This window comes from Pararge aegeria, chromosome Z (genome assembly GCF_905163445.1).
Source record: "Pararge aegeria chromosome Z, ilParAegt1.1, whole genome shotgun sequence".
Taxonomy (NCBI): Eukaryota; Metazoa; Arthropoda; class Insecta; order Lepidoptera; family Nymphalidae; genus Pararge; species Pararge aegeria.
Window position 1 is genome coordinate 6,878,587 of NC_053208.1, and position 268,509 is coordinate 7,147,095.

The window sequence follows — 268,509 nt, forward strand, 5'->3', positions numbered from 1 at the left end:
TGTGTGTGTGTGTGTGTGTGTGTGTGTGTGTGTGTGTATGCGTGTGAGCAAGGAAATCTTTCAATTGTATATATTTTAAAATAAACAATAGTTTTTCCGTCTCCTCATAAGGTTGAAGCCACTTTAACCATTTTAACTTATTGACTGCATATTATTTTTCTGCACTACTGATGTTTTTTGTACATCCAAGATACTGATGACCTTATGAACGACATACAAAAACTGGACAAACCAACGTTAGCACCGGTTAATGTAACGCTGGGATTACTTGTGCTTGGCTTTTGAGAACTACGCTCATTAAATTCACTATTCAGTCGGGGTTGATGCGCATGCATGGTTACGAACATTTCTGTGCCCGCTAATCTTCATTAACGCCGTGTTACTTCCGTAAAAGGTTTCATTCATCCCAATTACCAGAATTGATACGTCGTCATTGTACTTACAGGCAGTGGCGTGCATTGCATATATGCAAATAAGCAGTGCATACTCTACCCTCAGGATCTTACAGAGCCTTCAGATAGGACCAATAAAGTTTTGTAACTAAATTGTTGTGCTAAAAACCTTTGCATACCCTGGGTCCAAGGGCTATGCACGCCACTGCTTACAGGGTCCCAAGTCTGCTATTCTACATGATTTTTCATTAAAGCAACTATACCATTGTAATTCAGTTAACATTGTTCCAAAAGTTCGTAATCTACAAAATTCACAATGGTCTTAAAACTGGATTGGTGGAATGGAATTGCAGTAGAAAGGAAATCGATACTGCCATTTGCTCAAAATGTGTTAGCAGAAGTGAATTTCTAAAAATTAAAAACTTCTGCAAGTTTTTGATTTAAAATATTCAGGATAAGCTGATTAAAATCCTACAAGAGTCATCAGGTGCTCTTATTTTAAATCTGAAAACCCTATCGAACTCTGTTTTTGCTTTTACAATATGCGTATATTTTGTTAGCAAAAAACGCCAGAAATAAAACTTTTGATTTTTGTTAAGTATTATTTATGCTTGACTTAGTTCCGCATAGCGTTTCATTTACTAAACATTTTTCAAATATGTTATTTTGTATGCATTTATCTATTGATTTAAATATTCACTAGCTGTCCCGTGCAACTTCGTCTGCACCAAATCGGTTATTACCGGAAAACACAAATAAAATGACATTTTCTAAAAATGATAGATCGATTCAACGTCCCCGAAACCCCCCGTATACTAAAATGCTCTAAGATAAACCTAAGTACCACAGTAAAAATGTTTGTATTGGCTTTTTTGCTTTTCATTTGTGAATATAGTTAGAACATCATTCCTGTTCAATTTGTAATTAAGCGCGGCGTAGTGATGGCTTCCGGTGCATCGGATTTGCGGTATCGCTTTCCGTTTGCTCTAAATAATAAATAGCACTTTGATAGATTAATAAGACTTAAAAAATAACAGTGGTTATTCATTTTCGAATTAATAATATTTTATGTGCAATAGATACCTATGTCTCATTGAATACGTACTCGTATGTCTAACCTAATAGTATATTTGAACCCCATCGCACTAACGTTATAAAGCGTCACCTTGGTTACTTGTGTATCAAGAAACAGCGGAGATTGAAAATCTACACATCCTAATTTGCACAGTGTACATTTCTTTTCTCGGGGGAAATTCTAGAATTCTTAGATATTAAATTGTGATGTCGTCTTGCCGCCGCTAGAGATGCATTTTCCATTGAACAACTACTAGTACTATCGGAATTCCATAAAATTACTGCCTTTTTTTTTCTTGGGAAAATCCACCCTATTAACACCGCGTCACGAGGAGGCACGGTGTTTATGTCGGACTTGTACCACCTAAAACCTCACGGCGTTTCAACCAATCGACTGGTGGCTGGGCCACAGGAACGTTTTAGCACTCATCAAGCTAGCGGTGCCCGCAGTGACCCACCCTCTTCTAGGAATTGTATTCTAATCTAACCTAACAATATGATTTATCAATAAACAGTTTAGCACAACAGCATAAAAAGTAGTTATAGTACGCTTACATGTACATAGACAAAGACTTTAAGATAGTGAGAAATTAAGATAATAGATAATGCAAGTGCATAAAACAATCTATTTCCATCCGAAATGCTAAAGTATTAATTTTAAATACCTACCTACACACATCGCTATTTAGCCCCAAAGTAAGCGTAGCTTGTGTTATGGGTACTAAGACGACTGATGAATATTTTTATGAACAATATTCATAAATACTTATAATATACAGAAACAAATTGACCCACGTTTATCGCGCTTCTTTGTTTTTTTTAATTGAAATTGGTAAATAATATATTTTGCGTTTTTTCTTAACTTATATACTGCTAACTTTTTTGCGTATGAAAAATAAACCACCCCTCAGTAATACATGTAGCGTAGCGTCAGCACCTAATCTTAGGTAACCACTGACAATGCAAAAGCATAATGAAAAAAAATACTTCTTTGTATTTGTATTGCTTACATTTGATTCGGCTATGTGGATATATGAAACATCAAAAATTCAAGACTGAAAGTCAATTATAAACTAGTTTACACCTGAGCAAAAAGTGTAGTTTTAGTCCGACTTCTTAAGCCACCAAAATCGAATTTAACAGCGTTACAAGTAAAAGTGTTTCTGAATACATACTTTTGTTGAAAATTATGAAAAATAAAATTCATGTGCATATAAAAAAGTAAGTCCTATATCATAGACCATATAGGGCGCAAAGCGGACGCAGCGTTCGTCGTCGTTTTAATTTTCCTCTTCCTACTAAAACTCAGACTTTTTCCAATCCACTTTGAATCCTTTATTTATTCTTATGGGTCTGTGCATTGTGGTCCTTTGTCGAAGGCTAGTAATGTGTGCAATGGAAAATATTTTATTGTTTTGTGGATAAGTTTTTTAACGTGTGCATTCGAAAGAAAAGGTACTGAAAACGACAAAAATAAAAATTATCCATTCCATGCACTGAGTGACTTGAAATGCCCCTACAAAATTATTCTCGTTGTTTATGATTTTGACATAACTGGCTCAGCCGATAAGTTGTAAAATGGCATAACCCACGCCAATATACCTATAACCCTTATGAATATTGCGGAACGTAATATTACGTACGGAAATAATATAAATTTTTCATGATCTGCTAAACTATGCGACCTAATTAGGTTCCTCTTTAGGGAAAGTTTATCCTTCCGTTTACGATTTTCATAATAAGTAGTTGGACTGACCTTTTTGTAATGATTAATATTGTGTGACTAAAAATAGCTATTAAAAATCACATGCTTTCTAGTAGTAGAGCCTTATGTGACAGAGCCCTACCCGGTAAGTATTTTAAAGTTTATATAAACATAGACGAATTAAAAAATTTTTGATGTTCAATTTTTGTCTAAATTCTCAGGAAATAGCGTTCCTCACACCCATGACAGTCGCCTACAAGGTCAGAGGGTCATTCCCGGTTGTTATAATTTACATGCGTTATGAACGCTAAGCCATATTGGAGCAGAGTGGTGGTTCTATACTGTAAAACTCTCGCCCATCAGAGAGGAAGCCAGCATAGGTACATTAATAGGCGGAGGATGAAGAAAGAAATTACATGAATTAGCAAAAGAACTGAGAGATATTTTTGGCCTTAATTCCCCCTACATGATAACATTTTTCCAGTAATAATTATTGATATCAAACAATCTTTATTGAGTCCACAAATTGAGGAAGGCTAAACTAAAACCTAAGAACCCTATAACTTCTGTATTTACTCCCCATAAAATAACTACGCAAATTAAATTTTATTATTATGTTAGTAATATAAAAAACGTGGACACTGACAGCGAGGCTGATATACTTAATTTAGGGATAAGGTCCCTAACCGATTGATTCGCCAAAGAACGAAAGTAAACGACATAACCTAGGGCTGCTTCAATTTATGAATAAAGTCTCCGAAATTAAGTCGAAAACAAAGTTTGCGAGCTCATAAACGTTTTAAATCCTTTCCCGAGCCACGTCCGACATGGAGGGCGCGGAGACTTGCTTCATGTTTGCATAATGTCTGCTGCAACAATAAAGTAGGTGGAGAATATACCATTCGCTGCAGAACTAACTTCATTAGTACAAGGAAACAAAGTGTCAACACTCCATCACGGTAGGGTGGCCGCGCTGGCTGTGGACGACTCGCGTCTGTAGCGTTGCTTTTTATAATTAGCCTGTAACAGCCCACTGCTGGACTAAGGCCTCATCTAGCGGGATGCGTTTCTCATAATCACTACAATGTAGATGTTTTAAAATGTATTTACGATAGGCCAGCGCTTAACCAATCATGGTCCCTTAGGTACCGATGGACGTTGTGGTCGAAAGGTCTTCGAGAGAAGACCGCGTCTCGGCAAGTGGAGTGTCGGGCGCCCCCCAACTAGATGGAGCGACGACATCAGAAAAGTGACAAACATCGGCTGTGTGAAAAAGGCGGAAAAAAGAATGATGCTGCTTGAAAGAGGCCTATGTCGCAGTGGATGCATATTGGCTTATGAAGATCATCCTCATAAGCCAATATGCATATAAAAATGATTTGACGTGGACTCGCATACGAGCAAATATGTTTTTTTATTTGGTATTAATAGATGGCCCTTTCTCCACAGATTCTTAATACATCAGGTACTGTAACTTGATAGGAATTGTGTTTTACGGTTAAAGAATTTTCAGTACCCTGTGTCTACTCTCGCGCCCTTGTGAGCGCGATGAGCCATTGTTCCCGGTTTTCTCACTAACTTGTGATAATAGTCGTTAAAGCCCAACAACCAACACTGGAGGAGCGTGGTAGTTTTTTATCTTTATAATCCTCTCTCCTTGAGCTGAGGCCTGTTATTAGAAATTGTGAGTGAGGATGAAAGGTGAATATGATATCCACGTTCATCATTTTAAAACCAAAGCCATGAGGATTCTTGATTCCATGATAGGTTATTATCAAAGTCAAGCACGGATGTATCAGTATAATATAAAAATCCTGATCCTACATTTAATATAAATAAATATACTACGACAATTCACACATCTAGCCCCAAAGTAAGCGTAGCTTATTTAATGGATACTAAGATAGCTGACGAATACTTTTATGAATATAATACCCATAAATACTTATACTCGTAATATACAGATAAACACCCAGTCACTGAAAAACATTCATGTTCATCACACAAAAATTTTACCAGTAGTGGGAATCAAACCCACTGCTTTGGAGGAGGCAGAGTCGCTGGCCACTGCGCCAACCGGCTGTCTGTCATTTGAGTACACTACGACATCTAGTAGTTTAACTGCAACGATATGATATCTACAACTGTACCTACTTCTACAAAACCGACTGTAGATAGAAATTTGCAGAACCTTGAAGTTCCTAGAGTAGCCAACAGATGTCTCTGTTCCATGTTTTGCTAGCTGGACTAGTAATATTAATATAAAAAAAAAAATTGCAGTTCAGGTAGCCTAGTCTCCCGAAAGTAAAGCCGAAGTCCTAACGACTTCGGCTTTACTTTCGGGAGGCCGAGTTCGAATCCCGGCACGCACCTTTAACTTTTCAAAGTTATGTGCGTTCTAAGCAATTAAATAACACTTGATTTAATGGTGAAGGAAAACATCGTAAGGACACCTTTTTTATATACTACTTACCTATTCTAACTACCTACTCTTAAGTCGAAATAGTTCTAACACCTAATCATTTACTACTACCTCATATTATAAGAGAGCTGATCCCCTCAACAAATAGTTCTACAGTTTGACGAAATGTTTGTTATTAATCTTACTGTAGTAATTGTAACAGAAAATAAATATGGCCAGCGTGGTGGACTACGGCCGTTTAAACCTTCTTATTAAAGCATGAGACCTGTGCCCGGTGCCCTGTAGGCTGTAGTGGGCCGGTAAATTGATATTATGATGATGATGATGAGACATGGTAAAATGGCCTACGGAAGCTATGGTGATGTATGGTATGGCGAGTACGAAAGCTCTCCCTGAGCTGAGCTCGACGACTCGGGGGAAGAGGAATTGTCGACCTAGGTGTGCCTTCTGGAAGGGCTCGGAGCTCGGCTTAAGTCTACGTTTCGAACTGACCGCCCATTTATATTGAAAATTTGCGATGTAGGGTCTTCCGTTGGTTTAAGTGGTGCCATCTAGTTTGGAAATACGGAAGTACAGGCATAAAATCTTATTTTTAAAATTCAAAATAAAGTAGCCCTTATATAAGCACTTTTGGAACGTCAAGTATGTCTGTTTGTAGTGAATCAACCACCGGTTCGGATGGCAGATTTTACCGAGAAGAATCCGGCAAGAAACTCAGCAGTTGCTCTTTTCCAACATCATTTTATAATTTACTAATCATTGTTCTATGTTGTGTGAGATGAAAGCGGAGCGGCTTGCTTCCAAGCAACCTTGTCATTAAGAAATTCATCATTAGTATAGTTGTGTTTTATACATTCTTTAAATTTTTATAAAGGTAAATCAAATATTACCTTTGGTATGTTATTACATGTTATTAAAGCATATACTCGACCTGGTCGATATGGTGGCAAGTAACGGCCGAATCAGACCATACCAGAGAAAATTCAGAAAACAGCGCATACCACTACACTACAAAGAAGCCGGAATATAATAATAGGTTTAAATATACGTTTAGATGGCATTCTAACACTGAATCGTTAGGACCAGCGCAGGCCGAGCGATAATCTGCGAGAGCATGCTTGAGCAACTTTCTTATCTTAAAAAGCTAGGCTATGAGTGCTGAAGTTAATAAACAGACCGACAGATGTCTCTGTTCCAGGGAACAGTCGGCCTCTCCAGTAACTTGAATGTCGGCCTCTCCAGTAACTTGAATGTCCTGCAAATGTTAATATTTTAAACGCACCATAACAGTTTCTAACGGTTCAGTTGAAATGGGTATATAATGTCGCTACCTTTAACTACTAGATGGCGTAGTCTACCCGAAAAGTAGCATAAAGATTTTTACAAACTGCTGACGGCTGGACTGCTGTATGACTTATGAGCAGGGTTTCTACCTATCAAAGTTCTGTTTTCTGACGTAATTTTAAGATGACGAAAGTGGATTCCAATGTCATAAGCTGTAGGATATTGTTCGGCTATAACTAGACTACCAGACAGACCCGACAGATAGACCAGAATACAGTTGTCACCACACCTGCTCTTCCCGCCACTGCCACGCTGTACGATGCGCCTAAGGTAACATAACATTCAACGAGCAGCAGCGTCTACTACTACTACTACTACTACTACAACTACAATCTACTGCGATCACCAACCTCAGCGTGGTTGGTATGGTATGCGAAAACCCTCTCATTAGTGAAGGACTTTACTTAGGCAGAGGACTGTTATTGGAGGAGTTTTAAATCGCAGTAGGTACAATAGCTGTGACTATCATTGACTCATATCAGGATTCTAATTTTAAAATTAGTAAATTATTATATTGCTACATGAAAGCTATATCTCGTAAAACATTTGGATAGTTCAAAAATAGCAACATAATCTATATAAATATATTTCTAGTAGAAATTATGTATAGGGTAAACAGTATGATGAGAACCTCCTGCTTTTTTTAAGCAGGTCAAAAATGAAAAATACTTCCAAAGGAAATAAGGGTACCTACCTAAGGTTAGTACTTATAAATGTATTTGTAAATATTTTCAGCCGAAATTCCCACAAATGATAATACCCATAACCTATTTAATCTACTCTATACAGTTTCTAAATGACCTTTTAAATAGCACTTACTGGCACTTTTCGTAGCAGTTTCGTCGCGCTATACCTACCTATTTAGTTCAAAATGTTCAATTGTTGCAGTGTATATTTTTTTATTTACATTATCAAAATGTGTATGTTATATATGTTTTCCATCAACTTTGTTATTGGTCACAAGGGTTTGCCGTCGACTTTATCCGCGTATAATTTAAAGTACCTAGGTAATTTTCAAGCTATTGCATAGCTTTTATCGCGGGCTTTGAGCTCCGCGACCGAATCAAGACATTCCGTAATGAAAATTAAACATAACACCCCCACTCCGCCATGTAGCTAGGCCGAGCGTTCGCTAGCCCGAACTCGGGACCACAGCCGGGCTGCTGTGCCTAGAGTGTCGGGACTCTAAGGGCCAAGAGGTAATATTTTCGCATACCTACCCTAAACATGAATTCGCTTTGTCACGGCGTTTATAAAATTAACCAATAAACTTTATATTATTAGAAAGTAGATAATATTTGCAATGCACTATTATAACGAAATTAGTCTTTAATAATGTATCTATAGTAAAAATTAAAGATTTAAGTGCATACCTATTGTTTCTTCTACCTAGTACGCAATCTTTATTGTCACTACACATTAAAAACACGATAAAACACGTATTTTTTTATTCACAATAATTAGAAAAACTATGCCACTCATCACTTGACACAAAATACACTACTTTACTACATTAACCGATTCAATGCGGTGGACTATTTGACAAACTTTCATGCCTGGCTACGAACAAATGTTTCGTGGCTCCTCTGGGGCGCCCAACGCCAGGCACTTTGATGGCTCCCCTAAGGCGCCTTCCGCCATGTATTGTAATGTATCGCTTTTTTTGTTGTTTCCACTTGCTGTAAGTTTAGTCGCCAACCAAAATCGAACGTAAGCGGTTTTATTGTTCGTTTAGTGTATAAAAAAGTGATTATCTACGTGTATTAATGGAAATGGAAGGTAAGTGACTCATTTATGTAAGGTGTTGTAAACCTTTTTGTAGTTTTCATTGAATTTATAAAACTATACTTATTTCTTTTCTAGTCTGTCGACAAAATTTAAATTCATGATAGATTTTTTATTTAATTACATTTATTTACATAAATTTAAAAGATTTACAATTCAGTTTACGCACTTTTTATTTTAAACAAAAAGTAGTTACAGAAAAATTCGTCGTAATGCTCACAGCAAGTTTTTTTTTTGCTTGATATAAACATATATTCTTTTTTGTTCTAGAATTACCAAAAAAAAGAAAATATATCCCAGAATCACAACTGGAAACGCAATGTGACACTGACTACGAGTTTGTCGAACAGGCTTATTTAGAACAAAATTCCCAGACTTATGATGACTGGGAACCTGGTCAAGAAAATGAAGATGAAATAAATTCTGCGGCGGAAGGTACAAAAAAACCTACGAAAGATTGTGCAACGTACACAGAAATATCCACCAAAGATATTTCAACGTTTACTGAAAATATAATGGTAGAAGATAAAGAACAATTTACGAGTACAACCGTCGTGGATATTCACGCCTGTAAATATTTTGGGAAATTCGTATCTAACGAGTTACTACGTTTTAGTATTAATGAGAGATATATTATAATGCAAAAAATTATAGAAACGCTAAAAAAATAATTTTATTAATAAACCATAAGTTTTAAATGAAAAGAGTTTTAGATGAAGAGAGAGAGGCGAGTTAAATGAAAAGCATCGGTTTTACATAATATTAAGGTTTATTTATTAACATTGTGCAATAATATTACATAATTGTACTTATTTATAAGGTAGATTTTTACTATAATCATTAAAAAGACTGATTTAGTAATTACTAATGAGAATTGTTTGTTATAAGTATTTAAAAATCTTCAATTAAACAAATTATAACATATAGTGTGTGTATTAATTGAAATCATGAAATACCTGCAAGCTAAAAATATCATAAATATTAAAAATTTCTAATACATTTGTTAATATTTATGATATTCTCGGAAGCATGGGGTGAGACATAACCCTGGGAATTCTGGGCAATCAGAACAACCATACATAACCAAGTTTCTTTTTTTAGTTTTGCTATAGCATACTCTGCATCGCTTTCTCATTGTCCTTCCACCACTCTTAGTAAAAGTACTAGGTAAATGTATTTTTCTTTCAACAAGGGATCGTTGTGGCACGGTTGGTGGCTTTAATAAATTTTCTAATACACTTTTTCTAAAATCATATAATTCTATATTCGATTTGCTTATTTCTCGATATAAAAGAAAGCTATTCACCAAACATATTTGGATTAAATGGATTATAACTTTTTTATACCAACGTAAGGTTTTGTGTTTGCAGGAATAATAACTTAAAAGCTGGTCGTGCCTATCAATTGCTCTCATGTATTTATTGTACTGAATTAGTACATCAGGCTTATACTTTATAGTGCGTATTCGGCGACTATTAGTCCCTTTGTAAATGCTTTTATGCTGCGAGCTCAAAAGCAGCACTTCGCGTTTATCCTGCCATTTGGTAACAACAATTTTTTTGGAATTGTGAACAATACAAGATTCACCGGTGTTTAATTTTATATTAATTAAAGTGGGATTACCAGCGCGCTTTGCTCGTAGTGTACCTGTTACGTACGTGTTTTTATCTAAAAGCTCCTCTGCTAAACCAACGCTGCTATAATAATTATCAATATAAAGTGAATGGCCTTTATTTAAATATTTTTCTATTAACAACATTACTACTTTTTTTACATGATTTTTTCCACCTACCAATTGATCCCCAGAACCAGCATATAAATGAATTTTTATTACTAGGCCATTCATGTCAGCTAACATATATAATTTAATTCCATAACGATGGACTTTCCCTTTTAAATACTGGCGGAAAGAAAGACGTCCTTTCCACAAAATCAAGGATTCATCTATTGCAACATTATTGGATGGGTAATAAGTTGTGGACATTGTTTCGTTGAACATATCTATTAACGACTTTACTTTAAAAATACTTTCCGGCCTCATTTCATCTTGGACATTTAATGCTCTTAATATTAAATAAAACCTGTCCCTAGCCATAAATGAATGTGGGCTTAGGCGCATTAAATAATGTCGAGACCAATATTCGGCCATTCTATTAACTTTCACGGTACCCATAAATAAAATTATGCCAATAAATACCGTGAACTCCTCAAGACTTATCTCCTTCCATTTTGTAAAACGAGCTTGTGCGGTGCGTGCTGCAATCTTCAATTCATTGCCGCACTTGTTTGTACAGTTTAAAATTAAATCAATGATACGACTATTGAAAAATAAAAAGAAAAAATCTATCGGTGTTTTTCCACTCATGTTATGAGGCGGTAATAAACCAGGTGTGCCCGTAAAAGGAATCTCGGCCATATTCGAGGGGTTTCCATTGAACCAATCGGTAGTAGGGGCTCTAGGGGCTCTAGGGGGACAATCAGTTGTATTTTCAACGTCCTGTTCTAACTGATCTTCAGCACAAACGGCTTCTTCATCTTCTGTGTTTTCATTTACCAAATCTTCCAGAAAGTTATCCACATCCTGTGCCAAAATCCCATACAATTCTGCATCACTTATAATAGCATCAATGCATGGCATGTCTGATAAGTTTATATGGCTGGGAGACATCATTCCGGATAACTCCATAGATATGAGATCCCAATTTGACGGGCCAGGTTCAGGGGATGGAGGAGTAGCCATTTTGGTTAGCAACTGAAAAAAATAGTAGAATAAGTTATCTAGCAGTCAACACACTTTATTTTATACGTTATAAAGGTGTTGTAACACAGACGAACACACACACAAACACACACACACTCTCTCACACAGATATACATTCTCACATTCACTGTCATACACAAGCACACACACATACACACTCACACAGTGTTTGTACATGTGAGTGTGTATGAGTGTAAGTGTTTATCTGTTTCGTCGAATGTTATGTATTTAAGCGCTTATGTGTGTGTATGTGGTGTTTGTGTGTCTATGTATGAGTCTGGGGGTGTTTGTCTGTTCATTTGTTTCAAGAGAACACCTTACATAGGGTACCTATCTTTCCGCTTAACGTAGAATTTTAAGTGTTTTACCTCTTACTTAACATTGTGTAGTTAAAGACAGAATAATAAACGAACAATTTAGAAAATTTTGTATTTTTTTTAGTTCTGAACACTGGTCACGAAATGGGATTTTTTCCAAAAACCATAAAATGTTCAATAACTCAAGACTGATTTATTTTGGCATATGAGTGTTCCTACAAAAGTTGTAGCACGAGACCTGTGCTACATGCCCTATCTAGGTTTTCCTCTAACATGGAATCACTCTGTCCCTCATGTTAAATTTCAAAAAGCTCATGTTAAATTTCAATGATTGAAAAGACTAGAAAAGAAAAAAAGAACATTGTTAAAAAAACTCACCTTGTAAAGTCAAGAATCAAAACAGAGTCCAAATTACTAGCCGGGGTAGTCACTGAAGCAAAATCTCGAAGTCCAGATACACAGTCCACAGTTGTTAAAAGGCAAACTAAGAGACTTCAGAAGCGAGCATTAAACGGTCACAACGTGCTTACGTCTGATCACCATAAATAGCAAAACAGAAGTAAACGAAAAAACATCATCGATAGTTAAGTAATTTGCGCGTGAGAAACCTTGTTAAGTGATTTATGGCACCGACTTCTTTTGTTTTTAGTTAAATAACATCTTTCCCTAGCCCATCAATAAAAAGGGTCGGTAAATTTAAATTAGTCAGTTTTTTGGTTTCAAATATTGGCTCCTCTGGGGTGCCACCCGCCATGCACAAAAGTTACCTTTCATAATTATTGTTTCTATTGAAAAGGTTTACAACATCTGAAATGTCTTTTTTCACGCTATATCTTGAAACTAATACTAGTATCGTAATCTACGTGACAAATAAGGAAACTTTCATTTAGGGCTAGCCTCTGAATAAAGCTTTTTTAGCGGAGTTTTACAGGAAAACATTTTGGCTCCTCTCGGGCGCCACCCGCCATACACAAAAGATACACATGGCGCCTCTGCGGAGCCATCCGCATTGAATCGGTTAAAACTAGGTAAAAGTAATTTGTTTTGAATTAATATATTCGCGCCATTTCGTGCGTTGTCCGCTTGCGAGCCACTGGCCGCTTGCGTCGCACGATTTATCACTGACCCGCAATACCAGTGGACAAAAAAAGTTTTATTTGTTCATTTAAAAAATAGTAGGGTCTGTTTTGTTATATTCAATTAAATAATATCTACTGATTTAGTATTGTAAATTATAATAAATTAATTCTATTATAAACTGATTCACGATCGTTTAGATATTGATAACATGACAAGTGTGGTAGGTAGGGTTTATTATACTTACGGTAATTACAAGTAACTTTTTAGCTACGTACTTTAAAACTCAAGTTTTATTTTTTGTTTTATCTTGTTAGTACCTAAAGAACTTCGTACCACATATAAGTCTTTTATTGAATACTAGCTGTTGCCCGCGACTTCGTCTGCGTTTGATTTTGTTTTTTGATGTGGCATTAAATTTAGTTGTAGATCAAAATAATTTAAAATATTCAGTACCGCTAAGCCTTGAATGAGGGGTTTGCTGCTGTCCGCTGAGGAGTTCTTTCCTCTATCTCCAACCACAGTTTGGGCGAAATTAAACACATATACCTCTATAGTACAAAAAAAAAAATTAAATCGGTTACAATTTGTCGGAGTTATGGTGTAAAATCGTCAAACACTCATCCCCTCTCCCAAAGAAACCGAGCTTAATATCGCTAAAAAAAAGTATCCATATAAAGTATATATATAAGTATATATATTACTTCTAACACTTTCAAGAATATGTGTACAAAGTTTCATGAGGATCGGTTATGTAGTTTTTGCGTGAAAGCGTTACAAACAAACTTACATTCACATTTATAATATCAGTAGGCATAATAAGAGCTATAAATTCCTTTACAGATTTTTTTTTTTTCGATTTTTGGTTGTTGGTTTGGATTTTCCCAAATTTTGATTAACCCTTTTCTTAATGCTAGTACAGGTAAGCCCTTCGCACCAATATCACTTCGTGGCAAGTGATGATGCAATAAAAGATGCTTCCGGCTAAACTGTTAGGATAATGAAGTTTTACACCAGACCAGAAAAATGCAAAACTACAAATTGCCCCTGCTGGGGATTGAACCCGGGATCTCCCATATATAAAGTTGATAAAAAATGATATGCAATAGAGTTACCGCGGCAGTGCCACAGATTTTTTTCATTTCCTACTTTCATTCCGCTCAGATCAACGAAAACAGTCAGTCGCAATCGATTTTTTCTTTTAGTCTCTTGCTACAGCTAGAAGTACCTCCACCCGGTTTCGTAAAAATCAAAAAACTATTTCGAGTTACTTTAAAAGAGGATAAATAATGGGCTCGATGAGACTATTTTAAAATAATTATATGCATATCCCAGCATTGACGGGGTAAACTGTAAACGGGATATGTTTTTAATATTCTTTTTCAAATTCCAGTGTCCCCCCTTTACGGGGACAGTTTAAATAAAATCCCCGATATGGATTTGATTAAAAATATTTTAAAAAAGCATACTGCATGCTAGTTAAGTCTATCTAAGTAACCTCAATATATTATACTCAATAATTGTATAGTAACCTTGCTGTAATAAATGTGTTTAAATATATTATTTAAATTAAAACGGTTGGTCCAAAATTACCTTAGGAATCATAATATAAAAGCGTACACTCACAAATGACTTATGTACCTTTCGCAGACGATATACAGATGTCATAACCTATAAAGGTGAGCTAAATAGTTAAAAATTTAAAATTAAATTCGCTTATCACAGCGATGTTATCGCTCGCTTCAGATTCCTGAGGATGTGTTGAGAATTATCCCAAATATCTTTTGCCCATCCAATATCTTCCTTTGATCCCATCTTCTCCTGTATTGCATTTATCTGTATGTTATTGCACCTACGAACTTATTATTCTATAGGTAAAGGTTAGATAGTAAATAAAATTATGCCTGCTCAGAGCTTTAACTGGATGAGAACAGAGAGTTCACCTGGCTAAGGCATCCTGCAGATTATTTTGCCTTTATTAGATATATACTTTAATATCGATAGAATGTTACAGAGAAATTCTTAAATAGAATTGTTTCCACTGAAAGCTCAGTTAAGTTGTATAATTATTATATAAATCGATACATTTATGGCGAACCATTACTATCTAACGAATATGACTTATAATTTATAATATTGACACATTAATTGAGAAAACCACAAAAGTGAATGCATCATATCAATTAATATATTAAGAAATCGTAATTACAATTAATATTTAAAACTGTGAATCAAACATATAAGCTGTCCTACAATTATGTTATGTTTAATTTGTATTATAGCACTAACTTACAAAACAAATTGAGTCATCGAATAAATTTGAATTTGATTACATTTAGTCTTAGCCTAGTTGGTGAGACAATAAAGAGCAGCAATCGCGTCCAACTTTCGCCAATGAGTATACAAACTCGATCGGGTCCCAATCGACTACTTTATTGTCCCATGTGGTGACCCGACGTGACGTCTACAGTGCGCCGAATCGAGTCCCTTATGCTATTCCTTATTAGCTACAGCTACTTTCGGCCTAGGCCCTTATTCGTTAACATTCAGATCGGTGTTGTGTCGAACTCGAAAGTTCTTGAATGTGACGTCACTCAATACGTTTCGCGATTACAATGTCATAAAAGAAGAACATGCCAGAGCGCCTGTCGCGCTGGCGCGATGTTGGTGCGTAATGAGACGTGCCGATGAACGATATGATATTCCATCATAGTGACAGAGTGATGCTAGTGATAGAGCCGCGATGTTACACTGAAACAGGCTCCGCTAACGGCGATCGGTGTTGACCTAAACCGCAAATAGAATCGATTGCACACTGCCGCAAGCGCTACGAGTTCGCATGAAGTCCGGAGCTTTTTTTTTTATTACGGCAGTCTGCTACCGACTACACACCTTTAAAATTTATACCTATCGCTAAAATGTAAGGACCGTGGTACGTCTGTGGCGTGACCATCAACATTTCTACACTATTCTCTAATCTTATTCCTTATAATCGAGGCTAATGGCAGTGATGGTCAGCAGTTGTCGGGAGGGACGTGTGTCAACCTTTCCCTGAAAATTTTCAAATCAAAATTCTTAACATCAACTCAAACTTCACTTCTAATTACTTACTAGTTAGTAGTAATATAACGAATACCGATCAAAAACATCCGCGGGTAGATACTAAATAACCCGAAAATCGTCCAAAATTGTTTTATGATGCTTTGAATATTTGCCGTTAAGACGATTTTACCACAAACGAAGCTAAATCAATTAATGAGACTTATTTAATTTTTTAGGCGGACTCTTATAATATTATTTAATGATTAAAAATCAATTCACTTAACGTACATGAGTTTTGTAGGCCTGAATACAAATGCGAATATCCGTCGGTACATGTGCGATAGTATTCGTTATATCACCATGATTACATATAGTCTATGCAGATCTGCAATTAGATTGTTAGTTATCTGCATAATTGCAGTCAGACATACTGCATGCATAATCGGCGTTGACAATTGCGTCCATGTTCTATTTTCAAACGCGCTGTAATCTTTATTACAGCATTACGGCCTTTTTTGGTCATAAAAACATTTAGTTATATTTCTATTGTCAAAATAGTCCATAGCATTATTGTCGATGTAATTTAGATAAATAAAAGCATGAACTGCCATAATTCAACTGCAATTTTGCTACTTGCATTCCAATTGCACACCTTTAGACTCGGAGGTTGAATTTCGAGGGGGCGGAGCGGAAACTAGCAGGAATGTACCAATCAGATCATTTAAAGATGGCGTGGTGATCTCGTGACGATGAGGATGATGACGTAGGCGACGCTGATGATGATCGTAAATTTTTGAGTCGCAACTCCGTCTATAATGGACCATTCCTGCAAGTTTTCGCTCCACTCCGATAGGAATTCACTACGCGGGACGAATTAGTGCGGCGCCCTGATCCTTACAGCTGGCAACAGGTGGACGGCCACAAGCTATCTAAGTTTACAATTTATCGCTAAATCTAATATCATTTAGTGCTCCGTGCCAGGTGTCGTTGGACCCGGAACTGCGGAACACTTATTATGATATCTACTCTTCATGAACATCGTTCGAATTGATCAAATTTACATTCTTTACCTATATAATGGTTTTATTATAATATATCTGTGGGTGTAGAAGGGTTATCAGAGCTAGAGGGGTTAGTGAGTCCTTCATCTAGCGAACGACCTAGCATCTACCAAATGGAGTAATCTAATAGGTGCGATGTTCCGAGACCGGGTTCGTTTTACTTAACTACGCGGTCTCTGTTAAGTTATGCGACATGTCGGGACGAACAAACGTAAAAAGTCGTGCGGACCAAAAAGTTTGCTTTCCCGCCGCTTTTCTGCAGACCCTGAATAATCAAGACAGGTGTTTCACGGACGTCCATCGAATAGGGCGTTGGCCGCCGGTGAAAACGTTTCTACGCCCCGTTTCTGCTATATAGGTCTGACGACTGTACAAAGAAACTCATTCTATAAAATGACTCATCTGGGAATGTATCTTATTAAAGACCACATACAAGCCTGTTTCAGTATCTATTAACATAAATATAAGAACGTAGTGGTTGAAAAAATAAAAGACTATGATATAAATAAAACGGTATTCGTTTAAGAAAATAAAATGCAATATCCACGGTAATGTGTACGTCAGTGGCGTGCCACTGGTGTACGTATGTCGGTACGTTTGTTTGTTAATTTATTACCAATACACGGCTCAATCACTGTTGCAATCTTGGCGAAAATTAGTTCTTGGACTTTTTAAAACTCTCACGCAATTAAAAAATCCAATGCTGTATAAACCAATTATATTTCTTAATTTCCGAGAAATTATAACGAATTTCTCCGGAAAGCATGCTACAGGCGAATACCAATTTTCCGCAAGATCGCTCGTGTCTGATGTTATGAGATAAGTCAGTGACTGATTGATGTGCGCTTTTAATGACCCTGATGGTAAAGGGCAAAAGAAATGGGAGAGGATGAGTACTGATGCTACGTAATGGAGGGAGGGGGGATGGACGCAGATGGTTCGCTAGAGGCGCGACGACGGCGAGTATAGTGCTGCGACGCGGACCAACTCATGGACGATATAATCAATAATGTAATATATAAATTGAATATAAGTACCTTAAGCTTAACAATTAATACAATATCAAAACATTACGGACTATTAAAAAACAGTCTTGCAGGCGTTTTCTTTATATCAAAAATTTGTAAATTGTAAATTCATTTTCCTTTGTAAAAAAACCAATAGAGTAGGAGAATCTCAAAACATTCTAACGCACGCCAGAGTCGGTTCCCCCGGAACGTATGCTGGGCGGCGCGTGAAAGAATTTCCAAATATCTAATAACCTCAGCCAATTTTTGGTATAAATTACGCTAGTCTTAATAAAATATGTTTCACAACTTCCAGATGTCCGAATCGGAATTTCGAATAGTAAATCAGTGATTTAAAAAATAATTAAATGTATTACCGTAATTAAATTAATATACGTTAATCTACTAAGTGGATTATAAGGTAAAGTCATGAAAAGCTCCCTAGATGAAAGTATGAAATGAATACAGTCCGGCGGTAGTAATGAATGCCAGTATCAATGAGACATTCCTATTATAATAATATTTAATATAATAATTAATATTCAATAATTGTATTTTATTACGATTAAAATATGATTATCTTTAAACTTACCAATTATACTTATGTCATATTAAAATTCAAATAAAAAAAATAATAAAAACTAATCGGACAAAGCAAAGAACTTAATGGAAATAACTACAAGAAGCGTTTAAACTTCTCAACAAACATGGAATCACGACAGTTACAACGTAGACTAATAATCTAATGACAACGTATGAAAAATATAAAGCGCAATTTAATATAAAGTTTAAGGCCCAAAACAAACAATTTTAAAAAATATATCCAAAATATCCCATAATTCTTTATACATTGATGCATTTATCTGGTATTATTAGGTAGTGTGTTCGTGGTTAAACTAACCGAATAAAAAAAAACATTTGTTTGCCGTGTGGTGACGTCAGATCTGAGCAGGGTGTTTTATGTGAGGTTATATTACCTTAGTCGCCTCGTGCGAGACCCGCGAGAAGAGGAGGTCCTACCTACGTTTACTTATTCCATCGCGTTTCCGTTAACTACGATTTATATGGAATTGAAAGAGTGCCATATAGTAACATTACTGTTTCCCGGTATTGCATGTAGATGGCGCATTTTCGATATCATATAAATCGTAGTTAACTGTAACGCGATCGAATAAGTAATCGCAGTTAGGACCCCCTCTTCTCCCGGGTGTCGTACGAGGCGACTAAGGTTATATAACGGAGAACGAGTGGCAACGTTCTCTGTGCTACTACTACTGCGATCACGAACCTCCCAAAGGGAGAGTTAAAGGTCCTTATTACAGGATATAGATGATGAAATATCTAAAAAAATCAGGTTTTAGAAAACCGACTTGATTTTTCTATTTTTTTGGCAAAGTTCTTTTCCTAACCACATCTCAATAAATACGATAAAATATTATTTTTTGCAATAAAATATTCCAATCATACCCCAATTATTCTGTGTAGTAAGTGAAATCATAAAAAGTTTTTATCGCAAAAAATGTGATTGAATGATAATGAAATAGGAGTGACGGTGATTTATGAGTGTTTAATGAAGATGACCTTTCTCTAAACTTTTCTCTCTCTCTTCTCATCCTTTTATCTACTCGCATACTTTACGTAAATAGGGCATAGAGTTTCTTCTGGCCCTTATGATTGAGTTGTTATGAATGATGATGATTGTGGAAATGAAATGAAATGGTTTCATGTATAATATACTTATCAAGATAAAGAAAGAAAAACAACTCTAACTGACCAAATAATATAAGAACTTTGCGTTAGATTTATGAACTCTTAAAACGTTACCACACTACTTTCATTGAATCAACCGACTTCATAGAGCCTCGAGAGGGTTCCATGTTTTTTTTTATGCTCGTTCACCGATTCTGGACTGATTTTAAAATTACGTTATTGTTTGAAAGGGTATACTCTCGATTCCCAATTCTTCTTCACCAGGTCACTATCTTGTGAGAGTCGAGTGATATCCTCAATACCATTACAAGTTAGCCCTTGACTGCAATCTCACCTTGTGGTAAGTGATGATGCAGTCTAAGATGGTAGCGGGCTAACCTGTTAAGGGGATGGCAGTTATGTTAAAATCATACCGCAAACGCGTTTTTACGCGTCATCATACCGGAACGCGTAACGGCTTGGCGGCACGTCTTTGTCGGTATCGCGATAACTAGCCACGGCCGAAGCCTCTTATCGGAAAAAACAGACTGTTAACAGTGGGTGATGGTTTTTGAGTCACTGAACTAGGTCGATGTTTTATTTTTTTAATTTCAGCAATTGCAGTTAATGGTAGATGAACGCCCGGTGTGTACTAGCTCTTAAGCGCGCGCTTCGAAGCGCCTAATGTGTACTACCTCTAATCTATGCATCGAGCATAGATAATAGAGCGATGTTCGTATTCCGCCATTATACCGAGAGTATACTTTTATGTTCATTCTAATCAGTTTATATGCACTTAATGTACATGATCGGTTTTAATTCCAATAAACATTAACCCTAGACTGCAATCTCAGATGGTTAAGTGATGATGCAGTCAAAGATGGTAGTGGGCCAACCTGTTTTGTTAAATCCGTACCCCTCATTAAAGCAGCATCGTACCGAATCGGTAGGTCGCTTGACGCCATTTTTTATCTAGTTTTATTTCATTTTCCGAAAAATGGACCATCTGAGACGCAACCAGATATTACTTAAAGTACACTCAGTGCCTCTCTGGTAAAATAATTAGCACCTATTTGACTGTGTTTTAACACTGAAACCAGCACCATAAAACAAACAGTCCAGATTTTAATTTTTACCGTAAAGCACCAGTCAGAATGGTCCTTAGTGCCGAATCGGAGAACATGTCCTAGTTGCGGGACATATTGTCTCAACCAAGAATGTCGCGTGACTTAATGATCAATATACATCGAATTATTGAATGTTTGGATAATTTTCACGAACGAATTGCGTTATGGGCGTAAACATGAATAAAGACGCTCTCGTCAAATGATAAATCGGGAAAGACAAATGGATTTTACACTCTTACAATATACAAATTGTTATCGAGTATGACTTAAACTATAATCTTCAACTTGCAATAACACGTAGCTACATACAGTAAATAAATAACTAATACGGCCGGTGGCATGAGTTTATATGATTCCACTTTTCGTACTATTTTATTATATTTATATAATGTTTTATTAAGTAATATATAAAATACATGAAAAATAGATAAGGTTTCTTTTTGAAAAATCAACTATAGCTGTCTGCCTTATCTTTCGTTTTCGCAATCACACCCCTCAAAGGCAGACATGGTAAAATGGTTTGACATTTCTTAAAATTTAATAATAACATTATTTTTAAATTTAAACAGTCTTTCGATAACTTTAGAATGATAAACATAATAAACAACACTTTTAATATAAAGTGCCCCCAAAAATGACGATGGAATCATTTTAAACTGATTGCCACCTGCTCCCTAACTAATGTATGGTATAATCTAGGTAGTGGATTCGGTAGCCGCACTCCACTATAGCGCTTACTTCTCCTTTTCCTTTTCCTTCTCTTTCTCCTTCTCCTTCTCTTTTTCCTTCTCCTTTTCTTTCTCCTTCTCCTCTGGCTCCATCTCCTTCTCGTCGCCCTATAAAGAAGAAACATAAAGCTAATATCACATTTTAATTACCGCATGAATTTGTCAATGGTGGTTAAAACAGCTTTCCTTCGGGGGACCGGATCAGATCCCAGAACTATTCGGACTTATGTGCGTTTTTAATTTAAGCAGTTAAATGTCATTTGCTTCAAAAGTGAAAGAAATCATCCTAAGGTAATCATATGCCTGTCAGTTCGAGTAATGATATTATCTAAGGCGTGTGAAGTTTAACAATCCTCACATGGCCAGCATGGTGTACTACGGGCGGTATATAGGGTATACGGTGATACGGGTTTTCAAAACCCGTGCCATGTAGTAGCTGTAAACTGCCTGTATTTTAATTTTATTATAATTATATTTTATTATATATAATTTATTATTCTCAAAGTGACTACTAATATATCAGAGTTACGAAATGGGAGTAGTCCACCCCGTTGTATCACAAGAGCACGTTAATTCGACAGTCCTGGCTATTATCAGTAACATGTAATCGTTCAAGCCCACCAACCCGCATCGGAGCTGCGTGGAGTTCTCATTTCTGTCACTCGACTCTATGAGACAAGACCTGAGCTCGGCAGTGTGATAGCATGTTTATAATGAGTAAAAGTTGACTGCAGGTTGACTGTGTTTCGAACACCTTAGTGAATCAAGTAATGACTCAAGTCTTGCGACTTGCTGATGTGGCTTACCTTTCCCTTTTCAGGCTCCTCGGGGAGTGGCTGTTTCTCAGCAGGCCCAGTGCCCTCCTTGACCTCTTTCTCCTTCTTCGCCGGTGGAGGCGGCACCTCCGGCGCGCACAGTTCCTCCCAGTCGGGGAAAGCGCGTTCCTTCAGGCGCGAGACCAGGCCGACGAGGTTCGGGAACAACTCATCCAGAGAATCGCGGAGAGCGTGCTGCACCTCCTTGTCAATGAAGTGCAATTGGGCGAGGTTCGCGAAGGCAACAACGTCCAGCTGGGGATAGAGAGTTTTATTCTGTTAGTGTAGTAAATTTTGTTATTATTATTCCTTTTCTTCCTAGATGTTGCCCGAGTTTATTTTGGAACCGTTTATTTCTTGGGATAAGGAGTATAAGAGCCTATGTTACTCTTCGTCCTTTCAAATAACTCTATGTCAAAAAACAAGTTGATTGGTTGCTCAGTTAGTGCGTAAAGGAAGGACAAAACAAACAGACAAACACACTTTTACGTTTATAATTTGAAATGAGGAGATCCGTAGGGCTAGTTACCGACAATGTTCAACTATTGGAGAAGCTGGAGTGGCAATGGGCGGGGCACAAAGCTCGGAGAACGTGTGGACACTGCGGTCCCAAGTTGCAAGAAAGACGTCTTCGCAACGATAGACGCAGCATTGTACTTAATTTAAATACTAATGGCAAAAAAAGAATAACGTTCTTTTTACCTGTTTAATTTCATCCTACCCTTAAATACCTTTAAAGTAACAAATCAAAACCGTTAATTAGTAATTAGTTTTATTGTAATCAAAGTAATCGCATTAATTTCACTCTATCAACAATAGTGATAGCCTGTATTCAAAATTAGAAATCGAATATTACCCCAAGATAAAAGTAACCTTGTCTGGGGTAGGCCGTTAGCATCGAACTTTCTGAAAAGTAAAGGGTGGGATGGCGCGGCACTAGTTCATAACCCAGCCGTCTTCGCTCGTGTATTCCCAGACATAAAAACTCGTCGGCGACCAGCCAGCTAACGATGCCACCCGATCGCGGCGTTACTGTAGCGATTCCTAATGACTACTTGCTTTTTACGACACATTTGTGGTACTGTAATGAATGGGAGGGTTAAATTATCAGGTTAAATTGAAAGTCTCTTTGAGTCTACGGAAGTAATATGTTCAATAAACTGACCGGTTAATAAACGAGAGTGTGGTTTATTACACGCGAGTTGAATATCAAACTCCTTGTGGTGTGTACCTATATAGTATTCTACACCTCGGAGGAAATAAAAGTCGAATCCTCAAGTTTATTATTGAAAGGAATTGTTATCAGTCAAGTCATTGACATTAAGAAAAAGCAACCTGGTTACTAATGTGTTTTTTTAGATAGAGTTAGTGCTTAAGTTTTTAGTTTTTAAATAGTTTGTTTGTTCATACGACTTTATATCGGGTTTAAAGTTGGTTGAAAGAAGAACTTTTAACCCTAGGAAAACAAACGAGGTATCCACGAGATTTGAGAGAAATCGTAATAAACGCAGACGAAGAACGCAAGCATCAGCTAGTTAATTATAATTGTAAAATGAGTTGTCTTACTTGAAATAAACAATTTTTTTTATGACAATTTTAAAGGAAATGCCCACCACACTACAATTTATATCAATCACAAAATCAAGCTCGACAAAGCAATTATAGAAAACAAATAGGTGAGTTTTGATTTTATTTTTGTCTCAATATGTTTGACGTTGGTTTTTACAATATTTATAACCGTAAGTAATCTTTTCGACAAACAAACCGTAAGATTTATGCACGCTCACTGCACTACGTATGCTTTCTTCATCAAATATCAATTTAATTTTCATTTGTACCATTAGAACTTCGGGCATAGGTACTTTATCATAAATAACTATTTATAAAACTTTGTAAATCGATCAATAAAATGATCAATAAAAAATATTTATTTTTTATTGATCTACAAAGTTTTATATTCAGTAAGTTAACCCTTTTAAGTCGACGCCAAATAGTTATTTATGATAAAGTACCTATGCCCGAAGTTCTAATGGTATAGAAAGTTGTCAAAACACGTGTTATTCTTATGATTTCAATTTGTTTGTGGTAATCACGGATCTACCCCTTTTCTACCTCCCGGGCTCTAAAGGTTGAAAGGAATAATTGTGAACAATTGATTTGAAGATTTCGGCTTCAGACTAAAGTACCTATTGTCCGCCATTTAATTATGATTAATGGCGACGGCAATAAAATAACTTAATATCTCCAATCAAAGCAAACGAGAAATTTATAACATAAAATAACATGATTCGTATTAGGTTTTCCTGCTAAGAAATTCGTATTTGCCATTCGGTCCCGGTTAGGTTAGGTTTAAAATCTTTATTCTCCAAAGAAAATATTGTTAACATACAGAAAGAAAACTTTAAACTAACTGCATTCATTTTTATTGATGACTCGAACCTAGGAAGACTAATTACTACTAGAAGGTAATCAAGAAGTTAAACAGTTAAAATTTTTTTGACAAAGATTTTTTAAATTAACCCTTAAACAGAAAAACCACCTATTCTACAATAATCTCTTTTGGTTGATTATTATATTGCAACTCGTTCAAACTGAATAGTTTTTGCACCAAGTTTAATTTATTTTTTTAGGTACTTGTAATATGACAACCATGTGATAATTTCATTTTAATGTAAATTAAAATATTTGTTTAATGACAAACAACTGCATGAGAGTGGTATTGTTGGTCTATGCTCCAAAACCCTGCCACCTAAAAGCCTTGTGACCGTTAGCTCAATATTCAGTTATAAGCCAGTAATATGCTTAGGATTGTCAACATGAAACAAAGCTTCGAAGCGAATTCGACGTCTAGACTATCTAGATCAATCACTTCCTGATGCCAACTCCCGGAAATGACAGTTGCTGGGCTTTGCTTATTAAGTTAGATAACAAGTAATATCAATACATAAGATTCACTTCCTGAATACTATCAGCTCGGAAAACCGATGGACGTTGGTATCCCAAGATGCTGGAATGGCGAACCCCCACCGGTAAAGGCCCCCAACGAGGTGGATCGACGATATTAAACGCAACTGCTTTACTACGCACTTACAGAAAACGCGCGAATGAATGAATGAGCGGGCTTGTGTCGCAATCTAACTGATCTATGTTTGTAATAAGTCCAGTAGGACAGTAAGACAAAAATACTTACTTGTGTTTTTGCAAATACAAGCCACGTAATTAACGTTTAATTTATTACTAACTGGGTGATTTTGTTTCGGTCAAATAAAAAAAAAAAAAACGAGCAAAAATAACGAAAATATAATCAATTGGACAGGAACCGGCGGGTCATCTAGTTCGGGACCGCCCGATTTCCCAACTGAGCCTAATAGGGTGGTGAAATTTACCTTCGTATTCTAATGACATTATAGTTTTTCATTTTCAAATCGTTGGAGCTGTTTCTGAGATTCAGATTATGCATATAGGTAAATATATATATGAATTGCTCGTTTAAAGGTAATGTTTCATGAAAACTATTAATTAAATATGAATCAGCACCTAGCTATCAGTAGTGTGTGGTTAGTATGGAGTGAAACAGTACAGACCCGGTTAATGTGTTAAATCAAAAACAGACAATGGGCTGAACAAGGAAAACCTTTTAAACTTCCGACGCTCGAGAGCGTTAATTGATCTACAGTAAACTATAATCCATTGTGTTCTTCTTGACCTTTAACTTATAATCCATATTAATACTAAATATGAACTCGAAAATGGCTGTTTCTCTATTACCTTTTCCCACCTAAACCATTGAACGGATATCAATCCAATTTCACAGGGAGAAAGATTGCATCCTGGGCAATGTCATAGGAACTTTAGGGTTTCATAAACGGTTTATATATTTAAAAATAGTTTGTAAAAACGCGAACGAAGTGTCGGGCAATATCTAATAAAACCTAAATTTGGACGCTTTTAAAGGCTGTCTACGAACGCATGGAATATAAACCGATTCGAACTAGGTTAACTGCGTTCTTGGATATCTTGGATACATGCAATGAATAATTGTTAAGTTAAAAAATGTTAAAATTATTCCTTGTTAACTTTACAATTATTCAGTGTAAAGTCAACATGTCCTGAGTATGCTCTGGCAGGGCGAAATGTGCGTAGAGAGTACGTTGCCGAAGATATGTTTGGTGTGGAGTATAAAGATTGATGAGGAGCAACAAAGAAAAATGGGCTAAGGATATAACGGAATGGTGTCCCAGACAAAATATAAGAAAGAAAGGAAGGCAACGTGTTAGATGGGAGGATGAAATTAGAAAGATGGCCGGTGTTACCTGGAAGAGGAAGACCTATAAAAGGAAAGTGTGGCAAGCTCTAGGGGAGGCCTTTGCGGAAACACAAGACAATCTCAAAACCGGTGTCAATTAGACTATTTAAGTTTAGTATTAAGTAACTTAAGATTAGGATAAATTTCATATTTTATTTTTGTAAGATTGTTCAATAAAGGCTATTATTATTATTATTATTATTATTATTATAAAGATTGAAGAAAATCGTTTAAAGATTAAAGAAATATGGAATCCCGCAAAGTACCGCCTGCTTCTATTCAATGCTTATTACATTTTCTGTGTTAGCCAGTTCCAGTAGCCTGCAATTCTATCTTCATCGGAGATCTGTCCAGCATCGATAATCTAAAGTTATGAGCATCTTACCTTTGTGACTATGTCAGCTACTTGTTTACCGAAACGACGCGACGGCAGGACCTATATTTAAAGACCATCAATCTTACTTGACCGGGCTGACTTGATGTTCCAGCATGTACCGTTTACAAATGTCACCTCGGACTACCATTCCGAAAAACTGTATCTGCTCAGCCACCGCGAATTGCTTCAGTCCGTTACAAACATCCTATAAATGAATTTAAAAAAATAAGACACTCACCAGAGTTGGTTCGTCTCCAAAGAAGAAAGGCTTATCGGAGAGCAGGTCGGAAAGTACACGGAGATCGTTGTACCCGAACTCGATGATCTCTTCCTGGCTGTGAACCCCGATGCCATGCGCCTTTGCTTTCTTCATACCCTATAAAAAACGTTAAAATGTAATTCAAAATCCTAAATTCCGTTGCATACATATGTCAATACGCCTAAAACGAGTGAAAACTAATTAAGAAACCCAATTTGGACAAGTCGGTGCGGTGCAGCCAAACAATGTATAAATTTTAAAAAATTTAAACCAAAAACACCAACATCCAAAATGTTAATATAAATTATGTTTCGGTTAACACGGTAACTGATTCCCATTGATGGAGGTTAATTGAAAAGATGAACAAAGTTAACTAACCATTATGAACATTTCGCTATCACGGCCCGGTATCGACTAGGTTAGCATCAACAGGTGCCGGGATATTTAACCACCGCCGATGGCAATATGGCGGCTGCTGACGCCATGGGGTAAGGGGGGTGAGTGGTGCTTTGTAGTTGCGCTAGATGAGGACAACGCTCCTGTATGCTACAAGGAGGGGGGGGCGTCTTATATCTATACAAGACGAGCTATTCCAGACAGCGGAGGCGTTGCACCGCCGAAGTTACAAAATGGCGGAAGATTTAAAATTTTCTGAGGAATAAATATTTCTGAAAATAGCTGGTAAATATACAAGTATCTTCAAAGGAAATACTTTGTGATTTTCCATAACAAAATAATACCTACTGGACTGAGCAAATTTAGAAATAAGGGAACATAACCAAGCCTTTGTTATACGAATGGAAATTGTAAGAAAATCAAAATAGCTTCGACTTAAAAAAATACTTCTAGGCAACTTCGAAGAGTGAAAAGGTTGACGTAGGTGTTCCTATTGTCTGGCTAGCAAGCGTGGGTGCCGCGAAACCGTAATCCGCCATCTGTTCAAAGAATCTACGAGAATCATTCACTGAAATCTACTTCGGTAAAAGGACGGGGGTTAAATCGAGCTTACCTTACGTCCAGAGTTAATTTTGTAGCAGAAGTTGAGAATGGGCGTGGGCAGACGTGTGTTGAGCGCATTCTGGAGATTCAACTGGTATCCCTTCAGCACGCTGGCGGGATACTTGGCACGCCACCAAAAGATCACCCATGAGAGATGATTCTCGATCATGGAGATCATAGCGTGAGCCACAACACGCTGGGCGGCCGTCAGACCTGCGAAAGGTAGTTTGAAAATAGTGGCCCGGCAACTACGCGTTGAATTAATGCACATGCGCGGCGTCCTCCAGGTACCCTAGATACTGATATCAAGGCGTATCTAGGGTTTTAGGTCACTCAGGGCATTCACCTAGGCTGGGTGGAAATGCCCAGATATATTGATTTTTACTTGAGACAGGCCCGGACATTAAACAATTTAAAATGGCAATTCTTTATAATGTACTGTAGGTACAAGCGTAAACTATCCTTACAATTACAAAATCCGAAACAGTGTTGTTTCTTTCACGTTCTGACTAAGCCACCAATCAACTTTATTTTTGGCATAGTGTTGGTTGAAAAGACGGAGAGTAACAAAGGCTTTCTTTTATTCCAGGACAAATTTTTCCTGCGGGATTTGAAAAAAATCCATACATGTAAACGCAGACAAAGAACGCGGGCAACAGCTAGTTATATTATAAATGGGAAAGGGTGCCTGTTTGTAAAACATCTAATGAAATTTGGCACATATAAGTACTATACACACCGGCATATCGGAACACAAAAAAAAGGGTTCATAATTAAAAAAAATATGGTTCTGTTTTACACTTCTTTTGTTATTTAAAATTAGTTGTACTTAAAATGAGATAACATTAAAAACAGATTTTGCGAGTAAAAGCTATTTGTGCAAAATGGTACATTATGGAACTTTTCATGTAACCGGGAAAAGTGAAAATTATTATTAAAATAACAATTAATTAAATTAGGTGATTAATATCGCGTATTTCCTCCACGTACTCTTATTAAAGTTTCTACCCGTCTAGGCATACTAAGAATGATGTTATCGATGGTCTCCTGGGATAGTCTCCGCCATTCCTCAACTAGGCCCGGCCCGGTGGAGAAGGAGTTTTGTGGACAACCGCGCTCCAACCTAGACCATCATAGCTTTCTATCAGGCATGGTTATCATACTAATATTATAAAGGCAAGAGTTTGTATTCAAGTGTGTTTGTTTATTACTTCTTCACGTCGTAACTACAGAACCTATTTGACTGACATTTGAAATGGAGATAGGTAACACCGTGGATTAAGTTAACAACTCCGGGACGCAGCTAGTCTTAAATAAATACATTATAGCATACTAACCGACATCCATATTCTTGTTGTATTTTTCTGATAGCTGCTTGATGATGAAGGTGCTGTCAGCAATTTCTTCTCCATTCAACTCAACAAAGGGAAGTTGCCCCTTCTTGGAGCGGAACTTCGCCTTGTGATCGACATTCTAGAACAATCGTAAAGAAAATTTCTTTAATATTTCTATAATAGTCATAAGAAAGTTGGCGAGAGAAAAACAATTATACTAAGCTTGGTCTTCGAATTAGACAACTCTTTCGTGTTTCGTGACAGTGACCTTAAAAGGTATATATAACAATGAAACCAAAAAGAAAAGAATCGCAGACAAAGACTTCACATGACATTCAAATTTAATTACGCATACTCTTTGTTACTAATGACACTTTTCCCACATTTTTTAATAGCTAGGCAATTGTAGTAAACACTAATACTGAAATATGAGTAAAATGCGTATTTGTTATATAGCTGCAGATGATAAGTAAAAAGAAATGCCGACAGTTTACCTGCGCAATTAGCATTTCTAGCAATTATATGCGAATAAGTAGGATTATACAAGTACAACAGATATATATTGTACAGTGTACTAATTAGTACTAAGTGTTCTTTTGATTTTAGTTTAAATTTTCAATAGTAAATTATCACAAATAGATATCTCTGATACTTATAAATACTCTATCGTGCCAGATAACATCAATGCGCAGGGCGAACCACTTGACCCGAAAAGCTGAAATTTGGAGGGTAGATATAAGACGCAGACATGCGTTGAGAGAGAAAATCAAGCATTCAGAGGGTAAAATGACAGTTCGAAGTTTTAATGATAGCCATTTTGAAAACTAAACATAAAGGTATGGAAGCGAAGGTTTGAATTGGAAAATATACATTTAAAATATTTTTTTATACAGAGCTTTTGAAAGGGATACAGGGGCAAAGGGGCAATATAATATAATGTGTGGAACATTATATTATATTGGATTTGAAAGTGTATCATTCTTATTCGCACAGGTCGCGAGCAAACGAGTTACGGACATTTTATTGAGGAATTGGGGTCGACTATTTTAGAGGGCGTCCTTTATTTGACGTCACTCAAAAAGCAATAAAAAAATCTTGTGGGGACACATTCGCGTGTATTTAAAAAAATCGATCGATGGGCCAAACAAAATCAAATTAGCAATGCATTTCGAAATAAATCGCAAATTTTTTGTCTGATTAAAAATAAACAATATATTTTACGCCCGACTGTAACAAGTCCATATTCAAATTGAAATTTTGAACAATTCGTTTTGATTAATATAGTAATATAGATTGAATAAAAAAAGTTATTGGTCAACATTTATCTTCTGATAAGTATCGGAAGTCTAATAAAGAAGTCTAATTTATGTTTGACAAAAAATTTGATCCTCATTTTGACACTGAAACCAACAGTTTTGGTGTAATTTATAAAAATCTATCAAATTTTTGAAAAATTAAACTTTGATCTTGACTAACTTTTGAATGCGAGGACAACTCAAAAAATATTATCAGACCTTTTTTGTAGATCGTTCAATTCTCTATAAAGATTGAAACAGCGATTTATAAGTCAATCAGTCGTTTTAACTGTACAAAAAAAGAAGCAAAAAAATTTTCCCATGTTCTGTCTTATGGGAATTAAAAAAATGCGATGAGGACAGTCCTAATATTAAGGGCTCATCTTTTCACAGAATTTTTTTACACCCAAAAAGACCTTTTGAGGCTGTCAAACAGCCTCAAAAGACTTAAAAAATTTTTTTTGTCTCCCTAGTACCAACCATAAAACAAGGCATCTGTTATGTATTTTTCTTTAGCTACCTAAATAGTAAATAAATCATGGGTACCTAATCATTTTAATATAATGATTCAACAAAAAAAATACCTATAATTTTGTGCATAAGAACAGACTTGCAAGCTCGAATTCCACGATAGTCAAGAAATCAGATTTCACCTTTTGAAACTAGAGATTTTCCCTTGGAAGTAATTACGACAGTTGCTTTAAAAATACGTAAGCATAAAAATAGATAGGGATGGGAAAGTTCGCAAAGCTGAAAATGGGTAAGCAATAGTGTATTTCCAAAAAAGAAATACGTAATTCAAAACTTGGTTATAAACATAAAACCCAAGAATTAAAATAATCTTTATATTGTAACGGTAAGTAATTTATTTGTATCAATTTTTTAGGTGAAGTGGGTAATTATTTAATATGTTTTTTGGTAAAAGTCGGCGTTACTGTGAAGAAATCCAATATAAAATGAGCGTTAATTTTTATTGGCTACAATCCGCTACATCTTTAGGGTATCCTATTAGATCTTAAGATGTTCTCCATCACGCTACAATAAGTGAATAGAGTTTAATAAATTACATACAATATTAAAGTGAAATTACGTATGTATATGTATTTTTTTACTCTTACATTTTTTGAAATCTCCTTGGACTCAATTGAGTAGTACAGTACAGCGTAATTTATGATTAACTAATTTCTGCCTAACATTCAATTTCTGGCTGTCGCAGTTCATTTAAAATTTGGTCATAAGTAATGAAAAAAAGTTGTTTCAGTTAAACACTTCTTGAAGAGTCTTTTGAGAGAGCGGCGGGTTGGACATTTCGCGTTGGTATTTATAAAAGCGACCTAGCAACAGCCGGGTGGGTGTAGGCTTCGAGCATGCGCAGCTAACTTGACCTGAGCCCTGGCGGTAGCGCACGTAGCTTCCTATGTATCTATACATACAAGCTACGGTTGCTAAATGGCCCGGAAATCCGGGAAAGTCACAGGAATTCTGCTTCGAGCCCCGTGTTTAGTAATTATGTTAGCGTCCTGGAATCTTTTCCAATGGACAAAGACACGACGAAAGAGGGTTTTTTTAGTAGCACCAAGAAGGTTGAAGGTTGTTGCCCCTTCTGCGTTATATTTCCTTTGTAATATGTACGACACCCGCGGTATGGTGGTGGTGACAACTGTATTCTTATCTGTCTATTAAATAATAAATTTAACTTTAAAGGTTAAAATATACCGATTGTTTGGGGGGTTTTGTTTTAAAGGAAACCTTAAGGTTACCAATGATTAGGAGGCGCCTAAAAATTAACACCAAAACGGAACAAAGGGCTGTACACCCGCATAATTTTACATTTCGCTCGCTCCATAATCTATTTATTCTTACTTGTCTTATAATTTAAACAATATTTTTGTTACTTTTTACTTTAAACTTTATTTGGTTAAGAAAATTATAAAAGTCTAAGTCAAACTCACTTATTTATTTTCATTAATAAGTGTTTATAAGTCAGGAATTTTATCGCACTAGTTTTTTTATAACATTCCTTTCAAATCTATATTTTTATTGGTTCTTCTCATTTACATGCGACTAAATTTGACGAAGGTGAAAACTCAAAACTTGAATTTGGCGCTAACGCGTCTGGCCACCTTATCTCGTAGCGCACGTTTAGCTATCTCTGTCAAAGTCGTAATAGTAGTAGGTAGTACCTAAGAGTTTGTAACTTTGCCATTAGAATTGAAACACAACAAATTTAGTTGATTGAAACAATTTTTTTTTTCAAAATTACCCAGAATCTATTACTCGGTGATCAGCACAGGACCTCGCAATCCGTAACCGATCATGACGACCAACGACTTATGTATGGTATATTGTAGGTATACCTAAACAGGATACCTACTATCTAAATGTGACTAACTCATGCACGTGACACCCAACAGGTTGTCATGACGATGGAACAGGGGGATGCGGTGGATCGAGAAGAGTAGGTCGTGACCGGGCCGAGCGCAGACAGGCCCCCCCACCCCCCCGTTCGGTCGCAGGGAGGGTGGACGAATCCGCGTTGTTGACGGGGGCGTTGTCTCTCTACATCGCCGTATATGGCCCGGGCAGTGGTCTCGAAATTCAAAATGCAAAAACGGTAGCTTTTTTAGTGCCAATATTATATCTATGGATTTGTATTTAACATCGGTAACGTGTATCCAAAATTGGTATGCCATGACAGTACTAAAAGTTAACCATAATCGCCATTAACAACCCACTACAGAACACGCGTCTCCTTCCAGAATAAGAAGGGTTTAGGCCGTAGCCCTCCACGCTGGCCAAGTCACAATTGGTGTACTTCATTTACTATAATTACCTAGAAATCAGCAGAAAATTAATACCATCTTAAGAGTCGATAAATGTATGGTAAAAATAAAAAAAATCCGTAACTTCTAGACCTATAAATTCCGCGGACATAAAATGCTCAACGACTCATTTAGCTAATTCTTAAACAATTAAAAACTTGGAAACGACTTTATACGCATCTGAGAGACTGCGAACCCTTTGACACCTACGCGCCAATTTGTTCAAAGATATGGTCATGACCGGACAAAGAATAAATGAATGGTAGAAATAAAAAAAATCGGTAACTTCTAGACTAATAAATTCCGCGGACATAAAAGGCTCAACGACTCATTTAGCTAATTCTTAAAAAAATAAAAACTTGGAAACGACATTATACGCATCTGAGAGACTGCGAACCCTTTGACACCTACGCGCCAATTTGTTCAAAGATATGGTCATGACCGGACAAAGAGTAAATTTATGGTAGAAATAAAAAAAATCGGTAACTTCTAGACCAATAAATTCCGCGGACATAAAATGCTAAACGACTCATTTAGCTAAATCTTAAAAAATTAAAAACTTGGAAACGACATTATACGCATCTGAGAGACTGTGAACCCTTTGACACCTACGCGCCAATTTGTTCAAAGATATGGTCATGACCGGACAAAGAGTTTAGCTTAGTGATATCTAACTATCGCGATCATATTAATGTAAAAAAAAAGTTAAAACGTTCCAAGTGTACAGTGAGCAAAATGCTTTTAACTAAGTTGGTATTAAATTCGTTTAGCAAATTATTGATTTTATTTTCATCAGTGAAATCATTCTCTATATTTTTTCCGTAGGCATGCTTCGCCATATCTGAGAAAGCGTCTCTCTATTCATATTCCTCTATTACAAAACTATTTTTATAACTAATAATTATTTAAAGCTTAACTAACGAGGAAATGTTTATCAATTTACAGTTTCGTCTAATTCGTGAGTCAGCTTGAACACGATATAGAAATATAAATAATTATTAAATGATAAACACTAATGTTATGCAAACGAAATACGTCAGCAAACGCGCTACACACACACACAGGTGTACACTGTTAATGTGTATTCGTGTGCGGGTGGTAGACTAGGATCGTTGCTATGGCGACGGGTTAGAAAGAGCTCCAGAATCTGGGCGGGGAGCCACCCGCCGGCAGCTGTATTGATTTCGTGTAGAGTTCAGCGGCCGGCCATACCACCCCGGCCTTCCTCCACACCCCACACCACCTTATCACCCGACCATATCCCAGCTCTACGAACACTTACAGCTGCTATTTATAAGAACCAAACCTACTACCAAAAAAAGTGCGATAACTGAACGGTCGGTTGGGATAAAACCGATAACGACAACTATGACAGGATGTGGATTTAAAGATTAAAATATTCGGGTTTCATTAATTAATTGCTTATTGAATTACCAGATTTTATTATTTTGTATTGCGTGGATGATAGCATATAACACGATTCATGGAACGTAGCATTCCACAGAAAAAAAGTCGCAAAAATTAGGTCTCTGTAACCATGTCAGAGGATAAATGAGTGCTAAACAAAAAAAAAACGTAACATTCTGATTACAGCAAAAAAATTAGTACTTAAACCTACATATAATATCTACACTTAATATTATAAAGAAGTAAAGTTTGTGAGATTGTAGAGGGTAATCTCTGGATCTACTGAATCGATTTTGAAAACTATTTTACCAATAGACAGCCACGTTATTTTTGAGTGTCATATGAACTCAAAAAATTAAAATTATTTACCGTGATAGAACAACTATCAGAACAATAACAAGTACTACTTATTATTATTTACAAAGAATCACGAAAAATCTTACAGTACCCGCGGTATTTGTAAATCTAAATACGTATATAGTTAGCATATTTTTTACCCATAAACATGTTTTACAGAAAAGTTAAACATACCTCGTGGAGTCGAATTGGCGTCGTTGTGGATTGGAACGTTTCGTTTTCGTTTCTTTGTCCAACTATTTATTAAAGTACAGTAAAAATATTGTTAATCCACACGTGTCATAAAACGAGGGATTATATTGTAAAATTTTCTATGAAATAAAATTTGAAATTGTATCTTATTACTGTTATTTTTTAGCTATCGCTAATAAACACTTTTAATTATAAGGCCATTTTAAGCTCCGTATTACTTTCTTTAACACATTACCTAAATAGATGGAACTAGAAGCATATAATTTTGTTCAGTAATTACTCACATGATGGTGATGATGATGATGAAAGACTTCATTAAAAAAGAGAGTTAAACTCAGGAAGGCTATTCAACGTAAAAAATATGGCAGAACCAAAACATGCATTTAAGTTTGATGAAGACATCTTGATCAAACTTAAATACATCAAATAAATATGAATAAACTACGACAATAAACACATCGCCATCTAGCTACAAAGTAAACGCAGCTAGTGTAACTGATACAATAATGATTGATGAATATTTTTATGAATAAAATACATAAAAACTAATATATTGATAAGCACCCAGGCACTGAAACATATTCATGTTCATCAGACATACATTTTCCAGTATGATACCCATAGCTTTGGACTCAGAAAGCAGAGTCCTGCCTACTGCGCCAATCGGCCGCCAAAGAAGAAAGATGTGTGATGCGAGTGATTTATGTTGGCAATTGAGAAGTTCTATCCTCCTTCTCCAAAAATCATCATGAAAAACCCACTAAGGACAGAATAAACGCATTACACGCATTCGAACGAACAAAAACATTAGACGATAAAGTCAGACAAAGGTCTTTAAATAGACTCGAGTCGAACTGAAATCCTCCTATTCTTTGAAAATCTAACTTCTTCGAGCAATAAATATTTTTTTAGTAAATCTCACTTATCACAAAAGGCAGAAAAGATTAGATCTTATATAATGTTATCCGAGAATAGAGCCATCATATTTCTTATAAGCTATTCTTGGAACAGTTTTCAAAGAAAATTAATTTATTCGCTACCATTTTCACGTTGTTGAAAAGCCTTGTAAAGGTCCACTCAAGCCAATAATAGTATCAAATAACGAAGGAAAACTAATAAATATAATCTATTTTATATATAGGAGCTTATAATTTTCATATTGCAATATTAATTTCAACACGTAACGTAACTTAAACATCCTACGTCGTATCTGCAAGTTAACTATGAATGCCGATCAAAGCTGCGGTTAATATCGAAGATAAGTCCCCATAAGCGCGGTCTCGTGTTATGATATCAGAGCTGATGTACCTACTGGAGAAGAAAACAAATAATAGCAAGAAATAAATATTTCACAATCAGCTTTTTTATTGTGGCGAGCGTAAATTGCTTAGCAGCGATATACGATAATCGAAACGCAACCCGTGTAATACTAATTATTGTATAGTTGTGATGGCCAAATTCAAATTCAAATTTTCTTTATTCATGTAGGCCTATCACAGGCACTTATGAAGCGTTCAAACATATTTTGTTTACATAATTGTAAGGGGATGATATATGATGCATTTCAAAAGAAGATGCTCAAGTGCCTTTTAAAAATACTGAAAATGCTATAATATTTTAAGTCCCTCGACCTCTTCATGATTCCTCCAATAAATCTTCAACAAATTAAAATAGGACCACCCCTGAGGTAGGTACTTGACGTACCAAACAAAAAATAATATTCAAAATCAGAATATAATTAGTGGGGTAATCGCGTCACTAATCTACAAAAAAACAAGTAGTATAATTAAATAAACACAATAGTTTCGTTTGAACTCATTTGTATAGTTTATTTTAGTCAGCACTACACTCATATTTTATTTTAGTCTACAGACTAAATACATTTTATCATGATTTTATATTTAAAAAATCCAGTTCTTTCCTGTCAGTCCTTTGATGATTGGACAAACACCTACTCTACATTGCATGATGTTTGACGAGGATTTGAAATCCGCGTATCATGCGTAGCATCACCCGTTGTTGTAAAACATCGTTATTATTATATTTTTGACATCACGGTTCAGAATTTTTTTTTTATTTCAAGGAAGTGGCAATTTAAACCACACCGGTTCTAGCAATAGTCGTAAACCCGCAGGAAATAGTTGAACTTATCTAAGAATAAAAGTAATACAAACATTATAATACAACTCGTCCGCTTCGTATCGGTAGCCTATTACCATAGTCACGCGAGCTAACCCGTACCCTTAGTATACAACCTGTTTCAGTTGTTTTAGAGTATTCGATTCTCGAAATCTACTCGAAGCAGTGTAACGACAGAGTTAAGAGCGTGTCGCGTGACGCGTATTGTTGTGTTCCGTTATTGCTCTATCCGTTATTCCGAACGTAAAATTTTTTTCCGTTATTTTGCAATTGGGAATTAACTCTTACAACGCCTAATATTTCGCAAGTCCCTGAATCGACAACTCACAAAACCGCAATATTTATAAAAGGCTATACAAAGAAACCCATCGTACAATAGACGAGTAGGAAAATAGCTGAACCGCTTGACGGGTATTTAAAACTATAATGCGTTCCCTGTTTGACAACGGAACTCGAGAAAACGTTTGAACGTGCGAAATCAAGTAGTTTTAAAGCTTAAACTTTGCAACACTTGTACAGCTAAAGCTCTACATGGAGCGTTTGTATAAAAAAAAAAGAAAGCCGTAAGTGTAGATACTTTCGTACGCACATAAGAAGTTTTAATTCTTTGGAGTCCTTCACAAAAGATTATTTGGTTTAAAGCTTGCAAGCAAAGCAAGCATGAAAAACTCAGTTAGACAATAGATACATGATACATCCAATACCCGCAAGTTAATTTTACTCAAACATTTATCATAATCACATCAACCCATTGCCGGCCCACTACAGAGAACGGGTCTCCTCACACAAAGAGAAGGGGTTAAGGCCGTAGTCCACCACGCTGGCCCAGTGCAGATTAGTAGACTCCACACACCTTTGAGAACATTGTGTAGAACTCTCAGGTATGCCGGTTTCCTGACGATGTTTTCCTGCACCGTTGAAGCAAGTTATATATATTTGACTTAACCGCTATGTGCGTTTAACTTAGTGAAGTTAGAGGTGCGTGCTGGGATTCGAACTCGGCCCCCCGAAAGTAAGGTCAAGCACCTAACCTGACTGGCATTAGCTTGAAATTATTCAGTAAATAATTGTAACTTACTAGCTTTTTTCTGCGACTTTTTGCTTTTGTTATAATTGACAGACCAAGCAAATGGCCCACCTAATGGTAAATGAAAAACCATCGCCTATAAACACAGCAAAACTTTACAGGGCATGCAAGGAGCACGTCCTGGAACATACCGCCCTGTGGCCATTAATTTGCGTAGTCGTTAACCCTCATCTACCTGTAATTAAACCGGCAACCACGCCCTTCAGAACGGAAGACAGCATTGCAACAACGCTGCTCAGCGACAGAAATTAGCTTGTCGATAGAACTTCCCCGTGTTATTTCGCGTGTCATTATTTTTTTTTTAATCCGCAGGAAGCTTCAATTTATCCGGGATACAGAGTAGCCAGTTTATGTGCTATTTCAGACTATAGCTTACTAGATGTTGCCCGCGATTTCGTAGGCTTTTGATTTTTGATGTGGCATTAAATTTAGTGGTAGATCTAAAAAAAATTAAAGTATTCAGTGTCGCTAAGTCTTAAATAAGGAGTTTGTTGCTGTCCGCTGAGGAGTTCTGTCTTTATCTCCAACCACAGTTTGGGCAAAAGTAAACACATATTATAATCTCTATAGTACAAAAATAATTATTTAAATCGATTTTAATTCGTCGGAGTTATTGTGTAAAATCGTCAAACACTCATCCCCTCTCCCAAAGGAGCTTAATGCCCGAGCTTAATGTCGGGATAAAAAGTATCCGATATTACTTCCAACACTTCCAAGAATATGTGTACAAAGTTTTGTGAGGATCGGTGTAGTAGTACATTGACATTTATAATATTAGTAGGGATAGGGATAGGGATATCATGTCATATGTACATTTAATTTTCCGTTATAGAGTTTCGTTACTCAGCAAAGATTCCTCCAATGCTATCGTTCAAATCTAATACTAGGGGTTAATAATGGTAGTGAACGTATCAACTTGAAATTCCGCAAGTGGTAGGCCAATGCCTGAGATTAGCATATCTTACACACGGAGCTTTCTGAATCATAAACAGGTTCCCGAGGGAGACCATGGCTGTTACGGGACTGCACTGTACAGTTACGGGAGCATAAGACTATAATACGGTCGCGTAATGGATATTTTTGCGACTTTTCTGAACCGATAACTTACAATTTATTAGGTCTCTATTGTTTAAACAACATGACTCTTTGTGTCGGTAGAACGGGCTTTTATAGGTATCTTGCCTATATCGACAGCTTCTAGTCGCTGAGCTTTTTTATGAGTCTTTTCACGCGTTGGTGCGGCAAGTCATCACATTCAATATCATGAGAAAATATGTTTCCAGTGTTAAGTTTTCAGTTTATCATTTAACTACACCTAGAACTACGTATATAATTAAACTTAGCAGCAGTGGTCAGTATTTTATAGTAATTTATGAATAGCTGTAACCTACTTAAATACATTCTCTATCTTCTTTAAGTCCTTTAACAACCTTTTTTCCATCCAGATCTATCCCGAGCTGCAGAGTTGATCTTGATCCTGGATAAATTGAAAACCTTAATTTCCAGGCTGCCATTGAAATGCTTGTTGTTGGACGCCATTACATATCAGAAACTGTCTTAAAGTCTAGACATGACAGTGGGTATAAAAGCGAAGTACCAAGAATAATTCGTCTTTGAATATTTACGCCGACGCGACGATGCAGTGTTGTCGGGTACCACAGCTTGCATGCACTCGTAACTTATTCATACAATCAATAATAGCCCGCCCTATTGATTTAATGGACAGGCAGACGGTAAACGCAAGCGGAACAACCACATTAAATGAAGCAGTGAAACATCTTTCTTTCTAAGGGCCGCCGTACACGGACTGCTCGAGCAGTTAGCGGCTGAGTGAAATACACGGACCGCTCGAGCGGTCGGCGTCGACTGCTTGAGCTGTCGGTTGTTGACTGCTCGAGCTACGACTCAACTGCTCGAGCAGTTGATTTTCTACCACAGTCGAGTCATGGATTCTGACGAGGAAGCACTGCTTTTGCTGCTCCTGCTCAGGCGGAGACGACGGCGGCGACGTCAAAAGAGAAAATTTTGGGTTCATCCAATTTTGCAATTAAGAGAACAACGTGGACAATTCCATCATTTGTTTATGGAACTTAGAAGTGATGAAGAAAAATTTTTCAACTATTTTAGAATGTCAAAGTCTTCGTTTGATGAATTGTATAATATACTAAAGTCTCACATTAAACGGGAAGACACAATTATGAGGAGAAGTATCGAACCTGAAGAAAGACTAGCAGTAACATTGAGGTAAGAAAAATATATAGTAATTATTAAAATTTTTATTCATTAAAAATATTGGAAATTACATCATCGGACATTACAGAACATGATGAAAGGTCTTCAAATTGAGAATTTTGGTCATCAGCCATTGATGTAGAGGGGCCGGTTGCTGATCTAGAGGGACCAGGCACTGATGTAGAGGTAGAGGGGCCAGTATTATAACCCCATGGTCCACGATAATCATTAAACGATGAATATCCCCTGTCACCATAACTCGAAGGATATGTGTGATTTGTCATCCCTTTAAAGTATTTCACTACGTTAAGTATTTCGGTCTTAGCATCTAATTTATAATGCTCATTAATTTTTTTGAATTCGCCAACTAATGATAGTAAAAACAATTTATCTTCATCTTCATTATCAATGCGCGAATTCTGCGTTTTTTCATCTAAACGTTTGGATAATTTTTCAATTAAGACGTTCTCATCTGTGATTTTAGTAGTTAATTTTCTTTTGTTTCTTTCTCTGGGTATTTTATTTTGACCATTTTCGGTTTCTCCGGACGTAATTTCAGTGTGCTCACTCTCTTGTAAACTATTTGTTTTGTCGGGTCTATCTTCTATTATTGCCTTTAAAAAAGACATCTGCTGATAATATGCATATGGCCGAATGTTGAGGGCTGCTGAACCACTCTTTGGTTTAATTTTTTTAGCATATCTGGTGTATCCATCTCTTAATGTTTTCCATTTTTTCTGTATTAACATGGCTGTAACAACAAAAAAATATAAGTTAGTATAATTGATTGATTTATAAATATGTTTTACAGGTATTTGGCAACTGGATGTACATTTATGGATTTGCAATATAGTTTTAGAATAGCATCAACAACAATAGGTAAGATAGTGAGGGATGTTTGCAGAAATATATGGATACATATGAAGGATATGTGTATGGAACAACTAACTAAAGATAAATGGAAAGACATAATAAATGGTTTCAAAAAAAATGCTCAGTTTCCGAACTGCCTCGGTGCCGTTGATGGCAAACATATTAGAATAATACAACCCGCGCAAAGTGGATCGTCATATTATAACTATAAAAATTATTTTTCGATAATACTTCTAGCAGTATGTGATAGTAATCATATGTTCACTTTCGTGGATATAGGCTCATATGGAAGGCACGCTGACTCGACTATTTTCGAAGAGAGTTGTCTATATAAAATGTTACAAGAAAAAAAGTTAAATATACCTCCACCTTCTGCAATATCACAAAATGGACCGTTATTACCGAATGTGTTTATTGGGGATGAAGCGTTTAGCTTGCAGGAAAATTTAATGCGTCCATATGGTGGCAAGAATTTACCAGAGAAAAAAAAAATTTTTAACTATCGGTTATCACGTGCGAGGCGATATATTGAATGCACGTTTGGCATATTAGCTAATAAATGGCGGATCTTTCATAGACCACTCAACGTCAACGTTGATTTCGCAGTGGATATAGTAAAATCATCGTGTGTTCTTCACAACTACGTAAAACAACGAGATGGAAATAAATTTGAGGATACGTTTGAGGGTCTTCCTTATTCTATAATACATTCAACCCAGCAAGTTCGTCCAGGTGGACCTATGTTAACAACAATCCGTGAAGAATTTGCTAATTACTTTGTGAGCGAAGAAGGCAAACTAGATTGGCAATGGAATATGATATAAATCAAAAGGGCGCCGTCCGTATAACATAGCCTCTGTATTCTTTTAAATATTAAAAATATAATAAGAAGCAAAACAACTATTATATTGTTACCAGTCTGTTTTTTAATAATAAATAAAATAATAAATGTGTGTGTTAAATGACTGACTTTTTTACTTACCGATTTGATTTTTTTCTTCAACTGGTTTTTCATCAAAGTTCTCAATTACTTGGGCACAAATAATTGCCCATGCATTGTTCTTCTTTATTTTGTCGCTGTGTTCCTTAAGTTTATAGTTCCAAATAAGTTCTTGCGTTTTAATTGCGCTAATAAGGGCATCACTATCGCACACGCCCTCCATGTTCAAAAAACAGCCGGCAAATGAGAAAACAGACGCCGCGAGGCCGCAAAGGGCGGGGGGGAGAGGGAAGTCGGAGAGCTGTCGACTGCTCTAGCGCAGTCAACGGCTCGAGCAGTCGGTGTATGCCTCGCAACCGCTCGCGAGCGGTCGACGGCACGATGGAATTTCATCATGCAGTTGACGGCTTGAAGCGGTCGCGACTGCTCGAGCAGTCGTGTGTACGGCAGCGAATGAATGACTATAGTTCACTGCGCGGTCGCGGCTTTAAGCAGTCGGTCTCAACTGCTTGAAGCAGTCCGTGTACGGCGGCCCTTAGACTCGGTAAATTTATACTCTCGGTCGATAGACACAGGGCGTGGGCGCGACATCATTTTTTAATAACCATCATCAGGTGGGATTGGTGTATAAATGATTTCTATAAAGAATTATAAGCATTTTTTTTTATATCTGACTTTCTTCTTTTTCGAGATTATGGATATTTCAGAAATGTATTAAGAATAAAATTTGTGTCAATGAACTTACTTATATTGTACTAGCGTACCCAGCCCGCTTCGCCGGGCTAGATTTTGCTTTATTTTATTTAAACAATAAACTTACATCATAAAATTTTTAATCTAAGTCTCATAATAAAATAAATCATTTATTTCTCTCCGTATTCATTCTCTTCTATTGTCTTCTCGAGCGGGTGACACCCATGTACACCCAGCAATAGAATATGATCATAGTAAAAGTAAATAAAAGCTGTATTTGACAGTTCAAAAATAGGAGTGCTACGATCGTCACCAAACTTTGAAGGTTTACTCGCAAGGTCAATCCGGAGATTCCCTGAAAGTTTCATTGAAATCGGTCCAGCCGTTTCGAAGCCTATACGGAACGTACCCACAAACTTTATCTTTTATATATATATAGATAGATATTGCATTTTATATTTTAAAATATTCTTTTTTAGCCAACATTGAAGTACTATTCTATTTATTTATGTTTATACCTAAACTAAGCGGGACTTTTTCAAGATGTATTAACTTAAATACGTGCATGTTTCTTCCAGATAGCCTTTCTAGGAAGCCTTCGAAATGAAGAAGAAATTTCATTGATCTGTAAATCCAATAATAGATATTAATTTCACTTGTCGCCTGCATCGAATAACAAAGCAATGTCAGCAATGCGAACTAACACTAAAAACAATTATAAATTCTGTAATAAAAGATATCGGCAGACCATACTTTTGATCCTTTACTTAAAAATTAAAAATCATCCCAAGATATAAGTCTATGAGTGTTTTATTCTAAATTATTATATAATATCTTAAAATAATGTATATAGCTGTATCTTAGCAATTAAATATAAACTATTATTAAAAATGTATTTATTTTGTGGGGTTAGTTAGATCTAAACATTTCAGTTGAAGGAAACTACTTAGATTTAGTTCTAAGGCAATATCTTGCTTAATTCAGGCTATAGAACGAATAATAATGAAATAAAGTATTTATCAGCCGAAATCTATTGTACAGAGTTACAGCTGCACGGCGCCCGGGTGAGCACCCAAACTATAAACACGGCTATCACTCACTTTATAACTAGCTGTAGCCGAGGAGTTCTGTCCTCTATCTCCGACCGCATTCATCAGATTGGGCAAAATTAAACACATATCATGACCTCTATTGTACAAAAATAATTATTTAAATCGGTTATAATTTATTACATACACACCAATATAATTTGTGAGGTACGCGTTTGTATGTAAGTATAAATATTGTAATAATTACTTTACATTATAAAAACTGTATGTATTCTTGTGAATAAACTATTTTATTATTATTATTATTATAGTCTCTTGCCCGTGCTAGCCCTGCTGGTACATTAACAAGACGATAGTGTTAATACTGAATCGTAAACGAATAGTGAGCTAAGTTAAAATGGGTGTTTTCTTGCATTAAACGATATTAAAATCAACATCTAACTACGCAGTAACCTATATTACTAACTTGGTGATTTCTAATATTTAGTTATGTAGCAACGTGCAGTAAAAGTTAAAGCAAAAATAAAAGCCATTAAAAACAAAAATATTATTAAAATAGCTATGCCCTGCGATTTACTGCAGAGATAAGTCTTTTTGGTTGCTTTAGGACGCCAAAGAAAGAAGATTGGGTATAAAAATACGAAAGTTCCTTTAAACCACCCCCGGGAATTTTATATATTTCCAGGACCTAAAATAGCCTTTGCTACGCAACTTCGTTTCAACTAAACCTATGCCAAAAAACAAATCTATCGATTGCTTAGCAAGTAAGCTTACAGGAAGAAGAAAAAACAAGCAAATGAACACACTTTCGCATTTATAGTACTAGTTATAGATAATATAAACAATTATTTTGCAATAACAAACGAAAATATTTAGGAACATTGGAAATCTGATTTTATTCGCATAATTTAATGTTGGTTGTAGTTTCCAATTAAAAAGTTACGAATAAGTAGGGACGAATAAAAATATAAAAAACTACAGCATTATTGTTCGGCGATCGCATCGAAGAGCATTCTAAAAAGGCTCGATTTTAACATCCCACTTATAGTTGTCCTCGGATACCGGTTTTCGCGTCCAAGCATTTAAAATTCTTTTACCGCTCGAGAAATCTGTTACCTTGATCCCGGGGTACAGTTATTAAATATCCTCTACGCTCCAAAACTAGATTTTACTTTAATATAAGTACTTTATTTTACAAAGCAAAGTCAAATTAATACCAACAGGTATATTTTTAATAACTTTTAATACTATTGTATGAAATATATTGTCTTTAAGTAAATTATAATATATATTGTGTGGTAAATTTAGTGTGAAAAAAATTGCTTCTCTTCTGTCGCCCATATTGGGCGAAAAAATGTCTGATGGTACCAATTTCCAAAATAATGTGCATTCCCAAATCCATCCAATTTGCTTAGTAACCGTTTTTATACGTAAAAGTGAAGACGTCGTATTTTATAATTTATTTATTTAGAATCGATTACATGATTATGCGCTTATTCTACTCAATAAATATTTAATACATGTAAACAATAAACGTAATGTTAATTAACTTTCTACAAATAATGCCCAAATAGATTGTGCCGACCCGCATATGTGCCACTTATGTTGGTATATGAGCATGTCATAATCTTTGTTGGTAAACCGAAACAGTTATTAAAGAACATTAAATCTAGAAGGCAAAAATATAAGGGTCTAAAATGGATATTTCATCATAAATGGCACAATTATTTTTTTGTAATATATACTTTTGTAATAAAAATTAATTAATTCAGAGCTTCTCAGATATGGGTGCGTTTAAAAGCCTCGTAGCTTAGGTTTTTATGTTGATAAAAAGGACTGACATTAACGTTTTATAACAATGTGAAAGTATTTGTGAATAATTTAAAACGATTCCAAACTCTTCTTCAATCAGACATCAATTGCTTAAGTTATATTTGACATAGGTAGGTAAGTAGCCATAGGTAGGTAAGTAGTACGTAGATACTAAGCTAACATGTTATTGTTAATTCGAAACTTACTCTCATTATTCTCGGTAACCTTTCATAATCATTTTGACTGTTTGTAAAATGTATTAAAATAAACAAAAAATCGAGATTCTCGGATGTACAATGTAATATCAGTGTTATATATGTTATTTGTAAACACACTTTATAGTTTATACGAAAGAGAATACGTATAACTCTATTTTTCCTAACTTTTCTTATAATGTGAACTATCTTTTCACTATTTTTTAGTGTAAAGTATTGCTTTTATGTATAATTACAGTAAAAAAAATGTGTCGCAGTTAATGAAAATCAATTAAATATTCATTATGCTTTTACTATTTTTTTTTCATATTTTCAAAACGATCTTACAGTAAAGAGTAGAAAGAAAGATTGTTTACATTGTAAGAGATGTAAGAGAAAATGGAGTTACAATAATGTTAAGGGTTTATGGTAGTTTATTATATATCATTGACCTACTAAATCGTTGTTCGCTATAGTATGTATCGAAAAAATTTAACTCATTCGGCTGCCAACTTGCTACTAGTAGTGAAAGTCCATTGGTGTTTTATTATGAATTTCCAATCGCATCTTTTCTATACGACTGAACAATGAAACCTTTATGCGAAATTTCAATTGTACACGCTATGGATCTTCATTCTGTCGAATCTGAAACGATTGGATACCTTTCACTTTGATTTTTTAATTGAATAAGGATGATTTTAATGCTGTTTAGAGTAGAGAAACTTTGGTGTGATGTTAAATCATAACCTAAACTGTATTAGGTCTTACTTGTTTAGTTTATTTGATGAATTTACATCATCTTTAGTGCCCCATTATGGGCGTATGCTTCCTCTCTTATGTAAGGGAGGAATTTAAAGGTTTAACCAACCGAACCGCAGGTTGCCAGGCTTTAAAGACTGAACTGAAGGCTTGTCGCACTGTCCGAGTATTTCTTGGTAGAAAAATCCAATGTCCTAACAATTTTAGCTCAAGCCGGAAATTTAACACAAGATCTCATTATTAAATAAAATTCTAAAATTTGTAAAACTTTTAAATGATGGAAAAGAGCAATCTGCTGAGTTTCTTGCCGGCTCTTCTCAGTGGAATCTGCCTTCCGAACCGTTGGTAGAGTCTCTACAAACAGATTGACTTGACGTTTCAAAAGTGATTATTAATTAGGCCTACTAGGCCTATTAGAAATAAATGAATTTTGAATTTGAATTTTATCAGTCAAACGTGTTAACTACTAAACCAACGGGACGGTCAATAACGTTACAAAGTCAGCTCTTTATAAAGTAAGCACGAGATAAGACTATATTTTCATATTATCTTTAGGTGAACTTGACCCCCCGACCAATTTGAATGTTACAGTCATTTTGAATTCCTTTCTATTCTCATAATCCTAAAATATCGCAAAGTAGCTTATAGAAATTATTTATAACTCAAAGTCGGGATATTTCAAAAATGTTGTTTCGTTTCTTATTTATTTAAATTATTTGCTTCAGGCAACTAGGCCGATTTAAGAAAACCGATGTCGAATTAGACAACACCGAAATAAATAACTGACTAAAGTTTCTGAATATTTATTGCTGATTTCTTAATAAAAAAAACTGTGCAAACACAAACGATATCAATAGCAGCACCAATTTATTTAGCATTTAATTATCAAACAAAACCCCTGTTTCCTAAACTAGTTTTATAGTGAACGCGTTCATTTAAATAATAATTAGGAGTAGAATTCCGTATTAATAGTAGGAAGTCGGCTCCTACCCGTCGGAACCTAATCGTCATAGTTACCATAGATTCATAGTTAGTTACCCAAGTTCGCTAAATCAAGTTTGAGCATTTTCGTGTGTGCCCAGCAGGTTACATTAACTAGGTTGACAGTGAATAATTGACAGGTATAAACAGGTATTTTAACTATTCGAATTACACAGGAATCTTAGACCATGATTCATAAGCGAACTTTTACCAACGGAGCAAATCTGGTTGTGTATGAAAAGAAGAGGCAATTATGCAAATAAAATTTAGCATATGTTAAACAAAAGGTAGAACATGTGGTAATAAACGTTAATTGTATAGTATTTTATAGTAGTAACAAAATTGTCACAATACAGTTATTGTGTTGCCTTTCATCTCGGATATTTGCAGTCATTTCATGCAAAAGACAATCGTTTAATTGACTGGAGTTTGCATGTTCCGATGTACTTTATTTAACTTAGGACCCGTTTCGTCACATTCTGACAACCAAAGTGAAGACAAGTGAAGGGTGGCTTAAAGGTAAGTTTTGTTTCTTTCATACTTAATGTCAAGTGACAAGACAAAATATGTGAATAAGCTATCCTGTACTTATCTAAAGGTGGTGAAACAGGCTTTTAGTTTAAAGCTACTCCTTAGTTAGCTAGTTACTTAAGTAATGTTGCGGCCAATGATGGAGCGAGAAGCCTAGAAGATCCCTATTCACTCTTGAATTGTAAGTACTCGTATTATAGGGTGGTACATATTGTAGGTGGGCGGGCATTACAGATCACTGCAGCACTTACCTGAAACGAGGAAGCAAGGCGCTTTGTACCTGTCTATATATCAGCTATCTATCGATGCAGGCCTTTATGCTACCCGGCGGTTTGATTTTGACAAAGCATTCGCGGAACTTAATCTAGTTGTAGAATACAAATAGAGCAACCATACGATGATGTTACAAACATTGGAGACAAGAATCCATCTCGTCTATATAGCCAGTCGTAATTTTCACATGAGCGCAGTACGGACAGGTAAACTAGTTGATGAATTATATCAGTATACAACGTGTAAATAAAAACCGAAATATTACTTCACAGGCTTTAGAGGTACATTATGGAGGTACTGTCGAGTACTGAGAATTATCGGTGAAACCGAAAACCTAATAGTTTCTGAGTAAACCATTGCCATAGTTTTTACTAAAAGAAATCAGATACTGCCCCAACATCATGTACTACCGTCACTTTATTAGGTACACGTCGCGTAGCGTAGGTACTATGCTCGTGTCGGTCTTTTATACTCAAAAGGGTTGTCATAAGTAAACACTTAGAATGTTTTGTATTACTTAAAATGTCGTTTGTAGGGAAAAGTAAATATGCTTCTTTTGATTTTGATTTTTATTTTTATTTATAAAATGTCTCATACATCCTTCAATATTATTTCGTAATTCTGTTACACGTTGTACACTAATGAAAATGGTGACTCTTTGATTTGTTGCTAAAACTGAGTTACAGGCTGAATTTCCGAAATGAGCTCTACCTTCGAATTCTTTTACTCTGCATTTCCGTTTTCGATTTCGAAAAAACCGAGTAAGATAAGTACGTATATATCCTATTATTACTATTAGCAGTGGAGATAGTCATTGCACACAAACATGGTTTACTATCTCATAACTCTCATATTACCAGCTATAACATCCTAGGAATGATAAGAAGTAAGGCGGATAGTATTACGCTGTGATAACTCCCGCAAACAACTCAAGATTTATAATTGTTACCGATCGCACAGTGAGCGCGTAGATACGTTGTAACCATTGAATTCCTATAAACTCCATATTAAATGATATCTACAACTCTTTTATGAGAGAGGCCTTTGACAATAGTTGCACTGCCATAAGTGATTTACTCAGTGCGGCCAACTTAGATCAAAAATGTTAATCGATAGTTTTCTAAGTAATGTGCGTTTCAGGCAATTAAAATATAATGATATGAATGATAATGATGAACCGACTAAGTGCGGGTTGACTTGCACTCAAAGTACCTACCTAGTCTGCACCAAGGTACAAAATGAAACACTACAGTTATATTAACATTATAAAGATCGAGAAAACATCAAAATACACCCTTTTCTTGTTATATAGTAAGGGGGTAGTTAAGGGTATCCTTATAGGTTCAACTTTTATATGTTGTTATAGCAGTAATGACGGTTTATGAGATTCATCCTGGCAACCAAACGGACAGACAGAGCGGAGTCTTACTAATAGGGCCCCATCGGCATCCTTCGGGAATGGAACCCTTTCGCCTTTGTTATTTAATTAGTGAGGATAACAGACAACTGTTTGTTTAAATTGCTTGCGTTGTTGTTAGTTTGATAGTTTCTTCAAAGTATGAAGGTTCGTTCAAAGTTTGAAGTTAGAAACGAAATTGAACAGTGGAACAAGTCTGGCGAGAGCGCTTCAAGTTAAATAGCCGCTACATGTACATCTAGGGACAGATAGCAGCTCAGACATGATTATTGTCCCGGGCGCACCCCGGCGGGGCCGGAACGGGGCTGGAGCGACCCGCCGCGCGACTGGGCGGGGTTGGTCGATGGCCGCTGGGGTCGCGCAAGCGCCCCAGTCAGGTCGAAGCCCTCCCGGTTGCCGACCCCCGCCTATGCGCCTACGTATAATTACTCGCTCATCTATAACTTGACACTATACATTTATTGGATTGCGATCCGAATAAGATATAAGCACATACGCCAAATGATTGCTGCCCCTGGCATTACATCCTTAAGAAATTCTAACAAAGGAAAAGTAAAAAAAAAAGTACCTGCTATAGATTTGATTGAATAAAGTTCTGACTTTGAAATATCGGTTCCACACTCTTAACCTCAATCATACTATAACAGTTTCAGCGCCTTATTGGTACTTGACAGCTGATTATCTTATTTACAGTGGGTATCATCATTAATAAACTGTCACCGGCCCAAAGGGCATGAATCTCCATTCAGAATAAGCAAAATTTTCGGGCGTAGTCAAACACGCTGGTCGAGTGCGGTTTGGTGGACTTCAGACGCCTTTGAGCACATTATGAAGAACTGTCAGGCTTCCAGGTTTCCTCGCTATATTTTCGTTCACCGTAAAAGCAAGTGATTATTTATTTGCTTAAATTAAAAAACGCACAGAACTAAATTAAGAGGCAGGGATCAGACACAGAGAGTAAAGCCCTAACAACTACCAATTAAACCGAGAAATATTCTGTAATACCAAAGTTCCATATAAGAACAGAATATTTCTAGGTTTGAACTCAATATACGCATAATGTATCAAATAATAATACAACAAAAAGACATAGGTAGGAATTTTGCAGACATTCGCAGCTGCAAGGGCACAAAGAAGTTGGATTTGAATATACAGTAAGTAGTAGATCGATATGGCCCGGCGCAGTATTAAAAAGCTTTTAACAATCCCTTCACGCAGTAGGGTGCGAATACGAGGCAAAAATTACCTTCACGCTACATAGAGTAGGAGCCCTCTAAAGAAAACTCTCACCTCCTAAATAATCACACAATATTAACACGACAATTACAAACAAGTCGTTATTATTACTGTTCTTAAAATAGACTGTTTATTTTACCAAAGCAGAATCTACTCAGGAAAATGGAAACTCAGGAAACTTTCGCTCATGTATTATAAATGTGGTCTATAAAAGTATTTTATCAAGTATATTTAAAAAGTTACCTATTGGATTCGTAAGAAAATATGCATTTTAAGTTATTAATTAACCTCAAAAGCTTTGCCGGTATGTGACTTGTATGAGTACTTTGATAACCATACAAGTCACATACCGGCAAAACAGCTCAGTTTTGACTTATACATAAATTACGAGTATGCTATGATAGCTAACTATAATACGAAGCTGTTAACAAAGCATTGATAGTGCTCAAGATAAGGCATAGAAGTTATAGAGGTATTCGAAAAACTGAGAATATTGTGCCCGTCTCTTGTACTATAAGGGTTAGGGTCGTACTCAAACTCAGACAACAATAGCTTAGTTGAATCGAAAACTTAATAAATACTCTAAATCAAAAAGTGGTCACATCAACTGGCGGGCGAATATCGCTGGATAACATTAATCAGTAGTAAAACATAAAAATTAAGTCGAGTTACAACAGACAATATCTATTAGAGAGATTTAGAAAATGTTGTCCCTTTATCGTACTCAAGTTTCTACAAAATTAGCTTCGTTGAATCGACTCTAAAACAATATTATAGTCGCAATAACTAAAAGGCGAAGATCTCTAGATGAAAACAACAAATTCAAGTTAACAAAACATAAAAATTTAAGTCAAGTTACTAAACGAAATATCTTTTCGAATGTATTTATAATATTAAGTCCCGATATCATACTCGAGCTTCTACTAAATTAGCTTCGTCGAATTGACTCTAAAACAACATGATATGGTCATTAAATGGAGGGCGAATGTTACTGGATGATATTGATGAGAACTATTTCTCACTATGCTAACGAGGAGTCCAGTGACACGTATCCGCGTACATACCATTAATGATAGGAAGATATATTTAGGTTTAATTTATTAGTAACCGTAAACTCGCGAGCCATTTGTTTTAGTTGGTTTTCTTTTTTCAGTATAAGATGGTAGCGGGCTAAACTATTAAGGATTATGCATTTATACTTAACCCAGACTCAATTACATAATTACAAAAACTAAAAACGCACATTACTTAAGTAATAAATGCGTTGCCGGTAACCAGTCCCCCCAAGAAAGCCGACGCCGTACCCACTAGGCTGCCAACATTAATTTACTTTACAGATTTGTCTATAAAGATGAAAAACTGCATTATTCTTTTTGGGTTCGGTAAACTAGTAATAAAGAATAAACAAGAAAAGATGTGGACAATGAAACTCTTATCTCCATATGAGATCTCTTTCAGTGACCCTTGACATTCGGAGAGTTTGAAAAGGAATGCCCTTCCCTTTCAAAGTAGATAGGTACAACAATAATATAAAGTAGTTGCTTACATACGACCAGATGTATTGTACACTACATCACAAAAATACTTGCAATTTTTTTTTTGTGTATTTCAAATTATTTAATCGATTTCTCTTTCTTTAAGTAAAGAAAATATCGCTTGCATCATCTGTGAAGAAAAACATCGTGAGGAAACCGCATGCCTGAGGCCATATATGCCATATTGTTCTCAAGGGCTATACAAACAACTGAGGGGGTATATATATATTAGTGTTACAAAAACCTATTGTGAGACATCATTACCTTAGAAACATTTTATGACAGGAGGGAAAGAAAGTTCTGCTTCAGCCTCAAAGTTTCAACAAAGGCTTTTTGAAATGCTGTCAGGTTATTAATTTTACAGACGCGCTGCAAAAAGCCTGAAAGATTCGACGTTCGAGGACGTTATTGTAAAAGGGTACCGCGAGACTTTAATTTAAGACGATGCACCAGTCTCACACAAAGACGTCAAACATTAAAGTCTCTACAAAAATAGATAAAAAATGTCCAAAAACTAAATTCTGCCAGCTAAGAAACAAATATAAATTACTCCTACAAATATCTCCTCTTATATTAAAAGCGCGCTACAAATATCTCCTCTTATATTAAAAGATGCTTAAAGATGCTTTTGCTATGTACTCGAAACATTGTCTTTGTAGCAAGTATATGCTTTTTCAAATTTTATTGCAATAGATATATCATCATCAACCCATTACGGTCCAGTACGGATCTCCCTTTTAGAATGAGAAGGGTTAAGACCGTAGTCCACTAAGCTGGTCAAGTGCGGATTTTTAGACCTCTAAGACCCTAGACCTCACACGCCCGTGAGAACATAATGGAGAACTTTTAGAAATGCAGGTGTCCTCACGATGTTTCCATTAACCATTAAAGTGATATTTAATTGCTTAAATTTAAACGAAAGTAACTCTGGAAAGTTAGAGGTGCGCGCCTGGAATCGAACTCGGTTACCCCGAACGGGAGGCTGAAGCTCTAACCACGTAGCTATCGCCGCTTTTAAGAGCTTTCTTAAGAGTCGACTATTAATTCTAGTACAATAAAAATGCATGGACCTATTTGATGCTTATAAGTGCTAAATGAAAATAGACGCTCTTATTTTCAGCATATTGTAAGTAGGTAGGTAGATATTATTTCTAGTATGGCGTACAAAGTGCGTCATAGGGACACGTGTACCTACATATTCCCATGCCACACTGTAACTTGAACTTGGTTATGAAGTTTAGTACTCATATTATTAATTTGAATTTACCTATTCACATAAAAATATAAAAAACAGAGATAACCTAGTGGTTAGGACTTCGGCTACAGTTCTGTGATGATGATGATGCAAATAAAAGAGTAATAAAAACAAGTTATCATAAGAATTGATAAAACTCATTCACCATCATCTAGCAATCAGCATTTTCCGAAATGCTCTGGTGTCGGAGCGAAACGTGTGTAGAGAGTACATTTTGGAAGATATGTTCAGTTAAGTAACAACGAACGAAGCTTGACCTGCTATATCCGCATGGTGCAATCTATAATTTCTCAAATTTTTGTACTCCACCCTACACAGTTCTTCCTAAATGTACTCTCAAACTCTTTTTAAAAATATGTTTAAGTTAAGTAACAATGAAACTCAAGTTTAACCTGCTATAATCCGCACGGTGCAATCTATAATTTCTTCAATTTTTCTTTTCCACCCCACACCGTTATTCCTAAATGTACTCTCAAACTCTTTTTAGAAGTCTGTTTAGTTGAGTAACAATGAAGGTCAAGTTTAACCTGCCATAATCCGCACGGTGCTATCTATAATTTCTTCAATCTTTACGCTTCACACCACAAACTTCTTCCTGAATGTACCCTCTAACTATTTTTAGAAGTCTGTTTAGTTAAGTAACAATGATCGTCAAGTTTAATCTGCTACAATCCGCACGATGCAATCTATAATTTCTTCAATCTTTACGCTCTACACCAAACAGTTCTCCTTAAATGTACTCTCAAACTCTTTTTAGAATTCTGTTTAGTTAAGTAACAATGATCATCAAGTTTATCCTGCTATAAACCGCACGGAGCAATCTATAATTTCTTCAATCTTTAAGATCCACAAGATGAGGTCTTCCTGAATGTACTCTCAAATACAGTAGTCTTATATTCCTTTAACAAATTGAGTACAGGGATGTACTGATATGCCCCGGCATAATAAAGGCAAGGCCAACGCGTAAAGCCCGCATCCGTGGTTGTGTTTAAATTGGCGTCCCATTGAGGAGGATTTGAAACCAATGAGGAGACACAACCCGGCGCGTCTTGTTTCGCCTTGCTAAGGATTCTGTTAGAACTAAAATCAAGATACACACTATCGGTGTGGACCGCAGGAAACATTAACAGCTAGATGCAACGCGGTCATCCGCATTGCATTTCGATTGGCTGACACTCTTAGTTTAATCTGCAGAGTGCATATATTGACCAGAACAGAAACACCTACTCGGTGCAGAAATGCTTGTACAAATGTACCACTTATCTCATAGAGTTTAATCTGATATTAGACAAAACTTTACTCTGTGCAGGAATGCGGAAAATTTTATCTCAATATATAGTTAAACTGGTAAAATACCGAAGCAATACGCAAGAAATTCAAATATACGCTACTTTTACCTAATTGTCTAATTATATTAACAGTCTTTTACACATTTTTTATACATTACATACATACATTATACACATAGATAATGAAGAGACAGTTCAGTAATAACAGAGTTTAGTTACATAAATAGATATAAATTTCGTCTTACATTAGGCAAATCATCAAACCGGTAAACTTTTTAAAAGACAAATCAATCGCGAATCACTGACTATGCGCCCGCATACATAAACACAGGCAAGCCGCTGACCTTAATATCAACAACGCAACAACGAATCTCTGTACCCGCGTTAACGTATCATCACTAATTACATAGATACCGTGCCACTGTACTCGCTACTAGCAACTGAATCGGAGTTACATTTTACCAGCGGACGTTAGCGATAAGTGTAAACAAGGCATCACAATGAGCGGCCGTTACTTAAACATCAGCTTTCGGGGAAACACTAACTAAACATTTTGTAACTGAATGCCCATTGTATATAAGTATTTCAATCCCTCAAGGCTGTATCACAACCTTGCGAGGTCTAAATATAAATCATCATCACCAGCCTATTAATGTACCACTACAGTGTAATGGGTTGCTGTCTTACAGGGCCCCGAGTCTGCTAATACAATTGTGTTAGTCATCGATTAATGTGAAAAGGCTAGTACTTTCTAAGTGTATGTACGTACTGGAACCCACATTAGGTAAGGTTTCATGGGCGCCTATTAAAGATGTGTTTACTTTCTGTTTGATAGCCATGAGTTTTGTTACGATTAATCGTATACTAACTATGAACTCTGAAAGTACTGGTCCGATTAAAAAATATATTTTAGCGTTTGATAGCCGTAGTTTGATTTGAAAATGTTATTTAGCCTAGAGACTAGATACCATTCACGCGAAAACCAATAGGAGCATAGCACCAATGAAGAATGTTTCAAAATCGTTTTTTTGAGCTTCCGCTACGTGCGTTTAAAGTATCGAAGAAATTCAAAAGTTCCAATAAAAGTCCTCGACAGTATATATAACGACTTATACGCGGAAGAAGTCGCTAGGGAACGCTAGTTATTTTATATAAAACAGCTTGCACCAAGCGTGTGATATAAAATATGCTGCAAACAAACTTCCTTGACTTTTTCTTGGGCATAATATTTTAATAAAATTAAACGTGTTTCCACGAGTAGGTACTTTTTGTTATTGATCGACTACTGAGACGGTTACAAAAGCAAACTGGCCGCAGCTGTGATTTTTAGCTGATCTCCACGCTGTTTTGCGTAGCCGGCACAATAAAAGGCCCAGGGACAATATGAATTAGGTCTCCTATTTGAACTAAATAGTTAATATTTAAAAGAGTTAGAAACTATTCTGTTTATCAAACTATTTCAAGGGCTTTGATCCAAATAAAACAACCTAGAATCTCTATATCCTTGCCTAACAAATGAAAACAGGATAATCAAAATAGTACAAATATTAATTTAAATAAGAAAAGATTGTAGCACCCAGTTTATGTTTGTTAATAAATTCATTATTCCGTCATTCCGACATGCCCGAAAGTTTGTTTGCATTTTAATTTGGTTACCGTTTTGAGTTTTTAAAACCTAATAAGGTTTTCAATCACCTCTAATTAATAAAAAAAAACATTTATCTTAAATAAATAAACTTATAAGTCACTAGCTATATACCGCGATTGCAAGCACCATTTCATTTAAAAGTAATCGTATTATTTATAAAATAAGAAATGAAGTAGTCGCGCATGATATTAGGTACTTCGTTTGCACTTAACATATTCCGACTTCTTTTCTTTTTACTCGGCTCCTACAGGTCAAAGCGTAATGTTAGGTAGATATAAATTTTCTGAAAAATTTGATTATAAAATGCAAAAACAAAAAAGATTTTCCAAATCTCAACGAGGAAAAGAGATTAGCGCTTTCGAACCACAAATTTTTCAGTTTTATTAAATTAGTATATATAACTGCCAAGCAGCAAAGCGTCCTCTTCAATAAAGATTCATAACAAAAATCTTTATATAAATAAAGCGTAGCAGAGTCAGACAAGATTATCTAGTTAGAAGACAGGATGTATACTTTAGTCAACAAAGCATCGCTTTATCTGTATACACGATAATAGCTCGATCGGCGTTTAAATTGTAATGTTATATTCGACCTGCGTTTCATTTTTGATAATAGCTGCATGTTAGTATTCTATCCCGGTGTTTTGATGAATTCCTGTACCCGGCTAAGTTTGTTGCGGGCATTCTTCTTAGATCAGGGCGCGTTTAGAACCCTCGAAGCTTTAAGTTTTAGTTGGCGAACGTAGTTATCATAGATCAACATGAGAGGCCTACATGATAAAGAATTTTTGAATTTGAATTTGAATTATGTATCCATACTAATAATATGAATGAGGAAGTATGTTTGTTTGTTACCTTTTTTTTTCGGTTCAGTCGCTGATTGTGATACAATTTGGAACAGAGATGGCACGCTCTCGGAGGGTACTCTGAAGGTACTTTTTATGCCAAAAAACATCAAGGTACTTTTTCAACATTGTGCTTACATTTTAATAATAACGTTTGTTAAGTAAGCACGGCTGACGGCTAAATCAATCTTGATGGAATGTTACAGGTTTAGCTTGAATTCTGTAGCCATAGTAAAAGATTTGCTCGCTCGCAATCGTAGTCGTTTTCGAGAATTAAAACTCTGTTTCGTCAGAGTAAAGTTTACTTTATATTACACGTGTTAGATTCTCAAATTCTGTACATTAATTTTTATTTTACAAACGTTCTAGTAAAATTCTGGGCTAAAGAATATGATAAAATTTACTCTATGACACAATGTAAATGGGATCCACGTGGGATTTCTAAAGATTCGTAACTAGATACGAGGAAAGTCGCCGCAACAGGTAGTTATTGATAGCATTAACAAAATGCTGTTTACATTTCATCCACAAAGAGTAGAGTAAAAGCGGGTCCTTAGAGTCCGTTTGATATCGCTAAACGCATACTGGATTGTTTCAATTAAAGTAGTTAATGCTTAGTTAACTAACTTCGTTTATTTTTCTAGTGGTTAGAATGTTTGAATATGCATAACTAAATTTTACAGTAATTTTATAAAGTGGGTAAGGAATTAAACTTTGTACAACTATAATTTAATTTATGCCAGATATATTTAACAAATGTGCTGATAATTCTAGTTTAATTAAGAAATAGTTTTAAATAAAAAAAAATATATTATAAAAAATATATTTGATTTACAGCCAATTCCCGGTGGGTATTTTGATATAAATACGGGTGCATTTTCGATACACCTTAGTCCTGTATGGACTCGAACGATGCAAAGATACCTCCCGGTTTCCTAGTCTTTATCATAAGGTTGATGATATTAGATTTTTCTATGTAAAGATACATTTTAGTACTAATCCCAGAGATTAACGAAATTGTTGCAATTCCAAGCATGATCGGTTTATGTTCCTAGGTTCGTTTGCCGATTTGATCTAGAATTTGAGTTTACCTCCACACTTCGGAGAGCAAGTTTGTCTTATCCGGTCAGTCTCGGCTATTATCACGTAGCTTCTAAAGTTCTAGTCACTTTACAGCAGTTAGTACCTACAAATAAGAACTTAGCAGCGCGGTGGGTCATACTCTATATCTACATAGTCTAATCTTAGTTTTTCGATAGAGGCAGACTTGATAGAGCAATTGTGCGGCAAGTCCGAGGCGTAGTAGAACCTAGATAATCTCTCTACAATGTGGCGACGATGTCGGCATTTATTAACACAACAAAGGCATCAAACTACTGTATCTCCTCTTCATACTGTGTTATATCAGTCTCTTTCATCAGAGAAGAATGTTCCTACAATTGGGATAGGATGTTAACGATGATGATAATAATAATGTCTTGTAAACAATCAAAGTTATCTTTCATTCAAAGTCAAAGTCAAAATCAAAAATATCTTTATTCAAGTAGGCCCACAGGTGGCACATTTGATTTTTGATCCATTTTTGTCTGTTGTTCATCTAATATAGTAACATCTCGAAAGTGTAAGTACTCGTACTAATTAGATTTAATATAAAAAAAAATAACAAAAATCCGGTCAAGTGCGTCAAAGCCCATAATAGTTCCGCTTCTTGGAAAGGGACGAAAGTTGTAAACTTCTATTGATATCTTACACGGCCCACTATCACACCACACACACGGGGCCACACGGGTCTCCTCTCAGAACGAGAAGGGTTAAGGCCGTAATCCACCAAGCTGGCCAAGTGCGGATTGGTGGACTCCACACGCCCCTGAGACGACATTATGGAAAACTCTAGTAACTTAATAAGTTCAATAAAAAGCGACTGGGACGGACTCAATGATTAAGTAGAATGTAAAAGTTAAAAGGTACATAAGATCAATTATTAATCAATTCGGATCTCCTCTGATGTCTAGACATTATATTACATACTATAACACGAACCACTAAATTATTTTTTATGTTTTTCCTAGTACTAGGTACGTAATTTAAAGGAATTATTACAGGCAAAGTTGACTAAGAGCAGCCAGCTCGGCTTTAATCTCTCACAATATAGAATAATAGAAGTTAAATTGTAAATTGTCGATGTTGGAAAAAAGCAACAGCAAGGGTCTTGTATGTTTCCTCTCCGTAGAAACTTACTTCCGATGCGGTTGTGGAGTGAATACAAACACACGGATTTGTCATATTAAAAGTGCGTATAGACTAGAAAAGAATTTAGTCAAAAAAATAATGTCGCTGTGTAATGTGTTGCCAAGTTGGACCGATGTTGAAAAGTTGTATAAATTCATGAAGGAAGGACTAAATTAAAGTCAATTGCTTTCTAATGACCCATAATGGAATGATTGCCCCCTTTACAGTATCAAAGAAAGGTTTACTAGTTACATACCAAGCCCACACTGTGGCTTGTTCATTGTTTAAGATCACCCGAATGGGCGGCAATGATCGGTGTTGATTTACAATGAGTACCTTCACATTGCAACACGGCTCGTATTACGCATGATATCGTATTATCTCAGGAAATACTTACATTAAGAAATTAAAAATTATCGATTGACGTTAATATCTGTTCATTATCGATAGCCCATTAACGTGCCGGGCACATGCCTCCGAGGAGAGACGGTTTTAGAGCATAGAACCACCACACGGCCGCAGTGCGGATTGGTAGACTTTATCAACTATTGTCACAAGAAGGTAAGTTATAATAACTAGCAGGGCTATTCTGGATCTTAGATGACATCAAGTTTAGCTAGCTACTCTGTAAAGTTGCTATCATAAAACACGCAAACCATTATTACACATTACGTTATTGTAGCTTATCAATCGAGTTGAAATGAATTCAGTTGGAAACTGAGTTTACAGAATGCGAAGTATCGACTTAACGGTTAATTTTATGGCTGTTTCTCGCAGTGGCTAGCTACATTTAACTAAGATAAAGAATCGGCCTACAGGACCTATGGTTTATCGTGCTCTCCTAGGCACGGGGGGTTGACAACGCCAATTACCTAACTCCGGATTGGTACAGCAAATCCTCAAACAAAATATACACAATACCCAACCATTCTTGGCCCGACCCGGGATTCGAACCCGAATCCTACGTTGAACATGCTAACCGCTAGACCAAAGAGGCAGTTAATGTGTTACGACACTGCAATCATACTTTGGAATCTTACACATCGTTATGGTCACTTGTAAGTCATGCATGTCACGCTAGGATATGCTGTCGTAGGTGGGATGTTTGCACTTTAATACGACATGTCACCGGCTAATACCAGCCAATTAGGTTAAGTAGTTGCGGTTTAAACTGCAATTTCGTTGCAAAGACTTTTGAACTAGTAATAAGATTAAGTTCCACATCCATACAGAGCACCTATGTCCAGCAGTGGGCATCCATTAGTTGTATAATAATGATAATTTCATTACGTAAATTTTAGTGGGATTTAAGCGATGGGATTCATATTCTTCATTTCTACAGAACCGCGTTGCGTCTAAAAATCAATCGCGTTGCGTCTAATCATGGTGTATAAAATATTTTTTTTAAAACAGCCCCTTGGGGCTGTACCCCCAAGGGGCTGTTTTATAAAATCTATTTAAAGGTATTATTTTAAACTATGCAGACTATGCAGATTTTAATACAACTTCAACTACCGTCGCCACTTTTGGTGTAGATTTCAGAGAAACTCGTAGCGAATGCCGACCTCCTAAGAGCAATATTGAAAATATTGATGTCTTTCTATTGGGACGCAAACACGGGAGACCCCTTTTACATCGTAAATGGTAGATTTCTGAAATAAAAGTGGTCTATGTTACTGCCAGTATAATCAGAGTATTAAACTGAGAAACCTTCGAGAGTTTCCCAGGCAGATAGAGACCGAGCTGCCTAAATAAACGGAACTTCCCATCGCTTCATCGGTTCAAATTCAATTAAAATATGCAAAACGTCATAAACATGTATTTTTGATTACGAGGTGTAATTGTATAGTAACTTTACAGATACTATTAACTAAGATGATTTTATCTATACCGTCAAAGTTGCGTGACGAGTTAAGTTAGGATTTCCTTTACTGTCACAATTACAGTCTTTTTAGTCACCAGTAAAAGAGTACACGTGGATTGATTTTATGCATTGTTGTACTCATGATTATACAGTCGGTGCAGTATGCACTTATTACATTAATGGCTCAATTTGTGGCAATACTAAGCTAAACACATGTCACTCATTAGCTCAGCCATATAAAAGGGCAAAATGAATAGGGACGCATGTTGGTCACGCCTTTGACTATTGTGGTAATGATTTTTAGCACACGCTTGAATATGAATTGGAATGTATGTCATATTTTATGCACGAGAATTAATGGTTAACCTGTGGTGTGTGATACCATTTATGAAAATTTACCTACTCTGTAACTGGGGGCATGGCAATGCTCCCAACAGGTCGAGCAAAAACGTACCATCCTTTACCACGGTCGTACCATCCTTTTCGCAAAGTAATTCAGGCCATTTTCTCAGTAACTAAGCAGTTATGAACACGGTATATTTAAAATTTCAATCAATTTGACCATTATTTTAAGAATTATAACAAGTAAAACTTTCTTAATTTTGACACTCAGTGATTGACTGACTTACCGATTATCAAAACTCTGTTTAGTGTATTAATCAATGTAAAACTCAAAATATTTAGAAATTTTTGTCCACTTTTGTACCTACAGCAACTGCCTAAATAACTTTATTAATTGAATTTCATGAAAACACAGTGATATTGTATTAAATAAAATTGTTTAGTGCGATGACCAAGTCAATCTATTTAATTAAAAAAATACAAATAAAGTATTTTTTTATGATTATTGAGACTTTAAGATGTTAGTAGGTTAGCTAATTAAGTCCCTGTCTTACAGGGACTTAATAAAGTAACCGACTTGATATTTTATATGGATCTCACAACATATTACGGTAGAAGAACTGATTTGCGAGACTTGGTTTAGTTTTTGGCGAAAATGATATTTTACATTTTGGTATCGATTTGGTTTTGTATTTATATTGTGTAAACCACGCAATAAAAAATAACACGACAATATAACAAATCTCATGTCCGCATTTATTTTTAATGATAAAATGTTAGGTACAATCGTAGTAAGTACGGAAAAACTAAAGAGGATTTCATTAGATTGAGAGACGGCTGCACTTCATCCTAAACCAATACGCTTGAAAAGCTCAAAGATACATGTAATTAGTCACAGGACAGGGTCCAACATTAGACAGATGGGCACTTGAGACAGGTTAATGTACCCTCGCCTCACGAGGCGAGCAACGCAAGAGACTTTTAATTAAGTGCGTATTAAGGTTAGCCGTTATCCAGTGATTTACATTATAGCTATGCATACATCAAACCTTTATCCCTCTCTTTACCTTTATCTCGTCATCCCTCTATCAGCATAGTAAATAACATAGTTATAACATATGCAACATGTGTCTTTGTATTAATTTCTATGACTATTATTATATTATATTTATAAAGCACGCACTTCTAACTTTTCGAAGTTATGTGCGTTTTAAGTAATTAAAATATCACTTGGTTCATCGTGAGGAAACCTGCATGCCTGAGAGTTCAACATAAAGTTCTCAAGGGTGTGTGGATTCCACCAATCCACACGGGGCTAGCGTGGTGGGCTACGGCCTTAGCCCCTTCTGATTGTGAGAGAGACCCGTACTCTGTAGTGGGCCGGTAATGGGTTGCTGTGAAGATGATGATGATGAAAATTATTAATTCTAAATGAAAAAAAAAACGTGTGCGTACTTATGTACATGCGATAGACGTTATACTTCTTTGGCGTAACAGGATAAAAATCTTTTCAAAAGTATTATCTTTTGCCATGTTCTACGTTTGTAGAAAAAACTACTCCAACAATAGAAAAAGGTATTTAATTCATTAAAATTTGAGATTTTTATTTGTACAATTGAATCAATTAAATCACCGGAACGAGCCCGCAGACTTTAACAATTCAAAGTTTACAGTGTCAAACCTTTTATTGAAAAACAAAATAGTTGACGATCGCTAACTTAAGGGTGTCGGTTTTTCGTGACGATGTGCGCGTACGTAAAAATTTACTCTCATAATTTTTCCCTAACGCACCAAAAGAAGAATAACTTCAAAACCTATCCTAATAATCATTAAGAAAAATCAGACAGACCGACGGTCTGTCTTATAAAATATGCTTAAACTAAAACAACCAGCCTGTATTCTGGTTTGAAGAAGATACGTCGTGCTAATAATAAAATTATTAAGCAACCCGTTACTTCGTGTCAGTGTTTAGATAGCTAGCTTTATTGACTCCCACATGAAGCATTTGTTAAGCTGGTGGGTGGCAGTGGCGTGCACATCATACATGCTTAAAACCACTGCTTACCCTAAAAATTTGTATATTTATAACACGTAAAGGAGGAGGATTTTTGCCAATTTATGCAATTTTCTGCCTTATGCATACCCTGGTAAGAATCCCAGTGCACGCCACTGGTGGGTGGGTACTACTTTGTAAAATATCTTCAACGCTTCGCTATTGGGTGCACAATGAGCCAGATAAATACTTTTAGTTTCACAATATATTACAACATAAACAGGATTCAATATCGACGCAAAAAGGATCCGGCGCGACGTTTTGTACGACGCTCTAAGCTCTCGTATTCAGTAAGTATTAAATACACTGTGTCACTTCGTAAAGTCGCATTACACTATATCACATGGGAATTCTCATAGCAATGCCACAGCGGACCGGAATTAAATACTATGTTATACATTGATTTCTCAAACTCGTAGTTTGTATTGTGTATTAGTATTACCCTAGTTTTGAAATATTACGTGTCAAATAGCACACTAAGTTAATAAACAGTGAAAATTTGATTGTTCCTCACGTACATTGCCCACGCTTGTTTTATAATTAACACTACTATTAGAGACACCACGCATCACGTCTAGTATCGGATTATCCCGAACTCAAAACCGGTTCAAGCCGCTTGGAGCAATTAAAACATTCTACATCATGTTATGAATTTTATTCTATGAAATTCAAATTAGTAAAACAGCAAACGCTTATTAATTTTTATTAAAAGCAACAACTTACAGAATTAAAAATGTTTATGATGTGAATGCATGTTGCACGTCCGAATTAAGAATAGTCTGGTATGATATGGTATGGTATGGTATATAAACCATAAAAAATGGTAGATAAAAGTGTACCTTGGGACATGAGAAAGTGACCGTCAATAATTTTGTCCTACTTTTGATTTCAGTAATTATAGTGTGCCCAATACAAATGAGCTTATGGCTCCGTTTAATTTACACATAGTGGGATGAATCACAAAGTTCTCGTAATACGCGAGTTAGTATTCGATTCGATATTAGAGTTTAAAACAACAGGCGTTATTAGATTTGCGTAATACACTCTGGTTTACTTTAGATACTTTGTAGCATTTGTATACAACACTTTTATAAGTTTATCCGCCGAAATTGTAGGGCTCTTGTTTAACCCTAAATCGTAGTATTCAGGGAACACATTTGATGGGAGATTGTTCCACTTTAAGGTTGTTGATACTATAAGTGGTAGGGATAAACGGAAGCCGAAAGGGAAATTAAGCTCTTTGCTTTAAAGCACACACAGTCAATGTCATCGAGGATATAAGCACATTTTACCAATACTTTAATGAAAGATTTTCACTAAAATTTTTGTAAAAAATTATATATTTTCTAAACAAATTCCATAATATTGTAAACGTTGAACTAAGAAATACTTCAATTCCTCAATACGGGCAATATTTTTGATAATATACATTTGAATTTTTGAATATTTCAATACGCTCTCGAGTTGCCTTTAAAAGATCACTTTTAGTGATAAGGCCGCCTTTGCACCCTAGCACTAAGTACTATTACTGTTTTCCTTGTATTTTTCCTATTGTGTTGTGTTGCAATAAAGTTTTTTTATTCTAATATTGACGTGTGCAGCCTATTTGTCATTGACCTATTAGCCGTTTGGGTAAAACTCTGTCGTATCTTAGTCGGATTGCCTGACTCTGATTCGATAGGGGATGATGGAGTTTTTTTTTTTTTGATTGTAATAGATGTAAAAAACAGACCGTTTTTTTATGTTACTACAAAGAAAAAAAAATATAATTTTCTTCAAAGTTAAGTTAAAGATTACTTTTTATTTAATATTTCACATGGAGTATTTAGTATTGTACATGGAAGTAGTCGATCGATCATGAAGATGGAAAGTTTTAAATTGATACGACTAACTGTTCTTTCTTCCATTTGCGCTAAATATCAGTTGCACCGTGCTGGCTACATAAACTTTCTCATAACTAATATTTTATTGATTTTCTTGTGGATATTCGTGTCGTTTTTTTGGCTACGTTAAGGTGTCTACAGATTCGCTGCAATAATGATGATAGACACGTATGATAAAACAAAATCAAGTAAAAAATAAACGTATGGATTTCGGATTGGCCACCGATAAATCAACAAGTGATGTCTTATGCTATCCGTAGCCATGAAAGGGGCTAGATATTAGCTCGATTTTAACCTAATTTCTACATAATTTATTACTATATATATAATAAAAATTAATCTAAAGATATGATCGTGATAACCAAGAAAAACGACCTGCGAAAAAGACCGTCATAAAAAGTTAGATTAGAATTCGGACCCACGAAAGTGATGCCGAAGTCGTGACCACTAGGCTATCACCGCTTTTCAAATCCTATTATAGGCAAAAAGCTTTAATACAGCAAGCCTTATCATTTGATTAAGAAAGCGTGCAGCTACAATTATTACAAGTGCCAAAGGAAATTACATGATATAAGATAGATAGATAAAACAGTAAAACAATTTTAATTATCTAAACGGAAACCAGTGAGCATTACAAAACAAAAGATGTGGTAATAATCGCAATGAACACAATAATTACGATTAGATGTTACGATCACCAAACTGAAAACCGCTAAACGGCCGCTACAAACATTTTAAAATTCGAAGTCGTATCGTTACATATACTCCTCAACCTTTGTTTTATCATTGAGTTACTATCGTAGTGAATGGTGAAAATGACATAAAAGTATTGAACAAAATTTATTTATCATTAAAATGGCCCTGGGATTCCGTGACATTGAAATTAAGTAACTGTAATTTGTGTTGACAACTTTTGCAGTTTGAAATTAAAACTTTCCATAAAAATACTATTCCATTTATATGAATACTTCAAAGATAATAATATCAGGGCAAAGATATTTTTTTTGTTTGTCATTAAAACTAATTAAAAAAGTATTTACTATTTTTCTACAAATATTTTCTCATTATTTTATTATTAAATTCACTGTCTTTATCTACGCTCCACATTTTTTTTAATACCGTTCATTATAATGGTATATTTTTCTACAGACAAAAAGTTTACATGATTGAGAAAGTTTACTCTCAATATTTAAATTCAGATAGCAAAAAGCATTGCCCAAAAACAGATTATTGTGATGATAATGTAAAGAATGTTTAGACGTGGATAACATTTCTTATCGCAGTCGTTGCCCGCGCAAATGGTCGTCCACTTTTCGTGTAACAAAAAACTACGACCGGCGTTTGGCTTACGGTGGTTATTTTCTTTTTGTGACGACAACATAAAAGTAAGGGCTCTGCGACTGTTATAATGATACACTCAACTTTAACGTTAAGTTGAAAAAAACCTATATACCTTTCTCTATGCTGTGTAGATTGTACGACTGCGGAAATATTTATGTTTAAATATTCAGAGCGGGGGAGGGCCGCCAGCCGTCCGGCCACGTACCTTGTCATGCCAGGCCCTAGCAGCGAACTATTGTGTGACTTAATGCATACAACATAGCGGTGGTAGCCTAGAGGTTAAATACGTCACATTCGGGAGGGCCATTAGTATCTTTATAATTTAACATAAGCAATTAAAATATCACTTTCTTAAACTTGAAGGAAAACTAGATAAAACCAGGCATGCGGCCTGAGAGTTCTCCATGGCGTTCTCAAAGGTGTGTGGAGTCTATCGATCCGCACTTGGCTAGCTTGATGAACTATGGCCTAAGCCCTCCACATTCTGAGTGACCTGTCGTGGGCCGGCAATGGATTAGTTATGATAATCCATACAAATACAATCTAAATGTACTTGACATTTCCGGCCTTATCCCTAGAAGTTACCCGACCATAGCATTTAAACTCGTTTGGTAACCTGCGCCTGATGTCAGAAAAGGGTCCAATAATATTTAGTATACTCAAACCGTCCAGGTACAGTTTTATTACATTATAGGCTTAAATATTAAAAGATTTAAAACTTTCTTGATAATAAAATGTGTTTTAAATGTGAGGATTTTTATATTTATATTTATATTTTTTCATTTAATGACGATTAAAAAACCTTTATTTTTTTAATTCTTTTTATTTATAGAATGCATTGTTATGGCTTAATGATATAGGTTTATGTTGTCACAATTTTTTTTTCAAATTACTGAATAACAATATTTTTGTAAGACCTAGATAATTATGATGGACCGTTTGCGGGTAAAACATGTTAAAACCGCGTGGCACACCGCTAGTTTTTATTAATTTACATATATGTAATAATAAGCAAAGATACAAAATAAACAGCAGGCAAAGCGAAAGCGTGAACCGGTAAACGTGATAGGAAGGGACAGATATTTTCCGCTAGTTTCCGATCGGGCCGCGCGAGTGTGTCAGTATTTTTTGCTTTCGTCTGTACATGCGCTGCGCAGGCGTTCGGCGTACGAGTACAGTTGTACTACTTTCAGTACACGTGTACCTATATTGTATGTAAACCTGATATATTGTATGTAAGCTACAGATATTGTTTTTTTTTTTATTCTACTGAAAGTCGGCCCTTATCTGCAATCTCACCTGCTGGTAAGTGATGATGCAGTCTAAGATGGTATCGGGCTACTAACTATGAGAAGTAAGGCAGTTATTTAAAAACCATTCACCTAGTCGGTTTCTAAGCGACATCCTACCGGAACGCTAAATCACTTACCGACAAAGTGTTGTCTTCAATCGTCGGTCTTTCTCGTGAGGGAGGTATCTACAGGCAAAGCCTCCCACTAGATAAAATTCAGAAGTTATAAATTCCCAAATCACCCGTGCTGGGAATCGCACCCGGGACAATTAAACAATTAAACCACAGCGGCGCCACCCGCTGCTCCAGATGTCGACAAAAACCACATAAAATAATGGATAATGTATGTACCTTGTTAATGTAGCAGAATGATCACCCTGTTAAGTTTTATTTATTTACCAAATTATATATTGCGTACGTTATGAATTCTGTGCAACTTCAAGCCTTGTGGACTTGTCTGCGTAATGAGTCTTGCTCGTACACAATAGAGTTCTCATGTAACTTAATAAAACAAAATAACAATGATTTATACTCATCATCATCCTTCTCAACCACATCCTCCATCATAAAAGGAAGGAGAAGACAAAGACGTACGGATTTTGCTCGAAATTAAGGTAACAACATCTACTCTTAGAATGAGAAGAGTTAAACCTCCACGCAGGCTAATTGCGAATTTGCGATTGCGAAGACTACACCCAGTCTTCACACGACTTTAAGAACACTAAAATGACGAAAAATATCAATTAAATTGTTTTTTTTTTTGGCATTTTAGTGTTCTTAAAGTCGTGTGAAGACTACCCAGATTACATGTGCATGTTTGTTATATATATATGTATCCTAAATGCAACATTAAGAAAAAAAACATTTACTACTGAATGCAAACTTGCTTACTATATGTTGCACATATTAAATATATAAATAAATATTAATATACTAATACAATACACACGTCGCCATCTAGCCCAAAAGTAAGCGTAGCTTGTGTTAAATCAATAAAGTGTTGTGTATTATTTTAATATCATTAAATGTAAGTACTAGGTTTTTTGTGTTATGTACTGTAAGGCATGTCGGATCCTTAATATGTTAACCTTCACTGTTAAAGCCGAAAAGATTAGGTTATTAAATTTAAAACACACATAACTCCGGAAAGTAGAGGTACGTACCGGGGAACGAGCTCAGTCTCCCTAGAAAGAGAAGCCTCACAATTTCAGCTCAAATATATAATGCTTAAAAATGTATTCGCAAAGAGTAAAATAAAAGCTGTTTAAATATATTATCAGCACGTCCGTTTAAAAATCTCAAGTCAATCTTATTTAGGTTGCCCAAGCTCAGGTAAACAGCCCTAAACACGTGGCGACGGATAACTGCATATTTTTAGCATTCCGATGTTAAAGCAAACGATTTAAGTAGTTAAATAAATAAAGTTATATGCAATACGTACAAGAAACCTTTATTTTCTTAATAGGTATTGACAACGTAAATTTCAATGTTTTATATAAACAAATGAATCAATGCTACTAAAAAAAAATGCAAGTGTCTGTTCGTTTATTTATTTCTTTGTTTTTTTACTATGTTCGGCGCAACCACTAAACCGTTTTTGATGAATGGTGTTACCGTTCACGCGGCTTTAACTAAAGTAACCTTCGTTGGCAATATACTGATGAATAGATATTTTGCATACAAGATAGCTTGCATCCTGGGTCCCAAGATTGCAATTGTGTCTCGGTGGTCGATCAATGAAATCATAGCACCAATAAAAGGACCTTTATTGATATTCAAATAGTAGGTGCGACATATAGTATGCAAGAATGCATTCAGCGGAGAATGTTTTTTACTTATACTCGCACATACGATACATGCTTGCTCATGGTGGGATATTCTATTAATTTTAAAATTTCTTAGTTGAACGTTTTTTTCACATGTTTTTTTTTTAAATTAAACCGAAATAAAACTGCATACTAGACGATTTTGGATTTTTTTTGTCGATTCCGTTATTATGTGTCGATAAAATTTCAGAAATTGTTATGGATAGGTACATAGATCACTGATAAAGATATTGATCTAAAATATTTAGTTTGCATTTATATTTTCAGTACAGCCATTCTTCAAATTTAAAGCCCGCAAAACACTGAATGTTATCATTTTAATCACCCAGTTTGTGTGTTTGTAGAATCTTAAAATGTATTATTTATCATTGATTTTATTTCAAAAAATCTGTTTTAAATGGGTTTCATGAATTTATTTAGCCGTTTCGATTACTCCGCTGTTGCTGTGGGGATGTTTGTCATTCTACTATCTTTAGACTTTTCTATGTCCCATTACAGGGCACAGGCCTCAACTCTCATGGTTTATATAATTCAAATGCATACTATCATTTTGGAACTTCAAAGGTTCAAATCCTGTCTGTTCCCAAGTTTTTATTCATTTTAAATTTATAATTCTAATATTCCATCCTAGAGTCGGTAATTGATATAACACTTTGATAAAAAATATAAAATCTCATAGAGAGATCTAGAAAGTTTGTTAATTTTTTGGTTAAAGCATTATTAATTTTAGAGGATAGTCGCAAAAACTTACTAGACGCCGACTGGCCGGCTTTAAGGAGCATTAGGAAGCAACCGCTTAACGTGAACTCAGAGGAACATGGATGATTGTTTCTTGAGTGTCAGTAAAACTTATATTTTTTATAAAAAGTAGCCAATATACCTATTACTATACGTCTATACGTCCTTTTAACTAACTGTATTCCAAAAATAAATTTGGTTAGTCGGGGAGTAAATGAAGGAGAAACAAATACACTTACGCATTATTAATATTAGTAAGGATTTTGCTATCGTTGGACAGTAGCAATCCATCCCTCAGTGATGATAAAAAGTTTACTGGAAATTATATCAAAAGCTTTTTCTTAAAGAAATTTTATGTCTTGAGTCAGAAGATTTAATGGATCTTTGTACTTCAGCTTTAATTAAATACATAAGTATATTTTTTTTACTGTAAAATGTAAGTATCGCGGCTTGTAACGACGTCTTTCCCCTCAAATGATGATAACAAAGTTTACTGGAAATGCAATTAGTGCGCTTGGGAAAGTGAATGCCGGGGCCGCGTGACTTCATAGCTCAATGGCCAAACCGCTCAGGTTTCTAGTGTTGTAATATATTTGTGCATTATGTCCTTAGTACGAAATTGCATACTTTCCAAGCGTCTTGAGTTTTCTCGTTTTAAGACACCGTCATGTCTGAATCTCTTTGTTTTAGAGCACGGATTCTTGCGCACATCTGCAGCAAGCGCCCCTAGTAATAACTATGTGAAATAAAAATCAGGAGCTAGGGATACCAGACTTTAAAGCAAGAAGCATTAGATCAATTTTACTCTGACCTTACATAATCTCGTTACTCGAAACCTAAGACGCGACGCTTTTGAAGTATGCAATATTGTAAAAGGTATTTCTGTAAAGCTTTAAATTTCAAAACTTGTGGGTACAAGTTTTGAAATTTAAAGCTTTTAAATTAATAGAAGAAGAAATACCTTTGTCAAGCAGTTGTCTCCAAGAATGCAAAATGGTTTATGATAACAAATAGCGTTGTAAATCTGTACTATTATTATAAATGCGAAAGTGTGTGTGTTGATAGTTTGCACTACCTCAACCAGTGGCGGACTTCATACATGCATGAATGCATTTGCAAACCCTATAAAATAGTCTAGGGCGGGCACTTTTCCATTTTATGCAATCTTCCTGCTTTATGCCCACTCAGGTCAGAACATCCCTTCAGTTTGAGACTTTAGGACCATGGTCATCAGACACGAAATACTTTCTAAATATTGAACCACAGAAGCTGATCCGTGTTCCCAAGAGCTGACGCTCATTTAGCCTAAGGGCCCAAAGCCATTGCAAAACTAGAAGGAAAAAAAATGGGTCATTTAGTTGACCATTGCTGATGGATGGCATTTATTTTTATGACGGAAAAAACGACAGGAAAGTTTCACATAGTGTGGTTTGAAAGCTGTATTAGTGGAGAGTTTTCTTATGTTTGATAAAAATCGGTCCAAGATGTGATGGCGGCCCATCACAAAATGGCGAATTACATTTAATTTTTCACCATTATCTCAATATGGGTACCAAATTAAAGGGCTTGACTAATACTTCTCGTGCTCTTGAAGTCATAGGTACTTTTAGCTATGTGTAGGCCCACTCAAATCAATTGTAGAAACTTGGGCATTGTTTAATAAGGTCATAATTTGCCTTCTAGCTGTGGGTTCTTGTATTATTTTTAATTTAAGGTGTGCGCGTTAGTAATTTTTTAATAATTAATGGGAGATAGATACATCATTTTCGTTGTATTGATTATTAGTATAATAATTTTAAAAGAACAGAACATTTCTTCGACTTAGCATTTTTCATGTAAAAAGATATTCTAAAAGTTACATACCTACTCTGTCTTTATAAGTAATAATTAAGTGTCAATCAAATACTACCTTTTGATCTCACCCGGGAATCGTACCTCATTCCTCGAACCAATTACCTCACAATCGAAGTGTGTAACATTTGATGCCCCTGTAGTACAATCTATTATTCCTGGTACAATCTATTGTTCCTCGTTTTTCCGTTAAATTGTAAAACGAATGTCACCGTAGTTAAATAGCTGCTAATTTAATAAAATTATAGCGTAACTAATGAGAGACTATTGGCACGCCACGCCGTGACAAGGATGGGCGATTGAATTGCAATCGAACTTGAGCGTTCCTAATCGGGATCTATTGCGTTATCATTATTAATATGCGTAACGGTGCTTGCTGGTTATATTAAGAGTATCTTTTGAATATGAATTAAATGAGTATATATGCGGATTGCTGTCGAAACGGTTTCGTTGGTCCAGTGGTAAAAGTTCGGATCATGGGGTTCGGCGATCGTTTAGTTTATCGGTTCAGACTAAACAGCTTTAGGTATTGGGATTTTTTTAGAAGTCTAGTCTATCCGCAGTCTAACATGTGATGGTAGGTAAAAGCTAGCCAATCAGTTTAGAGCAGCGTAGTGGGATTTTTATCTTAATACTTTTGCCCTACGAGAGAAGAAAGAGGTCTGTACAAAGTCTCGACCATAAATTACTTAGTACCTATAGTGACAATGCTTAAATCTATTAGACCTATAAGGTTTTAATTCATCATAATCATATCAACCGAAACACTACAGGGTACGGGTCTTCTCCTCTAGTTGGGGTTTGGTTGATTCCTTTGTGGCTTATGCTTTTTAACCACTGAGTAAAATTTGCAGTTTTCTAGCTCATAACTTGAGTTTCGTCGATAGGGTGGTAGCTAGTCATGGCCGAAGCGTCCTAAAAAACCAGCCAAGCGAATATAAAAATAAATTCGAAAATGGGAATTCAAACGAGACCTCCTACACAGTAGACCACAGCGCTCCAACTGCGCCCGGGGAGGCAGTACAAAATCTACGGTAGCAATCTTAATACTTTGCATAAGACCTCGAGTAAACACCGTTAAACTGGTTTTGGGACGCAAACTACTCATTGAGACTTTTCTTTTCAAGGGACAGTTGAATATTTATCATATCGCTTAGACTGGAACACAATAGACAACATAAAAGATACAAAGTTTAAAACCAAAAACCAAAAAGAAACTTTTAAAAAGTCTCTGACTCTTTTTGATATTTAATACCAAGCTTTATACCCTTAACTGATATTTTTTGTACTTATTATATTTGTCTTACCGTGTTTATATGTATATAAAGAAACTTAAGTGTTTGCAAATGAAGTCAAAGTTGTTCGCGTTTCCTCTCTTAAGTTTGTTACCAAAATATAAAATGGAGTCCGAACAAAAATATTCATTAGCTTAATGTATAATATGATAGGTACATATTATACATTAACCTAATGAACATTTTTTTATATTCGATACTTCCCTATAATTGTCCCACAACATATAAACGATACGCGGAATGCAAACGCAAGTATCACCGTAATTCTCAGGCACACAACGGCCACAATATAGGTCTTATGTAGAGATTTCAACTCGCTAGGATTCCACTCCAGCACCCTAGAACCCCAAAGCCTACAGGGTTTTGTTTCTCAATAACTTCCTTTTTATTACTGATAGAGGTAGAGACAACTCTGACGATGTAAGCCGTGCTATGTCGCATGTGTCGCACTGGTTTACTGTCAATAATTTACTTTTAAATGCAAAAAAAACTAAGTGTGTGGAATTTATTTTACCACATGTAAAGAAAGTTAATAAAAATATAAAAATAAATGGAGAATCACTAAAAATGGAAGATTCCACAGTTTTTCTGGGCATGACCTTGGATTGTAAGCTTCAGTGGGGTACCCATATAGATACACTAGCAGGTAAACTAAGCTCGGCTGCCTACGCCGTCAGGAAAATTAGACAGATTACTGACGTAGAAACAGCAAGACTTGTTTACTTCGCGTACTTTCATAGTGTGATGTCTTACGGGATCTTATTATGGGGCAAAGCTGCTGATATTGAAACTATATTCATACTGCAGAAAAGAGCTGTACGGTCAATATATAAACTTAAATCACGAGAATCCCTCCGTGAAAAATTTAAAGAAATTGGTATACTTACGGTAGCCTCACAATACATTTATAACAATATAGTATTTGTAAGACAACATATTAGTCTTTATAAACAAAAAGTGGATATAAACAGTCGACTTACAAGAAATGGTCATAAATTAGTGACATCTGCATATCGTCTGCGAAAGGTGCAGAAGTCATTTGTGGGATTGAGTATACGCTTTTATAATATGATTCCTAAGGTAATTTTGGACCTACCAATGCATAAGTTTAAAGAATGTGTTAAAACACATTTATTACAGCGAGGTTATGATACAATTGATGAGTTTCTTAATGACAAGGTTGCTTGGAAGCATCCGGCTCCGCTTTCATCTCTCACAAGATAGAAAAATGAATGTTAAAATATAAAATGTAAATTTTTGATGTTGGAAAAGAGCAACTGCTGAGTTTCTTGCCGGCTTCTTCTCGGTAGAATCTGCCTTCCGAACCGGTGGTAGAGTCACTACACACGGACAGACTTGACGTTTCAAAAGTGCTTGTATTAGGCCTACTTGAAATAAATGAATTTTGAATTTTGAATTTTTTTTTGAATTTTTTACTTTTCTTGATTACAATTTTTTTTTGTAGCTCATCATTAAACAAAAATCTCAAAAACTCATAGTCGTGCAAAAATATTATAATTTTTTTGTTATTTTTCAATATTCATTAATTCATTCAACCTTTCCCTAATTATTATGACAATTAATTATTTTTACATAAAAAAAAAACCTAATTTCCGGTCGTAAAAGATCGATGCGATCGTCGTATGAATATCGATACTTTTTGGAATTTCCGACATCCCTAGTCACATCCGTTGCACCAGAGCGACACGACGTCTGAGGCCGACGCGTACGTCCCGCATTCCACCACCAAATATGTACTCTCGAAACCAACACCCAGAATGGAATAACAAATTATATATTAATAAATGCATCGGCTACCTTGATACGTTAATACAAAAGGTTCTCCGGTGCCACATCTTCGCAACTGTCACTTGTAATTAATATTCATTAATAGCCTGTTATCCGACCCACATATTTCGCGTAGGCAGCCCGTAATCGTATCATAAGCACGGCGCGTGAGGATATGAACTTTCTTTTTTTAACTATTTTTATTTTATTTTTTGGTAGTAGTAATGCTTTATTATATAGAGGTCGTCCGGGGCTGAAGCCATGCCGCCAAGAAGCATTCCGATCCGGGAGGCGCCGTTGCCGGTATAATCACAGGCACATGAGATTTAACACTTTACGCCTCCGGTTTTGGATGTATTCATTCTTCGTTTAATAATGTTATAAAGTCCATCTATATATCTGATATAGATGGACTTTACACTGATAATTATATGTATACATGTATATATACTTACTTAGAATAACATTATATTCCGTCACGTTTATTGCTCTTTCTAACATCAAGCAAGAATATATTGGTTTTTTCACGAGCAAACTAACGAATAATAGTTTTCTGATGAGTGGTTCAACTTTTATCCAACACAAACACTTGTTTTATGTGGGTTTTATAACAATATGCTACGATCCCAAGGAAAAGATCCAATGTGGCAACAGAACGGGCAGGCGATCAGATGCAGGAGGAAATTGTCTACAAAGCGTTGTATAGGACAAATTTACTTATTGGAAATTGTGCGCGGTTGAAGTCGCTTATTCGCGTAGTCGCGTCACGTATGTGATAATGATCGATAATTTAGAATCACAGATGCTAAACCATTAAAATAACACGACTATAAGCGATGTTAAAAAAATCCTTTATACGGATGGTTATATGCTTTTATAACATGATATCGAAGGTAACATTAGATCTATCTTTACACCTTTAATCAATCGTGGTTACTACACGATTGATGAATTCCTTAACGACAAGGCTGCTTGGAAGCACGCCACTCCGCTCTCATCTCTCAAAATATATGAAAATTCTAAAGATTGATTCACTTTAAAATGATGTTGGAAAAGTGAAATGGGTGAGTTTCTTGCCGGCTCTTCTCGGTGAAATCTGCCTTCCGCACCGGTGGTAGAGTCACTACAAACAGACTGACTAGATGTTTTAAAGTGCTTATAAACTGAAATTGTTCCCCGGTTCATGTGAAACTTTGTGTATTCTTTTATCAAATATTAATTAAATATTTCCGCGCATGTTTGAGAAAAGATTCTTCTGACTTACTTTGAAAAATATTAAATTTCATGATATAAAACTGCAGTACACGAGGTGATGTAGCTTTATACTGGAAATTCCGTTTTCGACAGGAATCTCAGTTTATACTAAAATTCCTCGCGAAAAAGGAATTTTCAGCACGGAGTTGCGAGAGAATTATAGCGTTATTTCGCCCGCGTACCTCGGTACTATGCCCCATCCATCCCGTTTATTACCAACCATTATTTTATGCATTTAACCGGTTTTTTTATTACTAGCGGTTTCCGGTGTTTCTGTCCGCAAACAAACTTCAGATAAGTTGATAATACAATTTTTCATAAACATAAGTGATGCGATGTGGAAACAGCCAGGTGCAATGAAAGAACATTTCATCTAGGTTATATTATGGTCCCTTCGGAAATCATTCGGAGAGGGGTTAATTGAGAGAACTAGATCGAGAGAATTATTAAATTGAGCCAGAGGCACCGTGCAAAGTTGACTCCGCCCGGGCAATACCCTGCGGATACGGACTTAACAAGTATTAGTGTGGAATAGTTAACAGTACTTAAGATTCACTTCGTCAACACTGGTAATGAGATAGGTACTCTGACAGAGCGGCGATAAGTTGTAATTTCCTTTCTGCCTCTTGAGGTATGCTTATTTTTTTAAGTAGATATTCTATTGTTAGTTATTCTTTGTCTGCAATCTCCCTTGAAGGTAATGGTGCAGTCTGAGATGGTAGCGGGCTAAGCTGTTAGGGGGTATGGAAGTTATTTCAATCCCGTACGTACTGCTTATTCCGTTGAGCTTTCTACGCAGCACCGGAACGCTTAATCTTCACGTCCATAACCTTCCACCAGACCAGACCAGACAATATTAAGAAATTATAAATTCCCTATGTTGCCCCCGCCGGAGATCGACCCCGAGACTTCACACTTTCAAGACCACAGCGCTCACCACTGCGCCAGGGAGGACGTCAATCGATGGTGATTTCCAGTAATATTACCTAATAATAATAATAATAACAATAATAATTATTGTTTAATTCATTAAATATTGTTTAATAATCACAATATACACGTAAATTTAAAAGATTTACAAAATAATAAATGAAATGAAAACAATTAAAAAAATACAAATAAAATATAATAAATTACCCCAAAAGAGGGTTCGTACCCGTATAACCTAAGTAAGTAAGTCTAACCTAATAATAATAATAACAATAATAATAATTGTTTAATTCAGGTAAAACCAATCACAATATACACGTCAATTTAAAAGATCTAAAAAATAATAAATGAAATGAAAACAATTAAAAAAATACAAATAAAATATAATAAATTACCCCAAAAGAGGGTTCGTACCCGTATAACCTAAGTAAGTCTTTAAGTTACTATAAAATATATATTTTATATAACTAAGTTAAAAAGAATTACGGACACAATGATAACACCTGTGGCTAGCCCGCACAAGACAAATCAACTTAATGCAAAACTTAAAGACACGCGCATCAATGTGAGTAACCGACACAAAACTAGAACTCAGCCGCTGTAAGTATGATTTTTCAAGTAATGTGTGGTATGAAAAAAACCGAATGACCAACTCAGTATGACTTTTCCAATCAGTTTCGAACCCATTGCATTCATACAAAACGCATAATTCGACAACGACAGTTAGTGGCAGTATACTTATCAAATTTGTTATGAAGATGACAGGTCGTTACTATAGGCCGGAAACGTTACTGAATAGGGGGGCTGGCATATTATAAATTTAATAACATGCTGTACACCAACACAAAAACTTGCTAGTCCACTTAGTCAATCGTATTTGCGGTCTACAGTGACACGGGCCTATTTAGGGACATAATCGATGTCCCCTAATTCATTATGGGTGGCGTGATGGCCGAGGTGTTGCGTGACGATGTCAACTAATATCTACTTAGTACCAGCCCCAGTTTTGTATTCCCTCGGGGCGGTTTGAGCACGCGATTATAATTCCAATAACTAATTCCTTTTCACCTACCTACTAATTTAGACTTAATATAAGGTGTGGATAGCTAAAAAATGAAAAAGTTTCCAAAGTAGAGCAATTTAATAATTCAACTGCCTTCCTAGTCCTAGAATTTTGTAATATCCCTTTCATATAGATGGGAATTTGTGAAATTCCCAGGGTTGGAACCGGTTTCGAAATAATAAATTTTATGTTATTTAAATCGGTTTCGTTCTAATTTTTACGTACCAATTATTACTTACCATATATTAAACCACTCTTTAAACTGTTTCTTGCAAACTTAGAGACTGAGACAAAGAAATTTAGTACAATAGATCCCTGAGTTAAAACGTCACGCAAAATTTCAAACATGCGAGGACTAAACAAATGTGTTTTGTTGGAACCCTCGTAGGTTTAATTTTAAGTTTACGAGTGTAGTTATCGCAATCACTATTCACTGCTATGTTCACATTTTGTATATAATCAACGCATCATAAGTGCCATCTATGTGCCTATTTGACTAAAGAAATATTTGACTTGACTTTGACAATCAACTCAGCCAACGGTTATATAAAGAAAGCGCTCATTAAACATTTAGTGGATTTCGTCCCCTAGTACCATTATCTTTATCTAAGTATACTAGCATTATAAAGAGAAAATATATTTTGTTTGTTTGTAACTTCGAAAGTTCTGGACCAATTTGAAATTGAAAAAGTTTATTTTTAAAACTCAACCCGATTCTTTTACAAGAATACCTACACAACTTAAAAACAAGCTTGGAAAAACAAAAATAAACGCGTACGAATTGTGCTAAACGGCTATTGTAATATAAACAGATTTAAGTAAACTTTTCACGGTTTAAAAATAAAAATGTCTATTTTTAATTTCAAAACAGCCATAATAATAATTTTGTTTCATAAAGTTACCTTACCTGTACGAGTAATCAACAATAATTTTAAAGGCCCGAGACCGGCAATTAGCTATCCGAGCTATCGCCAGACTTCTAGCTAATTTCATTGAGTATATCCACACTTAAATATTGAAGACTCTAAAATCTTGTTTTTACGTATCCCTTATACCACCTGTCTTAAGAGGATTCTCAAGTACTTCGGTCACATTGCCAGAAGAGATGGAGACAATCTTGAAAAGATAGTGGTCACTGGCAAAGTGGAAGGAAAGAGACCTCGAGGACGTAGTCCGATTCGTTGGTCGGATCAAATCCGCACTGCTCTCGTCACCAAAGTGCATACTGCTTTAAACGTTGCTCAAATCAGAGTCAAATGACACAAAATCGTCCAAAAGGTTGTAAGTGGAAGGGGGTCACGACCCTCAGCAATCAGGAACACGACGTAGAGAGAATATACGTACCTATAGTTTAGTTTAACTAAAGATCTAACAGGCAGAATAACAAAATATGATTGTTTCAGATAAGCTGTTTAATGACTATACCCTAAGATATAAAAGGAGGAAACACCTGGCGCATAGATTTCATCATATAAAAGTATATACTATTTTTATAATCGAAGCTGCATTTTAACCACGATGAGAATAAAATACTAAAAATTTTGCAGTTTTCTATTTGAATCACGAATTGTGTTAGCGGACTTACTGCGATTCTTATTTCACAATAGTTTATCATGTGTCTGTGGTAAAGCCGAAAATGCAGCTACTATCTTTCGAGACACGGATGACAAAGACCGAATTCAGTGAGACATCCAGTTACCGACTTGGGTTGACGTTGCTTTAACAAACGCATACGACACGTTTATACTGTCGGAAGTAGGCTACACGAACCTAAGTAGTTGGATAATGCATACTATTTCTGTAGAGATTAGAAGCAATCTAATAATGCGCGGGAGTATCTACTGCTCTACTCTACAATCGCGCACAGTAGGTTTCTACAGAATAGCTCTCACTGCTTTCCTAAAGAAGTAGCGTATCAGATGAAAGTGTGTCGCGAGCTTAGACGTACTTACGCAGACGTTTCGCAGACAACTGGGAAAGCTTCAACCGCAAGCTATTGCTTCGACCACATATTATAGTTTCTGCGACGTAGTTACCTACCACATGTGCTACATTAAAGCAGAGAGGTCACTTTTCATATTTTAATACAAGAAATCTTTATAATAATTTGGGATAGCTCTTGCTTATTACTCGGTACTCAGAAATGGTAAAGTAGGGTGATTTATTTAGCAAACAATGTATGTTGGTCAGACTGTGTACCTTCGCATGTTTTGATTATGACTGATCAGTTGTCATTGGTTTCCTCTTAGCGTTCTGATTTGACGACAATTATGTTGGATATGTCATACAAAAGTAGGCATTCAAAAAGCGATAAGTTTGACCAGTTAGATCATATTCATGTAAAATTACAAGTAAAAGTAATTATGTTCATTCAAACGGAGGCCCTACTAATTGTAATCCTATCGGATTTATCGGATAAAGCTGGAAGGATATCCCAACACATTTCGCGAATTACAGAGTAACGGATTTACATGCCTTTTTGTGTAGATATAGTTTATGGGACGAAGTGATATTGGCTACTTATTGTGTCAGAAATATGTTTGTCTCTTTTTTAGTAGATCTATCTAGAAATAGCTGCCATAGCTCAAATCAGATACAGTTAAAGAATGATAATCCTTATTTTTAGACGTCACCGCTGTGGTTACATGTAAAATCAACAGACATTTTAAGCTAATAATACTGTTTTAAGCAAGTTAGTCCAACCGTCAGCACTAGTCCAGCGTGGTGGACTACGGCCTAACCCTTTCACATTGTGCGAGGAGATCGGTACCCTGCAACGGGCCGGTAATGGGTTGATATGATGATGATGGTGACCGTTTTAAGCAATGGTAGGCCCCTGCACCCCTCCTGCTTATGCAGAAGACAGAAAAGTGACAATATAGCGAGTGGCTTTTTCAAGTGTTTGAATTTTTAGGGTTCGGAAATCGTGTTCTTTAAATTATTTTGATCACTTACAACAAACACGTGATTAGTAGTAGATTAGTTAAATTTCCTTACCTTTTGGTACTGTGGATTATAGTAAAGGAATAGATATTTTTATACCAATAATTTGATGAAATATAATTTATTCAAGTAACAAATATTTTATTAAAATACACGAAGTAATTACAGAACCGGCGGAATTTAAGTACACAACTCCCTCGCCGGCGGCCAGGGCTCGGCAATTCAGCCAAGGCCGTCGTGCCTGTGTCTCAAAACAACTCAAAACTTCGATACTCAATCATTTTAATTCTAATTATTATTGTACTTTTACAAATAAAACAAATTGATGTCAAGCTTGTTGTTTTAATAAAGGCGTAGTATGATAGAGATGCACAAGAATGCATGTCAATATCAAACAGTGACTGTACCAATGTGCAGCTTGCATATGTGATGCGAATACATTCTTGGAATATTTTTTATAATGCATGCGCAAGCGTGCAAGACAGACACGCATTAACTAATGAATATTTTATTGACTGCGACAGCATTCAATAGTTTTTATTGACTAACCTTAATGGTACGTTTTAGTATGTGTGATGCGACTAGACAGTCTGACCAGCTTGGCTCATCAATAGACTATAAGAGTCCACTTCTAACTGGACTAAACCTAACCCAACGAGAGGTTTTGCCCCTAATCAGCTCGCTGAGTAGACGGGCGATCGCAGTAGATGTAGCAAAGAGGTGGCAGCTGCCCGGTCTCCGTTATATGCTCTAAGTCGCCTCGTACAAAATCCGTGGCAACTGCCGTCACCACACACTATACGGGATTATGTAAAACTAAGTTGACACACATAAAAGTATAATAACTTGACATTCTCCGCCAAAATGTATACTTTCTGTTCAATTTTTATTTTTAATTATTCTATATGTTTATGTGGTGTACAATAAAAGTGTATTCATTCATTCTTTTTTGCAGTTGCTTGGACCTTTTAATTTATTTTTTTGTTAAATTAGAATATAATTAGCAAAATTCCTTCCTTCCTTCTGCGGTGTTTCCTCTTACCAATCCATCAAAAGTCAGCAACAATTGGCAGTTCCTCGGATACTGTAAATGTATAATGTATATAAGCGAAGGTTATCACTTAGCATAAGGTGACCAGTGCGCTCAATGTATATATTTATATATGTTATCGGGTACTGTAAAATATTTAACTAGGTCCCCAAGGTGACTTTTTTGTCATACAATGCCTATTAAAAAAAATATCCAGTACACTAAAAATTGACATTAGAAATAATTCGACACATTAAACGCCTATGTACAACTATAAACACACTGGTCATGACTCTTGCAAGAAAAAATAAATCTCTGTCTTTATTAAAACTGCATAGTTTTTAATTTCTATCATTCGTTTAACCATAACACGTATTGAGTATTGCCTATAACTATGGGCATCAAAATATGAACAGACATTAGGTACTTTCTTACTCTCTATATAAAGGTGTACTTTCTAGACATAATTCTTAAGTACGATATTATAGGATGACCTTAGTTACAAAGGACCTTTATTTATAGAGTTGGACAATTAAAACCAATTATATCGGCGCTATATAATCATAGGTACTTTTCTTCCAAGATGGGTTGTCTTGAATACTTTAGTGTGAGCTAGTTTCATGAGTTTTTTCAAAACTCATGTTGAAAACATACTCACGAAGCGCGCCCTGTGTGTATAATAAATATCTTAAAACCTATTTTCGAAGATCTAGAACAAATTCACGAGGAGAATTTATTAACTTGAGAAGTCCGCAGAAAGTCGTAGACGTAACAGGTAAACGTTATTATATAATTCAGTATTATTAACCTGTAATAAGTCAGTTGGAAAAATGAAAATAAACATCAATAAGCTGCTAAGCCTAGCTGAGATGATGAACAAATAAACACCCACATACTCGTAGGTCTGATCCCTGCCATGTGGTGACGGCAGAACGGCATACAGTTGTTATCAGAATCACGGCCGATCAGAATGCCAGTTTAGCATAACTATCAAAAAGTGGCCATTTTCATTAGCATTGCAGATGTGTCGTAGTGTCCACGTGACTATCAAAACATACCACTAAAGTAATCGACAGCAAATTCTCCATTTAAGCGATAAAAGTGAAATTGATTTTGGCACGTAAACGGTAAACTCATTATGTGTTGCTCACATGCTAATGTTTACGAAACCAAAAAAAATGTGTTATTTCGCTTGCTTCCACTTGATAAAGGCTTGTAAAATCAATGTTCAAAGCAAACAAAAACACAAATTGATACTTGTTTCTCTTTATTTAGTTTTTCTAGTCGTTTTCAGTGTAACGCGATCTTCAAACCTAAAAACCGTCATCAATAATTGCAGCGTATCGAATAATGGAGCAGAAAAAGTTGGCAGCTTTTTTCAATACTGTATTTCTATTCGGTACAAAATGTGTAGTTTTTCCTGAGCTATATTTTTGTTATAATAATATTAATCCGATAGGAACGCAATTAACTTTAAGCAGTAGGTAATAACTACAAACTGTATTAATAACATAGCCTGTGTAGGCTTCCATTCCTCATTAAACGGCTTAGTTTATTTATTCTACCATACATTGTAATTCTACAAATTTTGGTAACACTTTTAAACATACAATATATTTTATTCATAACAGTGAAGATTTATAACAAAGTTTATCACGATGCCAGACAATACAAAGTTAATAACAAATATTTATATATGTTATTGATGTAAATAGAGACTAAGTAATTGAGAACCATCTCCTTTCAAAGCTATAGACAAGCTTTTTTAAGCTAAAGACAGAAGCAATGGGATAGTGAAGGGAGTCCAAAGACGTAACACTTAACAAGCATTAATTTATTTTACGAAGCGGGAGTCAATTAATGACATGCGTGAATAATTAAAATAATGGATCTAATAAAACATGACAAAAAATCGACTAGGTCGTTGACCTGACGAAAATTTTGTCCAATTAATTAGTCCAAGCATCAAACAGCTTTACGATGTAGGGCTATTAGTAAAATTAGCTGCAAATGGATAAACGACTACGCCCAAGAGTTTAAGGCATCATAAATATTCAAAGAAACAACCCTTCGCTTTTTAAGCGGGAGATTTGGCAACTTTGTCTTGGTTTTTGACATAACTAGATCTTTTCTCTTAGTATTAACATAATTGCCTGGACTATCCCATAGGAGCGATAAGAAGCGGTGATAGCCAGGACTTCGGCTTCAATTGCGGGGGGGGCGAGATCGAATTCCAAGTTATGTGCGTTTTAAGTAATTAAAATATCACTTGCTTAAGTAGAAATGAAACATCGTGAGGAAACCGGCACGCCTGAGGATTCTCCATAATGTTCTCAAAGGCGTGTGAAGTCCACCATTCTGTACCGGGCTTGGTGGACTTCGGCCCTTCTCACTGTGGGAGGAGACGCGTGCCCTGTGATGGGCTGGTAATTTTTTGCTATTATAATGACGATCCCATAGGAACAATTTTTCCAGAATAAAAAGTCAGCTAATGTCACTCTCGAGGCCAACTTGGTTTCAGCAAAAAATCACGTCAATGTAATGATTTGTTTCTCACGTCAAAATACATCCCGAAACATACACATTTTTGTATTTATAATATTGCTAAGGATGCATAACAAACAACATCGAAGCAAATGCATCGAAAGTGTTTCGTAGAGTTAGTTCAGTAAGTTTTATTAGTTGATAGCGCGTACAAGGTTAGAGAGGGCAATGGCCGAAGCGAAGCCCTCCCGCTCCCCTCAGGCAGTCGGCACATGGGATACTTTAACCACAACATTAGTAATACAAACTATCACGCATTGTGTATGCCGGACAGAGATATCTACCTTAAGGTAGAGCGGTTATTTGAAGGAGTAAAAACCGGTAAAAAATGATAAAGCTCGACTAAGACGCGTTTACTGAGGGTTGCGCTCCTTGGGTGGAAGCAGTACTTCTCAAAGAGACTGAAAAACAAAGTTATTTCGGCAGACGCTGAACGCTGAAAATAACGTGCAACTGAGAGTATCGCTAATCTCAAAATGCCATTACTAAAATGCACAAAGGGGCAGAATTAAAAAATTACATTAAAAGTTGCAAAAAAAAAATCAAGAGTACAACTCTCACTTGGCCGATTTTTTATTCCAGTCCTATTTTGATTTTACAGCGACCTAATCTAGGTCATACTTTGAACTAGGGCGAGAAGTAGACAAATATCACCTTTATCTAAGCATTTGTCCTACCCGACACTAAAAAAATTAAACTTAAATATCTTTAATGAAGCAAGAGATTGTGACCCGTTGAACCTACGGACGGCATGGCGGACGATTGAACTTTTGTTGTGAAGTGCCTTTCATCAGGCAATTAAAAAGAAGGTCCATTATGTACGTAAAATTACACTAAATTTTGTCTTACCTGTCTTTATAAACAATACTTCTGATGCCAGTAAATTTTGAAATAAAAATGGTTATTTGTTGTAAGTATGTATTATGCATACATCGGTATAAGTACACATTTTTAAAACATTATTATCGCCTAAAAGTAATTAAAGATTGTTTAAATGACATGACAGGTTACAAAAAATGGACAATATGTGTACTATACTACCTTAAATTGAAAGTCATAGCTATAGGAATTCCAGAATCATCAAACCCCTCAAGTAGATGTGTATATTGCGTCCTTTTTCCCTAAAAACTTCTTTAGTGATGTCATTTAAAAAAATTATTATTCTTGAAATGGCGTAAGGTAGGCACCGCGTTCCAGTTTTTATCTAAGAGATCAAAACTAGAACAGAATCAGGACCAAATTCTCCTTTGGAAAACGGAAAATTGCTAGAAAGTCATTCCATATATAAATAAAAAATAATTTTCAACCATAAGTAATGAAGAAGTCAGTTTTTTTTTTAATTTTTAAATAAAATATTAATCACTTCGATAATAGCTTTACTAAAATCGCGAAGCACAATGAGCATTCGGTTTCTCTATGATCTCAATGGTTTAAACTTAAGTACCAAACTTTTCATCGGACTGTGTATTATAATGATTGGTCCTACTGATATCTACAGCAAGACTAAGCATCCTCGGAAGTCCAGAGCTGTACGATTTGAAGACTAAAAAGGACCACGATCTGAGAGCTTCGTGGTACCTGACTTTGGCTTAGGCGACAATTGGAATGACGGAGGTCACTTTTCCATTCAATGGGAAATTGAGACATGATTTTTGACGAATCTGCGCTTCCGAGACCATAGAGTGACAACATGTCCGGGTGACGTAAGAAAACAGGCACCTCTTGTTGATGCCCGGCACCGGATGCGCTTATATGTGTTAATTAATCAATTTTTTAAGAGTACACATTGTCCGCGTTGATCTGGTTTGTCTGGGGTAGATATGTCACATGATTTTTTGAGGAAACCACTAACCACTAGTGGCTTGGTATATGACGGACCTTACACACAAAGTAGGTATAAACAATAATTTACTCTTCAACGAGCATCGAAACCCGTTCGACCCAATTTTGGCGCTCCAATAAACTTTTTCTTTTTATTCGAGTCAAGTTTCAACAACCTCATTTTGTCCTTTATAACAGAGTAAAGTTAATATTCTGCAAAAAAGGACAAAGAGGCTTATTTTATCGTACCCATAGAAGTTCAGTTAAACCTCAAAGGAATATTTTTAATAACTAGTACTTCATCATATCAACCCATTACCGATCCGGCACGGGTCTGAGAACGGGTTGGTGGAATTCAGACACGTTTGAGAATATTAAGGAGAACTCTCAGGCATGCAGATTTCCCTCACCGTTGAAGCAAGTGGTATTTTAATTGCTTAAACGCAAGTAACTAAGATGAGTTAGAGGTGCGTGCTGGGATATGAACTTGGCCCAGAGTGAAGTCGAGTATTACCCACGAGGCTATCACCGCATGAATTAAACACTATAATACTCCGTCATTTAAATGGTCTCTCTCAAATTTTAATTATCGTCATCATAATACTATCCTATCACAGTCCAATAGCTGGGCGAGGGTAACCATTCTCTTAGAAGGGGGCATTAGGGCCTAGAACCGCCACGCTACTTAAATTAATGTTAGTGGGATTTAAATTAATAAATAACACGTAAATATAGCAACAGGGACCAATGGCTAACGGTACCCTTCGAGGCATTTGCGGACAATGGCAATTTTCTAACTCGGTTTAAATTATAAGTATATTTTTTTTATATAACATAACAACTCAAAAAAAAAACTATTCTATTACAAAACAAATACAGTTGTGCAGTGCACTGTGTAAAATAAACACAGTACAGCAGCCATAAGCGTGTTTTGCCCTTTTGTTTAATAAAGCGTAATTAGGCCGTAGTGAGAGTAGGCCTTGGCAACAGGAATAACGCGTCTACAGACAAAATGAATGTTTTTCTCAGTTAAACTCTGTTATTAGTAACAATAAACCAGAGTTGGACTTTTTTTTTGTTCTACCACTATATGAATCATACGAGAATGCATCGACATCTGGCAAACACGCTTCGTGCAATGTGCAATGCTTTTTTTTTGTTCTGACATGCTTTGATGAGAGTAGTAAACGGAGACAATGAAAGAATACTCGAATAATAACAGCGGTACAATCAAAAAGTACCTACTTGGGCGTGTTTGTGTTACTAAATTTAATCGCCATTAGCTGGATGGAGGCTGAAAACAAACAACCGGGCCGAGTACTAACGTTTATTATTGCAAGTCGATTTCTCTTTCTAAACAATCCCTTCGGCACATATTAAGTAAAGCCGAAAACGAAAGAGAGAATGCAGTCGCATAACATCACGTACGTATCCCCAGAAGTTGCGTTGAACCATAGTCCGAAACCAATAGGTGGTGATAACCTATGTGTATTTATACACGTCGCTCACGTCGCATTGTTATTTGAATTTCGATAAGACACAACAAAATGTTATTTAAATAGATAGTCTGTCGTACTTTCTAAAGATTAATTTTTTTATATATTTTTTTTCATACATTTTACCCTTTTGTCTTTGACGATCTACATGAAGGGCTTCCTTTGCTTCCTAAAGTCTAAGGTAAAGAGTTATTTTGTTTGTTAAAATATTTGCAATATTATTTATTATAAACTGAAAACTATTCAAATACTCATAATTGGTTGTTCTTTTAAATAAACCAGGCTAAGAAATACGTTATTTATTATATTATAATAACGACTTTTCAGCCTAGTGGTGACGGCAGATCAAAATACAGTTGCCACCACCCCTCCTATTCCAGCATGGACAGGAGTCAAATATATCCCGGGGGAAAGGATAAAAATGTATCTTCTCCCACAGATTTATTAACAGTCTCAGATCACTGGCGCACAAGTGGAAATAATATATGTAATAATAAACGGGGGTAAACTTCTCCTATCCCCTGTTCCCGTACTTTAGAAGGTGGACACGTTATTTATATCCCTTGTCAGGGGATATAATCGGGGTATATAAATTTTGTCTCCTGCCTGTGCTAGCCCTGCAGCGGGTCTGGTACGAGGCGACTAAGGGAATACAATGGAGAACGGACACCAGCGTCCTCTGCGCTCCTACTAACATCTACTGACTTCACCAACCCGTCCGTCCGCCCAGCGTTGTGATTATGGTCAAACCCACCATCTGGGAGAAGCCTTTATTTAATAGCAGTGATCTATCTCGGTGGTGGTTTTAGACCATTGATGATGATTGATGAACGCTGTTTATTTCACTGCAAATTCTGAGAGACAAGGGAACGTTATGCTCTATGCCATTCCTCTATTTGTTTACTATGTATCCTTAGATACTATTATACACAAATATTTGAGGTCGCACCATATACTCATTTGCAGCGATGCGTGTTTAAAATACATAACTAGTTTATTCCTCGATGGCGCAGTTGAATGGACCAGAATGACTAGCCTTCAAGATAATTGCGTAGTTGTCGATACGCCAGGATTGGTAAAGGAAGCTACAATACCGGCACTGTTGTTATTTTATTTTATGTATCTTAAGAAAAATCTATTTTGATGCATTCAATAGGCATGTATGTAGTTATATTTTTAAAATGTGAAGTTTCAGTAGCTAAAAGTAGTTGATACTCGAATATAATCTAATAGGTAAAATCCGTTTAAAGTACGAGTAAAAGGGCGGTTGAAATCCCACTAATATACAGTTCTGTAAGTCCATGCCTAATAGACGGAAATATTTAGGTTTCATTATAATCAACCTATCTCTGGCCCGCTTCATAGCACAGGTCTCAGAATTTCCAAGTCAAGGCAAAAATATCTTTATTCAAATAGGCCCATAGGTGGCACTTTTGATGCGTACATGAGAAGGGTTGGAGTTGGAATGAGAAGGGTTTGAGCCATGGTCCACAAGGCTGACTGACTTCAAACGCACATGAGAACCTTATGGATATTTTAATTGCTTAAATAAAAAGCGCACATCCACCCGAAAGTTCGAGGTGCCTTACGGGGGTCGAACTCGGTTTCTCCGAAATGGAGACCGGTGAGCTAACCACTAGGTTATCACCACTTTAAATAACAAAACTACGAAATTTGTTAAATATACAGTACAGTTATGATTCTGTTTGAAAGCTGCGTACAAGAGATTTATCGAAAGCGTTTGTGTGTTAATTGATTGACTGACGACAAAGAGAGCGTCGGAGGGAGACTTCCTCATCTATCAGGAAGGCTAAGGACCTGGTTTGGTAGCGCTTAAACGAAAGGGATGGAGCATGGTGAGCTCGCGATAGAGCGCCGAGAGTGCAACTCTATAGGTCTGGTAACTAGCCACAGCCAAAGAAAGACTCCCTAATGCCTAACTTCCCCTGCCGGGAATCGAACCTGTGCTCTCCTACTTAAGTTCACCGTTGCGCCAGGGAGGACATGAATAATCATATCATAGTCAAAAATAATTAAATATTCTTGATTTTTTTTAAAAAGTAAGCGGTTAAAGTAAGAATGATGGTATCATTCTTACTTTAACCGCGTCACATCTTTAATGTTAAAAGTGTTCGTTAGTTAATTTATGAAAACTAAGCGAGAGTAGACCATTAGGAAAACCAAAGTCACCGCCACACCCAATAAAATAAAATATTCTCGGTCTACCGCCCGACAAATGGCTACTTGAACAAATATGCTCTAAAGTGGAGATTGCCAATTGGTAAAGGAAAATATCCAACACACTGGTTGGAACCTTACAGAAAAGATGGAAGGCAGTGCATAAAAACCTATGATTGGTAATAGAAGCCTGAAAATTGTTTAAGATAGTTAATCATCTAATCATCACTTAGAAATTATCCTTTTATCTGATCTGATAAATATAGGAGTGTAGGATTGGTATATAAGTACCTTGAAGAAATAAGACAAGTTACTAAAGAGAACCATGATGTAAGTACCTGCCTACTATCACTGCTACCTACTTATTGATTGTTCATAGCCTCTATTATAGTATAATAATGCAACAATGAAAAGTTACTTGAATAATTTATTATTCATATGTATGATATATGATACAATATGCAATTGTTTATATGCATCATGAAATTAAACCTACTGAATATCATTGTGTGCTTATTTTTCACTTATTGATTTAAATCTAACAGACAACTGGAATGGGTATAATCATTCGTTTCTTTTTCTTTCCTTCTTAGACAAAAAGTTATTCAATAGCACTCTTTAATAGTAAAGGAAAATGCAAAAAGAAGTTTTATGCTTGAGTCTCAAACTTAAAATTGGTTATATGTTACATACCTATTTTAAGTTACCTTATTGGTTTATGTACCAATGGTTAGCAAAGACTTACCATTATTAAACAACTCATAAAATATTAGCTGAACCAGGTCATCCTTCGCTACAGCTAAATGTTATAAAGAATCGCAACAGTATAAAATTTGAAGTTAATGTCCATTGTCAAAAGGCAATCAATTTGAGTTATGAGAACACTAGCATACCAGCATTTTTGAGGTATACCAAATGTTATTAGATAATCTACCTGCTACAACATTCTAGAGGCTAGCATGATTCTAAGGTAAGAAAAGAACTTAAAAGCAAATGGGTTTTTTGTGACAAGAAATGCATTATGAAATGGGCATTGCATCAAAGAGCGTGATGAACCATTAATCCCAGCTATTATTAAAATTGAGATAATTATTATTAAGGGCCACCAACCCCCATTCGAGCAGATTGGTGGGCTCTAAATCACTCTTAATAAGCTGTGGATAATAAGATAAGCTTTTTATCATTAAAATGAACATTGCCTTCTCTTGTTTCCTGCCAGTCATTTGAAGATAAGTTATCATAACAGCTACTGAAAGGTGATTATTCCTGAACCTACAATGTGCACTTTCATGTACATCTCATACATCTCGGATAAAGAGATGTTAATTTGGACATGGATAGTAATTTAGAAGACTTTGTCTGCTTTATCTACAGACCAATATAATAACTACCTACTAAGGATTGATCAGTATACTATTTATAAAAGAAATGCAGGGATTGAAAGCTATTAATCACAGTCCATTAAATAGTTCCTGCAGGAAGCTAGCAGTTTTTAAATATATTTTTGATAAACTCAATTGCAGAATCAATTGGTTATTAAAATTGTGGAAAAGGTGGTGTGAATCCATACATTAGCTGCATGCATCCTTTGTAATGTGGGAACTAAATCTTTGAACACACCCACACAATACAATTGTGAGTTCAAGCTAAGTGAAATAGGTGCGAATATTTTCGTACCTGAGACTCTATAAAAATGTCTAGGACATTTAAAAAGAATTTACCTACATTCTTAACGACGTCATAGTCGAGAAAGAAGTCGGTGGTACTAGCGCTATTCAAAATTTTTAGCCTTATTGGCAGATAAAGTTTAAAATAAAGTAAACGCTCATTCGCAGAGGCTAGTTCGCAGCAGCGGCGATATCCATGTAAGTTCTCTATAGCTTTTTGAGTGAAAAAGGACCATTAAAGTTCGTTTCATGAAAGAACTTATGTATAAAACAGTGTTACGTTATTACTACTTAACGTTTTAAGTATCCTTTCATTCATTTTTCTTTTTTTCATAAGGACCGGCATACCGCAAGTAACGTTTAAAAAATTGAAGATTATGCGTTCCTTCAAATATGAAGCTCGTGAAAGATCGATTAATTACGCAAGCGAACAAAATAAGTAAAATTATTACACGTAGCTTGATTATGAAAAATAAATGTTAATAAAACAAGCACTTACCTCGTATTTGATGCCGGCAAGGCGTAGCCATGTTTCAACTTTCAAGCAGTACGGTGAAGTCGACGGCAGCAAAGGGGTCCGTGAGAACTGGTACAAATATACAACATCTTGCTCGAAATTAATTTTGTGGACAGTCAGCTTCGGTGGTGCAGGCTCAACCTTCTTCTCTTCTACCTTTTCTTCGGTTTTTTCACCTGCGGCTGGCGTTTCCTCTTTTGTTTGCCCATTATCCGCGACGGGTTCGTCCTTTTGCTCCTTCTCTGTCTCCGGTACATTATTTATTACCTCAGTCGCCATTGTGTACGAGTTTTTCACTCAAGTCTTTCAATACTTCACGCACAAATGAGACGCGTTTGTATCAAGATTTTAATACACCGCCGCTACACAGAGCGCGTTAGCAAATGAAATTTCCAACCGACTACCGTGAAGCCCAGCCACAGATAGCGAACTGAGTGCAAACGCCGAACGAATATAACTGGTAAGTTGCCAAGCAACGCCTGCAACGCTTATCTTCGCTGTTCAATATTCACACCGCACCGTTCTACAAAATGGCGGCTCTTTCCAAGATTGCTGATGCATCAAGCGAGTTATCAAAAATTTCAAATATGAAACCTAAAGTGAAAATTAGATAACAGCACTAAATAATATATATCTACACTAAAATTGGAATTTGTAAAGTAAATAATCTATAATACAGTAACGTTACTGACCGGACAGGGATTTTATTTTATTGGCGGGAACATTCGAAATAAACGCTCAAGATTCTACAGATTTTCAGTAAAGTAACAATTAATTGAGATTCGTCGAATTTGAAAAAACTATTTGTACTATATTAGCATTGGCTGGAGGGTTGTTTTATCTGTATTATTTGTGATACCTGGCACTGTTTATTATACACTGAGTTGGAGATATACAAAGTAACACTGGAGGCTAGGCAACTATCTCCCACCGTAAATTCAAATTAATGTAATTTTCTTACCTTATAATTACGTAGTTTAATCCTAAATACATTTATTCGTTGTGTCACCATCTTGTGGTTAGATTGTAAAATATTTGTTTTGTGTATATATTTATTTCCAAGTATTATTAAAGGTATCAGTTTCAGGTGTGTCGCTTCATCATTGTTTTAATAATTCTTTTTTCTTCTGGCTTTACACAGACAGCCAACGTCCGGTGTACGATATTGTTTTATGATATTGAATCTCGCACAGGCAGTCGAGGATAACTTACGCCGACCATTATCCTGCCGCGACGTGTGAAGGATACGCTACAAGCTTTGTTGTGATGTAACCTATACTTCCGTTCGCGGTGCTACATTTCTTCATTTATCATCATCAATAGCCTATAACAGTCCACTGAAGGTTTTGTCCGAAATCACCGCGCTGGTCTGACCAGTTGGTGATCGCAGGCAATGGTAGTAATAACGCAGAGAAAGCTGCTGTTCTTTCTCCGTTATATTATATATCTCCCTTAGTCGCCTCGTACGTCACCCGCAGGAAGAGGTGACAGTAAATTTTATTTGCCGTCACCACACTGCATTTTATAGATAGTTTTATTTATTGTTTACTGAACAAAGAAAGATACACGGCACTTAAAATTATAAATGTTAGGGCTCCGTATACAAACGCTACCGAAGCGTGAGATCGTGATGTACATCACAACCCAATAATTATTTCCCATCCGATCCATTCCTCGCCTCGCTATGTGAATCCACGAATTCAAGGTTTTTTTTTATGTATTAACAAAGAGATTTTATGCGGCTAAAAATTGTAGCTACCTACGAATTTCTTGAACGAAGTAATGATTGTATTAACTTTCTTAATTGTGATAACTTAACATTTTCATAACATACTAACAGTCCACAATAAATAATGTTATATGTACAAAAATATTCACTTATGCTTCGAATAAATGTTATATTTTTAATATTGGTTATAAGTATGACGATTTCTTTCGCGCCGTTGTTTTCACCTGCTTATTCTTTGTAAAGCAAAAATATGGACTTCAAGAAAAAAAACAAATCAAGTCACGAAACGCCACTGACAGTCTTGGGAAACCCAGATCTACAAAGAGAGAAATCTATATACCTGATGGCCATCGAGATTTTAAATATCATATATATATAGCAAAAATGCGAAGATGATTTGTAAGAACGCGTTGGAAAAATATTTTTTTTCCTCTTAAGGGTGTTGAAAAACATCGTATGTAACGTGTTTGAATAGATCATTACACTCTCGGTTCACTTATCGTATTTTTGCCTCGATTGTAAGGATCAACACAGCACACTAGTATCGTAATGTACTATTACGTCATAAAAAAATCGTACGCAGGAAATTTAACGCCATGGATAGTATGGCCTTTCTTGGTTTTTACCTAAACTTGAGACTGAAGAATAATTTTACATGCATACGTATCGATATTTTGCGAAACCGGCGAAACTGCCGCTAAAACGTTAGTTATACTCGTATCTCTCCGAGTTATACTCAGATAAAGGGCCCTTATAAATCAGCCTTACAGCGACCGCTAGCGCTATCCAGAAGGGACTTTTCGAAGCTCCTAAATAAGATCATAAGATAGTTATTTATACTTAACGAGGATGACACATTTGCTTTTTTATAACTTAACATTTATACTGATGACCCGGCGAACCTCGTACGACGTAATCTCGTATTTGTCTATTTCGATTATTCAGCTATTCATTTGGAGTTTATATATGTTTTCCAAACCGCCAAAATAAACAAAACGCCAATCACACAAGCCATTTCTAAGGTTTAACTGTTGCCACCAAAATTGGCAACTGTATTCACGAAACTTTCGAGTGGAAAACAGCAAAAATGGCAAGTTATTTTCTGAAAAAGTTAGTTTATACTTGTTTTTTCCTCGCAAATGTGATGAAAATCGACTATGTAACTGTAAGCGAGCGCGATAAGGATGCCGAGAAATGTACCGTACTTGTTGAATAATGTACTGCTTCATCACCGAAAAACAAGTTTTTTTTACAAAAAATAGCGCCATTTTAGCGGCAATTTTTTGGGTTCTTTGAGTAAGAAAATAAAACCATAACATTTTAACATAATACAATTATTTAATAGCAATAATTATTTAAGTTTTTTATGCCGATAATACTACATGATAAATTGAGCACTCGCTCAGTTATGGCCCTAAATTAGCAAAGTGTAATTAAAGTCAGAGTAGTGTACACATACCATCTCTGTAGCACTAGTAAGGTTCTTATTTAATGCCCTATTTATCGTGTAGTCTAATAGGCACATTATTAAATTCATAATTGTAAAGGCAGGTTTCATCTCACAACACAACACACAATCATAAAATCAGTCAGTTAGGTTCTTTTTACTGTTATATTATCTATACAACACAAAAAAAATTAAGCCTATTTTAATAACAATTACATCTTTATTGAAGAACAAATGTTAACTAGCTAACATTTAATTTTGTCAATTCGCTAAAGTGTTAATTGATTTTTATCGCCCTACATTTTTCAGTAAAAGTCACCAGAGCAGTCACCGAAAATCAAGGCTGACTTTTGACAATGCAATACAAAGAAATTTCACGTACAAATATATTAAAAATGCATTAAAATGATATTGAACATGAATATAAATTATGTGCTCAAAATCCAAAATAATCCTATATCAGTGATGTATATTTACTCAATACAATGCTGCCATTCTGTTATTAAAAGCCCTCAATTATAACTACATAGGTCTGTAATTTACATACGCTGGGTCTTAGTGGTCATTCTGGCCATTACGTCCTATTTTCTACCTATTATATATTATCTACCATCCTTTGCTTATTCCATCGTGTCGAAGTTAACTACAATTTCTATGGTATCGAACAACCGCTAGGTGGCGCTGTTTCGATACCACACAAAACGTCTCACACTTGGCACCCTGTGGCAACTGTGAGACGCTTTGTGTGGTATCGAAAGAGCGAGCACCTTTTTACAGTAGTCCTCACATATTCTACTTGGGATATGTATATAACAAATAAGCAGCATAATATTGGCGTTTAAACTACATTTTTTATGAGGTATACAAGTATACCTAAACTTTATAACCATTAAACCTACTAGTCTTAAATCATAATACAATCAAATAATTAATTACTATTTTCATAATCAAATAGACTTCTATTTATTTGTTCAAAGATAACAGTTTTGATTTCGACTTTGTTCTAAGTAATAAATGTGCTAATCCGCTTTTACATAATACTCTAAATAAAATAGGCATGCAAAAAACAGCGCTACTATACAGCATACCGGTGAGAAAATAATCGCACTAGTTTTAATTGACGATAAGATTATCGTGTAGCATCGGCAAATTTAGTTCAACAGAATCTGCACCATTTTATCAGTATTCTAAATACAAAATTAATTGCTGTAAAAAAAAATTAGTTGACATGTAAAAACCCATAGTGATATATGGTATACTGTGTAATCAATAAAATTACAATATATTACTGAAGCATTTATACAAAATAATATAAAACAACCTTATCTCTTACGATTATTTATAAACAGAGCCAGCTTAAGATTATATCTTGATATTAGTTCGGCTCAATGTATCGAAAATTTAGCTTACGTATGTATATATGTCAAGTTCCGACGGGAACGTGAAATTAAATCTGACTCAGCCACATCATAGCGTGGTACGGTAAGCTGTATATCTTAATTAAATGTCATATAAAATAAAACCTTAATTTACTAATTATTCTTAGTCTATGCTATATTAAAATATAAAATTAGATTTGTGATAAAAAATAACAATTATTGCATTAATCAGTTGTGATTACTGAAGTATGAAAAATTTTTTTCATTATTGCTTATTAAACTGTTTTAACGTTATACCTATAACATTTGTTACACGAAAGTAACTTTAAAAAGAAGCATAATATTTAAAATTAATAAAGCACACGCATATAAAAATATGTTATTATAACAGAATATTTGTGAGAAGTACCACATCATCTTCATGGACTAGAGAATCGCAACGAAATACTAAAGAGTTCCTATACTTGGAAAAACTTCACGGTGCAGCGATATTTCCGCCAGCATATTGTTGCTTCTTGAAACTTTTTTGGAAAATGTCAAAATATATCGTCATAGTATTGCCTACTATATAAGTAAAATTTTGCTACTATATGAGTAGCAAAATTTTACTTATTAGCGAGACTAGATTATTGCTGCGTTTTTGCCGTCCATGGAGATGATGCCTATATCGTCACTGGTATATTTACAACATAAACAGTTATGTCGTATCGTATCGTGCCTTATCAGCATTACCACAACGCATATTACTCAGTTCTAAACCTTCATGGTTTCAAGTTTATTTACATAGATTCTAAGACGTTTCGATTGACTTCGGCGCTATTAAGTCTTATAATGTAAAATAACATTTTGTTACTTTTAAGTGTAAAGTATATTAAAAAAAAAAAAAAAAAACATTAACTAATATATTTTTATTTTATTTCTTATTTTATATTTTATAGTAATTTTCTCAATTTTTAAAACATACTTTACACTAAAATCGATTGACATAAACAATGGTTTAGATACATGATGAGACAGGTTAGAAAAAATGGAGTATAATTGTATTTACGAGCGAACGAATATGGTTTTCTTATGATGATTTTTCTACATGATACTAATTAGAAGTATTTCGTTTTATTTTAAATAACCGTTAACAGTACCAGTAATTGTAAGTATCAAAAATCTACAATAATATAAATTTGTATGAGTGGTGTCCCATAAAAAGAGAATTTGCAGCTTACTGCGAATTTCTACAATTGCATTAGAATGTTTTACGTCCTATTTTTCTTTATATTATATGTATAACGTTTATTACACGTAGAATACGTATGCGGTTGAGGGAAAGAGGTTCATTATTTCTTTTCTACAATCCAGAATGTAATTTGGTTTTTTTAATGGTTTATATTTATATAGTTGGTGACTTAAGAAAAGACTAGAGTTCAAATCCTCATTGCACTACTTTGTATCCTGGGTATTTATTTATATTGAACTGGTATTTAGTCATGTGAATAAAGGATGTAGTGTGTTCATAACAAAAACCTAACCCTATTAATTTGTTTGTGGCAAACCCCGTTAATTTTAAACATAAGTAGAATAAATGCCTCAATCAAAAATGCTACATGCTACACCAAATATTAAATATTATACACATTTTGAAAGATACGACATAATATGTAGGCGTGAATTAGTATTCAATCAAATTTACTAAATGAATAACAAAAAAAAATCCTAAAACGGTGTGCAAAACCGCTATTATTTTAAGAATTTAATCAATCCTGTGACAAATGTATTTGCTATTATATATACTAACTTTATGGCATTCCAAAACAAAAAGTATATTATTCAATCGACGTAACGCTTTTTCGTAACAGGTCACGCGAAAATTTCTGCCAGTTCCTGTTCAATTGCATCTAATTAGTTTAAAATTTCAACTGCGAGTGCACTTTTTATGCGACACCTAATATAATAGAATGCAAAGTGCAAGTATGTGTTTTCACTGTCATTGTCTGTCACACCTACCTATATTTTTCAAAAAATATATGCAACTATTTATTCTTCTCAAGCATTATGCTTGATACCGACAACAAAAAAACTATTGGTTTATTTAGTATCAAAATATAGTTTCTGTCAATAGACATTCGTTCTCTTGCACACTGCAAATATTATTAGTAACATTTATATTGCTTTTAAGGTAAACTCCGATGAACTGCGCAGCTATGAGAACTATGCTTAAATTCACTAGATGGGGTTAGGTGCAGACCTAGATGAGACCTTAGTACCTGAACGATCGAGCTAAATATTTAGTTTTTTTTTATTTATTCGTAAAAAGATACCTATACAAGTATTTAGTTAAACTATAAGAGCATAACGTTACTAAATATAAATTACCTATCATCAAAATCGTTATGGTGGCTCTCTCATTCATACTTTCTGATAAATATCGGAGACGTACATATACATGGTCCATTGTACCAAATATTACAATGACAAGTGTTATTATTGCGCTCCTGTTAATGTATTGGAAGCGCCGGGATGGCACCAGATTGTAACCTGACTTGCACCTAAGGTATTGTCAATTATGGCGTGTGGCATACTATATTAATAAATTTATTCTCTATAAAAATGATTTTCTTATGGCATGTAAGCAAGCAAAACTGAACATGAAGTGGTCGATCGAATTCATTCGTTGGCTTCCAGTCCACCGAAACAGTGATGCCATGTAGTGAACTTAAAACATTAGCCCTCGTCAGCTTGCATTGGAAATTTGTACTTATTGTAAGACAATATTACTTTAATTAAATTATTAGTGTTATTATTATATATCCTAAGGAAAAACTTTCGTTGATCTAGCGAGCTAATGGTAAAGGAGATTGGTACGCTTCTACATATGCTTGGAACAAAATGTTAACAAGCTGAAGGTTAATTTCATGTGCATATATAATTCAAGGTCAAGAAAGTAATATCAGATTCGATTCGAAAATAATAATCGATTTAGTTTTAACATATTTTCTAAAGCATACTTCAGCTTGTTAACACTATACTCAAAGTGAAAAAGTTTTCTATACTAATTATTTACCGCTACGATCAATAATATATTAGATATGCTGTCGTATCGTGAATAAATTTCAGTGAAAAATAAGATGTTACTGTGGATTTGGGCTATATATTTACATACAATATTAGTTTTCTACCTAGTGACTGTGCAAAAAGAAGTTGGAGTCTTAATTTATATAGGATTACACATCTAATACATTGTTAATCGAATGCTGTTGACAGACACTGCTGACGTCATTTGCATTCTATGTAAATGAAAAGTGTATGCCTCTTGTAGCATTGCGCGATCAACTTAACACATATTGGTGTCAATTTTGCTGTACACAAATCTCTAAACAAGTTAACAGGTCTAAAACTATGGCAATTTTTTTCACAATGCTCCCTGCACAACACGTTCAAGTAATTTTGTGTTTATGGCCGCGTATTAATCAGGAGACAAAACGCTCATTTGCGACAAGTATGACAACTATACAAAAAAATAACGGTTTTTTGTTTAATTATAACTTAAGTACAGAAAATATTTTTGGGCTCTAATTAAGGTATTGCTTGAATACGGTAGAGGCATGGTCACATTGTAGCGCTATTCTTTGTTTTTTGAAAATATTTTTAATCATCAAAAAAGTTCTGTAAATTTTAACATTTTGAGATGCTCATCATTGCTGCAAAAGAACGAAATATTCTGCGACACGTGTCTCAAGGAACAAATCGCATAATGTTAATAACATATCAGTGGCATGTCACATGTCTCTGACATCTCTAGCGAAATGTGTCGCAGGACATATTTCTCCTCATAAATACACGACTTTGCACAAAAAAAAAAATATATTTAATGATTATTGCTAACTGTTGCGTCATTCAAAATTACCAACCTAGATGACCTGGTCTTTGAAAGTCGTGTATATCGCGCTCACTTGTGAAAACTTGGTTGAAGTTTATTCGACTCCCAGACAACAAGGCACCATTTGTTTTTATTTAAGCAGTTCTGCTCAATTGATCGTCTAGTAAAGAGGTACGACAGCCTGACCAACCCTGACATTGAAATCTTTCACGATACCCTAGAATGTTATCGAAAGAAAAATGTATCTGAATGAAATACTTGTCTTCCTTAAAATCTTTTTTATAAATTTTTATTTAAATTCAATATTATTTATCAATTTGCCATAGCAATACACTTAGTATATACATCATCATTTCTAATAGTGGTTAGCTTAATACTTATTTCAGTTTTTTTTTTAACCGAAGGGATAGTGATAATGCTGTATGCACCTATAATTGATTGATGTTATGCCACTAGACAGATCTTGTTATTCTAATACTGTTAAATTTTGTATGTGTAGTTACAATAAATTGCTGGCGTGTCTTATGAATGAATAAATAAATATCGCGATGTAGGGCCCGCTGTCCCAATGCTTTCACTTTGATACCTGTGGCGCCATCTAGTTTGGTAACGTTAAGACCGTCCCTCTATTATTAGATTTGAAATAAAAACAATACTTCTTAATATACGAGATTAAGTATTAATTCTCTAATAACAGCTACTCATAGAGTATATTGCTATGGGTTTGATTCATTTTATCACATGGATATAGATAGATAACGAGTAACAATATGTACTAAGGACGTTGCATAAGTTTCAAGTCGGAAAGAACGGGACGGGAGCCTATTGAGACATCGTTACGTTAAAATATATACGTATGTCATGGGGAGAAAATAATTGGCGTTCTAATTCACGTCTTGCATGTTGTTTATACGTTATAGTGTCATGATATAATCGCGCAAAAAAGATTTTTAAATTGTAATTAACGCTAGTAACTTAAGCTTTTATCTATTTACTGTCGTTAGGTATATTTACCGTTAACTGCTGATTATTACCCTTAGGTAATATTCAGCACGATTGAAATCTTTCACGATATCCTAGAAAGCTTTAGAAAGAAGATTTTATCTGAATGAAATATTTATCTTCCTTTAATCTTTTTATAAATTGTAATTTTATTCAATATTATTTATCAATTTGCCATTGTAGTATATTTAGTATATACATCATAATTTCTAATAGTGGTTAGTTTAATACTTATTTTAGTTTTTTTTTGACCAGATGTCATAATGATAATGTGTATGCACCTATAATTGATTGATGTAATGGCACTAGACAGATATTGTTATTCTACTACTGTTATTTTTTTATGTGCTGTCACAATAAATTGCTGGCGTGTCTTATGAATGAATAAATAAATGGGTACCCTTAGGTAATGTTCAGCACTTCACATCATCAACGATTTTTTTTTTAAATCCGTTTCTGGCGCTCTGTTTCATTATACTCAACAGTTCCACAATAAATTCCCGCGCTCCGCAACATCCACTTGTAGCACGTTACGCATGCAGCAACCTTTATACATAACATAACGTATAGTTAACATAGTTTCAGGTTCATATTATTGCTTGATTTTTGAACTTTTGTTTTACACTTTCAAACACTTCCGCAACTAAAACAATCCATAACACTCCTAGGACTACAGCAGGCCACTATTCGGAGCTCGAGCTCGAGCTTGAAGGCGTATAGCTGTAGTAGTCGTTTTGCTAGGCGGTATTGATTTGCTCGACGTTAAGATGAGTGATGAAACGCAGGCGCATTTGTAAAGCCGGGCGCAGTTTGCGTATCACTCCTTCAACCTCGCTCTTCATCGTGTCTCCGACGAACATGTATTTTATGTGATATCTGTTTGTGGGTTGAGGAAAGTATTTTTTAAAGTGGAACTTCTTTAGAATCGTTGTGATTTCAAACCGGATGCAACGGAAAAATCGACAGGTAAAAGACACAAATACAATGTGTAGGATGAAGCCGGCAAAGAATGAGACAGAAATATACATACTATTTCGTCTGTTTTTTTTTCCTATTTAAGTTACCAAAAAAAGCGAATAATATCTAGATAAAGAAACAAACACATAAATATATAGGACAGAGTGATATAGAAAACGTTATACATTTTTTACCTATTCTAGTTACCATGGAAACTAAATAATAAACCTTACATTTGTCCTAATAGTTTTGATACTCTACATCCACCTCAATCTCTCGTAGGCTACTTTTCAGAACTTACACTTCCGCAGTGTGAATAAATTGCAAAGGATTTTTTTTTATCGTAGTAATCGAATTCAACATAGAAAATCTTTGTTGCACATACAAAACAAATGAAACAAAAAAAAAGGTAAATAAATATATATCGCTTGCAGCGATCTACTCGAGACAACCTTTGGTTGATGATGCATGTTAGGTACTGAGAAAGGGAAAGTGTAATATTTAAATCAAAAATTAATAATTGATTTACATTACATATACTTTATATACTAAGACTACATAATATACAGCTAAATTATATATGAGTATTTATATATATATATATATATACATAAAATTCATTTATTGAGATCCGTAAAAGAAACAGAGTTACCGTCATAGCTCAAAGTGTCGCGAAGCTAAAGTGGCAATGCGCGGGGAACATGGCTCGGTTGGGGTACGAAGATGCTGGAATAGCGACCTCGCACGGGTGAACGCAGCGTTGGTAGACAACTTTTTTTATTCTACTACAAGTTAACCCCTGACTCCAATCTCATCCGGTGGTAAGTGGTGATGCAGTCTAAGATGGTAGCGGGCTAACCTGTTAGGGAGTATGGTAGTCAGACCCCTAATCGGTTTCTACGCACAGTGCACCGGAACACTAAATCGCTTAGCGGCACGTCTTTGACGGTAGGGTGGTAACTAGCCACGAGCATAGCCTCCCACCAGACCAGACCAGAGAAAAAACAGAAGTTAAAAATACCAAAAATGGAACTAAATACTATAAAGACTTACTTAACTCTCTCTCAAAATGGGGATATTTGAGCAGCTTATCGATAAAGAGAAAAAAACTAATATTATCTGGATTTAACTGACTATCACAAAATGTTACACTGAAATAGCCTATTTGCGTTGTAAAAGTTTTAATGCTTTTAAGATAAATTATATAAGGTTGTAGTTAAAATGTTGTGCAGTAAAAGAGAATACTGCACTTCCGGACAACTCCTAAAAGGGATTTTGTACACCCTTAATTTAGTGTCGCTGATAATTTAAAAAGGATACAGCAAATCGCAGACCGGATCGATGTACTGCAGATGTGGTTGAATCTTGTCGATATGGGCCAATAGTTCGTACAGTGTCTTAGTTATCTCCATGACCGCCCGCGACACGTCCGAATTGAAGCGTTGCAAGTATGGCCCGACGAGATGGCATAGGAAGAGAAGCTGGGTCTCAGTATGTATCTCCGGGGTCAATTTCTCTTTGACAAACCTGGAATTTTATGCGATAAATTTATAAACACCACCATTATAACTGCTTCATAACTTGAACGATCATTTCATTGCTATTTAATGTAAATTAAAATTATTAAAGAAAGAATTATTTAAGATATTAAGTTTAACTACTTGTTTGATAAAAACAAACGTATTCTGAGGAAAAGGTCTTTTTTTTACAATCTTTATACATCTAACAGATCTTCTTTTCGTACTCTCTACGCAAGTTTCGCTTCGTCACCGGAGCTCCCTCGGGAGATGTTGATATGAATAACTGATTTTTGAGTTTATTATTAAAGCCTCTTATTCTTATGTTTAATAATTTCATTGTTCCCTCAAATCATATCTTAAACTTGTATATTCTGTACTTACCGTTACAATTCGTTCTGAAAACAACATGTACGTCATGTAATGCCTAATCATTTGGGTGATGCGTCGAGAAAAAAAATGTTTCACCAACTCTTGAATGACAAACGACGATAGGCGCTAAGACACAGATACGGCGGTGCGGAATGTTTTGGGAACTCGTAAATTGACACTTGACAGATGAAGAAAATATAAATTCACTTTTTTTTAATAACGTTAAATCCATAGGAAAAATTATAAATATGATAATACAAACACAAAATACCATACCTTGTGGCAAGAACCTCAAGGTTAGGTTATATGAGTTGCATAGTGAAAATCGATTGGTGAAAGATTAAGCTTAGCTAATGTATGCCTAAGAATATTCTTTGATTAGGCGTTACTTACTTAGGCATTGCCTTGTTCGTCATTAGTGCAACCGGGTATAAGTATCCTTGCCATAACATATTTTATCCGAACCATTTTTTTACGAAGAAACAAGAAAAACCAACCGAATGCGAGTTGCGCACACACATGAAGGATTATTTTATTTTTATTCATATATGTATATTGTGTATCTAGGCGCGAACTTTTGAGTGTGGAACATTGACAGTTCTTGAAACGATTTGCGTCGTTGCAAGCATAATTAGAACACTAATTTGGGTATGTATTTTTAAATAAATAAATAAATATACTACGACAATACATACCATCGCCATATAGCCCCAAAGTTGTTAGTGTTTTATGGGTACTAAGAGGACTGATGAAAATTTTTATGAATAACTGCCACGCTTCGCTGTGACACATTGTGATTGAACGGTTGAGAAAAATAGATAAAAACAATCCTTGATGCGTATTATATATCATGCTAAAATTTCAGCTCGATCGGTGAGATCGAGCAGATCAGAGTTTTTGAAGCGTACACAAACCAACATTAAATTTTTATAATATATATAGATATACATAAATAAAAGTTCTTATAATATACATATAAACACCCAGACACTAAAAAACATGAATGTTCATCACACAAACATTTTCCAGTTGTGGCTATAGAACCGACGGCCTTGAACTCAGAAGGCAGGGTCGGTGTCCACTGCGCCAATCGGCCGTCGAATACTACCGATAGTCATCATATCAACCAATTACCTGCTTGCAAGAGGGCACAGGTCTCATCCCATAATGAGAAGGGTTTCTTGGCGATAATGTACGTAATGAAATAGTAAAATATTAAAAAACCAACTCACGTGGGAATCTGCGTGATTTGTCCAGCACCAGCGTGATACCATATCGCATGCGCCAGCGCCAACGTCATACTGTACTTGTTCTCCAACATCGCGTCGTTCGTCGTATTCATGTTAAACAACTGGAACGGCGTGTATGGATGCGGCCATTCGAGCATTTCGCTGCTAGTTATCAACTCGTAAATTTTATCGTGGATGACGGTCCAATAGGGATCAGGTAATGCAGCCATGATAATTCCGATTGTGTTGATCCAGAACTGGAGTTTCGTCGCTGGGATGACGACGAATCCTTTTGTCGCCACTTCGAGAAGCCTGTTGGCGACGTCGTTTGGCATCACCGGCAAGGTCATCAGTTCTACGCATGTCACGTACAGGCAGTGCGCAGACGGGTTCGGATACTCGTTGAAGCGCCAGTCCGTGGCCGGGAATGGGGAGCTGCCAGTCATTGCTTTATGTTTGGTTAAGGAAATCGGTCGTTAACGTTACTCAAGTGACTTATTATCTATCTTCTAGCTACTACTATTAACCCCTAAAAAGTAATTTTCACCCGCAATTCTACTCATTATACACCGACCCATCGCTTCGTTTTCGATCGAATTAAGCTCGGCTTCTCATTCATAGGATGATGTTAATTAACGTATAACCAAATATGGTTCTTTTGATTTAATACTTTTACAGGTTGATTCCGTATGAAATATTCTTATGCATCCTACAACGTTACTTCGTAATTCGGTTGCACGTTGTATAAATTAATAATAAAAACGGTAGTAAAACAAATAAATAGATTAAAACGCATTGTCAAAAGGATACTATCAACCATTCGGTTAACCAAGCTCAAGTAGTAATTGAGGTCTGGGGTCCAAGTCGTCACATCCAATTCGTTATTCGACAAGTAACCCTGGAATGATTCAGTCGTTGCCCAGTTGTTTGCGCGCACGTCCTTCAAGGCACCCAGAACAGCGTTTACAAGTTTCCGTTTTAGCAGTGGCTTATCTCGCAGTTTCGACTCGTAGTAGTGAAGTGTGTTGTAGAGGAATGTTACTGGACGATCTAAAGTTAGAAGGAGTAGAAGAAGGAGAAGAAGAAGTAAAATTTCATCGCACGGATAACATCAAGGAATACATACAGCACGTAAGTAAAGAAAATTCTGGGCATGCAAAGGACGAAAACCTAAAAGTTCACGACTGGAACTTGCAGGCAATCTTTTAATGAAAACTTTATCCGACATCACCTTAAAATGTGGTAACGTGACAAAACACTAAATAACTATTTAATGCTACACTAAATTTATTAATAAGGAAAGCTGATACTTTATTGTGCACAAAAAAACACGTACAATTATGGTATACCAATTGACATATGTTGATTGAACTAAACAAATTATTTTACAAAAATTACGCGAATCTATAGATAGATAGAGATCAATTGTAGTAGAATGACAATGTTCAGATGGTAATGAACGAAACTTCTGGCTTCCGCTTTTGTGCGAGAATACCGTTTATTCAACCAATACCGACAATTGCGATTATCGGAATGTAGTAATCAGAAATTGCGCTATTGACCTGTCTGTGCAACTTATATTATGAAAATTACTTAATTAATTAAACTTATATTAGTCCGCGAAAAGCAGGATAATCTGTTTTGTGCAATTTATAAACAGATCTTCGGCAATGTACCCTCTACGCACGTTTCGCTCCGAAACCGGAGCATCCTCAGGAGATGTTGACTTTACAATGAATAATTGTTAAGTTTGACTTGAATAAATTAAAAAATTACACCATAAGATCCTCCTGCATTTCGCGGACTATAGCAAATTAAGCTTAATTTTCATAATATATCCGCAAAGTAACGCCTGCTTCTATCCAATGTCTGTACAACAACAACTAGTCCACACATCACAAACATTAAAATAAGAATTCATCAGACTTTAAGAATAAGACCAAACTTTCTGCGTAGCGTAACCTCATTTGGCGTAATGAACTCACGGTTTTGCTTAATATGAAAAAGGAAGGAATTCGGTATATTTGGTGTATTTGCTTGGTGTTTTTGCTATGCTTCCTGTGTTCTAGGCCGTGGGTTGGATTCCCACAACTGGAAAATGTTTGTGTGGTGAACATGATTTTTTTTCAACGTCTGGATGTTTATCGGTATATTACAAGTGTTTATGTGTATTATATTCATAAAAATATTCAACAGCTATCTCAGTACCCATAACACAAGCTACGCTTACTTTGGGGCTGGATGGCGATGTGTTTATTGTTGTACTATATTTATTTATTTATTTAAATTTGAATCATTTACAGGTACGGAATATGAAAAATTCGCCCTTATGTGTTGGCCCGATTTCGTTAATCGGTATTGGCGACCCAAATTAGCTACGCTATTGAGGTTCCACCATTCAATTAAAACTGCAAATTTAAATATGTATGTACATATTTGAATTTGCAGTTTTTTTAGAGAGTAATCCTCTGATATGTGTATACATGTACCTTCTAGAGGTTTACCACACTTGTGCACACAGTGGCGTGCACTTCATACATGCACTAAAGCACTGCCTACCCTAAAATTGATAATAAGTCGTTTAGGAGGAGGATTTTTGCCATTTAATGTAATCTCCCTGCTATATAACTCAGCGCACACATAGATCGATTGAAAGCATTGAAATTTTAATACCAAGACAATAGAAACGCCCTTTAGGACTTAACGTATAGAAAACACTTGTCGCCGAACGACGGCTCCCAGATGCAGTTAGTGATACGGAAACTGGGAGTGGAAATACTATGCGCTCGGAGTAAAACACAACCGCGTACACTAGTTGTGTTAGAGTGTAAGAGGCAATATTGTTAAAAAATGACAATAAAATCACTGACTGTTACAAATGTTTTTCTAGTATCAAATAACAATTCGTGTGCCCTGAGTCACGTTCGGGGCGACCAGCTGACGCCCACAAAACATTTCAAGTGACTTGGTATTAAGATGTCTATCATTGAAAGCATCTAAACATAATAACTTACCGTGAAATTTATACAAGTAGCCCAAATGCTCCAAAAGTTGCTCCAGATTCTTGCTAACTTGCGGTATCTCCAGATATCTATGCACAACGATATCCATCACGGGAATGAACCGCAAGCACACGTTACTCAAGTACACAGGTATGGGGCCACCGTATGCGCCGCTTGTCTCCTCGGGTGCGAATTTCTCTGGATACTTCCTATGGAAGGCTGAGTGTCTTTCGTACCTGAAGTTTGAAATTACCAAGCTCTTTAATACTGATATGGCGTTTTGGCGAAGCGTAAGCGCACATGAACTTAAATAAAGAATTTAAAAATAAAAGGCGTCATCATACAAATATTATAAATGCGAAATTGGGTTTGTTTGTCCTTCCTTTACGCCCTAATTAAGTAAACATAATCAGCTTGTCTTTTATCATATAGTTATTTAAAAGGACGGAGAAAGATAGGCTTATTTTTTCTACATATATTCAACATTTACCTAGACAACCATATTGAAAAAGCTGAAATTTAACCTGAACACAATACCAAACATTAAACGCGCGGGTTAATCAAATTATATATTTCGATTGAGACGCTACTGCCACCATTTAACCTAAACGCTGGCTGGCCCTTTATACTTATTATTTTATTTAATGGAAACTATATCAAGAGAGCGAGGAATACTAAATCGAACGATTACGAAACATAAATCATCATTTAAAGAAACTTGAAAACGTTGATTAATGATTAAAGCAGCCTAGACCAATGATTATACAAGCAGTCTTATTCATAGGAAAAAGTTTAGTTAAAACTCACTACTGCTCTAATACGACTTGATAATTTATACAAAGTAAAAGAAAGTGAAGATTTAGGTTATGTTTAAGTTTCAGTGTTAATTTTGGTGAAAGATCAATCATGCTAAAAATTGCAGATAACAGATAAATTGACCTTACCAGTTGTTCTGTTTCCAATGCTCCGGCGAGTTCTCTTTAACGAAGTCCTGTGCCCTGTTCCTCAACTCGGAACCTTTCAATAACAACAGTTGAATGATATACAGGCACACTTGGCTCTCGTTTCCGTCAGGGTTGGGACGCAGGACCTTGGACAAAAATGTATCGTTAGAACAAGGTAAATTAATTGATGTACATGCTTAAATATCTTACTATACAAGAATTAAGAACATTCAGACAATCTTTCATAACGAACGAAAACTTGAAACGCGTTGGCCATTCGGGCAAAATACGTGTTTAGTACACATATATTTCCAAAATTCCTCAGTGACTCCAAGTCTTTGTATGTAACTAAGTATGGACTTTATAGGAAACCTCAAAATCACTCAGCGATTGAGGAGAAAATACAATTCCCATAATTGTATTTTAGCATGGAATTGAATATTTTTAACATTTTAAGTGTTTATGTAATAATGTATAATAGTTTTTGGAGAAAACATAGAATGTGGGTGTATAGTTTTAGTTTAGGACAGTTTTACTTACGTATTTTTCTTAATTCAAAATTTAAACAGGAATAAAAATATTGAATGCATTACAATTCAGGTAAAAATGGAGTAAGTAGAGATGTCCATTTTAATATTAAAATTTTAATGTGCAATTAAACATTCCGCAAGGAACTCTTTCTTAATACCATTGCTTAAGGAAGGATGATTGCTTGATTATTTTTAAATAATCGAACCAAAATAAGAAATATAACTCTGATAAACACCGTCAACAGTGTCAAAATAAAACTGCTTTAAGCTGCAATGGCAAGTACCCTGATAACATACTCACGAGGCATAAAACCAGTCTGTCTATGGTGACGATGTTGTACTTCCAGATGATGTCGTTGATTGCGTCCACGCATTTGTTTATATGAGGCCCGCCAGCGGGGTTCGTTACTTCGAATACTAGGTAGTCGCAGAACTTGCGGAGGTGCGCTGATAGAGCGCGTGCGCCGATTCGCTCAAGGATTCTGGAAACAAAAGTTTAAGACTTATCTATACATTTATTGAAACCTTTTTTTATATATATACTCGTAGTTATGGACCGAGCAGATGTGTGCCACATACATGTGTGTCACGTGTGTGATTTTCCACCTATACTGTGTGTACTAGTATTTATATGGTATTGAAAGAGCGCCACCTAGCGACAATAACGGTTTGCCGGTATTGTAACTAGATGGCGCTCCTTTAATATCATATAATTTTTTTTTATAGATTCAGAATATTGGTAAGGGTAAAGAATTGAAACAATAAACATGGTGCCACGATAACTGTTGCAGTAGTATAAACTGTGTCGCAACAATTAAAGCTCACCTCCAACAATAAATGTATAGTACCAATAAAATAAAAGTAGAACATAGAAAATGCCAATAAAAAAAAAGAATTAGAGTTAATTAAATTTCTTTTCTTTCTTCCTTTTCTATACAAAAAAAATATCTAAAAACAAACAAACAAACAATAAAACATGCAGCGACTTATTTAGTGTGCGTGTGTGTGTGATTGTGCATATATATGTGTGTGTGTGCGCGTGTTCGTGTGTGTGTGTGTGTGTGTGTATATATGTGTGTGTGTGTGTGCATATATATGTGTGTGTGCATGTATGTGTGTGTGTGTGTGTGCATGTGTGTGTGTTTATGCATGTGTGTTATGTGAATGACTATAGTTTGAGCCTATTTTTAGATCTCGTAGTTAACTTTCACGCGATCGAATAAGTAAGCGTAGTTAAGAAAGTCTCACACTTGGCACTTTGATGGCACTTCCCATCCATCACATCTAAAGGGAACAACATTTAACAGGGCATGAAAGGAACGCGCCCTAATAAGTGCCGCGCTGTGTCCACCTGAGGGGTGGGTGTTAAGGCTCATTTTCCTCTTTTTTTGGTTCAACAGCTTTACAGTTTAAACTGGCTTATAGTCTAGCTTATGTCCATATCATTAACATAAATAGTACCACTAATGTTCCGATTTTAATAATAATCCATCGTTATACTCTTTATCGCGAAGTAGTAAAAAGACCTGAAACAAACCTACATGTAACCAAGCCAGAAGAAAAGCTTTCAAGGTCTGTCCGTTTCATCCGCGTGCGCTGCATATAATGGTCATACACGAATATGTGTACAAAAATGCTGGTTTTTGTTAGATTTAAGAAAAAGCCAACGAGACTATACATCTGCCTCTTATAAATACGCCACAATAACGCATATTAGATCAAAAAATTAAAATATGAATTTAAATTGCGATTTTTAGGTATAAGATAATCCTTACAAATGAGAATATCCTTACAAATAAGGCAGTTAATAATGTAAAAAACATTAGCAGTTAAACTATGCTTTTTACAAAATATTGTTTTATCGCATAGTTTACGTTATGAAATGGTACCATATATAGTTACGATAGTGAAATGGTACCATACGTGGTTTTCCTAATCCTAAGGTTGCCTGGAAGACGTCGCTACACAGCAATCAGGCCGCGTTTTGCATCCTACTTTTAAGTTTTTCTTTTCCTTTCTTGGTCTTTTTCTTTTCGTGGTTTACAAATAAAGTGTATAAATAAATAAAGTTTTAAAACATAACTTTACGACTTTTAATTACAAGTGACATGCGGTAACCAGCTAGTAGATAATCATTTGATAAATTGCATTTAAATATTAGGAAAAGCTGTGATAGCGCATTGGGTAGTGGCTCGAGTCGGGGCCAAGTTCGGATCCCAGCACGCACCTCTAACTTGCGTGCGTGCGATGCGGTTCTGCGTGAAATGATGTGCGGTTTAATGAATACAAATTTTACTTAATTCAACGGTGAAGGAAAACGTGAAGAAACCTGCATTCTACGTAATGTTCTCAAAGGTGTGTGGAGTCCACCAATCCGCACTGGGAGAGCGTGGTGGACAACGGCTTTAACCGCTACTCATTGTGGGATTAAACCCGTGCTCTGTAATGGGCCGGCAATGGGTTGATGTGATGAAGAAGTAGGTAACTTACTTGAAAGCAATAGGGTTGATCCTATTGGTCTCGAAGATCATCTTCCACAGTAAACAAAGGAATAATGGTGTCCCGGGAACTGAGAAGTGCGATATAATGTCGTTATCATTCGCCATCGACGTCCATTTCCTGTATTCCTCTTCTACGGACTTTTTGAGTAGTTGCTTGTTCTCTTTAGGGGAAGGATTCTGTAATGATATATTATTGATGATTTACTGATTTCACTAACACAGGCAAAAAAAACATAATAGTTTAAACTGGTAAAAATTTGAGATGCACCGAACATTCTTTTCGTATTGGGCGTATCAGGCATCCTCTCCACTATGCGTATTCGGCGAAATTATTCGGCTGCTCGTAAGGTTAAACCAGCTTTTGCAATGTAACCGCAACAGAATATTTTCCACCGCCAAAATATGCATATTTACTAAATATAAACCGTGTTCTTGAAACACTCTATCTATTCCTGAAAACTGCATAAAAATATATTGCGAAGCTTGAAAAATCTGAGAGTACAAACAGCGGGATTTACTTTGTTTTATACTATGTAATGTTAAATAATAGTGTTACCTGCGAAAAGAACTCCACAAGCACGGGCGGGAAGCACTGTAGCGTGTGCTGTGACCATAAATGTGGTGTATTCGTCATGATGGTTGTCAGCAATTCCTTCACCGCAGCTCCGTCATTACCTACGCAGTTATAACAATATGATTATATATTCCCATACAATATATTAGTAGTGAAAGCCGAGTAGGTAAAGCTTCAGCTTCGCTTTTGGGGGCATCGAGATCGATCCCCGGCAGTACCGAGTGGCGTGCACTTCATACGTACACAAACGCACTGCCTAACCTACCCTACTATTTTTGTCTGTGTCCCTGCTCTATGCCTGCTCCGATCAAAAAGTCAGTGCACGGCATTGGCAGCAATTCAAATTTTTTAGAGTTACGTGCGTTGCTCGGTGATAGCGTAGAATCGGAGATGGCGCAGTAGCAGGTAAGAGCTCGACTTAACTTTTGGGGGGCCGAGTTCGAATCCCAGCACGCACCTCTAACTTTTCTAATTTATGTGCGTTTTATGAAATTAAAATATCACTTGCTGCAACGGTGAAGGAAACACCTTAAGAAAACCTGCATGCCTGAGAGTTCACCATGACGTTCTCAAAGGTGAGTAAAGTCCACCGACCCGCACTGGGCCAGCGTGGTGAACTACGACCTTAACCCCTTCTCATTGTGGCAGTTTTCTAAGTGATGTGCGTACTAAGCAATTAAAATATCACTTGCTTCAACGGTGAAGTAAAACAGTTCAAAGGCTCAATGACACAATTTCTCAATGGTGTGCGAAGTCCATCAAACCGCAGCTTTACCGGACTACCTCACCTAATATAACCAGTAGACGAACGAGGCAGTCTGACTGTATAATAGTCATTGAAACATTTTTCACTTACCAGCTCCAGACATACAAATTCCCCTGGCGAGAGTGAGTACGAGAACTCGGTTTAGCTCTTCGCTCTCGCTGGAGACGAGCGACTTGGGCTCGGAGAAGACACGTGACATTTGCAACTGTACGCCAGAGCTGTCTAAACTGGTTATCAACCTTAATGCGGTACTTTCAAAGCTGAAATTGAAATTATAATTTATTTTACATAGCCAAGCATGTTTGCCGGAAACATATCTTATATCTTTAAACGAGCAATTATTGTATATATATTATTCAAAACTCGGAATCGGCTCAAACGATTTTCATGAAATTAGTATGCAGGGGGTTTCGGGGGCGATAAATCGATCTGGCTAGGATTCATTTTTAGAAAATATCATTTTATTCGTGTTTTCCGGTAATAACCGATTTGGTGCAGACGAAGTTGCACGGGTCAGCTAGTATTATTTTATAGTGCCAAGCAGATGACCCACGTGATTGTAAATAATACACACATCGCCATCCAGCCCCAAAGTAAGCGTTGCTTATGCTATGGGTACTAAGATGACGAAGAGACTAAGACGAGCTCCGATACGAAAAACTCTACTACTAAACAAACCTGCGGGATATTTAAAAACTTAACATAAACGCGGAAATCTCTGGCTAGTATGTGGTAACATGGAATGCCTTCCCTGAAGATGTATCACTGAATCAGTTCGAGAATAGACCGGACAAACATCAAAAATATTGGATAGAAGCATACAGATTCTCCTGCTTTTCGCGGACTATAGCAAATTAAGCTTAATTTCCTAATAAAACATCAAAAAGACAAAAAGCACAACATACATAACTATAGCTCCATGAGAAGATCACATAAAAAAAAATAAGTATTCAACTTTACACAACTCTGTGTGGTACTGCTGTAATAAATCTATCTTTGTATATATATAAAAGAGAAAGTGTGTGGGTATGTTCCGTATAGGCTCCGAAACGGCTGGACCGATTTCAATGAAACTTTCAGAGAATCTCCGGATTGACCTGACGAGTAATCCTGTAAAGAGTGGTTGGTGTTGTTGGAGTTTATTTATTATGATGATATTCTATTGTTGGGTGTACATGGGTGTAGATAATGATCTTCACCCGCTCGAGAAGAGAATAGAAGAGAATGAATACGGAGATAAATAAAAGATTTAATATATTATGAGACTTAAATTAAAAATTTTATGATGTTTGAATGAAAATTTTTTGTTGTAAGTTTATTGTTTAAATAAAATAAAGCAAAATCTACCCCGGCGAAGCGGGCTGGATGCGCTAGTATTGTATAAAAAAAACGTGTGTGTACTTATGTACACGCGTTAGAGGTTCTACTTTTCTGGCGTAACAAGATAAAAATCTTTTCCAAAATTTTATCTTACGCCTTATTCTACGTTTTCAGAAAAAAATTACATTAACAATAGAGAAAAGGTATTAAATAAATTGTGAGTTTTATTATGACGCATTAACTAGTTAAATTAAGTTTATTTAAATATTAAATAATTATACTTTTACTTTGTTGACTTTGGCAACTGTCACTAAAAACCGACACCCTGAAGTTATTCAGGGTGTCAGTTTTTTGTGACGGTGTGCGCGCGCATCGTAAAAATTTACGCTCATCATTTTTCCCTAACGCGCCAAAAGAAGTATAACTTCAAAAGATAAAAGTGAATACTCACCACAATTGTAGCTGCGTCTGGTTGGGTTGAGGACATGCGGCGAGCGAGTGTATATTAGAAAGCAGAGTGACTCTATAGTGGGGCTGTATGTGATGGATTCTGTATGAGAACATATCCAGCAGGTTGTGGAAGATGCCCCATGCATGTGACTTGAACACGTTCGGAAGGAGCTGATCTGTAAGAGAAGATATGATATTGTCAGTCGCTTCAGTCTTAGCAACTGTTGGGTCTGGTCTGGTCGTGGCTGACACAACACCCATGCAAAAAGAAGGAAGATGCCACAAAATGACAATACTCCACTGACAACAGTGCCCGATATGATTTTGAATGAAAGTAATTTATTTTGTTGAAAAACCGAGCAATTTTTCAAGACCTCTTTTGTTGTGAGCCAAGCACGGCTATGGTCTTAAAATTGGATTTCAACAGGCATCATATAATCCTTCCAGGCGCTTTATCATCAATAGAGTTATACAAATGTTAAATGCCTTCTTGAATAGACCAACATCAAAAAGACAAAAAGCAAAATCATCAGCGAAAGCTGCTTAAAATATATATATAAAAGAAAGTTGTGTTCGTTTCACCATTTATAACTCAAGAACGGCTGGACCAATTTTGATGATATTTGATTTTTTGGATTCCTCTTAGACCGGAGTAGGATAGTAAGTATAAAAAAATAACATTCATCAAAAAAAAAAAAAATGATCCGCAGTACGAAGTTCGCCGGGACAGCTATCTATTATATAATAATAATCATACTTCGTCATAGTTAGAACCATAGTCAAATGAATAGACCACATAAAAAAAAATATTAAACTTTTGAAGACCTTACATAACTTTGTGTGATATTGCTGTAATAAATATTGTAAGAAAATAAACTGCGTTATAAGTGCTTTTGAAACTTACTTATAAATCCTTTTATGCCCAAGGACTCGATCTCCGTGTAAACCAGCAGTCGGCTGTACGTTTCCACAAGAGCTGGCGCCATCATACTACTGCCAGGTATGTTCGTCTTATTTTGTGCCAGTTTCGCCACATGCGACACTATTGAGTGTATCAACGACATCTTGCAATGCAATGTCAAACTATCCAATATACACATAGATAAAGGCGCTGTTGGCAAAGGCGTTGCGGGATTTCCATTCGGCATGGCTTTTTGACTGCCAAATAATGACTCGATTATAATGCCCATCGGCCGGGAGTAATATTCCTGATTGGTTGAATAAGCGTTGCATAACAGAGCTATGCGATAGTCTGAACCCATTATTGTAGGTGTGTTGCTCGATGTCATTAGATGCTGGAGATATCTGGGAAGGTAGGTTAAATACAATCATACCAAATTATCTATGCAAAAATATAATATGTCGTTTATTATTGAATTATTGTTATTGACGACCGACTGGCGCAGTGGGCAGCGACCCTGCTTTCTGAGTCCAAGGCCGTGGGTTCGATTCCCACAACTGGAAAATGTTTGTGTGATGAACATAAATGTTTTTCAGTGTCTGGGTGTTTATCTGTATTATAAGTATTTATGTATATTATTTATAAAAAAAAATATTCATCAGTCATCTTAGTACCCATAACACAAGCTACGCTTACTTTGGGGCTAGGTGGCGATGTGTGTATTGTCGTAGTATATTTATTTATTTTAATTATGTAATTACATGTTAAGGACATCTAATAGTTATTAGTTTTTCCTCTGTCCAAAGGTTGTCATGATCAAGTGATCATAGCGGTAAGTCAATCTTTGCACCCAAAATGTTTATGTTAAGTTTTTTTACTGCTTTTTTTTCTGTATTATTATGTGTGTGCAATTAAGTTTACAAACAAACATGTTTCAGTTATAAACATACATGGCTTCAAAAAGAAAATGGATTGTTCAGATATTACTATAGCGGACAGGCAAATGACTTTAAATATAATGAGTCCGATGTGGAATGGAACTACTCAGGAGAGTTCCACAGTGATACCATGAGATGTTCAGGACCACTCTAAGGGGATTTCAACTTTACCCCTTTTAAATCAAAGTAGCTATTGGTAACAACTGTATTCTGATCTGCCGTTACGATACATGCCATGTAAAATGGCATCTATAACCAAACAAAAAGACCAAAACAACCCGTCTGTCTTCAAATTTGATGGAGACACGTTGTTCACACAACAAAACGAGGGATACAACATCTTTGAGAAAAAATGCAAATAATGTAAAGTTGAGATACATTTGCACAAACTGTATTATTTATATAATTTATATGAATTTTCAAAACTATCTCATACTTATATTACTAATACAAACTTACTCATATTGTACTTTGAGGTTTTGTGGTAACGTCATGGTTTTAAGTTCAGATTCGGCTTTCTTCAATAAATGCATCCATATACACACAACGGCCATTTGATGCGTGCAATGCGCTCTCGCACAGTCAGGTACTGGTAAAGGCTCCTTCTCGGGATACAACAACTCGTAGAGTTTTATTATAGGCAAAAAGTTTGCAAGCGGGTTCCTTTGAATACTCCCAGAAATAAACTGTAGGAGTACCCACATTAGGTGGTCCCGGCCTTTCTTCAAATCATGACCTATAAGTTTGTTGTGAAGTCCCATTACAATATTAGGGAATGATGCAAATCCTATCAGTATAAGATAGATAACTTGTGATGATAAATGTAGCCAGCACCAATGAGTCGATGACATTTCATCTTCTTCATTCTCCTGCTCGCACTTCTCCATCGGTAAAATCATTAATTCAACTAGTTGATCCTCTAATGCTATACATCTCTGCTTATGTTGTTTCTGAAGGCCCAACATTGAACACATCATGTCTCTTGAATAAGGTTGCTGCAACACATGCCTTAGTAATGAGATCTGTGGCCTTAGCAAATCTTCGTCATAGGGCAAATTCCCTTTGAGTGCAAACCTTAATGTAGCAGGATCTAGCCGCCACGGGTTAACTAGATGATCTGAGTATCCCGAGAACTCGACTACAGGCAACATTTGAGAGTGGCCTATAATGGATACCATTTGAGCGCAAGGTTTGAAGCTTTCTACAAATGTAGTTAGCAGCTTGGCCAGTTTCTATGAAACAGAAAAAATCGTTTTTTTACACACACAGCATATTTATGTAAGAACAACATTCATAAACAATATAAATTGGGGAACATTACAGTAACACTATGTACCTATCTCTATCAAAAATTATGCACTGCTGGGTAACACTTTAAAATCTGTTTATGATTTTTGGTAAATTAAATGGTAGATATAGAATACTTTCCATACAGATAAGATCATAGGGTTGGGTTTTAAATTATCATAGCTATCAGCAATTTTAACTTAGGATCAAACAGACTGTTGTTTGAGACTGTTTATTACTAACAAATTTTTCCAAGTAACAAATCATTAAAAACGAATTATATAGTCTTAATACTCCACTCCGGTTGCACATCAAAGTTCAAAATCTATCTCACTGTCTTGCTCCCTTACCCTATCTTCATCTCTTATATTATGTAACAAAGAGTGCCAAAATGTAATCAGTTCTAACCATTTCACTCTCAATAATACTCGTTCAAGCAATCATAGAGGAACTGCTATTTGAAGACAGGATATAAGCTAGCTAAAGATTAAAAATATACAAAACGTACCCAATGTGGCCAGTGATTGTTATCAGGATAGGCCTTTTGAATTTCTGTGACAATAAAATAAGCTGGCAACAGGGAAGCATTCCTGTCAAAAATATATTCCATTACATTGTACAATGCCTTCATTTGAGGCAACGTGCTTGAGTTTAATCTTACTGGTAAAGTTTGTGCCTTTTCTCTACAGCCCTGGAATTTAAAAAAAAACATTTTACCAAATAAACATTTCACCTCCCTCATAAGAGCCTAATCACAAGAATGGGCACTATTGCGCTGGCCATAAGCTATTGTTCCGATTGTTTAAATCAATCTTGTAATAATTGTTAAGAGCCAGCCTCCATGTCAATGCCTTTAATCTTATGTGAGAGAAAACATGTTCCTAGCAGTTGAACATTAATAAGCTGATTAAGATGACTTTTTAATGTTGCCTGTTTACTATTACAGGATGGACTCTAGTGAGTGTGCTCTGCTGCTTCAACCTTGACCTCATATATTGCTTTCCACAAGGTATGATTTAAGTTCTAGCCTATTGGTAATAAAAAAAATCTGTTAATATATTTCAATAAACAAACCTTCATTATTTCTCTGACACCCTTATAGTCAACACCACCAATAATTCTTCTAATTAAACAAAAACATTCAATCCAAAAGTCACTGTTTTTATAGATAAGCTTCTCACTTGTTAATATACAGTCACATAACATTCTGAAACCAATTATATTTAGTATATTAAATACATATATCTGTAACATTCCCATACATGCCTCGCAAGACATCTGTGGGAGCAGAGGTGGTGATAACAGCTGTTTCTGATTTGTTAAAACCACACAGCACAGGCTAAGGGCGAATGTCTTTGATCACCACAGGTTCTGTCTGCTTGGAGCTTTTATTATGGTAAAACCCTTCAGTAGATTCAATATATGCTATTGATTGACAATATATATAATAATTATTAATGTTGCATGAAAATATTTTTGGAGTGTTTAGGCTCCTCAAGAAACACTTATATTTACCTAGATACCATTTGATTTGACTGTGAGGTAGATAGTGTGAGACAGACAATTGCTTTTTCATTTATGATATAACCTGTTTAATCATATTATGATACATCAGACAGGAGATGAAATCAAATTCATATATCCTAGATTCTGTGGTAGGAGTAAATATAAACCAAGAAGTAGTAGTAGAAAACATAGTACAGGGATAGCCAAACTTTTTGACGTAAAGACATTGAATGGAAAATTTCAAAACCTACTTTATACCTGCTTGCTGCTTTTGTTTCTTGTTCCCATGTATTGCACTCTATAACCCCACACCTGTTTTCTTACACAATATTTGTTTAAACCTATCATTTCCTCTGTATGTTTAGTTTACCAACACACAAGTATATATCACACTGTGCTATGCATGAATTTCTGCTGTTTTTTAGTTTTATTTTGTGTTTTACATAAATTTTATTATATTACATATATTTTATTACTTAAAATCTCTGACATAATAATTTTTAAACAGAACACAAGGATGTCTTAAACAAGTTTATCATTTCTCAAAGAGAAAGGCTAATATTTAATGGTACACAATGCTTTGTATGGCTTTAACATAATAATATAGGCATGGTGTTTAAATTATTAATCAGTTGTCTTCCTAGAAGTGTGTAATAAAAACAAGCCTTTTTACTGTCCCATTCCTTATTGAACCCACAAAATTACGCATCTTTGTGACCTTCGAAAATAATAATTGCCTTATTAAAACCAAACAGATATTTGTAACATACTTACCGTGCTTGTAGAATGTTTGTATTCACTAAATTTTCAAGTATACCTAAGAGCTGTTTCATTTTGTATCTATTGGTAAGTACTGCAGTCAGTGTTATGTACTGACGGATTGCAGCCTCCTGTACTTCGGCACTGGACGTAGTCATGATAGCACTTAATTTCTTTTGATACATTGATAGCCGCTCGTTCTCTTCTTCCGGTTTATGCACTAAGAAACCACTAAATGCTTCTTCTACCGTCTCTACTCGCTGGAAATTAATTCCCTGAATCGTTCAAAATAATTGTGAGATAAATAGAACATAAATCAAAGGATAAATTTAAGTAATAAGCATGACAAAACTTACCAAAATTTCATTTACAATGTTCGCTACTTGTGTATCAGCCATTGTAATTGTTATTAATTATAATCCACAAAATAATAATAATACTAGTTTTCACTAAGCCTTTCAAGTAAAATTATGATTTAAAATCGATAGCAATAATTATTTAAAGCATTTTTCACATTAACAAAAGACCAGCTTGTTTTTTTTGTACATGGCATTTAAACACATCTGTCATTTATTTTCTGTGCATTTTTTTTTAATCCCAAAGAGCGTGACTCTTTGGTCAAAACTCAGACTCAGGACCTAGGTCTGAACTTCAGAATATGTCAGATATCAGATGAAGGACATACAAGTCACATGTAGGTTTTTTTGTACCCACCTATTGCTTTACGGCTCTGGGTTCTAGCCACTGACAAAGAGAATTAAATTACAAAGTTTATCAGCAGAGGGCAGCACTAGAATTAATTCACAACAGTTTTATAGGGTTTTCACTGTTCAGTATAATTTTCATTGCTTTCCAAACTTTTGAACCCAAATAAAAGCAATTAATCCATTTCACTGTATTGTTGATGAGTTTTCTTTTTAATTTCACTAGGGCCTGTATAAGTTCCAACACTTAGATTCCCCTTCGAAACAGTTTTAATAGTAAAAGGATAAAGTTTCTACAGTAAATACATTAAAATGGAAGAAAGTTCAAAAAAACATGTTTGTATTCAAGTTAGGTGTACTTGCCCACTAAAAGGCATGGGTCCAGAATGCGAAGCGTTGAGGCCGTTGTCTACTACGCTGGTTAAGTGCGGGTCAGTGCACGCGCCTTTGTACATTATAATTATTTAAAGAAAAACTTAGGTGAAGGAAAGATTATACTTTGCCCATCTACGGTCCTCACTTCTAGACGAAGACATACATTATACGTGCATATATATACAAATAATAGAGGCCAGTTTGAGAGTCCGCTGCCTAATTTAATATAAAGTTGTCAAACCGTACGCATAATTTAGCAGTCATTTACCCACTGAATATTCGGTATAAAGACGAAGATCAATAAATAGAGAGCTAAAAAAAAGTTTTCTTCTTTTAAGCTAGACTTTTAGAATAGCTTACAGATTATGTTTGACGGATATTAACTTAGAGTAATGATAAAACCTCTTGACAACTACATATGAGCCAGATGGTGTCGTTGTACTGTGGTAGTCATTTTCTACCATGGTTAGTACTCTGTGTTGAGTGTTTTCTAAATTCTATATAGTGTGGTGCTCTAGGCTCTAGGTTGAATGTTGTAACAAGGAAATTTGTAGTTTTGTTCATTTTTTTATATGGAATTAACAAAAGTTAGGTTTGTTTTATGTTCTTGGCAAACTTTTATACTTGTCTAGTGATTTTGGCGAAATGGAGTCGCCGCCGTCGTTTTCTACGCACTCCGAAGTGCCTCCTTTGAGTGAAGACAGCGGTCTGCTGATTACTAGTGGATCATTTTCTAGTGATTCCGCGAGTGGATGGCATCACAACGCATCCGAGGCAAGTATTATTTGTGAATGCGTCATAACAAACAATGTTTATGTAGACTCGACTTTCTATGTGCTTTTTAGTTAATGTTTTTTGCAACTTCTTGCACGATTTTAATCAACCTGAAAATATTCTTTAGTTAATTATTGCGCTATATTTTATATGCTTTTGTTTTTATTATGAAATTTTTGTACCTATATATTTTTTATAGTTAGTTAGAGACCTAGGTTATAGTTTCCATGTTTTAGGTTAGTTCTGAAGTAGTTTAAAACTTTAAAATCTGCTTTCCCTTTAACAATTAAAGATTATCTTTAATAGATTTTTGAAAAACCATCTCTAATGATTATGTTCTGCTAAAAAAGAACTAAATAGCTTAGTTGAAAAAAGTTAGTTACAAGTTATCTTACAAAGTTTTAATTCAACCAACTCTATAACTAATTGACTTACCTGCATGAAGTGTGTTTATAGATTGGGAATTGCCCTGGAATCTATCTAAATACAAGAAGTATATTCTTTCTTGGCATTATCTGGCAGGGAAAACTTAAGAGCTATAATTATATAAAAAAATTAAGTTTTAATTTTTTTTGTCACATATAGGAACATTTTGATTTGAACAGTTTTTATTATATATTTGATTAATATGGTCACAACTTATGATAAGACCTTTTGATTTTTTATTAAATAATAAATTTTAGATAAATGCTTTGTCTCAAAAAGTGACACAAAGTTATGTTGATACAGTAGACTAATTTCAAAATGGTTTTTGATAAGTTATTTGAAGTTAGAAGCTCCCTGTGTTTGTGAAAATAGGGTCCTTTAATCTTTTACCTCTGTAGGTATTTCCTAATTGATTCTTTAGATTAATTCATAACTTATAGCTCATTCTCTGAAATATTTTTTATTGTTAATAATAAGAAAACTTCGGAAGAAAATGAAACATATAATCCAATCAGATATTTACTATATTACCTATAAAATATCTTACTACAATTTAAACCCTTATCCCCTTTACCTTATCTACACTATGAAACTTTAAAATACTATAAACAGCTTCAACTTCTGAAATGCTTTGAAACAGAATTAATAAACTTCATACCATCTTTATGACAATACTAACAAATTGCCCATAATTTTGCCTGCCAAAGAAATCCAGGTAGTCTTAGTTATTTCTTTCCTCAAGATCACTGTAGGTGTGTTAAAGATGGTCATCAGCAAGCAAAAAGATACACTGTCAAATTTATAAAAAAAATATTATTTTATGTGAATTAAATCGTGAGTATCCCATTCATCCATTGTTTGTGCCTTCATTCTCTCAGTTGTTGTATATGGTTTTTATTGAATTTATTTTAAATATTGTAGTATGATAGTTTAAATTAGACCTTCTTTTCTCCACCTTAAAATACTGTTTAAAAACATCCTTTATACTGGAATTTTATTCATGAAAACTTTTAATATGAATGCAAATTAAGTACTTTCACTTGATCATTAAAAAAAAATGATTTTTATTCCCCTTTGAGTTTTTTTTTTCTAGGTCAAACTTTCTAAATCTCAAGTTTATAGTCTTCTGTTAGTCAGTCAAGGAGATATTATGTTGCATTCTGCATATAAATAGCGCAGTTTTAAAAGAGATATCTGTGAGCGATGTTACAATCGGGCTAACATGTCCCTACGAGATTTTTATTACGTCCTATCGTATCGTATTGAGCGCTGTGTAGAGTGGACTCCCCGGGTTCGAACCTCAGCAAAGACAATTTGGGAATCTGAATTTTTTCAGGTGTAGTCTGCTCTAGAGGTTTCGAATGTGTTTAGTAACGTCAAAAGACGTGCCTCATTCGACAGTATATATGTCTTCTTGGTTACGCAATAGCATTGCTATTAATATTGTAAGATGCCAGTTTTCGTAACATGGACCACAGAGAGTCCCTGTGCTCTTGAGAGATGAACTTTTATCAAATGGCAATCTAGCCCATAATTTTTAAATATGCAGAATCTTAAATGGTATTATAAAAACTGTATCATTAGAGAAAATATCATTATGTAATATAAAAATTTGGGAATAGTGCACAGAGACATTAAAAAACGAAGCATAGCATCATAAAACTTAATAAATCAACCACACAAACAAAAATCAATCATTACATAAATGTTCTTTCGCACTTCCTTGGAAACTTTTAATTATAAGAATAAGGAAGATTATTATCGAGTAATAGTTGTAATAATAGTCACGAGCAAAAGATCAACAATTTAATAAATTAAAATATATAACGTAACTATTTGTGTAACTTGTTTGTTCTACTGTGTTTTCTACCGAATAAACTGGTATGCAAAGCACGGTTGTAAAACCTGAGCTCTAATAATAAATAATGCATTAAGTGCGGGCAGAAGTAGCCTAGAACGAAGTCTAATTACCCGAATCCATGTAGATTAGATCGAATCGAACTCAGAATGGAATCCGATCATCCCATCATTTTTTAATCCGAAACCGAAACAGAGTAGATTGCAGTCCACTGTGCCTGGTTTAAGTTTTTAAAAAGTTCCGTCGAAGTTAGGTTAAACTGCCAGATTATATGGAATTGTTAAATGGGCTTCCGCCTAGGGCGAGTTTTAAACACATTGCGGTTGCTTTCAGTTAACGGGTGCAGTTTTTACCAACGCCTCCCGATGACGTAAAAACAGAACAAAACCTATATACGATTCATAAGCACTTTTGATAGGGCTGTTTGAATGAAAAAGATTTAAGATTTTTTGGCCCGCGTTTATTACGGTTGTTCACAAATCCCGTGGGTGCCGTTTGTTTTCCTGGAATAAAAAGTAGCCTATATTACTCTCCGTCCTTTCGACAAAAATCAAGTTAATTGGTTGCATAGTTAGAGCGCTAAGTAAGTACAACAAGCAAAGAATCTAACGAACCAACTTTCGCTTTCATGATACGAGTAAGAATGTAAAAGATTGCTTATGTCGTTGTGACGTCCGTTTACTAACAGTCTTCTGTAATGGCCAAAAAATAGGTCTACAAGTTGTGGAATCAAGAGGGAGCGATTCTCCTGGCATATAATAAACATCTATTCGATTCGAAACTTCCAATATAATAAATCTGGTGTAGAATTTAATCGTGCATAAGTTTTCAAAGATAGCTTGCGATATGTAACGTTAATGCGCGACCGTTTAGAGACCAGATCAATCAAGTTTAAATTCAAAATATCATTCAAGTAGGCTATGTACAGGTATCTATCACAAGCTCTTAAGTAGCGTTTATACATTTTTTACTCTCCATGATGCATTGCGAGGTCATGGTGATAGCTACATTTTTATTAACCCGATCTGTAATAAGAAATATAATTTATGCGGTTTCAGAAATCGGTAACCGTTGTGCAAGACCAGTCCGAAAATCTGTTTTGGTTAAAAGTCATACATCTGCAAAAGGACAGCACATTATATAATTAATACATAATAGAAAAATCTATATAAAAAGGCTGTAGTCTCGCCAAACGTCAATGTTGATACATTAAACATAAAACTACTGCACTGGTCTAAGAACTAAGAAGAAGCCCACAACGTGCTACGAACGTAGGCCGAGAAAAATAATACTAATTTTATTAATTTGAAAGTGATATTGTTTGTTAAATCCCTACTGATGCACTGGACAGCTCAATGAGTGATATTATATTTCTGGAGTTGAACAAAATTACTTTTTATCCCAAAAAAGTAACCAGAAATCGATTCCGTGTGCCGATTCAATAAATAGCCTCTGCAATCTATGCATGGCTAAATATAATAAAACATAGAGATAGCTCGTTTCCTGTAGACGAACATATTAGGATACCCGGCTTTGTTAATTTGTGGGCTTCTTCTTAGACCAGGGCGCGTTTGAAACAATCGTAGTTATTGTTTCAATATGTTTAACCCGTGTACACATTTTACATGTAATGTGCGCATCATAAATGCTATCTATGGGCTGGGCCTATAATATAATAAATATATTTTTGACTTTTGAATTTGACTTGTATTTTTGACTTTTGAATTTGGCATGTAAAAGTCGCCGGCAACAGCTAATAAATTCTATATACAGCGTATATAGAATTTATTGGCCGTAAAATACCTCTAAAGTGAAATATTTTACTTCCGGTCTTCATTCTAGCCCTCTTGAGTCTATCGGTCGATCGCGCATGCATGCCGTCGTAGGTAATGAACAGGCCGCAATATTAATTGAATTGTAACCTCCTTGGTCGGGCCAAAGTGTACTTCAATGGAAAATTAATTTTATTACAGCATTAATTTGTTAAGAAAACACTGCTTCAATACACATAGCACAAAATGGAACGTACATAAATAGGATATAAATATATCATCATTTACTCTATTTCAATTCTTGATCAGGAGCTTAATACAGCATTTTAAGTTGAAAGGTAGGTCTTTTTACCTATGAAAATGACGTTCAAAATTTAAGTGATTTTTCAAAAAAAAATTATTTACATACAAAATAATATGTACCTTAACAATTCACTCAACCTTGCCTTTTTAACCCTCTTGTTCCTACTGCACGGTAATTTGCGAAGGCGTTAAAGAGAAACTACCGCAATTAAGCAATCGGATGCAGACTTGGAGGCCCTCTTGCTGAGTGTCGCTCACGTAGTGGGGCACCCATCTGCCAAGCTTCTATATTTTGCTAATAATGTGCCTACACTAACATTAATAGCCGAAGCTAGCTCAGCCGTAGTTTGAGAGGGATCCGCTTCTACTATTGCTTTAAATTCGTCATTCAGGCCCATGTGCACGAGGTTCGTTTGTCGAGATCTAATTTTCTAGAACGAAAGCGTTTGAATCAATAAGTCGTTCATTAGTCGTTTGAGACTTATTGTTTCCATTCCGAGAATCACATAATATGGTGTTTGGTAGTAACTATAGCGATATTGCTGGAAAAACAATTCTCGAAAAAAGAATCTGAAATTGTAATAGCATGGCTTAAAAGAAACATCAATTTGAATTTCGAATTCCCGGATTAACTTATGTTTATAGTAGTTTGATCGATCAAACTTCTGCTTTTTAGGTAATGCCCTAGTAGGATAGAAAATCACAGACATCCTTGTTTTGCTGGGATAATAAACTGCGAGTTAATAATTCAGGAATAAGGCATCAAGACAGACAGTTATCGGTTCGGCGAATTTGTTAATTCTCTCGGCGATCGGCTCATGTCTAGCAACTTACCTTACGTTTGAGCGTTTCATTACGATAGCGACTATAAACCGATTAGGTATAGGTCCAATAAACCTTGTGTGCTACACCTACGGCTGAGCGCGCTTCCATCTTACACTGCATCTTAATTACCATAAAGGTGAGATCGCAGTCAAGCGGTAACTTGTCATTAAAAAAGCTATTATGCATGTAGGGCATCTTCTAGGATGCGCTTCTTTTGGGCAATTTGACTTGAAACACTTTGTTTGATCGGTTTGACTTCGGTCTCACTTTTAGAGGGACCCAGTTAAAGCCCATTACGTAACTTTTCGGTGTTATGAGCGTTTTAACCATCATTTGGTGTTTGTTTTTGTGAACCTGAAAGAACTACGAAAAATAATAATTTTAGGCTGTCGAACCATACAAGTATAAGGTAAATTTTACACTCGTCTGCCAGCCTCATTTTATTATAGCAATAAGCTTAATAGTTTCTATACAGCCAGTAAAATACGGTATTGTATAATTTAAATCTTTTTTTATTAGTAGACTAATATTATAAACGGGAAAGATTATTTATAAGGTTTGTTTGTATCCGATAGTCTTCGAAACTACTGGGCCATATATCGACAAAATTATTTTTAAAGAAAATTAGTGATCATGTAAGAGTGGAAAAATTTTGTCTATAAAATTAATTACTGGGGGTGCGCTGAGAAAACTATGGATGAAACATACAAGTTATGTACTACATGTTTAAAGTACTTTTTATTACCGGGAAAACTGACGGCTTTGGTGGCACTTGTTAAACTTTAAATAACGTGGATGAAATCGCAGGCTAGTCAAAGATCTTGCTTGCCTTTATTTTATAACCTTGATTTGAAAAAACTCAACAATCTGCACGCCATTTTGGCGTGTAGTTTTTTTAAACTTTTTGTTTAGTATCTACTGAAAATGCAAATAAGGCACAGCAGCATGGGTGGCCGTGTAAGTTATTCCTTTGGTGAGATCCTCGCTGTCGACTCTACGTTTTACGGGTCTTTGGGCACGTTACTATCAATGAACTTATATCAGAATTCTCTAAAATAAAAATTATAAAGCTCGCTCCAACAAATAATAGAGTGAGAGATTAACCTTTTATACACATATTACAGTAATTTCTCGTACATCAGTATCATTATGAACCCTCCCACTACAGGGCGCGATCTCCTCTCGGAAGGTTTAGATCGTAGTCCACCACGAGATTCACACGCCTTTAAGAACATACATACATACATACAAAACATACAGACTCTCAGACATGCAGGTTCCTTTATATGTTTTCTTTCATTATCCTTCTTTAAAGTGACATTTAACTGACAAGATAGGCCGAAGTCCTCACCAGTCGTTCTCTGCTCATATAAGCTAGGTATTTGTGAGCCTCGTAGCTTTAGGTTTAAGTTGGCGATCGAAGTTATCACCATCCCCTTACAATTGTGTAAACATGTATACATATATATGTATGAACGCTACATAAGTTCCTGTGATAGGCCGGCATGAATAAGAAAAAAATTTAATTCAAATTTAAGTAGCACCCACAAAAGATTTGTAAATTAAAATATACATTCATATAACTCCCTCGTTGGTATATAGTTCGCATGTTCGACTAAGGATAACGAGGTCCTGGATAAAAATATTAGGTATTGAGTTTTTCCGTTTTGCAGTTAGGTGATTCGTAGTTTCCACCGGGACGGTTATTATCACACGTGCTAATAGTCTTCATAGCTCATTGCTCCAATTCCCTGTGTCCCATGAGAGAGGAGGTCTTTGCCCAGCAGTGAGACATTTAAAGGCTGAAAATGATGGGAAAAGTAAATTAATGTTTCCATAAATCGTTTTGAACTTCATGAATCGGATTGAATTTCGGGAAAAATATATGTAGAGTATTTTAAAAATGTTGGTCATAGCAAAATGGTTTATGTTTGTTTCATTTTTTGAATCCATCCTAACCTAACCTAAGAACGAATGTGTATTTAATACTTCACTGCTTTGCGAAATGTTTGTCTTGCTACATTTTATTTCTTTGACCCTACCTTGCATTGCATTTAATTAACCCTCGCATATTTTTTTTTAATTTTGCTGTGACGGTAATCAACTGTGAAATGTAAATCGATTTTCATAACTCACTTTTAATTTTTCTTATTTAAATTTAGTAAGAATTAAGTGGGGACGGTAGTCCCGAACGGGCAATAGAAAATCACTCGAACTCAGTTGAACAGTTAAGTAAACAGTATACCTTCCACCATTACCTTTTAAAGCTTTGGAGTCCGTTTCTTTCTATTTATTTAAAAACCCTATTTGCAGTATATTTGACTATGACTATCCAGCTAGGCATTTCTTTTTAAACCGCAGTGCACGCTATATAATTTGATTGTGTTGTTGTTAACATGCGATTTCTCTTGCACAGCCTTCTTTACTCACAGCTTCACTTAAAATAATTAATGTGTGCTTTCTGTGTGCGAAAATTCTTGTGTCTTCCGTGTCTCGACTTAAAAACATGGCTTGAAGCAGTTTTTTATGAAGATTAAAAATATATAAGTTGCGAAAAATAGCGTCAACATCCTCTTGAATTAAAATCCTTATTTTAATGACTTGAAAGTATGTAACATATAACTGACTTTTTTAAGTTTAAATAAAACTGCTTTAAGTAATGATAATAAGTCTCCTGTTGCTACCATATCCTAAACCAAATTGTCTGTGAAAGTAGTGCCTGGCCATCCCTTTCAACTGAGCCTATTGTGAAAAGAATGACACTAGCTTTAGACCTGCCCGTTTTGTTTAGTTTAGAATGTGTGTATGCCAAAATACATACACTGTGAGTTGCGGTTATACTGCCAGCAATATATGTATGTACACATGCGCCTTTGCAAAAAATGGTTTTCAATTTGTCACACCATTGTTTCAAAGTGTCATGAATTTCTTAAAACTTCTACATTTTAATTTATATCATTTAAAAAATACAAGACAATATTTGATCACTGTAGATTAAAATGGAAAAGTTAATTTAAATTATTAATAACTTTATGTTTTTTCTATTTGATGTGTGTATTTGTGTGTGTGAGTGTCCGTAATTATCTTTTTACGTAACTATATAGAATAGTAAATTGATTTGAAATTAGATCACAGTATTTTTTGTATACTACTGCGGGACTTTGTGGTTAATTTTGAGCAGGTGTTTTATGAGAGTAGATGAAAGCATTATTATGGGATAAAAAATTTTTGGGGCGAACTACAATACATTACTTAGGTTGTTTTCTCTCGCATGTCATTAAAATAATACATGGTGTGAAAGAGGTGCAGTGTAAAATCCACTTTTATTATTATTAATCTACTTTTCTGGCTTTACCGAATACAATTTACATGCACGCCTGCGATTTGTTTTATATTCGATAAGAATCATTACTTTTATACGTATTTTATAACTCGTAAATATTAGCTTAATTTAATAAAACTTTTCTAATAATTAATATCTATTTTCAATTACTAACAACGCGCAGGCTGCTAAATTTAGTTTGTCACTCTCTTGCAAGATAGGGGAACTATATTACGAACTTTCATCAAGCACAAACTCAAAATTTTCATCGTCATATCGAGTTAACTAACTAAGTGACAATGATTTTATGTCGAAATATTACTTCTTGAAATACATAACTAGTAGTTTAAAATTAATTTTAAGGTTTAAAATACTACAACGAAAATCCTTAAAATTTACTTGTGTTGTAGGTAATTATTAAAAAATTCTTTAATATGTTGAATTGTAAAGTAATTCTGCTTATTTATAGTAACAGTCGAATTTATTTCTGTCGTTAAAGTTTGTTCTACTTTAATAGTATGTTTTTGATATTGAAAAGCCCAGCTATAAAAAGACGAAGCAAAGCTTTAATCAAATCTCTGAAATTGAATACTTATTAGTAATACGTTGGTCTAGTGGTTAACATGTTCTACGGATCATAAGGGTCTGAAAATTCGATTCAAATAACTGTTTAAAATAATTATGTTCGGTATTGTGCACATTTGGAAGGAAATTGTCAATATTAGCCCGAAATTAGGTTTTGTGGGTAAATGTGGTACCGCATATGCACGTTGCCGACAGTCCCAGTTATTATTATTATTTATTAACGTTATAATAATCGTTAAGCTCTGTAATCCGCGCTGAAGCAACTTGGAGTACTAGTAAATAAATAAAAAATAAGTTTAACTATCCCCCCTTCTAAGAGGCGGCGGGGATTTTTAGTATGAAAAAAAAACAAGCTAATCCTTAAATCCGCTTTGCATCCTTCCATTAACGATTATAAATACGAATGTAGGTGTGTCTTTTTTTTGTTTGTTGAACCGAACAGAGTTGCCTCTGTTCGGTTCAACAAACTACTGAAATGATCCTGATGAAAATTGGCACACATATAGTTTGCATCCTGAAGGGGGACTTAGAATAAATAATATTAATCCCGGAACATCACCAATGTAACGTTCCGGGGGTATTTAAAATTCAGCTGCACAGCTAAATTGAAATTTGCGAAGTTTTGTATAGAGATAAGATGTGATGTGTGTGTTTAAGATGTGAACTACATCTTAAAACGAAAAAACACGGATAAAGTAGCGCGATACAGATAGTAATGTCATAACCGTGTGAAAAATTCAATCACCTGTGCTATTTCATAAAAGTTATTTATAACTTCCTACTGTAATAGACGGCATATTAAGCAATAAACTGTAAGACCATATAAATATTCGTAAAGACCAAAGTTTATTTTCATTAGTAACTACTAACTAATGTCTAAAGGTGAAAAGTTCAATAAAATCCATTTACTAAGTACTGAAAAGATTTCTAAAGACTTTTGCAGTAGATTTTAAACTCGTTAGTACCTACCATGTAGTGAAATATTAAAACAATATTCCAATATTTACAGTCCCAGTTTAATTTAGGTAGCTGGGCCTCCGCTTTCATGGGAGAGAGGGATGTAGAGTTTATACCCAAGTAACAATTATAATTCCCTGATAGTGCTAATAACCCAGGCTGACACTTTAACGTGCTCTGGGTGGCACGGGAGTGAACACGCCAATTTCCAAACTCGGCAGGGTGATAACGTATCTCGCGACAGGTTTGCGACAGGCGTAAATCTTGCAAACACTGCTATCAAACGTCACTTTTCCATAAAATAAATAAACAAAAGTGACGTTTTACAGCAGTGATTGCAAGAAAAACTGAATTGTAGTTTTCCGCCTGACCCGGGAATTGAATTCAGGATCTCGTGATCCGCAGTTAAATATGCCAACCATTACACCAACGCAGGTACCTTTTATTAACAATTATTATACCGAGTTACTAATAATCACCAGGAGAGAGGGCTATGGGAAAAACGACGATGAAAAACTTGTATAGCCCAAATTCGAACTCAGAAGTCATAACCAACCAAATAACCATCCAATAACCCACTGGGTTCAGCGTCGTTTAGCCAACCCAATCGATTTTTTGGCTGTCGAAACTAGGCCGCATCACCCTTACAATATTATTCAAAAGTGAGTAACTGAAATCAATTCCATGATAGACGTAGGTACGAATGATACAAATTTCCGATAAATAACACGAAAATGCTTTTCAATAGGTAGAAAATTTGGATATCCGGTGAAAATTTGTTTGTAGTGTACGCCACCCGTATATCGGTAAACGAATAGGAGCATGTTGCAGGTATCGCGCAAAAAGAGCGCCGACGGTTTTAAAGCGAATTTAGCGATTTTAACAATAGCATGCGAAAGAGTGCGCATTGCAATTTGTTTCAAATATACAACAGATTTAGCATGTATGAATTTATGTATTTGATGAAAACCTTTGTATTCCAGAAATAAAAGTAGCATGTGTTAAATAACACGGATTTTTAAGTAAAAAATTACATCTATCCGTTCTACTGTTGCTGTGTAGTCTCGAAATTAATAATTACTTGATGTGATAAAAAAATCTTTAGATCGTAGCTTGCCACTCCATGGTGGATTAGCGCGGTATTTTCGTAGCAGTACCAACTTTTTATTAACTCAATCCGAAAGTAAGGAAATTGAATTGAATTGAATATTTAATTTAGTAGGGCTATCCGCTTCTAACCCTATCGATATACAACGCATAAGAGAAAACCGAAATAATACTTCACAGGCTTCAGAGGTACATTATGTATTGTCTCTGAGAATTATCTGTGAAACAGAAAACCTAATAGTTTTTGAGTAAACCACTGCCGTAATTTTTACTGTAATAAATCCGTTAGGCGCTAACATCACATGCAAAAATAAAAATCATGTGACTCCTGTCACACTGTGCGTGTCTGAATTTGTTTGTATGAAAAATAGATATGCTTCTTTGGAATTAATATTTTTACAGGGTGATTCCTTATGAAATATACTTATGCATCCTTTAACATTATTTCGTAATTCTAAAAATATGCTAAAGTAACTTCATTATATAATCAGAAGATTTTGGATTCGATTGGGTATTTGCTTCCGGCGAAAAAGGGCACTTATCCATACTTATGTTCTAAATTAGAAAGTAACTGTTTGTCTGTTACCAATTCACGCCGTAAACACAGAATAACACCAAATAAAATTTGCATGGAGATAGATTACAAGCTGGGAAAGAATATAGGATACTTTTTAGCACGATAAAAAAGACTTTTCCGGCGAGCTAGAAAAAAAACGCAAGGGCGCAGACACGTACGTGTTACTTGAAAGAAGAACAAACAAACTTTCGTGTTCTATTATTTAATTTGTTTTCAGATAAAAAATATCCTGTGTACTATACCATGTCTTAAACCTGTCTTTATTTACGATATTTCAAGCTCCTTTCCGTAAACTATATCTATGCAAAAAATCACGTGAATCCTTTAATCTGTTGTAACACGATTGAAGAAAAAACACAATTCCCACTCATAATATCAGTAGGGAAACCTTATTTTAATATTTCTAAAGTAAATCAACGTTCATTAGCTAATACAAATTGCACTCATCCCCATGTAATTGGAAGTGTCTACTGCGCAGGTCAGCCGGCGGCGACCTTTTTGTGTGATCCCTCCTATATGTCTATGAACGCCACTTTATCATATGCAGTTACAAGAAAGCGATTTCGACGAGCGGTCGTTGTCGCTCTGTGAATCGACGGAGACGTCGGAACGCATGTGCGGTGATTTATTTAATACATTGAAGAAAGGCCCAATGAAACCCGTCATCAATGCCATCGAACCACCTCCTGAATTTCAGGTAAGATTTTGAAGCTTTTCCTTTCTTTTTTAACAACTTTAAAATAAAGTGCGCGTTACTTTTTATTTTTAAAAAGCTACCTTTGTTAAGTTTAGTGTTGTTCTATTGAAATGTTTTAATAATTCAGTCAAAATATTGTGCTAGAGTAAGAAATACTTCCGCGTTGTATTATATTCGCCGGGTTTAAATTTTAAACATATTTCGTAATAATTGAATTTATTACATCGCTTTGTTACAAAACCAGTGTGTATAAGAAATATACCTCTGTTAAGTTTAGTGTTGTTCTATTGAAATGTTTTAATAATTCAGTTAAATATTGTGCGAGAGTTTAAGAAATACTTCCGCGTTGTATTATTTTCGTCGGGTTTAAATTTATATCGTAATATTTCGTAATTGAATTTAGGTCATCGCTTTGTTACAAAACCAGTGTGTATAAGGAATATTCAACTTATAATATAAAAGTTCGAGTTATATATCGAGGAAGTTCTTTTGTGAGCGTTTTTAGGCGAAAAGTTTAAGAGTTCCTGTAAAAGAATTCAGTTGGTTAAAAATGAACGGGAACCGAATTTTGCGTCTGAATTTTTACATGTATTCTCGTGATTTCAAGTGCATTCACGGAAAGGGAAGGTTTATAATTATTTTGTTCTTTAATTGATGATGTGAATCATCAATTTTTTTAAATATATTTATAAAAAATAAATCATTCTTTTATCAAAATAATTGTTATCGTCGAGTTTACACTGGCGTTCGGAAAACAATCGAAAATATGTTTTGTTTGCCCTAAAAGGCAATATATAGAAACTATTCGACAGCCCGTTTCGTCAATTGCGCTGTTTATTTTTTTAAACTTTTAAAATAATTGGGAGTCGGCTTTGTGTTGTAAAAATATATTTATAATTCTGATTCCAAACGTGTTCTCTCAAATAAAATGTTTAAAAATTCTCTGAATTAGTTATTCTTTGTGTCGTCCGCCGGGTTGTTGGCGATGGATCATTGTTTATTCACTATCGAAACTATAAGTATAAGTACAAAAGTTTGGTGAAACAAAACTGAGACTTTTAATTAACATTATTAGTTGAAAATAATTACCTCTTTCGCTATACCTAATTAACTATGGATCAATAGGTCCTTCCTGACCCAATTTACGGTAGTCCGCCTTTTTTATATTAAAATAGATTATATGTATTATAAATCGGTATAGTTTGGTTTTTGAACGCTTTGAGTTTGCGTTATTTCCCCCTCTTTTGTTACAAGTTAACGAAGCTATCTTTCTCAAAGGTCGCTGTAAAAGCTATAGCTCACTTCGCTGATGCTAGTAGTTTGATTTAAAATGTTGGGTCAAGATAGCTTTCGTTGGATTAATGAACTTCGTTTAGTTTTGAAGGAAACATTAGGCATAACTACATAGAAAATAGTAACGAAGGCCGTTAATGTTTTGTCACAAATTTGGCGTGCAAACATTTTGCTAATGACTGATTTATTAAGAAAAAAATAATGATTAAATTTTTTGAATAATTATTATTTTTTAATGCTATTAGGCATTATTTTTTAATATTATTAATAAATAATAGGGTGCCGAAAATTAACTATCATCTTTTGAAGCCAACATCACGAAAATGCCTCGATTAAGCTTATTATACTTAGGTAATAAGTAATATATAAAATATAGAGAAAGGCTATATAATAGGTATACATGTAAATTTCAAAATTTTACCCATAAGGTTCAAAAAGAGTATAAAAATATGTATGGCATTCCGTAATATATAATTATTTGTCAGAATGCGTGAAACTGAGGTAGTACCAGTTCTTTTAAACAGCTTTATGAGGTAGATTATAGGCTATTTAACATCACGCTATGGCCCTTAGGAGTCGAGCAAAGAGCAGGCGATTCAGTGGTTAAGTGGGGTCGTAGATAGGGTTTGGGCATTCCCTACAGTTTCAAAGTCCCCGGACACGAGACATCCTACAATCAGAGTCACGGAATTGAGGGGAAGTAATTTTTTATTTTGTTTTTTCTTTAAGATGGGCAAAAGGTTCATTGTGTAATTCCGAGCTTATGGTACTAGGTTCGGCGCTCATTATTTCCATATGTGGTGTCCGGATATTAGACGTATTTTCGAAAAGCCTACGATACGGTTTATCCGCAAAGCGAATTAGGGCAGTTTTACTAATATTCTAGGTAAAGGTCCGTGTTTTGAGGTGAGGTGGGGCGGCCCCTGTGCAATTATTAACGACCACTCAGCTCGTTGTGGTTTTTTCTCTTCTAGGTGAGCTTCCAAAGTTTCAAAGATTTGAAATTCATTAAACTACTTCAGTTATTCGAAAATAAACATAATTTCGAAAATTTAGTCTCAATGGTCTCGTCTCGAGTCTTGACCCGAAAGTACCGGGACTCGAGACAAACCCTAGTAGTTAGTAAAGATTGTGTGGGACATATTTCAGAAGCTGTACGCGGACCGTAAGACACTTGGTTGAGATTAAAATTTAAACTCACAACAAGAACTATAAATAGTTACTTTATTATTACTGATTGCTTTTAAAACACCTTTCTGTTGTACCCGACGCGGACGTATAATAATAGTGTTTTTGTTTTTCTTTTATAAATTACACTGTTGAAAATAAAAAAAAGTACCTATTTAAATAAATGATATTATATTAATAACATATTATTTGACATATATGCATTTCGGCAATTAGCTTATTATTGTGCCAGGCCGGCAGACAGAAACAAGATCCGTAGCAGGGCAGCAATTTGGCTAACCACCCGGCTGTAGCAGAACTGATTATTGAAATACGACATCTTATATATTGCTGATTCGATTCAAACTTAGTATCGAAGAAATATGTATGCTAGTACTTTAGGGATGTAACAGGATGAATATGTAGGGAACCGCTAGGCTTCCGATAAATCGGAAACTTTTAACATACTTCCACGTGCAGGGAAAATGACATGTTTTGTCCTTACCCTGGCGTAGGTCGCCGGGACAATCGAGTGTGTACGGCGGTATAAAATGGCTTTTCATCGCGTGTCATGCCATGTCAATCACACGATCGCTCTCACAAAGAACTGCATTGTAAGATTCTAGCTGTTTCCCGTGATTCCGTTCGATCATAGTTTCCTGGTATATAAAAAATATGCACCAACATACAACTGCTAGTCTCGTGGGTAACGTTTTCCGAACCCTTCCTGGGTTCGAGGTTCTGGGTTCGAATCTCAGGTCTGAAAGAGGCGAAACATTTTTTGGGCATAAATTGCTATACAAATAAATTTTGAAAATAGTCAGGAACTGAAGCCTTTTTTATAATAACTCTCTTACCTAGCTAAGTATTTAATCCTTCGGTTAAAGATTTCTCTGTAGGTACCAGTTCGGAGTTAGGGAACTAGTAGTGTCAAAAGCTTGTTAATACTCGGTCTCTGTTATTTTCACTAACTTAATGTGCTAAGTTGTAAACTAATTATAATATGAGCAGTTGTTTCAAAATCACTAAAAGGCACTTCAATTTTATTTTTTTTTAAATATATGAGAGCTTACCAACTACATTTTTTTTTAATTTATACTTTTTATTGGTGCCTACACCACATTAAGTTCAGAAAAAAAAGGTCAAGCACTTGTACGTAGTAGGATACAAAAGACGGCCTTATCGCTAAGTAGCGAGCTATCTCTGCAAGGCAAGCTTAGGTTTTGCAAACTAAAAAGAAAAACGAAAAGGTGGGGTAAACTGTTTAAAACATACATACTAATACGTAAAACAGACTACATACATACAACACCACTATTGGTATAAATAAAAAATAAAAACTAATATATAATTTAGCATACCACAAATACTTAAATATGAGTTAGAGTAAATAAATAATAGTCGTATTTATTGAGTGAGATAATGAGTTTATTAAGTTATTTTAATAAATGTTTTTTTAAACACTACAAGTTTTGGTTCTCGAGTTATGTTCGAACAATATTTATAACAAAATTAATAACGTAATATTTTTCTTTAAAATATGCGCCTAGAGAAAAACCTTGTACGTTGTATCTCTCATAGTTAATTTTCCGCCAACCTTACCGCTCATAAAAGCAATTTCTTTGTAAAGCTAGTTATATTTGTGCAGAAAAACAGCAACAATTGCGAAATTAAATGTGTAAAGCAAAACACTGGGAAGGTTATCCTTTGATATAGGTACGGTATTTTTTCATTACATGTAAAAGTGCATCTTTTGTATACAAAAGATAATTACGTACAATAAAAGCAAGCCAATCAAAATGCTGGCAAAACACTCCTCTTTTATTGGAGACTTGAGAGTAATAAGATAGTTTTCTTTACTAGAGGTATTTTCAAACATCGGAAATTGAATTAAATGGCATTTATTAAGTCCACCTTACTGCTTGGCTGTCTACTTGGTAAATGTCTTCTTGGGAATGAGAACCAATGGCGTGCATAGAGCGTATGCACAGGGTGTGCAGAAGATATAAAATGAAAATAAAATCCAGTTTGAGTTATCAAAAGTTAAAGATAGGCATTGTGAGAGTTATGAAAAGGCTAACCTCCAGTATTTATAGCTCGTACTGGAGTCTGCAATACCCTCTATGCAGGCCACAATGAGAACGTAACGATACGTTCTCATTCCCAGACCGCTATAACATATGTGATGGTAAAATTTAAATTTGCTTCAATATATCAGATAGTTCATAATAATTATCTCCAACATATTGAGTGAGAACCAAAAAAACAAAATTTAAAACGGTGCTGAATTAACTGTTTTCGCGAAATGCAATGTTTTCATTAACTACTGACCAAATAATCCGAGTCTTAATAGATTTGACCAATAGGTAGCTTTATTGAATTATATTCCCGCAATTTATCGATACGTTTGGTATTAAATATTAAACATTTATAATGGTCCATCTAGATATATCAGTGTCAGGGCCCCGGACCTGTCATTGTACCATTAGGGCAAGGGTAAAGCCAATTCAATCAAAAGCCTATAACTGTTCACTGCTGGACTACAGGCCTCTCACAATGGAAAGATTATAATTGGGCCATAATCACCACACTGTTGGGCACAGGGATTAGTATTCGCAGTGTATCGTAGCACAGACGACGCTGCTGCCCTATTCCCCGTCACATTCCCTTAATCGCCTCGTAAGAGACCTGCGGGAAGAGGAGTGTTGGTGGCTTCTGTATTCCGATCTGCCGCCGCGGCTTAAATTAATTGGTTTAATTGTCTACGATGCATTAAGAGTTGCTACGATTGATTGAGTTTGTCATACGTAAGCGATGTCAGTGATTTTTTAATATATGAACCGATTTTCCTTACTTCACGGCTTGAGATATGTAAACTCGGTGCGGCTGGTAAACAGTTCCTTCCTGTGACTCTCTAGATGTACTTTGCGATAGTCTACCACCAATGGATTTCCCGATGCTAGTTCTGAACATTGAGATCCCAACAGGTCTTGCGAGCTATGTGGCTTGCTAATTGCCTGTTCAGCGTTGGAACTCGCTTATTTATGGCAGCATCTCAGGCTTTTCATCGAATTTCCTCATTTCAAGGCACGTAGAGAAGCTTCGAGCCCTCTCCATCGCCCGCCATGTGTATCACTTCAAGCTTTCCTATAATAGTAAATTACAGCGGCAACGGGTTCACTAGCAACGGTTCGAAGACTTCAGTACTCAGGCACCGAGGAATTTTGAAGGAAAACGCATAGAATTCGCCGCCGACGGTACTGTTCGTTTTTTTACGCTACCAAGGCGATGTTCCGTAGTTTGTAGACATATACTGTAGATTCTTTGAGACAAAACATATACCCGTTTTTTTTTTGAGATGTGTGAATATAGACGTTACGTGCCAAAATTATTTCAAGGGTCCGGTGCCCGGAGCCCGGAAAGCGTGACCCGATTATTACGAATGGATAGACCAAATATTTGATTAATATTTAAATATTTTAGAGCATAATTAAAATTGAAATTTTAAAAGGGATTATGGGATTATATTGTCGATTAATTAATCTGATAAATGTACTATTTTAATTATCTTTTGAATTATCGAAGGCATATGTTCGTATAAAATACTGACTGAGTTGTGGTTTAATTACGATGCTTCGTTGTGTATTTGTGAATAACAGTATAATGAGAGATATGTATTTTATTGTGTTACTTTATTTCAAGATTACGACAAATAATGATTTTTTTCGCTGATTAACTCAAGAACTTAAATACAACATTGTTTTTATTGTAGTCTTATTATTGTTAATAATATCCTGAGTAAGGAACTTATTTTGAATGCAAATCATGTCAAATTTACGTGCTAAATAATATGTCGTTGGCCAGACCGGCCCAATTTGGAAATAAAATCAGCGTGTTTGGATCAAAGGATTTGTTTCCAATATGATCCATCTCCACTCCCCTTTTTACTTTTTTTTTATCATGTTTCGAAATTCGATAATTGCGTTCGACGAGCGTCTGCCTGCCGCCGCCAAATATAACCAAAACTTTTCTGTTAGGCTCTGCGCAAACAGATATACCTTAGTGTCTTGTCTATTTCCATCAACAACTACTTCCTCCGCTTCACTGTAAAACTCAGCCTTTCTGTGCTACCGTCGCACTTATAATTTTTTTCTGTTGTGTTAATGTATTTCATTCAATTGATGAATTTCTGTAATTTAAGCCTCAGAACTAGATTGTTCATATATAATTGACCAAATTTTGTATTTTGGGGTTGCCCGACCGGATATGTTTCGGCTTTTTATTTTGTTAAGAATATTTTATCACACATTCATACAAATAAATTCGTTTAATTTAATTTTTTATGTGGGTTTTAAGCAATTAATCATCAATTGTTTAACGGTGTAGAAAAACAGCGTCAGTAGGTACCGACACTCTTCTCATTCTTTGAGAAGATCTGTGCCTTGCATCGTCGTTAATGGGTTGATACTGATAATGATGACGACTGCCGTATACACTGTTTGTTTTCAGTGTATCTACGTACAAGGATTGCAATTTAAAAGTATCAGTCACTAGAAATGCAATGTATAGTCAGTTGAAGCTACAAGCAATATAAACAGCTAATTTCAATGCAATTGTTCGAGTTTGTTAGACGAGAAACAATAACAGAACTCCGTGTTAAACTGTTACCAGTGTCCAGAAGTTGCAACCGGTGACTGTGCCCTGTTGCCGTTCCGGAAATAACAACGGCGGTTTCCTGTGATAATACCGTGTCGGTAACAAAAAGTGTCTGCGTTTGTGCAGGGCCTTACAGTATCCTATGCCGCAGTTTCGAACTCTATTAGAAATCTGGGTACGGTTTGATGGGAATTTTAAAATAAACACCAAACAATATTTCTTGTTTAGGATACAGGAGCGAGTATTCGATATCATTTCATTGAAAATATACCGTATATTTCCAATATGATTCCGAGTTTTTGTTACAGTTTGCGTCATTCATTCACGAGGAAAAGCGAATTTTAAAATAAACATTATAACCGACATTTCGTGTTTGGTACTGGAGTGAAACTTCAATTTAATATCGTAACTATTTATTTTATTTCTAAATAATTATTTTTGTAAGTACCTGGGCGCCTTTATTTACCATGAGTTGTGATTGTGTAAAAGCCCTGGTAATATTTATTATTATTAAGGTAAACAATGGCATACGGTTAGGTGCGAGTAAGAGCCGAGCACTGAAGGTTTTACCAATAACAAGGAAACGTTTAAACTGTTACAGTAATTTCGCAAAGTGGGAGAATAAATAAACTTTTGATAACCGTAACTTGATATGTGCCAGTTCATTTTAAATTAAAAGCATTTTAACGAATGTCCTAATAATTCTTATTTAATTAATTAATAGTGTACAAGAAACAATTAAAATTATATTTGATACACTTCAGTCTTGTTAGGAAGATATCTCACGGTCCTTATCGTTATGACCAGTTATTAATGAAATTACTCAACCGCCGCAAAAATAAAAGAAATGTTCGTTTGTTTCGATCACAGCTTACATAATAGTTAATGATATGCGACATGGACAAAATTCAACATCAAACGACCAATTATCGGCTTTGTAATTCATTCAGTCTGCTAGCTAAGGATCCGTGACAGTTGGACGGAGAGGCAGCTAAGTGGCAATAATTATTGGGCTCGGTTATTCCGTTGCTGTGGGAGTTTTGAACCGCCCTAGCTTTCGTTTTGAGTAAAATACTGTTATTGTCGCATTTTCTTATATGTTGTACACTTCTAAAGTACTTCCTGTAGATCAATTTTAATAGCAATATTTACTTTTTGGTACGGAACCCTAAAAATGGACGTAGAGTTTGACATCGCCAATTAATGATTTTTTCTCTACAAGGTAACCCTTGTCTGCAATTTTGCCTGATGCTAATCAATGATAGACACCGTACGGTAGATATGGTATCATTTTAAAATTTTCTTCTTTACCCGACCTCGCCGAAATTGCCGACTCATAGACCCAAAACCCAATCCGTAAGCGATTTAGCGTTCTGGTATAATGCCACGTAGAAAACGATTAGGTATAAGGGTTTTAACATTACTGGTTCAGCTGATATTGCAGCTAAGGGTTTACCTGTATTGGAATTAAAAAAACAAAACAAATAGCCATTTTGCTTGAATATTAAATATTGCGCTCGCATCTCTATCACGATCAATCATAACTGAATTATAAACCTACGCAATATCTACTGGTAACAACACTATTTCCTCGCGTGGAATGTTCACGGCGATTGATTGATGTGGACAGAAAACCCTCCGATGCATTCGTTTCATTCGTCTACGTGATATATCTGAATCAGAGGCATTCTTTCGCAACTGACAAACATGAATGATTAATTACAAAAAAAAATGTTTGTATCTTCTTTGAATTCAATTACAACAAGAACATGTCAAATAAGTGTCATTATCAACCCATTACCGGCCCAATACAGCGCACGGGTCTTCTTTCAAAATGGGAAGAGTTTAGCCCGTAGTCCACCATGCTGGCCAAGTGCGGATTAGTGGACTTCAAACACCATTCTTTTCATTTGGTGGTAGGATCACAGGTATATCTGTTTGTCAAATAGGTTTTTTTTTTTTTTTGGTAAATGTCTTTGGTCTGGTACACTTATAAATTGTAAGGTTAAAGGTATTCGATTATAATTTATTGCTTCATTAAATTATTGCAAAACATTAACATTTATTGTTTCTTAAATATATTTTAAGTTTAATGAAAATTACTACTATGCGAAATGCAGATTGGGTCTACTAGTTACGCGTGATTTTTGTTACAGGATGATCCGGGGTCAACAAACATCGACACTGTGTCTGCTTTTGTTGGTACCCGAAGTAAATGTTTGGCTGTGTGCGTGCCTCCATCTGTTGTTTTTACAAATGATAATATAATTAAATCTAAATCGTCGAGCTTAGAAATTGCGATGACCACTAGTCATATTTCTCCCTTATATCCCAGAAAATTGAAACCCGAGTCACTTTATGAACGCCGCCAGTGCTTGAATCACCGATTCGCGAGTCCGAGACTTTTACATCTCAGCCCGTGTCGAGCCAATAGGCCCTCTTCTAGAAACTCTCTCTCTTCTCGCCTCTCCAGCAGTCATAACTCCCTTGTGTCCCAGTTCCAAGCAGACGATTCTAGCTTTATCACTCAGGCTATATCTCACGACACTCTGTCCGCCAAAACCTCTGACATCACTGATATGTACAACGTCCCCTTCGATAGCGACATTTACGCGGTACCCATTGATACGGTCCGGCCTAGTCACAGTAACGTAAGAGGCAAGGGCAAAAAACCACCCAGGAGCAACCGAAAGCGTGGTAAAAGCAGTTCCCAAATTTTAGGCAGCAGTAGCGCTGCTCCCGAAAGAGTGTTCAAGTCGAAAGAGATCAGGCACAAAGACACCAAAACGAAACGACACAGTTTGCCCAGCTCATCTTGCAAAAAGCCCGTCACCGATTCCGACACTGACTCGCTGCATTTAACTCTCCGTGAGATGCGAAAATATCTGCACACTCTCTACTCCAGCTCAAGCGATTCTGAATGTCGAAACACAGTAAATAAGAAGAGCAATACAATAATAACAAACGTGGGCATTCATGTGCGGCACGCTAACAAAGAGGCGACTGGAACGGCGGTTTTCTTGAAAGAGAGCAACGATTTACCAAGACCGGTTGAAACAAATAACAACCACAAGAAGGCAAACAAGAACACTGTTAGCATTAATGCGAAACATAAGAAACACAAAGAGATTACCGCGAAGGAAAGCGGCGTCTTAGAGGAGAGTAAAGATAAGTCGAAGAAAGGGAATCAGACTTCAAAAGTTAAGATGTCCCCCGTGCGTATGCTGTCTATGAATTTGAAACAAAGCTTCTGCAACTTGTTCCGGTGGCGAAGAACGAGTGAAAGCGACAGCGTCGAGAGAGTTGGCCGTGAGTCGCCCCCAGCGGCCGTGCGAAGGGCTCTGCCTCCGTTGCCTCAGTCTCCACATCCCTCGAACTCACGCCGCTCGGCAAATGAAGATGAGACTATCATGGATTTCGCCACATCGATCCAGAAGGTGAAAGATGTGAGTATTTATTTTTACTAGAATTTTACTTTTTTCTACATTTGCAGGATTCTTTTTTGGAAGATTGAACGAATTCTGTAAATTAAACCCGATGTGTTTTACTTGCGAATCAGACTTAAAATTTGTAATAATGGTTAAATTAATGGACGCTATTGAATGGAATACGTTTAGAGTATTACGGTTTCCACTCATTTCCCACAAATTCCCGTGTGATTTGCAAACGTGAAATTCCACTATTCAAACATTTTGCGGTATGAAAACTTATTATGTAACTATCAGTGCCGCTGGGTTTTACCTGCGTTGCCTATTAACTTTGTGTTTAATTTTATAGTTCGTCTCGTATCGGTTTAGTTCTTGTGATTTGCGCATTCTTTAGTTTTATACACTACAGCTGTTTCCGGCGGTTGCAGCCAAGGTTAACGACTTTGGTTCCTAACGAAATCTCATTCTTATAGATGTAAACTTACGCAAAACTGTAACGTTCGCGCGCGACTTTAAATTTTTCATAATCTCCTAAAAAATGTGCTTAAAATATTTCTTTTCCTGACCCTGAGACGTTAATGGTTGAGGAGTTCTTCCGGCACTCCACCATCAGCTCCTGTATTGTAACGAGCATAAACTGCTTACCAACTTTATACCATTATCGAAACCCGTGCAGTAGATATTATTGTGTCATTCCGGTGGCCATCCGTGGTCTTCATAATCAGTTTTACATGACCAAATGGTGCGTTTCAAAAGCAAATACTCACGTTACTTTAGAAAATACTCAAGTCGCTGAAAGTGTTTCTATAATATTGGAAGAGTTCCCTCGATTTCTCCAATAGATCTTGATCTGATGAAAATGGGACCGCGTGGGAAGTATCATTATTCTCAATCTTCTGAGGTAACAAACCATAAAAAAGTGCAAACGAATTGATGACCTCCCCCGTTTTTGTAATTGATATCGCTTTCTGATAATTTAGATTGCTATTGGTACAGTTAAAATCGGTCCATTAGCGAATTAGGTAAAAACACAAATAAGCAAAAAAACCTTTTCTCTTTATAATATTAGTATAGAAGTCATTGTGGCTTATATCAAAGACAAAGGTATTATATATGACTCGGCGGACTTTTTTACATCCACTAATGACCAATATTTTTGTACTACATAAGATTAACGTATGACGGGTACGTGGGCTGACTTAACAGTCGGCTTACTCGGATAGAGCAGCTCAGTGGCGATTATTCTTTTGTGTTGCTTTTTAATTAAATAGCATTATTCCAGGCTGAAATAAAATATGAGATTTTTGCTTTGTGAAACTGTAGCTTTGTATAGGTGAAAGAGTTTATATAATCAGTCGAGTACTTCTCAGGTTTTCAGTTACACACAAACATACATAAGTTTAGCATAGGTATATAGAAATAACATAATATTATTCATTTATTCATCACGGTACAACTTTTATTTCACTACAATTTTTATGTTTCAACACAAAGTGAATTGTGTTGAATTAATAAAACATTGCAGCTAGTTGCTTTTGTATTAGGTATACTCGTTCCTACTTGTAGTTGGATCAAAAGCTATAGTTAACAAAGCTTGCAGAGGAACTTTGTTCAAAACGTTTTTGTTGTTCCTAAGATCTTACTAATAACAAGCCGCTTAACTGGGCAATTGTTATCAAAGAAACGGGACTGTAATCTTAAATTCAGATAAAGAAGCAAAACTTCGTCCTGCAATCGATTCCATAGGATGTAAAGTGGACTGCAGTTCATTGAAAAGCTATTTTTTTATGTATGAATACGAGCGCTTGACTGCAATCGCAGCTCTCGCGAGCTTGCCTAGAAGATGCGTATTCACTCTTGATTTGAAGGTACTCATATTTTAGGTATTGGAGAAAATGTAATCTGTTATATCCCCTGACGAGGGAAAATCTTTCGCCAAAGCACAGATAATCGGACAAGTTTAATCCCGTTATATTCCTATAATATATATAATTTTTTTTCAAAATTTTCTACATTGTAAATTACGAAAGAAAAACTTTTAACATTATAAAAGATTAAAAAAAAACCACTTTGAGTACCCACGCAACCGGCGGCCAGGGCTCCAGGGTGAGGAACCTCCTCATAATGCGTGCCGTTTCAAGAATCAGTGCCTTCCCCTTGATCCAACAACTAAGCGAAAAAGCGAAAGCATCGTTAGATGTTGGTCGAAGCTTTTCGCGAGAAGACCATATAATGAAACAACTATCGGAACAATAACCCCATTATAATACAAGTGTAATATTAAACTTGAATTATTAAGGTATTTTTTTCAGACGTGCGTCAATGCTGGGATAGTTGATATAGCTGTGAGAGAAGATAAAATATTATCCCCTCCTCTGAGATAAAAATGTCCTTTGACCACTAGACGTGCCGGTTCGTTACATGTAATAGATAATTTCTAAATAGTTTTCTTATGTGGTTACTTACCACAGTTAACTACCAAAGCATTAATGTCGTCTGTAATAATAATAAAGCTGAAGTGTTGGTTTTTGCGTAGAAAGCGCTAGTTTGGAACTTCTCGTACCAGTTGGATATAAAAAAAAATTTTTCTTTGCATTTGATGGCTTAATTCTTGCGTAAAGACATACGTTATTCAACTTGGCGTTAAGACCCTTAGCAGCCAAAAAAACGAGTAGCGCGAATAATAAGGTACTCCGAGCGGGCAATGCGACTCAGTGGATCGGGGTATATTGTGTAGTATATCAGATGAAAGTTTGTATAGAGAAAAAGTTACCTATGAAAGATCCGATTGCAACGTCTCTTACCATCCGATGAGGAAATAGTGAGTCTTATTTGCTTACCTCCATAAACACGTAGTGATAAGTAGTAATGCCATTAACATCCTCTAATCGTGAACTAGAATCAAGATTGTGAAACAAAGTTTATTTTTTATATAACTAGTAGCTGACCCGCGTAACGTCTGCACCAAATAGGTTCCTACTGGTTTTAATGTCTTAAAAAAACCTAGAACCTAATTTAAGTGCCACCTAGCGGGTCCAGTTTATAACTATATTATATGAGGCCAGGCAGCTAGTGGCTTTTTTTCTTGCTTTGAGCATTTCTATACCCGTAGTAACTTTTTGCCTTTCCGGAACCTCTCTACTAACACTCACTTAAATACACACACAACTTTGTGGTGTGTTATTAATGTTCAAATTGACTTTTAAGCATTATTACGAATCGTTTGTATGTGAAAAGTGTTGTTTTAGACTTAAACAGGCATTTTTTTTAATTTTTCTTCGTGAGAACCATCCTCGTACTTCAAGCAATATTCTAAAAAAAGGAAATAGCGAAATCAGGAAGCAGTAATTTCTTAATTCAGCAATTTCTTTTTATGTTATAGATTGACTTAAAACGATAATTTTAGTGAAATAATATTTTCAAAAACCACTAAGGTTAAATCGGGTGCCCACTATTTACTCATATTTAACACACCGAAAATAATAATATGATTTAAATTTTATTACTAATATTATAACTCGTTCTTATCCCATTCAGATTATTTATTAAGCGACGACCTATGTACACGCTTGTGCGTTTACCCTATTTATCCTTATATATTATTATTAGTTGTTTGTGTGGTTAACTTTTCTCTGACATAGAGTTTGTTCCGAGTAGACATTGGAGTACAACACATTAGCTTAGTTGATTATAGCTCGTGAGCTAGTTGACCCTTGATAAATTAATTGCGGACGATGTGGCAAGGCTTGCACTCTAGTCTACTTTAGGAGTTACAGGGGGTGGGGCACATGCGTCGGGCGTGAAACAAGTACTTAAACATCGATAATCCTAACTAATATTATATGTTTCTTTGTTTGCCCTTCCTTTACGCCTTAACTAAATAACCAATCGACTTCATTTTTGGCACAGAAATAGTTTAAAGGAAGTAAAGTAACATTGGTTACTTTTAGTCCCGGAATAAATCAAATGGCCAAAGAAGTTTTAAGGGAATAGTCCTTTGTTTGTTTGTTTGAAAGCTTTATTGCACACACACATTATATATAAAGTAAACACATATACAGAAAAAACTAGAGCGTGAAATAGAAAATAGAGCGTGCAAAGGCGGTCTTATCACTAAAGCGTTCTCTTCCAGACAACCTTTGACGTTAGGAAAGACGAAGGAACGGGTTGGTGCAGCAATTTAAGTTTAAAATAAATATATATAATTATTTAAAATATATATGTTATATAAATAAAAAAATATAAGAGTTTATATGCTTACTGATAAATTCTAATACACACACATAATATACATAATATAAGTATATACATATTTATGCAGTATACTACGTAAATAGATAAGAAAAGGTTTACCAAACGCTTCTTGAATATATTTAGAGATTGAGCCTGACGTATGTCAGCTGGTAGGGAATTCTAGAGTCTGACACAATTAACCGTAAAAGAGTTACTATAGTATTTCGTGCGACTGAATGGAATATGGAGTTTGTCGTCGTTGCAGGATCGAAGCAAGTTCTGGCCGTCCTTTTTATTTTTCATGAAAAAACCATCTCCTGTACTTCTTCTCACGTAAAAGAAGTAGTTATACCAGGAACACAAACGGGTTTCCCTAAAGAATTTGTAAATAAAACTGTAATAAACACGGACGAAAAACTCGGACAAAAGCTAATTTGATAATAAAGCATTTGCCATTGTAACGTGTTCGAAAGCTCGAGAGAACACACGACTGAATTTTCAGTTGCAAGCTTCTATGATAACAATTGTAATACTCCCAAAAGTCGAGGTAGTTCCATAATAAACACTGGCATAATGAACACACAGCGTTTATAATGCCTCGTGTTTCGTATTGCCAGGCTAGGACAGTTCATGCGTAGTCACCACATTGTTGTATTGTTGTTGATGCAAAAAGTTTTAAATTACTTACCTAAGCTACAGCTTTGTAGTCCATAGTTCCACATTCTATTTGTTGTTGGCATGAATTTCATCATTATTAATCGATCAACTACTACGTTCAAATTCTAGGCTTGTGCCGCCTGTATTCAGCAGCACCCTGCGTCTCGTTTGAAGTCTTCTGTGAGGGTAGATTCGCTATTTAGGGTCTACCAATACTATATTTAACGGTGTGGGGTCGCGACCATTGGAGACTTTGTGACCTACTTTATATTAACGTTCGTCAGTTCGCCTAGATAATTTTTTATTTCCCTGCCCATTGCCACTTCAGCTTCGCGACGCATTGAGCTATGTCGTAACTCTGATTACTCTACGGATATCCTGATTTCCGATTTTAAAAGGACTCCAAACTCCGAACATAGCGCTCTCCATTTCGCTGAGTGACTGAGCCAATCCAGTTAATCCACTGCTGGACTTAGGGCCTCTCCCAACTTTACGGTTTTCCCTTAATCACCACGCTGGGCAGATGGGCTGTTGATCGCAGTAGATGATATTAGCAGCAGAAAGTAAGCTGCAGCGCGTTCTCCGTTATCATCCCTTAGTCGCCTCATACGACACCCGCGGGAGGAGTTCGTGTGTACACACAACTGTGTTTCTAAGCTGCCGTCACGATGGCACAAGGCATTAAGACAAGGGTTTTATTTTTAGTATGGCTGGTATTGGGGCCCGATATCCGTGGAGGCTGCCGAGAAGCTGCTATCCAATGAGCCGGACGGTTCTTTCATCGTACGAGATAGCAGCGATGATCACTACATCTTTACGCTCACCTTCAAGCTCAACGGACTGAGGCACGTCCGTATAGAACACGATCAGGGTAAGTAAATAAATTTTTCTCAAGAAAAGTTTTATTATTACCTTTGATTTCTACTTTCTAATCGATTTACAAAAACGGAGGAGGTGGTTCTTAATTCGTTTGTATTTTTTTTTTTATGTTTGTTTGCTTAGAAACTCTGTCATTTACAAACCGATTTGAATTTTTTTTTTGTTTGAGACGGTATACTTCCCGTACGGTCCCATTTTCATCAGGTCAAGATCTGTTGAAGGGATCCCGGAGAAGTTGTGGGAACTCTTCAAATATATAGCTATTTATGTATTTTTTAAAGTAACATGAGCGTTTGCTATCGAAAATCGAGCGAAACTGATGATGAAGACCAGGGATACAACCACAATAATAAGTATAACACTGGTGCTTCGATTATAGTTTATAATAGGTAAGCAATTTATTCCAGTCACAATAAAAGAGCTGATGGTGAATTGCCGGGAGAACTCCTCCAACATTAACGCCCCGGTTTCGTGAAAAGCAATATTTAGTAAAAGGTTATGAGCAGATGACACTAAGCTATTATAACTTAGATATGTCTACAAATCTAGCCACTCAGAAGGGTCTTGAAAAAAAAAACGACTTTGTTATACAACTAAAAAGCAAGAAACAAAATTTTCTACAACATTTTTAAGTTATTTCCAAGTGAAATGTAGAAAACTACTGGTACTTTCCTTGCTACTATATAAAAAGGAATTCGAAGTATATGATCTATGCATAGTAACTTTTTACAAGATTGTAGTTTCCAATTCTTGCAGTGTATTCCGCTTTTTCAATTGCATTCAAATATTGATCTTGAATGTACAATCAACTGGCTTAAATTGGCCTTTACACCGAGACTTTATTGAACAAGCCACATTGACGTCGTGACTCAATCTGAATGAAAGCATCGGAAATTTAATATCCGTTATTCTTTATGACTTAACTTCATAAACGTGTATCGTTTTATATTATTCTCATAATACAACGTGAAAGCGAATTACTAAATAAAATTGAAAAATGCATATGTATACTTCATAAGGAAATCACCCTGTAAATATATTAAATCAAAAGAAGCATATTTATTTTTCCATACAAACGAATTCAAAGCATTCTAAGTGTTTACTTATGGCAACCCTATTGAAGATAAAAGACCGTCACGTGCATAATACCTACGCAACGCGATACGTACGTAATAAAGTGGCAGGAGTCACTTGATTTTATTTTTTCGTGCAATGGCTCTTATTTTTTTTAGTAAAAACTATGGCAATGGTTTACTTAAAAACTATTAGCGTAAATAATATGCCTTTAAAGCTTCTGAAGTATAATTTCGGTTTTTCATTTATACATATAAAAGAGAAAACCACTGAGTTATTCACTCAGTCACTCACTGACTAATCACGAATTCCAAAAATAAGTTCCTTCTAAGGCGTCGGTATCATCTAACAAACGGATTTAAGAAATTACCCTCTAAGGGGGCGAAATGGGGGATGGAAGTTTGTATAAAAGTCCTATGTTTTTGAAGTTAAAAGCACCAACATTTTATTAGGTTTTTAGGTTAACGTATTTAGGTAGGTAGTTAGGTAGTAATCACAAATAAAAAAACAAAAATTGGTTGCCTGTAAAGTCGGTATACGGGCGAAAGTTTTACGTGACAACGACTTTGAGTGGTAAAATAATTTTAATGTGAATATTCATTCGTATAGTAGGAAGAAGGATGAAATAATAGTAACAATTTAAAACATTTATTTATACAAAGAATTATATTTAAAACATTAATTTATACAAAGAATCTCGCACTGAATTTCATATTAACAAAATTTTATTTTTACCTTTACACATACATACGTATTTATATACAAATATACATTTAATAACTTGCAATACATTTGCGTACAATGAAACAGCGTTTACTACAAAGGGACGCGTGCCTTTCACTTTTTATGTCTGTCTCTCTCGCTCTTAGGCGGGCTAACCATGCCCGAGTGGAAGGGACGCGTGCCTCTCACTCGCTCTCATTGTGAGCGCATAACGTGAGCGGAGCGTAACGCAGTTTCTTGAAGTGTCACCCGGCAAACCAATTTATAAGACGTTGTCACGTCAAAATATTCATATCAACGTATTGTTGGAGGGTAATCCTCATCCTCCTTTTAAGGGTAGTGAAATAGGGAATTAAAGGTTTTGGTTAGTTTTTTTATTATTAAGTCTACAATCCTGAAAATTTGAAATAAGGTTTCTGTAAAAGCATATTCATAAGTGAGAAAAATATTTTAAAAAATCTACCCCTAAAGGGATAAAACAGGGGTTGGAATTTTGTATGAAAATCCTATGTTTTTGCATTTAGAGACACCAAAATTGGCATTTAGGTATATAATTGTGAATGAATGGGCCGAAAGTCAATCATGCAAGTACAACAGACGAGAAGTTTTTAGAGGGAAAAGAGAGGAATGACTAAGAATGGTTAAAATAGGACAGCAGCATACAAGATAAACACATACTTTGACACTTAGTACCGTACAGCCATCTACTGTATGAACTGATCTTAAGGAAATTAAAATGTGCCGGTAGCTTTCCTTCTGGAGAAGGGCATAAAATCAGGAATTCTACACAGACAATGTCGCAGGCATCCGCTTAAATCACCCTGAGGTGCACACTACCGATATCCTTTATTTTTATACGCAGAGTTTTTAACAGATTTTTTTTAAACTTCGCTTTTATAAATCAGGTGTATTATAGAGAGCTATAGAGTGTAACTATTTCGGTCTGGCTGTTACTTGATAACGTATCGAACGCGGAGACGATCCCGCGGATTTCTTTCAATTCAGAAATCAAAATTTCATCGCAGACGAAGTCCCGGGCAATTGCTAGTATATAAACATATTTCTAATATGAGATGAATAAAGTAAACACTCGTAGGGAAAGACACCAGCCGCCGCACAATAAATACAAATGTATGTTGCAAAATATGGGAGCTCATTTTGAAACAATTTGTAGCCTTTTCATTGGCTTTGATTAGCTCTTGTTTACGTAGCTATCTTTTTTACTACGTTTATCCAGTTTTGCAATCATAATAATTATTTATATTGTCTTGAGTTTATGGTATTTACAACACACATACACACGCACACTTTGATATTTTCCGACGCTAATATGTTATTTTCAATTCGAACTCGATTTCTGAAACTTGACGAGTGCATTAAATGCCTGATTCACATTTAACTGACGAGCTGTGACATGATGCATCTCGAGGGAGTGTGTCTGCCTTCACATAAAATGTATAATTCTCTGTCTCACTTCGGATGAATCCAAACACTGAGAGTCCGTTAGTCTAATTTGAATGTGGATGAATCCCTACGTTATAAATATTTCCTACTTTATTATAAACTAGTAAAGTAGGAAAGTTAATAACAAAGAGAGTGGACAGTGTCTGGTAGGAGGCTATTTAACGTTCCGGTTTAATATCGCTTAGAATCGATTAGGGGGTATGGGTTTAATAAAACTGCCGTACCTTTAACAGGTTAGCCCGTTACATCGTAGACTGCATCGTCACTTACAGGTGAGTTTGTAGAAAAAAAAACAAAAAGGAAAGTGTAATTACATCAAGTGAACTGGATTCGGGTCTAATTAATTATGTCGATAACATTAATGCTTTCAAAATTATTATTTTACACTAACTATTACTTAAAACATTTTAACATAGTTTTAAGTAATACTTAAAAATGTATAGAGACTCTTAAAACATTATTTTTTAAATAAAAGCCGATGCCTTTATAGTATTCAAATAACGGGCTTAAAAAAGTCGCATATATATACGCTAGACGGTCCCTTAATAGCATAATGGGAGCGGTTCGTTTTACAAAGTAAGAAAAGTATTCAATTAGTTTTTATCACCTTTCCTACAAAGGTCTCGTTTCTCATTTATTAAAAAAACTTCCCTGTCGTTGCGCTTTTTACCTTATAGTGGGAGTATCGAGTTTCCTTCGGGTTCTGTTCGTGTCTCAGGGCATTTCTGAAGTTAATAATATCTGGTTTTGCTTTAGGTAGCTATGGTGGTTACTAGTTACCAGCCAATGGCTTGCTCTTCATACATGCGCAAAAGCACTGCATACCCATATTTTTTTTATGTAACTCGTATTGGAGAGGACTTTCACCATTTTATGCCAAGCTCCTGCTTTATACATACCCTGGTCAAAAACCCAGTGCACGCCACTGTTACCAGCCTCATGCCAGCCAGGTGGTAGCTTAGTGGGTAAGGCTTTGGCTTTGCTTTTGGGGGGGGCGAGTTAGATTCCTCTAACTTTAAGGAGCTACGTGCGTTTTTAATGTAAGCAATTAAATTACATAGCTCTCACACGGTGAAGATAAACTTCGTTGGCAAACGTGCCTGCTTGAAAGTTCTCCATAGGGTTTCCAAGGGTGTGTGAAGTCTACCAATCTGCAGTTAGCCAGCGTGGCGGACTAAGGTCTAATCCCTTCTCATTCTGAGAGGAGCCCCCGCGCCATGTAAAGGTCTTTTAATACGTTGATAATGATACTCCTAGGATAGCGTGCTTCCACTCAAGACTACACTGTAAACGCGAACCACTAGCCCAACCAAACAGTTGATAGTTATTTCATAAAAATAAATATAGTGTAGACAGCAACATGGAAATATAGTCCGGCAGGCTACTCTAATGACCAGCGCACAGCGGGCAAGGCAGATAATTTCTCTACCTAACGTAAAGTTCATACGTATCTAATTTTACCAAGATGCATGATATTTTTTTATTTATTGAAGTTATACCTCTTTTGGCGCGTTAGGGAAAATGATGAGAGTAAATTTTTACGATGCACACCGTCACAATAAACCGACATCCTGAAGTTAGCCCTAAGGTTTGACAGTGTACACTTTGGATTGTCAAAGTCTGCGGGCTCATTCCGGTGATTTAATTGATTCAATTGTACAAATATCTAAAATTCTAATGTTGAGTGAAACATGGCTGTCCGATAACGAGACCATTAGTGTTCCAAATTTAATTTTGTTTATTATGTCCATTTCTTTAACTATGTAGAAATATTTTTTTTGTGATATTTAAAAAACTTTATGTAACTAGATAGTGCGTTATAATAAACTTTCAAGGTATGAAATATCTTTTTTCTATTGTTAGTGTCGTTTTTTCTACAAACGTAGAATAAGGCAAAAGGTAAAATTTATGAAAAGAATTTTATCTTGTTACACCAAATAACTTCTAACGCGTGCACATAAGTACACACACGCTTTTTTGTTTTTTACATTTTAGATAAGATGGACCTACAGAAATGAAGGGGTCGTTTCTAGCGTCGATTTTAAAACATATTAATCTGTAAATTATTACCACTAGTTATCACTAGCTATCTGTAACTTATTATTAATATTGTAACTTATGCTGCCATCCCCTTAGGGTACCAAACAAAATTTGCTGTATGAATTAAACCCTATTGAATATGTACTGTCATCATCGTATCAACCCATTACCATCCTACTGCAGGCACGGGTCTTCCACAGAGGAGAAGGATTAAGGCCGTAGTAGTCCACCAAGCTGGTCTTGTGCGAATTGGTGAACACCACACGCCTTTGAGAAAACTATATAGAACTGTTAGGCATGTAGGTATCCTCAAATGTTATCCGTCACCGCTGAAGCAAGTGATATTTTAATTATGAAAATTAAGCTTAATTTGCAAAAAGCACGAGAATTAGCATGGTGTAATTTATAATTTCTTCAACCCTTATATTTACCAAGCAGATCTTAGGCAATGTATACTCTATATGTATCGTTTCGACCGCAGCATCCTCAGGAGATGTTGACTTTACAATGTATAATTGTTAAGATTAACAATTATTCATGATGATGATATCATGGATTTCCGGAAAGTAACGCCTGCTTCTATACAATGATATTTTAATTGCATAAAACGCACATAACTTAGAAAAGTTAGTGGTGCGTGATGGGGTTCGAACTCTGCCCCCTGAAAGTGAGAATGAAGTCCCATGCATTAGGCTTTCACCACTTCCCCGATTATGTACTATATGATTTTCATAATTATTTTTTTTAAACCTACATCGCTCAGACCGCGATTGCAAGAGAGTCGCGGGTTCAAATCCTGTCGGTTCCGAAATTTTTTATATGCATTTTAAATTTATAAAAATGTACTATATGCTTTTTTATATTAATAATTGACGGACCGAGCTGTTGGTCCACCTGATATAAGTGGATAACTATCAGAGCGCACTTCGCAGGGCATGCAAATTACACGTCCGACTAAGCGCAGCCCCTTTGTTCTTCAACCTGAAGCGTAGGTGGTAAACCTCATGTGCCTGTAATTACGTTGCTTATATGTATACAATGTCTCATATTCCGGTTATTCTAATGACAGAATGACCAGAACGCTTAGTATATAGTGCATATATAGCTTCGATGATCGTCCTTCGATAGCTACATTAATTAATATTACGAATTGATGACCGCGTTTAGGCTTTCTGCAAACGAAGGCACTTTGGCTTTCCATGGATACACGAATCCTTTGAATATTTTATTTTCTTACAGTAATATGCATGCAGTGTCCTCATCCTATTTGCCTAATTGGTGTACACTTGCTTCCATACAAGGATTGCCATTAAAAAAGTGTTCTCTGTATATACACTATAACTAACAGAGTAGAGGATACTTTGGAGCTCTATAAACATAACCGAAACTATTCCATATCTGTATATATAAAACGAAAATTGAGACTGAATGAGCAATTAACTAAATAACTGACTGACTAGCTGATTGATCTATCGATACAAGGCTACTGGAAAGCCTACTGGCAACGATACTGGAAAGACGTGACTGCAATTTGACATACAGATAGGTATATTATATATATTATAAGGCGTTCACTAAGAAATAATTTTGAAAATAGAATAAAATGTGAATGAAACCGCGGACGAAAGGTAGTCTGAAATTATATTATTCTCAAATCTATAACTGAATTCTATCTCGAAGTTATTCTCTTTGCAATCTATTTTGCTTTTGTTGTTTTAATAGTTTCAGTAGGTACCAAATGGTAACCTAGAAAAAACTTTCTGATAAGTCTATGGTAACTAATCATATCGGAAATCGTTATTCAACCCGGTATAACATAATACATATATCTGTATACATATCCAGATCAATTTTTGCCAGTAGAAGAAGCTAGCAACTTTCATAAACCATGCAATTTTACGAGAACGATTGAACGCAACGCGCATCGAACCTAGTCGAATGTGCTCGGTATATAGAAATAACGACTGGCGACTGTGTCCGGCAGCTATTACCGAACACAATTTCAGTTTCAATTGCAGTTTCTAGTTGCAGTAATATTAAGTGTATACGTTTGTAATACGCCTTAGAAATTAATGACATTTGACGATATAAATGAGTGCTTTGTTTATTGATTGTTGCCAGTGTATATAACATGAAAAAAAAGTGCAATGCATACTTAACACTTAATCTTTAAACATTTTAGCTACCTGTGTTTATATTTAAATTAATTTTATTCCATTTAAAAGCTAGCTTTTCTTGACTTCGACTACTAGACGCTACGACGCTCTGTGTCAACGATACGCGTTCAGCGTTCACACATAGCGTAGCAAACCATCGTAGCACTTGTAGTAGACAGTTCTCCCGCTTAACCAAAGGTTTCAAACCTTCGGTTTCAGATTCCGAGATGAGTAGGTCCATTTACTCAACAACAAGTTAGCTCTTGACAGCAATGCCATCTGATCAACTATCAGGTGGGAATGCAGTCCATGACGATGCAGTCCAAGGCCTCCCACCAGAGCGGACCAGAGAGAATTCAGTAATCAAAAATTTCCAAATTGCCCGTGCCCCGGATCGAACCCGGGAGCTGACCTTTATTAGACTTCGCCAGGGCTCACCACTGCACCGAGAAATTCGTACCTATTTTTATTAAGATTTTTCATTATTTCAAGTTAGCCTCTGAATGCAATCTCATTTGTAGCTTAATGATGATGCAGTCGGCTGACATGTTAGGGTTATGCCGGTTTTTTTTTTAATTTTTATCTATTAACTTTGCATACCTGTTATTATTTATAATGTAACATCTTTTATTCTTGTATATAAAGATATATATTATTGAACAACTGAAAGCTAATCCTAATAACTAACTAATAAATTAAAAAACTGCTGTATGAACTACGAGTATATGGAACTGTATGGTACCCATTGGTATGACGGTTACATTAAACACGTACGTACCCTTTATCGGTTTTTACGCGGCATCATAACGTAACGCTGAATCGCTAGGCATGTGTTCGTCGGTAGGGTGGCAACTATCCATACATAAGTAGCTCCACAGCCTATTACCAAAGCGATAGTACCGAATATGCATTTAACAATGTTTGGAAAAATGATTAGTTGTAAAGTCAACATCTCCTGAGGATGCTCCGGTGTCGGAGCGAAACGTGCCTAAGATCTGTAATCTGTGTACAATAAAGATTGTAATATAATTAGAAAGTCCGCCATATAAGTTCTCCTGCTGTCCACGGACTAACGCCTGCTTCTATATGCAGCCGGCTTTATCAATACTTCTATAATAATTTATCGGGGCCTTGTTCTGATATCGCATCGCACGCCTGGTAATCGGATCATACATCTCCACAAGGGCCCACGTTGCAAACTGTTCGATATTCCAACTCCAAAGGCCCGTTTGTTTGTTCACGTAGGGTGCTTACCTTCGGGGCTCGATCGCCTAAGTTCTATTTGAGTTAGTTTATTGTTACTTAGTACGGTGGTAAGAGTAATCAATAACGATACCAGCTTGTAGATCATTATTATCGTCAGTTTATTAATGCTCTACTGCTAGGCGCAGGCCTTCTTTCTCAATGCCCTAATACCCAAATTAGGGCATTGACCCTGTTCCAAAGAATGCTGGCGGGTTTACACGATTTTAGTACATGTTATGGTAATACCCTTAAAATATTATTAATGACAAGGCTGCTTAGTATTTCTAGGGTTGAAAACCGTCGCTCCATCGTATATATATCGTTTTTCGATATAATTGCAAAATATGATTCTTGTTTTTTCTCTGCATAATGTGCCTTCTGAAACGGTGGTAGAGACACTACATTGAATGCCTGTCTTTAACGACCTCCCTGGCGCAGCGGTCAGCGTTGTTTTAAGTGGGAACTCTCGGGTTTGATTCCCGGTAGGGATTGAATTTTCTCTGTTCTGGTCGGAGGCTCTAGCCGTGACTATTTACCACCCTACCGGCAAAGATGAGTCGCTAAGAGATTAAGCGTTTCGGTACGATGTTTCGTAAAACCCGATTAAGGGTATGGGTTTAATTAACTGCCACATGCTTGACATGTTAGCCCGTTACCGTCTTAGATTTCATCATTTACCAGCAAATATAAATGCAATCAACCTTCGAGATAAAAAAATCCTAAAAATGAATTTGAATCGGAAAAGTAAGACAGATGGCTTAATATACTCTAAGAGCTCATGGGGATGGACTCAGCCAACTTTCTTACTCTAGGCTGATACTAAATTTTAAAAAAAAGTTATGTTATGCATCGTGTAACGAAATTGCGAAATACTGTTGAAGGGTGCATAAGTATATTCCATAAGGAATATCACCCTGTAAAAATACTAAATCAAAAGAAGCCTCTTTATTTTTCCATTCAAACTAATTAAAAAATTCTAAATGCCAACCCTATTGAAGATAAAAGGCCGACACGTGCTTAGTACCTACGCTATGCGACGCATACCTAATAAAGTGACAGTGTAAAATGAGAGTCAATTGATTTTACTTTTGGTTTTGATGTTAGGTTTGTATCCGAATACTGTCAGTAAAAACAATAACTATATGCTTTGTTTTCACAGATTAGTCTCGAGAGACAATAAATAACCTCTATAGCCTCTATAGAGGTATCTCTGAAATAGAGGTGCCTCTGAAATATTATTTCGGTTTCCATTTACACGTTGTATATTCAAACAAGCGCCCAATGTATGTACTAGAGGATTACTAGTCACGAACTAAAATTTCTAACGTATTACCAGAATATAAGCTTCCGAGCGTACGGTGGAGCTCAAAATAGAAAGCGGGGAAACAAAGGCTATCAACGCCCAGGTTTCAGCTTTGTTATCAAATTTAGCTGCATTTGAAATGTGAACTGCTTTTCATTATCAGTTCATTAGAAGTTCGGAGGAAACGCCGTGATATTTCGAACCCTTTTGCTTGAGAAAGGAAGCGACGTTGACGCATAACTTTGTATGATTCTTTATCTATAGGATAGGGTGATTCCCTAAGGCTAGTCCCACAAAATTAAGCAAAAGGTATAATGGAGACATAGGACGGGATTCGTCAACAGACGACAGCGATTAAAATGAAAATTAGTTGAAATTAATGGCAATTCTTTATCTATTGGATAGGGTTATGGCCAAGACATGAAATGTTTCGTAATATATAAACGAGTATATCATATTCTTAATTTTCACTTAAGTGCTCAAGAACCTAACAGTATATTATATTTAAAAAAAAGTATTAAATGAGCAAACATTACATAATTAAATTGCCTATAAGGTTTGCTGGACTAAAGGCCTAAACCTACGGGGTTATTTGCCTGTAAACACCACGTCGGGCAGATGGATAGGTGCTCGCAGTAGATGGTAGTTGCAGCACAGAGCTGGCTCCTGCCTGTTCTGTGTTTTGTTTCCTCAGTCACCTCGTACGACACCGCGAGAAGAAGACGGGTGGTGACAAGTAAATTATGATTTGCCGTCACCACACTGCAATAATACTATACTGCAGTAATATTACAATGCTGTTAAAAAAAACTGCAAAGTTCCTAGTGAATTTTATGAAATTTAATATACTATGAAATGCCCTAAGGCTATTAAACCATTGGACGCTCTGAGTACAGTAGCGCCCTGCATGGATATTATTAAAATAATATATTGTAACACGTTTTTCATGCTTCAATACGAAATAAAAGTACCGTGAAAAAACAAAATATCGCTGTTTTACACATCAAAACAAAATCAAAGCAATACGTATTTTTTACACAAAAGTATGAGATATTATTCCACATTCATAATTGGAGAATATTGACTGGAAAAAAAAACATTTTCATTTTTACGGCGGTAATGGCTTTTGAAGTCTGATATTTGAAATATGATTTTTAGTAAGTAATTGGTTTTAAATACTCTTGTGTAACGTTCAAAAAGAGAGAATTTTGGCATAGGTAAGTAATTCACTTCAAAAGGCTTTAACTAAATTTATAAACACCATTTGTATTCAAAATGTAGCGTATATATTTCCAAATAAATGGTTTGCTAAACTAAAATGAGAACTGTCAAAATACAGATGCTCAAAGACAAGTAAGATGAGAGATATTATAGGGTTCTATTTTTAAATATGGAATCCATTTTGCTACGGTATATTCTAAGAGCAATGAATAATAAAGGTCTATACGTTCGGCCGTCCGCCAATCTGTATGACACAGCCGTTCTATTCAGACGTGGGATTTTTCAAAACAATGCAATTTTTAAGTTTTTTTATTGTAAATTGGTCTTCTTGGCTTTGCTTTCGGTCGATTAAATTGTAAAAAGAGGAGAAACACGTTGTGTCATCATGTTGTCTTTGAACTGAAAACAATAATAAATTTTATTATCGCGATTTTATGTACGTCCAGATTTGATACATAACCAGGTATAAATATATTATCATGTCGTGTAATAATTTTGACCTTTGAGAGTTGGAAATAAAAACATTTTATTTCTTTCTTATTGCTCTATATTTGCACATCACTAGAAGGTAAGGAAATAAAACAAAAATAGAATCCCTAAAATACAGAATACAAAAGGTGGCCTTACCGCTTTGAAGCGATTTCTGCTAGGCAACTTAGAGATTTGGAAATGTGCGAGAACGAACAGGTGGTGTAAAAGTATTATAAACCTACAAACGAATACATAGCCAAGATAGCGCAAATAAGGAAATTCAGAGAATGTATACAGGAAGTAAACCATACAGACTTTTAAATAATATGGTTTAATTATTAATAGAAATAAGATTTACTTAGTAATTTTAAATAAGTCTAGCGATTTTGGTGGTCGCATGTTAATATTGACATAATGTTATAACGAGCTAGGGTTCGGGGATTGGGATATCTACAAGGGGCGCTTGAAGCTGGTAGATATCTTTATTAGCACGTACTCGCTACAAACTTGTCCGATACTACGTGCCATGTACTCAGTCTCTACACGTTTCAGTTACACCACATTCCACGAGCACTATTTTCACTGTTGCTGCTCTACCACTTTTACTTGTCCCCGAGGTCGCGTGTGAGCCAGCGACGTCGAATCATGCAGAATAAACTCTTCAGAAAATAGAACTATCTTGTTCCTAATTTAAACATATAATTTTATTTATTCTTTGTGGTTTCGAAAAATCGGACAGATCTTCCGATTAAGCGTGTTTTTTTAAAACTTCGTTGTATTAGGAATATATTATGCTTACATCATTTTTTAGCATTTTAGTGTCCCACTGTTGGGCACAGGCCTCTTTTCTATTCTAATAGGAGACAAGGAATTAGAGCCACGGTACCACGGTGCTTTAATCGCTTTAGGCGTCTTTAACATTTTTTTTATCGCACAGTTGTTAATAACCGGGATCGACGGCCCAAATGACCATGACATGGGGGTTGAAACCGCACAATTCCTAACTAGCCTGGGGATTACTGGTCCTACCCGGGATTCGATCGCAGGACTTCTTGACCTACGATGCAGTAAGTCTACACGGTCATTGCTTTAAATACCTATCCCTGAGAACACTGTCTATTTTTAAAATCGAACTCGATTTTAAAAATAGACAGTGTTACCGCAGCATTGTTTATTAATTAGATTTTCCTAACTGCGCATTTGCAAGAGTGCATCTGCGAGATTACATAGATTAACGGTAAGTGCTGTACTGGTCTTAATTAATTATTAATCGAAGCTGTAAATGGGGGTTTATTCGGTAAGCGATGTAGCTCTTTAGAAAATTGTTTTTGTAACACGTTCTTCTTTGTCTGTTTAATATATACTTATTAAGCAGGTAAAAAACCTTTCTCGTTTAAATCTACTGCGATAATTTGCTATTAAAAACTAATATCTTAAACAGTAAAAATAAAATATACATCGTAAATTTATTAATTTAAAGCAAATTAAATTTTAATTACTGTATAGCGTTAATTATTAAATATCACTTGTCTTAACGATGAAGGAAACCTGCATACCTGAGAGTTTTCCATTGTGTTCCCAACGCCATGTGAAGTCTACCAATCCGTACCTACTTGTCCAACGTAGGTCATTGGTGAATGATGATGACATGATATCGTAAAAATTTCTTGCTTGTAATCATAACAACGGTCGATTATACTCAAAATGTGTTAGATCTCTGACAACGGGAGCTCATCGTTCGATGCTATCAAATAGTTATTTAATTTACACAATAAGTATATCAAATTGTCTGTTTTAACGCTTTCCCGTCCGTCCATTCAGTTTGTTCAAATGTTTGGAGCACCTTGGGTTCCTAAGCGGATTTGATTCTGCAATGCAATTACTGGCTTATGCTACGTGGAAGTGAGCTTAGTAATATAGTAGAAACAGTTTCCCATCGGCCAGAAAATATTAAACAATTTCGCTGCGTCTCTTATGAAGGCTTAAATGCACGTAATAGATATTGGTATAGGGATAACGACAGAATGAGGCACGAATTAGTAAAATCCGAGTCGAGACACTAAGTGGTATTATGGTAAATGTGTGTAGTCATAAAATGAAGGCAGACGATAAAGAAGCAAGTTATTACTAGCTATCTCGGTGCATTGGTCTAGTGTTTTGCATGCTCTAAATGCATACAACGTTACAAGTAGGATTTTCTGTTAAGAAATTACCAGTACCAGCCCGTAGTTTGGAAGTGTGTTGTTCCGCCTAGCCCTTAGAAGAGTACGTTAAGCCGTGTGCCCCGGTTATTGTCCCTTAAATGAGGTAATCGACATAGCCCATGAAACTGTATATAAGCAGCGTAGTGGGTTTATGCTCTAAAATGTTTCTATGCGAAACAAGCCTATGCTCAGCAGTGTGACAATAATAAAGTGAAGTTGCTGATTAAAAATAGAAAGTTATTAATCTTTAGCAAGACTATGCGATGAAGGTTTATATTATTAATATAATTATTATTAATCTTTATCTTTATTAATTATAAACATCATTCTTATTTTAAATGTAATTAAATAATTACAATCTGACGATCAACCATAACAGACATACCTATTTCAAGTATTACTGTCTGACTGATATTATAAATTTAATTTAATTAAATAATTCCATTTTGTATAGTATGTAATTATTTAATACTAGCTGTTGCCCGCGACTTCGTCTGCGTTTGATTTGTTTTTTTGATGTATTTAGTTGTAGATCTAAAAAAAATTATAGTATTCAGTATCGCTAAACCTTAAATGAGGGGTTTGCCGCTGTCTGCTAAGGAGTTCTGTCCGCTATCTCCAACCACAGTTTGGGAAAAATTAAACACATATTACAACCTCTATAGTACAAAAATAATTATTTAAATCGGTTATAATTTGTCGGAGTTATGGTGTAAAATCGTCAAACACTCATCCCCTCTCCCAAAGAAACCGAGCTTAATGTCGTGATAAAAAGTATCCTATATTACTTCTAACACTTCCAAAAATATGTGTAGAAAGTTTCATGAGGATCAGTTAAGTAGTTTTTGTGTGAAAGCGTAACAAACAAACTTACATTGACATTTATAATATCAAGTAGGGAAGTAGGGATTATAATATTGTAATCGTTTAGTGTAACCATGAATATAGAATATGTTTGGTACCCGATAGGGTCTCATGTACCTACATAATAGCAAACTACAAGAAATAAATAAATAAATAGTTTTTTGTGTAAAAGAGAAAAAAAAGTTCAATTGTAAAGGTGGTAACATTTTCCCGCGAACATAAATGAAAACTTTGAAAAAGAAAGTCACCGCATAAACAACAGAATTACGTCCACCGATTACGCCTTTTTGGTGATTAGATCTTTGCTATTAAATCAGTTCTTAAAACTTTTTATTGGTAAACAAAATTTTCTCCAAAGGCGGGTTTACTATAATTGAAACTTTTGAGAAAACTAACTTTTAGGTTGGCTATCTTAAGAGTCTTAAACACAATACTTAATTTAATGGTCTTTAACATGATCTTTGTTAATAAATCGGCGCTTAAACTTTTTATAGGTAATATTATAATTTCTTTTAACCAACTCATTTTATGTAGCCCAATTTTATATTTTAATGAAATTTACATTTCTCTGTATTCAGGTTTACTATAATTTCAGCTTAACTATTCCTTAACAACTTATAATTCTTGAAAAAGGTGTTTTATTTAATAGTTGAGCAAAAATATATGCTGCGTTCCGTTTTATGAATTTAGTAAATATTTTAATATTTTTAGTTAATTCCTTTATAATGTGGTTACTTGTATCTATATTCTATATGCGATAAACGTTTAATATTGTCTGTGAATTGCAACTGTGACAGCGGACTTGTGTCTGAATTAATTCAATTCTGACTTGCATTAGATATGTTAAAGTCATTTAACCTATTAAGCATCCGACATGCCTACTATCAGCCTTACTCATGGTTACGTAATCTGATTCGGTTGATGACAAGCTAAGCGAGCGCTGCTGGTTGTAACATCACGAATTCTAACAATTTGAATAATAAATACCCCGTTGTCTCACTTTCTGTCTATAGCCTCCGCGATGAATAGATCTTTTATGATATAGATTCTGAACCCATCTTGAATTAATACAGACAGGCGTAATAAAACCGTGTAAGAGGTATTATTTAGTAATAAACAATTTTTATATCAAACCATAATATTATTAACTAAATTAAAAATTTCCGTAAGCGAAAATATATTGAATTATCAAAATAATTGCAACCACGAGTCTTTTTCCGCATTCGATTCAGGTTTATCGGACAATATTGGGATTTCAGTACATTTACTTCACCAGATTCAATATTTTTTACATTAATAAAGTTTGTTTGCGCTAACTGAAACGTGATCTTTTGTTTGAATATCTTTAAGTTAGTTCGCCAACATCTTCCAGTAAGACAGCAATGGTGGGCAAAGGTCTCCTCTATCACCCACCCCATACATTGCATTTGGTGCGGGTCTACTCCCCCCATGCACATGGGGTGTGACCCCTCTAACATACGTTAATTCGTAATGGGCGGGTACCAGGTAGGGTAAGTAGTAATATTAGTAAGCTGAAGATAATACTATTTTCACAACTTCTTCTCAAAGGGAGAGACCCTTTGTCGACTAAGGCAACTAAGAACGGGCAGCGGCGTCCTCCGTGCTACTGCTACCACATACTGCGATCACCTGTCTGTCCAGATTGGTGGTTATGGGCAGTGGACTGTTATAGGCTGTTAACGATGAATAATTATTACATGAACGTCGTGTCGTATGCAGTGAATAGTCCTCGTGGTTGCGGTGTTTACATTTACTGATTTAAATAACAATCATGGATTTCTGTGAAAAGGATCTGACTGAAACATTAAACAAATTGGTGCTTTCAAAATAGCAAACATCAATTTGCCATTTGAGCGAAAATTTGTTGTTTCGCCATTATTTATTTTGAGGTTACCATGTGCTCAGCATTTATTAGTACTGTCCGAGTTTGATATAGCTTTTATCCTATCTTATTTTCGAGACTTATTTAATAAAGTTTTTTTATTACTCTTATTTCCCTTTTTAAACGTGTTCCAACGTTACGTGGGTGGGCAAAACGTGGCTTCTTTCAAACATGGAGACAGACTTGTGACGTGTGACGTTAACAGGCTGAGTATGATAATAGCTGAAGAATAATGTATGAAAGATTATGTTCAACTTCTCAGACTGACAAATAATAAACGTTCAAAATAGTAACTGCTCGTCCAATCAATACTCAGACTACTACGGCTTGAGGTTTATTGTAGACTTACCGTAGACTTTGTCTACGGAGTCTGCGAGAGACCGTCCGTTGTCATCGACAAATTCAATGTTCTAGGAGAAATCTCACTCAGCAATACTAAAAACCCCAGGTTATTTATAGATGTGTTAAATCTAGATTGATCTACACTAAGCTATCCGCTCGGGACCGGACAATGTTTATAATTGTTTGGATCAGAGTTTTAGATGGACTTGTGATGTTGTTATTTCCATGTTTTCGTTTGTCCAGTATTTATTATTTTCAATTTTAACAAATATAATTTGAAACTCTGTTATAATAATGCACTCATTTCTGTTTATTTCATAATGTGAGTACCGGGGGAAGGGCTGGTAACCGTTCATCACCCTTAGGCTATTAATTTCCCACAGCTGGACACATTCTTTGTCGGTATGAAATTTATCTACAGCACATATAAAAATATATCAATGATAGTCTGGCCTTTATTTCTTAATCGATCTTAAACATGTTTTATAAAATAATGATAATATTATTATATTTTTAGCTTCTTTGTAAAATTCATTTGCAATTTTTATGATTGTTATATTTTAATACTTAGTATCCTATTCCGGTCTAAGAGGAATCCAAAAAAAAACCATAAAAATTGGTCCAGCGTCTTGAGTTATAAATGGCTTAACTAACACAACTTTCTTTTATATAAATTAAAGAAATAATCGTAATAATATTTGAATTACCGCGAGTGTTTGTGTCATGTGATGTCTGTGGGTATATATCATTAATATAGCTCTTAGAATATATTTCGATAAATAAGGTTAGTTAAATGTCGATCTAATATTAAGTGTTTTAATTCAATGATTAGTTTGCATTTTAAATACGCAGGTAACATTTGGTTCAGTTCAATTGAATGATGTTAAGATCATTCTGATTATGCATTATTAAATACGACGACGGTTAACATAAATAATTAAATCTCTCAAAGTCACATCTTATATTTTATATATAATATATGTCAGTTACGGCAAACGTATTTTATCGATGTTTCTGATACGTACCGCTAGGATGTGGGACGTCCACCCGTCAACTGTGTTTCCTGCCACGTATAACTTGAGTACCTTCAAGGCAAGAGTGTAAAGGCTATTTCGAGGCAAGCGTGCTCCAATGTAAACCTTATCATTGCTTTCTAAGGGGCATGATTGTCGTCTTGCGCTGGCCTATCGTTAATAAAAAGAAACCTTCCATTCCGCGCTTGGGTAACGTGGTGGACTACGGCCTACCCATCCAGTTCTGGGTGAATACCCAAACTTTTAAGTGGACTGGTTCTCTTATGTAAGAGGCCAGAAAGTGACCCAGAAGTGGGTGCGGATGATGATAATGATGATTATATAAGAGTAAAACACTGAATCTTGCGAGACTTAACTTGAATCTCATAGAACTGGATAGAAAAAATTTCATGACCCCACTGGCGGAGAAGTGGGTGTTGTAGCCTTAAGTAGGATATATATACCGAGATTGAATCCCTTTTTGGGTCAATTCGGAACTATCAATTACTTAATATGCTCGGTCTAGTCGTTTGGATTAGTAAATACTGATTAAGCGCTCCGGATTAAAACGAACCTTAATTGCGATCAAAACTTTGTGCCGGGAGTTTTTAATGCAAATAATGGTATAAAAGATTTTAGCGCTTTAGAAAACTGCGATCAAAATATTGACATTCGATCCCGCTCGGCCCTCACCCCTCGATGCAATTAAGGGTGCAATTTTTAATTACTAACCCTAAATTGGTCGCTTGGGGTTTCACAAACCCCACGGCGAGTTTAAACGCTGGGTCTCTGAAATTTAAATTTACCGCGCTTATCCATATAGATACATAAACGCGAGTGGCCGTTATATTTCATTGCACTATGTCGTATGTTATTGGGCTTGGTAAACGTAATTGAAGTTCACAAAACCCAGCGAGACTTTTTACGTTAAGCCTTTAGCGGTGGAACGTTATTAGCATCTAGTGGGTGCAAGGATCTAATTAACCTAAAAGTAAAAAGGAATATATAATAGACTAGCTGTGGCCCGCGACTTCGTCTGCGTTTGATTTTGTTTTTAAAGTATTCAGTATCGCTAAGCCTTAAATGAGTATAGTAGTATGACTGTCATGTGACTGTCAATTAATTATAGACAAATAACTTGCAATAGAATAAAATTGCAAATATAATTAAAGATCTAAGCTATCCTATCTCTTAAGTTGGACCAGACTGCTCACGGTGTGCCAATTTAATTTAAAATCGGTTAAGTAGTTTAGGAGTCCATCGCGGACAAACATCGTGACAGGAGATTTATATATATTAAGATAGATGTAAAGCTAGCTTCATTACGGCCGTCAAAGCGTGCTACTTTAATTTTGGGCAAATTTTTAAAAGAACCGATCATCTTTCATTAATAGGTTTGTCATGAAACAAAATACAGACCTGTATGCGAAATCTGAATGCTCTTAATGCTATAAAGTGGTCAGCAAAGATCGCAATATGGTTGCATTTTGTCAAAATTGTCGTGTGGTCACGATAACGAGCGAAATACTTCACTTATCTAGTTGTTATTTTTATATCTTTAGTATTTTGAGGAATAGAAGTCTATTACTTTTCACGGCATAATTAGATGTAGTTTAATTATTATTTACTTAATGTAATAGTCTCAATTTTATTGTAACGAATTAGATTATGAGGCGTGCACTTTAGATTTTGTTTTTAAAAGCATTTTGAGCATTTGTTATCCTAGAGCACTATTTTAAGTAAATAAAAACTACACAATAATAAGTATTACACTGGTTGTTCTTCGATTACGGTATATAGTAGGTAAGCAATTTATGCTCGTCACAATAAAAGAGCTGATGATCAAATGATAGTGAAGTGCTGGGACTGCTGGTCCTCAAGCATTGACACCCCCCGGCTTCGGAAAAGGAAATATTTTGTAGAAGGTCTTGAGCAGTTTGCCTGTTAAAATTTTTTTTAACAAAAAATATACAACATTTTCATGTCGGTGCCAATTAAAATGTAGAAAGTTACTATGTATAGATCATATACTTTGTATTGTATTTCATACAGTAGCAAAGGAAGTACTGGTAACTTAGAAAAGTTATAGGTGAGTGCTGGGATTCGAACTCGCCCCCCCCAGATAGTGAAGTTGATTCCCTACTGGCTGTCACCGTTTTACATATTCAACCGCTTAACATGTTTATTAAGTTGTGGTTTATTGGTTTTTTTGTAAGTTTTCATTTAATTTCTAATTGATAGCAGGGTATCATTAAAATTGAGCTTATATCAGGGTTTAAATAGACGATTTTTTAACATACTCACCTTTTTACAGTTTTGAATAGTAATTTTTTGGTAAGCTTTTAGGGCTTGTTTAATATATTTAATTTATTTTAGTATAACTAGTACATGCTAAGTTATCGCTTGATTGCCATCTCTCGTGATTAGAGACTTAATAAGCGGCTCATCTCGACGAGGCGTAGACTGTTTAGAAAAAATATTTAAATGCTTTGATTTATAACGCCGCATCGTGGTTGTTTCTCCTTAAATACCACTTCTTAAGATCATTTTACCATACTGAACTCCGTTAAACAGCAGTACTGAATTGGTGTCGGATGCTTTTAAAAGACCTGGTGCAGGTTGTTTAGCCCGGCTGTACCCACTCGTAAGATTTAAATAGAATATTGCCCTCGATGGAGAAGGTAATTCTTTTAACTAAGAATAATATGTTACCTGTTTATTTGAACGCGCTGGAATAAACTATTTTAATCTTACTAGTCCCTTGTCCTTTAGATTATCCTGGACATTATTTTGTATAACTACATGTCAAACAATTCCAGCTTCAGTATCTGATCGATTTACCTGTCTAATGGCCAAAGCTGTAGTCTGCCTCGTCAAATCAAAGCCTATTTGGAAATTATGAATTTCCAACACAGGCTCCCGCTTCCGCTTAAAATTGAAGCCTGAACTCCCACTTGCAAGGCCACAGCTCAATTCAACGTTTGATTAGACCGCCTATAATTTGTAGTTGTTAAGGTTTATTTTGGAGTCACATTGCTGTGAATGATGTTTCGAATCCTTTTGTTCACATTGTGATTTCAATGCCCGAAGCCAAACAATTTCGATCGCATGCTTTGTATGTAACTTGGGTCAGACTACGCATATGGATCCTTAGTTTATTCGGAATCCTGAAAACCTTGAAATGAGTATAAGCTGAAACGAATAGGCGGTGTTCTTACATAATATTTATAGGAAAACTTAATTTTATCTTCGAGTTAAAAGTTATCTTATCCTAAATATGCTATCTCTTATATAGACAAAAATATAAATAAATATTTGTTTGAACGCGTTAATCTCTAGAACTATCAGTCGTATTTGAATAATCTATTTTTACATTTGATAGCCTCAAAAGATATTTTTAGCTATTATTACTTCACGCTACGACCCCTTCGGTGTAGATAATCAATGCTACCCGGTAGGACGGGACATACTGTGTAGCTTAATAGTAATTTAACTGTAGGTGTAGGTGAACGAAATACTCGGCATATTAGTACTTATGTATTTTTTTATCTACATCAACATCAGTCATGTTGATCATGATTATGAATTTCGAATAGACATTGTTTTGTTAGCAAGCTAGCTAGTAAACGGGTCACCAAGTGAACACCGCCGCCCATGAATATCAGTGCCAGAGAAAACTCTAGGGTTCTCATATTAATTTCTTACCAACTTAAAAATAGTTCGCAGATAGAATAAAGACGGTGATAAATTTATCGGTTCACGAATGATTAACAGAAAACGTTAAACAAACGATCATTTCACCATTACAAAGGTCGTATTTGTAATGGTGAAATGATCGTTGACTAATCATTTTACAAAAAATAATTTTACATATATTATATTCGCAAATGTTTTATTTTGCAAATGATTTTAAATTATCATTTTAAAAATAATTATTTTTCCGAATTCGCAATTTTACAAAATAGTACATGGTAAATTATTATTTGATAAACAGAACAGAAAATGGATGTAATTTCAAATATGGTCAAATCATTTACAAAATAACATAATAAGATATAAAATTTAAGCAGAAATAGTAACTTATATATAACAAATATCAATTTTTAAGGGACTGAGAAAACAAAGTAGGAGTAATCATCACATTACGGGTCACCTTCTAGTGAGGTTCCAAACGTTTGAATAATTTTAGTTTAAAATTTTCCTAGTGTATTTAAAAAAAAATCTATACACTCACTTGCAACACCAAATTATGTTAATACGTATGTCCATACGTCGTAGAAACTGCTTCATCATTTGCTAAAATCATATACATAGGTATATTAATGTGCGCTAGCAAGAAAGTTTACATCATATGACGCAAAGAATACAAGCCTGAGCAAAAGCGAAGCTAACATAGGTTGTAATAAAGATCTCTTGTTATGTGAAGAACAGAATATGAATTACAGTTTTCCCTTATAACAAGATGTACCCCTTTGTTATCGCTATTTATTATTAGTTTTTTATGTATGTATGCACTGAATTAACCACATACAGAACCCTCATTCAGCCATTATTGTATGCATTATATTGTGTCCAAAAACAGTGAATACGCCCTGCGCACGTTTCGCTTCACACCCACGAAATGTTGCTAGCCTTGTGAGCTCATAACATATTCTCGGAAAGGTTAGGTTAGGGGTGGTTATTTCTTTGTAAACCACCCAGAAAAGGAACCTCGCAAACGGGTCTCCGTCGACTTGAGCCTTTCACCGCAGTTAGGGTCACTTTCCTCCCCCCCATAAATTTCCTCTCCCTTCCTCCTCCCACTTTTCCCATTTTCCCAATTAATGGTAAACGTTTAGAACATTTGAGGTAAAATAATTAGTGTCAACTGCTAAATGGAACGAAGTGATTAACCAGTTCGAGAAACTACTAAAGTGGTATGGTTTTTGATGCTTCAATATTTGTCGTGTACACGGTTTCTGGATGTTCTTAAATCTTAAGGAAGTTTTCTTAAATATCAGCCCTCCAACAACTCCACCTTCCCGCGTTAGGTTCACTGTCTTTATTGCCATCCACTTGCCAACTCCTGATCACACCAGATGTTAAGTTTATGTTGATGCCTAGAAGATGTATATTCACTAAATTTAATGTTATCAAATTATAGGCTGTCTAGGAAAAGAAAACCGGAATGGCATTACAAATCTTTGCGGTCTTTATTAGGAACGGGGAGACAAAGCTTTGTGTATTTCAAACTCGTGATGCTAGCTCCTTTATATAATTTGTAGATACCTATCCGATAGACTGGCAACCTTGCGACGATGCTTCAAACTTTGAAGTTTCGTGTAAAGCTTTGAGAGATCGGTCTGGTAGTGAGTTTGAGTGTACCTACAGAAATCTAAAAGCTCGTCGTCCTTTGTATTATTGTCATACCTACTCTGCTAGCACAAGCTTTATGCTTCCCTAGTACGAAAGGGGTATGTCGTCTTGTGTAACATGGCGAATCTTAATATTCCTTCGTATACATTGTCAAAGGAACCTTTGTGGACGCTCAAAATGTTGAGTCAGTAGACGCAGTCAAAGGTCAACTAATACAGATACGATTAATCCATGTTAAACCAGTGAACTTATAGTAACATATTAAAGCAATGTATAAATCAGTTAAGACCAGTATTGCGTTACAGTTTTAAAGAGTATTACAAATTACAGTTGATGTATATATGTTCTTTTACCTCGCATTAAAATAACTTTCAGGATTTTTAACATATATTTTATCAAATTTGTTTAATTTAATATAAAATAAATAAAAAAACTTCATAAAATTATAAAAGTGCCCTTTTTTGCTCATATTGGAAGATTTTTTTCTACCTAAGAGGGTATGCATCTACCTGCTTAATCCGCACCCTGGTCTAATACCGTGCGCCACTGAGTGCTTGTAGAGAAAGCTGTGCATATAATATGTCTGGTTAATATTGTACTTACTATCCGTAATTGCACGCGTGATCCCCTAACGCAATAGGCATTATATAGCCTTGCTGCTACCGCACTGAGTAGTTCTACATAAGAGGGCTACAATGCATAAGTATTACATCCTTACATATGAAATAAATTTGTATTAAAAAAAAAAATATATATTGATGTAATCCATGTATGTACCATTGCCATCTTATAGTTAGTTCATGATCCCTTTGCAAAAAAAAAAACATTCGTACAGGATCCACTTTTCATCACCGGTAATGATTCGATTTAAAATCCCTTCATTATTGTACCGGTTGAGGCATGTAACAAGACGACGCGTCGAAGTCGAGAAGTCGACGCGTTAGTCGGTTTTCTGCTCTCAATTCATGAGGTACCCACCTTTCAAGCTCTTCACCTTCGAAATTTGCTTCAAGTAAATTAAAACAGTTTTATCACTAACACCACAGCCTGCAGCTAGGACGTGCTGCAACAGCCTTCACTATCAACTTGGTTCTCCAGCTGTTCACGGGGCTTGTTCTGCAGGTCGAATTTCCAGAACGAAAAACGCACTGTGTTTTCTTTTGCGACAGCGCCGCTATACACAGCACTAATCCTTCGTACCGTTCCTAGAGCATTGGTGCCAATGCAAAGATTGTTACTCGTACTCGTAAAAAACGTAATATTTCAAGTTTTCCATTTTTTAAACTGAATCAGGTAAAAAAAAAATGAACAGAGTGAAAGACAAATCGATAAGGGTTTTCAAAAAACAAAAGCATGAGTAAATAGCTGCATAAATTTGAAATTGGAAATCCTAACCAAAGAGAGGATATTTGAGATCAAAGTGGCCAGTACTAGAAAACACCAGTTTCATATATAAGGACCTAATATTACATTCACTGCGCTAATTAAACTAAACTTTGAGCTAGAGCAGCTTTAATATATTAAAGTTGTATTCAAATTAAACTGGTCACAATGGTCTGCAGAAATTTCAATATTTGTTTAATAATAATTATATTTAACCAATTATAACAACCACAAAGTAGTTGAAAGAATTTTCTGTGAACACCAATTAAAGTCTTATTTATACATCTGTATGATTTAGTTAACACACTTTAAATACATAAGTGCCTTCTGTGTTTAAACCAAATTATACAATAAACATATAGGGCGATAATAAATCTTTAACCTCACACTTGCCTACGTATTTAAATTAAATAATACGATAGAAAAAGATAAAAAACTTAAATCCGTTTAGTGGATTATTATTTAACCATGTAAAATTCATACACTGGCTGATAAATTATCCTTCCTTCCTTTGACGTCATTGGATAAAGAAAACTTGAACGAAATTATGAACCGAAAACTATGCGACGTAATAGGAATTAATGAGAAGCTACTTTAGGATGTTCAATGAAAGGCCCTTTCATATAATTCCACTCGACCCAGTACTACCACTTTAAATTTCTCCATTTCGACCCATTTATAATAAATATGAAAAAATTTAAATCCCCTTTTCGATGCATTGAATAAAGCTGGGCTAGGCATAATTACAAATAAACTTCAAATCAATATTGGTAAGCCGTTACGTAGGACTATTAGTAGTTTTTGAACTACGAAACTTATGCCTATTTTCACTAACGATGGACAAGGCAATGCCTGAGTGAGTAAAGCATACATTTACCTTTCACCAATCGATTTTCACTAGGCAACTCATATAAACTAACTTGTCAACGATTCTTGCTGCAAGGTTTGCTATTTTGTGTTTGTACTATGATAATTTTCATTTTCGTATTGATTTAGGGTAATTGATGAAAAATGAATTAATATTTTTTTCATCCGTCAAGTGTCAGTTTACGAGATGTCGTAACTTGATATGGCGTCTAACTTCGTTAGTCATCATCTAAGAGTGGTGAAACTTTTTTTTTTCTCTAAGCATCCTAATCATAAGTTGGATTCATTTTAAATGAACGAGCATTAAAAATTTAAAGTTCGTTGTTCGAAAGCAGATTAAGACGTCTCCTTACAATTTTTCGGATCGGATTTCAACTTATTTTTTATAGATAAACTAATGTCAATCTTGTTTTTAACAGTTCTTTAATTAATTTCCACTAACATAACGGATTTTCTACCTCAGCTTAGTTAAAGCCTAAGCTTTAGTAGTTTACTGAAAATCAATGTAATGCTCTTGCAAAATTTCAGCCAATTTCCAGACAAATGAATTTGCGGTGTATTTTAGCACCATCTACGAAAGGGTAGTGTATTTAACAGTTCGTCGAACTTTCCCATTAATTTATCCGATCTAAACTACCTCTGTGCAATATTCAAAATGTATTCGGTTAATTACGAGTGATTGTAATTTTAGAGATGGAATTCATTTTGGAAATAGTTTATTCAATATAGTAGGTAAGGTAGGTAGCCATTAGAATAATGCTAAGTAAAGGACCGGAACAGTTACCCTGACCCTACGCGTCGATCGCCCGCCCATGCTATTAATTCAATTTCACGGACTGAAAAGTCCACTGCTGGAATAAAGGCCTCTCAGCATTCGAGCATCTGAGGTACAAGAGTTCAATGGGCTAGAGTCACTTAACTCTTTCCTAAATAGCATAATAATGTTTATATACATATATTTTTATGTTTATACACATCACCGTAACTTTTAAATGCGGTTTGAAATGAAATAATAATAATCAAGCTTTACACAAAACCTCACAAGCTGTTAGGTCTGACTATATTTTAAACTGACAACTTGTAATATATCTTCTCCATTTTTTAGTATTTATTATATTATGTATTATTTTATTTGTGTAGTTTATAATAAATAAATAAATAAACATACTACGACAATAAACACATCGCCATCCAGCCCTAAATTAAGCGTAGCTTGTGTAAGAAGATACCTGATGAATATTTTTTTATTCATGTAATTCACATAAATACTTATAATATACAGATAAATACCCAGACACTGATAAACATTCATGTTCGTCATACAAACATTATGTTCGAGTTGTGGGAATCGAATCCACGGCCTTGGACGCAGAAAGCAGGGTCGCTGCCCACTGCGCCAATCGGCTGTCTTAGTTTATAAATTCTAAGTTTATGTATAATTTTGTTGATTGTGCGCCTGCATTCCGCTTTTCTTTTGTTTTTCCTAATTCTTAGGTTGCCTCTAAAAATCGCTACTAAGCGATAAGAATTTTTGTATTCTGCATTTATTTTTGAGTTTCTATTTTTATTTTATTTTCTTAATTTGTGGAGTGGTGTGCAAATAAAGAGTATAAATAAATAAATAAAAAGAAGAAATAAAACCTCATCTCATCTCAACTACTTGATACAAGATGTCTAGATTAACGATAAGAAATTTCAGGTAACTTCTGCTTCGGCGGGTGCACGATGTTCAAGGCGCAGACCATCGTCGAGTTCATCGAGAACGCGGTCGAGACGTCGCGCAGCGGCCGATACCTATTCTTCTTGAACCTGCGGCCCGTGCTCGGCCCAGTGCGGGTGCAGCTGCTGTACCCAGTTTCCAGGTTCAAGAGAGTGCAGAGCCTGCAGCATATGTGCAGGTAAGTCCCACAGGCCTCGTTTTCATAGGAGTGACGATTTTAGAGCATAGACCCACCATGCAGCTCCGATGCGGGTTTTTGGGCTGTAGCGACTATTATGACAAGTTAGTTATAATCACATGGCCGAACGGCTAACCTTGCTCTCCGAGCCACGAGGGTTATCACAGCCTGTACTGAAAATTATTTAAAAGAGAAAACGCAATACCTTACAATATATTTTATTATTATCAACACGCAGAATTAGAACCCAGGACCGCGTGACTTGTAGTTTTACATGCTATCCACTAGACCAGCGAGGCAGTACATGGTAAAATCGATTTCTACGCGCTCACCCTATTCCGGAACTGCGAAAAGCATCAATGACAAATGAGAATGTTAATGCCATTTTTTGCAGCTGTTTGGTTACGTTGTGCCGAAATAAAACTTCTTACCCGCGTACATTAAAAAATAAGAGGTTTTTATTTGTGGGGTTGTAAAAAAGGACAAAATCCAAGTAATTGTAATTTTAATCGACCGCCTTAATAACATTTATAGTTAAGAATAAAAAGTTCGAGACACATTTCTACCAAATAAAAAAATAAGGTTGAATTTTTCATTAGTAAAATAAAATTACATTATGACATACATTCTAACCTTCGTATTAACATAAGTCCTGAAACTTAGAAGTAACATAAGTGCCAAATGTCTAGTTATGTAGCCATTTATATTTTTTCATTCGTAATTAGTCAGTTAATCAGCGACTGAGTGCCACTCCGCATTGATACTCACATATTATGTACTCGTAGTGTATGTGCCGGTTGCGTAGAGTCGTACGTTGCTGAGTATTGTAAATTTTCATTCTATTAACTTTGTAATTAATTTCGAATGTACCTTTGTTACGGACTACAATAGCTGTTCCTGGAGTCACGGTAATTATTGTTCTCTTGGAAACGTTCATTCACCCATTGAGCTGTGCTGTGTTCCCCCGAGGCACGAATCTATAAAGCAGTACAGATTTTACGCATGAGTTATAGATTTTGAGCTTCACTCCACGGGAGAGGCATTTTGACTGGTAAACAAAGTTGTTCAGTTTACAAAGCAAAAACGCTAGCCTTTTGCCGGGCATTGTTATCCCTGACGATCTCGACATATTCTGCCACGATGTTCTCGAGCTAAAAAGCTAAAGCTTAAAAGCGGCTCTACAGTTTATTACTAGTTATACTGAAAGTTCTGTTTTAACTATCCTTGATTAAAAGTAAAATAACTCTAGATTTTGCAGATGAAATTTTCCTACCATGTTCTCATAGTGCCATGCGATGCCCGTCTCTTAAACCCACCCTATAACAGCAGACTGGAAAATACTTAATGCATGCAGTGTTTAATTCATTATTCATGCGGAGTGACAAGAGCCGTTGTTTTTGGTGGTTGCACGGCATAGATAATAGTACATACAGAAGTTGCATTCCTTTAATCTTGAAGAAAGCATCCGTTTTATGCACCGTAAAGATCGTACGCTCATGTTTGTCCGCGTGTCGGACCTTTTTTTTTTTTTTTTTTTGCCTCAGCGTAGTCACACATACAACGGCAGAAATGCAGGGTTGTTACTAATAATTAATATAATATACCTGTATTTTTCTACCTTTTAATTTTTCGGACTGTTAAGTTATTCGCGCATTCTTGTAATGATATTACACTTCTTTGACGGATACAAAAAAAAATTAAAAGCTTTTAAACATTAAATAACATTTAGCTATTTTTTTTATAGCGTAGTATAAAGCCTAACCCCCCTCCTTTTTACAAGTAATTATAATGATTTTACGAAGACTTGAGAATATATTTACATAGTTCTAAAGTTTAGTTTAGTTTCAGAATACATGCTAAAATCATATAGTAATTTTGTCGCTCTCGGTTGCCTTAATTAGGTTGCCCTTTAATATAGGCTCAAGCGGCCAGTTCGTTGGGGCTGAGTCACAGAATATGTAATAATAATAATTATTAACGTTAGGAAATGATTTCGAAATAATTATATTTTACTAGCTGTTGCCCGCAACTTCGTCTACGTTTGATTTTGTTTTTTGATGTGGCATTAAATTTGGTTGTAGATCTAAAAAAAATTAAAGTATTCAGCCTTAAATGAGGGGTTTGAAGGACAGAACTCCTCAGCGGACAGCAGGTCCGCTGAGGAGTTCTGTCCTCTATCTCCAACCAAAGTTTGGGCTTAATTAAACACATATTATAACCTCTATAGTACAATCATAATTATTTAAATCGGTTATAATTTGTCGGAGTTATGGTGTAAAATCGTCAAACACTCATCCCCTCTCCCAAAGGAACCGAGCTTAATGTCGGGATAAAAAGTTCAAGTTCAGTAATTCTTGGAAGTGTTAGAAGTATACAAAGTTTCATGAGGATCGGTTAAGTAGTTTTTGCGTGAAAGCGTAACAAACAAACTTACATTCACATTTATAATATTAGTAGGGATTAGTAGGGATAGGGAAGTAGGGATAGGGATTATAATTATTATCATTATTTGAAAATATTTACTTATAGTTCCGCGGTATTTAAAATAGGAAAAGTACCATTTGACTTATATCAGATATCGCGCAACATCAATATTGACAAAAGTTTTCAATAGGATCCATCACGTGAATCCCGAAAACCGACAAGATTACTTTCAAGCCTAAGTAAATAACCGATAATTGCGGAGAAAAGCGACATAAACACAACAGAAGCTATTACTAAAAAAAAATACAAATACGCGCGTGACGCTGTAAGTAATTAGCACTCAACTGAGTTAACACCGACGTCGGGCTCCACCTTTGTAGGTATAATTTCTGAAGTAATGTTCGCAGTAAAACAGACATGGCTGAGTTCACTTGTTGCCTTACAATGTAGGGATAACTTTTTAGTAAAAAATGAATTTCAATTTCTCAGGGCAAAAAATGTACGTGCATATTATAGCAGAATGCTCACGTCTGCAAAGTTTCCACAAAGGGCTTTTAAAATGCCTTTGGCGCTGAAAATGTCCTTCCACAAAGCGATCACTTACTTACGTGTGAACTGTTTGCTGAAATTTTTACCAACTTCATGAATAATAAGACGGAACTACACAATAGTATATAACTTTATATAAGTGCTTATGAGTTTGGCAAATGTTCTCTTGAACGTTTAGATTACGGAAGCATGAGGTTTTTCACTAATCAACTGTCTTTATGTTTGTCTCTGGTTTGTATTCTTCCGAAAGGTTGAAATGATTTTGACGGGACTTTTTATTCGCATTATAAATCTTAATAAATCTCGTAACAATGATTAACGAGTTTTAATACCGACATAACTGTAAGTAATTCAATCTGTTCGTCAAAAATACAAAGTTTTTCGTATTTCCATTATAAAAACCGAACTGCTGTACGTATCATGTATCAAATCAGATTATAAGATGCATTGAAAAATTACTGCTTTTAAATAACAAAACTAAATGTAAGTTTGTAATGTGTGCCTTTCCTTATTGTGGCACTCTAAACTCAAAACAAAATGAACATATTTATAAATTAAACTTATTAATCTATAATTTGACATACCGTCATAGCGACGCAATTTTTTATTTTGACATTAATAAATTCACGTCATCATTTGTAATGACAAGAGATAAATTGTATCTGCCTAAAAAGTGTAAGCAGCAGATAGCGTTTTTACTAGCTTATAATTTAAATGATACTGTTACAACTGTTGTAACAAAGTCTATTGACACTTTTACAAATTGTACTTCAAGTACTTCTATTTCTATTACTGACCCTAGTACTTGCGCTAGTACTATTAAGAAATTTAATAATGATTTAAACTAGTTAATAAGACAACGGAGGAGCTCTGCCATATGAACATTGTACACCAAAATATACAGAGCTTCACCGGCAAAGAATTAGAAATAGAGCTGTTTGTGGAGAAACTCAATGTACATATTTTGTGTATAACTGAGCACTGGCTCACTGGTACACAAGTAGCAGTAAACATCGATAACTTTATATTGTCAAGTGCGTTCTTCAGAAGGACTGCAATTCACGGTGGATCTTTAATTTTTGTACGTAATAATATAATTTGTAAAGAACGAAAAGACATAGTTGGTCTTTCTGTTGAACGCATTGCAGAACTGTCTTGTGTGGAGCTGGAGCGATTTATAATAGTGAGTGTATACCGACCCCCTTCAGGTGATTTTAGCGATTTCGAGAATGTCATGGAGGATGTACTAAAGCGTTTGTGTCTTTCTACTAAAAAAGTAATTGTATGTGGCGATTTCAATGTCGACATTTTACTAGAAAATGCAGCAACTGCTAGATTGCTTAACTTATTTAAATGTTTTAATTTGTGTCACACTTTTAGTGAACCTACTAGAGTAACTGCAACTTCAGCATCCTGCTTAGATAATATTTTTTTCAATTGTGACATTTTAGATAAAAGAATAATTAATAATTTAAGGTCAGATCATTGTGGTCAACTTATTACTGTTTTAAATACTATCAATAAAAGCAGACAGATTATAAAGTGTAGGCCAATAACTAAGACTAAATTAATGCGATTCAAACGTGAAATTACTGCGAAAATCCCTGGTATTGCGTGCGAACATTTTCATCCGGACAGTCTTTATAGTGCACTATTTAATACTATAAACAACGAATTTAATAGAGTATTCAACTTTAAGCACATCAATGTCAGTAATAAATTAAAATTTAGTGACTGGGCTACTGTAGGTATATATAAAAGTAGGGAGAAGTTGTATGAGCTGTATGATGAAAAACAATTTAATCATACTCCAACTTTCGTAGAACACGTAAAAAAATACTCTAAAATATTTAAGAATGTTTGCACTAATGCGAAATCGCAACACATTAAATATAGTATAATGAAATCTGATAACAAAATACAAACAACCTGGAAAATAGTTAATTACGAGTCAGGAAAAACTAAATCTCGTGATGTGGATTTTGAACTTATTGTTGATAACAATAAAGTGACGTCTGACAGGGAGGTTGCTAATACTTTCGAAAACTTCTTTCAGAATGTTCCCATTTTGTTAACAGATTCTCTAAGCTCTTCACCAATAGCAGCTCAGCGTATATTGAGAGATAATGTTAAAGAGTGCAATGTTTTATTTAATTTTAAACATATATCTGCAATAGATATTGTAAAGAATTTCAGGTTATTAAAGTTGAAAAAAACCGGTGATCTGTGGGGTATGTCGGTGATGGTCATTTCTAACATTATTGACGTTATTGCCCCTTATCTAGCTGTAATTTTTAATGAATGTGTTGATATGGGTATTTTTCCGAACCTAATGAAATGTAGTAAATTAATACCCCTTTTTAAATCCGGTCATAAAAATGACCTTAACAATTACAGGCCTATTTCAATCTTGCCAACTCTTAGTAAGGTCTTTGAAAAAATTATACTTTATCAACTTTTAAATCATTTTAATGTAAATAACTTACTTCATCCGGAGCAGTACGGCTTCACTAAAGGTCGTAGTACAACGGATGCAGGCGCAAGACTCATAAAGCATATTTACGATGCCTGGGAACGTTCGCAGAATGCCATTGGTGTTTTCTGTGATCTGTCCAAAGCATTCGATTGCGTTGAACACAAAACGTTGTTATTAAAACTAAGCCACTATGGCATCAAAAACGTTGCACTCAATTTAATTGCCTCTTATCTAAGTGATAGAGTTCAAAGGGTATGCGTAAAAGACATAAAGTCTAAGGGATCATCTGCCTTAATGGGTGTCCCACAAGGCTCAATTTTGGGTCCCTTATTGTTTCTGGTGTATATAAATGATCTGCCACACCATGTCAGGGGCACTTGTGAGATTGTACTGTTCGCAGATGATACATCTCTCATTTTTAAGACTGATAGAAACAAAGATAATTTTGACGACGTAAACCGTGCTTTGTCACATGTGTCAGACTGGTTTACTGTTAATAACTTACTTTTAAATGCAAAAAAAACTAAGTGTTTGGAATTTGTTTTGCCTAACGTAAAAAAAATTGATAAAAACATCATAATAAATGGAGAAACACTTGAAATAGAAAACTCCACTGTTTTTCTAGGAGTGACCCTAGATTGTAAGCTACAGTGGGGTACCCATATAGAAAGCCTAGCGAGTAAACTCAGCTCAGCTGCATATGCAATCAGGAAAATTAGACAGCTTACCGATGATGAAACAGCTAGGCTTGTTTATTTCGCATACTTTCACAGTATTATGTCCTATGGGATCTTGCTGTGGGGAAAAGCTGCAGATATTGAAAGTATATTTATACTACAGAAAAGAGCCGTACGATCAATATATAAACTTGGATCACGCGAATCGCTTCGTGAAAAATTTAAACAAATAGGTATTCTTACAGTAGCTTCGCAATACATTTATAGTAATATAGTCTTTGTGAGGCAAAATATTAATCTTTATAAATCAAAAGCTGAAATTAACAATCGACTTACCAGAAACGGTCATAAATTAGTGATATCTGCATATCGTCTGCGAAAGGTGCAGAACTCCTTTGTGGGGTTGAGTATACGCTTTTACAACATGATTCCTAAGGAAATTCTTGACCTACCAATGCATACATTTAAAAAATGTGTAAAAACGCATCTAGTACAGCGAGGTTACTATACATTTGATGAATTCCTCAATGACAAGGTAGAATGGAAGCAGCCAGCCTCGCTCTCATCTCCCGCAAGATAGCAAAATGATTGTAAATGTTGATGTTGGAAAAGAGCAACTACTGAGTTTCTTGCCGGCTCTTCTCGGTAGAATCTGCTTTCCGAACCGGTGGTAGAGTCACACAAACATGCATACTTGACGTTTCAAAAGTGCTTATAAAGTAGGCCTACTTGAAATAAATGAATTTGAATTTGAATTTGAAATAAAAAATAATTTTCCAAATCGGAAATGACGGAGTACGGAGGTTATAAAAAAAGAACCAAATTGAAACCTTCTTTTTTTTTGAAGTTCAAAAAAACTGTAAACACGCGCATTTTTAGTTTTTGCTTAATACATTTGCCTATGCGTCCACCACTCATCAATTTGGCAGAAATCCCCTTTTAGTCATTTAGTCGCCATTTTTGCGACTTTTATCCTTCTCTCTTCGTGTTGTATATTATTGTACAATAAAATAAACTTTCACTGCGCAAGAGTTGAGTTGAATGACAAAGTATATATAACAAACAGGCGTATTTGGTGTCCATCCATTTAACAAAAGCAAACATAATTTTTGAATAACCAGATTTATCCTCATTCGTTATTGTGAACGAATTTTGGTATATGAATTGTTAGTGGCAAAGTTTAATTTATTCTGTGAAATTTTAAAATTAACTCATTATATTAAATTATTAATTAAAGATCATTTTTTAAAAATAATCACATTTGATAAAAGATATTGCGTACCGAATGTATTAACATAAATTTTGAGTAATTACCATAAGTTTAATTTTACATAATAACGAATTTAAAAGCATGTAAATTGTAAAAGCGGTGATAGCCTAGGTGTTAGGACTTCGGCTTCACTTTCGGTTGACTGAGTTTGAACCTTTAACTTAACCTTTAACACGCACCTTTAACTTTTCGAAGTTATGTGCATTTTAAGCAATTAAATAACATTTGATATAATCTGATCTATATAATAATATCTGATCTTCATGCCTGAAAGTTCTTAATAATGTTCTCAAGGTATTTCGGCCTAACCCTTATAATTCTGGGAGCAGACTGTATTACCAGCCTATTACGTGTCTCCTCTCAGAATGAGAAGGGCATAGGCCGAAGTCGTGCGGATTGGCAGACTTAACACGACTGGAAGGTTAACGAGAACTCTCAGTCTTGCAGGGTTCCCCAGTTATCCTTCACCGTTAAAGCAAATGATATTTAACTGGCCAGTAGTTGCCGGTTTGTTAATGATGACTATTTCACGTTAAAACTAACTAACAAAATAATGCATAAAAAGTTTATAGACATGTTTTTGATATTGTAATCCCTTCCCAACGATTCTTGCAGAAATATCCTTTGATTTCACGTTACAGTTGAGTCAAAGCACCAAAAATCCAAATATTAAAGAACTTTCCAATAAACCCAGTCCATATCCTTCCGTATATAAAAAACGACGGCAGTAACGACGGTCGCTCGCCGTGAGAATACTTGTACAAACAAAATTTTTTGCTTTCTAGTGGCTTTGAAGGCGGTTTTTGAAAGGATTTTTTGTATCGGAAAGTAACGAACAAAATTCGAACTGCCATACTAGTCATACAACAAATTACATGTACACGTATGTAGATATATATTCGTAGTTCAAAGAACGAACTGATATATTTTCGGAAGCGCTTGCAATTTACGTACTCAAACTAAAAGCTTTTTGGATATTGATATTTTACAAACTTGAAGCCACTTATTTTTTACGTAATTAAAAATCCGAACTGTCTTTATTGTGATTTGTTGTAAATTTGAATTTAACGCCACCGCGGTCGCAGGTTAGACTCCTTGGTTCATTCTTAGCCTAGCGGCAACACAATTCGACAGGTATCACGTAAACTTTTAACATTATAACCATTTCGTATTTAATATCTTAAAAGCCTTTGTATATTAAAGTATGTCAGTTTTCTGCATTGGGTATTTCGTATGCAGAAAGAATTCACGTCAAGTAGAACAAACTTGTGTGTATCGTTGGGGGTTATAAGACGTGAGTTACGTTGCTAAGGTTTGCTTTTCACTATTTAAATGTAACACGACTAGGATTTTTTTTATTTCTATCACATATTTATAACCTTTGGGTCAGATTCTCCTACAATTCCACTGTAAAGAAACTGTGATAGATTAGCGGTTAGGACATCGGCATCAATTTCGGGGGACCGAGTTCGAATTCCAGCACGCAACACTAACTTTTCTAAATTATGTGCGTTTTAAGCAATTAAAATATCACTTGCTTGAACGGTGAAGGAAAACATCGCGTGAAAACCTGCATGCCTGAGAGTTCTCTATTAGGTTCTCAAAGGCGTGTGGAATCCATCAATCCACACTGGGAGGGAGACCCAGTTGTGGGCCGAAGTTGCAAGTGGCAATTTTATATGGGAAGTCCCACGAAGTTGCAATTTGGGAATTTCTAATTTCTGAACTTTATCTGTTGCTATTTATCACTCTATCAACAATGAGTGCCGCCAGGGAATTTATCGTTCTGGGAAGATGAATACCGCGATACCATACCATTAACATACCATACGGTATACTCCTAAAATTTTAGCCTGCTACATGAAATGAGATTGCAGTTAAAGGCAAACTTGTAGCAACTGACTAACCTCCAATCTTATACTAAAGGTTTCAAAGCGAGTCTTCTACAAGTGCTACGAAGGTTTGCTACGCTATGAGTCTACAGTACGCGTAGCGTCTACTCCTTGTATAGAGAAGCGTTCTCTTGTTAGGATTATGATATTGTTGCCAATTCTGTTAGTAATAATAAGTTTATTTCAATTATCAGTTATACTGTAAATTAAAAATAGTACAAAATAAGGCGAACATAAGGGAATGTGTATCATGAAACCAAAATTCGATAATACTGCTATAGTGCAAGACTGAGTCGCAGTATAATCTAGTGAGATGAATAAAAATAGAAACCTAAAAACCTTTTGAATTAAATTCATTTGAAAGCATTGATCATAAATATATGAACTCCTAAATCTATCGATCTAAAAATAACATTTAAAAAAAAAAGGACTGTACAACTAGATCTTGTAATAAACTATTTTCAATTGATTTGTGTACAACTGAATTGGCACCATTGTTTTTATATGATTCGTCGTCCTCTAAAGTACCTTTAAAGTACCACTATTAGACACAGGACTCCTGTCTCATAGAAGACAGGGTATAGGTACTACTAGGGTTCTTGTGATAGAGCTCGTCCGAGAAAGTACAACTTCCATGCTTATTTCTGATGCCAAAACCTTGGCCTTCATTTGATGAGCATAAGGCGGCACTTATATTACTTTAAAAAAAAAGGATTTTCAATATCATCGATCATCACGCTGCATTGCAGACGTTAGTTTCTAATTATCTCTATTAAATTATTTATCTCTTGAATATCATTTGTTATGTACAAATATGATAACAATAAATACACAAATTTTACATAAGAATCAATCTATGTTAGAAAACCGTTAACCGAACCGTATATTTAATAAGTTTTTTTGTTAAGGATCATTGCGGGAATATGAATTTAAAACGGATAGACGTCAAACCATACGTTTCTACATTTTGGTGGCGAAACCCTAAAAGCGAGCACCAAAACATACCGTAGAAGTAATTTATATAAAAACCTTTTGCGAGCGCATCCGTATTCGTAGGAATTCCGTTTATTTTAGTTTTGCCTCATAATAAAAGGGCATGCGACTCAATTTGTTTACCAGCTATGACGAAGCAATGGTTGCGAAGGCGATGTGTTCAATATTATATATATGCATGTTGCATGCAAGATGTACAGAAACGGAACGTTTTGATAAAGCATTCAACGCGAAAGTTTCATGCTTTATATGAAGTCATTACAAATTCCAATATACGTAAGATCCCAAAAGAGACTCATTCAGTGTAAAAATATGTGTCGTGTGTGGTTATATTTGAAATACGGTTATATTTACCTTGATGTTGTCGCGGGCTGTTGTTTCATTTGTAATAGGCTTACTGACTGATAGTTGGAAAGGTAATGGACAAATAAAGTTACTTTCTAATTAATGATATTGTTATTGATGACTATAACTTTCATTGAAAAGTTTGGTGGGTCTTGTGAAATGAAAGAGACAGAACAATAGGGCCTTCAAAGTAAACGTGGAAAATTTGGAAAATCCAAAAGTGCACGCCTCATAATCTCATTTTTTTCACAATAAAATTGAAATTTTTTTAACTGATACTTTCAATGCTCATTACAAATTTTTTTTTTCATATTAATTATTATTCATTTTTTGTAAACAAGACACGAGAATGTCATAATGATTGCACATTGAAAGTTACAATTAATATTAGCTAGAATAATTACATGGAAATTTAACGACAGTGAATTGAACGCTCATATTAACTAAGAAATTATGTCGTGTGTCACTTTAGATAATTAAAAGAAAATTATTCCGATACGATCATTTTTTCGACCAATTTTAATGCCACATACACCCGTCCATACACGGACGTCCAGAAAAGATTATGTTTAATGTTATTATTTACTATGTTAAACAAAAAAATTGTTATTGAAATGTATTTTATGTGCCTGACAAATTATTTGACTTGATATTAGTGTACTCAAATTAACCTGTAAGTGCAATATAAATAACAAAAAATCAATTTCAGTTTCGAGAAAACTGCTTTTTTTGAAATGTTGAGAGTAGAGCAAAACCTCAACGCTTCGCTTATGAGGCGTGCAATAACGTCGCAGGACTTATACAATGTTTTGTCTGAGAGCAATTTCTAAATCACAGAGCGTGACCAAACACTGAGTCATTAATGGGTAAATAAACTATTCTTAACGCTAAAATAATAATTGTAGCTGTGGATGCTAGCCTTTTCGAGCTTTGTCAAGTCGTACACATAACTAATGGTTAAACTTTAAATGCAACGGGCAAAGAAAGAGCCCGTAACGCGTAGTATTTACGAGAAATTATTGATTTTCAGATATTTTATGATATATTATGAAAATTAAGCTTAATTTGCTAGAAGAATATATATGGTGTTATTTATATCTTTTCAATCTTTATACTCTACATCAAACAGACCTTCGGCAATGTTGCCTCTACGCACGTTTCGTCCCGAAACCGGAGCATCCTCAGGAGATGTTGACTTCACAATGAATAATTGTTAAGCCAACAATGTTGTATTGAAAAGATTGAAGAAATCGCAAATTACATCGTACAGATTCTCCTGTTTTACGCGTAGGATAGCAAATTAAGCTTAATTTTCATAACAGTTATTCAGTGTTTTGTCAAACTTTAACCGAGAGCAACTTGCAAATGACCGAACCGAACACTGAATGGACTGTTCCTAAGTTATTCCACGTTTATATGTATACTAGGGAGTAAGCAGAAATATACGTTGTATAAAAAAATCGATAGGCAGTGCAGGGCTTACCAACCTAAAATGCTTTTTTCGATAGTCTTTGTGCAGCAGTGTCACACTCAGCCATCCCATTGTTAGGATAATTTTAATCCTTAATTCTTTGTTTGAAACATTGATTATTTATTATGGTTATTTAGTTTCAAAATTAGGATGTTTTATTATCTACGCCTATATATCTGCCTAACTAACAAGGAGCTATCTATTTTAACTAGTTAGGTAATGGCGAGGGCGCTGCGACATATTTCTTAAATTGTAAGTGTGCCGTTGGCTTAATAAGGTTTGCAACCCCTGGCCTAGTAGGTAAGGCAATGGCTTCCCTTTCAGGAGGACCGAGTTCGATCCTCAGCAGCTTATCGGGAGTTTTGCGCAATTTTAATTGAAGCAATTATAACTTGCTTTAACGGTGAAGAAAACCATCGTTAGGAAACCTGCCTGTTCTCTATAACTGTGTCAATAGCGTGTGAAGTCTATCAATCCGCACAAGGAGAGCGTGGTGGACTTCGGTCTATAAACCCCTCTTTTTCTGAGAGGAGACCAGTGCCCTGTAGTGGACCAGTAGTGGGTTGAAAAATATGATCTAAATATGCTTAAGGTAATAAGGAACAAAAGTTAAAAATTAAATTGAAACTCTATGACGACCTCCCTGGTGTTGTGGTGAGTACTGTGGTCATATCAGGTCGGATGGGGGGATTTGGGAAATTACAATCTAATTTTGTTTTTGTCTGGTCTGGTGAGAGGCATCGGCCTCGGCTACGTACTACCTGCCGACATACGTGCCACAAAGCCGTATAGCTTTTCGATACTATGCCAGGTGGAAGCCAATTGGGATATACCCAAAATAGGTTAGAAGCCTCCATCTTAGAATGCATTATCACCAAGTGAGATTGCAGTCAAGGGCTAACATCTACAAATGGAGTTAAAAAAAAAATTCAATACGATAATGTGGTTAAGAGTCATAAGTATATTTATATTTTTGATTAGACAGCGGTGGTATGATGCAACTGTGATGTATTAAGTTTGCAACAAAAAACGTAGAAATAAAATGCATTTAATACCTTATTTCGTAAGAAGGGCACCAAACTTTCCCATTTCAAATTTTAAAACGCTAAAAAATCATGACTTTTGTTTTATTTCAACAAATAATATTTATTAACAACTATATTCCGTTGTGTTCATTCAAATATGTGTATTAATTTCTAGATCGAAAAATGTGTCAACATTTTGATTAGTTACACTTCACTTGTCCTGATTCAATTTAGCCCTCGTTCAAATCGTTGCAAGCAAACAAATATGAAATGATTGTTTGCAATTATTTGAACACGAATCGAATGACGAATTCATAAAAGTTAATTTCAAAGCTTCTGAAAATTTCCATTGGATTTAAGTGTACTTTTGCATAGTGGAAATTTCACTGAATATTTTATGTGTTAAATGTATTCAAATTTAATCCTATAAACCTAAAGAAGCCCTATCCCATCTGGCTTTTATGAATGACCATGATGCATTCGCTAACTTAAAAATGTATGCTATAAATATCGAAAATGCGCCCTAAAAACAAGGTCACAAACCGCTTAACAAAACTTTTTATTTTTATCTTATACGTAAGATGGTAGCAGCGGTAGGGAACAACTTTATCAGACATGATTTTATAAAAACTTTTATCGCTTTCGCAGAGCTCGCAGTGGTAGCTGACAAAAAGAAAACCCTCGATTTTGAAACATTCTTCATCATAATGATATTTGTGCTATTTGTCGATAAATGGGCAACACTGAAAAAAAGTTAAGCTTCTCTTAGCTTTATAAGTATAAGAGTATATATTAGTCACTTACATATATAGCTCTCTCTGTCTTCAGTATATCTTCTCTCTCATGTAACAAAACATGCCTTACAATGCACCTTTGATATTTCACTCTCGGGTGACTTTAATTTCATGTAATTTTGTGCTTGCTCAAGTTTCTCTTTTGCAAGCGTGTACAGCGTACAGTAAGTATATATTAGAATAAGTATTAGATTGTGCCCCTTTCTACGAGACTAGTATGAAATTTCCCATACTTATAGTTTAATATAGAGAAGGAGTGCAGAATGCATTTTTTTATTATTATGCATATAAATACATTAAATTAATAATAACAACATTACACACTACCTTGCCTTTAATACACGCGCATAATATGTACTCTTTTTCAGTATATATGTAAGACAAATTAACAATGTACAATCTGTGATTAAAGAAGTATATTCTTTGACAACCAATAATGTTCAAACTCATAATTATGATTGAATTTCTACCACTATAACCGGAGGAACCCCTATTTTTGTGTGTGATACGTTAAACCTCTTTCCATGAACTAGAGGCTCATTATCGTGTTTTGTATTAAATACAGGGTAACAACCGAAATACCACCGTTGTATCATTTTGTCCAATATATTTCATATAAAAATCTTCATTAGAACTTCTCCTCCATATTGTCAATTTATGGATACGTGCTATGTTGCACGATTTAGGTTCGCTTTAATATTCACACCAGCTATGATTTTTATTTTTTATGATTTTTATTTTTTGACTTGTAATGCAAAATTGCACCTCTGCTTTGCACGTTTAATAACCTCTATGGAAAACGTATTACATTGGCTCAGATTGAAGCTTCTGCCGCAGTTGTTTACGTGCAAAGAGCTAATTGTAAAAGTATATTCCAATAAGTTGCTGAGTAAAAAGCCTGTATCATCCATATACATATGCAGTCACATAAACCGAGTTTAAAGCGCGTAACTTGTCATTGAACCTTAACCGAGCTTACAGATCATACCATTAAAAATAATATAGTATTAATATTAAAACTATTTATTAATTAATATTAACCGCCTCTTTCATCTGGCTCGTTAAATCGACAATGAAAGTTGTGTTATTTGGATTTTTGTAAGCCGTTAGAGATTGGCGTTATCCATTACCTTGATATAAAAAGCACGTAAGCGTTTAAAGTATTAATGTATCACTCTAGGCTTACTACCATCGCTTGAAGTTTTATTAACTAAAATGAAAGTTTATTTAACAAACGTTGACGTTGTAACAATAATGAGGACCTCTTACTACCATTGCATAAACGAGTAGAAATTATTTTAATGTTGTTGACGTTTTATTCTGAAATTTCTCCAATATTCTTTTTAGTATAATAATGCTTCAAGCGATGGTAGTAAACCTCCAGATTCAATAATAAACATCGTAGAGCCGCCCTTATCGACATGGTATAGCAGAAAATACAAAATTATAATAAAAATAATAATAGCCTATAGTCTTTCATCTAAGGATTTTCGATAAGATTGAGATAAGAATTGCTGTTCTTAATTAATAAAGTCTAAAAGTCGTAGATTCTAAAGTCAATAGTAATGTAAATTCTGGTGACCTCTTAACTAAACTTAATTTAGTTAGGTCTAAGAATAATGCTTTCCTATTATCCATAGATAACATTGTTTCTTTGTGATATATTGTTAATGATTATGCGAGTGTACCACATCTTTATATATATATATATTTCTTGTGTGCGTGTGTATGTCACTGAACTCCTCCGAAACGGCTGGACCGATTTGACTGAATTTTTCGGTATGCGTTTGGGTGGCACCCTGGATGGTTTAGATTCACAAATCAGCCCGACAGATGGCGCTGGGGTCCGCTAGTTATTTATAATACGTAATCGTTAGTGTGTGCTGTTTAAAGTAGAGTTCTTTTTAACGGTTCTCAAGTGGTTCAACTTGGTAAATCTGTCACAATTTAATTTTTCGGTAAGGACTTTTAAATTTTAAAACGATTTTGGTTCCGGTACATAGAAATTAACTAGCAAGTTCATATGCTGATAAGTTTTCCGCAGAAATTTTCTTTGGATATTCTACACAATTTACCCCGACTCAAAGCGTCGCATCGCTCCATGCGCTATCACTGCCCGGCTCGTAAATTGAGCTATGAATAGTAAAATAATTTTGTAAAACTGGTATTTTCTGAGCGTTCTCAAACTAATAGGGGATGAAATATACTCTCATTTCCTCTAGTCTAGTGTAATAGTAAGAAGAGTGTTCAAGTACTTGAAACCTGCGTTTTTTAGGTACGTCTAGCCTAGGGTGATAGTTCAAATGTTTGATGTAGCCGTGACCGAGGTTTCGACTCGAGAAAAACTAATCGAACGTAAGGAATTTTGAATTTCAGTCTAAAGTTGAAAACTATATCATCGATCGTCGTGAAAAAATTCCCAGCTCTAAAATTATTAAATAATAATTATTATTGAAAAATAATAAAGCTTTACTTATATTCCTTACAATTGAACATTTTAACGTGGAATAACAGTTTCCCTGACTTATTTCCGCCGCCGCGAGATTCAATCTCTATCGAGATGTTCCAACTACGCGGGATATATTATAGTGCACAAGTGCAAATACAGGCATGCAGGTGAATCTCCGCCAATTTTCAAACTCGGGGCTCGTCCTAAAAATTTCTTTAAGGAAAATCCGATAATATTCATTATTCCGACACGGGCAACAAGCCTAAGCTCTCGGGATATACACTCAAATACGATACCCACTAGACCAACGAGGCATTTAGGAATTAAAAATTTAACTTTTAAGGACAACGTTAACAATCTTACTAGCACCAAACTAAAAAACGAGTTAGGTAGGTTTGCAAGTGAGTTGTGTTTGCAATGTGATATTGATATGACACCAGCTACGCTTACTTTGGGGAAAGCCGGGCTTACCTTACAATATATATCTCTGCTCGATTATTCCAGATTGCAATTCATACTAGCAACGCATAATGAGGAAACAAATACTATGCATGTATCCGAACGGCGATTTTTATAGGTACTAACATGACTATTTAATATTATACATAAGTACATACCTATAATAAAAAGATACGTAATAATAACAAAACTAACTATAGTAGAGATTCTAACTAGTTTTTTTAATGAACCTTAACTATTGCAAACTTATGTACCATTGTAAGTATACCTAGTTTTTTAGCAACTGTTAATAAAAGAAACATTTACTCTTGAAAATGGAATAAAAGGCGACAAACACCTCTGTTAGGCGCTTTAATTTATAAATCCTTTACTTAACAGCCTTTTTAATGCTTTCATTTTACCAGGTCGTTTAAAGTAACGTTTTAGTCGAATTCAAAAAAAGGTTGTCACGACCAGGAATCGCTGTTACACAGCGGGGTTCATTTAGCCGCTGTTACTACGACCAAAAGCTAGTGAACGAGAACGTTTATGGCAGGCTCATATATGAAACAATATATATATTTTTATTTTTTTATTAATTTTTAATACACTTTACTGTACACCAATACATAATAAAAGGTTTAAGCGCCTACGTAAAAGTAGGGATAAAGGGTTATAAGCATAGACCAACCGCTCCAGTAAAACAGCAAAAGGGCGCCAAAGTGTTACCTACTAGGCTATCACTGGGAATGGAGATTCTCTTATTGGTTTTATTTATTTTCATGGTGCTATTACCGATATTTGAAAAAATAACTCTAACCCCTTTAAACCGTAAAGTGACAGTTATTCCACGAAAATAATCATTCCCTACATGGAGTTTACGTTAAGTAGGCGGTCAAAATTATACCAAAACTAACATAGCCAGTCTCTCTCTTTAATTTTGAAGAAGAAATTTTGTGAAGAAATTAGTTACATTCGAATCGACCTAAAGCTCATACTCATTTTTTCTCATATGAGGGCATGCTCAAACAACAAGAGAAAAATTCTTGTGCCCATAGTTCGTGCGTTAAAAAACATTGTTCAACTTCAACAATACATTGTTAAACAATGCATGGGATATGCACATGCGTACCATGTTTGCGCATGACAGTTCCATTATGCGTATTAAATTAAATTTTATGCAGACCTATCAAGTTGTTACATGGCCGCCGGGTGTAGGTACTGGTGCGTTACGTGCAAACCGAGCATTGTTCCTGTATATATTTGCGGCCTATTGGTATTCTACGTCAGTTGTCAAACTGTCAGTATTGTAAACCCCATGTCGGAAACAGGATGTATTCAAATTATAATTTTACTTTATCAATTCCATTTAATAATGCACGATCGAACCTAATTGTCAGTCGTACAACCTAAATACCTAAATTAGCATTTGGTTGTATTGAGTGCTGTCGGAAACTAGGCTGAACTTCTCTATCACTCCGAACCTGTACTTATACGAATATATCCGCTCAAACAACGAGGCATTACCAGACCAGACTTTTGCGCTGGCTCAAATTAATTTTAAAGATTTTTTATTTTTATTTATTTTAAAGATTATGATTTTATTTGAGTTCAATAGTTTTAAATACATGAAATACGTAAAAAAAAATCTAGTCATCAATAATCAATCAATGATCATATTAATGTTTGTTTTTAAACGTTTATTGTTTTTTTAAAAAAAACTGCAATTATTGGCACGGTAGCAATTTCGCAAAAAAAACGTTAAATTATAACGAAATCATTGTTTTTCATTCTTATACAATATTTTGGTTCGGAAAAAAATTTACGCTCACACTGAGTCGCTCAAATACAAATCGTTTATTTGCGAGAATGTAGTGATACAATAACTATTACAGTATTATATTCACAAACATTAATTTTATGATAAAATATTTACAGCCTCGGTCGACAGTAAATATAATTATTATTTCAAACATAATGGATTGAATAGAATTGCACTATTTCGTCAATTCATTCCAATTATAAAATAATCAAAATGTGACAGACATGTTTTGTTATTATAATTTTACCAAAAACAAATTAACACGAAATATAAAAAACAATTTATTTTTTTTTTGGTTATGGATTACAGTTGTAAAATTTTAACAGAAAATCAACTTTAGAAAATCTGAAAATGTACGTGTCGTGTGTCTTTGTCTATTTAAAGTTAATAGAGAATCTCTCAAATCGATATATAAAGAATTTAATAATCAGTCCTTAAAAATGTTTTGAAGTTACTTATTATTATGAATATCTAATGTTAACTATAAACCGAAAACGTTAAAAAATGTAATGGTTAAAAATAAAACTAATATTCTTTAAAGCGGGCGCTATGACTGTACCTGTCGTTTATGAAGGCCGAGTTCCGAAGCCGGAGTCTTCGAAATATGTTACAGGAATGTCTACAATATAAATATGGAGTCAAACTGGATGGTTGTTGATGTAAGATTTTTAGCATAAAGAGGAAGGCGAAAAGCTAAATTTAAGAATAAGATGGACTTCAAACTTTCGCCTTGTTTTGGAGAAAAAGGCAAAAATAATGGGAAGAGGTTTAAGCCAATAAGGAGCTGGCACTCCTCTGGGAAAAGAACAGTGGGGTTATTGACTGACTATACATCCATGACTTTTTGCTTTCCTATATTATTGAATTCTGGCGGTTCTAATTCTGGCGTATCCAATTTACTAAGAAAGTTATGAAAGAAATGAAATTTATTGTACCTAAAGTTGTTAGGTAATGGGTTCGCAACATACCGAAGTTAGGAAATTTATTTTGTCCATGTGAAGCCGTCATTTCCATTAACATCCCATGTGATAATATTTTTTTAAGGCTTGCCTAGGCACCCGCATAGCAACGCAGAGTTCCCGAATTCCCCATCTTCAGGGAGAATGTTGGCTGTACCCGGTTCTTAGATATTAATTACCGTAGCTGTCCCGGCGAACTTCGTACCGCTGATATTTTTTTTTTTTTGTGAATGTTATATTTTAATACTTATTATACTATTCCGGTCTAAGAGGAATCCAAAAGATTCAAAATCATAAAAGTTGGTTATTGAGTTATAAATGGTGTGACTAACACAACTTTCTTTTATATATATAGATTTTCTCATGGTAAAAAATGATGACCACCTCATAACATTCAGCTCATTAAGGCAGCTTTGATAAGAACCGTGTTGTGGCTCCCATTCAGGGAAGGCATCCGATTTAAATGACTTGGACATAGGGTAGAGGGTTTTAGAGCATTGACTCACCATGCTGCTCCAATGCATGTCGGTGGGCTTTAATAATAATAATAATAAATAAATGCTTTTATTTCAGGCCAAATACCCATATGACGAAAATTATAACAAAAAGTACTGTAAAGATAAGCAAATAAATACTACGATGATATAACTTAAAACTAATTAATTTTAAATATATTAATTTTAATTTTAAAATACCATTAACACAAAAATTAAAAAAAAAAAAAAATATCTAATAAAATTTGCAATTAAATAAAAATTTAAAAACTAAATAAATAACTAACTACAATTACGAATTTCAAAAAATAAAATAATAATGCCGGAGAATCTCATTATTGGAGCGATTCGTTCCCAAAATGAAGCTATTCTGGAATGAAGGGCAAAGAAGTCGGGCAGTCTTGCAGTGGAAAACATTTTTGAAGCACTAGAAAATCGCGTTAGCTTCATCAGAATGCGGTAAGCATCATTATACTGGATCCTGACTTTATCCCTATCAAGTTAGTGATAATAGTCGGGACCGATGGCAAAAGGGGGCTGGGGCATGCGGGCTGACACCGACAGCTTTCTAACACCAGGGAAACAGAAAACCAATACCAAAAAAGTTTGGCCCGTACCAGGATTCGAATCAGGTCCTTTCGAACTGTATTTAAATATTCTTACCAGTAGATCGACGGGGCAACGAACTTTAAAATGATTTTGTTAAAAGGGAAAACAAGAGTTTAAAATAAATATTGCTGTTCATCATCATTACATAACTCATTACTGGCCAACTACAGAGCACGGGTCTCCTCCCACAATGAGAAGGGGCTAATGCCGTAGTCCACCACGCTGGCCCAGTGCGGATTAGTGGCCTCCACACACCTTTGAGAACATTACCTAGAACATGCAAGCTTCCTCACGATGTTTATCTTCACCGTTGAAGCAAGTGATATTTTAATTACTTAGAAAAGTTAGAAGGTGCGTGCTGGGATTTGAACTCGGCAACGCGAATGTGAGGTCGAGCTCCTACCCAATGCGCTACCACCGCTTCTAATGTTACTGTTAGTCTTAAATAAATACAAATATCCAAATAAGTTGTGTAGTGCGTATATTTACCTATATTTAATAGGCTGTGATTGCCTGGTTTTGAATATATCAGGAACAAAGGTGTGATTACGGCCGTCAACGTTCTATGATCGAATTTTGACACGTAATTGAATTCCGGCAGTTCGACTCGTGAGGGGCGCTTTATATATGATCGAGAGGATATCTTTCCGACTTATACATCCATAGTTAAAGTCAGAACATTATTCATTGAAATAACTCTTTTTTTTACACTTTTTATGCGTGTTATCGGTTTACTAAGTAGAGACGACGTTTTTTAGCTATAAATAGTTTACTTATTATTGTGTTACTTTTTCCGCGGGTGCCGTACGAGGCGACTAAGGCGGCTGAGGCGGCTGACAGAGAGCGGGCAGCTTCTTAAATGCTACTACTACCGCCCGCCCTGTGTCTATCAATTTGAGGCGTTGGTGTTAAGCGTCATGCGCCTGTAACTACACCGGTAACCACACCCTCAGACCGGAACACAGCAGCTGTTTAGCGGCAGAAATAAGCATGGCGATAGTACTTCTTCAGACGAGCTCTGTCACAGAAAGTTCTACTACTACTAAACGATGATGAAAACTAGTCTCCGAACTGACTTCAGCTTTACTGAAACTACCTCCTCACTCACTGTTTGTAGTACGCGACGCGGACCTACAAAAGGTCGTTCGGCAATTTGTGCTCAGGAGGTTTGGCTTATTGTTGAGCCAGGCCGGCTCGCAGAAACCAGGTTTTTAGCTGAGCAGCAATTCGGCGACTGACTGGTTGCCGAAGTTAGACTGCCTGAATAATTGTATTAAAGCAATATGTATGTTAGAATTATTGAGATGTAACAGTAGGTATATACCAATGTTGTCATTGCTTGTAAATAAATAAATAAATAATAAATATACTACGACAATACACACATCGCCACCTAGCCCCAAAGTAAGCATAGCTTGTGTTATGGGTACTAAGATGTCTGATGAATATTTTTATGAATAATATACATAAATACTTAGAATATACATATAAACACCCAGACACTGAAAAACACTCATGCTCATCACACAAACATTTTCCAGCTGTGGGAATCGAACCCCCGGCCTTGGACTCAGAAAGCAGGGTCACAGCAAACTGCGCCAATCGGCCGTCGATTTAATTGTCAGATGTAGATTTAGGCTTGTATGTCAATATTTCGTTTCACTCCAAAGAAAATTGTAATAGAACATTTACAAATAGATTTTTAAACTTAAACGTCGATCTCGTTGGCACAGTGTTGACTGCTGTGATGTTATAAGTGGATTGGGAGTTTAATCCGCCACTATGGTTTTTAAATTTTCTCTGGTTCGACCTGATCTACCTACTTACCACGCTACTGGCAAAGACGCGCCGCTAAGTGATTAAGCGTTCCGCCACGATGTCTCGGAATGTCTACGGAACATTGTAAAAGGGTTATTGGTTAAATATAACTGTCATACCTCTATCAGGCTAGCCCGCTACTATCTTTCACTGTATCATCGCTTGCTCCATCAGCTGAAAAAACAATCAAGGGCTTACTTGTACCTGTAAAAAAATCATAACAAGCTTTTTAAATTCTCAAACTCAAACCCTTTTATTGAATACCCGAGAAGTATACAATATAACCTGGTCCTCCATATTAGATTAAGAATAATGGCATACTTAGCTACTATGTATTGTCATCCAAAACAAATGTAACACATGTGTATGCAAAATTCCAGTTTAATCGGTTGGGAATAAAAGTTTTAAAAGTCAGCAAGAACTGACCTGAATACAAAATTGCAAGTTAAATAAAAGCTTGTAATAGTAGTAAACAATTACCTACAAAACAATGCTCGGTATTTAACGAGGTATTTGAATCCGGGGTTCAAATCCAGGCCAATAATTGTTAGGTATTGATTTTTAGTTCATATACATTTAGTACCGTGTAACGTGGTCGGTCTAAAACCTAAGCTCTTTCCTATGAGACGGCTCCAGTGCTAGGAAAAAATAATCTGTATCCTATTACTCGTGTATCTGTATAGAAAAATACTAGTAACAGCTGGACATAATAATACCGTGGCATCTATAGAACGCTGATAGGTTGAGGATGACCTTAAAACCAATTACTTTTATTTATAGCCCACCCCATAACCTACATACATTGATGTCGTTTAATTGAAACATGGATGCTAAAACTTCCACTTTACGAGACTGGTATATACTTAGAACTGGCTTGGAATAAATTACCATGTGCTCAAAAGGGAGGCGCCTTTGAGCACTAAGCGTAGGGGTTTCTAATTGAGATGTATTCAATCTAAATAGATGTGAAACACGGATTATACTGCTGTTCGGGATATGATAATATTAATATCCCCTTGAATTAGCAACCAGTTCATTTTGTGAATTAAATTTCTACTGCCGATTATAGCCGGGGAGGTACCTACTACCTAAACCATGCTTATTTCTGCCGCTCCTATACAGTATTGTATAGCTCATAAATGTCAAGGATTTTATCCATTTCATGGTACCTTCCTCCTTTATGCATACCCTGGTCAAAAACCTTGCGCCACTGTGTTCTGAAATATCTGTTTTATCCAAAAAGTATGTAATTTTTTGAGATATTTAAATCACAAATTAATCAATCTTCAAATGATCGATAAGCGTGCCTTAGAATCGTTTCCAATAGACACAGTAGTGTTTTGGTGTTTCGTATTAAATTTGACGTTGATGCATGCAGTCTCGTCTCAGGCGGCTGTTTACAGTCATTAAAGAAGACATCCAAATTGTTTCAATGACGTGTTGTTTGTGGTGGCTTTCACTGATCACTCTTAACCCGTGTCCGTTTGATTGGTAACTCGGTTAATAAACAGCATGCGGGAACTTACCACAGTCCACAGGTAGGCTAATGACGGGCGTAATTAGGCGACTGATTGACAGAATGCGCGGTAAAAGATCGGCGAAATTCGCTAGTCGATATAACATATTATTGGCAGGCGTTTTAGGAATCACCGGCGGGTCAAATTTCACTAAGATCAACGATAACGGATGTGGAATACCCTCGCCGAAAACACGACAAGTTTGACGTTTTTGTGTGTGTGTTTATGTGCTTATGTATTCCTTTGGCATCGTAGAACCCAAACTAACTTAATCGGGAATGTTCTTCGCTATATTGAAGAAAATCGCTCAAGATTGCCGTCACAAAATGGCGGATTACACGTGTTTTTATGACTACATGTGTAACAAACGAAAGAGCTTGACAAGTAGAAAACTTGACACTATGACAAACTTCAAATCCAAGATGGCCGCAATCGCAAAATGGCGATGACTTTTTTTTTAAAACTCCCTTGACATGGGTAACAATAGGGTTACGATTCGTCGAATGAGGTACACTTCATTGAAAGAGAACGATTCTGCGTCGGGGTTTTTTTTTAATTATAAATTTATTATTAGTGTTATAAGATATATCCCTTAAAAACAACACGGTATAATAAAACTGAATCTGGAATCGTTCTATAGTTTGTTATGAGTTAACAGAATAGTTTTGTTTCTACTAGTGCGAATGCCCGATTGCCCGAAATTCCCGATCCGTGTCAAGTGATACAATCTAAAAAACTATGCCGATTCGAGCGCTGCAATTGAACTAGGGTTAAACATAACTAGAAAAATACAATGTTTTCCAGCTACAAATCACTGCATACGCGGATTTATTTCGGTTCAAAAGCCATTGTAAACTATCACTAACGAAGTTTTTAGAACGAATCTGAATTGGGTGCTTATAACGTAAAATGAAATTTCTGAATAAAAAAAATATAAATGTTATACGTTTATTTCAAAAGCGAATAACTGAAGAATACAATGAACATTTACCTTGATTTGAGTTAATCCGCGAAACCCAGAACGGTTTATACGGTCAATTTAGTTGTAGTTCTAAAAAAAATTAAAGTATTCAGTATCGCTAAGCCTTAAATGAGGGGCTTCCTGCTGTCTGCTGAGGAGTTCTGTCCTTTATATCCAACCACATTCATCTGATCTAAACAAAGTTTGGGCAAAATTAAACACGCAAGTTATAATTTGTCGGAGTTATGGTGTAAAATCGTCAAACACTTTCATCCCCTCTCCTAAAGGAACCGAGCTTAATGCCGGGATACAAAATATCCTATATTACTCTTAACACTTCCAAGAATATGTGTACAAAGTTTCATGAGGATCAGTTAAGTACTTTTTGCGTGAAAGCGTAACAAACAAACTTACATTGACATTTATAATATTAGTAGGGATGAGCAAATAAAGCTCAAAATTCATTGTATATCTTGTAATTCCGCAAAGTAACAGCTGCTTCTATCGAATACGAGAAACTGAATATCAAAAATTCAATATTTTAATGTAGATGCCAAGTAAAATGTTATATTTATTATGTGTCCAGCAGTGGTGCAGTATAAGGCTATTCATGACTTTCGGGGAACCTTTTGAGGATGCTTCGACGAAACGTAAGCATCCTCGAAAGTTATCAAACTGATGGATTTTTAGAAAACGAATTGCAGAAGTGCACACATTGCTTCAAAGGTATGCTCAATATTATATGTGCCTTCGAAAAAGCTTCTATTTAACTTGCTTTTCCTATGTACCTACAGTATCTTTCCATTTTGAAAGGTGTAATTGAATTTTCGGCACTCTTTCGATCTCAATAAAATATTTATATGACAATAAATAATAGACTCTTTTGCAGCGTTAATAATATTTTACACGGCCGCCCAACAATGAATACATTCAACACGAGTGTGTGTTCAGGGCTCATGTTTGAAATGAAATGAATTTATTTGTAAGAAACAAGCAAATATTAACAGATCAGCAGTGTATGATGGTTTTGATGCCATACGGATTAATGCCATATTATTTATTACATAGGTACTATTTTATTAACTTTTATGTTTTTCTTTATTCATTAGCGGTCTTGTTTTTTAATGTTTTTGATTACGTACATTCGACGACCTCCCTGGCGCAACGGTGACCAATATGAATTCAAATAGGAGGTCCCGGGTTCGATTCCTGGAGAGGGCACATTTTTTGGGGTCTGGTCTGGTGGGAGGCTTTGGCCCTGGCTAGTTACCACCCTAGTTAAAGACGGCCGCTAAGCGATATGACTACCATACTTCCTAACAGGTTAGCCCGCTACAATCTTAGACTGCATCATCACTTATCACCAGCTTAGATTGCAGTCAACGGCTAATTTATAGTGGAATAAAAAAAAAATTGTTTTATGCGTTATTCATTCATGAATAACATTCGTTAACTAAAACTATGCGTATTCCTAAAGCGCTAAATAAATCGTACCAACTCAAGGGACGTTTTTCCTAGGTAGGCACTAAAGTTGAAAAATCCTACTCTAATACAAATTGTCCTTTTATTTGACCACGTCACAGGCTATCAGAGATCATCCCAACAATAGCCTTTAACAGTCCACTGCTGAACTAAAGGCCTCTGGCGAGGGGAGGGTTTGTCCATAATCACCTCGTAGTAGTAGCACAAAGGATGCTGCTGACCGTTCCTCCGAATACCCGACCGAATATCAGAGATCCGATAAAATATAATCCGATATAAAACGCGGCTGAGGCCGTGGGCAGTGTCAGTTACCACAAATGCACACTAATTAAAACAACCACCCGACAATTCCAGCTCTCTTTATACAACAATAAAACACAACGCCAATAATGAGTTACAAACTAATTATATAACCGAACTACTCATGCCTGCGCGGTGCACAATATAAAACAAAAAGCATATGACAACCGAGAACAATATCAAACCCAATGAAAACAACAACAATAAAAGTTACAATTTGAAAATGGAAAATACTCACTGTTACAGACCGCGTCAGTGATAGCTAATAAAAGTTCATGCCGTGATTCTTGTTACATACACCCTGATGCCGGCGTACCTGTAGCTGAACAGTTTGTTGGGTTTACTCCCATTCTAAATCACTCTCATCTATGAGAGATAGGCTTTTTTTTTTACGGAGATCTCCATGGATACCTGTCGCCGTTATGTAGGACTTCTACCGACTAAACGTTGTTTCAAATTACCGCCTCGAGACAAGATTACGGGATTGCTTTTGCACACAACCGCGACCCAGCTTGTTAGGGGCAGTTAAAATTATGAAACCAAAACATAAATCGATTTCAACGCGACGTCGCACTGGAACGCTATGTAGTTTGGCGGCACGTCTTAATCGCCTGGTGCCAAGATTACGGGAGTGCTTTTGCACTCAGCCGTAACCCAGCTTGTTAGGGATATGGCAGTTAAGAATATTAAACCTATACCATTAATCGGTTTCAACGCGACGTCGTACTGGAACGCTATGTCACGGCACGTCTTTATCGGTAGGTTGATAACTAGCAACGCCAGCCTTAACCTTCCATCAGACATACAGGTTGTTTTATAAAACTTAAAAATACCTTATTAATATTCTTAACTAAAAACGAATACTATAAAACCGAAATGAATTGCTAGTCGTGCACAGAATAGTGCCAGTAATGCAATTGCGCACTGACCAGCCAGACTGATTCTTTGCGCAAAAAATGTACGTTGCCTTAGACTAATAATAATAATCGAGAACTATCTTTAATATAAGTTATAAAAGATAGTTCTTGATGTAATATAGATGTGGATGAATATATATATTATAAGCCATCTTATAATATATATATTAATCCATTTCTATACTACATCAATATCGTATTTGCGGTCAAGATGAACAACAATTACCCCGGAAACTAATTGGCAAGTTCGATCAGCTGAAGGTAAGGCAGCTGAGGTGTTCTGCGCATCACGTCAGCATTTGATTTGGTTTAATACAGTCAAATAAACACAACTGCAGTTTGAAATCCCAGAGGTATGCGGTACAAATATAGATCTCCCTGTCAAAGGAGCTTTCGAACTTCGATCAACATTCATCTAACCAGAGGTCTAACTATAAAGTTACTCCCTAACTAATTGTAAAGCGGTCGCATAGTTACGCATTGTTTTGTCTTCATGTCAAATTAATGAAAACTGATAGAGAGAAAACATTGTAACACCGGCTATACAATGTTTATCAGTAAAGCTATATAGAGCCGTGTTTTTTGTGCTGGAAGGTTGTCGCAACCTCTCTTCTTACCGCGGATTTCTTACGAGGCGACTGAGGAAATATAACTGAGAAGGGCAGCAGCGTCTACTATCTACTGCGATCACCAACTCGTCTCCCCAACGCGGTGATTATGGTCCGCCCGTTTGCAGATGTATTATGTCCAGCAGGGCTCGGCTGCATACGGAAAACTCTGGGGCATATCTTCTTTTAAATCCCTCAGTGCCTGATAACTCACACTTTACAACAGCGACTTTATGTATTCACTGTATGGTTAAAAAATGGCACAAGATCTTGATGATGATATGATATGATATGATATCAACCACTAAATAACTAGCCACATAAATTATATAGCCAGCTGTGGGACAACTTTAAGAAAATGCATAATTAAAGTTCAGATAGTAAAAGTAATAATTAAAAGACTAAATAGACTAGATATTTGAAACCTTCCATAAAATAGTACTGCGTAAGAGACTTAATTACCAATATGCACAAATGGATTGCTTTCTCGAGTATGGAGTACCTATTTGCTAGCTGTGACTCTTTCAAGCCACTCGTAACTTGCATAAGGTGCAAATAAATAACTTGTTCAAAAGCGGAGTTGTAGCATATTCGTAGTGCTTTTCAGATTTGATTGAATTCGAGCGCCCTATTATGGAGCTATGATGCAATAAAATAAATATCCTTGGGCACAGTTGGTGAATGGTTTAAATTTCATTTACTCATATCTCCGAGAGGAAAATATTATTGGAAACCAATATTTTGCTGGTTGGAAAAGCCGGACATTTACCTTTCGAAATCGTTTTAAATATAGGCATTAATCCATTGAATACGGAAAAAATGATGAACAGAAGGAATAACGTCGCATAAAAGAAATTCTTGTTACCGTCATGGGACCGTAAAATTCGAATAAATGCCCTGTGAATACACGGTCCGCGCGTCAGAAAGGGTTTTCCATTTGAACTCTTTGTCGCTAAATCCTCAGTAAACGTATGGATAAAGTGTTTGTGTCCAGCTATTCAGTAGAGATTTAAGGATAATTCACTTTGAAACGTGCCGACATCTAAGCTGTGACTAAAATGATGCAAATATTTTACATCATTACCAGTCTCATACTGTGAGCCTGACTAATAAACCTTAAAAGCTTGTTATTTTTAATACAATAATGTTCTCTTCATGCCATGAATAATTTCACATTCGAAAGAAGAAGACAAAAAATTTGATTACGTTTACAACCGTTGTACAACGTTTATTAGAATTCGGTAAGTCTGTAAAAGCACTTTGTCTTAATTTTGACTTTAGGTGAATTCACTCACATACTGAGTACTGACACAGTTATTCACTTTTTCCTTTTCTACAGCAGTTAATTATACGGTATCGAATCGACATGGATAAAAAATTTAATTTAGAATTATTTCATTCTAGTTTCCACTTCTACCAGCGATAAAGTTACAGGAATATGCGCTATTCTTTTCGAACTTTGTAATAGAAAAATGGAACCCTTATAGGTTCACATTGTTGTCGTTACGTCCGTATCTTGTGCATGCAGCTTGACAAAACGTCACGTCTATTATTGCTGTAAATAATTCATTTTTCTAGATATTCGAAACGAGACACAACCTTTACAAGCGTGTTTTATACTAACATTCCTACTCATTGACTGTATCCGAATGTACTTAGGTGCTTACTATCGAACTTACTATCTTGAAAATGCATTTCGGCTCCATCGTCCGCTGCATCATCACTTCATCAACTACAGGGCACGGGTCTCTTTCAGAATGTCCGAATTAAAAGACTTCACACCCCTTTACCCCGAACATTTTAGGGACACTCAGGACTTACTGAGTGCCCCTAAAAGTAAATCCTCCAATAATTATCACAAGTATGATAGTTATTGGATCGACTGCTTAACGTGTTCTCCGAGGCAGGGGGTTGAATAACGGCTATTTTTTATCTGCGGGCTTCTGCTATCCGAGGATCGTTATCAAATATGCTAACTCCTAGACCAGTCTACTATAGGATTAGTCAAACATATGTATAATTAGAACTGACTGCGTTCTCTACCGCGTGGGATTCGCATGCAATTTATCCCTATTCTTCACTTAATAGGTGCGACAGTTTCTGCGTGAAAGAACGACGAGGAAAAATTTACTAGTTTGGCATCTTTATTATTAGTTAGTTGGTCGGTTATTTCTAACTTTACATATAAACTGAATCCAAACTACCATCAAATAACGTTCATCCAATAAATAAAGAAGAGGAGATAACCCGGTGGGTAGGACTTCGATTTCACTTTCGGGGGGGGCGAGTTCAAATTCCAGCACGCACCTCCACCTAAAATAAAATATCACATTCTTCAACTGCGATAGAAAACATCGCGAAACCTGCATTCCTGAGAAGTCTCCATAATGTTCTCGATGGGGTGTGGAGTCCACAATTCCGCATTGGGCAGCAGACCAGTGGTCATATGATGATGATAAAAATGTAGAAACAGATTTTCTGGAGATCTAAGAGTTTTCCATAGGAAGATGCATTATTCTGAGATTTAAAGAACAGTATGTCACTCTACAAAAAATCGCTTAAATCAGTTGCACTGTTGTTGCGTGAATAAACAAACCAAACAAAAACACTTTCGCTTTTACACATAGGGATGACAAATTCTAATTTAACGGGCTTAGTAAATTGTTCATGCAGCAAATTGCTCATAGCGCAAACCCTCGCCGCTCAAATACGTTTGTAAAGGTCTGGTTAACTAATGTATTCAGTAAAACCATGTATCTAAACTTATCCTACCTAAATGCTGGATCACTAAGTAAAATGTTCTGCGAGCTTACAAACGTAAGACTGCCAGATTTCTGCAAGTGGTTTTAAAATGCCCGCAAAACTTTGCAAAAGTTTATCATTTGAGCCGTCTTCGAGCAGTAAAGTTATTTAGAAGTTCTTAAGTTCGCGTTTCCCCCACTATTTATAAGTGAATAGCTTGGCTTCGAAATCATATTGCACGCAGAAAACCGACTCCTTTATAATATTGTACCTATGATATTAAAAAATATATTAATCACTGAATTGTTACAATGTTTGTCTGAAGACAGGATATGCATTTAGACAATGCGTATTGTTTTCGGTATTCTCTATGAATGCCGATTTTTTAGTAAATGTTTAAGTTTGGTGCTTACGTTAATAACCGTCACGGCTCTTTGGCACGGAGATGCCAAATAGTGTACTCCTATGTCTTACAATCATCTAGTTACTTATAGACTTTGACGAACGTCCCATACTCGGCGCAATCTATGCTTACACCACTTAGTGTAATTAAAAAATAATTTAGTTTTAATATTTTTTGTGGATAGTTTCAATTCAATTCAATTCTTGTTTATGGCATTTATCTGTGCTAACTGGACACAAGGTCCTCGCCAATGTCTTGTAGATGGAGAAGGCACGAAGGAGATCGATCAGTGAAACTAATGAAAAGGTAAATTGGAATATGTACCTAGAAATAAATAGGTTTGATTAGCTTGTTAGTTCTAAACCTAATACAGCACAGACAACACGAATATGAACATGCTATAATATGGAACTTTATATACATTAAATATTAATTTTATTATTTTTTATACATCAACATCATCATCTAAACCTCTCGACGTCCACTGCTTGACAAAGGTCTTTTGTAAGGAGTTCCACAATACACGGTCCTGGGTCGCTTTCCTCCAGTGGCTCCCAGCGACTCGCCTGATGTCGTCTATCCACCTCGTCGGGGGCGACCTACGCTGCGTTTACCGGTGCGGGGTCGCCATTCCAGCACCTTAAGACCCTTATATTACTTACTATACATTTACATAAAAATCACATCATAAGGTATGATCACAAACCTACACTTAAAATACGGGGGACTTTCGAAGGAAGAACGTCACAGAGAGGATAGTTAAGTTTGTGCCAGTTAAAAAGATTTTTAGTTATAGTACCCTCATCCAAGCCACACTCACATATAGAGTCGTCTTGTGGATAGGTTCTAAATTACCTAAGTTATAATATCCAAATGTCAACTGCTTAGCATTTTACAAGATTACAAGATATTGCTTTTCCCGAATCCGGTGCTGTTAATTTTTGATGAGTTCTCCCGGCATTTCACCATCAGCTAATAATAATATTATATTAGCGCAAGCATAAATTTATTACCAGCCGTATACCATAATTCTGGTGGCTTTTCGCGGTCTACATCATGGGTTTTACTTGACGAAATGGTGCTTTTTGAAAGAAAATGCTTAAGTTACTCAAATCCGATAAAAACGGGGTCACATAGGATACAGTAAACAAAAAAAACTATTTTTCAAATCTGTTTTATAATGACAAAGTTCTGAGGTTACAAACATAAATGGTTCCGAGGTAAAAAAATACAACCGAATTTATAGACTCTTTGTATATCGGAAAAAAAATTGTGTAATGGCGTGTTTGTGGAATATAGAAAGGCTATCTCAAAGCGGTCCACTAATTAATGAGTTTTTGGTCAGGTCCAAATTGTGTTTTTCCAGCAAACATTCACTTTGTATTGAGCTGCTCTAGTGCTCGGCAAATATAGCAAAATTGATCAGCAAACAACTTGTGATATTGGGTAGCCTTAAAGTGAAGTCATGAGAAATTAAAATACACGCAGCAATTTGTAGTCGAGCAGAATAGTGTTTTTTTTTTAACCGACTTCTTTCAAAAATGACAAAGTTAAATTAGGATTTTTTTATATGAATGTTCGGACATAACTCCATAAGTTATGGGCGGATTAGCTACATTATTTTTGTCTTCGAAATTGTCTCGTTTAAGTTCAAATACATCTGGTAAAGAGTTTCGGAGACAGACAACGGATCTAATCAGATAATGACTGAAAACAATCTAATTACTTGTCCAAAAAATACCTGGTGAGTGGTGGGAAGTTGATATTTTTATTTAACAGCAAAGTGAACGCCTAATCTGTTTACACGGAAATTCCAGCGGAAGAGAAAAAAATCGCAACCGCCCAGTGCACTCGCATTTTAATAGCATCAGTCACAAATTCCATTACCTCGGTGACGTCCCCGTATGCCGATTATTGGTTTACGCCGGACGGATAGCTAAACAACTGTTTCACAACACGGTTGCTTAAGATCCAATAAAATCCAATATAAAAAGTAAACGACTACATTTATTTGCACTTGTACAAATTTGTACTATTTCAAAATGGCGCCATGAAACCGACATTTAGTTTTTTTTTCATATTGAATGAATGAATTAACTCTTTTATTATACCACAGAGAAAATTCAGAAATATGCAATAAGAATTGAGCGTGAAACGTAAAGTGTAAATTTCGAGCTTTAGTCCTGACCTGCAGTCTGTTATCCTTTTGTTTTCCTTATACTATGGTGGCCTGCAAGAAATCGCTACTAAGCTATATAACCGCCTTTTTTATACTGCTTCTGTATTCTTTTATTTTTGTGCAAATAAATTTTAAAAAATACATTAGTACCAACTTAGAAGGTACAATTTGGCGGCCTTATCGAAACATAGGGATCTATTCCGAGCAATCAAAGGCGTGGAAGAAATAGCTATAGATGCATAGCAGGCGGTAAAAGAAATATAAACACTAGCTACCCGCCGCGGCTTCACGCGGATGCAACGTAGATACTAATGTGGGGCAGTTAGGAGTGATCAATAATACAATGGCCGTAGTACATTAATTGAATCAATTTCGTAAGGTTTAGCCAGGGTTTGCAATGTAAGAGGACAAAACGTATGATTGTTACAAAATATTACTGCAAAAATTAAAATTTCTCTCTCTTTCCTATAAAAAAAAACCTTGCTCTTGAATCAGTCTAATATTGCTACAAATGCATTAAAATCCATTGCGTACTTTAAAAGATCGAAGCGTACAAACGGACAAGACTTTATTTTATACTATTTTAACATTATGACGATGTAAGGATTCTTATTTCTTATAATTCCTAATCTTACTAACTTTTTCAAGCAGTAATAGTTGAACAAAGAAACTCAAATTCATACATACCTACATGCATCCTGAAAACATTTTTCTGGTGGGAGGATTAGGTCGAGGCTAGTTACCACCCTACCGACAGAGATGTGCCCCTAAGCGATTCAGTGTTCGCCGGATTAGGGGTATGGCTTTAGTTTAACTGCCATACCCCTGACAGGTTAGCCCGTTACCATTTAAGATCGCATCGTCACCTACCAGCAGCTGAGTTTGCCAACTTGTGTGAGTTAAAACAAAAAAAAAAAAAAAATTTTTTTCGGCAGTCGTGTAAATAGTGCAGTTACGCGATACTTACCAATTTTAATTAAGCTGTATGGAACTAGCAACGTCGATATTTAGCAAACATTTTCGAACCTCGGATGGACAAGCGACAATGGCCAGGCAGCTGAAAGCAATTTCGGTATATGATTAGCTCGTCGGCAGAGGCTAATCGATGTAGGGAGGTGTCGCTGAGTTTACTCGGCTGATGTTGCATTTTATTATCTACTATCGGTCCCTCGCTACTTAGGCCGCGTATAAATCAACCTTAAAAAACGGACATGTGCGGACGCTGACTTTTTTTTTTTTTTTTTAACTTTTAATGGGAAACAACTCATGATTTTATCGAAACTTTAACCGTTTACGAAAAAGAAATCCTATTTTGAAAGATTCTTCATTGGTACTTTTGGTCTTACCGTGATTATATATAGGTAGCCTATAGCCTCGATTAATGGGCTATCCAACACTGAAAGATTTTTTCAAATTGGACCAGTAATTCCTGAGATCACCGATCAGATTCGTCCGACCGTATTTCAGATTTTCACTTAGTCATAAGTTAAATCTTTCCGTTATGAATTAAGATAATTGCTTTCAATGCTTTATTATCAATAACTGTGCACTTTTATTAAATTCTAACTACATTTTGTTAAAAAAAGTATGTATAGAAAAATTTGCTTAGAAAGAAAATATATCTAAACAAACTTTCATCTGCTGTTATTTTCTTCGTTTCTTACGTGTATTTCTTACATACAAGAAAATAATAGCGGATGTTCCCCGTTCGTCGCAATTAGTTTTAGTTTTAGGTTTCCTCAATAACTGAAGGTCTAAGCTTAATGTGGAATAGCATATATATCATATAAGCAAACATGTTACTTTATCATTACAAAGACACACTTGAATCCCGTTGGTATCCAGAAAATAACTGGGGACAAGTTATATCCCTGGTCAATTTTGTCTTAATCTGAACTGAACGGAAGTTATTTGCGCATATACTTGTGACTAAAAATATACATATATTAGCTTTCATCATCATCGTATCAACCCATTACCGGCCCACTTCAGGACGTGGGCAGTGAAAAGGGTTTAAGCCGTTGTCCAAGCTGGCCCAGTGCGAATTCATGGACGTGTGAACGTCTTGAGAGCATTATGGATAACTCTTTGGCACGCAGGTTTCCTTACGATGTTTTCCTTCACCGTTAAAGCAAGTTATATTTTAATGACTTAAAACGAACATAATTTACAAAAGTTTGATATTTCAGAATTAGATTAGAAAAATAACGACTCCAGACAGGCGCTACTGACTGCGACACCGATCTCAATTCAATATAACGAACGCTAACTTTATTTGCACTGATCTAAACCTGAAGGCGATATTTATTTGATTTGGCCCGATTGCCAGCGTTACCTCTAATCAAATCACAGCCGAGATACGCTTAAGCTACCATCCCTAAAATACGAAGACTAGAAAGTGTAAGAATTCTTAATATTCTAGATATTACCTTATACGATTCGTGTGGGGTTTTTTTCCACGATTACACTAATGTGACACAATGTTTTTATTTTTGTTATTGTCTTTAAATTATCTTGCGTGGATTAAAATTTAAAGTGTGTACACTAAAATGTCCATAGGATGTAAGCATAATTCCAAGCACACTTGTAGCTACGTAACCAAGTTTGCCGGACTCAGCTAGGTTTTCCTATTTGTCGCCCTGACACCCGGCCGTATCTGGTTTTTTTCTCCAACATATATGCATATTTAAGTGTATTTATCTTGAAGTCTGTAACTATGCGGATTGGCGGGCTTTCACAATTATAGTATCAAATGTTAGTGATAAAAACTGAGGCGCAATGCATAGTATGCTCTATGCGGAAACATCGTTTATTTTGTAACTCTGAATTGAACTGAGAATTTCTCTAAAGATAACCTGACCCGTGACTTAGTAGACATTCTTAGTTACAAAATTAAACCAATCAACGAGATAGAAAAGATCCCTATAAAAAATTAAAGTGAAAAAGAGCGTAATTAGTAGCCGCGTTTTTATGCACATATTGCAATTAATTTGTAGCCTTACTCGTGCTGCTATTTTTCAAAGAGCTTGAATGAAAATTAAATTATGACTAATATTTGCTTATAAGAGCGCCTGCCGGTAACGAAAACCCTTTTTTTTTTTTTTTGTTTTGGTTTGTTTTTTGTCTTTGTAGTTTACCTGCCATATGGTGAAAACCAGCTCCCGTCCGGCTCGTATCGTACGAGCTAACTAAGGTTATGTAAAGGAGAGCAGACAGCAGTATCCTTTGTGGTATTGCTACCATCTACTGAGATCATCAATCCGTCAGCCAAGCGTGGTGTTCATAGGCGTACCCTCCCGATTACGAAGGCCTTTAGTCCAGCAGTGACTGTAATAGGCTCAATCCCAGTCCACTGCTGGACTCACTGGCTGGCTGCTGGTTAACACAAAATCAATGATGTTATCACAACTAATACAAATCACATCTGAAAAATATCACAATTATTTATAAGTCGTTTCAAGTTTTTGGGAAAGATAGTGAATTATGCATGAACCCGCACCGGGACCTATACGAAATACCTATTCATAAAAACAGACGAATGTTAACAATATTCATGTCATTCCTAAGACTGACAAACAGATAATTTGCAAATTCCCCCAAGTAAGCTTCAGAGCCATCGCTCAGTTTGGTCAATTAATGCAGGGACATAAACGCTTGACGGCGCGATATTTTATCCTTATCACCCTTCCGAAGATATGCTCAATTCGACATGTATTACCTTTTGATATTTTTTCTACATTTTCTAGGAAAAAACTTAATCATTTTTTATATATACCGACGACTACCGACTTGACGTCCCCGCTTGTTATCCCCTTACATTTTATAATAATTGTTACAGTCCGCCAACCCGCATAAGCGTACCTTGGTGGGTCTATACTTTCAAACCCATTTTCCTACTAATAAACTGAGGTCGATGATGACCTTATATTGTACACATTAACTAAAGTCCATATTTCTATTTAAACCACTTTCTTATTATTTTTTAAAGGACTTTATTAGTTTTAAAAATAAATAATCATCAAATGTTAGTATCGTAATAGTGTAAAGACTTTCTATAACTAAGAGCAAAGAACAAAGAACTTCGTTCACAGCCAGATGTAATTTGAATTTCAATATTAAATTGAACACCTTCACTATGTACCCGCTTCTACAGATTCGCAAGTCTGTTGTATAGTATTATAGAAATTGAAATGGCGCCTCTTTTCTTGAGTAGGGAAAAGATGATTGCTGGCCCGACACCCGTCAGACAATAGTGAACTCGGTACTGTTCCCGGTACAACAAGCACTAGTAAGATCTCCCCCCATTATTACATTCCTTTGTGAGAGGCAAGAATATTGTTATAATGCAGACATAGAAATATTATCATTTTCCAAAGTAAAATCTTTTGCACGCCTACCCGCTTTGGAACAGAGTGTTTGATCATCCATCCATCTTCCCGGTAGTGAAAACTTTGTTGGATACGAAAATGATTGTCACCATCCGGTATGTCATAACTAACTGAGCCGATGTTGATGATATATTACAATGATAATGAATTATCAGAATTATCACACTTTTTTTTCACCCTTACTGCAAATGCATAATTTCGATTGCAAAACCTTAAATCGTACGTACCTCCAAAAGATAGAGGTTCGTGCCGGGGATCGAACTCTGTCCCGCCGGAAGGGAGGCCGAAGCACTAATCACCTGGCTATCACCTATGTTTTACATATCAAGAGATATTGAAGAATAGATTGGTCGCTCATAGTATACACAATGTTTAAACAGAGAAAAAAAACTATTAGCGCATGGTAGAGTAGTCAAACAAGAAAAACAAATATAAGTGCAATATTAAATAGAATTATTATATTAGTTATCTAAGTAAGCTTAAAAGGGGTACGCGAACAAGAGGACTAGGCGAACCGCTAATACACTTAAAATTATTCAGTGCAAAAATGGCAAAACGTGCACTATATCAAAGTGCTGGATTAAGTTTAAGCCCGGACGTCTCAGTTTATAAGTACTTAGCCAATGTCGCGGGTATGATAAAGTTTGCACTTGTAGATGATCGTCAAAGCAAATCTCTACTTAGTTTAAAACGTGCTGAACTTAAATCTTTATTGTTTTTGGGCGCTTTCAGTGCCGCAAATTGCATGAATTAATTTCAGCCCCGCTTGAGTCCGCTTTTAAATAAGCCGTGGGCGGAATTTCCATATCGCTTAAATAAAACACTATGCTGATATTCATTTCTGTATTGTAAGGAAATTTATTATTGTTTTATTGATAACTTTATTACTGAGCTAATTTACATAATTATGGACAAACCTACTCGTAGATTCAGAGAAACGTCAAACACATCTTCAGCCTCGTTGTTTTAGTAGTTAACGTTTTTAACTACGGATCATGGGGACCTGAGTTCAATTCCCTGATCGTGCCAAGACTCGATAGTTATTGGGTTTATCTGTTATAAATTATCAGTTGTCAGTGTTGTAATGCCTTTTACTGTTTCAAAACAAATCCGACTGTCGTAAATGAATGTGACATAAATAGATTTTATTCCTTTGAATCTCATGTATGAAACCCGATTCAATATTACTTAACAGAAATCCGCTTACGCGCATTCCAGTGTTATTGAATGCGAAATCACGAATGGGTATAATAGGAGCCATGTAAAACGTGAAACGACTATCATTTGGAGAGGATAATTTATACGACGATTTTACATTGGTTTCTAGGGAGTTAGTGCGATTATTTCAATTTTTAGTCTCGCCGCTGAGAGACTGGTTTCTTGACCGCGTTGGTCTAAAATGTATACTTCTAATAAAACTGTTACATGCCAAACACAGACAGGCACACACATTGAAGGTATTTAGAATTTTATTCAGATGTTTGTCTGTCTGTCTATCTGTATCTTAGCTAAGCAACATGACGACACCACTGAATGAATTAAATTGAATCTTGGCATAATTTGAATTAGGACATACTACACAACTACGAGGTAGGACCTAGGATACTTTTTATCCCAAATATTCGGCACAGTCCCCGTGGGACAGGGAATTAAAGTTATGGAAGACTAAACACCATGACTCCGACAAAGATGAACCGAATTTAATAACGCTTTTTGCAAAGAAAATGTTTTCTTATTAGTTTTGCCTAAATTTCGTGTAGATTCGATGAATATAAATCGAGATAGAGCCGAGAACTCTTCGACAGAGAGCAGTTTATCTTTCAGTTTAGGCTAATTTATACTGTTAATATATACACTGACAATATATACGAGGGCTTCACGGCTAGAAGTGATTTAAAAGAGGTAGTCGATGTTATTTAATGTGCACCGAAATCCTCAGGGCTCTTTTATACGGACGTTAGCAGTACGGCAAGCCTAGTTTATAGTGCAAAACAAAAATGTGCAGTGTATTATTGCAATCATGACCCAATCAGTGTATTTAATCTAGAGTAACTTGAATAGCCCGGCCATTTAAAGCTCGCTTGGAGATAAGGGTAAGGGATACGTCGAGTTTTCATGAGAGAATTTATTTATTTATTGTAACAGCAATTTAACAAACATTTATATTATATGAGGTTGACAAAGCAAAGCTTATCCCCATAAGAGATCTATTCCAGCCACCCTGCTATTTAAGATGATGTTATAAGTTGCTCGTGCTCAAATAAAATATATGTACATAATAACAAGATTGCACTAATAAGTATCATGGAGCATGCTTTGAACATGTAAGGGATGCTCGTAATCTAGGACTTAGAATGGATGAAAACTTACGTTTCGAAAAACCTGTAGTTGAACTACTACGAAACTGTTTTATAGACTAAAAGTACTATACAGGATTAGACCTTACATTAACATCAATCTTCGAATGAAACATTGTGACACGCTGATACTTTCGAAACTAAATTATTGTTTTACTGTTTATGGTCCATGTCTTTTAGGTAAATCGTGGCGATTAATTCAGCGCATACAAAATGCTTGCGCCCGATTTTGCTTAGTCCTTTTTTAAATGAACATAACCTACTTAACATGAAAAATAGATATAATATGCTAGTAGGCACTCTTCTTTTTGGTGTTGTTAAAACAAAAGAACCACTTTTAGGAAATTAGTTCGGCGCGACCCTAGGTTAGGGACCCTAAACCCTACGGTAAAAGAACTATAGCGCCACCACTATCGATGCCACGCCACAGGTCTTCAGCATTTCGTGGCAGTTTTAAATATCTTACCACCAAATGCTGGAACGACATCCCATCACCTTTTAGAAATGCCAAAACAAAGTTTAGCTTTAAAAAATTATATCGCTATTATTTACTGAACATTCAAAAATCGAATGTGGCACTATCTTACAATAACTACCAAAAATTATGATCTGACTAACATACTTTTCCATTACTACAAAAACCAAAATGAATTTTCATCTCCTTTCCATTATGAAGGTTACTATTGTTTTTATATGTGTTTTCATAACTGGACTTCCCTCAACTCAATAGGTACTGACAGAATACCAGCGTTGTGGGTACATTAGTATCCGGAACATTAAGCTGAGTCAGAACCTTTTTATTGGCACGACACATCATAGACTCAAACTATTAATAATTTATTATAAAATTTTAAGTTACTTCGTATGTAAGTCTGGTTGTGTTGTTCTGGTAAATAAACAAATTCTATTCTATTCTAATATGTAAATAATTTTTAAATCAATTCTAGAGATATCCTACTATATATATAAATATATATATTGTATTATATTATAGATTATCCTACTGATATTATAAATGTGGGACTGTGTGGATGTTTGTTACTCAATCGCGCAAAAACGGCAGAACAGATTTGGATTAAATTCGGCATGCATGTAGCCTTGGACATTGAAAAAAACAAAGGCTACCTTTTGTCCGTAGTTCCCGAGGGAAAATCAAAAATTGTTTACGAGCTAAGTCACTGGCAGACAGCTTTGCAACCAGCATAAATTTGGTGAGCCTGTCTGTCACCTATGCTTTAAAAAAAAATCTCTCAAAAAGTTCCCGTGGTAAGAGTAAAAATTGTTAAGTCCAAGCAGACGAAACTAGTTATAACACAAACGTTGAAATTAACGTATGTATTATATGAATACAGTAAACAATATTAATATTTACAAAAATATGATCATGGGATAGCAATATTATGCCGGTACGAGTATATTCTCCTGCAACTCGAAACTCTTATTATACTATAACGTTACCAATTTTAATCATTTTAATAATTATTTACGTTAAGCCATATTCATTCGGTTCGACATGTTCCGAACGAAAAATCTGCGAATTTATTTGACTGTAGGTACCTTTAATCGAAGCTTAAATTATAATTTGAGGCCGGGACTATGACATTATATAGTGAAATTATATACTTTGTGTAAAAATATCATTGTAATTTTTATAGTCTGTTGTACCCACTACAGTGCACCGGTCTCCTCCCACAATGAGAATGGTTTAGGCTGTAACCCACAACGCTGGCCTAGTGCGGATTGGTGGACTTCACGCGTCTTTGAGAACTCTCAGGCATACCGGTCAGCTTACGATGTTTTTCCTTCACAATTAAAGCAAGTGATATTTTAGTTGCTAAAACGGACATATCTTATAGAAGTTAGAGTTACTTTACAAAAAAGCCAATACCTCAATAGTTCCCGTAATTTGATGGATCGATGCATGCATGTCAAATTCAAATTCAAATTCAAAATTCAATCAAATTCAAAATTCATTTATTTCAAGTAGGCCTAATATAAGCACTTTTGAAACGTCAAGTCTGTCTGTTTGTAGTGATTCTACCACCGGTTCGGAAGGCAGATTCTACCGAGAAGAAGCCGGCAAGAAACTCAGCAGTTGCTCTTTTCCAACATCAACAATTTACATTTTGTATTTTAACATTCATTTTTCTATCTTGTGAGAGCTGAAAGCGGAGCCGGATGCTTCCAAGCAACCTTGTCATTAAAAAATTCATCAATTGTATAGTAACCTCGCTCTAATAAATGTGTTTTAACAAATTCTTTAAACTTGTGCATGTAATAGTATATCATTTTTATTAATAAATACGCGTGATAAATTTTTAATGATATCAAGCTGTGGTGAATTTATTCGTACCAGGGTGACTGATTCGCGAAATTGAAATTCGTGGCCTGTGGTAATAGTTCGCAATATACAACGTGTAACCGAATCACGAAATAATGTTGAAGGTCGCATATGCATACTTCACCCTTTCATTCTCCGTAATGTTCTCAAAGTTGTGTTGAGTCCACCAATCCGCACTGGGCCAGCGTGGTGGACGATGACCTTAACACCTTCTCATTGTGGGAGGAATACCGTGCCTTGTAGTGGCCTAGTAATGGGTCGATATGATGATGATAATGATGATTACATACTAACATAGTATAAAACAAAGTTGCTCCCGAATTCTGCAACGGATTTTAATGCAGCTTTGGTTGGAGAGATTCAATAGGAAGGCTTTTGTTCAGTAATCATTAGGTACCTATAGTAGAGAAAAGCAAAGGTATTCAAAGATTCGTAAAGGGATGTCGCAACAAACATGTTTTTGTGCGCCTACATTGTGAACGCGGGTTGAAGCATACGAGATAGATTCTATCTTTATTATTTTTATTCCGCTACTAGCAGTGGCGTGCATAGAGGGTATGCACAGGGTATGCAGATAATACAAAATGAAGAAAATCTCCAATACGAGTTATATATACTTAAGGATAGGCTTTTTATAACTCTTACAATGCCTGCCCTTAAGTTTTTTATAACTCGTACTAAAGATTTTCTCCATTTTATATCATCTGCATACAGTGGCGTGCATTGCATATATGCAAATAAGCAGTGCATACCCTACCCTCAGGGTCTTAAAGAACCTTCAGATAGGACCATTAAAGTTTTGTAATTAAAAAAACACTAAGTAAAAAATATATGAAAGCGCCATCTAGTAATGAGCGGCCAAACTTCTAGGTCAAGTGTCGCTAGACAGGCGACAGCGCAACCAGCGCGCGCGAGGCGTAGGTATAGCTTATAAAATAAAAATTTCTACTTCGTATTTTATTATTTTCGTATCGTATTTATTATTTTTAACCGTAAATGCTAAACATTTACCTTTTAAAACACGTAAAAATACCTATATTATCATTTAAATCTCATGTTATCGATTGCAGGGTAAATCAATTATTATGAATCACTCGACATATGACGCCATCTACTGTTGCATAGAAATATCAAATAAAATAAGCACGCCCAAAGAAAGAATCGTTCTGCTAGATGTGTGCGTGCAAGTTAGTAGTGTGTGTCGTGTAATGTTATAATCGTGCGCTTGTACTTACAAGATTAGCATCGGTCTTGTGTGAACAGTTTCATTCATAAATTCTCTATGTATAGGTGTCTATAAGCACTGCTTACGGAAGTGGATAATCAATTACGTGTTTGATTTTTTTATGAAAAGTATTCCAGGAATTATTGGAAAGTGAGAAAGTTAACAATAAATATTGTTTCTATTTATTGTTGACATATCAAAATAAAATAGCGTTCGTACCCATACTTACAAAAAAATTAAAGACATATTTTGACTAATTTCGATTGCAATATTATCATTAGCATATTCAATCGCCATTATTGTTTACCTTCGAACAATGCTCTATGGCGTTGGTGATAAATAAACGGTTAAAGTGCATAAATTCAGCAACTTATAAAAGTTTGAGTAGTGATAGTTTAATGTGTTAACGTTATTTTATAGTTTATTCATTCATTTTATAATGAAAGCATATTCGTGCGGTATTTGTTTGGGTTCAGTGTGCCTGGAAAAAGTACTTAGAGACAACTTTAATTTCTATCCCTTTATCGTAAAATTAGAAATCATTCGCAAAGGAAGGTGTGTACCAATGTTACAAATATCCACAAAAAAAGGTGATAAAGTAAAACGTATGTGTAATAATAAATATTACGAAAACTATTCTTGACTAAGCGGCTTTGTACACACCAATCGATTATTTTGCTTTCCTTTTGTTTTATTGTCCAATATACGTAAAGTTTGAAATGATAAAGGATATTAGATATTAGGATTAGGATATTAGTGATATTAATAATTTTCATCAAGACGCTAAAAACATGTTGGAAAAAAATATTATCATCTTCAGTGTGCTTAGAAAATGCTGCCGAATGGTGTGTCATAATTTTGTGACGTAAATCAGGGTATGTACTTTTATTCAATTAGCAGTAGATAGACGATAGTATTAAATCAATCAAAAATATAACTTTCGTAAAGTAATTTGAATATAAACCGACATATCTAAAATATAAATTTTACTTTATGTTTGTGCTGAACACCTTGTGCATACCCTGGGTCCAAGGGCTATGCACGCCACTGTCTGCATACCCTGTGCATACCCTCTATGCACGCCACTGGCTACAAGGTAGCCTTTGTCTGCAAACTTATCTTCAGCTTAATGCTGATGCAGTCTAAAATGGTAACAGGTTAACCTGGGTATGGCAGTTATTTTAAAACTATAGCACTAATCGGCTTCTACGCGGCATCTATACCGTTTACTTTCATACCCTTGTTGGTAAGGTAGTAATTAGCCACGGCAGACCAGACCGGAAAAAATTCAACGACTGTAAATTTCCAAACTGCCGGGAAAAAAACCCGGGATCTTCCGCTTAAAAATCTCGCGCTTGTTGGGGTTGCCGCGCTGGTGCAGCGCGTCATAGATGTTTGCAGATGCTCACGTTTATGAGTTTTATGGTGTAATGAGGAAGAGAGCTGCATCTTTGATGAGTAGGATTCGCCGCAGCAGCAACAGTATTTTGCAAACACTAGCTGGAAAGTTAAATAAACCGTTCTGGAAGCACTGGGTGGGTTTACATACACACACACGGAGCAAAAAGTTTTTTTTTTTTTTTAATAATTATCATTATTCAATGTATTTTTTTATTTTGTCTTGTTAATTAATTTTTTTATTTTATATTTGTGACATGCCATTTTAATCAATTTATACTGCACTTTTAATTCGATATTGTATATTTTTTTTCTCTTCTTTATGGGTTTTGCCTGAAATAAAGAGATTTTTATTATTATTATTAAAACCACGGCGCTTACCGCTGCGTCAGGGTGGTAGTCATATACTAAGGAATTGTATTTTATTCGTCACTCAAAACGGCCCCAAATAATTATCTACATTGCACCGCTGCAAAACCGGGGCGGTTATCTGGTACATATTGAAGAAGTTGTGAAAAAATATGTAAACCTCCATTTTGTGGCGACGGCATCTTGGAACGATTTTCGTCTAACATAGCTAAGAACGCCCCCGACTAATTCACCTATCAAACATAAAAAAGACAAAATCAAAATCGCTTCATTCGTGCGGCCGCTACGATGCCACAGACAGGCGGCGATAGACGACTAATTTCAAAATTATAACTTTCCGTCGTTTTTGCGATGTGGGTGTAAAAGTAAATATTTCTAGTTTCGCGGTTAGTAATAACTGATGCGCTCGTTAGTTATTAATTGCGAAACCCATTTGGAATATAAATATCACCTCCTTGAAATAATATCCTCATTGCTTTATTAACTGTGGAAAGACAAACATCATCGTGCACGCTAATGATATTATACGTTGAAAAGGAAATGTCAGCCGAGTCTATTTATACTCCAGCGTTGTATTACAGTACTTAGCCATTAAAATTTTTCCTTAGTCTTCCTTATGCATACATTATTTATTCATGCCCAAAAATTACTGATGAAAACAAAAATAAAGGCAGAACACTTCGTAAGCTCGTTTGAATATTGTTTTTTGACGACCGCCCGCCGAAAGTGAGAAAGAGGTCACGGATTCGGTTACTGGCAGGGGCAAATTGGGAATATATAATTTCTTTTTTTTTCTGGTCTGGTCAGCTTTGGTCTGGTGGGGGCAAGATTTGGCATAGAGATTAGCGTTCCGTGACGATATCGCGTGGTAAACAATTAAGTAGTTTAACCGTCATATGACTGCCATAGCCCCTGATCCGTTACCATTTTAGACTGCTTCATAACTTGTTTTGAACATTGTAAAGTCAACATCTCCCGAGGGTGCTCCGTTTTCGGAGCGAAACGTGCATTACATAGAATTAACGTAGAGGGTACATTGCCGAAGATCTGTTTGGTGTGGAGTGTAAGGATTGAAGAAACTATAAATTACACCATACAGATTCTCCTGCTTTTCGCGGAGTTTAGAAAATTAAGCTTAATTTTCATAATGCTTCATAACTTACTAACAGGTGAGATTGCAGTCAAGGTGTAATGTACATAACTGAAGTACCCTAAGCACCAAAAACTAAGTAAGAAGTTTGTATCATTAAATTATTGCTGGTACACAAAATATACTGATTCGGGGAATATAAATATTTTTCATATTAAAAAAGTAATATATAAATAAACTCGCAAACAAAAATAGCCTGAGGGGGTGGGATGTGGGTAATAGTAGATTATGAATCTAGTATTGTAACATTGCATCTTACAGTCGAGCCGGTATTAGGCGCATAAGCTAAACGCGAATGCGCTAAGAGAGCCGAGAGTGTAACATGTAATATACCAAAAGCGTTTCATACGACAATTTTCATCACACTTGCGAGAAAGAGAACAGTTTAAACTTTTAGATACGTTCTCAGAAAATAACTGAAAGTTTCCTAGGCGGCTTTATAGATTTAGATGAAAACAAGTTATTCACTCGCGGTTAGTGCCTCGAAAATAGTAACAAAATATTAATCACGGTAAATGGCGCGACGTTTTTTTTTTCTTGCGCTCCAAGGTAAACCGAAATACAGCCAGCATCGTTCGATGCTTTATTAAAAATATAATAAAGGGAATATTTTCGTATTTCAAACATGTTTAAAATATAACAAGTTATGAATTGTGAATAATTTCATAAGTTTGAACGTTTATTTATCATATTTGTATAAATATTTGTTCATTTATGGAAATGCTTATTATTTAAATCTGCGTTAAACCTCTTTGATGGCAAAAAAAATCTGTATTACCTGTCTAAATTAAAAATGGTTCATCTTCATACATATAACTTCCAGTGAGGTGCTAGACTTAATCGGGTTATCATAGTATGGTCATTTTCAAATACATACGATAGGCGTGTTTTTGGATTTGTAAAAAGTTTCTCGGTATGAGCAAGTTTGATGAAAAAATATTAACACCATATAAATTTTACTCTTTCACTTTGCGCGAGGCATATTGGGTATTTTAGGTATTGTATGTTGAACAACAATAGACACCTAAGTCAAAGCGAGTGCAGTTTTCGATGGTAGGCATATTCGTACATAAAAAACATTCATTCGCTTTTTTATACTATTATTTTCCTTATTTCAAACTAACCGGAAAATCTAGGTTGATAAAGCTTTTAAACTTTGTGCAAACATTCCGAAATGCTCCCGAAACGCTATCAATCGGGCTTCAGTAAACACGTAGTAATTCCATGGTAGATTGATGCTGCCTCTGGTAATATGTAGTTACTGATAGGTATTTCAAATTAGAGAGTGCACCGGACCATGCAGTACTATTAGGCGTATTCATTACAGTGCACCACTGGACTCAAGGCCTCTCACTATGGAAGGGTTTGCCCATAACCATCACTCTGGGCAAACAGTTTGACCCTGCTACCTCTTCTCCGTTATACTCCCTTGGTAGCCTCATACGGCACTCGCGGGAAGACGGGGGTCGTGACACCATATAAGCCAATAGGCGTAGTATATAAATAAACTCGCAAACAAAAATAGCCTGAGGGGGTGGGATGTGGGTAATAGTAGATTATGAATCTAGTATTGTAACATTGCATTTTACAGTCGAGCCGGTATTAGTCGCATAAAAAAAACGTTCACGTTTATTCGGTTTTTGGAAATTCGGCACATGTCTAAATGAAAATGAAAACACACTTTTAATATTGAGGTTTAACTTTTAGAATAAAAATAAATAAATAAAGTAGCCAAACAAACAAATTGTATTAAACAGAACTAATAATCAGTTTGGATCAAGGAAATTATATCGATATGACCAGTTGTTGAGTATTCCCGATTCCTGAACGAAAACTGTAGGAGGAATGTCAATGTCAGGGGGAAAAAAGGGGAACTAACCGGTGATGGTGGGAAAAACGAGGATAGTGAACAAAAAAGGACAGTTGGTAGAAGCTTAAAAGGTAATTTTGTACTCTTACACCTAATTATGGGAAGAAGTAATTGTCTATAAAGGATAGTAAAACGAACAAACAGTTTTATTGACGGGAGTCGTTGAAACGTTATTTCTTACAAAACACAAGTTTCAAACGAGATTGGAGATGAGTATTAGTTAACACATTTATATTAAACCTAGTTGTTAGAAGCTGTTTATAATATAAGCACCATTGTGACAAAATAATAATAATAACGGATAAAGTTTAGGCATGATAATTAAACTTTATAAAACTATTCAAACCTATTAAGTCGGCAGATACTATGATAAATTATAAGTACCTGCTATAAATAAATCGAAAGTAAAGTATTAGTATGCAAAATTTTTACCTAGTAGGTTACTAAAATAAATCTCGAGGTACAAAGTAAATAAATAACTTCTAAATATGTGCACTGTATTTTATTTATGTGAGCCTAACCCAATATTTCTAACACTTTATTGTACACCTAACAGAAATGAAACTACTAAGAAAAAAAAAACACTAAATAAAACACACATCTACAATGGGCGGCCTTACCGCTAAAAAGCGAATTCTGTGAGTGTCAGACCTCATTCGTATTTACAAGTGTAATAAACTTAGAAAGTAATATTCAAAATCATTGCTAATTTTAATTTATGTAAATAGTACATAACGCTTCCTTACAACCATAAGAGCTCATTAAATTCCAGTGACCCGTTTTCAGCGTGCAGGGTCCATACTCTGAGGCAACTTGTATGAAAACAAAGTATCCTTGGATTTGGATGCAATCAGGTTGACGATGTATTCGGAAAGCAATAGTTTTATTTTGTTTTACGAAGCCGGCGCTCGGGAATATTTATTAAAGAAATGAAAATTATTTCTATTGTTTAAGCTAGTTAAAACTGTACAGCAATATATCGGAAAGCTTCCCCAGCCGAATGAAAAATATCAATCTGACTACTAACCAATTAAAAAAACAAGTTAATATTATGAAAACATTTCGTACAAAGCCTTTTGGAGCATCCACCCACAAATGCCCACTCTGACGTTAATTAATGAGTTATCGAGTACTCGTTATAGTGTAACCCATATTTGCCTCGACCTCGACCTCATTAGCGACATCTAATTATTGATGTCGTTGTTAAAGAAATAGCGAGGCATTATTTTGTTTATGTATTGCTTGTATTCTTGTTTACTTTTATTTGTATCATCCCGTGTAATCTTAGATTTATCTTTATTAAAATCATTAGAAGGAAATAATGTTACTCGTTATTATTTATATCGGATATGAAGATTAACATATAATAACGTACTTGTGATTCTAATATTGATACTGTACTGTAAAATTCTACACTTACATAAAACGAAAATTCATTAGTTATGTTTACATTGCACGAATAAAGAAAAAAAAAGCTGTAATGGACTCGTCATTCGTCAATTAAATACAGCTTTTGACGAAAGGCTGTAAGTATTTAATTCGGGATTAAATAAATTTTAACCTTTCAGTTTAGTTTAGGTGAGTTTTGACAAATTTCAAAGTTTGCATTAAACATAATCTTATAGAAAAGTCCTATTACAGTATAAGCGATTACGTAAACGCTTGAACGTAAACGTAAGAGCTTGGATGTGAATTTATTACCTTAGCCAGGTTTCTATTTTAATAATTTTCAATGGCAATGTTACATGGTGATAACAAAAAGAACAACCGCCTAAGTTTTATGTGGGTTCTTCTTCGACGAGGGTGCATTTGGCCCCCCGGTAGCTTAATAAGTACCTGGTAGCTCTAATGAGTTAATTTGAATTTCAATCAATATTTCAATAAAAAATGTGTACCTTTTTTATGTAATATACGCATATATATATTGGCATCTACGGGCCCTACTTGAATAAAGGTGTTTTTGACTTTTAATTTAGTACCTTGTGTTAAATAAAATAACCCGCTGAATAACATACGCAATACACAATACAGCAAGAGTCGCTCGTTGTTTGTGAAGTTTTGCATTTCCTGTGCTTTTGTTAGAATGCAAGGTGCATCTAATAGAACATAAATGGAATGCATAGTCTGCATATAAATCTCGAGGTAAATAACTACGAATTTTAAGCAAAATACATAATTACCAGCTGTGCCCTGCGGTTTCACCCACGGGATCCTTCTGAAGATCGTAACGCAATGTTATATTGGATATGTTATATTGGATGGAAAGCTTTTATTGTAGCTTAACTATGATAGTCAGACATTTTTGCTTGCTTATTTTTGTATGTATCATACATAATTTAAATGTATCATGGATGGTTTTCTCAGCGCACGCCAAATAATGAATGTTATATGCGAAATTTTGCTACTTTGGTTTAAATTATTGCAATTTTCTCGATTTAACGATGTTACTTCCTGATACTTAAAATTCCTATCTATAAAGAAATTGTTAAAATCCTTCCAGTAGTTTCAGAGCCTATTCGTTACAAAAAAACTAAAAAAATCTTTCCTCTTTATAATATTAAGAATATATAATGTATAATGAGTTGTACATAGAGTATATACAACTATCCAATAAAATATTAACTTGTAATTTTCTCTTCGTGTGATAGAGCGTTGTGTGTAGTTTCTAATTTCCTTTGCTCTTGTAGAGGAAGCAAAATGTATCTGATAGGAAATTAATGGACTGCGTTTGCTTTATAATGACATTGCATTTAGAACTCGTCGCCGCTTTTATTGCTATGCAGTGATATTCAATTCTTTCATTAATGAATTGATTATTGACTTTGGTTGTTATTACGTGACTAATTGATTGAATGGTTAATTAGGACTGGGTACTTTTTATGGGCATACATCTAAAGAAGATCAGCGTCATAATTTATTGTCATTATTTAACAAGATATTAAATTTTAGTTTCCTTAATTAGTTGACTTATTTTCCTAGATTGTAGAAATTTGGCTGAAAACGATTATTCATACTTCTACAATAAACGCGAAAGTGTATCATTGTTTGTTATTTATGTTCGTCCCAATTGTTGCACCGATCTTAGCAAAATTTTGCATAAAGATACTCGCGTCCTGGAGACATAGAATGAGGATTTAATTGTTGTCACGAAAATAGAGTTTTCCGCTGGATTTTAACGTATGTAACTGAACAGACGAAGTCGCGAGCAACTGCTAGTTAATAATATAAAAAATAAATTACGGAGAATAAATCATACAAAATTAAAAATATAAAGTTAGTAAGTATATTACATCAATTTACATGTGAAAAGAGAAAGTTTTCGAGTTCAATTTGTTCACTTTTCAAGGTAATTAACGTTGTTCAAAGTTAAATTTGTTCGGTTTATTATGCTACATTTATTTTAAGTGCTGCTTATTGAGGTTGAAAGTACTAAAACTATTAACAAACTATGTATCTTCTATTAATGTTAAGTTTATTTCGCGTATTTACTAATTAAAATTTTGATATAAAATACAATAAATTGAGTAATTTGGTTGTATTTATTTATTGTTTAAGTTATATGTTTATATTTCCTCCAAGTTTAATTTTAAAATACTAATATGAAATTAAATGTGTGAAAGCATTGAAAATTGCAAACAAATTAATTACAAATTGCCACGTTGCATATGTATATTGCATATACAAGCTAAAATCGAATCCCGTACTGGCGCTAAATGCTGTTGGTCAGCAAATTGGGATCCCAATGCCCATCGGTTCTCCGAGCTATGTCCCCCGCCCATTGACACTTCAGTACCTCAGAGATTAAGACTGAAATAACTTATATAATTCAGTCTTAATTTCAGAGGTACCGCGTAACTGTTTTTTTTTTTTTGGGAAGCTTTATGTTACTTTCGTTTGATTTTATCTATCGAAGACACTTACGTACTTAAAAATTTATGTTTGAAAGGCAGAACTTAACGTTACTTTTACAAATTTGTCTTCACATTAAATTGCGGGGCAATCTCCGGATTGCCTCAATTGGTAGTAACAACCGGTGTCCAATTCTCTGTACGTTGTAGCTTCAAACCTTGCAAACAGGTTGAAACTGGTGAGTTAAAATATGTATAGGCACAATCCTGAATTGTAGCTGGGTTTTGTTGCCATTACTAACTAACTAGAGTGATGTTCAAATTTGTTACTATTAAAACAATCACAACAAAAAACGTATATGTGATAATGTACTTAAGTATATAATGAAGGTAAGTATATTATGTACGTAAGTATATAATGTACTTAAGTATATAATGTACATAAGTAAAGAATGTTCTTAAATAATGTTCTTAAAACAACTATTAATAAAGAAGGAAAACTTCGTTGGTAGTTGTTTTATCAAATCCTGTAATTACTGATATAAAAAACCCGCAAAGCGTAAAAAAATACATTTGAGCAAATGTATTTTTTTATGCCTGGAAAATATTCATCTTGTTCCACCCATCATCCGTGTTAATGGTGTTATAGAGAACTTCCGCTGGGAGGCTTTGGCCGTGGCTGGTTACCACCCTACCGACAAAGTGCCGCTAAGCGATTTAGCGTTCCAGTACTATGTCGCGTAGAAACCGATTAGGGGTATGGATTTTGTAAGAACATCTTATCTCATCACTCACCACCAGGTGAAGATAAAGGTAAATGGCTAACTTGTAGTTGAATGAAAAAAATAACTTGAGATGTTCTATATATTGTTGGGAGTATATTTCCTGTGCAAGGCTTACAGTATCAACTCTTCCCTTAACGAATATTATGCTTTACTATTAATCTACGACTGAAAGTCATTGCGGGTTGAAACCGCATGGCACAGGTAGTATAATATAATAGGTAGATGGGTTTAGGGATTAGTAATAATAATACTAGTATAAATATACTACGACAATACACACTTCGCCACCTAGCCCAAAAGTAAGCGTAGCTTGTGTTATGGGTACTAAGATGACTGATGAATATTTTTATGAATAACTAGTTGTCCCGGCGAACTTCGTACCGCGGATCATTTTTTTTTTGATGAATGTTATATTTTAATACTTTAATTATCCTATTCCGGTCTAAGAGGAATCCAAAAAATCATATATCATAAAAATTGGTCCAGCCGTTCTTGAGTTATAAATGGTGCAACTAACACAACTTTCTTTTATATATATAGATATACATAAATACTTAGAATATACATATAAAGACCCAGACACTGAAAAACATTTACACTCATCACACAAACATTTTCCAGAAGTGGGAATCGTACCCACGGCCTTGGGCTCAGCAAACGGGGTCGCTGCAAACTGCGCCAATCGGCGGTCACATAGGGATTTCATTAATTAAGTACTTACTAATTTTCTGTGCTGCACTAGAATGCCAGGAGACGATATGAAACATGCAATTCTCTAATTCCAGGTTCGTGATACTGAAGTACGTGAGGCGCGACCTGATCAGCAGCCTGCCGTTGCCGAGGCGAATTCTGGACTACCTGAGCACCACTCACTACTACTCCGAGCTTCTCTCCGAGATCTAAACCCAGTGGATATATTGTAACGACACAAGAAGCGCATACTGGCGACCATTACTCTTATATCGTACCATGACCGTACTAGACTGGCACAATTATCGTTTGAAGTGAATATTTACATACATTGGCATTGAAACTTTAAGGCAACTTAATTATAGATTTAGATTTTCTCTGGTCTGGTCTCTTTAGGGAGGCTTCGGCCGAGGCTAGTTACCACCCTTCCATCAAACACGTGCCACTGAGACATAAAGCATAAAAATATATTAAAAGAATACATTTGAACAAATGTCATCTCGGTAAATATACATTTTGTTCCACTTATCATCCGCGTTAGTGGTGTTATAGAGAAATTCCGTTTGGCCGTTGTTGGTTACCGTTCGTTCCGGTATTATGTCGCGTAGAAACCGTTTAGTGGAATATGAAAATGATTTTCTTTTTTTCGACTCTATATGGCGTACTTAAAAAATGGCTACATCCTCAATCTTAAAGCGGTTTGTAAACAAACTCAAAGCCACAATGATTTTTGCGATAGGATTACTAAACTAATAATTAAACATTTGGGTTAACTATTAGTTAACCAAAATTTTTTTGTGACCGTGTATAAAATTTTTAAAAAAATGCGGTTTGTGTAACGTTTATACAGCTAAGAATAATTATAAGAAATAAACAGATCGCAGTTTTTGTTTATATCATTGAGAGCGTAAGCGATACACCGTTAACTTGATATTCTTCTCGTAAACAAGCTAGTAATAAACAAAGAAAAAACAAACTTACTACTACTTGACATATTTTTTTAGTAAAGTATGTTGTCACGCTGTAATAGACCCAGAGAGACCCAGCTTGTAAACGAATTCTACTTTAACTCTTCTCAGTTAGTTTTAAAACAAGACCGACTTATGTCGGAAAATATTTTAACGGTTCTTAATCTGCGATAAGGCTAAAAACGCTTTCTAGATCTCAGCCTAAGATCAGTCGCTGTATTGTTCGCAGAGTTTCAGCATTGGGTATCGATAAAATCGGGAGAACGTGATACTAATCTTATAACGGAACTTTCCTTCAGAATGAACGTTGCAAACGGGCGGATATTATTACGGGTTAGGTTAGGTTAGGGGTCTTAATAAAAGCGTTTTTATTAAATTTATCTGGTGGGAGGCTTCGGCCGTGGCTAGTTATCACTCAAAGACGTCTCGCTTAGCGATTTAGCGTTTCGGTACGACGTCATGTAGAAACCGATTAGGGGTATGGTTTTTAATATAACTGCCATACCACTAATTGGTTAGTCCGTTGCCATATTACACTGCATAATCACTGACCAGTAGGTGAAATTGCAGCGAAATTCTAACTTGTGGAATAAAAAAACATCCGTTGTAGAATAAAGTGACAAGATAAACCCTGTAATTCTGTAGGCACATGTAACGACGAACGTCGGTCGCGTTATGCACAACGTTGCTTCTGTTACAAGTTACATTAAGCTTAGTAAATATTTACTTCCCTTGCACAAAGTGCCCAAACAGGAATGTACCAAATGTGTCAATTGTTGTAACTTTAATTTTACCCGTGACGGTCATGGCACGATTTAGTGGTAAGCGGAGTTTAGGGCTTAGCCTAGGTTTGTCTACACTCGCTTTTGGGGTTAATATTAGTCGTACAATGCAAGTAATACAACTGTGCACTCTTTAACGTACAAAAAAAAGACATCTATAATTCTGTACGCAGCCTATTAAAAACTCATGCTATCGCATTTCAATTTCGTCCACTATATTTTCAACTTAGGGCCTATAACATAATAAACCTAACTTGTATAATTAATTATTATTAATATTACTGAATGGTGTTTATGGTATTAACTTATTAGATGTCATTCATTCTTTAACAGACGGGATACAGATTTAGTATACGTATTTTTTATTTTTATTTTTTCAAGTATGTACTTTTGTGTCGATCGTAGAATGCACGTTACACAGTAGATTTGTTATTAAGATAAATAGATAACAGATGTTTATGTAGATTGCAAAGTTCAAAATTATTATTTTTTACTTAAGTTATTCAAAAGTAGGTATTCCAAATAATTAACGGTTTCGTGTCTACATAAACGGAAAAATTGTTTGGTATCATGACATTCTTGAACTTCGTCATATATATATCTTCTCGACTTCTTACTTAGGCGTATTTATTCTGCACCATATAAACGGTATTAGCTCATAAACTACAGACAAATATATTTTTATTATCTACATTGACATGAATTGTATATTGATTTTCTTGTTTTGGCTTTTTTCCTGAAGGATAGTAAACAATAAATTTGCTAATTCCGTCTGATTCTAAAAGCAGACTTCATTTTATCTTATACACCAAACAGGCTGTGCAAATAAGCAGTATTATAACGTAAATAATAATCGAAAATAATATAATATATCAATATTTGAGCAATATTACAAATAGATAATTGAAATATTAGCTTATTTTTTAAATATCATATTGATTTACAACTACATGACAAATACATGTAGCATAATATAAATACGTATCGTAGTTACAGCGATTATTCAATGTTATCTTTTTAAAATCCTAAAAATATCAAAAATTCGAACGGATGCATAATATAAAACATGTATTTTCCACTTCGACTTGCCCTTATTTTGCCTTTGTTATAATTTGCAAAATAACTTAATGAATTTGGTTATTATTTAATTTTAATTAGGTAGCAATAATTTTGTACAATTAAATTAATTGATTAGTTGTTTTTTTATGGTTGCATGCAGCATGAAAGCATTATTAAAATATTGTTTTAACTTTTTATAAGTAATCTACTTGTAAATGATGTTTATATGCTTATTTATAATAATAATTTATGAAAAGTACATGTAGTTTAACTGTGAAAATGTACTGTGAAAACTTGGACTATCTAGTTGCTCTATGTGTATAGTAAAATACTAAGTCATTGCTTTCTTTTATATAATAGCACTGTGGCTCACTTGAAAAAATTACGCTTTTTTGTTTTTTTATAGCTTTTATATTTCTTTTTATAATTAATTTTAAGTTTCAAACCCACTTATTTCATTAGTTTTGATTTTCACCAAAGATGATTTTGTATGAAATAAATAAATTATTAACTTATCAACACAGAATATGATTTATTTATTGCAATGTGTAAACTAAGGCAAACTAACGTTTGTAGACTTATCTTTTGAACCGACTGATATAAGTTACCGTTACTTATTATCAAAATCAGTACGATAATTTCACTCATTTGCTGACTGGTATATGAAAGAAAATATTTTAAGCCTAAGTTTAATTTCTTCTCTAGAGTCTTAGTTATGGAAGCTTCAAACAATAATTACATTCAAACAATCGTAAAGACTTTATTGATTATTGACTTCTAAGATATAACTGAAGCGAATATTAAATGTTGACTTGTGAAATATTTTACAAATATTATGTTGAACTTTTTTAAAGGGGCATGCATGCTTGCTTATTCGGATGTACACAAGTCTTTAAACTTAACATACTTGGGCTTAAGATTATTAAGCCCAAGTAGTATCCCACTCTAATAAGAGATCAGGAATTGTAGTTGATGGTGATGAAAAATAATATCACTATTTTTCATCAATGACAAAGTCAAGTCAAAGTCAAAGTCAAAAATATCTTTATTCAAGTAGGCCCATAGTGGCACTTTTGATGCGTACATAAGAATTACACGGTAGTGAGATGATGGCGATAACCACATTCGTAAACTTAAAACTAAAGCTACGAGGGTTCCAAACGCGTCCTGGTCTAAGAAGAAGCCCACAACAAACTTAGCCGGGTGTTTTTGTTTTTTTTGTTATCACCATCTCACAATGCCATTTTAAAATTATTAGAAGAGCAACCTGGTTAGAGCAATAATTTACACCCAAGCTTTTTTATCGATTACGTAGTCCTTTATACTATAACAGGACTTTTCTATAAGCTTACGTTTAATACAAAGTTAGAACTTTTTAAGAGACATCTCCAAGATGTCAGTTGACGATTGACAATGGTGGTGGGAAAACCTTCCTTTGAGGGAGCCTTTAGTCCAACAGCGGACTGTTATATGCTATTGATGATTCATGAAGTTAAATTTAATGATTTGTGTACAGCTTTAGTATTAGCACCATTTATTACAGAATGCCGTTGCAATCTAAACAGTAAGATAACATACATATCATGTTATAGTTAATAAATATCATATAATATACTTACATAATTGGTTAACTTAATCCGACCATAGAACCAATGAGTGAGTATGGTTCATATTATTTTATGTTATTTCGTAATTAATTTTCTTATCGATCTCAATGCAATTTCTTTTCAAGTTTTTCGGAGCTACTTTTTTTGTCATTCTATACCATCATAATTAATAAATTCTTGATCACAAAAAGGATACTAGGATATAAGGTAAATCTGCTTTTTTAAATGACTAAAAGAGATTTAAAATTTCCGTCTAGTTAACTACTGAACATATTCTAAAAATTTGAGCGGTCATACCAGCTAGACCTTCTATTATATTATATTAAAAAATATAATCATATAACAGAGACACATCTAAACTAAACTTTCGAAAATTAACTATGCATAAAGAAAAGAAAAAGAAAGAGAAATCGTCTTTATTGTCACACATTTGTGTAAAATGTTACATTTGTGTCTTAAATTTGTTAAAGTTTTAAAAAAAAATGTGTGACAAAGGAGCTGGTTCAGTATAGCTGCATACTAAAAAGCGCAGCACTGGTTTTCAGCCAGCTCCGAGGATTCAGTGACGACGACGATAATCGTCGTCGTCACTGAATCCTCGCGACTAAACAATGACAATGCATTTGTTATTCGTACGTGTCAAAACTTAAAGAATTGTTAACGAAATAAATATGCAATCTGAATTATTAAATATATATATATATTCACTATTAAGTTTGGGATTAAACTTTAATATTTCAAGTTGCATCAAATTGTTATTAAAATTATCATTTATAAATATTAAAAGAAATGTTTCAAGAAGTTTTCAAGCTTCTAAAACGCGAATTTATGTTTAGTTGATGTGTTTCCTGCATAAATGTTGAATCGGTGTACATGTAAACCGTTTATGTCTAATGGGTAATCATTTTTCGATGTTAATAGTAAGACAATATATTGAATTCGTAGTAAAACGTACGGATGCGTACAATAGATACAAATATGCCCTCTCATTAATTAATGTGAATTATTTATAATATTGAGCTAAATTTGGTGATAGGTGCAATAATTATTCGTTATATATTCATATAAGAGTCTCGCTGATATTTTATCACGGGTAGCGGATACTTAGATGATTTACAAAGATGGTTGCAGGACGTGGTTGTCATCATCTTACGACTTATGAAGAATTTATGTCAATCTTTAAGAACACCAATTTTCATAGACTTTATATTTGTTAATTCTGTAAAATTAAAAGCGCGCGCGAGTTGAATTCGAATCTGACGAATGCGTTATGCCTATGGTCGACAAAATCAAGTTACGAGCGAATATAATAAAAGAAGTAAATAATACATATTATACTTTATTATTCTATCGAAAAAGGAGCCTAAGCATTAGTTTTCATGTGAACTAATCAGCGTAATTCTGTTATTCTATATGAAAGACCATCCATTAACAATGTTACTTTTATTGATAGAGGCAGGAATGCAAAAAAGTATCGACATGCATGGTATATAAATAGGTGGTTTCAGCCAGCGGAAATATATCGTATTTGATAATTGTCGATGCTTTGTATTATATATCGATGAACGGTAATAATGAATATCGCGGAAAATCTATTTATATCAATTAACAAACAACGATTATGCTCCGATGTTTCTTTGGCAATCCCGCGAGGTTGCGGCTTTGTAAGACTGATTTAGGCTGTATAGCGTCGGGCCTCGGTCATATGGCACTCAACGCTCGCGCGCACTTCTTATTTTACTTCTACTAGTGATAATGATATGGACTGGCCTGGATTATATAAGGATTCCCGTAAGACGCCAAACATTGTAGTGGAATACAGTACCTAATACTTCCTATCGCACAATTTTCTCATTATATTAACTCCATTAACCAGCGAAAATTTTCATAATGCCACAAAATGACGATTTTTGCATTTAATGTTTATTTTTGTATGATAATATGATGGTTGACTGCAAATGCCTGAGTGCCTAGGGCGAGATTTCCCTCCTTCTTTGGTTCACTCGATTTTTCGAAAGCTAGGAGTAATATTATTATCATCTAGTATCACAATATTGGAAACTGGTCAGTAGCGCCATCTGGTGACAGTTCTGGGAACTGGTCAGTAGCGCCATCTAGTGACAGTTATAGGAACCGGTTAGTAGTGCCATCTAGTGACAGTTTTGGGAACCGGTCACTAGCGCCATCTAGTGACAGTTTTGGGAACCGGTCACTAACGCCATCTAGTGACAGTACTGGGTACTGTCAGTAGCACCATCTATTACGATACTTGGAAACAGTGTGGGCACATGTATTGACTTTCGCGCTATCAAATAAGTAAAAGTACGTAGTAAATCTCATAATAGGCACTCCGGGTTCACTTAACGATATGCCATAAACCGCCGCTCAAGCGTAACAAAACACAGATTATGTGTCTTTAACTGTATTTTATAAAGTAACAGGAATTGATTAATTTTACTTACTAGTTCGCATCACCCTCCCCGCTGGATACCACGCACTAATTCGCACACGAGTACAAATAGGATTCTTGCCAAAGTAGCGTAATTTTTATTGAATGTATATACATCCTTTAATGGACTTTGTGTAATCAACCACTGTGACGTAGGTAATATGTAACATTAGGGTGGCCGCACATAGCTTTAGCGCTTTAGTATGGTTTGGGTTACGTATGCACCGCCTTTCATTCTCTCACTCTGCGGAAACAATGTAGTTGTAGGCTGATCAGCTTCTTCAGGGTGCTAAAGAATGATCGACGTGCTTTCGTCACCCGCTTGTAATACGTAAACCGCTTGTAATACGTAAACTTTGAGTGATAACGCAGATTAGTAGTACAAGTTTAAGACCATTTGATGTGATACCTACGAATATGACAATAAGTAACTAATTTGACACTTTCTTGCCTCTCTTCATTGCCTCATGTTGGTTTATAAATACGACCCGTATTTAGACTAAAAATGTATTAAATATCTGGATGTCTAGAGACCGTCTAGTCGCATTCTTACTTGCCGGCCACGAGGCATTCACGTCGCGCGAATTATCTCACGGCGACCAGAAAAGTGACTAGTGTCTGAAACAAATGTATGGAAGTCGCACGGCAAGCACCTTATTAGTAGACGAACGCAACACGGACGTTGAGATTAGCTGTAGTCGGTTAGTTGTTATTAAATGCACATGTCTATGCAACCAATCGTCGGACTAGATAGAATTCGAAATATTTTTATTAATGTATTCTTACAAATACTTTCATTAATAGACTAAAAATTAATAAAATTCAAATTTTGGCATCGACAGGTTTTGTACCTGCAACTCTCTAGTCGAGGCCTGAGTGCTTAAACACTGCGGTTCCGATACCGCCAATACCATAATTAGTAGGAATGCGCCTTTTTATTTGTCTTATAGTGGTCGCGTCATCTACTTCTACTTGCAGTTTTGATCTAATGTTCGTACACGCGTGCAATCTAGCCGCATTTGCAGATGATTTGCCCTAGAGACAATTAAGCGAAGCGATTATTGTAATATGGATGTATTACAATAATCGCGAAATCGCTAAAGCGACTCGCTTGGGGAATAGCAGCTAATGTGCGGCCACTGTTAGTCGCTGAGCGTAATTATGCTCCTAGGCTGTCAATATAAAATAGGAAGTGTGTTAAAAAAAAACAAATGAATCAAGAACAAAATGATCATACATATACAGAGATTGCCAGTGGCGTGCACTGGGTTAATTACCAGGGTGAGCATACAGCAGGAAAATTGCATGAAACGGCAATAATCCTCTTCCTATACGAGTTATATATAAATTTTAGGGTACGCAGTGGTTTTTTGCATATACGAAGTGCACGCCACTGGAGATTGTGAAAACAAATGAGGATTTATTATAAACATACGATCCATTACAAAATGCTTGCGTACCAGCTATAGTATAGTTATATGCAAGCAGTTTTGTTTCAATCGAACAAAATTCCTTCAGTATAGTATTTCTAATACGCTTCGTATTACATGAAACACAGTTTTTCTATTATATTCACAGTCGAGGAGTCCTATTAAGGTTCGTTTTGGCAAAGCGCCCCGGAATCGAAAAGTTGACAACCATCTCGTAGAGGTGGTCTCGAAATTGAGTTTTTTAAAAAAAGGAGATTTCATTCTGTGAAATCCCATGCTCCATAGTGGACTGGTAATATTGATAACCTAAAAAGAGCGTTGAATGCTGCGTACAAATACAAAAAATTAACTCATTCAGCCATTACTGCAGTGCATTGTGTCCAAAATATTGAAAACGTCCTGCGCATATCTCACTTCACACTCGCGGAATGTTGCTGGTTTTCAAATTGGTAAACGTCTAGAACATTAAAGATTAAATAATCAATGTCAACTGCTAAATGGAATGAGTGACTAACCCCCTATTCGGAAAACACTACTAAAATGCAGTGGTTTTTGACGCTTCAATATTAGACGTGTACACGGTTTATCTATGGTATTAACTCTGTGTACAAATAATTACTGTTCACAAAATATGTTTCTTCGATGCACACATTATTCAAAGCAAAAATAAACTTTCTATCCCGCTTACACTTTGCCAAAATGTATCTTTACTTATCTTAAGTGAAAGCACCAAAACGGTGCATGTAAGTATATTGTAATTTTACGTAGCCTTAAGCGTTAATGAGTTGTGAAGTCTCGGTAGTATTACCTACTTGAGATTTGAATATTAAATTCGTTAAGGGTCAACGCGATTTTGCCTGTTTTTGATTAGAATAGGCACATAAAAATAAATTTTGAATCAATTTATTTTTATGCTGAATGCATAAACTCATGGGAAATCTTTTCCTATTCTGCTCTATTTTTTTGTTCCTGTGGTAACTTAGGGTAAATTATATTCACTTATTGTAAAGCTTTCGCCGTATTTTAGGACGTAAGACATTATGCGATACTAAAAAATTGAAAAATCCTTTCATTTACCTATAAAAAAGGAAACACAATTTATGATTTTTCAAAACTTACATTTATTTAAGAAAACATGTTTATGTTCTTTAAGTGCAATCGCAAAGAATTTAATGATTGGTGTTTTATTATTTCTGATAATTAATGTGTGAATACGCAACATGGCTGTAGATTTCGTAGTTATCTGAATTTATTTTTGTGTTTGTACCACTTGATAAATTGCAAAATGTATTTGATATACAATGTTAACGATCATAGTTTATGATATAACAATCTTGGCAAAAATGCCCATGTTTAGCGTATATCTTAACAACAGTGCCCATGTCAACATAGTGAAAACGCTCGTGATCAACGTATTTCTTGGCAAAAACGGCCGTGTTCAACGTGTAGTTATGCAAGTTGAGCTTATTTTATAGCATTTCGTCCTTACGTCCTTAATGTTAACATTATAATACTCGATATCCACCAATACTGCACAAATTGCAGGTGATTGAAATATGTGATTCTCGTGACACCATTGTATTTGTAAAACTTAAATAATAATCAGCTAGCTGGAGAAGAAAGCATAAGTTAATTAGCTTGATAAATTGGCTGTGGAAATTGTTACGGTTGTAAAGTGATTGTACCTATTAGAGAAGCTAGATATTATATATAAGCAACTTAGCTCATAAGTAGTTAAGTTCAGAATATTGACTCTTACAGACCAAGTGTTTGCATTTTAAAGTGTCCGTTAGACTGAGTCCGGGTTTAACCTGTTCTCTATATCCTTCTTCCATTGGAGAACTCTACTAGGATAATTTCTCTTTGGAGATTCTCTACAAGGCTGGTATGATGATGGTATCATTTGTTTAAAAAAATATGTTATTTCTTGATCCCTTTAAAAGTCTGTCTCAGAACAGGTTAGTGAATTCAAAATCCAATGACCTAATTCGATACCTGTGTCATCTAATTAATAATTGGTTAAAACCAAAAAAATAAAAAGTATAATTTTACGTTTACGCGCAACACTTTTTCTGTGTTCACTCCAATCTGAGAGCCTTAGAATGAACGCTGGCGAAAGAGTAGTCGATAAATCTTATGAAAATGCCTTCGTAGTTTAGATTTTATCTTGTTACATTTTCTATATTAAAAGATAATAGATACCTGTAATTTAAGTCCTGTTGAACAACAAAGCGTATAATTATTCGTGACATATCTGTACGTGGATGGTTACTTGACTTATCATCGAGCAAAGTTCAAATAGATTCTACGTAGTCGTTATAAGTACGTAGATATTTAAGTTCGAGGCAAACACTCTCGAGGTCTTATTAATAACCGTGGAGCGTAAAAAACGCTGCAGAATTGTTTCGCGGTTATAGCTTCTTTATTAATAAGGCTATCGGTACAGGGATGTTCGATATTTATTAAAGACAGGCGTTTATACTCTACTAAAAATATATATTGTTATTTTATTATGCATGAAACGAAGATATAACATAAATTCTGACATTAACCGCGAAAAAATGTACTCGATTAATGATTTGTTTTCAGCATCCGCTGGTGGTTTTGAACTACCACTCTTTAGGAGCTTTTATTGTCTACAGAACATACATATATTGTACTCAGATTGTAACAGAGAACAGATAAAAATTAAACTGTTAAGAAACTCCCACGGAACAGACAGCTCAAAAATCGTTTTTTTTTAATAATTAATATCGACCATCCCTATAGTAAAGTGCTACTTAGATAATATTGCAGTAGATATTTTGCATCAACCCGCAATGTATATTTTGCGGTAGGACTAGGTACAATCACAGAGCATCGTTAAATTATTGTCAAAATGCTTTTTCAGGGAGATTTATATTATGTACTCGGACCGTTACATAAATTCAAAATAGGTGTAAGTATTATCATGCACTAACCAGATTTACATAGTTATTGGTGCCAATTTTGTTTTAGACAACACTCTGAAATACTGCTATCCTTTTCTGCAAATAAGATAGTGACAAGGATGGCGTTACCTCAAGACCTGTCAATTTAGTTGAGTTCAGAGAATTGTGTATAACATTATCGGCACCGTAATGTCGGTTGATATACTCTTACTAAACTGGACCAAAAATCTTATTCCAATTTACCATTTGTAACTGTTTTGTCAGCTAATATTGTTCATAATGTGTCAATTAATCTTAATTTTGGAATAGGGGTAGTATTCTATGTAGGACAAACACAGTACAAAGTCTCATCGGATTGATGCCAAATCTAATAAAATATAAAGGTCCATTTATTTATACTAATTTGGCACTAAGGCGTCAGAAATCTCCCCGGAAGGCAATTTTATTTTCATAGAAATAAATAATATTTTAGTCCTTGCAAGGGTGAGGATGTAAACATTGTAAGTATGATAAGAGATAACATAATTCTCTTACAATTGCAATTCATAAAGGCAATAAGTATATGGTGATGTTAATCTGTGTTGTGCATATTATCGTATGTAGGTGCCTAACGGTCTCCAACATGAAAGTAGAATTTCGAATATAGAATCTAGTGAGAGTGAATTTACTGGAAAATTTTGGTTCATCGTTTTGCCGGTTAGTCACCTTTCAGGACAAACGAAAAACACCAATTAACCTAAACTAACCGGTTGACGCCAAACAAGTATGTATAAAAAGGAGGTGCGTTTCGTCAGTAAGCAACAATTAGACCAGTTCAGTTTTGTTTGATATAGAGCATCGATTTCCCCTTTATTTTGTGGATGCGGAACATCGTTTGCATATCCAAAATTTGGGAATCAGATGAACCCTAATTTTTTGGCCATCACCATCGGACAACGAGCTTCGATCAATAATGCACTAGATGTGCAGGAACATACAACGTCTAACAGAAAAAGTGTCCGAAGTTTCTTTCTTATATAATTTATAACCATGCCGATTCGATTTCTGGTATTCACAGATCTTTATACTAGAGTAAATTGGTAGGTCTAAAACCAGTGCTCTCCTTTTCGTACTGTTTCTCCCGGAACAGGAGAGCTCTATTTTTTGACTTGTCAAATTGGTTTAGTTTAGTAAACAGAATTGGCATTGATGCCAAGTGTAGTTTCTTGCATTAAATACGATATTCTGTCAATATATTGCCTTTTCAGGCGTTAATAATACGAGAATTGTTGTGAATGAGATCATATTATTCACAGGCATTTTGATATTGCAATATCATGTACCATCACAGCCTATTAACGTCCCACTACTGTGCAAAGGCATACTGTCTTACAGGAGAGACCGTTATAGAGCCACCACCACGGCTACCACCGCGTATATCACCAGCAAATCTAGTTTATTATTGATCAAGGCCTGAAACCATTTCGGAAACGCTCATGTTATCGGAATTTCTAGAATGTAACTCCCTAGTCTAAACAAGTATTTTATACAAATCTAGCGTTAAGGTCTTTCACAACGATTATTCCTGCCACTCTATATTTGTATTTTCCCACAGACTGTTCGGAATTCTACCTTAAAGGCTATCGCAAGGCAGCCTAAGGCGTTGCGCAAACGTAGACTTTTTGTGTAGCAAATTTTTTTCCCTAATGATTGCGTTTTTCGGGGTCAAAAGACAAAGAAACCGCTGTGCGTCTGACAGTCTTGGTTTAGCTCGGAGTCTGTTACTATTAGGGAGCTTTACCTAATTTATAAGTGGGTATACGTATTAATCCACCGACCACCTCATGTTGTAACTACATTCTTTGTCCCATACAAACCTCATGTTGTGAAAAAAAAAAAATGTAGCCTTACTTTGTAAAGGGACAGAAAATTTTAAAAATATGGTTATGTAATATGCTATTCTTTTTTAGTCAGCATATTGTGACGGTCAACTATGGGACCTCCCACTTATAAAGCAGTGCTTACCACTGTCCTGCGAGAGCTACAGAGGTGGTAATTAAGTATTGTTGCTGAACTGTTAAATATCCATTTGCTTTTGATAAACGACTAAGACGCCGGGAGGTATCATTGCATCGTTCGAGTCCATGTAGGACTGCGGTGCATCGATAATGCAGTCAAATTTATTCCAAAATACCCACCAACCTAATGTCATGAACATAAATATCTGGCAAATATGAACTTATAGTTATCAAAAGTTTGATTATTTACCCACTATATAAATTCACTGTAATACTTTCTTTTGAAAACTACGATCGACGATCGGTGTGGTGTACCTACTTAACAAGAAGTGTGTATGTTTGCGCATCGCCTAAAGTACCTGAATCTTAAAATACAAGTACAATTAGTCTGAACGAGCATGCTCAGACGAACCGGTGATACAGTCCAAGTGATTCATATTAATAATACCAATTACGCTTTAGAACGCATGTTTAGGTATATTTAGCGCCGTCATTTGGCGTTGGAAATAAACAATTTACGCAATAATAGAATACGGGACATAAGTGCGACACACTTTACTTTAATTAATTGTTAGTGAAACCAACGATTACCATAAAAAAAAGTAAAGAAAGCGATTAAAGATAAATCGTAAGGTATTCGTATTCGGTAAGAAAGATTTATTAACAATTAATCGTGGACTTGGTTTTTTTATATTCTTTATCCACAAGGCTTTTTATAAAGTTGTTGCGTAGTACGTCCTATCCAAAAGACCTTGTATAATCATCATTCTGTATTTACCTAACTTTCAATGTGCATATTTGACATGGCGAGTTTTTTTGCGAAGGTAGGTACGAAATAAGTAATATAGGTACAACTTAGAATGTAACCTCTTAGCGCCTTCGTAAGTTTTAAGAATTCATCGGGTAACATCGTTGCCGAATTCATCGGGCCGAACCACGGATTCGTAGAGACGGTGGAGTGAGTTTCAATAGCTACTTCCGACGTCGCACATTGGTGGAGTTTCAGTATCCAGGCAAGGACCGTTAAAATTAAACCATCTGCGAACATCATACATTTTATAAGGAACCATGATGAAGAATTTACGTAGGTGTAGTTTAATGAAAAAATAAGAAAAAATGTGTTTCGGAAATTATTGCACCACCCAAAATCCTTTCCTTCCATTTCAAAAAAGAAAATGTCTAGAATGGTTTTCTATGAAACATATTATACTTACTTTCAATATGTAAAATCCTAAATATATAAATAGGTGTCAAAAACTTTAGTAAGTATTTAAAACCATGTCTAAGAAGATTAAAAAAAAATACTCGAGACATTTTTTCTATAAAATAGACGCTTATTTCGAAATGCATGCATAAATATAATTGTCAAGTAGAGAATCAATGTCTATAAATATAATCTTGATGTCCAGAAAGTATGGTTTTATTTCAAACTGAGTCCTATAACTACTCTTCTTACCGGATACAATGATTTCCTTTAAGTGCGACGCGGATTTGAGCCGTGCTAGGGTTTGTCTAACGATATCGATTTTTATTGATCGTAAGCGGGCAGCGCCATCTATATTTATTAATATCACCTAGATGTGAACATGATAGGCCTGAAATTTAGGAACAGTAGTACTTTGACGATAGATGTCGCTTTTATATTATTATTTTTACAAGCAAGTAAACCTAATAGATTCGTATGGTTCACATCGAAAATTTAAGTAAAGTGTGTCGTTCATTGTGCCAAATTAATTAACTTACGGTTTAAATATCTGGATAAATTATATTTTCAATACATTTACCCGTAAGTTATATCTAGTGGTAAAGCGACGAGTATTTCCACTCTAAGCGAAATCGTAGTTCGTGTTGAACGGAATTTAGAATTCGATTTTTTTCATATTTATATACTTGCAGAATATTTGTACTTATATTATTGAAATGCGAATGATTTGTAAGGACATCGCTGCGATTAATATAGTAGTACCTATGCAATGCGTTTGGAAGATTCTGAGTAAATGCACCACTGCGACCCGTTCGATACCCACACTGATTTCGCTTGGACGTAATATCGTGATAGGGTTGTAAAGTAATGAAATAGTTTATAATTCTTAAATTTATTGCTGATGCGAATTTGTGTCTTAACAATAACATTATAATTTTAATGAAACTGTGCAATTATTATTATTTGAATTTGAATTATAGGTATAAGATCCTGAATATGCGGCGATATTTCAATCGACTTTGATCAGCGGCTTCTATATTCAAAAAGTCTTATTTGTTAAAAATTTCCATACTTCCTAAAAATAATGCAAATGAAATCATTTTGTATTTTTTGGAATATTTTCTAAACGGATTGGTTACATTACGATTCCGCCACCGCGCCACATTTGCTTTAGGTCCCCTTTAGTTGTTTCATATTGCACGGAAGCAATATTTAATTATTTTCATTATTAATTATTGCAGTTTTAGTAATAAATTGTAGATATTTCATACACCAACTGGGTCACTGTTCTGCTACGAATATCGCCGTATACTTGCTCTGTCCTGGATGAAAGAATCCAATCTGTGATTTCTTCATCTGATTCTAAAAATATATATAATAGGTTGTGATAAGACAAACGAGTGTTTCGACTTATCACAATCTATTTTAATCTTGTAAAGGACATTACTTCTATATATTTCAAATCTTGGATTATAAACGTGATTCTTCAAATTTGAGCAGGTATTTAAGGATCTTATAAATTGTCAGTTTTTTGTAGAAAAACTGCAACACTTAACCAACGTTGATTAAAATAAAATTTAAATAGTTGGTTGTTGGTCAAGGATAAGCAATTAAAACACTTTGTAAATTATAGCTATAGTTTGCAATAACTTACGGCCTTACTTATATATGTTACTTTATATAAATAGGCAAGACTAAGTTAGGTGCCATTTATTTTCTGTTTTCCAACCAATTTTCTTTACTCTGTTCATTAAGTAGCTATTGAAGATTTTTACTGTTTGAATAAGAAAGGAAATCAGTTTGATTATTTTGATGAAGATAGTTAATTAATGCTTTTTTTTTAATTTTACCAGTGGAGTGGCATCCGGTTATTTTGGTACAAAATTTAATTGATTTTTTTTTATAAGTAAGGCCTAAACATTTTGATTTCGAATAAATACCTTTTCCTTATTTAGTAGAGTAATATATTTAAGGTAATTTATTTCATTTCCACCATTAAACTTAATAGGTATCATTATATTATGTATGATAAATTATGTCATTAATTTCCGCAAAAAACTGACAACGTTTAATTTTATGGTTATATCTATACCTGTTGATTTTATGGTGTTAACCGTGAACACGTTAGTTTGTATAATGTTATGTCAGTAATTTAATATTTATTTATTTACTAACGGTGATACTACCAGTTTGTTACTAAATTATACATTATTGCTCTTACATTGGATCGCATGTAATGCAGTCTCGTAAACACTTGTATTAAAGTAAGTTAGACTTTCTGTTTTATAAAATATGGAATCTGGAATAAATAGGTTCCAATAAAATATACCGTTGTTTTATTTTAATATACCTTTGCTCATTTCCTACTTGCTTCTCTTTACTTTTCTTTTTTCTAAAAATCCCGCGTAAACTGTTTTCTTGGGATAAAATAGTATCGTGTCTCCGTTTTCGGCAAGCAAGCTATCTCTTAGCAAGTTTCGCCAAAATCGGTTTAACTGTGAAGCCATCCATGTAATAAGGTATTTTTTGAAATCCCTTGAGAATTTCCCCGGGCTCTTTCCCAGGATGAAAAGTATATCTACATGTGCCAAATTTTTCGGTGCAGTGGATGAGCCAACGCTTAAACCCTGTAATTTGTATTGCAAAGTAAAATAGGTAATAATTATTTAAAAGATCCTATTTATTATTCCAAACGATGAATGAAAATAATTATTTTCTTTTGAATCAAGTATTATTTTTTAATTTTCAACAGACTTAAAAAAAATACAGTGGAATTCATAACCTCCCCCAGGTTATGAATTCCACTGTATTTTTTTTTGTATGTTTGTTACGCGATTACTCTGCCAAAATTATACAAATGTCTTTTTAGTCAAAAAAATACGCACTAATTTTGCAGTGTCAAACAGTTCTAGAAGCCTTATATGGTGTATTTGATTTAAAGTAAAAACCTAACAAACACGAGTACTAGTTTTATTAAGAAAACGTATTTTTTATTGCTCTATGCTTCGATATTAGCAGCCAATACTTACGTTTGGTACGTCATACTTCAGAGGTGGTCCCATTTTTATTTAGTCAAGATCTATTTGAGGAATCCTGGAATAATCACGGGATCTTTTTTAATATTATAGGCACATCTATAGCGATTAGAGTACCTTGAGAACAATTAAAATTTTTGAATGAATCTGCAAAGATGGTTTATTATATTGAAACAAGAGCGTCAACAATATTGAATTAAAACTATTGTAATCGATTTTAGTAAGAATAATAAATATGTAGATAAAAAAGTCTGCTAGGCATTTAAACTTTACGTTACAGGGTGATTCGTAGGTGACTCAGGTGCTACGGCTTACGTCTCGTAGGTAGGTACTACGATTATTAATTTTTTCTTGGATATTTACCACAAAAGAACTTAAATTATGGTAGCAAATCAATAATTTGTTAATTTATTTAAGTTTAGAAACTGAAATAAATTGACAAATCTAATAATGACCACAGAATTAAGAACATACAGAAACCGTGTACACGACTAATATTGAAGCATCGAACACCTCTTGAGAATGGTTTCTCGAACAAACGGTTTTTGGTTCATTGCTTGGAATTAGTTTGTCAGTAGCGCCATCTAGTTAAAGTAAGAGAAATTGGTTTATTAGTAGCGCCATCTAGTTACAGTAGTGGGAACCGGTAACTAGCGTCATCTAGTGACACTTCTAAGAACTGGTAACGTTAGTAGCGCCATCTAGTGACAGTTCTGAGAACTGGTAACGTCAGTAGCGACATCTAGTGACAGTTCCGGAAACCGGTAATGAGCGTCATCTAGTGACAGTTCTGGGAACTGGTTCGTAGCGTCATCTAGTGACAGTTCTGGAAACTGGTTTGTAGCGCCATCTAGTAACAGTACTAAGAACCGGTAACTAGCTGCATCTAGTGACAGTTGTGGGAACCAGTAACTGGCGCCATCTAGGGACAGTTGTGGGAACTGATCAATAGCGCCATCTAGTAACAGTAGTGAGAGCTGGTAACTAGCGTAATCTAGTGACAATTCTGAGAACTGGTTTGTAGCGCCATTTAGTAACAGTTCTGGGAACCGTTAACTAGCGCCGTCTAGTGACAGTTCTGAGAACAGGTTACGTCACTAGCGCCATCTAGTGACAGATATTATAAAGAATTTTAAGATGTTGAAATTGAAAAAAACAGGTGATTTATGGGATATGTTTGTGATTATGATGTCTTGCATTCTAAGACACAAATGCCCTTTACGCATTCATATTTTTTTAACAAATGTGTTGATACGGGTAATTTTCCAAATTTAATGAAACATGGAATAAGTTTTCCTTTATTAAATCTGGCAATAAAAATGACCTATTATTTATAGGCCTATTATACCAGGTCTTACCAGCACTTAGTAAGATCACTGTAAAAATTATACTGAATAAACTATTAACTTATTTCTATGTTGATAACCTTCTTCATCCAGAACAATATAGCTTTACCAAAGGTCGTACAACGCGCAACGAATGCGAGTTCTAAGCTTATAAAACATTTTAATTATGCGCGGGAAAGTTCGCAGAATGCCATTGGTGTTTTTTTGACCTATCTGGGACATTCGATTGCGTTGAGCATAAAATATTAATACTTAAACTAAGCCACCACGGCATCCAAAATGTGTTACTTAATTTTATTGTCTCTTATCTTAGTGATAGAACATAAAGGGTATGCATAAAATATATAACGTCTCAGGGTACATCAACCTAAATTGGTGTCCCACAGGGCTCGATTTTGAGTCCTTTATTATTTCTGATGTATGTAAATGATCTCCCACATCATGTCAGTAACACTTGTGACATTGCACTGTTTGCAGATAATCATCTTTAATTTGTAAGACTGACAGAAGTATAAACAATTCTGACGATGTAAACCGTGCTATGTCGCATATATCTCACACGCTCACTGTTAATAACTTAATTTGGAACGCAAAGAAAACAAAGTGTATGGAATTTTTATTACCAAATGTAAAGAAAGTTGATAAAAATTAATGATAAATGGAGGATCATTAATCCATAGTTTTTATAGAAATTACCTTAAATTGCAGGCTATAGTAGGGTACCCAAATCGAGACACTAGGGGAGTAACCTCAGCTCAGAAGAAATTAGGCAGCTGCTTGCAGCTGACAGCATTGTCAGTAAAAATTAGACAGTTAACAGATGTTGAAACTGCTAGGCTTGTTTATTTTGCATACTTCCAAAGTGTAATGTCGTATGGGATCTTGTTATGGGGAAACTATATTTATACTAACGAAAAGTGCTGTGCATTCGATATATAAATTTAGATCACGCGAATTCCTTTGTGAAACATTACAAATTATAAACAAAAAGTCGATATAAACAATCGACTTACTGGAATCGGACATAAATTAGTGATATCTGCATATCTTCTGATTAAAGTACAGAAATCATTTTTGGGGATGTGTATATGCTATTATAAACTGATACCGAAGGTAATCTTACATGTACCTTTACCTAAGTTTAAACAAAATATTAAATCACATTTAACCAATTGTGGTTATTACACGATTGATGAAAACCTTAACGACAAGTCTGCTTGGAAGCAGGCCACTCTGCTCTCATCTCTCACAAAACAGAAATTGTTTAGGTATAAAATTATGTTGGAGAAGAGCAATCCGCTGAGTTTCTTGTTTCCGGTGAAATCTGCCTTCCGAACCGGTGGTAGAGCCACTACAAACAGACTGACTTTACATTTCAAAAGTGTCTGCAATACTTGTATGAAAAGCAGAAGAAAATTAAATGAAAATGAATGATGAGGCCGTCAAAGTCTTCATGTGTAGCGCAAGCAAGTGACGGGTTCTATTATATATCTCATCCAACGACGGTAACAGTATTAGTGCAACACATCTAATCAATCAAAAGATGTTTCGCCTCTTGAATACTGGAAATATGCAGATTTGCGATTAAAGTAGGTACTAAACGTAGTACTTCAACGGAACGTATTCAAAGGAATCTGCTGGTGATAAGCATTATCAAAGCATGCTAGATAATGCTTATCATCAGCTAAATGATGTATTTGCGTTCGGTCTCTGGGATTTTTGAAGTAAATAATTTAGCTTGTATTCAGAGAAAAATCTAGTCGCCCTCTACCTTGGTGAAATAGATTTTGTATAATGTAAAACACGCTTAATTTGCTGTGATGACTACCTTTAGTAAAAATATCAAAGATGCGGCCATCCGACACTCTCATGAGATCATCAATTATTTCTAAACGCCATTATGCTGACCTCCAACATACTCATTCAGGAATTCCTTGTACATACGCTTCATTTTATGAATTATAAAGAGGTTGCATTTCATCACACCATAAAACTTGAGAAAAATGTGTTCATACATTACTTCAGTTTTTAAAAAAAATTCTTACTAAGTTTGATTTACCACAACCACTTGGACCTGCTACTATAGCAATAAATGTGAATATACTTTGTGAAGTGGTACGTATTGTCGTAGTTATGGTAGAACAGGGAATGGGTAATAAACATAATAAAACAGCATTTTACAGTCACAAATATAATATGCTTGATAAAATGTTAATATTACAATCAAATCGATTATATACACCGTTAATACAAAATACAATTATTTATAGCCTAAATTATACGTAGAGTTTTAATGCATTTTTGTATTTCAGCTAAATTCAATCAATCAATATTAATGATTATCTTCTTTATAGCTAACATGGCTTTCCTTTTGTTTATTATATTTTTCGTAGCGCTGCTTGTTGAAAGTAGAAAAATTGACGAATTACTAATTTAATAATACATTATAGTAACTATTCGTTAATTTTTCAAGTATATAATTTTATATATTTTATTAATACTTACTTTATCAAATACATATTAACAATTTTGAAAATGAAACGAGCATCAAAGTTACTTAGGTTGTATAAAATTATGGAAATAATTTGCGGGGTTTCGAACTTTTTTGCAATACTTGTATGATAGACACCTACAAAGGTAAACCAGTATCTTAATTAAAATCTATTTTATGTTCCGAATTAAGATCTTTATCACATATATAGCATGTAGTAGTGACAGATATTTATTATTATTTTTATTTTTATATTATTTTTATTATATATCTACGGTGAGAGGAAGAGGGTTAATTAAAAAAAATCTAAATTCAAAATTAATTTATTTTAAGTAGTGTAGCCGTAGAAGCCTAATATAAGCACTTTTGAAACGTTAAGTCTGTCTGTTTGTAGTAGCTCTACTCTAATCACAGTTTAGTACTGGGAACTGGTCAGTAGCGCCATCTAGTGACAGTTCTGGGAACTGATTAGTAGCGCCATCTAGTTACAGTTCTGAAACTGGTAACGTCAGTAGCGCCTTCTAGTGACAGTTCTGGGAACTTTTAACGTCAGTGGCGCCATCTTGTGACAGTTCTGTGAACTGATAAGCAGAGGCATGTAGTGATAGTTCGGGAAGCTCATCAGTAGCGCCATCTCGTGATGGTTCTGGGAACTGGTAACGTCAGTAGCGGCATCTAGTGCCAGTTGTGGAAACTGGTACCGTCAGTAGTGCCATCTAGTAACAGTTGTGGGAACTGATAGCGTCAGTAGTGCAGTCTAGTGACAGTTTTGGGAACTCATCAGTAGCACCATCTAGTTACCTTATTTGTAGACGAAGGCGACATGGACGTTGAGACTAGCTATAGTCGGTTAGTTGTTGTCCAATGCACATGTCTATGCATATATAATCGTCGGAATAGACTAAGCAAAAAAATTCGAAATTTTTATTCGAAATATCAAATTAACATAAAATAGACATATACTGAACATAGAACATTTATAAATTATATATTAAACATAACATATTAAAGATATGTACAAAATATAATATATATTCCATACATATATACAAACATATAAACATACAAATGCTCTACTATAAATAAGTAATTTAAGAAAAAAATATAATAATAAAAGAACGCTCAAAAATATATAGAATACGAAATAAACAAATTTGAATACAGTGATCATTCCCATCAATGCCCGAATATATAAATAGGGATTTTAAAATTCAAGTGTTACGGTATCCACCCACTAATAAGTAGTAGTTAAATAAACAACACGTTTTGCTTCTAATAACGCTTTCCAAGTTTATGTTAAACTAGCTGTACCGGCGAGCTTCGTACTTACGATACGATACGATACTTTTTTTTTTTGATGAATGTTATATTTTAATACTTAGTATCCTTTTCCGGTCTAAGAGGAATCCAAAAAATCAAATATCATAAAAATTGGTCCAGCCATTCTTGAGCTGAGCTTGAGCTTTATAGATGGCCTAACTAACACAACTTTCTTTTATATAGATATGTTAAAATTTGGAGGAATTCGTTTTTCCTAATTTACGTTCTAGCGCGGGTGGCGTAGTGGGTCTCATAAGTTTTAGTTCCGGGTTTGATGGCAGAGCCAAATTTAAATTTATAAGTTTCTAAATTTTCCTAGGTCTGGTGGCAACGTGCCGCTACGTTAGCGTTTCTGTACGATGTCGCGTAGAAACCGTTCGCGTTTAACCCTCCTAGCTTTAGTTTTAAGTTTACGAATGCACTTATCACCTAACATTAGTGTTAACATGTTTAATATATGAACGCTTCATAAGTGCCTGTAATAAGGTCTACATAATTAAAACATTTATGAATTTGAATTTGAATTTGGCCTACCTATATTATGTAGTGTAATGAAAAAGACGCTAAAAAATGTGTAGTATGAGTACCACCACATTCACGGAAGAAGTTTATGCGTACTAAAAACCCCACCTGTCAATGGATATGTCGGGGTTGTCGGCAAACCAATATCCAACATGCACCTAAGTAGAAACAAAGAGGTGAAGGTTCCTATGTTATTGAGAATGCCTAATGATGCTTGTGGTATTATAACGAGCGCCGACGCCCTCAGGCAGCTACCCAATAGAACGTCTTAGAATAGAGGGTGAAATTCACGCCACGCCTCTTGTGGGTTTCTACCCCCCATCCCTGACCGCCCCAACAGACGGTGTTGAAATTTGTAACATACCACTCGCGGTTGAGTTGAGGTTTCGAGACCATTGCCCATTACCGTGAATACTTTTGATTTTAAACAGTTATTAAAATTAACGTGTAAATGAGTGTGTGACCTCGAGGTGAACCTTACAGGTATGTACTCTAGGCTTTAACATTTTTTTCATACCTACTAAGTAAGTAGTGGTTTTCTAGTTTCATGGACACAAGCATAACAGAGATTTTTTATAGATAAAGATTACAAAAGTTCATTTAGTATTGATTCATCGATAATTTTAATTAAGTATCATAATTAAATAAGTAGGTATTTAAGTTATTACTAAGGAAAACTAAAAAAAAAAACTAAAAAACGCAAACACGCAAAATTATTATTAATAGACCGTAAAGGTCGTAAAACTTCAATTAGCAAAAATATCAAACTAAACTGAATCTTCAATTGCAACAAATGAAAGCTGAAATTACAATGTAATCAATCTTACAAATGAAATATGTGATTTAGATTTGTCCCTTATCATTTATGTAGAACTATTCCTTTCCTAGTGATTTAATTTTTATGAAACACGAGTTAAGTATTTACAGTGAGCTTTCAAATACCATATTTATATATTAACAAAACTGAATTTATCATTAGTTACATGCTATTCGGCTTAAACACATTTATTTCTCAAAAATAATACAATTACATCGAAAATACAATAATATTTTAAAATTAGTACATACAAAATCTCAACATGCTTTACAAATGTACCATATTATTTAAAAGTAAAAAGTTTTGCGGGTGGTTGTAGAAAAAGTTAGGGAGCGATAATATAAATTGTGTTATAAGAAAGAGGTCACATTAATTTAACTGAACGATATTTTTTACATGTTCAATAACATGTTTTTTAAATATTGTACATATTAAATCAATAGTTAGATACCTCAGTAATAAGAAGGCAAGTGCCCTTTCATTACTTACTTATCTAACCTGACTGAAGTCATAAGTAAAACGGACAGTCACGACAGGTTGAACGTTACAAGGTAAGTAAATTATAAATAGACCGAAAGATTGGCGTACCAATATAAACCGTAAATAAAGTGGGCTACCAACCAATTAACGTCGCTTTTTAAATAATTGAAAGAAGCTGAAAAGTAGGTTTTATAAGTCTGATTATGATATTATTGTCGAATAAAGATTAGGATTTTAGAAAAGATTAAACTAGCTGTACCCTCTTATGCTTCAGTAGATTCCAAGCAACCTTGTCATTAAGAAATTATTATCTCTTATTACCTCCATTGGATAAAAAAAAACAACTTAAATAGCAGTCCCTCAAGCCTTTATAAGTATGATATTGGCAAATAACAGCGTCCCGATCTTAGTTAACACCTTTGCAAAGCAAAAATAAAAATTTGCATATCAGTTTTTAAATATTGGATAGAAACAGGCGTTACTTTGCGGAAATCCATAATATATTATGAAAATTAAGCTTAATTTGCTATACTCCGCGAACAGCAGGAGAATCTGTATGGTGCAATTTATAATTTCTTCAATCCGTATAACTCCACACCACACAGATCCTCGGCAATGTACCCTCTACACACGTTTCGCTCCGAAACCGGAGCATCCTGAGGAGATGTCGACTTTACAATGAATAATTGTTAATTCTTAACAAAAATTATAAATTATACCATACAAATTCGCCTACTGTTCGCGAAGTATAGCAAATTGAGCTTAATTTTCATAATGCATCAGTTTTTCGCGAAAACTTTGACATTCATAAACATACCTTAACAAAGAAATTCGAAATTATGAACAAGTTTTTTGTATTGAGCTTGTTCCTAGGTATAGGAGCTTTGGAAGGAATATCTTCTTGAAGCTGTCATCTTACACGTATCCTTACGAACTCTGTTCGTCTGTTACCTCTTTTCGTCTAAACCACTTCATTCACGGGTCTGTTTGAAATTAGTCTGGATTTTATAAATGGTACTTCAGAGCGGGCAAATATAGACGGTACCGTATGGTTCATCATCGACCAAGCATCGACCCTTTGCCAGCCCACTAGTTTTCTTGGACAGTCCACGTCCGGGGAAATACTACCGCCATTGTTATTTCTGCTGCCAAGCTGAGTTCCTATCTAAAAGGCGTGGTTGCCAGTGTCATTACAGGCACTAGAGGCTTTACCTTGGCACCTACGCCTTGTGCGGGCGTAGGTGTAAAGCCTCACGTGACTGGGCATTCCCTGCGAAATTTCGCTCTATTTATATGCGATGCTATACCACGAACCATTAGATGGAACATCTGCTTGGTCCTTCAATCAATATTAATATTATAAATGCGAAACTGTGTTTGGTTGTCTTCCTTCCTTCAAGCCTTTATAAGTATGATATTGGCAATTGACGTGGTTGCCAGTGTCATTATAGGCACGTGAGGCTTTCCCTTGGCACCTACGCCTTGTGTGGGCGTAGGTGTAAAGCCTCACGTGACTGGGCATTCCCTGCGAAATTTCGCTCTATTTATATGCGATGGTATACCACGAACCATTAGATGGAACATCTGCTTGGTCTTTCAATCCATATTAATATTATAAATGGGAAACTGTCTTTGTCTTCCTTCCAACTAAACAACCAATTGACATGATCTTAGTTGGAAGGATGGGGACTGGAGAGTAACATATCGAATTCCCAAGGGTGGTTAAGAAGAAAGTTCGTAGTTTTTCACCAATTAAAGTCCTTTCATTGCGTCCTAACCAAGCAACCAAATGATTTATTTACCAGCTTATAACTACTATAAATTAAAGTATAGAAGCTCAGGTCTCCTCCCTCAGAATAAGTGGTTAGGCCGAAGTCCACCAAGCTGAGTGCAAATTTGTTGAATGTCAACAAATTCCAACAAAGTCCACAAAAACGGCACGATAAAGATGCGGCAAATTGTTTTAACAAAAAAAAGCGACTTCTAAAGTATATTTTTTTTAGTTGTATACAAACTAAAAAGTAAATTTTTTTTTTTTTTTTTCATCAAGCTTGAATATCATGTGCTACAACTAGGAAGATAAATTCTAAAAATGTGGCTCTATGTCCTGAATAAGTCTGCTTAACCCTTTCGAGTGTAAAAGCGTGCAGTTTTGTTGCATAATTGCCTTAGCAATGCATGCTTATACGATACAGCAATTGCGGTTGATTTGCTGTGATATTTTCGAAAAGTTCCTTTGTCTGTTTCCGAAATTCTTCATCGGAGAGATCGATACGAAATTTAAATGGGACCAATTACGGATTAAACGCTTTTCGGAGAAAAACCTTTTTACAAATCCGTCTATAAATTACTGAGACTGCTCGAACCTTATCCCGTTATTTCTTTAAATACTTAGTTAATATTTGATGGACCAAGCAGATTTCATTCTAAGTAAAAAACCATTGCCTTCAGACCAGAACACAGCATTGCAGAAATAAGCATGGTAGGTACTTCCTCGGACGAGCTCTGTCACAAAAAGCTGTACTAAGTACTACAAAATATTGTAGGTATAGTAGATAGATACTCCTTGGATCTGTAATAAATTGGTCCGAAGCATACCTACAATTATTACAGATATTTTTACCAATTTCAAATTCGGTCGTGCATGGAGTACTGCAGCCATTTATGCGATGGCTCTGCTAAGTACCAGCTGGATGCTTTGGATACGGTGGATCGCCGAGCGAAGAGGACTCATCGGTGACTAAGCAATAGTTGGTAGACTCCAAAGTTAGGAACACCTTTGCAAAGTTGCCTGTATTTCGGTATTCTACAAGATATATTTCGGAGAGTGTGCTCTGGAACTATTTAATTTGGCTTCATCTTCACCTTTCTACCATCAAACTGCAAGGCATGCTAAGGACGTACCGCAAATACCTTGAATGCCTCTCCGGCTTCTGTCTTCACCGGTACCTATACTATGGGTTATTTAAAATCAAAAGTGAATAGATTCCATCCTAGGATCCACTTATAATATGGTGTAATTGCGGTCAAGCGCTAGTCTATAGATTAAAAAAAAACATAGAAAGAAGGTAATTAATAGACTCACCTAAAGGAATAACAAAGTTCGGACTTCGGACAATATCCTATAGTAATAAATTAGATTGTTACAAAGCAATAAGCCATATCAAATGATAAGCTTAGGTAATTTTGTATTGATATTACTTAGCTCATAAAGCAAATAACAAACAAGTTAGTTTTTAAAACTATCTCTGGTTGAACTATTGTTACAAGAGAAAAGTGTGTATTCTACTCGCCCGTATAATTATTAGGCCCACATTAGGCAACTAGCTATGACAGTAGTCAGTTTATTAAACATTTAACAAAGCTAAAATAGCGGTTATCATTAATAGATAATTAGTAACTTGTGAACTTCCATGACTTTCAGCATACGGTGTAATTGTGACATGGCGTCACGCCACAATTACGAAAACATGTTAGCGTTTTGCCGACATTTGACTAGCCACCGAACAGGGGCGGGAAACCTTTAGAATACTTACGTGCCGTGGGTGGCAAGATTTTTAGCCTTGGCCTGTTTTAGAAATGCCGAAAATAGATTTACTTGCCCGATATTTGACGAATAAAACTTATATCTACAGAGATTTATTTAACCAAGGTCATTTGTCCATATCCATTCTTCCATTTCTACTCTATTCTAACTTTTAAACTACGGAAACTCTTTTCATAATTCCTTCACTATTAGAAAGCTATTAAAAAAAAACTTTCACATTTATAATATAAGTGAGATGGTACGCATGCATTCGATCGCTGTCCCATATGCCTTGCGACTCGCTGTGATCTGTGAGGATTTATGTCCTTTATCTCCGACAATATTTATTCATTAAAATTACACAACACATGCTTGATAGTATACACTTTCAAATAAAAAAAGAATTATTTAAATCGTTTCAAATTTAACGGAGCTATGAAGTAAAATTTGTAAAAATATTTCATTTTCCGGGAGAAGCTTATTGTTTATCGGGATAAAAAGTAGCCTATATGTTGACCCGGAATATCAGCTACCACTATACCAAATTTTATTTAAATCCGTTCAGTAAATTTCACGTGACAGACTGACAGACAGATAAAAGTTAAATAAAAATCCTTTTTGGACTCAGTATCGATTATAAAGCATCCCCCGGTCAAAATTTTCAAAATATATTAAATGTACAGAAATCGTCCAGTTACAGTTTTATTATAAGTATAGACTAGCGGCCGTCCGTTACTTTGCCTCTTCGTCTTACATGTTTTGGCGTAACTTTTAGCAGGCATCGGAAGCTCTCAAACCATTTTTTTTTGGTTTTAGCAATATTTTTCATTGATGCTTTTTTTCCAATTACTCATAGCCCCTAGCCATCCTCAATGAATGGACTATCTGACACAACACAATTTTTTCAATTCCAGCCAGTTGTTCTTGAGATAAGTGCGTTCAACTAAACAAGCTCTTCAGCTTTATAATATTCAGTATAGATTAAAGCAAGCAAATGTCTAACACCCCTGCACAAATCAATAGCACGGGGAAATAATACGATACTCGCGTGCCACGCGTGGGTCATTATGTTTTGACTTTTCGAGCACCTGTAAGGGGGATAGGTTAGGTCAACGGTGCCTTGCAATATGGCCTAATAGGTGCAGCGTGATGATCCTTAGCTTTTGATACAAGGCTGTTAATGACGAAGATTTAGATCACCTAATAAATCTGATCCGACCCTATCTATGTAAGTAAACGACGAATTAATTTTTACATTTTGAAATTTACCATTTTATAAAAGTGCATAATTTATTAAATTTATCAGCAATTTTTACCAAAATGCCAATGAGTAATACATTTTTAATTATTGAATAGTTTTCAAGTAATAATGAAAGAAAGAAAGAAAAAACATTTATTCTTGTTAAATGCCTATAAAATGCCTATGCCATTCTGCTGATGGGTATTTAAATACGAATACGGTTGCATTAGCGATATACTTCAGTAACGTATTGAGAATCAGATGGTGCAAAATTACTTCCTTATCAGTTGACACCGAAGATTAGTCAATGTGGAAAGTTTCCATCAAATAACCTAAGTTTCCAACTGAGTTCATTTCAACTCGGTTGGCAGATAAAATTACGTAATGTATAATAATATTTTAGGCGTTTAGAGTGGCTACCTAAATTTATGAATACGTAATAGCTCTGCTGGTGTCTCGCTAAAAGCGTTCGAGTACGATGCCCCATAGAAACTGAAACTAACTCGTACATCAAGTACTTAATAAATTACTATGGATTAATGGGAATTCAGAATTATTTTCCAATAACTATTTCACTGCTAACAATTCTACTTGATATGCCATTATTTCTTCCTTTAAAAATTATATATCAGTTTGACATTTGACACTGTAAATGCTGCCTTGATATACAACAGGGCCTTCATCGACTGACCTGTAATATAAGTAAAATTTTTAATAGTGCCTAATCGTTATAGACGATACTTACTTTTCATCCACTTGCTCGTAACGAGAACCTTATTACATCGATATAAGGCTCATAATTCAAGATATTAGACACGCGTGTTTTATTCTAACATTTCCGCTTGTGATTTATTTATGATGACCCGATTAAGCTTCAGGAGCGGTGATAGCCCAGTGTAGGAGCTCGAATTCACGGGGGCCGAGTTCGAATCTCAGCTAGCAGCTCCAACTTTTCTGAGATATGTGCGTTTTAAGTAATTAAAATATCACTTAACGGTGAAGGAAAACATGGTGAGGAAACCTGCGTGCCACCAATCTGCACTGGGCCAGCTTTGTAGGTACAGCCTATACCCTTTTAATTTTGAGGGGAGACCAGGGCCCTTTCTTCTTCTTCTCAGTCGGTTCGCTCTTGTCAGAGCGGTCGTGGTCGTCATTTAAGGGTTGTGGCACGCTTAACTATTCGTCGCCACTCCTCTCTGGCAGCTGCCCAGGGCCTTTAGTGGGCCGGTAATATGAGAATGATGATGATATATGTAATTATAATCGGATTCATTAGGTATATAACAACACGTAAACTATCTTGAAAGTCATACATATCGGCATAGTCTTTTACTTTTACTGAAATATGCATGCAAAAAATCTGATAACTTTTTCGCTGACTATTGGTGTACCGTTCGACATTGGGATCATAAGGTGCTGGAATGGCGCCGTAGATAGACCCCCGGCTAGCTGGACAAATGTGATCAACGAAGACGCATGGAGACGCTGGACCGAAGCGGTACAAGACCGTTGTATTTGGACAGTTGGAACTCCCTGCAGAAGACTCATGTGCATGACATGATAATGGTGACATTATAAAAGTTTATTCAGAAAGACATTTCAAGATTATTGATACATATTAAAGTACTTAACGAATCCCTATCCCTACTAATGTTATAAATGTGAATGTAAGTTTGTTTGTTACGCTTTCACGCAAAAACTACTTAACCGATCCTAATGAAACTGTGTACACATATTCTTGGAAGTGTTAAGAGTAATAAAGGATACTTTTAATCCCGACATTAAGCTCGGTTCCTTTTGGAGAGGGGATAACATTTTTGACGATTTTACACCATAACTCCGACAAATTAAAACCGATTTAAATAATTATTTTTGTACTATAGAGATTTCAATATGTGTTTAATTTTGCCCAAACTGTGGTTGGAGATAGAGGACCGAACTCCTCAGCGGACAGCAGCAAACTCCTCATTTAAGGCTTAGCGATATTGAATATTTTAAATTTTTTTAGATCTACAACTAAATTTAATGCCACATCAAAAAACAAAATCAAACGCAGACGAAGTCGCGGGCAACAGTAAATAAGCAATAATAAATTCTCCTAACTCCTTTACAGCATTTCAAAAAACTTCAATAACTAGGTATACGCTACAGTACTTTACAAATTACACCTTCAGTAAATATGGTTACAAATGATAAGGTAGTTAACTGGCTAATGTTGTGTATTCATAACTTGATAACTGGGGTGGTAGATTATATGCAAGGACTTCCCGCAGGACTAATGACTTGAAACTTACAGTCAAAGTAGATAGTCGATAATCGAGTACTTATGAGGTCTACTTTTTCTAACTATTCGTACAATGTAACAATTTTTTCCTTATTGTTACAGTATTTTGTATTCATTAAATCATTTTAGAATTTTGTTAACTATAACTTTATTCGTGCCAGGTTATTATTGCAAGGTATTAAACTGATTCGCATTTTTATAAATGTGTTAATTATTCATATTTAAATATTAAATGCTTTAGAGTATGGTAATAGCCTAAAAAAATATTTTGTTATTTATATCACTTGCTTTAACGGTAAAGGCAAACATCACGGGGTAACCTGAGAATTGTTAAGATCCGCTACGTGATTTAGTGTTCCGGTTTGATGTCGCTTTTTTTTCGGATTGTGTGTAGCCTATTGACCCTAATGATTTTAGCGGCGTAACGCGGGCTTGTTTTCATTCAAATCTATCAGAGATATATGACTACCATGCTCCCTAACAGGTCAGCCGGCTACTATCTTAGACTGCATTAACAGTCTTACCACCAGGTGAGATTCAGTCAAAGGCTAACTTGTAGTGGAATAAAAAAAAAATAGTTTAGGACTAAGAAATGCACTGGGTCAGCGTGGTGGACTACGGTGTTAACCCTTCTCTTTTTGAGATGTGAGCTGTGTTGTTTTCATTAATATTTTTAGTTATAGCCTGCATGGGTACACTGCTGGACTAAAGGCGTCTCTGAACGAGATGTTTTGCTCATAATCAACACGCTGGCCAGGCCTATTGGTGCTCGCAGTAGATGGCATACGCTGCTGCCCGTTCTCAGCAGGTCTAGCACGGGCGGGAGATAAAAATTATATCCCCCGATTATATCCTCTGATAAGGGATATAATTAACGTGCACACCTGCTAAATCACTGGAACATGGAATAGGATGAGTTTACCCCCGCTTTAATACACATATGTTTTATGGATATTATTTCCACTTGTGCGCCAGTGCTCTGGGAGTTGATAAAGCTGTGGGAGAAGATAAATTTATATCCTTTCCCCGAGGATATAATTGTCTCCTGCCCATGCTAGCCGTGCAGTAACATTCCCATAGTCGCCTCATACTACATTAGCGGGAAGTGGGGGCTGGTGAAAACTGTATTCTGATCTGCCACCACACGACATGCGCTATGTAAAGTGGGCCCGTAATCAGTGGCGTGCATTGGGTTTCTTACCAGGGTATGCATACATCAGGAAAAATGCATAAAGAGGCAAAAATCCTCCTCTTATACGAGCTACGAGTATATATAAATTTTAGGGTAGGCAGGGCCTTTGTGCATGTATGAAGGGCACGCCGCTGCCCGTAATAGATTGGGATAATTAAAGAGTAGCGGGCGTAGACACTATAAAATTATCGCGTCATCAGTCAACAATTGGATTGTTCGTTTCCTGCACGTCTCAGCTCCACTCCGTTCGCCCGAAACACAGCCTTACG

The 268,509-nt window shown here is 35.3% G+C and overlaps 7 protein-coding genes across 7 annotated transcripts; 3 read left to right on the plus strand and 4 right to left on the minus strand.

Moving 5' to 3' along the window:
- The first annotated feature begins 8,456 nt into the window (after nt 1-8,456).
- On the plus strand, nt 8,457-9,646 carry LOC120636184. The gene is made up of 2 exons (XM_039907531.1): nt 8,457-8,716; nt 8,993-9,646. The coding sequence occupies exons 1-2, from the start codon at nt 8,704-8,706 to the stop codon at nt 9,391-9,393; spliced, it is 414 nt and encodes a 137-aa protein (XP_039763465.1). The 5' UTR covers nt 8,457-8,703; the 3' UTR covers nt 9,394-9,646.
- A 60-nt stretch (nt 9,647-9,706) lies between these two features.
- Nucleotides 9,707-12,485, minus strand: LOC120636182 (piggyBac transposable element-derived protein 4-like). The gene is made up of 2 exons (XM_039907530.1): nt 12,179-12,485; nt 9,707-11,474 (listed from the first exon to the last, which is right to left on the minus strand). Exon 2 carries the CDS (start codon nt 11,460-11,462, stop codon nt 9,726-9,728), a length of 1,737 nt encoding a protein of 578 aa, XP_039763464.1. The 5' UTR covers nt 11,463-11,474; nt 12,179-12,485; the 3' UTR covers nt 9,707-9,725.
- Nucleotides 12,486-18,750: 6,265 nt separating this feature from the next.
- On the minus strand, nt 18,751-94,884 carry LOC120635994 (failed axon connections). Its single transcript, XM_039907215.1, has 6 exons — nt 94,407-94,884; nt 29,624-29,759; nt 28,297-28,499; nt 27,267-27,404; nt 22,338-22,601; nt 18,751-21,639 (listed from the first exon to the last, which is right to left on the minus strand). The coding sequence occupies exons 1-6, from the start codon at nt 94,701-94,703 to the stop codon at nt 21,538-21,540; spliced, it is 1,140 nt and encodes a 379-aa protein (XP_039763149.1). The 5' UTR covers nt 94,704-94,884; the 3' UTR covers nt 18,751-21,537.
- Nucleotides 40,719-43,008, plus strand: LOC120635993 (protein ALP1-like). Its single transcript, XM_039907214.1, has 2 exons — nt 40,719-41,163; nt 41,963-43,008. Exons 1-2 carry the CDS (start codon nt 40,865-40,867, stop codon nt 42,846-42,848), a joined length of 1,185 nt encoding a protein of 394 aa, XP_039763148.1. The 5' UTR covers nt 40,719-40,864; the 3' UTR covers nt 42,849-43,008.
- Nucleotides 41,178-43,201, minus strand: LOC120635995. The gene is made up of 2 exons (XM_039907217.1): nt 43,007-43,201; nt 41,178-41,902 (listed from the first exon to the last, which is right to left on the minus strand). Exons 1-2 carry the CDS (start codon nt 43,185-43,187, stop codon nt 41,196-41,198), a joined length of 888 nt encoding a protein of 295 aa, XP_039763151.1. The 5' UTR covers nt 43,188-43,201; the 3' UTR covers nt 41,178-41,195.
- Nucleotides 94,885-103,978: 9,094 nt separating the features above from the next.
- LOC120636370 (mediator of RNA polymerase II transcription subunit 23) lies at nt 103,979-123,815 on the minus strand. Its single transcript, XM_039907822.1, has 17 exons — nt 123,762-123,815; nt 123,421-123,680; nt 122,215-122,347; nt 121,649-121,831; nt 120,313-121,085; nt 118,919-119,319; nt 118,016-118,190; nt 116,335-116,504; nt 115,461-115,579; nt 114,894-115,081; nt 112,705-112,885; nt 111,874-112,019; nt 110,942-111,165; nt 108,738-108,977; nt 107,931-108,375; nt 106,130-106,336; nt 103,979-104,728 (listed from the first exon to the last, which is right to left on the minus strand). The coding sequence occupies exons 1-17, from the start codon at nt 123,801-123,803 to the stop codon at nt 104,590-104,592; spliced, it is 4,026 nt and encodes a 1,341-aa protein (XP_039763756.1). The 5' UTR covers nt 123,804-123,815; the 3' UTR covers nt 103,979-104,589.
- A 1,189-nt stretch (nt 123,816-125,004) lies between these two features.
- On the plus strand, nt 125,005-236,914 carry LOC120636074. Its single transcript, XM_039907357.1, has 6 exons — nt 125,005-125,258; nt 137,538-137,687; nt 146,960-148,249; nt 153,827-153,992; nt 181,328-181,526; nt 235,657-236,914. Exons 1-6 carry the CDS (start codon nt 125,130-125,132, stop codon nt 235,772-235,774), a joined length of 2,052 nt encoding a protein of 683 aa, XP_039763291.1. The 5' UTR covers nt 125,005-125,129; the 3' UTR covers nt 235,775-236,914.
- The last annotated feature ends 31,595 nt before the right edge of the window (nt 236,915-268,509 follow it).

Coding starts and splice junctions, on each gene's coding strand:
- LOC120636370 (XM_039907822.1), bottom strand. CDS start 123,803: ATGGCTGATACACAAGTAGCGAACATTGTAAATGAAATTTTG. Junction 112,886..114,893: donor ATCAACCCTATTGCTTTCAA/GTAAGTTACCTA, acceptor TTTTGTTTCCAG/AATCCTTGAGCGAATCGGCG. Junction 111,166..111,873: donor CATTGGAAACAGAACAACTG/GTAAGGTCAATT, acceptor TTCAAACTTCAG/GTACGAAAGACACTCAGCCT.
- LOC120636074 (XM_039907357.1), top strand. CDS start 125,130: ATGGAGTCGCCGCCGTCGTTTTCTACGCACTCCGAAGTGCCTCCTTTG. Junction 148,250..153,826: donor CGATCCAGAAGGTGAAAGAT/GTGAGTATTTAT, acceptor TTTTATTTTTAG/TATGGCTGGTATTGGGGCCC. Junction 153,993..181,327: donor CCGTATAGAACACGATCAGG/GTAAGTAAATAA, acceptor AAGAAATTTCAG/GTAACTTCTGCTTCGGCGGG.
- LOC120635994 (XM_039907215.1), bottom strand. CDS start 94,703: ATGGCGACTGAGGTAATAAATAATGTACCGGAGACAGAGAAGGAGCAA. Junction 27,405..28,296: donor AAATTAACTCTGGACGTAAG/GTAAGCTCGATT, acceptor CGTTTTTTATAG/GGTATGAAGAAAGCAAAGGC. Junction 21,640..22,337: donor AGGAGCCTGAAAAGGGAAAG/GTAAGCCACATC, acceptor TCTTCTTTATAG/GGCGACGAGAAGGAGATGGA.
- LOC120636182 (XM_039907530.1), bottom strand. CDS start 11,462: ATGGCTACTCCTCCATCCCCTGAACCTGGCCCGTCAAATTGGGATCTC.
- LOC120635993 (XM_039907214.1), top strand. CDS start 40,865: ATGGATTCTGACGAGGAAGCACTGCTTTTGCTGCTCCTGCTCAGGCGG. Junction 41,164..41,962: donor AGACTAGCAGTAACATTGAG/GTAAGAAAAATA, acceptor TATGTTTTACAG/GTATTTGGCAACTGGATGTA.
- LOC120635995 (XM_039907217.1), bottom strand. CDS start 43,187: ATGGAGGGCGTGTGCGATAGTGATGCCCTTATTAGCGCAATTAAAACG. Junction 41,903..43,006: donor TGAAGAAAAAAATCAAATCG/GTAAGTAAAAAA, acceptor TTGTTGTTACAG/CCATGTTAATACAGAAAAAA.